The 288,358-nt window shown below is 43.7% G+C and overlaps 1 protein-coding gene across 2 annotated transcripts; it reads right to left on the bottom strand.

Moving 5' to 3' along the window:
* Positions 1-80,961: 80,961 nt before the first annotated feature.
* On the bottom strand, positions 80,962-210,263 carry LOC140726101 (uncharacterized). Of its 2 annotated transcripts, XM_073042055.1 has the most exons (7): positions 210,059-210,263; positions 198,575-198,677; positions 135,304-135,555; positions 123,486-123,585; positions 121,022-121,199; positions 92,185-94,074; positions 80,962-90,744 (listed from the first exon to the last, which is right to left on the bottom strand). In XM_073042055.1, exons 6-7 carry the CDS (start codon positions 93,554-93,556, stop codon positions 81,626-81,628), a joined length of 10,491 nt encoding a protein of 3,496 aa, XP_072898156.1. In that variant the 5' UTR covers positions 93,557-94,074; positions 121,022-121,199; positions 123,486-123,585; positions 135,304-135,555; positions 198,575-198,677; positions 210,059-210,263; the 3' UTR covers positions 80,962-81,625. The 2 variants fall into 2 exon arrangements, 1 of the variants encoding a protein (XP_072898156.1); XR_012098570.1 differs by lacking the exons at positions 80,962-90,744; positions 92,185-94,074; positions 135,304-135,555 and adding an exon at positions 108,113-108,589.
* Between the last annotated feature and the right edge of the window lie 78,095 nt (positions 210,264-288,358).

Raw genomic sequence — 288,358 nt, forward strand, 5'->3', positions numbered from 1 at the left:
CTGCCAATCTAACTAATCCTATCTGCGTGTACATGGTCTTCATTCCTCCATTCCTGGATTGTTCCTATGCCTGTCTAAATGCCTCTAACATTGCTATTGTACCTGCTTTCACCACCAACCCTAGCCGCACATCCCAGTCACCCACCAATCACTATGTAAAAGAAAAAGCCCCGTGTAACTCTTTTAAATTCCCCCCATCCCCACCATAAAACTATGCCCTGTAGTATTTGATATTCTAACCCTGGGAATGATTTTATCACAAGATTGACCTGAACGGCGCAGGAATACAAGAATAAAGATATTTGCCTGAGTAAATTCGAAGAAGTGAGGATTATCCAAGAGTTGATTGTTGGAGTCCAAGGTCAGAGGATAAAGGAGAGCCTCCTGTCCGAAAAGCATGAACAGTCCTGGAGCAAAGCATATTCCACAGCTGACCACCAGGAGGCAGTCAAGAGCAGCTTCATGGTATACCCTTAAATTCAGGGTAGTACACATCACCATATACTACCCTGAGATTTATTTTTGTAGCCATTTACAGCAAAATAAAGTACAATACAATTTACAAAAATGTAATAATGAAAACTGATAAATAACTGATGTTCAAAAGATGACAAATCATGAAAAAAATAAATAAGTAATATTGAGTTGTAAGGTTTTCCAATTACTTGCTTTATCTGCAAACTAGCATTTTGAGAATCATGCACTTTATGTGCTAAGTTTTCTATTCTTCAAGTACTTCTAGATAATATTGCAAAACAAAACAAAATTAGGCTTAATATTTACATTACGCCCAGAACATACTTAACATACCAGAGGTGAGTGAACTAATTTCTGGACACTGGTGAGCATAGAAAGCATGAAATTCCCAGCAACTCAGAAACCCTCTGAGTTAGTCTCCTTTCAAAATTAAATGCTGTTTTGATATGATTTGTACAAGCAGTTGAGCCATGAATGTGCAGAGAAAGCTGCTTCCTTATTATTAGAACTGTGAGTCTTGGTGTCGCTTTTTCAACTTTGTTCCTAATGTATGAGTTGGCACTGGCACTGTCGATCTACGCCCCACATTTGTTTCTATGTCACCATGGAAACAGCTTTAAAGCCCAAAACCAATCTTAACTAATTGTCAGTTCTAACTCGGACCCACCATTCTCAAGGTGGCATCTCACAACATCTGACAATGAATACAATAAGCTTTGACAAGCAGTCAGTCAAAGCACTTGATTTGACAGTTGGAATCCTTTGTCTTTTCAACAGTAGAATCCAGCTTAAATTCCAGCTGAAAATGGAACGGATATGCTTCCTCCTTCTGTCCTCTTTAAGAGTCCAATGTGAAGTCACATCTCAGTGTCTAGTCATCATGAACTACAAAAGTGGAATGGAATGCATCTTAATAAAATGTCAGCAACTCAGTCTAATTGTCAGTTGCTTTCAGGACGGCAACAAGAGTAGCTGTGTCCAATTCATACTGCCAGGTCTTTCAGGAATTAATGAGGTTGCATCAGAAGGATAGGTCCTTCAGAGGCTGTAGTTAACATAAACCAGAATGATAACCGTGTTTAATGGTGTTACATTCTCACAGCCAGCTTGAAGGCAGCATGGCTTTCTCAGGAAATAATTCCATTAGCCCACAATGTACTGTTCAAGCAGGAAGCAACTGGCAGGAAGAGTAGATGCAAAACTTGACTGATCTCCGCAGAACCTTGAAATCTGAAATAAAACAGAGAACACTGGAAGTACTTAGTTGACCTGGCAGATTCTATGGAGAGGAACTGAGATAATGTCTCAGGATAATGACTTTGCATCAGAACCTTTCAATTATTCGGATGTAAATTCATCAACTTACTCCTTTGTCTCTCCACTAGTTCTGTGCGACCTGCTGATTGTTTCCAGGTTTGTTTTATTTCTAGCATCATTAATATTTTGTTCAAATTTGCCGCACACTAGGGAAGCTTATACAGAATTATTGGTATCCTTCGGGCAACTTAATGCAATTTTAACTTAACGGTCTTCTGTGGAAATGGACACATTCAAATGAAAGTTGTCTCTAGATAATGTTGGTTATACTTTCAATTGAAGTTAACAGATTGTAATAATGGACACAATGTTATACCAGCTTCTCAGTACAGTTTCTGCCTGGGCTATAGATTAAAACCAGCCAGAATTTCAGCTTGCTCAATGGCTGAGTAACCATAGAACCATAGAACATTACAGCACAGAAACAGACCTTTTGGTCCTTCTTAGCTGTGCCAAACCATTTTTCTGCCTAGTCCCACTGACCTGCACCTGGACCATATCTGTCCATACACCTCTCATCCATATACCTGTCCAAGTTCTTCTTAAATAACCTGAAATTATTTTCCATCGTTCATCACATTGTGTCTTCACATTATTTGTTTTTCTACTGAAAGAAGCAATCATCTTTGTTTTTTTTCCCTCTATAAGCTCACTGTAAAAAAATCTAACTTCCTCCCTCAATCTTCTTAAACTCTACAGTATGGTTTTGTTCCACCAGAAATCTTCATAATCATAGAGCTTCTATGAAATGTATTTCTTCTCTAATCCTTTACCTCTATCACTCCGCAGCTTTGTCCTTCATTCCCCCTCCCTCACCCACCTGGCTTCAACTTTTACTGCCTACCTTCTCCTCACCCAACCTTCTTATTCTGGACTCTTCCTCCTGCCTTTTCAGTCCTGATGAAGGGTCTCAGCCTGAAGCATTGACTGTTTATTCATTTCCAAAGATGCTATCAGACCTGCTGAGTTCCTCAAAGATTCTGAATTTGTTGCTTTGGATTTTCAGCATCTGCAGAATCTCTTGTATTTATAAAATATCCTTGTCACCTTTTTAACTCAAGTTGACATAGCTTGGTGCTTTGAGCTAATTAAAGTTCCCCGCCTTAGCTTTTTTCTTGAGAATCGATATTGTACACACCTATCATCAGGTCTCTGATGGCAGTTATATACAGGCCTCCAAACAGCAGCCGGGATGTGGACTACAGTACAATGGGAAATAGAAAAGGTGCATCAAAAGGGCAAAGTTATGACGGTCATGAGAGATTTTAACATGCAAGTTGATTGGAAAAAAATAGGTTGGTAATGGGTCCCAAGAAAGTGAATTTGATGAATGTCTAAAAGATGGCTTTTTAGAGCAGTTTATGGTTGAGCCTACTAGGGAATCAGCTATATTGGATTGGGTGTTATGTAATGAACCAGAGGTGATTAAGGAGTTTAAGGTAAAGGAACCATTAGGAGACAGAAAGCACAATATGACTGAGTTCAACTTAAAATTTGATAGGGAGAAAGTAAAGTCTGACCTTGAAGTATTTCATTGGAGTAAAGGAAATTACAGTGGTATGAGAGAGGAGTTGGCCAAGATAAATCGGAAGGAGATGCTGGCAAGGATGACAGCAGAGCAGGAATCGCTTGAGTTTCTGGGAAAAATAAGTAAGGTACAGGATATATGTATTAAAAAAGACTCAAATGGCAAAATAGTACAGCCATGGCTGATGAGCAAAGCAAACTTTGAAGGAAGCTAGAGGATTGGGAAGCTTTTAAAAACCTACAGAAAGCAACTAAAAGAATTATTAGAAGGTAAAAGATGAAATATGAAAGAAAGCTGGTAAATAATATCAAGATGGATAGAAAAAGCTTTTTCAAGTATATAAACAAATAAAAGAGAGATTAGAGTGGATATAGGACCACTAGAAATGAGGTTGAAGAAATAATAAGAAGGGTCACAAAGCAGGCAGATGAACTAAATGAGTATTTTGCATCAATCTTCACTGTGAAAGACACAAGCAGTGTGCCAAATGTTGAAGGGTGCAAGGGAGGAGAAGTGGGTGCAGTTACTATTACAAGGGAGAAGGTTTTCAAAAAGCTGAAATACCTAAAGGTGCATAAGTCTCTCCGACCAGATGAACAGCATCCTAGGGTTTGAAAAGAGGTAGCGGTAGAGACTGTGAAGGCATTAGTAATGATCTTTCAAGAATCATTGGACTCTGGCATAGTGCCAGCGGACTGGGAAATTGCAAATGTCACTTCATTCGTTAAGAAAGGAGAGAGGGTGCAGAAAGGAAAATATAGACCAGTTAGCCTGACCCTTGGTTGGGAGAACGTTGGAGTCAATTGTTAAGAATGAGGCTATGGGACATTTGGTGACACAGGACAAGGTAAGAATTCCTTAAGGGAAAATCTTGCCTGACAAATCTGGTGGAATTTTTGAGGAGATTTCAAGTAGTATAGATAAAGGGGATGCAGTGGATGTTGTATATCTGGACTTTCAGAAGGTCTTTGACAAAGTGCTACACATGAGGCTGTCTACCAAGTAAAGATCCCATGGTATTACAGGAAAGTTACTAGCATGGTTAGTGCATAGGCTGATCAGTAGGGATAAGCAAATGGGAATAGAGGGATCCTTTTCTGGTCGGCTGCCAGTAATAGTGGTGTTACTCAGGGGACTGTATTGGGACCGCTTCTTTTTATGCTGTATATCAATGATTTAGATGATGTAATAGATGACTTTGTTGCCAAGTTTGCAGATGATATGAAGATTGGTGGAGGGGCAGGTAGTGCTGAAGAAACAGGTAGGCTGCAGAAGGACAGACAGATTAGGAGAGTGGACAAGTAAGTGGAGAATGAAATACAATTTTGGAAAATGCATGGTCATGTACTTTGGCAGAAGGAATAAATGTGCAGACTAGTTTCTAAATGGGGAGAAAATCCAAAAATATGAGATGCAAAGGGACATAAGAACAGAAGAAATAAGAGCAGGAGTCGGCCATCTGACCTGTCGAGCCTACTCCACCATTCAATAAGATCATAGTTGATCTGGCCATGGACTCATCTCCACCTACCTGCCTTTTCCCTATAACCCTTCATTCCCTACTGTGCAAACATCTACCCAACCTTGTCTTAAATATATTTACTAAGGTCGCCTCCACTGCTTCCTCAGGCAGAGGACTTGGGATTCCTTGTGCAGAACACCCTAAAGTTTAACTGTCAGGTAGAGTCTGTGGTGAGGAATGCAAATGCAATGTTAGCATTCATTTCAAGAGGTCTAGAATACAGGAGCAGGGATGTGACACTGAGGCTTTACAGGGCACTTGTGAGGAGGCTTCACCTTGAGTATTGTGAACAATTTTAGGCTCCTTATCAAAAAACAGATGTGCTGGCATTGGAGAGAGTCCAGAGGAGGTTCACAAGGATGATTCTGAGAATGAAAGGGTTATCATATGAGGAACATTTGATGACTCTGGGCCTGTACTCACTGAAATTTAGAAAGATGAAGGGGGATCTCATTGAAACCTTTTGAGTGTTGAAAGGCCTAGACAGAGTAGATTTGAAAAGGAAGTTTCCTTTGGTGGGGGAAGTCTAAGACAAGAGTTAATAGCCTCAGGATAGGGAGGTGTTCATTTAAAACAGACATGTGGAGAAATTTCTTTAGACAAGAGGGTGGTGAATTTGTGGAATTTGTTGCCACATGTATCTGTGGAGGTCAGGTTGTTGGTGTATTTAAGGCAGAGCCTGATAGATTCTTGTGTGGACATGGCATCGAAGGTTACGGGGAGAAGTCTGGGGAGTGGGGCTGAGGAGAGGGAAATATGATCTGCCATGATTGAATGGCAGAGCAGCCTCGATGGGCCAAATGGCCTGATTCTGCTCCTTTGTCTTATGGTCTATGGTCTTATCACACTTCCATATGAACTGATGGAAGTTGTTTGGGGATGTCAGAGGTAAGTTTTTTTATACAGAGCGTAGTGGGTTTGAGGAATGTCCTACCAGGGATGATAGTAGAGGCAGCTACTTGAAGAACATTTAAGAAAATCTTGGATAGGCACACAGATGATAGAAAAATGGAGGGCCACGTTAGAGGGAAGGGTTAAAAGGTTGCCACAACATTATGGGCCGAAGGACCTGTACTGTGCTTTAGTGTTCTGTATTCTGACTGCAGATCAACCTCTTCCAGAACATAACCTCTATTGTGTTCAATTCTGGTCACCTCATTATAGGAAGGATGTGGAAGCTATGGAGAGGGTGCAGAGGAGATATACCAGGATGTTGCCTGGTTTGGAGAACAAGTCATATGAAGCAAGGTTAGCAGAGCTGGGACTTTTCTCTTTGGAGCGTGGAAGAATGAGAGGGGACTTGATAGAGGTTTACAAGATTATGAGAGGCATAGACAGGGTGGATAGTCAGTACCTGTTTCCCAGGGTACCAATAGCAAACACAAGAGGGCATGTGTACAAAATTAAGGGAGGGAAGTTTAGGGGAGACATCAGGGGTAAGTTTTTTACACAAAGAGTTTGAGTGCCTGGAATGACTTGCCAGGGATGGTGGTGGAGGCTAAAACATTAGGTGTATTTAAGAACCTTTTGGACAGACACATGGATGAAATAAAAATGGAGGGTTATGGGGTAGTGTGGGTTTAGTACTTTTTTTTAAGGATTATATGGGTCGGCACAACATGGAGGGCTGAAGGGCCTGTACTGTGCTGTAGTGTTCTTTGGTTCTATGGTTCCTGTGATCAAACCACTCTTATGTTTAACATTATCACTAAACACAGAACACTCCATATCTTTATGATTAATGCCCTAAAATTATTCCAAAGTTTCACAGACAATGATATCATTTCATAATGTATCATAAGAAACTAATTTGCTCTGTGAGTTCTCACAAACAGTAATTTAATAATGCCTTTATTTAGTGATTTTGGACAAGCCTTCAGAGATCAGTTCCCTGCTTAATTTTAGGGCAGATTTACCTCTGGATCAAAGGATAAACAGGGTGTAGGTTTAAATTGTCATGAAGCTTCCATACACTTGTACCACGTGAACCTGTCTAAATAACTCAAAAGTACACATAGCTATCTACTTGCTCTTCTATTTGAGCTCTGAGATTTCTTCATACTATTTCCTTCAAAGTCCCCCTTTGAGTATGTATTCCAATTCTTATCCCTAAAGTGTGTGAGCACTCATATCCAGAGATAAGAGATTCCTGATGCATGTCAGAATTGGAATTATTCTCCTTATAGCAAATAAGGCTGGAAAAAGGCCCTGACTGTTTTATATAGGGCAAGTAGAAAGATGATATTACAAACAGCGAATGCTTCAAAGACAGATTTAAGATGATTAAAGATATAGGGTAATCATAAATTAACAAACAGTAACAGATGAGAGAGAGAGAGAGAGAGAGAGAGAGAGAGAGAGAGAGAGAGAGAGAGAGAGAGAGAGAGAGAGAGAGAGAGAGAGAGTGGGGGAGAGAGAGAGGGAGAGAGAGAGGGAGAGAGAGGGGAGAGAGAGGGGGAGAGAGAGAGGGAGAACACAATGGAAGCAGCTTTCGACCAGAAAGTAAACTAACCGCCACGTAACATGCAGTGAGGTAACACACACAAATTACTGGAGGAACTCAGCAAGTTATCCAGCATCTGCAGAAAAGAGTAATCAGTCAACGTTTCGGACTGAGACACTTCTCAGGAGCCCTGAAGAAGGGTCTCAGCCCGAAACATTGACTGTACTCTTTTCCATAGATGCTGCCTGGCCTGCTGAGTTCCTCCAGCATTTTGTGTGTGTTGTTTTGGATTTCCTGGTGTTTGTGATTCTACATGCAGAGAGGGTTTATGATCCAGAAACAAAGCAATCAAGGCTTGCAAATTAAAATAGGATAGACATTGCATAGAAAATAAACTTCCGAATTAGGCAAAATGCCAGACTTAGGACTGTAGAAAAATATACAATGTGGAATCAATGGACTGAGGTGCTCCTCGATGAAAGTATAGAATTGTACAGCATAGAAACAGCCCAGCTCTTCCATGCAGACCAGCAGGCATCCTCCATAGTCCCCTTTGCTTAAGTGATTTAAGTGTTCATTTTTAGTTACACTTTTTAATGCTGTGATCAGCTTAGTTTCTGTCATTCTCTCAGGCAGAAAGAGAATGTATTCACCTTTCTCTGAGTGAAGAAGGTTCCCCTCATATCCCTTCTGAATCTCACCACCCTTACCCTAAGCTCGCATTTTCTAGTTTTATCTTGCTCTGGTATTGGAAAGGTCTCCTGCAGTCTACCCCACTGATACTCCTCATAATTGTATGTATCTCAATCATGTCCCCTCTTAACCTCTTCTACTCCAAGGATGAGAGACAACTTCTCCATTCTCTCCTCATTATCAAGCAGTTCCATCCCAGGCAACATCCTGGTAAATCTCCTCTCCAGTACTTTTCACAAAGTTATGCTTTGTAGAGCAGAACTGCATGCAGAATATCAGTTGAGGTCTGACCAAGGTTTTATAAAATTGAAGCCTATCTTTTCTATATCTGAATTCAGTGCCCCAACTAATGAGGGCCAGTGAAACTATATGTCTTCTTAACCACATTGCCCACTTACACTGCCACATTCAAAGATCTATGGGCTTTTACTCTGAGTTGCTTCAATTTCTCAATACTCCGTAAGGCTCCACCATCAAGGTACATGTTCTAACCTTATCAGTGCTCTCCTAACATTTGTCAGGATTAAACTTTGTCTGTCATTTTTCAGCATATTTCACCAGCATGATAATACCTTTCTGTTTGCTCCTGTATGTCAACCAATTTTTATACTCAATGGTAACAATATTTGATACCACATGAATAATTATACAAATAACCTTCAAATATCTTATGGGAAATCACGTCTGCTACATTCTATAAACCTATTAACGTCACATCAATTTAGTCCCATTTTCTGATCTAACTGCTCACTTATTTAACTCCGATCAAAGTTGGAACATGAGTATATTCATTCCTGTTGGATTTGATTATTTTTTATAAAGAGGCATAGACATGGTGGATGGTGATATTTTTTTCACTGTTGTGGAGACATCTAAAACTGGAAGATGGTAGTTCAACATAAACACAGGAGTTCTGCAATGCTGGAAATCTTGAGCAACACAACAAAATGCTGGGGGAGCTCAGCAAGTCAGGCAGCATCTATGGAGGGGAATAAACAGTCCTAATGAAGGTTCATAGCCCAAAACGTTGACTGTTTATTCCCCTCCATAGATGCTGCCTGACTTGCTGATTTCCCCTAGCATTTTGTTGTGATGCTCAAGATTTCCAGCATCTGCAAGACTATTTATGTCAATAAGGTATGTCTGTCTGTCTGTAAATGTCTCTGTTTTCCATGTGATAACTAGTCTTCAAGTCTGTGCTGTAAATTCTCCCCAACACCAGAACCCTTGTCTACCAGTCTATTATGTGGTTTATGACAACGTCAACTCTTTCATTCCCGATATTCTCAGGAACCTCTGGACCCTCTCCAATGTTAGCACATCCTTTCTTAGGTAAGGAGCCCAAAACTGCTCACAACACTCCAAGTGCAGTCTGACCAGATGTGGAGTAAGAAGGGATCTTTCACCCAGAGGGCCTTTGCTATCTGGAAGGTCCTGCCGGAGAAGATGACAGATGCAGAGTTTTCCACAGTGAGGAAATGGATGAGCACTTGAATTGCCAAGGCAGAAAAGGCGATAGGCTAAGTGCAGCTGAATTGGTTTAACGACACTTGATGGCCAGCTTGGTTATGTAGGTTTCTGTAAATAAAACGAAGTGAGGCATTTTATGTTTAACGAAACCCGTAATACATTTTATTGAACTCCAAAACCTACACAACAAAAGCGCACTAAGAATCTTTTTCATAATACCATCATCACATCAGACCAGGCTCTTAAAGTGAAACCCCAAATCAATGTCGGTGGTTGTCAACTATGTACATTTCTCCCAATTATGTGCCCCCACACCTCCTCAGAATTCACCAAAGCCGGCACTGTGAGCCTGTCTGGAGTTCAGATGAACCGCCCAGCTCAGGTCCTGTGTTCCATGGTTGGAGGAACTGCAGGTGCCTCTGGCTAGTTCAGAGGAGCGTTGGCACACTCGCAGTCACGTTGTGATGCCAGGGGCATGGCAGTGGAATTCTCCCAATCCTGGTGGGCCAGTTTAAGGCGATCCACTGAAATAAATTCAGACTGCTCTTATCTTTGTTAAAAGTCTTTTCTCCCTGTCCCAAAATGTGGAATGGGCCATCATAAGTAGGCCGAGAGGGACGTTGGTGTGCGTCATGATGGAGGAAAACAAACAAGGTGGAATGTGGGTCAACAGGTACCGAAAAGTGTTGTATGCCATGATGGGAGGAAGGAAAAGGTGAAAGGGAATTGAATTTGCTGAGGAGGGTGGAGTGCGGTTGAGAGGCCGACCAGGTGGTCGTGCCATCAGGAATGAAATCACCTGGCATTCATAATGGCTGCCCGTATACCAACTCAGTCACGACTGACTGTAGGTCTTCCTTTGGAGTTGCTCTGAGCTGCATCAGAACCAATGGGAGCCGATCATGCCAACACTCATCAACCAGGGAAGCCCTCAGAGCAGCCTTTAAGGAGCGGTGAAACTGCTCACAGGGGCCCTTGGGCTGCAGGTGATACACCCCGGTGTGTTGTATCCTAATGCTAGGGTTCTGTGCCATCGCAGCCCAGAGTTCTGAAGTTAACTGGGGACTGCAATTATCGGATGGAGTGCCAATCTGAGCAACCCAGGTGATGATGAACGTCCAAGCCATGTCTGCGGCTGTTGTCGATGCTAGAGGGACGGCCTCTGGCCATCTGGTGGTTTGGTCTACCATGGTAAGGAGGTGTGTGAAGCTGTGGGAGGGGGGTAGAAGACCAATATTGACATGGTCATACCATCGCTCAGGGACCTCAAAAGGTGCCTGGACATGACGGCTAATTTTTTCCTGCTGGTGCTCCACACAATCTGCAGTCCAATCATGCTGATCTTTTCCAAGGCCATGCCAAACAAACTTTAGTGCAACCAGTTTCTCTGAGGCCCTCTGGTCTGGGTGCGAAAGGCCCTGTATGGAGTCAAAAAGAGTCCTTCTCCAATTTGTCGGCACGATGGGGCAAGGGCAATCGGTTGAGACATTGCACTGGAGAGAAACCGTAGCTTCTCTGAACTTAATGTCAGCCAACTGCAGTCTCATGACTGGTGTTCGGTAAGCCTGGGCCTCTGGGTCAGTAGCTTGGTCGGCTGCCGTACTGGCATAATCAACCCCGATGTGTACAGCCTCAATTACGGCCATGAGAGACAATCAGCCACGGCATTAATTTTCCCCACACTATGTTGTATATCTGTTGCTAACTCAGATATGTAGGCAAGCTGCCGTGCAGACCAAAGGTCTGACATTTTGGCCATCATTTATACAGGGGTTTTGTGGTCAACAAAACCCAGAAATGGTGACTACCTAGAAGAAAACAAAAATGGTGGAGAGCCAAGTAGAGACCGAGAAGCTCACGGTCAAACATGCTGCCCCTCCTTTCAGAGGGATGGAGTAGCCGACTGAAGAAGGTGAGTGGCTGCCTTGTGCCTCTGACCAGCTGTTCGTGCACAGCACATACAACGTAGTGTGAGGTGTCGGTTGTGTGGTTGGGGAGCTGGTGCTCAAGAAGGGTCGCGTGAGAATGAGCTCATTTGGCATCATCAAATGCCCTGGTCACGTCCACTGACCAGTCAAATGGGAACATACGTTCAGAAGCTCACACAATGAAGAAACAATCGAATTTACCTAAAAACTTCTGTAATGTTTTAGTAATGCGGGGGCTGGTGGGAAATGCACTGAAGTGTCTACCTTTGATGGGAGGGTTTTCGTACATTCTGCAGAGACGCAATGGCCAAGAAAGTCAATGGTTGGCAACTCACCCTGGCATTTAGCAGGGTTAGTAATCAAACCATGTTGGCTTAAGTCCTTGAAAAGTCCCTGGAGATGAGATACGTGCTTGGATTTGGATGCACTGGCAACAAGTATGTCATCTGGTAAACAGTAAGAAAATCTAAGTATTTTAATACAGAGTCCATCAGCCATTGGAAAGTCTGTGCTGCATCTTTCAAACCATATGCCATGCACAGAAACTCAATAAAAGGCCAAGCAAGGTTATCACAGCTGTTTTGGGAATGTCCCACAAGCACACAGGCGCCTGATGGTAACCTCTAACTTCTCCGACTTTGGAAAAAATTAACTCTCTGGCTAAGCGTGCTGGAAAAGACGTGAATGCATGGGACTGGTTAAGGATCGGGGGTGACAGCCTCATTAAAGTGTCGGCAACCACCATCGCACTTAGGGACCATATAGAGGGTGAAGCCCATACACGTCAAGTGCCATACAATTCCTAGTCTTTCCGTGTCAAAGCTGTGAGGTGCTCGGCACTTCCTAGCGTTTATACCAAAGAGAGCATGGTAAAAGCTCAGACTGGACATTGTCCGCTTTTGCAGCTCCAGCCATCCTTATGTTGGGGGTTTTACTGACCAGGCGAGGCAGAGAAAGGAGGAGGAATGATGCACTGCTCCTGACTGACTGTAGACTTCCTGCCGTTTTAGCAAGCTCCCTATAGTTCATTAGGTGCATTAGCGAGGACTACGCAAACTTGATCAGGCATTTGCTGTATGAAGAGTTCTTTAAAAATAAAACAAGGAAGGTGATTTCCCAGGTGATACAGACTGTGGTCCATTGGCTCTGAAGGTTGCCCATCACTGAGACTGGGTAAAGAGAGCAACTGCCGTGCTCAAACTCCGATAGTCCAAAAGTCAGTAAATAGTGAGCTCTCAGCAATCGGTAATTATTGTGTTCAAGAAGAGCCACCACTCTCACCCCCGTGGAATTGCTGAGTGATGCTACCACATGGAAATATTTGGTGTTGTCGGTGGAGATTTCTCACAGGGCAAATTGGGCTTCAGCTAATATGAATCAAGCAACGTCATTTTGCTCCCAAAACTCCGGCAATTTCAAAGCAACTGCATTGGCCGACATGTTAAGTAACTCCAGAACTGGCCTAGAGCATCGGATATCACCAGTGTAGGTTTCCGCAGATAAAATGAAGTGAGGTGTTTTATGTTTAATGAAACCCAGAACACATTTTATTGAACCCCAAAACCTACGCAACAAAAGCGTGCTAAAATCCTTTCTCATAATACCATCATCACGTCAGACCAACTTCTTAAAGTGAAACCCCAACTCAATATCAGCAGTTGTGAATTACATACATTACCCCCAATTATGTTAATCTACAGTTACGATGGTCCAAAGGAATTATTTTGGTGTTACATAAATTAATTTTTTACATAAAATTATGAATTTAACCATTGCATTCTATAATTATCCAGGTACATGGAAAGAATGGATCTATCCCAGAACAATCCTTCATTCTAATTTCCAGAAGTGGGAAAATACGTGGTACTTTTTCTCACCTGTTACTTTATATTATTTAATATAGAGAAAGATGCATTATTTAGCATTCCAATGTCAAGCCATACGAGGCAGCTTACAGCTTCAAATGGAAAACATAAAGAACTGAAAGTCCACACAGGCTCTGCAATCTTTTGGCTTTGACAGATTCCGTGTTTAAAACTCATCCCAAATTGTTATTCAGGAAAAGCTCAGAAGCAGGCTGTAAGGATAGATCCAATCACCGACCAGAGGCTGATGGTCACTGCTGATCGCATTCTTACTGGTAGAAAGATGCCTAACTTTGAGCACAGAACAATAGCAAAGGAATGGGGCCTTTAACCCACAATGTTTGTGCTGACTATGATGCTAACTTAAGTTAATCCCCTCCAAATCTTTAATCAGATCCAATCCATGACCCCTGGAAAGGTACAAGGCTCACGCCAGGCCATACCCATAACCACAGCAGGTCTCCAAGGTGAACAGCCTCTGGCATGTTGGAACAATGCAGGTAAGATACCCTGTCAAGCAACACACAAATCTGATAGGGTCCTGATGCACTGTGAAACCCCATGTTCAAGAACAAATTCAAGTTTTGAGTGTAAATTTAATTGTCATTCAACCATACGTGAATATCCATGAATGCAGCCAAACAAAACAGTATTCCTGCCAACAGTCACACACGGCACAAAGCACAGATAGCACATATAAGACTGCAGTAAACATGCAATCACACAAAAAATATAATATCACCCTAGTCCCTGAGTGTCTTTTCCTGTACATTGATGGTGCCTTGATGTTATCAGCAAGAACAAGCCCATAGCAGTTCATAGATGAATGTAACCTAAATTGTCTTTTCACCGAGTGAAAACTGGAGAGCAGCACCAATGGGAAGTCAGTCCCCAATTAGCACAGACTCCAAAGTGCCCACTTCATCTCTGCTCTCTCCCTCACTGCCTTCAACATCTCTCTCCTGGGCAACTACATCAGGCAGCACTGCAGCTTGAGGACCTGGTCTGTGTTACAACCAAGGCCACACGCTCCCCCATCACCAGTCTTCCCAATGAACCAGCAAACAGGACCTGCAGTATTCTATGTGTCTAATAGTGTCTTGTAATCGCAAGAAAATGTCCAAGGCCGTCACTCTGTTCATTAGACTATTCACCGCCTTCACGCACCAACTCTAATTCCATCCTGTAGGAGGCAGCCACATGGCCTGCACCAAGTCCAGCTCCATCGATGCACAGCATGATTTCATGCTGATCTGTTAACTGTGGGAGGCAATAGGGTTCTTGGATTCTTGTTCCTGATCAATCATTCTGATATGGTTCTGGAGCCATCAAGAACAAGAACAGTTGCAAGAACACTTGGTCTCCAATGTTGAAGGATGTCTATGTGTAGGTTTAGTTCATCCTTATTTATAATAACTTTTCTTTAATTTCAAAATCATTGAGTGACGTGAATTTAAGCTCCCAGCCAGTATAGTGGAATTTGAACTTATGGCACCAGATCACTTATCGTGTTCTGTCTGCTAAGGCTCTGAAAACTTGTGCCATCCAACTGGCAGGAATATTCAAGGACATGTTCAACCTCTCACTGCTACAGTTGGAAGTTACCACCTGCTTCAAAAGGGCAACACTTATACCTGTGCCCAAGAGAGTAGTGTAAGCTGTCTTAACGACTATCATGCCATAAGACCATAAGATATAGGAGCAGAAGTAGGCCATTCAAGTATTTTTAGCTTCACAAACTGACATAATCTTTGCACAAGAGACACATATCAGGTCATGTGACAAAAATCGATTTTTTTTTTTTAAATTTCCAAGGGGTCCTCAGTTTCATGCAAATTCTCAAAGTAAAATTAGAGGTGTTTCTATTTTTATTGATTCCAATATTCCTTTTAACCAGGAGGATACTATAGCTGTTATTAATGGTAGATTTTTGATTCTTAAAGGAACAATCTACAACAGGAAAATGGTTTTGGTTAATATTTATGGATCAAATGTTGATGATCCCTCATTTTTTAAAGCTGTTTTTGCTCTATTGTCTGATTTAAATGAATATATGTTATTAATGGGTGGTGATTTTAATACTTGTTTAAATCCTTTAATGGATAAGTCATCATCCAAACATCAACTACCTAATCGTTCTGCATTACTTATTAATTCCTTTTTAATGGATTATGGCTTAATTGAAATTTGGTGACATATACATCCTTGTGATAGAGAATATTCCTTTTTTCACATGTTCATAATAAATATTCAAGGATTGACTATTTTATAGTTGACCCTCGACTTCTATTCAATGTTCAGATATGTGAATATGATGCAATTGTTATCTCTGATCATGCCCCTTTAAACCTAAAATTTGAGCTGAAAGATGTTACTTCTACAAGACCACTTTGGCGCTTCCCAGAACATTTGTTACAGAGTTCAGAATTTGTTGAGTTTACTGAAGCTCAGATAAAAGAGTTTTTTCTCTTTAATAATACAGGAAACGTTTCAAAGTTGGTGATTTGGGATACATTAAAAGCTTATTTGCATGGTCAGATTATTTCGTATATAGCTAAACTGAAGAAACAGACAAGAATGGAATTAGATAAAATTTCTAAACAAATTAAAGATTTAGATTACGTCGATGCAACCTCTCCAAATATTGATTCGGCTCGGGTTCTTTTTTGGATCCTGCTCTTCCAGCCTCCCCCTTTCAGCTAAGAGACTAGATTGAGGATCCCATCCTTTGTCAACAAACTGTTGTGGGAAAAAAATCTCAGGAGCAGCAGACAGAATAGATCAGGCCGACTCAGGGAATTGTTTCAGACTAAAGGGGTTTATTGCATGATGTCATAGAGAGCCCAGACTCCTAAAGCAGAGCTCTGCAGTTCTGCTCAACAAAAGATTACACTCATATTTATACTCAAAATATATGTGACAAAAAGTACTTTCTCACACAAATAGAGAAGTTTCACAACATGTTCTAGGTGATAACCTGAAGCACCAATCAGCTTAAAAGTTACTCTGCCTGCCGTGTTAGGGCAGATTATGGAACAATGAGTTCAGAGAAAAAGGAGTTCCCACATCCTTCTTAAAGTGCAAGCAAGCATGGGAGTCAGTTACTTATAGCTAGGTATGGTTAGTTAGTTGGCAATTTACCAAAAACAGACAGTACTGCTGTTGTTGCAGAAATGGCTCCCTAATCAGTAATAATGCTTTAAATTTTCTTCCACAGAAGGTACGGATGCGTGTGGACTATAGGACTCTGAACAGACGTACATCCCTGACCAGTATATGGCCCCGAGTGTCGAAGACACACTGGCCTGCTTGAGTGGTACAAAGTGGTTCAGTGTGCTGGACTTGAGTGGATACTACCAGATCCCCATGTTTGAGGCTGACAAAGAGAAGATGGCATTTATATGTCCCCTGGGATTCTTCCAGTTCGAAAGGATACCCTGGGGCATATTGGGAGCACCTGCGACCTTTCAGCGGGTCATGGAGAAGACGATGGGGGATATGAACTTACTTGAAGTATTGGTGTATCTGGATGATCTCATAGTGTTTGGGTCCACCTTGGAGGAACATGAAGTGAGGCTACTGAAGGTGCTGGGCCGCCTGAAAGCTGAAGGGTTAAAACTTTCCCTGTACAAGTGCCAGTTCTGCAAGACATCTGTCAGCTATGTTGTGCACATAGTCCTATAGATGGAGTAGCTACAAATCTGGCTAAGATAGAGGCAGTGACCACATGGCCAAGGCCCCAGACTGTGAGTGATTTATGCTCGTTCCTTGGGTTCTGTGGTTACTATCAGACGTTCGTGAAGGACTACGCGAAAGTGAGTCACCCTTTAAATCAGCTTTTGTGTGGTTACCCTCCCTTGGGGATGAAAGGGAGGCGGAGAAAAGGAGAGGTGGGGGGATAAAAACTATCTTCGGAGATTTTTGGAGCAAGGTGGGATGCGAAATTTGAAGAGGCCATTCATTCACTGAAGGAGCTGCTGACATAGGCTCCTGTTCTGGCTTTTGCAGACCCCCGATTGCCACAGGTACTGCATATGGATGCCAGCAGAGAGGGCTTAGGGGGTGTCCTGTATCAGGATCAGGGCACAGGGTTGAGACCTGTTGCATTTGTCAGCTGGAGTCTGTTGTTCTCTGAGAAAAACTACCCCATGCACAAGTTGGAGTTCCTGGCATTGAAATGGGCTGTGGTGGATAAGTTGAGTGACTACCTCGATGGTGTCAAGTTTGAGGTGAGGGCAGACAAAAATCCCCAAACTTGCATCCTGACCTCAGTGAAATTGGATTAATGATTATCGTCTGGGAGCACTGACATCGGCAGTGATGAAATGCTTTGAGAGGTTGGTCATGACTAGACTGAACTCCTGCCTCAGCAAGGACCTGGACCCATTGCAGTTTGCCTTTTTCCACAATAGGTCAATGGCAGATGCAATCCCAGTAGCTCTTTACACAGCTTTAGACCACATGGACATCACAAACACCTAAGTCAGGATGCTGTTCATTGACTATAGCTCATCATTTAATACCATCATTCCCACAATCCTGATTGAGAAGTTGCAGAACCTGGGCCTCTGTACCTCCATCTGCAATTGAATCCTCAACTTCCTAACTGGAAGACCACAACCTGTGCAGATTGGTGGTAACATATCCCCCTCGCTGTCGATCAACACTGGTGCATCTTAGGGGTATCTGCTTAGCCCACTGCTCTACTCTCTCTATACTCATGACTGTGTGGCTAGGCATAGCTCAAATACCATCTATAAATTTGCTGATGATACACCATGGGTGGTAGAATATCAGATGGATGAGAGGGCGTACAGGAGTGAGATATGCCAACTAGTGGAGTGGTGTTGCAGCAACAACCTGGCACTCAACATCAGTAAGACAAAAGAGCTGATTGTGGACTTCAGGAAGGGTAAGATGAAGGAACACATACCAGTTCTCATAGAGGCATCAGAGGTGGAAAGAGTGAGCACCTTCAAGTTTCTGGGTGTCAAGATCTCTGAGGATCCAACCTGGTCCCAACATATCGATACAGTTATAAAGATGGCAAGACAGTGACTCTACTTCATTAGAAGTTTGAAGTGATTTGCTATGTCAACAAATACACTCAAAAACTTCTATAGTTGTACCGTGGAGAGCTTTCTGACTGGCTGCATCACTGTCTGGTATGGAAGGGGGGTGGGGTGGGGGGGGGTGCTTCTGCACAAGACTGAAGAAAGCTGCAGAGGGTTCTAAATTTAGTCGGCTCTATCTTGGGTAGTAACCTACAAAGTACTCAGGAAATCTTCAAGGAGCAGTGTCTCAGAAAGGCAGCATCCATTATTAAAGAATTCCAACACCCAGGGCATGCCTTTTCTCATTTGTCCCATCAGGTAAGAGGTACAGAAGCCTGAAGGCACACACTCAGTGATTCAGGAACACTTTCTTCCCCTCTGCCATCCGATTCCTAAATGGACATTGAACCTTTAGACACTACACCACTTTTTAAATATATATGATTTCTGTTTTTGCACAATTTTAATCTATTCAAAACACATTTACTGTAATGTATTTATTTATTTATTTAATATTATCATTTTATTTTGTTTTTTCTCTATATTATGTATTGCATTGACCTGCTGCTGCTAAGTTAACAAATTTCATGACACATGCCAGTGATAATAAACCTGATTCTGATTTTGGATGCCACAGGCCATCGTTGTCTGCCTATGATTTCAGCCTGAAGAACCGGCCGGGAAGCAGGAACATTGATGTTAATGCTTTGTCCTGACATGCTCCTGAAGGGCTGGACAGGGATGGAGAGTGGGAGAGCGTTCCTGCCCTGGGTGCCAGTTTGCCATCACGGTGAAGGCAGAGGGAAGGCAAGGGCAGGATCGAGTGGTAGATCAATTGGGAGCTTCCGATGACACCATTCCATAAGTTTACTGTAACCTGACTGATCTGAAGACAAACCAGTTGCTGGAATTGAGTCCTGGGGAAGTGGCAGCTGCTCAGCCAGATGACCCGGGCTATACCATTTGGTCAATGGTCGAAAATGGCCCGAGTGGAGATGAAATATGCTGGAGTGCCTCCATCACTGAGGGAATGGCCCAGATTGGAGTTGAGGACCAGATCCTATCATGGGTCAGGTCATCCCTGGACTGGCCTTGGCATTTCCAGCTGGTTCTGCCTGAGAAATATCTCTCTTTCAATCTTTTCATTAATATTAATAATATGAACAAAATACAATTGATATATTAATAAAGGGATTACAAACATACAAATTCCCATTGCACATGAAAGAATACATAAGCAATGATTACAGTATAAATGAGTTTTCCCAAAACATGAACCATACAGTATATGTATGAACAAGGTAAATCTAGTTATTTCATAATATATGATATAAAAAAAACTGAAAAAAGAGAAAAAAAAGTTTGCAAAATTAGCTAAACTACTAACCTAATAGCTAATAAAGAAGAAAAAAGAAGCAAAAAAAGAAAAAAAAGAAAGAAAAACTAGAAAAATAAAAATAAAGGGCTGTTTATAATATCTCACAAGAATACATAATCATCAGTGTCGTCAACTCCGATCCTCTCAACATAAATAAGATTAAAGCTGGAAAATCAAATAAGCTTGGAACAGGGTCATATTACATCATATGAAAATATTGAATAAATGGTCTCCATATCTTTTCAAATTTAATAGAAGCATCGAATACACCACTTCTAATTTTTTCTAAATTTAAACATAACATAGTTTGAGAAAACCAATGAAATACAGTGGGAGGATTAATTTCCTTCCAATTCAACAAAATAGATCTTCTAGCCATCAGAGTGAGAAATGCAATCATTCGACAGGCGGAAGAAGATTAATGAAGTGAGTCCATCATTGGTAAACCAAAAATTGCGGTAATAGGATGGGGTTGTAAATCAATGTTCAATACCGCAGAGATAATATCAAAAATATCTTTCCAATATTTTTTCAAAAGCGGACATGACCAAAACATATGAGTTAAAGACATGGTTTCAAACTGACATCTATCACAAATAGGATTTATACAAGAATAAAACTGAGCTAATTTGTCCTTGGACATATGGGCCCTATGTACGACCTTAAATTGTATTAATGAATGTTTGGCACATATAGATGATGTATTAACTAATTGAAGAATTCTATCCCAATTCTCAATAGGAATAATAAGATTAAGCTCTCTTTCCCAATCATTTTTTGTCTTATAAAGGGGCTCCGAACGTATCTTCATAATTATATTATAAAGTTTTGATATAAGCCCTTTTTGAAAAGGGTTTAATTCAAACAAACTCTCCAAAATATCTGAAGACACAAAATTTGGAAACGTAGGAAGTACCGTACTTAAAAAATGCCTAATCTGTAAATATCTAAAAAAATGAAATCTAGGCAAATTATATTTATTAAATAATTGCTCAAAAGACATAAAACAATTGTCCAAAAATAAATCAGAAAATCTTAGTTTCCCTTAGTTTTCCAAGCCGAAAAAGCTTGATCTATAATTGAAGGGTGGAAAAAGCAATTAGATACAATAGGAATATTTAAAACGAATTGAGTCAACCCGAAAAATTTCCGAAATTGAAACCATATACGTAAAGTATATTTAACTATCGGGTTGTCAATTCATTTCGGCAATTTAGAAAGAGCAAAAGGGAGAGAAGTCCCTAAAATAGAACCCAGAGCATAACTTGGTACCGATTTAATTTCCAAACTCACCCAATGAGGGCCAAAAGATCCATCCCAGTCTTTCAACCAACATAACAAATATCTAATATTAACTGCCCAATAATAAAATCTGAAATTAGGTAATGCCAACCCACCTTCCTTCTTTGTCTTCTGTAAGTATATTTTACCTAACCTGGGATTTTTATTCTGACATATATATGAGGAAATTTTTGAATCAACATTAGTAAAAAAAGATTTCGGAATAAAAGTTGGTACCGCTTGAAAAATATATAAAAACTTAGGTAAAATAACCATCTTAATAGCATTAATCCTACCTATCAGAGATAAAGATAATGGTGACCACTTAGTAAACAAGCATTTAATCTGATCAATTAAGGGTAAAAAATTAAACCTAAATAATTCTTTATGATTTTTTGTGATTTTAATCCCTCAGTAAATAAAAGAGTCATTAACTAATTTAAAAGGTAAGTTTCCATAAATTGGGACCTGTCTATTCAAAGGAAACAATTCACTCTTATTAAGATTTAACTTATACCCAGAAAACTCACTAAATTGAGCCAACAATGATAGAACTGCTGGAATAGATTTCTCAGGGTTAGAAATGAATAATAATAAATCATCTGCAAACAAAGATAACTTATGAATATCTGTCCCACGATTAATACCCGAAATAGCCTGTGATTCTCTGATGGCAATTGCCAAAGGTTCTAAAGCAACGCTAAATAGTAATGGGCTAAGAGGACAGCCTTGTCTAGTGCCCCGAAATAAACCAAAAAAGGGAGATTTTTGATTATTAGTAAACACCGAGGCTACTGGAGTGTGATAAATCAGTTTAATCCAGGAAATGAATGTCGGACTAAAATTAAACTTCTCCAACACATAAAATAAGTAAGGCCATTCAACTCTATCAAATGCTTTCTCCGCATCTAATGAAATAACACATTCTGAAGTGCTATGTGAAGGAGTATAAACAATATTCAGTAATCTCCTAACATTGAAAAAAGAATAGCGATTTTTAATAAAACCGGTTTGATCTTCTGAAATAATTTGGGGTAATACCTTCTCCAGCCTGGATGCCAGTAACTTGGAAAAGATCTTGGAGTCTACATTCAATAAAGATATTGGTCTATAGGATGCACAATCAGCAGGGTCTTTATCTTTCTTCAGTACTAAAGAAATGGAAGCTCTATAAAAAGATTGTGGCAAATTCCCCAATCTAATTGCTTCTTCAAAAACCCTGCATAACCAAGGAGAAAGAGTAGCGGAAAAACATTTTAAAAATTCTACTGTATACCCATCTGGACCTGGTGCTTTCCCAGAATTCATTGAGGAAATAACCCCTTTAATTTCTGCATCCGTAATAGGAGTATCTAATATTGAAAGATCATTGGATAATAATTTTGGAAAATTCAATTTCCCAAGAAAATCACACATGGTATTATGATCCTGAGGGAATTCAGATTGATACAAGGAGGTATAAAAATCTTGAAATGACTTATTTATCTCATCATGGTTAACTGTCAAATCCCCATTCTGCTGATGAATCTTAGTGATTTGACGTTTAACCAAAACATTCTTCAACTGACTAGCTAACAGTTTACCTGATTTATCACTATGTATATAAAAATCAGATCTGGTTTTCATTAATTGAGTTTCAATCGGAGATGTAAGTAATAAACTATGTTCCGTTTGAAGTTCAACCCTTTGTTTGTAAAGCTCCTTACTAGGAGTGATCGAATATTTCTTGTCAATCTCTTTAATTTTATCAACCAATAAAAGAGTTTCCTTCTTAATGCGTTTTCTCAGATCAACAGAGTAAGAGATAATCTGTCCACGTATATACGCTTTAAAAGTGTCCCAAAGTGTTCCGCAAGAAATATCATCCGTGGAATTAGTTGAAAAGAAGAAATCGATCTGTTCCTTCATAAATTTAATAAAGTCCGGATCTTGCAGTAAGGTAGAGTCAAATTGCCATTGTCTAACATTAGAAGCTGTATCCGTAAGTTTAATAGAAAGTTTTAATGGAGCATGGTCAGAGATGGCTATAATATCATAATTACAACCAATTACCGATGGAATAAAACAAGAGTCAATAAAATAATAATCAATTCTCGAATAAGAATGATAAACATGTGAGAAAAAAGAAAACTCTTTGTCGTTAGGATGCCGAAATCTCCAAATATCAAAAACTCTATTATCAGTCAAAAAGAAGTTAATACAAGTGGCCGACTTATTGGGTAAAGTCTGAATAGATATAGATTTGTCCATCAAAGGATTTAAACAACAATTAAAGTCACCACCCATTATTAACTTATATTCATTTAGATTAGGTAAAGAAGTAAATAAGGACTTAAAAAAAATCAGGACAATCCACATTTGGAGCATAAACATTAACCATAGCAACCTTTTTATTACAAAGTAAACCCGTAATTAACAAAAATCTACCATTCGGATCCGAAAGGATATCGTGTTGAACAAATGCAATAGAGGAGTCAATAAAAATTGAAACTCCCTTTACTTTGGCATTCGAATTCGAATGATACTGTTGACCCCGCCAAGACCTAAAAAAGCGATATTTTTCCTCCTTCCTCACATGAGTTTCTTGTACAAAAATGATATGAACATTAAGTCTTTGGAATACTTTGAAAATCTTCTTTCGTTTAATCGGATGGTTTAAACCATTAGTATTCCAAGACACAAAATTAATGGTCTGAGTCATGCTTCTAAAATCAACCCTTTGGTATAAAAAGGGTTAACCAAATTATAAACTCATGCACCCGGAAGAGGAACAAAAATAAAGAGCGGACCCGGAAGTGACGACATCGTAGACATATTTGAAGTTCAAAAACAGCCCAAATGAAAAAACTAAAACAAACTGGTAAAAGAAAATAAAATTAGAAAACAGACCAACCCCCACCCCCACAAGAAAAAGAAAAAAAGCCAAAATATGGCTAGAAAAAGGAAAAAAATTAGACTAATTCTACCCCCATATCAGCAGAAGACCACTCCGTATGTAAAGGTTATATATAAAAAAAAACACCCCAACTTTAAAAATTATAATCACTATACTAAAAACCACACTTCTTAATATACTTAGTTGTAAAAAAAAAGAATATAATCACTAAAAGCTTATAAATCGGGTTATAACCCAAACAAATCAAGAAATATTTAAACTATGATAAGCGATGCATTATAGGAAGAAGACGAGAGAAGAAAAAATAACGCCATCTTAAACAAAACCAAGAATATTTTTCCAAAAAACCACCATCTTAATAAAAAAGAATTCACCTTCAAAGGGTTAAAAGTACACCTTTGAAGGAACAAAAATAATAGTCAAAAATATAGTATAATGGTTAAAGTGTATAAAACAGAGCGATTAATATAACGAAAACACACTTTAACTTAAATATAAAGTATAGGATAAACCTACACCAATAACCAGAGACTAACTCTGGTTTGAGGAATCGAAAACCATCTTACACGATCAGAATCACTCATTTATTAGAGATTAGTGTCTATAGCAGTAGGGAAGTTCTCCAGATAACTTCTCGCTTCAGATGTAGAAAGGAAAATCTGGCGTGGAGCATCTGATGGAGAGATTCTAAGCTTCGCAGGGTATAAGAGCGCAGGTTTTAGATTTTTCTCATAACATTCAGACATCAGAGGTTTAAAAAGAAGCCTTTTCTTCATAACTTCAGGACTAAAATCTTCAACCAAACGGAAATAGTAATCTTGAAATTTAACCATTCCAACCCGCCGAGCCACACGAATAAGTTGTTCTTTGTCGTGTACATAATGAAACCGGACAATTACAACCAAAGGTTTAGCTGGAGCACTTGATGAACGATGCCAAATTCTATGTGCTCAGTCAAGTAACGGAGGGTTATCTGGGAAAACCAATGGGAACGCATCTTTTAAAAGTTGAGCAAAATATTTCGAAGGGTCGTCTTTTTCTATGCCGTCTGGGAGACCAAGTATACACAGGTTCTGTCTTCTGGACCGATTCTCAAAGTCGACACTCTTGGCTTTAAGTGTTTCCACCAATTTAGTGGTCGACATTAAATCCTGTTGCAATTTTTCAATTGTCAAATCTCGTTTCCGAGCTTCTTCTTGCAAAGACGCGTTAAGAACTTGCTGCTGGTTAATTACTAAATCTGTCTTAACCATATAATCTTGAAAAGCCTTTATATCTTGTTTAAAAATTTGTTGTAGTTCTTCAGATTTTTTATCCAAAACCTCCATAAACAGTTCATAAGTTAACTCAGTGCGTTGCGGATGAGCTTGCTTCTTTCCATTACCGTTCAGGTTGCGCCCAGGTTCTCGGCCTTTAGATCTAAGAGTCATTTCTGTTTGCATATCTTCAAAAATTCACAATAAACTCTTAACGATAAGTCCGAAAAAATAGCAAGAATCTTTTGGTGTAGGTAAAAATAAGTTGGATAAGGGTGATCAAAGGTTAAAAAAAGTAAAGGTTATGGAGCGAATCTAAAACAGTACTCACTCCATGAGCGTCTCCCGCTGACTCGGCCTGAGAAATATCAGAGGGTCCTGTTGAAATCACTTCATAATGATTCTGGACATTTGGGTGTGGAAAATACCTATGGATTGCTCAGAGACCAGTTTTTTTAGAGGTCGAAAAATACTACAAGCCATGCATTCGATGCATACGTCAGAAGACCCTGCCTACACGGGCAGCTCCCTTGTGGGGCCAGAGTGTGGGGCCCTTTGACCTGGTGTGTATGGATTTCCTATCAATAGAACCTGATGCCAGCAACATGATAAATGTCTTAGTAATCACGAATTACTTCACCAGATATGCGCAGGCTTTCCCTACCAAGGATCAGAGGGAGTCCATGGTGACCAAAGTCTTATGGGAGAAGTATTTCATTTATTATGGCCTCCCCAGGTGGATACATAGTGATCAGGAAGGGATTTTGGGAATAGGCTCATACATGAGTTACTGAGAATGCTTGGAGTCAAGAAATTGAGGACAATGCCTTATCACCAGCAGGGTGATTCCCAGCCCAAGAGGTTTAATCAGACCTTGCCAGACATATTCAGAATCTTGGAAATCAGCAAGAAGAACAAGTGGAGTTGACATCTTAGACACCTGGTTCACAGTTACAACTGTACATGAAATGAAGCTACTGGGTACTCGCCATATTATCTGATGTTTGGGCACGAGATGAGGTTGTCCATTGACCTTTGTTTTGTACTGGCGAGGAAGACCTGCTACCGAAGACTCATCTGGAGTATGTTTCTGATATGAGAAGGGAGCCGAAGAAGGCTTATGAATTAGCTGAGGTCACAGCTGCCAAGCAAAATCAAGGAAACAAGAGGAGTTATGATCAAAAGGTTAGGTTTCTCCCAACTCATGCTGGGAAACTGAGTCTTCTTAAGGAATTTGGGGCTACCTGAGAAGCATAAGTTGGCTGACCACCAGGTAGCTACGCTCTATGTGGTGGAGAGTCAGATGCCAAACGTACCGATTATCCAGGTGAAACCAGAAGATGGGAATAGGCCTGTCAAGATTCTCCATCAGAACTACCTTCTGCCTTTGGGTCAAGAGGTACGGGTTGACCCAGAGCCCGACCTGGAGACTACACCCAGTAAGAGGACACTGCGGTGACGCGAAGTGACTGAACGATCAACAGCAGGAGAGATTAGGCCAGTCACTGCTGCTGAATGGGATACGGATTCAGAGAATGAGGAAATGGGGGTGTGGTATATGCTGTCTTTTGCTAACTCCCCACTGATTGAAGAAGAGAATCACAACCCTTCTCACACTAAGTCAGGTGAAATCGGGGGGGACTGTCTGTGGACAGACTGGGGTTCAGTGGTACCATGAAAAGGATGAAGCGGGGCTCAACCAAGTGGTAGAGGGGTCCGAGTTGCAGGAGGGTACGAGTGATGGACTGGGGGAGGCCTCGCCATGTAGACCAGAAGTATCCCAAGGAGTATCTGAACCTGAAAAAGTAGATATCCAGGTAAGGAGGTCTCAATGAATCAGGAGACCCCCCAGATAGGCTGGCCTATGCAGCACTGGGCGAACAGAGTGTGGCACCTATCACCTTGGGGAGCTACTTCACTGCCAGTTACACCTGGGGTGGACTTCGTGCTTTGTATGAAGGGGTGACAAATTATCTCAATATCATGGCGACATGGCTAATTTTGGTGAGGGAAGAGTGTAACTCCCTGGGAAAGGCTTCACTGCTAATGTCATGGTCTTTCTGTAGAAGCAATGTTTGGGTTATGATTAGAGATAACGGGTGCTTCGGAATGTGAGCCGTCCGATGAAGGGAGTGTGTTTTCGTGCTGTGTGCCTGACACCGGTGTGAGCTGGGTCTTTTGCTTGGCGGGGGTGAAGGGAGAAAACGCCGGAAAGAATAGGTCATAGGACTCGACTTGGAGTGGGGCCGTGATTCGATGAAGCCCGGGGAGATCGAAGGAGGGTCAGTGAAGGGGAAACCATGAGCTCCAACTTGTGCACATTCGACATTTTCATTAAAATGAGCCCTTTTCTCTTTTTGCTTTTTCTTTACTAATCCCTAGGTCAAATTAAGAATTATAAAGCTAAATCGTTTAATTGTTTGTGGTGCACTGTCTGTTACTTTGTGGTACTTATTTGTAACAGGGTAACAAATCACACAAATCCACGCAAACAGGGGCTTCAGGGTGAGCTCACACCTCAATCTCACACGTTTGATGGGGCCGCAGATTGTCCTCCCTAGATTGACAAAGTCCACAGAACCAGAACATTTTACTGAAAACTACTGAAATAAAATATCTCACAGCATAGCATTAGAAATCTCAACCAGGGCATTACACAAGCATTCCTTTGCCAGAAAAAAAATTATCCCAATTCACACCTGCCAGGTTCTTTGTGATGCAATTAAAATTGTCCTTTCTCCAATTTAGAATCTCAGCCCGGGGACCATAGAGCCTGATTCCAGCAATGCTGCAAACGTCTTGGTCATCACTAATCACAACTCCAGATATGGTCAAGCCTTCCCCACAAAGGATCAGAGAGCATCCACAGTTGTTAAAGTGTTATGGGAGAAATATCTTGTTCATTATGGCCTCCCAAGGACACACAGTGATCAGGGACAAGATTTTGAGAATTGTTTCATACATAAATTAATAGGCATGCTTGGAGTAGAGAAATCAAGGCCCACGCCCTATCACCCTCAGGATAATCCCAGCCTCGGAGGTTCAACCAGACATTGCTGGACATGCTTGGAACCTTGGATATCAACAAAAACAACATGTGGTGTCAGCATATTGGGCATTTAGTACACTGTTGCAACTGTACACAGAATGAAGCTACTGGATACTCACCATCCTATTTGATGTTTGGGCGTGAAACGAGATTACCTGCAGACTCTGTTTTGGAGCCGGGGTGACGACTTGCTGCAGAAGACATATCACAAGTGTGTGACATGAGAAAAAACTACAAAAAGCTAAGAGCTAGCAGTGGTTCTGCTACCAAGAAAAACCAAGGAAACAAGGGGAGATATGATCAAAAGATTAGGTTCTCTTAACTGATGACTAGAGAGAGTTTTGATAAGAAATTTGAAGTTTCCAGGGAAGCATAAGTTAGTCGACTGCTGGGATCAGTCCTACTCTTAGATCATAAGATCATAAGACATAGGAGCAGAATTAGGCTATTTGGCCCATCACATCTATTCTGCCATTTCATCATGGCTGATCCAGTTTTCCTCTCAGCCCCAATCTCCTGCCTTCTCCTTGTGTACCTTCATGCCCTGACCAGTCAAGAATCTATCAACCTCTGTATTAAATATACATAAAGACTTGGTTTCCACAGATGCCTGTGGAAACAAATTCAACAGATTCATCATTCTTTGACTCGGGGAGACTCCGCCTGCTGTCTAATGGAGTGACGCAGATTTGTGTGGCTGCAATTAATTCTTCCTTTTCCCCAGTTTAAACTTTGAATTTCTAAGTTTTATCTGACTGATCTTAGAGGGAATAATAGCTGTTACTAGGTCACAATCTTTAAGAAGTGGAAAGCAGCTTCCTGAATCCAGCAATGGAAAGGGGAAAAAGTCAGAGGAAACACCAGCTGATGGGTCTCGATAAGAAGATAGACAACAACACGGCAAAACTTGATGCTACCTCTTCTGAGATGAAGTTGTTATGAGAGAGTTTTCAATTTGTGCAGGAAAACATTATTTCCCTGAATTCTGAACTTAAAGAGGCGAAGCGGCAAATCGCGGAGATTTCAGCTGGTTTGGGGAAATCCTAACATAAGATTATCGATTTGGAAGCAAGATCTCGTCGAAATAATATTTGAATTGTTGGATTGAAGGAAGGGTCTGAGACTGGAGATTTATTAGACTATTTTGCTAACTTGTTTCAATCCCTATTTCCGGATGTTTTACCTCAACCTCCCAACATCGAAAGAGCACATAGAATAATCACTGCGACATTTCGAGATAAACCAAGGTCAGTTTTGGTTTCCTTCCTTGGTTTTAAAGTTAAAGACCAAATCATAAAATATGCAAGGAAAAGAAAGTCTTTAAATTTAAAGGTTCCGAGATTCGTTTTTATGAAGATTATCCACGGGAAGTTATGGCTCTGTGGTCTAAATTCGTTCCAACTATGAAGATAGCCTATGATAAGGGATTATTCCCATCACTTCAACATTCAGCCCGACAAATTATTTTCCAAAGATTCGACTCCACGTGTTTTTCTGGACCCCAAAGAGGCATTGGACTATGTTAACTCTATTCTGGTTGTAGCCAAAGTTTGAATGGTTTTAAGTCTGCTGATTAATTGTTATTTCAGAAAGAAGATAAGCTTTGAATATCTCTGCTTTGCTTAAGATGTCCTTTGATCGATTGACCATTTAAAGATGTTGTGAACTTTTCAACGTTCACAACATTAGATGATCTTGGGGAGCTCGATGGGGAGGCGCAGGAGATGGTGATGCACTGTGGAGAGATTTAGATGCTACAGCAGCCCAGTGTCATGGAGAGAGTGGTGATCCAGAATGGGACTGGGGTCCTCCAAACCCTCTGGAATGTATCTCAGGCTGTTATGTCATCTGCACCCATTGTAACTGTCCCAAGGCACAGGTTGGTCAGTGGAAGGAACATACAGCACATGGTTTACAGTTGTACAGTTGTCTGAAACAGCAAAAAAAAAATCCCAGAGCAGCACCAACATCCACATGAAGGATATGGTGTGGACATTGTCTACATGCACTTTAGCAAGACCTTTGATAAAGTCCTGCATGGAAGGCTGGTCCAGAAGGTTCACTGACTTGGCATTCAGGATGAAGTAGTCAACATTGGCTTCGCAGAAGAAGCCAGAGAACGGTAGTAGACGGTTGCCTCTGTCCTGTGACGGTCCACTGCCAATTATCTGTTATGTGACAAGTGGAGTGCTGCAGGGATCAGTGTTGAGTCTGTTGATGTTTGTCATCTATATCAATGATCTGAATAATACCCTGGTAAATTCATCAGCAAATTTGTGATGACACTAAGATTGGAGACATTGAAGAAGACCATCAAAAGCTTCCAGCATGATCATGACCAACTGGAAAGATGGGCTGGGAAAAGGCAGATAGAGTTTTATGCAGACAGATGTGTGGTGTTCCACTTTGGGACAACAAACCAAGGTAGGATTTACACTGGGCTCTGAGGTGTGTAGTAGAACAGACAGAGACCCAGGTGTATAGATCTATAATTGCTTGCTAGGGTTAGATAGGATTGTAAAGAGCTTTTGGCACATTGGCCTTCATAAACCAGAGCACTGTGGCATGTTATATTGAAGTTGTGTAAGACATTGGGCATAGAGTCACAGAAAAACGTCACACAGAGAAAGGTACAGGCCCACCTAATCTGTGCCAAATGATTCAAACGGCCTATTTCCAATTACCTGCACCTGGACCGTAACCCTCTATACCCCTACCATCCATGTACCTGTCCAAACTCATATTAAATGTTGAAATTGAGCTTGTTTGCACCACTTAAGACCATAAGACATAGGAGCAGAATTAGGCCATTCAGCCCATCAAGTCAGCTCTGCCATTTCTTCATAGCTGATCCCTGATCCCACTGAACTCCATACACCTTCCTTCTCGCCATATCCTTTGATGCCCTGACCAATCAGGAAACTATCAACTTCTACCTTAAATATATCCACGGACTTGGCCCCCACCGCAGTCTGTGGCAGAGCATTCAACAGATTTTGCTGCTCTCTGGCTAAAAAAATCCTCCTTACCTGTTATAAAGGGGTCGCCCCTCAATTTTGAGGCTGTGCGCTCCAGTTCTGGGTACCCCCACCATAGGAAACATTCTCTCCACATCCAACCTATCTAGTCCTTTCAACATTCGGCAGGTTTCAATGAGATCCACCTAGATTCTTCTAAATTCTAGTGACTATAGGTCCAAAGCTGCCAAACACTCCTCATATATTAACCTCTTCATTGTCAGAATTATCCTGGTGAACCTCCTCTGGACTCTCTCCAATGAAAAACATCTGTAACATGCTGTAAGATTTCACTGCTAAGGTTAATGTAATGGCTTCTATGTAATGTTCTGCTGTTAAGGTAATGGTTTCTCTGTTTGGGTTATGACTTTGTGGCTAACCGATAAGAGATTGTTGCTGTGTCTTGTGATTCTGGAAGCAGTTGTTTTTGCGGGTTTTTGCCAGAGAGAGAGGGAGAGATGAAGAGAGAAGACACGAATGGAGAAATTTGGTAGACCGCCGGATGGAGTGGACTCGGAGCGAGGGTCCGAAGGTCGGCGACGCTCGGAGGAGATCGATGGTGGAAGAAGAATGACTGAACTGCGTGAGCTCCAACTTTGTGTGCACATGACTGTTTAATAAGATTGGTGCCCTTTTTCTTTTATATTTTGTTTCTCTACTAACCATATAGTCAAAGTAGGAGTTATAAAGCTTAATTGTTTAATCACATACTGTGTATTATTTGTTATTTTGGGGTACCGATTTGTAACAGGGAACACATCGCGCACATCCGCCCAAACAAGATTTCTTGTTTGGCCGTGCCGGGAGTTATCACCCCCTATTTTAAGCTGCTAGGTGAAGCAAGTGTTACAATTGTGGGGGCTCATCCAGGATTGATTCTGTTGGATGCTGTGTGATTACCCTGAGCAATGAACCAGTGGGGAAGATATTTGTACTCTGGATGAATTGTTAATTCCACTGTTAAATGCTGTTAAAGTTGCGATTGTGAGTGCAGGTTTGATAGAATGGTGGGCGCAGCTCTCTTTTTAATGCAGACCAGCACTGAGGTAGCTTGGGTTGGAGATTTCAAAGACAGGATTCTATCATTTCTGAGGAGTGAGGGGAAAGAGTGGTTGGATTTGGAATGTCTAATTAATCCACATCCCCCGGTGAAAAGTGTGAATTCTGAGTTAGTATCTGCCCTTACTTCTCTGGCAAATAAATGGAAAATTCAGATTCAAAGTCCCAGCAATGGCAGGATCTGCCTTTTCACTGGAATTACACCCACCCCTAAAGGAGAGGAGGAGTATGAGAAGTGGGCGGAACGGACCTCTCAGTTGTTAGATGAGTGGCAGTGCGCGGATGATGAAAAGTGACAGAGATTGGTTAAAGTTTGAATGGGCGGGCCGCTGACATGAGAGCTGTCAGGTTAAATTATCCCATAGCGACAGCTGTCAATTATCTGCAAGCACTGGACAACGCTTTGGTCCTACTGGAAGCCTAATGAAGCTCATGGTGAGGTTTCAGAACATGCATCATGAGAAGGGAGAGAAGCTTTCTGCTTTTATTTTTCGACTAGAGAGGCAGCTAAATTGCTTGCAGCTCTGAAGGGTCATTCAGGTGGCTGAGGTGGATCAGTTAAGAATGGACCAGATAGCCAGGGACGCCCAGTCCCATGATTAGATTGCGTGCAGTGTCCGACAGTCTTGTAAGACATGCCCCCCGCCATCTTTTGTTTAGCTGATCAGAGAGGTGTGGGAGGAGGAGAATGTGTTCGGGCCACGGGAGGACTCTGTCAGCAGGGTACAGTCCTCAGTAGTAGCTCCTCGTGGTGAAGTGACCAGGGCCAGCCCAATCCGGGAAGTGCTAAGGGAGGTGGTGGCAAAGCTGAGAACTGAGATGTTCCGGAGTTCATGGCGGGTGTGGACCCTCCGTATGATAGGACTGGTAGAGAGGGACCCCCTAAAGGGACGGACTATGCAGAGGGCTGCGGATGGCCGGGGTTCCATGAGAAGAGAGGTGGCTGGTAGCGTGTGCTATAACTGTGGGGAAGAGGGACACTTCTGGCGGGAATGTGAGCAGCAGGAAACCCCTTGGAGTGCGAGCCCACATGTATCCAAGCAGGGAGAGGTGTCAGGAAACTTAGAGGAGACCCAGTGAGGGAACGGCCTGGTGTCTCTGGGGGAACACATTCCCAGCAATGTACAAAGGAACTCACAAAGGCAAAAACATATAATCATATAACAATTACAACACGGAAAAAGGCCATCTCGGCCCTTCTAGTCCATGCCAAATGCTTACTCTCACCTAGTCCCACCGACCTTCACTCAGCCCATAAACCTCCATTCCTTTCCTGTCCATATACCTATCCAATTTTACTTTAAATGACAATATCGAACCTGCCTCTACCACTTCTACTGGAAGCTCGTTCCACACAGCTACCACTCTCTGAGTAAAGAAATTCTCCCTCATGTTACCCCTAAACTTTTGCTCCTTAACTCTCAACTCACGTCCTCTTGTTTGAATCTCCCCTACTCTTAATGGAAAAAGCCTATCCACTTCAACTCTATCTATCCCCCTCATAATTTTAAATACCTCTATCAAGTCCCCCCTCAACCTTCTACACTCCAAAGAATAAAGACCTAACTTGTTCAACTTTTCTTTGTAACTTTGGTGCTGAAACCCAGGTAACATTCTAGTAAATCTTGTTTGTACTCTCTCTATTTTTTTGACATCTTTCCTATAATTTGGTGACCAGAACTGTACACAATACTCCAAATCTGGCCTTACCTATGCCTTGTACAATTTTAACATTACATCCCAACTCCTATACTCAATGCTCTGATTTATAAAGGCCAGCAAACCAAAATCTTCCTTCACCACCCTATCCACATGAGATTCCACCTTCAGGGAACTATGCACCATTATTCCTAGATCACTCTGTTCTACTGCATTCTTCAATGCCCTACCATTTACCATGTATGTCCTATTTGGATCATTAATGTGTATGACAAACAACATTGGACCCAGTACAGATCCCTGAGGCACAACACTAGTCACCCGTCTCCAACCTGACAAACAGTTATCCACCACTACTCTCTGGCATCTCCCATCCAGCCACTCTTGAATCCATTTTACTACTTCAATATTAATACCTAAAGATTGAACCTTCCTAGCTAACCTTTTCCGTGCGGAACCTTGTCAAAGGCCTTACTGAAGTCCATATAGACAATGTCCACTACTTTACCCTCGTCAAAAAATTCAATAAGATTTGTCAAACATGATCTACCACGCACAAATCCATGTTGACTGTTCCTAATCAGACCCTGTCTATCCAAATAATTATATATACAACCTCTAAGAATACTTTCCATTAATTTACCCACCACTGACGTCAAACTTACTACCTATAATTGCTAGGTTTACTCTTAGAACCCTTTTTAAACAATGGAACCACATGAGCAATATGCCAATCCTCCAGCACCATCCCTGTTTCTAATGACATTTGAAATATATCTGTCAGAGCCCCTGCTATTTCTACATTAACTTCCCTCAAGGTCCTAGGGAATATCCTGTCAGGATCCGGAGATTTATCCACTTTTATATTCCTTAAAAGCGCCAGTACTTTCTCCTCTTTAATCATTATAGTTTCCATAACATCCCTACTTGTTTTCCTTACCTTACACAATTCAAAACCCTTCTCCTTAGTGAATACCAAAGAAAAGAAATTGTTCAAAATCTCCCCCATCTCTTTCAGCTCCACACATAGCTGTCCACTCTGATTCTCTAAGGGACCAATTTTATCCCTCACTATCCTTTTGCTATTAATATAACTGTAGAAACCCTTTGGATTCATTTTCACCTTACTTGCCAAAGCAACCACGTATCTTCTTTTAGCTTTTCTAATTTCTTTCTTAAGATCCTTTTTACATTCTTTATATTCCTTGAGCACCTCATTTACTCCATGCTGCCTATATTTATTGTAGATCTCTCTCTTTTTCTGAACCAAGTTTCCAATATCCCTTGAAAACCATGGCTCTCTCAAACTTTTAACCTTTCCTTTCAACCTAACAGGAACATAAAGATTCTGTACCCTCAAAATTTTGACTTCCATTTCTCTATTACATCCTTCCCATAAAACAAACTGTCCAATCCACTCCTTCTAAATCCTTTTGCATCTCCTCAAAGTTAGCCTTTCTCCAATCAAAAATTTCAACCCTGTGTCCAGTCCTATCCTTCTCCATGATTATATTGAAACTAATGGTATTGTGATCATTGGACCCGAAGTGCTCCCCCAACACATACCTCTATCACCTGACCTATCTCATTTCCTAACAGGAGATCCAACATTGCCCCTTCTCTAGTTGGTACCTCTATGTATTGCTGCAAAAATCTATCCTGTACATATTTTACAAAATCCAAACCATCCAGTCCTTTTACAGTATGGGCTTCCCAGTCTATGTGTGGGAAATTAAAATCTCCCACAATCACAACCCCGTGCTTACTACAAATATCTACTATCTCCTTACAAATTTGGAGAAGGAAGTCGGAGGAGCAGAACGGGAGTGCAGCGGGAGCCATTTTGATTTCCTTTCTTCTCATCAGAGTTAAGAGAATCAGGACTGCGCAGGCGTGTGACGTCGGGCAGTGAAGTGGGGAATGTTTAAAAAGACACAGCCATATACAACGGGCAGCGTCATTTGCGGGCAGAGGAGTGAGCCGGGAACAGAGTGTAGGCTTAAGGGCTTTGGCTCAACAGGCTTTGGTGGAAGCGGGTGAGGCAAGGTAGGTTTAGGTTTCAGTTTTTCCTGTTATTTGAGGAAAGGGGAAGTATGAGTGTGAAAGCAGCTTGTTGTTCTCGGTGTCGGATGTGGGAGGTCCTGGAGTCTCCTAGCCTCCCGGACGTCCATATCTGCACCAGGAGTGCCGAGCTGCAGCTCCTAAGGGACTGTGTTAGGGAACTGGAGCTGCAGTTCGATGACCTTCGTCTGGTCAGGGAGAGTGAGGAGGTGATAGAGAGGAGTTACAGGCAGGTGGCCACACCGGGACCACGTGAGGCAGACAGGTGGGTCACGGTTAGAAGGGGGAAGTGGAAGAGCCAGGTACTAGAGAGTACCCCAGTGGCTGTACCCCTTGACAATCAGTACTTCTGTTTGAGTACTGTTGGGGGGGGACGACAGCCTACCTGGGGGAAGCAACAGTGGCTGCGCCTCTGGCACAGAGTCTGGCCCTGTAGCTCAGAAGGGTAGGGAAAGGAAGAGGATGGCAGTAGTAATAGGGGACTCGATAGTTAGGGGGTCAGATAGACGATACTGTGGATGCAATCAGGTGACCCGGATGGTAGTTTGCCTCCCTGGTGCCAGGGTCTGGGATGTTTCTGATCGCGTCCATGATATCCTGAAGTGGGAGGGTGAGGAGGTCATGGTACATATAGGTACCAATGACATCGGTAGGAAAAGGGAAGAGGTCCTGAAAGGAGAATACAGGGAGTTGGGAAGGCAGTTGAGAAGAAGGACCACAAAGGTAGTAATCTCAGGATTACTGCCTGTACCACGCGACAGTGAGAGTAGGAATGGAATGAAGTGGAGGATAAATGTGTGGCTGAGAGATTGGAGCAAGGGGCAGGGATTCAAGTTTCCGGATCATTGGGATCATTCTGGGACCTCTTTTGGGTCAGGTGTGACCTGTACAAAAAGGACGGGTTGCACTTGAATCCTAGGGGTCCAATATCCTGGCGGGAAGGTTTAATAGAGCTGTTAGGGAGGGTTTAAACTAATTTGGCAGGGGGATGGGAACTGGAATGATGGAGCGGAGGAGAGGGAAAACAGAAATAGGTCTAAAATAGTGAGCGGTAAAGATGTCAGGAAGGACAGGCAGGTGATGGAGCAAATTTGCAGCCACTGGGATGAGTTGCAGTGCAATCAATGCAAAAAGTACCAAATACTGGACTTGAGGTGTTATACTTAAATGCACGCAGCATAAGGAATAAGGTGGATGATCATGTTGTACAGTTACAGATTGGCAGGTATGATATTGTGGCCATCACTGAGATGTGGCTAAAGGTTGCATGTCTCTGAGAGCTGAACGTCCAAGGATACATGGTATATCGGAAGGATAGGCAGGTAGATAGAGGGGGTGGCATGGCTTTAATGGCAAGAAATGATATTAAATTATTAGAAAGAGTTGACATAGGATCAGAAGGTACAGAATCATTATGGGTTGAGCTATGAAATCGCAGGGGTAAAAGGACCCTGATGGCAGTTATCGACAGGCCTCCAAACAGCTGCAGTGATGTGGACTACAAATTACAACAGGAAATAGAAAAGGCTTGCCAGAAGGGCAGTGTTATGATAATTGTGGGGGATTTTAACATGCGAGTGGATTGGGAAAATTAGGTCAGCACTGGATCTCAAGGGAGAGAATTTGTAGAATGTCTAAGGGATGGCTTTTTAGAACAGCTTGTTGTTGAGCCCACTAGGGGATCGGCTGTACTGGATTGGGTATTGAGTAATGAATCAAAGGTGATTAGAGAGATGGAAGTGAAGGAACCCTTAGGAGGCAGTGATCACAACATGATTGAGTTCACTGTGAAATTTGAGAAAGAGACGTCGAAATCCGATGTGGCGGTATTTCAGTGGAGTAAAGGAAATTACAGTGGCATGAGAGAGGAACTGGCCAAAGTTGACTGGAAAGGGACACTAGCGGGAAGGACGGCAGAGCAGCAGTGGCTGGAGTTTATGCGAGAAGTGAGGAAGGTGCAAGACAGATATATTCCAAAGAAGAAGAAATTTTCAAATGGAAAAAGGATGCAACCGTGGCTGACAAAAGAAGTCAAAGCCAAAGTAAAAGCAAAGCAGAGGGCATACAAGGAAGCAAAAATTAGTGGGAAGACAGAGGATTGGGAAGTTTTTAAAAAGCTTACAAAAGGAAACTAAGAAGGTCATTAAGTGGGATAAAATGAACTATGAAAGGAAGCCAGCAAATAATATCAAAGAGGATACTAAAAGCTTTATCAAGTATATGAAGAGTAAAAGACAGGTGAGAGTAGATATAGGACCAATAGAAAATGATGCTGGAGAAATTGTAATGGGAGATAAGGAGATGGCGGAGGTACTGAATGAGTATTTTGCATCAGTCTTCACTGAGGAAGACATCAGCAATATACTGGACATTCAAGGGTGTTAGGGAAGAGAAATATGTGCAGTCACAATTACGACAGAGAAAGTACTCAGGAAGCTGAATAGTCTAAGGGTAGATAAATCTCCCGGACCAGATGGAATGCACCCTCGTATTCTGAAGGAAGTAACAGTGGAGATTGTGGAGGCATTAGCAATGATCTTTCAAAAGTCGATAGATTCTGGCCTGGTTCCAGAGGACTGGAAGATTGCAAATGTCACTCTGCTATTTAAGAAGGGGGCAAGGAAACAAAAAGGAAATTATAGACCTGTTAGCTTGACATCGGTGGTTGGGAAGTTGTTGGAGTCGATTGTCAGGGATGAGGTTACGGAGTACCTGGAGGCATATGACAAGATAGGCAGAACTCAGCATGGTTTCCTTAAAGAAAAATCCTGCCTGACAAACCTAGTGCAATTTTTTGAGGAAATTACAAGTAGGCTAGACAAGGGAGATGCAGTGGATGTTGTGTATTTGGATTTTCAGAAGGTCTTTGACAAGGTGCCACACATGAGGCTGCTAAACAAGATAAGAGCCTATGGAATTACGGGAAAGTTACGTGGATAGAGCATTGGCTGATTGGCAGGAAACAGATTGGGAATAAAGAGATCGAATTCTGGTTGGCTGCCGGTTACCAGTGGTGTTCCACAGAGGTCCGTGTTGGGGCCGCTTCTTGTTACGTTGTATATCAACAATTTGGATTATGGAATAGATGGCTTTGTGGCTAAGTTTGCTGATGATACAAAGATACCTGTAGGGGCCGGTAGTACTGAGGAAACAGAGTCTGCAGAGAGATTTGGATAGATTGGGGGAATGGGCAAAGAAGTGGCAAATGAATTACAATGTCGGAAAGTGTACGGTCATGCACTTTGGTAGAAGAAATAAACGGGCAGACTATTATTTAAATGGGGAGAGAATTCAAAGTTCTGAGATGCAGCGGGAGTTGGGAGTCCTCATGCAGGATACCCTTAAGGTTAACCTCCAGGTTGAGTCGGTGGTGAAGAAGGTGAATGCAATGTTGGCATTCAGTTCTAGAGGAATAGAGTATAGGAGCAGGGATGTGATGTTGAGTCTCTATAAGGCACTGGTAAGACCTCACTTGGAATACTGTGTGCAGTTTTGGGCTCCTTATTTAAGAAAGGATGTGCTGACATTGGAGAGGGTTCAGAGAAGATTCACTAGAATGATTCCGGGAATGAGAGGGTTAACATATGAGGAACGTTTGACCGCTCTTGGACTGTACTCCTTGGAGTTTAGAAGAATGATGGGGGACTTCATAGAAACATTTCGAATGTTGAAAGGCATGGACAGAGTGGATGTGGCAAAGTTGTGTCTAGTATGAGAGGACATGACTTGAGGATTGCAGGGCGCCCATTCAGAACAGAGATGCAAAAAAAGTTTTTTAGCCAGACGGTGGTGAATCTATGGAATTTGTTGCCACGGGCGCCAGTGGAGGCCAATTCATTGGGTGTATTTAAGGCAGAGATTTATAGGTATTTGAGTAGTCAGGGCATCAAAGGTTATGGTGAGAAGGCGGGGGAATGGGACTAAAGGGGAGGTTGGATCAGCTCATGATGAAATGGTGCAGCAGACTTGATGGGCTGAATAGCCAACTTCTGCTCCTTTGTCTTATGGTCTTATGGTCTTAAATTTGCTCCTTCAATTCTCGCTCCCCATTAGGTGGTCTATAATACACCCTTATAAGTGTTACTACATTTTTCCCATTCCTCAATTCCACCCAATAGCCTCCCTAGACGAGCCCTCTAATCTATCCTGCCAGTGCACCACTGTAATATTTTCTCTGACAAGCAACGCAACACCTCCCCCTCTTGTCCCTCCGATTCTATCACACCTGAAGCAACAAAATCCAGGAATATTTAGTTGCCAATCACACCCCTCCTGCAACCATGTTTCACTAATAGCTACAACATCATATTTCCAGGTATCAATCCATGCTCTAAGCTCATCCACCTTTCTTACAATGCTCCTAGCATTTAAAAAAATGCATTTAAGAAACTCTCCACCTCTTCCTCTCTGTTTATCTCTAACGGTGCAAACAACTTTACTGTCTTCTTTTCCTTCCTTCTCCCATACATCTGTTCCTACACTCTGGTTCCTCTCCCTCCCCCCTCCCCCATATCTAGTTTAAATCCATTGGAGCCTTTCTAGCAAACCTACCTGTAAGAATATTTATCCTGCTCCAGTTCAGATATAAACCGTCCCTCTGGAACAGGTCCCACCTTCCCTGGAAATCTGCTCAATTATCTATAAATCTGAAGCCCTCCCTCATGCACCATATCTTCAGCCACATGTTGATCTGCACTATCTTACTATTTCTAAACCCACCTGCACGTGGCACTGGTAGCAATCCTGAGATTGCTATCCTGGAGGTCCTGTCCTTTAACAGCGCCTAACACCCTAAGCTCACCTTTCAGGACCTCCTCACTCTTCCTACCCACGTCATTGGTCCCCACATGGACCACGACATCCGGCTGCCCACCCTCCCTCTTGAGAATACTGAGAACTCAATCCGAGATATCGCGGACCCTGGCACCAGGGAGGTAAAAGACCATCCGGGATACTCAATCTCTTCCACAGAACCTCCTATCTGTCCCCCTAACTATCGAATCCCCTATCAATACTGCTCTCCTCTTTTCTCTCCATCCCTTCTGAGCTGAGGGTCCAGTCTCGGTGCCAGAGACGCAACCACTGCAACTTGTCCCTGGTAGGTCATCCCCACCAACAGTATCCAAAACAGTATACTTATTATTGATGGGAACGGCCACAGGGGTGCTCTGCTCTTCCTGTCTATTCCCCTTCCCTCTCCTGACAGTCTCCCAGCTACCTGTCTCCTGACTCTTAATGGTGACTATCTCCCTGAAACTCCTGTCTATTTCTGCCTCTGCCTCCCAAATGATTGGAAGTTCATCCAGCTTCAGCTCCAGTTCCCTAACTCGGTTTGTCAGGAGCTGCAGCTGGATGCACCTTTTACAGGTGTAGTCATCAGGGACAATTGTGCTCACCCTGACTTCCCACATATTGCAAACGGAGCACCCGACTGCCCTAACTGCTGCCTCCATTACCTACTCCTAAGGTAGTTAAATTAATTAAAGGAGCTTACCCGGCCTTATCTCGCCTAGAGTGAAGCTCATCCTTAGCCTCTGCTCGCTTTTTAAATTCTCCCACTGATCTCAGAGGCCGACTTTCACGCGCTTGCTCAGTCGCGACCCGTACAAACCCTGCCTCTGCCTGTTCTCGCTGAAGCCTGTTGAGCCAAAGCCATCCCAATCTGCCTCAGTCCACTCCGACAATGGCCGCTGTAAATGGCAGTCTTTTTTCTAAATATTTGGCGTGCTATGTCACATGCCTGCGCAGTCTAGCCTCTTTTCCCCGATCAGTTATAAAAAAGGCTTCTCTCCGAGATGCCTTTACTTCTTCGCCTCTTGCTTCAACAGGGAAAAAGACCCTATTCCTGAAGGATTAGTGCAACCACACTCCAGTGTGTCGCTACAGATAGAGGGAATCTATGCTAAAGCCATACTCGACGCCAGGTCGCAGGTCACATTACTGTACCATTCATTTTACAATCAGTATCTGAAGCATTTACCCTTGACACCATTCAGTGCACTGGAGATTTGGGGTATCAATGCTGGTGATTATCCATACGACAATTATTTGTCAGTGAAATTGGAGTTCTCGGAGGCCGATGTGGGAGTGTCTGAGGTTCTTGATACATTGGTGCTGATTTGTCTGAACCCTGTTGAGACGGGCGAAATTTCAATTCCAGTGGGGACCAACACCCCTCTTGTAAGGAGACTCATGGGGGCCTGCAAGGAGAAAGCGCATGAGAGCTTTTTGGGGACATTGTCTGTCCACCCGGTGTTTCGAGCTACTTTTGAGGAAATGCGTGGCTACACTGAGCCGGGTACCAAGTTTAAACGAGGGACTGTGTGGTGCACCCACTTGAAGCCAATGGTGGTACAGCCTGGGGAAATAGCAAGAGTGATGGGGACCCCCAGATTTCCTGCAGTGCCTGAGGATGAAGCCCTCTTATTGGACGCTCTGGAAGACCACAAGGGGAAGTTGGGATTTCTTGCTGGGGTGCTGGTGAGGCCCGAATTGCAGAAGCCCTCAGTTGTACAGGCCAGCAGGATGGCAGTGATTGTCAGGAACACTACGAAGAGGGTGGACACCTTCAAGCGGGGGGATGCCCCTAGTGTATTTGTTCCTGGTGACAGTAATGTCCAGTGTCCCTGTGAAACAAGCTGGGGAGAAACTATTCAAAAAGGGGGGGGGGGAGTTGATTGCAGAGTCATTCAACTTCAGGGGAATGATGGTAAGGGGGGTAGGGCTTCAAATTCTTAGATCACTGGGACTTATTTTGGTGGAGGTATGACTTATACAGAAATGATGGGTTACACCTGAACTCAAAGGGTACTGATATCCTGGCGGGATTGCTTAATATAGCTGTTAGGGAGGGTTTAAACTAAGTTGGCAAGGGGAAGAAAACCAGGGTGTTAGGGTCGAGGAAGAGGAAAATAGTAATAAGTCAAAGATACTGTGCAGTAAAGATGGCAAGAAGGACAGGCAGGTGAATAGACAGGATAATTTGCAGTGTGATAGAAATATAGCAAAATCGGTAACAGATACTGATCTAAATGTACTGTACTTAAATGCATGGAGCATTAGAAATAAAGTGGATGACCTTGATGTACAGCTACAGGTTAAAGGATATGACATAGTGGCCATCACTGAGTCATGGTTAAATGATGGATGTGATTGGGAGCTGAATGTTCAAGGATACACTGTGTATAGGAAAGATAGGAAGGTAGGTAAAGTGGGTGGCGTGGCCCTGATGGTAAGCAATAATATCAAATCACTAGAAAGAAGGGACATAGGATCAGAAGAAGTAGAAACCCTATGGGTCAAGTTAAGAAATGGCAAGGGTAAAAAGACACTAATTGCAGTTATATACAGGCCTCCAAACAGCAGCTGGGATGTGGACTACAAGTTACAGCTGGAAATAGAAAAAGCGTGTCAGAAGGAAAATGTCAAGATAATTATGGGAGATTTTAATATTGAAGTGGATTGGGAAAGTCAGGAAGATACTGGATCTCAGGAGAGGGAGTTTGTAGAATGCCTATGGGATTGCTTTCTGGAGCAGCTTGTCCATAAGCCCACCAGGGGATCAGCTGTTTTGGATTGGGTGCTGTGTAATGAGCCTGAGGTGATTCGGGAGCTAGAGGTAATGGAACCCCTTGGAAGCAGTGATCATAATATGATTGAATTCAGTTTCAAATTTGAAAAGGAGAAGCTGGTATCAGGTGTATCGATATTTCAGTGGAACAAAGGAAATTACAGTGGTATGAGAAAGGAACTGGCCCAAGTTGATTGGAAAAATAAGCTAAATGGAGGGACAGTAGAGCAGAATTGGATGAAATTCCTACAAGAAATAAGGAGAGTGCAGGAAAAATATATTCCAAGAAAAAAGAAAATCATAAGAGGAAAAATGACACAAATGTGGCTAACAAGAGAAGTTAAGGCTAAAATAAAAGCAAAAGAGGCAGCATACAAGGAAGCAAAAATTAGTGGGAAAACTGAGGACTGCACAAATTTTAAAAATTTACAGAAGAAAACTAAGAAAGTCATTAGGAAAGAAAAGATGAATTATGAAAGGAAATTGGCAATTAACATAAAAAAGACACTAAGAGTTTTTAAAAATATATGAAGAGTAAAGATTGACACGGGTAGATATAGGACCTATTGAAAAGGATGCTGGAGAAATTATAATGGGTAACAAAGAGATGGCAGAGGAACTAAATGAGTATTTTGTATCAGTCTTCACAGTGGAAGACATTAGCAACATACCTGATAGCCAGAGGTCTCAGGGAATAGAATTAGGTACAGTCAAGATTACTAGAGAGAAAGTGGTTGAGAAGCTAAATGGACTAAGGATCGTTAAGTCTCCCGGACCGGATGAAGTGCATCCACAGGTTCTGAAGGAGGTGGCGTTGGAGATTGTGGAGGCATTGGAAATGATCTTCCAGGAATCAGCAGACTCTGGCACGGTTCCGGAGGACTGGAAGGTCGCAAATGTTGTTCCGTTTTTTAAGAAAGGAGGGAGGCAGCAAAAAGAAAATTACAGACCTATTAGTCTGACATCGGTAGTTGGAAAGTTATTGGAGTCGATCCTCAAGGACGAGGTTATGAAATACCTTGAGGTGCATGACAAGATAGGCCCAAGCCAGCATGGTTTCATGAAGGGAAGATCCTGTCTCACCAACCTATTGGAATCTTTTGAGGTAATCTCAAATAAGATTGACAAGGGAGAGGTTGTGGATGTTGTGTATTTGGATTTCCAAAAGGCCTTTGATAAGGTGCTGCATAAGAGGCTGCTTAATAAGATGAGGGCCCATGGAATTACAGGAAGGATATTTGAATGGGTGGAGCATTGGCTGATAGGCAGAAAGCAAAGAGTGGGAATATAGGGATCCTATTCTGGTTGGTTTCTGCTTACTAGTGGTGTTCCTCAGGGGTCGGTGTTGGGGCCTCTTCTTTTTACACTGTATATTGATGAGTTTGATTATAGATTAAATGGTTTTGTGGCTGAGTTTGCGGATGACACCAAGATAGGTAGAGGAGCAGGAAGTGTTGAGGAAACAGAAAGGTTGCAGAGAGACTTGGTCTGTTTAGGAGAGTGGGCAAAGAAATGGCAGATAAAATACAATGTTGAGAAATGTACAGTTGTACATTTTGAAAGAAGAAACAATTGGGCAGATTATTATTTAGATGAGGAGAAAATTCAAAAATCAGAAGTGCAAAGGGACTTGGGGGTCCTAGTGCAGGATACCCTAAAGGTTAACTACCAAGTTGGATCAGCAGTAATGAAAGCGAATGCTATGTTGGCATTCATTTCAAGAGGAATAGTGTATAAGAGTAAGGAGGTGTTGATGAGGCTCTATGGGGCACTGGTGAGACCCCATTTGGAATACTGTGTGCAGTTTTGGGCCCACTATCTTAGAAAGGATGTGCTGATGTTGGAGAGAGCTCAGAGAAGATTCACGAGGATGATTCCTGGAATGCAGGGGCTAACATATGAGGAGCATTTGTCGGCTCTTGGTCTGTATTCATTAGAGTATAGAAGAATGAGAGGGGATCTCATAGAAACATTTCGAATGTTGAAAGAGTTGGACAGAGTAGATGTGGAAAGGTTGTTTCCCTTGGTGGGTGAGTCCAGGACAAGAAGTCACAGTCTTAGAATTAGAGGGTACCCATTTAAAACAGAAATGAAGAGAAATTTTTTTAGTCAGAGGATCGTGGATTTATGGAATTCGTTGCCACATACAGCTGTGGAGGCACAATCATTGAGGGTGTTTAAGGAGGAGATTGATAGGTATCTAATTAGCCAGGGTATTAAGGGATATGGGGAAAAAGCTGGAAATTGGAACTAGGTGGGAGAATAGTTTAGCTCATGGTGGAGTGACGGAGCGGACCCGATGGACTGAATGGCCTACTTCTGCTCCTTTGTCTTGTGATCTTGTGTGACTCCCCTGTGCCACTGGGCTGGAAAAGGAGACTGGTAGAGAAGATGTTGAAGCTGGAAGGTGTCTTTTCCATTGACGAGTTTGATGTGGGTTGTTGCAAGAGCACTCGTCACACTATCCGGGTGACCGAGGACACCCCTTTTGGAGAGAGGTCACGGTGACTGGCCCCTGCAGATGTGGAGGGTGTTCAGCAGCATTTGTGTAGGTTGAAGGAAGCTGGGATCATCACCAAGTCCCAAAGCCCCCATGTTTCCCCATTAGTAGTGGCCAGGAAGAATAATGGGAAGGTACGGATGTGCGTGGACTATAGGACTCTGACCAGTATATGGTCCTGAGGGTCAAAGACGTGCTGGCCCATCTGAGTGGAGCGAAGTGGTTTAGAGTGCTGGATTTGAGGAGTGGATATTACCAGATCCCCATGAGTGAGGTTGACTCATATATGTCCCCTGGGATTCTTCCAGTTTGAAAGGATACCCTGGGGCATATTGGGAGCCCCTGCCAACTTCCAGCGGGTCATGGAGAAGACGGTGGGGGAGATGAACTTGCTTGAGGTGTTGGTGTATTTGGATGACCTCACAGTATTTGGATCCACCTTGGAAGCACATGAATCGAGGCTACTGAAGGTGCTCGGCTGCCTGAAAGCTGAAGAGTTAAAACTTTCCCTGGACAACTGCCAGTTCTGCAAAACATCTGTTAGCTATGTCAGACATATAATCTCACAGGATGGAGTAGCTACAGACCCGGCTAAGACAGAAGCGGTGACCACTTGGTCGAGGACCCAGACTGTGAGCACTCTGCGCTCGTTCCTTGGGTTCTGTGGTTATTATCAGAGATTTGTGAAGGGCTACGCCAAAGTGAGTCAGCCCTGGAATCAGCTTCTGTGTGGTTACCCTCCCTTGGGGTAGAAAGGGAAAGGAAAAAAGGACAGGAGGGGGGTGAATATCTAAACCCGTTGGAGCCCTTTGGACAGAGGTGGGATGTAAAATGTAAGGAGACTTTTCAGTTGCTGAAAGAGTTGCTGACGTAGGCGCCGGTGCTGGCTTTTGCGGACCCCCGATTGCCATATGTACCACATACCAATGCCAGCCAATAGGGGTTACGGGGCACCCTGTATCAGGATCAGGACGCCGGGTTGAGGCCTGTGGCATTTATCAGCCGGAGTTTGTCGCCCTACGAGAGAAACTACCCCACGCACAAGTTGGAATTTCTGGCATTGAAATGGGTGGTGGTGGATAAGCTGAGTGACTGCCTCTATGGGGCCAAGTTTGAGGTGACAACGGACAACAACCCACTCACATATATCCTGACCTTGGCGAAACTAGTTGCCACAGGCCATCGTTGGTTGATGGCATTGTTTGCCTATGATTTCAGCCTGAAGTACTGGCTGGGGAGGGGAACATTGATGCGGATGCTTTGTCCTGACGGTGCATGAGGGACTGAACAGGGATGAAGAGTGGGAGAGTGTTCCTGCCCCTGAGGTGAAAGCCATGTGTCAGTTTGCCATCACCGTGAAGGCCAAGGAAAAGGAGAGGCCGGATAGAGCAGTGGATCAATTGGGTGCATCTGATGACACCATTCCCCAAGTTTACTGTAACCTGACTGCTCTGAAGACCAATCAGCTCCATAATTGAGTTCACAAGATCACAAGACAAAGGAGCAGAAGTAGGCCATTCAGCCCATCGGGTCTGCTCCGCCACTCCACCATGAGCTAAACTATTTTCCCATCTCGTTCCAATTTCCGGCTTTTTCCCCATATCCCTTGATACCCTGACTAATTAGATACCTATCAATCTCCTCCTTAAGCACCATCTATGATCGGGCCTCCACAGCTGTATGTGGCAACGAATTTCATAAATCCATGACCCTCTGGCTAAAAAAATTTCTCCTCATCTCTGTTCTAAATGGGTACCCCCTAATTCTAAGAATGTAACCTCTTGTCCTGGATTCACCCAGCACGGGAAACAGCCTTTACACATCTACTCTGTCCAACCCTTTCAACATTCGAAAAGTTTCTATGAGATCCCCTCTCATTCTTCTATACTCTAATGAATACAGTCCAAGAGCCGACAAACATGCCTCATATGTTAGCCCCTGCATTCCAGGAATCATCCTCGTAAATCTTCTCTGAACTCTCTCCAACATCAGTACATCCCTTCTAAGATAGTGGGCCCAAAACTGCACACAGTATTCCAAATGGGGTCTCACCAGTGCCCCGTAGGGCCTCATCAACACCTCCTTACTCTTATACACTATTCCTCTTGAAATGAATGCCAACATAGCATTCGCTTTCCTTACTGCTGATCCAACCTGGTGGTTAACCTTTAGGGTATCCTGTATGAGGACCCCAAAGACCCTTTGCACTTCCGATTTTTGAATTTTCTCCTCATCTAAATAATAATCTGCCCAATTATTTCTTCTTCCAAAATGTACAACCGTACATTTCTCAACATTGTATCTCATCTGCCATTTCTTTGCCCACTCTCCTAAACAGACCAAGTCTCTCTGCTGCCTTTCCGTTTCCTCAACACTTCCTGCTCCTCCACTATCTTGGTGTCATCCGCAAACTTAGCCACAAAACCATTTAATCCATAACCTAAATCATCGATATACAGTGTAAAAAGAAGAGGCCCCAACTCCAACCCCTGCGGAACACCACTAGTAACTGGTAACCAACCAGAATAGGATACCTTTATTCCCATCCTTTGCTTTCTGCTTATCAGCCAATGCTCTACGTATTCCAATATCTTTCCTGTAATTCCATGGGCCCTCATCTTATTAAGCAGCCTCTTATGCGGCACTTTATCAAAGGCCTTTTGAAAATCCAAATACACAACATCCACAGCCTCCCCCTTGTCAATCTTATTTGAGATTACCTTAAAAAATTCTAATAGGTTGGTGAGGCAGGATCTTCCCTTCATGAAACCATGCTGGCTTGAGCCTGTCTTGTCATGCACCTCGAGGTATTTCATAACCTCGTCCTTGAGGATCGACTCCAATAACTTTCCAACTACCAATGTCAGACTAATAGGTCTGTAATTTTCTTTTTGCTGCCTCCCTCCTTTCTTAAACAGTGGAACTACATTTGCGATCTTCCAGTCCTCCGGAACCATGCCAGATCCTATTGATTCCTGGAAGATCATTTCCAATGCCTCCACAATCTCTAAAGCCACCTCCTTCAGAACCCGTGGATGCACTTCATCCGGTCCGGGAGACTTATCTATCCTTAGTTCATTTAGCTTCCCAAGCACTCTCTCTCTAGTAATCTTGACTGTACCTAATTCTATTCCCTGAGACCTCTAGCTATCAGGTATGTTGCTAAAGTCTTCCTCAGTGAAGACTGATGCAAAATACTCATTTAGTTCCTCTGCCATCTCTTTGTTACCCATTATAATTTCTCCAGCATCATTTTCAATAGGTCCTATATCTACCCGTGTCACTCTTTTACTCTTCATATATTTAAAAACACTTTTAGTATCCTTTTTTATGTTAATTGTCAACTTCCTTTTATAATTCATCTTTTCTTTCCTAATGAGTTTCTTAGTTTCCTTCTATAAGTTTTTAAAAGTCATCCAGTCCTCAGTTTTCTCACTAATTTTTGCTTCTTTGTATGCCATCTCTTTTGCTTTTATTGTAGCCTTAACCTCTCTCGTTAGCCACATTTGTGCCATTTTTCCATTCATGATTTTTTTTTCTTGGAATATATTTTTCCTGCACTCTCCTTGTTTCTTGTAGGAATTTCATCCAATTCTGCTCTACCATCCCTCCATCTAGCTTTCTTTTCCAATCAACTTGAGCCAGTTCCTTTCTCATACCACTGTAATTCCCTTTGTTCCACTGAAATATCGATGTACCTGATACCAGCTTCTCTTTTTCAAATTTGAAACTGAACTCAATCATATTATGATCACTGCTTCCAAGGGATTTCATTACTTTTAGCTCCCTAATCGCTTCAGGTTCATTACACAGCACCCAATCCAAAACAGCCGATCCCCTGGTGGGCTTATGGACAAGCTGCTCCAAAAAGCCATCCCGTAGGCATTCTACAAACTCCCTCTCCTGAGATCCAGTACCTTCCTGACTTTCCCAATCCACTTTCATGTTAAAATCCCCCTTAATTATCTTGACATTTTCCTTCTGACACACTTTTTCTATTTCCAGCTGTAACTTGTAGTCCACATCCCGGCTGCTGTTTGGAGGCCTGTATATAACTGCTATTAGTGTCTTTTTACCCTTGCCATTTCTTAACTCGACCCATAGAGATTCTACTTCTTCTGATCCTATGTCCCTTCTTTCTAGTGATTTGATATCGTTGCTTACCATCAGGGCCACGCCACCCGCTTTACCTACCTTCCTATCTTTCCTATACACAGTGTATCCTTGACCTTCAGCTCCCAATCACATCCATCATTTTGCCATGACTCAGTGATGGCCACTATGTCATATCCTTTAACCTGTAGCTGTACAACAAGGTCATCCACTTTATTTCTAATGCTGCGTGCATTTAAGTACAGTACATTCAGATTTTCTGTTACATTCTGTTATGGATTTTGCTATATTTCTATCGCACAGCAAATTACCCTGTCTATTCACCTGCCTGACCTTCTTGCCATCTTTGCTGCACAGTATCTTTGACTTATTACTATTTTCCTCTTCCTCGACCCTAACACCCTGGTTTCCTTCCCCTTGCCAACTTAGCTTAAACCCTCCCTAACAGCTATATTAAGCAATCCCACCAGGATATCAGTACCCTTTGAGTTCAGGTGTAACCCATCGTTTTTGTATAAGTCATACCTCCCCCAAAATAGATCCCAATGATCCAAGAATTTGAAGCCCTGCCTCCTGCAACAGTTACTTAGCCACACATTCATCTGCTTAATTCTGCTATTCTTGCCTTCATTAGTGCGTGGCTCAGGCAGTAATCCTGAGATTATTACTCTGGAGGTCTGGCTTTTCAATTTTCTTCCTAGCTCCCAGTAATCTTCCTTCAGGACCTCCTCTCTTTTTCTGTCTATGTCATTGGTACCATCATGTGCCAAGACTTCTGGTAGCTCTCTCTCTCTCCTCAGTATACTCTGGACCTGATCTGAGACATCCCATACACTGGCACCAGGGAGGCAACACACCATCCGTGTATCCTTGTCCGGCTCGCAGAATCTCTTGTCTGTTCCCCTCACTATGTAATCCCCTATAACTACTGCATTTCTCCTTGCACTCTTGATCACGGCACTGGATAGAGTGCTGTTACATACCCCGTGGGTATCTTGTGACTGTCTTATGACCATGATGTAATTGAGTATCTGGTGAGCATGATGTAATGGTCTTGTGATGGTGGGGTGATGTAATTTCCCACCAGTGTGAGGTCACATGATGTAATTTTCCTGCCAGTGGGAGATCATGTGATGCCTGTTCCAACAGGTATAAAACAGGAAAGCCTTGCTTTGACTCAGGTTAGTTTGTTGTTTAATTTGTCAGTTACTCCATTATGCTGCGTATTCGTCTCATGACGCAGTTTTGTTTTAAAGTGGAGTTTTACTTTCAGTCTTAAGTCTCAAAGGTTATTGCCGGCAGTTTCGCCAAACACTGCCAGTTGTGGCTTGGCTTCTACCTTTGCAATTCAGTTGGAGAATGAAGAATTATCGAAGTTCAGAAACCCAAAGGATCGAGTAAAGTTGGTGTCGGCAGCGGTAATACAGGATCGACCTTAATGGATCTTCAGTCAAAGAAGTAGTAACCTGCATCCAAGATAGCCCCTGCATTTGTGAAAGCAGAAAGGGTTGGGCGCAGTGTATTCGACAAGGAAAAGGTCAGTTCCTTTAAGCCGTTTTTATTTCCTGCATCATAAATCCTTCAGGCAAGGCATATTTCAGCTGGAATCAGCAGTAATGTCATGTCGTTGAGGAATTTGTTACTTCAGGAAAGTCTCTCCTAATTGTATAAATCATTTGGACTTTCGCATTTATCGCTTTAAGAACTGTGTTTTCATTTATCACTTTAAGAACTGTTTGAGTTGCCGTATAGCACTTAATTTCTGGTTATGTTAGTCGTTTGTTTACTTTTCTTCTTTTTGAGCAGAGTTTAATAAATGTGTAATTTGTTTATAAAAAAACCTGTCTCAATTCTATATTCATTGTTGCTGTATCGTAACAATTGGGGGCTGTCTCGATCTGAGTCCATTTTTGTGCTTAAATGCTTGTTTAATTATCAGTCTGTTTTGGAAAAGGGAAATACCCGATACTTTTGTTTGATTGGTTTGTGGCTGGTATTCAGTAACAATGAATATTGACGACTTTCGGGAATTGCCAGATGCGGAGTTATTAGTGAAGGTGAAAAAGAGTGATGTATCTGAGATTGCTAGCAGTTTGGAACTTAAAGGTATTTCGAAGGCTACAACAAAGCCTGTAATTTGGGGAAAAATCACATAACACTATGTAGAGTCGGGTGATTTTGATGAAGCAGTTTTAGATATGTTTCCAATAAGTAATCTAGAGATGCAGTTACAAAGCAAACAAATGAAGTTAGAATAATGTAAAGCAGACTTGGAACAATGTTGGTTAGAATATGAAAATAAAAAGAGAGAATTTGAAGCTAAAGAAGCTGAGAGAAAGAGGGAGTTTGAGCAAGTGATGGTGAAATTAAGGTCCGAAAATCAGTCCTCTGGTTCTAGGAAACAGTTTGTTGCTTAGTTGAGAAGTTATATTAGCTCCTCCATTTAATGAAACAGAAGTGGATAAATATTTTCAACATTTTGAAACTGTTGCTCAGATTTCAGAGTGGCCAAAAGAGAAATGGTCAGTGTTGTTGCAGAGTGTAATTAAAGGCAAAGCACAACAAGTTTATGCAGCTTTAACTGCTGAGCAAACACTTGATTATGACATTGTGAAGCAGCAGATATTGAAAGCGTATGAACTCTTATCCAGAAGCTTATATAGAAAGATTCAGAAATTTGAAGAAATCCATGGAAAAAAAACTTACGTGGAATTTGGCCCACGATAAAGCTGTGTGTTTTGAGAGATGGGTTTCCTCTAAAAATGTGAATGATGAGTATAATAAATTGAAAGAGTTGATTTTAATGGAGGAATTTCAAAGGAGCATCCCTGTTGAAGTAAGGACATACTTAAATGAGAGGGACACTGCTGTATTGCAGGAGTCTGCTAAACTATCTGATGAGTATGCTTTAATCCACAAGAATAAATTTCTTCAGGGTAGAACTTTTAAAAGGAAAAATAGCACAGAGAGTCAAGGTAAACCAGAAATTAAATCAGAAGTTAATGAGAAAGGTAAGGATGAAGGAAAGACAGTTTGGTCCCATTTGTAATTTTTTGTAAGAAACTTGGTCACGTAATAGCTAACTGTTTCTGATTGAAGAAGAAGGAGAAGGAAGCAGTCCCAGTTGCTTGTGTGCAACATACTGAAACACTTGTAAATCCATAGGGTTTGATGAATACAAATGAAGCTTTGTCAGAGTCTGACCAAGTTAAGAGGGGATATGATCATTTTATAACTGAAGGATTTGTATTCTTGAAAGAGGGATCCACTCTGGTGCCAATAAAAATCCTTAGGGATACTGGAGCTTCTCAATCACTGATGTTAGTGTGTTAAAGTGTAGTGATGAGTCTGACACTGGTGAGGTAAACTATATACGAGGTGTTGGAAGTACGCTTATGCCTGTACATTTGCATAGAGTAAATTTAAGGTCAGGGTTAGTTACAGGACTTGTTAAAGTAAGACTACAACCTAGCTTACCCATGAATGGGTATGCTCGAGCTATGGCTAAAAAGCTTGATGTGCAGGATGAGGTTGTTACCTGTGACTGTTAAACTCAGGATTCGAATTTTGAGCATGTGTCAGAAACTTTTTTACCTTCATTGTTTGATCAAGATTCTTGGAGTAAGTCTGACCCTGAAGATTTGTCTCTGTCTAGGAAGGAGATGATAGCAGAGCAGAGTAGAGACCCTGAGATTATCAAATTAAAGGAACAAGCTCTTCCAGATAGTGAAATTGGGAAGCTGCCAGTAGGATATTATTTTGAGAAAGGAGTATTAATGAGGAAGTGGAGATCGCCTACAATTCCTGCAAGTGATGAAGGGAAGGTTGTTTACCAGGTAGTAATTCCTAAAGTTTATCGAAATAAGAATTTAACATTAGCTCATAGTGTGCCCTTGGGTGGACATCAAGGGGTGAAGAAAACTGTGAACAAGGTTTTTGAACATTTTTACTGGCCTGGTTTGAGAAAAGATGTGGCAACATTTTGCAGAACGTATCGTACTTGCCAAATTGTGGGTAAACCTAATCAAGTTACTCCAGTGGCCCCACTGCAACCTATTCCCGCATTCAGTGAACCATTTTCCAAAATTATTGTAGATTGAGTAGGCCCATTACCAAAAACAAAAACTGGCCATCAATACTTGCTGACCATCAATGCACTACGTCAATGTTTCCAGAGGCAGTACAACTTAGGAATATAATGACTAAAACTGTAATAAAGGCTCTTATAAAATTCTTTACTTATTTTATACAATCTGATCAAGGTAGTAATTTTATGTCTGGATTGTTTTAACAGATAGTTTATAAACTGGGAGCTAAGCAGATTACCTCGTCTGCATACCATCCAGAATCACAAGGAGCCTTGGAGAGGTTTCTGCGGCAACAGGCAGGATTTAAGGATGGTGTGTTGCCTCCCTGGTGCCAGGATCCAGGACATCGTGGACCGATTGCAAGGCATCCGCAAGGGTGAAGATGAACAGCCGGAAGTGGTAGTGCATGTCCGCACAAATGAAGTCGGGAAGAAGAGGAAAAAAATTCTGCAGCGTGACTTCAGAGAACTCGGAAGAAGGCTGAAAAGCGGTACCTCCAGGTTGGTTATCTTCGGTTTGCTTCCAGTTCCTCGTGCTGATGAGGGCAGGAACAGGGAGATATGGAATCTCAATATCTCTAATGTTCTATAGATTCAGGATCAGTTCCTGAGGATTGGAGGGTAGCTAATATTATCCCACTTTTTAAGAAAGGAGGGAGAGAGAAAACAGGGAATTATAGACCAGTTAGCCTGACATCAGTGGTGGGGAAGATGCTGGAGTCAATTATAAAAGATGAAATTGCAGCACATTTGGATAGCAGTAACAGGATCGGATCGAGTCAGCATGGATTTATGAAAAGGAAAAAATGCCTGACTAATCTTCTGGAATTTTTTGAGGATGTAACTATGAAAATGGACAAGGGAGAGCCAGTGGATGTAGTGTACCTGGACTTGCAGAAAGCCTTTGATAAGATCCCCCATAGGAAATTAGTGGGCAAAATTAGAGCACATGGTATTGGGGGTAGGGTAGAAACATGGATAGAAAATTGGTTGTCAGACAGGAAACAAAGAGTAGGGATTAACGGGTCCTTTTCAGAATGGCAGGCAGTGACTAGTGAGGTACCACAAGGCCTGGTGCTTGGACCACAGCTATTTACAATATACATTAATGATTTAGATGAAGGGATTAAAAGTAACATTACCAAATTTGCAAACAACACAAAGTTGGGTGGCAGTGTGAAATATGAGGATGATGTTAGGAGAATGAAGGGTGACTTGGACAAGTTAGGTGAGTGGGCAGATGTATGGCAGATGCAGTTTAATGTGGATAAATGTGAGGTTATCCACTTTGGTAGCAAGAACAGGAAGGCAGATTACTATCTGAATGGTGTCAAGTTAGGAAAAGGGGAAGTACAACAAGATCTAGGTGTTCTTGTACATCAGTCACTGAAAGTAAGCATGCAGGTACAGCAGGCAGTGAAGAAAGCTCAAGGCATGTTGGCCTTCATAACAAGGGGAATTGAGTATCGAAGCAAAGAGGTCATTCTGCAGTTATACAGGGCCATGGTGAAACCACACCTGGAGTATTGTGTTCAGTTTTGGTCTCCAAATTTGAGGAAGGACATTCTTGCTACTGAGGGAGTGCAGCGTAGGTTCACGGGGTTGATTCCAGGGATGGCAGGACCGTCATATGTTGAAAGATTGGAGCGACTGGGCTTGTATACACTGGAATTTAGAAGGATGAGGGTGGATATGATTGAAGCATGTAAGATTATTAAGAGATTGGACATGCTAGAGGCAGGACACATGTTCCTGATGTTGGGTGAGTCCAGAACCAGAGGCCACAGTTTAAGAATAAGGGGTAGGGCATTTAGAAGAGAGTTCAGGAAAAACTTTTTCACCCAGAGAGCTGTGGATCTATGGAATGCTGTGCCTCAGAAGGCAGTGGAGGCCAATTCTCTGGATACTTTCAAGAAAGAATTAGATAGAGCTCTTAAAGGTAGTGAAGTCAAGGGATATGGGGAGAAAGCTGGAACGGGGTACTGATTGTGGATGATCAGCCATGATCACATTGAATGGCGGTGCGTCTCAAAGGGCTGAATGGCCTATTCCTGCACCTATTGCCTATTGTTTCATTCTACCCTCAAGACTATGATTAGGATGTATTGTGTAGCTAATGAAAATGATTGGGATGAGGGCATAGTATTACTTCTATTTGCAGTATGGGAGTCAGTACAGGATTCATTAGGTTTTAGTCCATTTGAACTTGTATTTGGGCATAGAGTTAGAGGACCTTTGGTCTTATTAAAAGAACAATGGATTAATAAAGAGGTACACACTAATTTCCTGGATTTTGTTTTAAAATTTAAGGATTGTTTACATAAAGATTGTAGCTTGGCCAGAGAAAATTTAAAATTGGCTCAGGGGAAAATGAAAACCTGATATGACAAAGAAGCTCGGATGAGGTCATTTAAGCCTGGAGATACGGTGTTGGTTCTTTTCCCAGTGCAAGCGAATCCCTTACAAGCTAAGTTTCATGGTCCTTATTCAATTATGTCTAAAGTTAATGGTGTGGATTATGTGATAAAAACTCCAGATTGAAGAAGGGCAGCACAACTTTGCCATATAAATATGATAAAACCATTTTATGAGAAACAATCTGCTACTATGACTGTTGTGGTCAATAATATTGAGTCTGATCTCACTAGGAACATAATGGATGATTCATCTGAAACTCATTCTAAACCCAACATTGTTTCTGCCAGATTACCAAACTCAACAATTCTGGAAAATATTGATGATAAATTAGCTCATTTACAGCCAGAGCAGAAGCAGCAGATGAAGCAATTAATTTTTAAATATAGGGATTTATTTCCAGACGTTCCTAGAACCACAATAGCTTCACTTGATGCAGATGTTGGAGATGCCAAACCCATAGAACAACATCCATATAGGATGAACATGGAAAAGTGTGAACTTGCTGAGAAAGAAATTAGGTATATGTTAGAGAATAATATTATTAGACCTTCTAATTCAAATTGGAGTTCACCTTGTGTTATGGTGCCTAAGTCAGATGGTAGTATTCGGTTTTGTACTGACTACAGGATGGTGAATGCTGTAACAAAAACAGATGCGTATCCAATCCTTTGAGTGGATGATTGTGTAGATAAAGTTAGCAAAGCAAAGTTCCTTAAAAGGGTATTGGTGTGTTCTATTGATGGATAGAGGTAGAGAGATTTCTGCATTTGTAACCCCATCTGGGTTATATGAATATAATGTTCTTCCATTTGGGATGAAGAATGTCCCAGGTACTTTCCAGTGGATGATTAATTCTGTGATTCATGGGTTAAAAGATACAGATGCCTATATTGACAAATTAATTACAGGGAATGATACTTGGGAAGCACATATTGCTGTGGTGGAGAAACTATTTGAAAGGCTTTGAAAAGCTGACTTAACTATTAACTTAGCTAAGAGTGAATTTGGTCATGCCACTGTGACTTACCTTGGTTATGGTGTGGATCAAGTTAAGTTAGCTCCTGATCAGGCAAAATTTCAGGCAATTTTAGAGGTTTCCACTCCAACTGGGAAAAAAAAAACTCTCAGAAGATTCTTGGGAATGGTGGGATATTACTGAAAATTCTGTAAAAAAATTTTGCTAATATTGCCCTTTCATTAACTAACTTCTTGAAGAAGAATAAAAAGTTTGTGTGGACAGTGCTTTGTCAGGAGGCATTTGATAAATTGAAAACTATGATATGTCATCAACCTATGCTCAGGGCACCTGACTTTGAACAACCTTTTTCATTAGCTGTAGACGCTAGTGATGAGGCTGCAGGAGCAGTATTACTGCAAATGAATGAGGGTGACGAGGTTAATCATCCAGTAGCTTACTTTTCTAAGAAATTTAATGAGCATCAGAGGAACTATTCGACTATAGAAAAGGAATTATTATCTCTTGTTTTGGCTTTACAACATTTTGATGTGTATGTTGGTACAATTCAAAAGCCACTCATAATTTACCTCGATCATAAACCATTAGTCTTTCTGAGTAAGATGAAAGACAAAAATAGAAGGTTACTAAATTGGAGTCTGATATTACAGGAGTACAATATTTTGATAACTCATATTAAAGGCAAAGGTAATGTGATTGCTGACTGTCTGTCTAGATGTTGAATGTACAATGTAATTTTTTTATCGAGTATTATTTTAACATTTGTAACACTCCTACTGTATACTAATTTGTAAGGTGCTGTGTGATAATTGTATGTATATTTTGTATGTTGTAAATTTTATACATTTGTATTTTTTTTTGTACATAGTTAATTGTTAAAATTTTGCTCATGACAGACCAAATTTCTTTTAGGAGGGAGGTGTTACATACCCCATGGGTATCTTGTGACTGTCACATGACCATGATGTAATTGAGTCTGGTGAGCATGATGTAATGGTCTTGTGATGGTGGGGTGATGTAATTTCCTGCCTGTGTGAGGTCACATGATGTAATTTTCCTGCCAGTGGGAGATCATGTGATGCCTGTTCCAACAGGTATAAAACGGGAAAGCCTTGCTGTGACACAGGTAAGTTCATTGTTTAATTTGTCAGTTACTCCATTATGCTGCGTATTCGTCTCATGATGCAGTTTTGTTTTAAAGTGGAGTTTTACTATCTGTCTTGAGTCTCAAAGGTTATTGCCGGCAGTTTCGCCAAACACTGCCATTTTGGTTTGGTTTCTACCTTTGCAATTCAGTTGGAGAGTGAAGATTAACTGAAGTGCAGAAACCCGAAGGATCGAGTGAAGTTGGTGTCGTCAGTGGTAATACAGGATCAACGTTATTGGATCATCATTCAAAGACGTAGTAACCTGCATCCAAGATAGCCCCTGCATTTGTGAAAGCAGAAAGGGTTGGGTGCAGTGTTATTCGACAAGAAAAAGGTCAGTTCCTTTAAGCCGTTTTTATTTTCTTTGTCATAAATCCTTCGGGCAAGGCATATTTCGGCTGGGATCAACAGTAACGTCATGTCGTCGAGGAATTCGTTACTTCAGGAAGTCTCTCCTAATAAATCATTTGGACTTTTGCATTTAGCACTTTAAGAACTGCTCTAGTTGCCATATAGCAGTTAATTTCCGGTTATGTTAGTTGTTTGTTTACTTTTCAATTTTTTTGAGCAAAGTTTAATAAATGTTTAATTTGTTTATAAAAACCCTGTCTCAATTCTATATTCATTGTTGCCGCATCGTAACAGTGCCAGAGTCCCGTTCACTGTGGTCTTCCTCTGTCAGGTCAACCTCTCCAACAGTATCTAGAACGATATATTGATTTCTGAGGGGGACTGTCACAGATGTGCTGTCCATTATCTCTCTATAGGTATTATCAAACACCTCCTCACTTTCCCTAATTAGATGAAGGTCATCAAGTTGCAGCTCCAGATCCCGAACACTGTCCTTAAGGAGGCTGGGAGTCTCCCAGGGTCCCCACATCTGGCACTCCAAACACAACACTAATCTTAGATGCATACCTCTAATGCTACTGTTATTACTAAATAAATAAACTAATAAATAAATAATAAAGTTACTTACTCCTTTACAATAAGACTCAACGGTCGCAGGAAGCCTCTACCTGTTGAGCCAAAGTCCTATCACTCTGCACCCTCTCACTCCGCTGCCCACTCCGACGCTGCCTGCTGGATATGGCGGTGTTCTTTTTAAGCCTTCCGCGCTCTGAGGTCACGTGCCTGCACAGTCCTGCCTCTTTTATCCCAAGTAGTTAAAAAAAAATCTGAATTTTCTCCCGAAAAATGGCAACTTACTTTGCTGCCTGCTTGCTGTGAACTGAAGCTCTGGGGAAGTGGCAGCTACTCAGCGAGATGATCTGGGCATTGGCACTATTTCGTCTGCAATTGAAAAGGGAGATATGGCTCAGGCGGAGAGAGGAAACATGCTTCGGTGCCTCCATTAATGAAAGAATAGCCTCTGTTGGAGTTGAAGAACCAGATTTTATACAGGGTCACGTCACCCCCGGACTGACCCCAACGTTGCCAGCTGGTCTGCCTGAGAAGTATCGACGGGTTGCATTGAAGTCACTTCATGATGATACTGGACATTTGGGGGTGGACAAGACCTATGGATTGCTCAGAGACCGGTTTTACTGGCCCCGAATGAAGTCGGGGATCAAAGAATGCTGCAAGTTGTGCATTCGCTGCATACAGCGGAAGACACTGCCTACGCGGGCAGCTCCTTTGTCCCAATTACAGAGTACAGGGCCCCTTGACCTGGTGTGTATAGATTTCCTCTCCATAGAACCCGATGCCAGCAACATGGCAAAAGTCCTAGTCATCATGGACCACTACACCAGATACGCTCAGGCTTTTCCTACCAAGGACCAGAGGGTGACTAAGGTGACAAAAGTGTTATGGGAGAAGTATTTAGTTTATTATGGCCTTCCCTGGCAGATACATAGTGATCAGGGACAGGATTTTGAAAGCAGACTCATCCATGAGTTACTGGGCATGCTTGGAGTTGAGCAATCGAGGACTGCACCCTATCACCCACAGGGCGATCCCCAGCCTGAGAGGTTTAATTGGACCTTGCTAGACATGCTCGGGACCCTGGAGATCAGCAAGAAGAGCAGGCGGAGTCAACATATTGGACATCTGGTTCACAGTTACAACTGTACCCGAAATGGAGCTACTGGGTACTCGCCATATTATCTGATGTTTGGATGTGAGGCGAGGTTGCCCATTAACATCTGTTTCGGGACTGACGAGGGTGACTTACCACCAGAGCCTTATCTGAAGTATGTGTCTGATTTGAGGAGAGAGCTGAAAAGGGCTTATGAATTAGCTGGGGTTGTGGCCGCCAGCAGAATCGAGGAAATAAGAAGAGGTACAGATCAGAAAGTGAGGTTCTCCCAACTTCTGCCGGGAGACCAAGTCCACATAAGGAACTTGGGTTTACCTGGAAAGCACAAGTTGGCTGACTGCTGGGTGGCCACAGCCGAGGTAGTGGAGAGTCAAAAGCCAAACTTACCAGCTTTCCGGGTGAAACCAGAGGAGGGGAATGGGCCTGTCAAGATCCTCCATCAGAGCCACCTGTTGCCCCGGGACAAGCGGTGCAGTTAGACCCAGAGCCTGACTTGGAGCCTACACCTAGTAAGAGGACTCTTCGGAAATGTGGGTCTACAGGACCCACAGTGGGAGAGGCTGGGCTGGGCCCCACCCATGAGAGGGATACTGATGCAGAGGATGATGATCTGGATGTGTGGTACATGCTGCCTTTTGCTAACTCCCCATTGATGGAGGAAGAGATGCCTAGCCCTACTCCCACTGATTCAGGTGAGGTGGAGGGGGCTATCTGTGGGCAGCCTGGGTTACAGCAGGATCCTGAAAGAGAGGAATCAGGGCCTGGACACGGGACAGAGGACTCCAAGTTGCAGGGGAACATACATGAGTGATAGATCGGGAAAGGACTCGCCAAGTGGGCCCAAAGTATCCCCAGTAGCGTCTGAGCCTGAAGAGTTAGCTGAGAGGGTACAGAGTTCTCAGAGGATTAGCAGACCACCAGATAGGTTAGCCTCTGTAGCGCCTGGGGAACAGGGAGTGATCTCTGTTGTTTTGGGGAGATATGACTGTGCTGCCTTTATGGCAGTTATTTAGTTTATAATATTTTTGCTTAGTAATTCGCTTGTTAGCATTTTTTAGTTAAAGTTAGGATTGTTTAAGTAAAATTCGTTGTCTGTAATATATCGCGACGAGGACGTCACATCCGGTTTCGCCGCGTCTTGTGGGAAAATACCGATTTGGGATAAATGCAAGGGTGGGGGCCTGACATGTGCCAGTTCAGCGCAAACAGAGTTTTCTTTCTATGCATCAGAAACACAGTGAAAGCAACGCTGTAAGTCATGAGATAATCGATATGTTGAATTAAAATGTTAACGCTGATTCTGTTAAAAGTAACGGCGGTCAATAAGGTTTATGTTTTCATTAGTTAAAGAGTCGGGATAGTTGTGTTGAAGTGTATTTAAAGCAGTCGATGGAGTAGGTAGATTCTGACTGTATGCTGCACTTTAATGTAATGTAGTTATTGTAGTTTTACCTTTGCAAGTATTCACGATGTAAATGTGATACCTAAAAGGAAACAAATATTGTACCAATCTTGTATTGTTTTATCAACAGTTTTCACCATACGTTAATGTGAAGAGTGAACAGTAAATGGTTAATCTTACTGTGACCTTGTTTTCATTGACTACGGTTTACCTCGATGTTTAATTCGGGTTCCGTCACACCCGAGCGAGAACGTTAAAGTGAAAAAGCGGCATTATCAGGTGTTTCAAGTGCAGCAATGACAACTCGGTCCAGCATCAAGTCATTGCCACCCAGCGACAGGGGCAGTAGGGCATCATCAAGTAAGGCCGCCCAAGCAAGAGCTAAAGCAGAAGCCGTCAAGGTGCGGCTATGCCAAACGAGAAGTAGAAATAAAAATGGAAGCGGCGGCCAGAGAAGCCGAAAACCAGTTGGAAAGAGCAAGGATATCGGCAGAGTTAGAACTGCTGACGCTAGAACGAGAAGAAGAAGCTGCCAGGGTGGAAGCAGATTACATAGAAGAGGCTGAAGGTATGCATGATCCGGTTGATGGAAAATCTACTTCAGAAAAGATCAGATTGGAACGCACAAGCAACTATGTCCAATCTCAAATAGAATGGAAGGCTTGTTCTTCCTCTCCATACTTATTTGATAACGTCCCATTTCATGAGGAGTCTCAGAGAGGCCCAATTGCATCACATCCATCCGAGGAAGACAATTTACCCTCGCAACTCCGCAATGAATCCAGGAATGAAAGGGCTCATGGCAAGTACTTCTCGACACCTAACTTACCAGATTTAGGGAGAAGAGATGCAAGGGTCGAATTCAGGACAGCAAATTCCACAACAAATGTACGCCCTCAGTCATATACGCGCTAACATATTTCCCCAGCCCGCATGCCACTTGCAGTTGAAGCCACGGTACAGTATTTAGCACGACGGGATCTCATCACTTCGGGACTATACCAGTTTGACGATAAACCTGAAAATTATCGTGAATGGTACTCCACATTCACCAACGCTATCGACGGAGTCCAGCTCAGAGCAACCCAAGAGTTGGATCTTATGGCGAAATGGCTGGGAAAAGACTCATGCGAACAGGTGAGACACATACGCTCAGTGTACATCAACGACCCCGGGCTAGCCTTAGGCAAAGCATGGGAGAGACTTCAGGAGGGCTATGGGGCCCCCAAAATTATCGAAGCGGCACTATATCGACGTCTGGAAAATTTTCCTAAGGTGTCAGCCAAGGACCACACTAAGTTAAGAGAACTCAGAGATTTACTCATGGAGATTCAAGGCGCCAAAGAAGACGGCTACTCAGCTGGTCTAGTATACCTAGATACTCCATCCGGGATTAGACAAATTGTGGACAAACTTCCATTTGGGCTGCAGGACAGGTGGTTGTCTGTTGCCTCAAAGTACAAGGAAGAATACAGTGGCTGATTTCCTCCCTTTAAGTATTTCACCAGGTTTGTGTGCAAGGAGGTGAAGAAGCGAAATGACCCTAGCCTCATAGGTCCAGGAAGCAGTACAATTTACACCAAGCCAGATAGATCCTCTTCGAATACTTTCAACATCAATAAACCCGTCTCAGTGCTTAAGACTGAAGCCTTTACAACTAACAACGACCCTAGCAAGAATTGTCCATTGCATAACAAACCCCACCCCCTCAAAAGATGCAGAACTTTTAGGGAAAAACCCCTTGAAGAGAGGATGGCCCTTCTCAAGGAGAAAAGAATATGTTTTAAATGCTGTTCCTCAACCTCTCACTTTGCTAGAGAGTGTACTATCGCCGTGAAGTGCCCGGAATGTAATAGCACTAATCACGATGGGGCCATGCATCCCGGCCCGTTACCGCGAACCGACAACGCTCCTTCATCCCCACAACAGGACGGCGGGGAGAGAGAAGCTCACTCCAGGACAACTGTTGTCAGCTCGAGCTGTACAGAAGTTTGTGGTCAAGCTCAGTCAAGCCGTTCTTGTTCAAAGATCTGTCTCACTAAGGTGTACCCAAAGGGAGCCAAAGACAAGGCCATCAAAGCCTATGTAATTCTGGATGATCAGAGCAATCGCTCGCTAGTCAGTCCAGAGTTCTTTAACTTGTTCAACATTGAGAGTGAGCAGTTCCCATACTACCTTAGAACTTGCTCAGGCAACATGGAAACTTACAGAAGGAAGGCTGAAGGCTTCCAGATCGAGTCCCTGGATGGTAAAGTTGTCATCTGTCTCCCTCCACTCTTAGAGTGCGATGACATTTTGAATAACCGCACTGAGATCCCGCCGCCAAGTGCGGTGCTACACCAGCCACATCTCCACCACATCGCCAAACACATCCCAGAACTGGATTCAAAAGCAGAAATACTCCTGCTATTAGGAAGAGATGTTCTCCAGGTGCACAAGGTCAGGCAGCAGGTCAATGGACCACACGATGCCCCCTTTGTGCAACGCCTGGACCTGGGCTGGGTGGTGATAGGAGAGGTGTGTCTCGGCAACGTACACAAACCAACAGTTAACACACTCAAGACCAATGTGCTAGAGGGTGGCCGCCATTCAATTTTTCAACCCTGCACAAGCTTCATGTGTATCAAGGAAGCACGACAAGGCTTTAACAAATGTAAAGTAACCAACAAAATGCTGGGTCAGTCAGTCTTCGCGCAAACTGAGCACAATAATAAACTTGCTCCGTCAACTCAAGACATCATTTTCTTAGAAATAATGGACACCGAGGTCTTCAGAGATGAAGCAAATAATTGGGTCGCCCCACTACCTTTCAGAGAACCACGCCAGTGCTTGCCAAACAACAAAGAGCAGGCAGTCAAGCGGTTCACGTCCTTGCAAAAAACCCTGAAAAGGAAACCTGAGATGCAACAACAATACGTAGCATTTATGGAGAAGATCTTCGCTAACGGACATGCTGAGGTAGCACCGCCACTGAGGGAAGGCGGGGAGTGCTGGTACCTCCCAACATTTGGGGTTTACCACCCACAAAAGCCCAATCAGATCAGGGTGGTCTTTGACTCTAGTGCTCAGTGCGCTGGCGTCTCTCTTAATGACGTGCTCCTTACAGGCCCCGACCAAAACAATACCCTTCTCGGGGTCCTGCTGCGCTTCCGGAAGGAGAAAGTCGCAATCTTAGCGGACATCCAGCAGATGTTCCATTGTTTCTTAGTAAAGGAGGACTATCGCGATTTCCTCCGTTTCTTATGGTACAAGGACAATGACATTAACAAGGAAGTCATTGAGTACCGGATGAAAGTCCACGTTTTCGGCAATAGTCCATCACCTGCCGTGGCCATCTATGGGCTGCGAAGAGCCATCAGAGAGGGCGCACAAGAGCACGGTGACGACACCGTTCAGTTTGTAGAAAGGCACTTCTATGTCGACGACGGCTTGATATCACTACAGAAAGAAGACGAAGCAATCGATCTGCTCCGACGTACACAAGCCTCACTTGCTGAGTCAAACCTCCGCTTACATAAGTTCGCATCAAACTGTCAGGCAGTAATGGAGGCCTTTCCACACGATGACTGTGCTCCGGCAATCAAAGACCTAGATCTAGATGGAGAAACCATACCCACACAAAGGAGCTTGGGTCTCCTCTGGGAGATTATGACTGACTCATTCACATTCTCCGTGCCGACCGTGGTCAAGCCATTTACCCGCCGTGGAGTTCTCTCCACTGTCAACAGTGTTTTCGATCCCTTGGGTCTACTGGCGCCAGTTACAATCCAAGGAAGAGTCCTTCTCAGAGAATTTACCTCTGAGCTCTCTGACTGGGATACTCCCCTACCAGAAGACAAGCTAAGTAAATGGGAGGCTTGGAGAGATTCACTTCAAGACCTAAAACAGCTTCATATCCAACGTAGGTACACTGTGACCTCACCTACCGAGGCAGCGCACACAGAATTGTATGTTTTTTCGGATGCGTCTACCAAGGCCATCGGTGCTATGGCTTACTTGAAAGTGGTCAGGCAGGGTGGTCAAGTCGAAGTAGGATTTGTAACCGGTAAGGCAAAGCTCACTCCCCAGTCCGAGCCGACAATTCCAAGGCTTGAACTGTACGCAGCTGTCCTGGCTGTGGAAATAGCAGAGCTTATCCAGGACGAGCTAGACCTAGAGTTCGACGAGGTCAAGTTCTACACAGATAGCAAAGTAGTGCTTGGGTATATTTATAACGAATCAAAATGCTTCTACGTGTACATTCATAATAGAGTTCAACGTATCCGCCTGTCTTCAAAGCCCGAAAAATGGCATTATGTACGTACCGAAGATAACCCTGCAGACCATGCATCAAGATCCTTACCTGCATCCCGCCTGGCTCAGACATCCTGGTTCACCGGACCCCCCTTTCTGTATCAGCCACCAACGGAAAAGACTCAAATGAGCGAGACATTTGAGCTGATCGAACCCGAAAGAGACTCGGAAATTCGCCCGCAAATACAAACAGGAGCCACCTACCTCGAAGAATCGACACGTACTAACGAATGCTTTCAACAGTTCTCCACTTTGCATTCTTTAGTGAGAGGACTTGCGTTCCTCATTCAAATGGCCAGAATCACTGCCACATTCCCTAGTCGGGATGGACATGTCAGGAAAGTCGAGTTGAAAACTACCGACCAAGGCGATGTGAAAATTTACCAAAGGCCAGTTACAGAAGTCATTCTACTTCTACCTAATGACTGATTTAGAGACTGAAGTTTTGTATTATGTTCATTGTGACCTTACAAAGGTCAAGTAGGGAGTGTGCTGCCTTTATGGCAGTTATTTAGTTTATAATATTTTCGCTTAGTAATTCGTTTGTTAGCATTTTTTAGTTAAAGTTAGGATTGTTTAAGTAAAATTCGTTGTCTGTAATATATCGCGGCAAAGACGTCACATCCAGATTTGCCGCGTCTTGTGGGAAAATACCGGTTTGGGATAAACGCAAGGGTGGGGGCCTGACATGTGCCAGTTCAGCGCAAACAGAGTTTTCTTTCTACGCATCAGAAACACAGTGAAAGCAACGCTGTAAGTCATGAGATAATCGATATGTTGAATTAAAATGTTAATGCTGATTCTGTTAAAAGTAATGACGGTCAATAAGGTTTATGTTTTCGTTAGTTAAAGAGTCGGGATAGTTGTGTTGAAGTGTATTTAAAGCAGTCAATGGAGTAGGTAGATTCTGACTGTATACTGCACTTTAATGTAATGTAGTTATTGTAGTTTTACCTTTGCAAGTATTCACGATGTAAATGTGATACCTAGAAGGAAACAAATATTGTACCAATCTTGTATTGTTTTATCAACAGTTTTCACCATACGTTAATGTGAAGAGTGAACAGTAAATGGTTAATCTTACTGCGACCTTGTTTTCATTGACTACGGTTTACCTCGACGTTTAATTCGGGTTCCGTCACACCCGAGCGAGAACGTTAAAATGACACTGCCTTTTGCACCTGGATTGGGCTTTGTGTTTGGCAGAGGAAGGGTTGGTGAATTATCTCAACATCATGGGGACATGACTAAATTTGGTGGGGGGAGAGTGTAACACGCTGTAAGATTTCACTGCTAAGGTTAATGTAATGGCTTCTATGTAATGTTCTGCTGTTAAGGTAATGGTTTCTCTGTTTGGGTTATGACTTTGTGGCTAACCAATAAGAGATTGTTGCTGTGTCTTGTGATTCTGGAAGCAGTTGTTTTTGCGGGTTTTTGCCAGAGGGAGAGGGAGAGATGAAGAGAGAAGACACGAATGGAGAAATTTGGTAGACCGCCGGATGGAGTGGACTCGGAGCGGGGGTCCAAAGGTTGGCGACGCTCGGAGGAGATCGATGGTGGAAGAAGAACTACTGAAGTGCGTGACCTCCAACTTTGTGTGCACATGACTGTTTAATATGATCGGTGCCCTTTTTCTTTTATATTTTGTTTCTCTACTAACCATATAGTCAAAGTAAGAGTTATAAAGCTTAATTGTTTAATCACATACTGTGTACTATTTGTTATTTTGGGGTACCGATTTGTAACAGGGGACACATCGCGCAGCAACTGCCACGCAAGATTTCTTAAGTTTGGCCGTGCCGGGAGTTATCACCCCCTGCTTTAAGCCGTTAGGCAAAGCAAGTGTTACACATAGAAACATAGAAAACCTGCAGCACAATACAGGCCCTTCAGCCCACAAAGTTGTGCCGAACATTTCCCTACCCTAGAAATGACTAGGCTTACCTATAGCCCTCTAATTTTCTAAGCTCCACGTACCTATCTAAAAACATCTTAAAAGACCCTATCATATCTGCCTCCACCACCATTGCCGGCAGCCCATTCCACACACTCACCACTCTCTGCATAAAAAACTTACCCCTGACATCTCCTCTGTATCTACTCCCCAGCACCTTAAACCTGTGTCCTCTTCTGGCAACCATTTCAGCCCTGGGAAAAAGCATCTGACTACCTATACAATCAATGCCTCTCATCATCTTATACACCTCTATCAGGTCACCTCTTATCCTCCATCGCTCCAAGGAGAAAAGGCCGAGTTCACTCAACCTATTCTCATAAGATATGCTCCCCAATCCAGGAACCATCCTTGTAAATCTCCTCGACACACTTTCTTTTTACAATAATTTTATTCAGAAGAAAAATAAACAAGATTTACAGAGTGCAACACATAGATACATCTCAACATAACTTGTGTACATTCATATATTGTAATAAAATTGAACAAAATGTTATAGCATAACACATAAAGGTATACCACTCTGTAATCAAAAATTTAAAGGTAGATCATACATCATAAAATAAATTTTTATATAAAAAAAGGTCAACCCCCTACCAACTACCAAAGAAAAAAGCTGATGGATGATAATGGATAATTAGAAAAAAAACATTTGCTTAAGAGAAGATAAAAATGTACCTAAAAGATTGTGCACTGTTAAACTTTATAAATTGGAAAAGTAATTTAGGAAAGGTCCCCAGATATCATAAAAAGATTGTTTTGAATTTAAGACTGAGCAGCGGATCTTTTCTAGGTTTAAATAAGATGATATCACGTAGCCATTGAAGATGTGTCGGAGGGGTAGACTCCTTCCATTTAAGCAAGATTGCTTCTCTTGCTGAAAGAGAAGTAGAAACTAAAACCTGCAGGTTAGGAGTATTTAAAGTTATATCTTCATTTGCAATAATACCAAACAAGGCAGTAAGGGGATTTGGGTCAAATTGGACCCTAAAAAGTTGTGAGAAGGTATGGAATACTTCCCACCAAAAGTATTCCATACCTTCTCACAACTTTTTAGGGTCCAATTTGACACACTTTCTATGACTTCCACATCCTTCCTGTAGTGAGGCGATCAAAACTAAGCACAGCACTCCAAGTGGGGTCTGACCAGTGTCCTATATTTCTGCAACATTACCTCTTGGCTCCTAAATTCAATTCCAGAATTGATGAAGGCCAATACACCATACACCTTCTTAACCACAGAGTCAACCTGTGCAGCTGCTTTGAGTGTCCTATGGACTCAGACCCCAAGATCCCTCTGATCTTCCACACTGCAAAGAGTCTTACTATATTCTGCCATCATATTTGACCTACCAAAATGAACCACCACATTTATCTGGCTTGAACTCCATCTGCCACTTCTCAGCCCAGTTTTGAATCCTATCAATGTCCGCTGCATCCTCTGACAGCGCTCCACACTGTCCACAACACCTCCAACCTTTGTGTCATCAGCAAATTTACTAATCCATCCCTCCACTTCCTCATCCAGGTCATTTATAAAACTCACAAAGAGTAAGGGTCCCAGAACAGATCCCTGAGGCACTCCACTGGTGACCGACCTCCAGGCAGCATATCACCCATCTACAATTACTCTTCACATTTTGTGGGCAAGCCAGTTCTGGATCCACAAAGCAATGTCTCCTTGGATCCCATGCCTCCTTAGTTTCTAAATAAGCCTTGCATGATGTACCTTATGTACCTTATCAAATGCCTTGCTGAAAGCCATATACACTGCATCTACTACTCTTCCTTCATCAATATCTTTACTCACATCCTCAAAAAATTCAATCAAGCCCATGCTGACTATTACCATTCATATTATATATACCTCTTGAAACGTTCATAAATCCTGCCTCTTAGGATCTTCTCCATCAACTTACCAATCACTGAGGTAAGGCTCACTAGTCTATAATTTCCTGGTCTATATCTACTCCCTTTCTTAGACAATAGACAATAGACAATAGGTGCAGAAGTAGACCATTCGGCCCTTCAAGCCTGCACCACCATTATGAGATCATGGCTGATCATCTACTATCAATACCCGGTTCCTGCCTTGTCCACATATCCCTTGATTCCCCTATTCATAAGATACCTATCTAGCTCCTTCTTGATAGCATCCAGAGAATTGGCCTCCACTGCCTTCTGAGGCAGTGCATTCCACACCCCCACAACTCTCTGGGAGAAGAAGTTTTTCCTTAACTCTGTTCTAAATGACCTACCCCTTATTCTTAAACCATGCCCTCTGGTACTGGACTCTCCCAGCATCTGGAACATATTTCCTGCCTCTATCTTGTCCAATCCCTTAATAATCTTATATGTTGCAATCAGATCCCCTCTCAATCTCCTTAATTCCAGCGTGTACAAGCCCAGTCTCTCTAACCTCTCTACGTAAGACAGTCCGGACATCCCAGGAATTAACCTTGTGAATCTACACTGCACTTCCTCTACAGCCAGGATGTCCTTCCGTAACCCTGGAAACCAAAACTGTATACAATACTCCAGGTGTGGTCTCACCAGGGCTCTGTACAAATGCAAAAGGATTTCTTTGCTCTTGTACCCAATTCCCTTTGTAATAAAGGCCAGCATTCCATTAGCCTTCTTCACTGCCTGCTGCACTTGCTCATTCACTTTCAGTGACTGATGAACAAGGACTCTTAGATCTCTTTGTATTTCTCCCTTACCTAACTCTACACCATTCAGATAATAATCTGCCTTCCTGTTCTTACTCCCGAAGTGGATAACCTCACACATATTCACATTAAACGTCATCTGCCAGGTATCTGCACACTCACCCAGCATATCCAAGTCACCCTAAATTCTCCTAACATCCTCATCGCATGTCACACTGCCACCCAGCTTAGTATCATCAGCAAACTTGCTGATGTTATTCTCAATGCCTTCATCTAAGTCGTTGATGTAAATCGTAAACAGCTGTGGTCCCAATACCGAGCCCTGTGGCACCCCACTAGTCACCACCTGCCATTCCAAGAAACACCCATTCACCGCTACCCTTTGCTTTCTATCTGCCAACCAGTTTTCTATCCATGTCAATATCTTTTCCCCAATGCCATGAGCTCTGATTTTACCCACTAATCTCCTACGTGGGACCTTATCAAATGCCTTCTGAAAATCGAGGTACACTACATCCACTGGATCCCCCTTGTCTAACTTCCTGGTTACATCCTCGAAAAACTCCAATAGATTAGTCAAGCATGATTTGCCCTTGGTAAATCCATGCTGGCTCGGCCCAATCCTATCACTGCTATCTAGATATGGCACTATTTCATCTTTAATAATGGAATCTAGCATCTTCCCCACTACTGATGTTAGGCTGATAGGATGATAGTTCTCTGTTTTCTCCCTCCCTCCTTTCTTAAAAAGTGGGATTACATTAGCCATTCTCCAATCCTCAGGAACTGATCCTGAATCTAAGGAACATTGGAAAATGATTACTAATGCATCCACAATTTCCAGAGCCACCTCCTTTAGTACCCTAGGGTGCAGACCATCTGGACCTGGGGATTTGTTAGCCTTCAGTCCCATCAGTCCACTCATCACCGTTTCCTTCCTAATGTCAATCTGTTTAATTTCCTCTGTTACCCTATGTCCTTGGCCCATCCATACATCTGGGAGATTGCTTGTGTCTTCCCTAGTGAAGACAGATCTAAAGTACTTATTAAATTCTTCTGCCATTTCTCTATTTCCCATAACAATTTCACCCAATTCATTCTTCAAGGGCCCAACATTGTTCTTAACTATCTTCTTTCTCGTCATATAACTAAAAAAGCTTTTGCTATCCTCCTTTATATTCCTGGCTAGCTTGTGTTCGTACCTAATTTTTTCTCCCCTTATTGTCTTTTTAGTTAAGTTCTGTTGTTCCTTAAAAATTTCCCAATCATCTGTCTTCCCACTCACCTTAGCTCTGTCATACTTCTTTTTTTTTTAATGCTATGCAATCTCTGTCTTCCTTTGTCAACCACTGTGGCCCCTTTCCCCCCCCTTTGAATCCTTCCTTCTCCGGGGGATGAACTGATTTTGCACCTTGTGCATTATTCCCAAGAATACCTGCCATTGCTGTTCCACTGTCTTTTCTGCTAAGATATCCGTCCATTTAACTTTGGCTAGCTCCTCCCTCATGGCTCCATAGTCTCCTTTGTTCAACTGCAACACTGACACCTCCGATCTGCCCTTATCCTTCTCAAATTGCAGATAAAAACTTATATTATGGTCACTACCTCCAAATGGCTCCTTTACTTCAAGATTGCTTATCAAATCCTGTTCATTACACAACACTAAATCCAGAATAGCCCTGTCCCTGGTCGGCTCTCGTACAAGCTGTTCCAAGAATGCATCCCGTAGGCACTCTACAAACTCCCTATCCTGGGGTCCAGCACCAACCTGATTCTTCCAGTTCACCTGCATGTTGAAATCCCCCATAACTGATGCGACATTACCTTTGCCACATGCCAATGTTAACTCCCTATTCAACTTGCACCCAATATCCATGCTACTGTTTGGGGGTCTGTAGACAACACCCATTAGGGTCTTTTTGCCCTTACTATTCCTCACTTCTATCCACACAGACTCTACTTCTCCTGATCCTATGTCCCCCTTTGCAAAGGACTGAATCTCATTCCTCACCAACAGGGCCACCCCACCCCCTCTGCCCACATTTCTGTCCCTACGATAGCACGTATACCCTTGTACATTCATTTCCCAGGTCTGATCTCCCTGCAGCCATGTCTCCGTTATCCCAAAAACATCATAGTTACCCATTCCCACCTGGGCTTCAAGCTCATCCACCTTATTTCTGACACTTCGTGCATTCAGATATAGAATTTTTAGCCCATTTCTCCTCTCTCTGTTTAAATCGCTGCCTATTGTGCTTAATCCAGCTCCCCGAACTCCCATTGGGCTATACACCCCTTGAATTTTGTTGTCCTTCCTAAATTTACTTATTCTTTCAACACATTTAACTCCGTGTTCCGTCAGACCATCCCTCTGTACATGAGTCCTCCTTATCACTTGTTCCGCCCCACCTTCCTCTACTACACACTTAATATTCCGGAACCGTGTAGTTCCCACCTGTCCTTTATTCTTCATCTCGCTATCCTCTCTCACATTCTGGATCCCTGCCTCCTGCAAATTTAGTTTAAACCCCCCCCGAGCAGCACTAACAAACTTTCCTGCAAGAATGTTAGTACCGCTCCAGTTCAGGTGTAAACCGTCCCGTCGGAACAGATCCCACCTTCCCTGGAACAAAGCCCAATTATCTAAAAACCTGAAGTCCTCCCTCCTGCACCATCCTCTCAGCCACGTATTAATCTGTATAATCCTTCTGTTCCTTGCCTCACTCGCACGTGGCACAGGTAGCAATCCTGAGATTGTTACCCTGGAGGTCCTGCCCTTCAGCTTCGCACCTCACTCCCTGAACTCCCTACGCAGGACCCCCTCACTCATCCTACCCACGTCATTGGTCCCTACATGGACCACAACATCTGGGTTCTTTCCCTCCCTCTCGAGAATAACCTGCACCCGATCTGAGATGTCTCGGACCCCGGCACCAGGGAGGCAACATACCATCCGAGACTCCCGATCTTCCCCACAAAATCTCCTATCTGCCCCCCTGACTATAGAATCCCCTATCACTATCGCTCTCTTCTCTTCCCTCCTCCCCTTCCTAGTTGAGGTTGGAAGGTTGTTCCTGGTAGGTCATCCCCACCAACAGTATCCAAAACGGTATACTTATTTTTGATGGGAATGGCCACAGGGGTGCTTTTCCCTTTCTGTCTGCTCCCCCTGCCTCTCTTGACTGTCACCCATTTGCCTACCTCCTGTCTTTTCGGTGTGACTACCTCCTGATAACTCTTATCTATCTCTGTCTCTGCCTCCCGAATGATCTGTAGTTCATCCAACTCCTGCTCCAATTCCCTAACTCGGTCTGATAGGAGCTGCAGCTGGATGCACCTTTTGTAGGTGTGGTCATCAGGGACAACTGTGTTGACCCTGACCTCCCACATACTGCATACGGAGCACACCACTGCTCTAACTGTCTCCCCCATTACCTGATCCCAGATTAGTCAGAATAAATGAAAAAAGTACCTACCGACCTTACCATTTTTACTTCAGCAAGCACATACTCAGGCTCACTGATTTCCTCTCACTGAAGTCCCCTTGCGCCGAAGCCTGCTGAGCCAAAGCCCAGCACACTTTTTAAACTTCGCGCTCGCCGCTGACATCATCCGCCCCTGCGCAGTTTTACCTTCCTCCTCAGGTACTGTCCAGGTAGGTCTGATGGTCTCGGCCTACCTACAACGGCTGATCCTCCAATCCTCCGATCTCCAGTCGTCTGTCGACCTCGAGCACTCCTTGCTCCCGCTCTGCTGCCCGCTCCTAAAAGTGGGCCTCTTTTTAAACTCCGCACTCGCCGCTGACATCACCCGCGCCTGCGCAGTTTTACCTTCCTCCTCAGGTACTGTCCAGGTAGGTCTTGAATAAAGGAACAACATTCACAACCCTCCAATCCTCCGGAACCTCTCTAATCCCTATTGATGATGCAAAGATCATCCCCAGAGGCTCAGCAATCTCCTCCCACAGTAGCCTGGGGCACATCTGATCCAGGCCCGGCGACTTATCCAACTTGATGCTGTCCAAAAGCTCCAGCAGATCCTCTTTCTTAATATCTAGATGCTCAAGCTTTTCAATCTGCTGCAAGTCATCACTATTATCACCAAGAGCCTTTTCCATAGTGAATACTGAAGTAAAGTATTCATTAAGTACCTCTGCTATTTCCTTCGGTTCCATACACACTTTCCCACTGTCACATTTGATAGATCCTATTCTTTCATGTCTTATCCTCCTGCTCTTCAGATACTTGTAGAATTCCTTGAGGTTTTCCTTAATCCTGTGTGCCAAGGCCTTCTCATGGCCCCTTCTGGCTCTCCAAATTTCCTTCTTAAGCTCCGTCCTATTAGCCTTATAATCTTCTAGATCTCTAACATTACCTAGCTCTCTGAATCTTTTGTAAGCTTTTCTTTTCTTCTTGACTAGATTTATTACAGTGGCTGTACACCACAGTTCCTGTACCCTACCATAACTTCCCTGTCTCATCTCATTCCCTATCTCTTTTCTGAGATACGGGGCCTAAAACTGTTAGCAATAATAAGTGCAGCCTGACTCATGTCTTATAAAGGCTCAGCATTATTTCCTTGTTTTTATATTCTATTCCTCTTGAAATAAATGTCAACATTGCATTTGCCTTCTTTACCACAATCTCAATCTGAAAATTAAGCTTCTGGGAGTCTTGCACAAGGACTCCCAAGTCCCTTGGCACCTCTGATATTTGGACCTTCTCCCCATTTTGATAATAGTCTGCACTATTGTTCCTTTTACCAAAATGCATTATCATATATTTCCTAACACTGTACTCCATCTGTCACTTTTTTGCCCACCCTTCCAATTTGCCTAAGTCCTCAGGTTTGCTTCCTCAGCACTACCTACCCCTCCACCTATCTTCGTATCATCCGCAAACTCTGCCAGAAAGCCATCAATTCCATTATCTAAATCATTGACAAACAACGTGGCCCAGGTGACTTCTCCACCCGAAGACCTTTGAGTTTGTATAACACTTTTTCACAGTGCATTGAGGTAGATCAAGGTCAAACAATAACTGAGTGCAGAACACACACTTGCTTGGATTTCCAGCATCTGTAGATTTTCTCTCGTTTGTAAATGAATGCTGAATAAAGTTTAACAGCTATACAGAATGTGCATTGTAGATAAATAAAGTGCAAGATTGTAACGAGGTAGATTTAATTCCAGTCTACCCATACAGCATACTAGACTTGAGCAGTTACAGAGTCACAGTGATATCTGGGCCCAGAACAACAGAGAGTCATTTCCACAGGTACAAGTTCTGAAACGTTGATGTTTTGTGAACACAGCAAGGTCACAACAGTCGCAGAGAGATCCTAAATAAATATTACTCGTCAGTATAGATCTTTATAAAGCTAATATAGTTCCTTTAATGGACTCCATGAAACAACTATTTTCTAGATGGAATCCACTTACTCTCTCTTTAATAGGTCATATCCATGCTGTAAAAATGATGATTTTACCTAGATTTTTATATATTTTCCAAAATATACCTATTTTTTAACTAAAAAAATGTTTGATCAAACTGACTCTCTTATTTCATCTTTTATTTGGATCAATAAGAGACCAAGAATTAATAAGTATCATTTACTAAAATCTAAGAAAGATGGTGGACTTGCATTTCTGAATTTAAGACTATTATTGGGCTGTTAATATCAGACAATTATGTTTTTGGTTATATTGGCTCGACAAGAGCCAAAAACCAGTTTGGGTTGATTCGGAATTAAAAGTTGTTAAACAATTTCGTTTAACCTCAATATTAAGAGCTCCATTACCTTTACAGCTCTCTAAAATTCAAAATTTAAATCTTTACCCTGTTATTAAACAGTCTTTACGGATTTGGTTTCAGTTTCGTAATTTTTAAAATTTTAAACAACTTAAATTGTCTAGTTCTATATATCGAAAGTTTTTATTTAAACCTTCAATAACCAATCTCATTTTTTTCCTATGGAGACATAAAAGGATCCATTCTTTTACAGATTTATTTTGTGATGGCTGATTGATGACTTTTGAAGAGTTAATTAACAAATATTCTCTTGCTCATACACACTTTCTGCAATATCTTCAGGTTAGACATTTTTTACAACAATATTTATCTAAGTTTCCATATTTGCAAGAATCTGATTTGTTGGATACCATTTTGAAATTGAATCCTTTAGTGAGAGGTTCCATCAGTAGAATTTATAATTTATTTTTGTTACATAAAGAGAACCTCTCACTGAAGATTAAACAAGATTGGGAGAGAGAACTTAATATGACCTGTGTTAATGAAGATCGGTTGCGAGTTTTGAAAAAGGTAAATTCTTCTTCTATATGTGCCAATCACTGTTTAATTCAGTTTAAAATAGTTCACCATTATTATTTAACAAAGGAGAGACGATCTAAAATATTTCCTAGTATAGATAACCTCTGCGATAGGTGTAAAACTGAAGTAGCTACTTTGTCACGTATGTTCTAGTCATGTTCTTCATTAAAATAATTCTGGGAATCTTTATTTTCAACAATTTCTAAAGCTCTGAAAATATTTAATTCACAACCTAATAGATTGACTGTTCTATTTGGAATAGTTCCGCATCATATTCAGGGTATTTCATCTTCAGATCAACATGTAATTGCATTTGTTATATTATCGGCATGAAGGGCTATTTTATTAAAATGGAAAGATACTTCTGTCCCTACATTAATTGAATGGTTTTCTCAAGAGATGTTATGTCTCAGTTTGGAAAAAAATTAGAAGTAGAACTTTTGATCCTCGATTCGATTTGGAGAAAAGATGGGACTCTTTTGCCAAAATATTATCATTTCATTTGAATTATTTTATATGGTTTCCTTCCAATCTTATTCTAAATAAACATGAATTGGCAGTTGATGATTCTTTTTCTTTATATATATGTAGATGATGGTAAGATGTATTGCTCCGGGGGTTGATTCCTAATGGGTTTTTTCCCCTTTTTTTGTAGTTAGTGTTTTTTTTTCTTAGTTAGTTGGGGTTCTTTTTTTTTCCTTCTTTTCTTTATATATAATTTTTTTCATTTTCATATATTACGATCAGGTTTTTTTCTCTTCAGCTTTATTAATTGTATACATATTAATTTGTTGAAGTATTGTATTACTTTATAGCTGCAGAAGATAATGTACCAATAAAAAGATTCTAAAAATGAAAATGGTATAGACTAGGGAGGATGCAGACAGTGGAAAGTTATTGAAAGGGTACTCTGATATTCTGGAGTATGTCTGTATTTCCACAGGTACATGTTCTGAAACATTGATCTTTTTGAACTTAGCAAGGTCACAGCAGCCAGTTGTATCTCCAGCCATGAATCATGAGATAATGTGAATGTAAAATCTCCCCCCGGTCCCGATGATGAGGACGTTGCTCACTCCCTGCCTCCGGCCTCTGTCGCATATACTGAATCTCAGACGCATCTCCTTTAAACTCCACCCCCACCCCACCTGAAAGCACGTCCTCTAGGATTGGACTGTTGTATTTTGACTCACATTTAGCTCGACAGTTCCACGGCTTTCTGATCACAAAGTGGACTTCACTGGTGAACCCTATTCCCAGTTAAACTCATCATATGGTAGAACATACCAGACGATGACTGCCCAATAACTGTTGTCTTTATTGATCAGGATTTGTTCAAGGAGTAATTACACAGTTCAAACATTAACTATTTAGTTACACATCTCTTTAGTTTACTTCACAACTTCCAAAACCCCCCGCCCCTGTTCAGGTGTTCCCCACCCCAGATGAACCTGGCCAGGGTTCACCGTGAGTCCTTCTCTGAGTCCCTGACTCAGGGTCTTCTTCACTGCTTGCTCTCCGGAGTCAGTGCTGTCGGTGATCTTGTCCGGCACCTTTTTATACGTTTCTTCCCAAAGCTCTCAGACATTCAGATTTATTTATCAGATCTACACTCAGCATCTTTGTCAGAGACTTTTCCTCAGAGTGAAATGGCTAATACGAGGGGCATAACTTTAAAATGTTGGGAGGAAAATACAGGAGAGATGTCAGAGGTAAGTTATTTTTACACAGAAAGTGGTGGGTGTGTGGAACACACTCCTGGGGTGGTGGTAGAGGCAGATACATTGGGGGCATTTAATAGACTCTTAGGCAGGCACATGGGTGATAGAACAGTGAAGGGCTACATGGGAGGGAGGAGTTAGATTGATCTTGGAGTTGTTTAAAGTGTTGGCACAATCTCATGGGGAAGAGGCCAGTACTGTGATATACTCTTCCTTGTTCCAATCTTGGAGTCCCAGTTTGTTGGGATGTTCCAGGATTTCCCAGGATCTGGAATGGGTCCAGCTGATTGGAAAACTACAAATGTAACGATCCAAAAACGACAGAGGTAGAAAGCAGGAAACTCAGTGTCTTGATGTCTGTTGCTGGGAAAATGCTGAACACATACTGAAGGAACTATGACAAAATATTTAGAAAATCTCACACGGTCAAACAGAGTCAGTGACAATGAAAGAACTGCAGAGGCTGGCAATCTGGAAATGCTCAGCAGGCCAGGCAGCATCTGAGGGAGGAGAAACAGTGTGTGAGCAGAGTGCTTTATTCAATGTGCTGAAGGGAATGAGCTGCCTGCTGAAGTTGCTCAGTGATGTCTGCTGGGAACACACGGGTCTGCAGGGACTGGAATCTGGGATGAAGAACGAGCTTCTGAAACTCAGTGGGTCAGGTCACCAGACCACAGACTCTCTGAACTCCTCCAGAGTGGAGGGAGAGGGAAAACAGTGAGCTACCAAACTGTTAGCCTGTCACTGGCATTCGGAGAAATGGTGGAATCTATAACGAAGGATGTCATATCAAGGTCATTGGAAAATATTATGAGTGAGTCCAGTCAGACTGCATTAATGAAATGGAAGTCACATTTGACTGGTCTTTTGGAGGTCTTTGGGGAAGTATCAAGTGAAGTTGTTCAGCGGGAACCAGTAGATGTGATTTATTTGGATTTTCAGAAGGTTATTGAGAAGGTCTCTCACTGGAGGTTGATGAACAATTTCAGAGCACATGCAGTTGGGGAGAGAAGACAAGAGCACTTGGAACTGGGGGAGATTTCCAGCATGGACTGAACATTGGTTAATATAGAGAAAGGAAATGGTAGGAAGGAATGGGTCCTTCTCACATGACTGGTTTATGATCCGTGGGGTGTCTCAGACAGGGATCAGTGCTTGGACCCCAGTTATTCACAGTCAATCATTTGCCTGAGGAGACCAAAAGTAACATTTCCAAGTTTACTGAAATGGGAAAGTGAGTAGAGATGAGGGGCAAAGAGGCTGCAAGGGGATAAAGACAATAAGTGAGAGGGCAACAGCAGGGCAGATGTAGAAAATGGGGAGAGAAACAGAAACACTGACCATTGTTTAAATTATGAGGGACTGGGGAATGTTGTATTCACAGGGACCTGGGTGACCTTGTACACCGGTCACTGGCAGCCAACATGCACAGAAAGCAGGCAGGTAAGATGGAAACGTTGGCCTTTAATGCAAGGGGATTTGAGGAATGATGACTCACTGTGACTATAGAGAGTCTCGGTGTGACTGCACCCAGGGTACCGGGGAAAGGGTGAGTGTCCTTGTCTGTTAAAGATGTACCCGGCACAGGGGGAGAGCTCAAAGCTTCACCTGACCGGTTCCTGGGATGGTGGCTCTGACATATGAGGAGAGACTGAGTCGGCTGGCCACTGACTCCTGACAGTTTGGAAGAATGAGGCAGGACCTGGTGATGTAAAATCCTGAGAGGCTTCACAGGGTATAGACAAGGAAGATGGTCTCTGTGACAGAGGGGTCCAGAGTGAGAGGGCAGAATGAGAGGGAGGGCATCTGGAACTGATGTGAGGAGAGACATCTTCACTCAGGATGATGAATCATTGGGGTTCTCAACCCTGGAGCTGCAGAGAGAGGCTCCGGGACTGGTTGGGCTCAACACAAGATCAACAGATTTCTGGGAATGAGAGGGATCAGGGATATCGGGATAAGGGTGGGAAATAGTGTTGATGTTGAACAAAGGGACATGGAAATAGAGAGCCATCATTGAAAGTGGCATCACAGGTACATCGGGTCATAAAGAGAGTGTTTGGTGCATTGTCCTTCATTAACCAAGGCACTAAGTACAGGAGTTTGGATTTGGAAGTTGTACAACACTTTGGAGAGGCCTAATCTGGAGTATTATATGCTTTTCTGGCCATTTACCTACAGGAAAGTTATTAATAAACTTGAAAGAGAGCAGAGACAATTTACAAAGATATTGCCAGGACTTGAGAACCTGAGTTATGGGGAAAGGGTGAATAGGTGAGGACTTTATTGACCATGAGGGCAGAACCATGAACATTTCTTCTGCTCTGCTAATTCTTTTGATGATTGTGATTGGATTTGAATTTGAACACACTGTGATTTACTCTGCCCAATCCTGAGGCAGACAGTTTCCCTTTGTCTGTCTCTCACTGAGTAATGCCATTTAAAGAGACATTACCAAGACTGAATGTTTGTATTATACGTCTTGTTCATTTCTTCCCTCACCACATCCCAGTCAATGTTCCAGCTTTCATCGATCTCTGCAGGCTTTGCTCCGTATTCATCAGCAAACTGCTGATTGAAAGTGTAGAAAACCTTCTTCCAATAGGATGCTGCCTGTGCAGAAATGTCCCGTTGGATAATCCAGGAATTGTAATAATCATTGACTTCTTGATAATCCTTGTAGGGATGGAATTCCCCATTTGTGTCTTTATTTCGGAATTTTCCATCACTTGCGACTGAAGCTGTGCAGATATCCATTACAAGACGTTCACTGGTTATCCATCGATATCTGTTGAGTCCTTCAGGTCTGTGCTGTTTACAGGAGTGTTGTGAGTGTACCGGGGTCTCTGAATCACAAAAAACCCCACAGAAAGGACATTTCTTTGTACAATTGAATAGCCCTTTGAACAACTCCTCCCTGGGTTTAATAGAAAATTCTTCAATCCTTGCTTTCACATCCCAGCCTTTTACCTCATGGAGGAGATCCTGCTCCACCTCTTCAACACATGCCAGAATTGCCTCTGCCCATTTCTTGCCATCACTGCCACTCTGAAACAGAATGAGTTTCATCTCATCTTTGGGCATTGAGATTCTTGTGTTTAACTTTTCAACAAACGTGTTTAGGAAGCTCTGAGCATTTCCAGCAAAGTTCTGCGTTACTGCATCCTGAACAATGTCCTTAGCTTGTCCAGTGATCTCTGTGATGATTTTTTTAGCCAGATGGGTAAATGTGCTCTCTCCCTCGCGTTCTGTCTTGCAGTGTTCAATAACTTGCTGATGGAGCCAGTCTTTGGCAAAATTCTCAAAGTCTCTGATGTACTGGAGATATTTATCAAATTGATGTTTTTGTTTCAGGTGGACCAGGAGGGCCACAGTGAAGTTGTTGCGGAGACTGTACTTTCGCTCAGGGTCATGGTTTTTCATATCATCCACAATTTTCACACTGAGGCTCTTGAGGGTGGCGTCTCGGACAGCTGGCAAGAAACATGTTTTTACGAATCGTTCTGCTTGTCTCTGGTTCTCATCCTGCTCTGTGTAAATATCCATAAAGAGATCAAAGTATTGATCTTTCATGTTTTCCAGTCTTCTCCGTGGGTCGTGTTTGTGGATAAACCTTACGTGCATCTCCTGGAATCTTGGTACAGCATAACCACACAGGTGAAGTTTAAACTCTGCCTTGAAACCCTCAGTCATTGAAAAGTATTGATGTGAAATATTGTCAACTTTTCCCTCTATCATGTTGAAAAGTTCATTGCAATATTCGCTGTCATAATCCATGTCCTTTTTTGTGATGTCAGTGATCCAATGTCTGCATTCATCCTCGATGAGCTTTGTAATCTTTGCTGCTTCATCGAGATCTGATTTCAATATGGATGGAATGAATCTACTTGTACCCCATTTCCAATATGGCATGTTGATATGTTTCTTTTGAAACTGAAAGTACTGGGTCCCCAATTCAGAGAGATGTTTACTTTTTAACCTTTCATTAATCACTCTCCCTTGAGTTTTTGTTTCCTCTCTGAGACAATTTTCAATCTCCTGTTCAATGTTTTTTTCGCTGCAGGGGTGATACTCCAGCTGAGAGAGTGTATTTTTCCACATTTTTTCAAATTCTTTTTGAACTTTCTGTTGATCCAACACCTGATTTGTTGCTTTACACTTCCATAAAAGCCCCTTGACTTGTTCTCCAATCTTCTTGTGAACGTTATTACAAATATCATCCACTTCCTGCAGTCCCTTCTGTCTATTCACGGCATCTCTACATCTCTGTATTGAATTGTGCAGAAGTTGGCTGCATAAACTGGAGATGCTGAGCTTAAATTCCTCTCTGTATTTCTCCATCAGATATATGTTATCAGCCCCACTTTCATACAGAGCTTGTAGTTTATCCAGAGTGTCACCCTCCCTTTTGGTCATCTCTGTCCTCATCTCCCCCTCCAGATTACGGAGCAATTCAATGAGATTTTCTTTGGCATTGCTGATTCTGTTTTCAGCCTCACTTCCACAGCAGTGAGTGAATTTGCGGAGTTCCCACTCCCAGTCCTTGTACTTCAAGGAGAGGTGGTTGTAAGCCTCTGCGACCAGACTGTTCTGGAAGCTGAAAATGAAATTTTCGTGTTTCACCTGCTCCCAAAGCCCAGCCATCCATTTGATAAAGTCCGGGATAGCGAAAGCTCCTTGGCTTTTACTCTGTTGGATTAGACACTGAATTAGGTTCTTCTTCAGTTGGGAGACGTGTTCACTGTAACCGATGTTGACTGCAGCCATTGGGGGTGTACCATGCCACAGACCAGGGATGTACCAGTTGTCCTTGTCAGCATCATAGTCCATCACATCACGGAACGTTACTCGGTCTACCTTCTCCAGCTTTGCTGCAGCCTCTGTCATCTTATCCAGCTGTTCCAGGAGTTTCTGACGGCCTCTCAGATTCTGATCGTGCGCACTCACATCGCCGACATTCTGGTGCACAAATACACACTTTGGCCCTTTCCCTGTCTCCCTCATGCGGATTAAGGAATGAACAACAATCTGTAAAATATCTTTCATCTCTGACAGATTTTCCATCCCGATGTTTACCAACGTTAAGTTGCTTAATCCAACCACGAACGTTGCTAGCTCATTGTCGTGCTCATAGCTGTCTGTCAGTGTTCCGAGTTCTGGGGCTCTCAGCCCCTCTGTGTCAATGACCAGGATGAACTCACAGCCCAGCTCCTCGGCCAGGCTCCCTGTGACTTTGATCAACTGCATGTAGGCCCCTCGAGTACATCGACCGCTGCTCACAGCAAACCGCAAACAGAACATTGTGTTGAGGAGTGTGGATTTGCCCGTGCTCTGAACTCCAATCACCGTCAGCACAAACACTCGGCAAGCTCTTCCCACTTTGTTGGCAACTTCTGTGAGTACGGCAGTGATCCATGGAATGGGAACGTTAGAAACATCTCCATCGATGAGCTCCAGTGGGAACCCTTCCAGCAACAGATCAGCAGCAACACCCGGAAACTGCGACACCTTTGGGTGGATCTGTGTCCTTCGGGTGTCATTGTGTCGTGTCACTGAAAGTTCATAAACCTGGCCAAATTCCCTCATGAAATGCTCGAGTCCCAGGGAACTATCAGACATCTCCTGATCCAACTCCTTCAGTTCATTCACCTTCTGCTTTGAGTCTTTGCACAGTTCTTTATAAATTCTACGCAATCTTGCCATAATTTCCCGTGATTTACTGTCCAGTTCCAGCTTCAGCCACTGTAGGGAAATGGCTCTGTCAACCCCAACATGACTGGTGAGGTGTTCAATGAACAGCCGCATCTCTTCCGACAGACTTTGTCTGAGCTGAGCTTCCCGGATTCTGTTCTTTTGCTGCTCCAGTTCGTGTTTATACACTTCTGTGGTTTTGTTCCCACGGTGCATCATCCGAGACATTTCTTTTTCAACTTTAGACAACCCTTGCCAGGGCTCTCCATGAAAGGGCAACACTCTCCTTTTATACCCAGTAATGTCTCCTAAGTCAAGACAGCCCAGTTTAGAGATCAATTCCATGGCTCGTTGTATTTCATGTTGACATTCATCAACTTCAATACCACTTTCCATTGCAATGTCAGCCATTTTCTCCAGGCTCAGCAAGGTCTGGTCCCTGTCCCTCTTTAGAATTACTTGCTTGATCTGAGAACGGAGCTTTTCCACAAGTTTTGCCTCATTTACATTTGCCCGAACAATCCATTGTGGATCCTCTTTCTTTCGATCTTTGAAAATTTTCACAACCTGCTTACGGGTTATGTGTTGCTGATTGATGTGGGTGTTGACTATGAGAAAGAGTTTTGCTGTTGACTGTGTGAGAGAGGTGAGGAATTCTCGTTCCTTCTCACCGATAACATCAATGAAAATAAAGAGAGCAGCAGATACTTTTGCCAAAAACTGAGCATTTCCCTGGAAAGTTTCAGCATCTCCTCGGAGGTTAATGAATGCTGCAGCCTCTGGGAAAATATCAGTGTTACTCTTCCCAGAAGGGAGATACCAGCTGATCTCAGCCATTCCATCGGATATCCTGCGGGGCACATTCCCACATTCCATCTCGGAGTGCAGGAAGATGTTCTGCTGCATCTGTGCCTGACTCAGGGTGAGATTGAGGATTCGGGATTTGGACACAGTGCACCTTCCCAGTCTGAGGAAGGACACCGTTGGCACGGCTGCTGTCACGATGGGCACCTCCACAATGGGGCTGCTGTCTGTAGGAGAATGTGGGCACCATGTTTTAACAATGGGCCTCATTGCCCATAGGAGAAGTGTGGCACCAGGCCCTACTGTGGGTCCCCTCTCCTTGTCCATGGGGTGACTGCGTGTATCTGGCATCAGAACGGGTAATGCAAACTGGCACAGGGACATCTTCAGCATCAGTTCCTGCTGGAGAAAGTGGTCAGAACAGAGGAAAATGGCAGTAATGATATCCAGAGGATTTAGCACAGGAACACTTGGCTCATTCTCTTCCAGGGTATCATTTTGTTCTTCAGAAACATCATCATCACCATCCGAGGACAGATCAGGTGGCCATTCAAGATTCCTTGCCAGCAAATTAGCTGCGAGGATCCTTTGGAGAAATCGCCAAGGAAGATCTTCTGCTCGTGTTGGTTTGCTGTACTGCAGTTTATCCTGGGATACCTCCCGCATGGTCTTAAAGGACAGTTTGTGAGGATAATGATCCTGCAATCCCAGATCCTTTATGAGTTGTGGTATTCTGAGATTCTCAGACCTGTTATTTCCATCTGGTAAATCTCTTTCCCTTCCCTTTGAGATATTGTGTTCGTTACGATGAAATGTATCCTCTGGCTCCACCTGGTCTCCAAGGTCAGCTTTTCTCTTTTCTTTTGAGGTCAGGTCGTTTACTTCTTGTATTCGAGGATGATGTTTATCAACTCTTTGTCTTTTCACATCCACAGAATCTTCATCCTCATCCTCATGATTGTCACTTTCTGAGGACTGAGCACATGGCTGTCCAGGATTCATCACTAGTGGATTGGCTGATGTGATCTCTTGGAGAAGGGGACAAGGGAGCGTTTCTGTTTGAGCTGTTCTGCTGTCCTCCAGTGTATCCCAGGAAACATCCTGTGTGGATGTTGGTGATGATTTGTGGGTACAATGATCCTCTGGACCCAAATCCTTCACTGCTTGTGGGTTGCTAAAATTATCACATTGGTTCTTTCCAACTGGTAAAACACTTTCCATTCCCTTTAAGTTTTTGTAGAGATTGGGATTAGTTAGATCGTCTGCTACCCTTTGGTGTCCGGGGTCAGGATTTCTCTGTTCTTTAGAGGCATGTTCCTTGGCTCGTTGTATTTCATGTTGACATTCATCGACCTCAATCCCACTTTCCATTGCAATGTCAGCCATTTGCTCCAGGCTCAGCAAGGGCTGGTCCCTGTCCCTCTTTAGAATTACTTGTTTGATCTGAGAACGGAGCTTTTCGGCAAGTTTGTTTGCATTTAAATTTGTCCGAACAATGCATTGTTGAGGTTGTAACTTTAGATCTTTGAACAGTTTCTTCACCTGCTCAGGGGTTATGTGTTGCTGATTGATCTGGGTATTGACTATGAGAAAGAGTATTGCTGGTGACTGTGTGAGAGAGGTGAGGAATTCTCGTTCCTTCTCACCAATAACATCAATGAAAATAAAGAGAGCAGCAGATACTTTTGCCAGAAACCGAGCATTTCCCTGGAAAGTTTCAGCATCGCCTCGGAGGTTAATGAATGCTGCGGCCTCTGGGAAAATATCCGTGTTACTCTTCCCAGAAGGGAGATACCAGCTGATCTCAGCCATTCCATTGGATATCCTGCGGGGCACATTCCCACATTCCATCTCAGAGTGCAGGAAGATGTTCTGCTGCAGCTGTGCCTGACTCAGGGTGAGATTGAGGATTCGGGATTTGGACACTGTGCACCTTCCCAGTCTGAGGAAGGACACCGTTGGCATGGCTGCTGTCACGATGGGCACCTCCACAATGGGGCTGCTGTCTGTAGGAGAATGTGGGCACCATGTTTTAACAATGGGCCTCATGGCCCATAGGAGAAGGGTGGCACCAGGCCCTTCTGTGGGTCCCCTCACCTTGTCCATGGGGTGACTGTGTGTGTCTGGCATCAGAAAGGGTAATGCAAACTGGCACAGAGACATCTTCAGCATCAGTTCCTGCTGGAGAGAGTGGTCATCACAGAGGAAAATGGCAGCAATGAAATCCAGAGGATTTATCCCAGAAAGCCTCGACCCAATCTCTTCCAGGATATCATTTAGTTCTTCATCATCATCCTCACCCTCTGAGGGCAGATCAGGTGGCCAGTCAGGATTCCTTGCCCGTGAATTGGGTGTGAGGGTCCTTTGGGGAAATTGCCAAAGATGATCTTCTGGTCGTGTTGGTTTGCTGTCCTCTAGCTTATCCTGGGACACCTCCTGCACAATCTGAATAGACAGTTTGTGGGGATAATCATCCTGTAATTGCAAATTTTTTATGAGTTCTGTTGTTCTGAGATTCTCAGACCTGTTATTTCCATCTGATAAAGCTCTTCCCCTTCCCTTTGAGATATTGTGTTCATTATGATGGAATGTATCCTCTGGCTCCGCCTGGTCTCCAGGGTCAGTTTTTCTCTTTTCTTTTGAGGTCAGGTCCTTTACTTCTTGTATTTGAGGATGATGTTTATCAACTCTTTGTCTTTTCACATCCACAGAATCTTCATCCCCGTCCTCATCATTGTCACTTTCTGAGGACTGAGCACATGGCTGTCCAGGATTCATCACCATTGGATTGGCTGATGGGATCTCTTGGAGAAGGGGACAAGGGAGCATTTCTGTTTGAGCTGTTCTGCTGTCCTCCAGTGTATCCCAGGAAACATCCCGTGTGGATGTTGGTGACGATTTGTGGGTACAATGATCCTCTGAACCCAAGTCCTGCACTACTTGTGGGTTGCTAAAATTATCACATTGGTTCTTTCCAACTGGTAAAACACTTTCCATTCCCTTTAAGTTGTTGTAGAGATTGGGATTAGTTTGATCCTCTGATACCCTTTGGTGTCCAGGGTCAGGATTTCTCTGTACTTTAGAGGCACGTTCCTTGGCTCGTTGTATTTCATGTTGACATTCATCGACCTCAATCCCACTTTCCATTGCAATGTCAGCCATTTGCTCCAGGCTCAGCAAGGGCTGGTCCCTGTCCCTCTTTAGAATTACTTGTTTGATCTGAAAACGGAGCTTTTCGGCAAGTTTGTTTGCATTTAAATTTGTCCGAACAATGCATTGTTGAGGTTGTAACTTTAGATCTTTGAACAGTTTCTTCACCTGCTCAGGGGTTATATGTTGCTGATTGATGTGGGTGTTGACTATGAGAAAGAGTTTTGCTGTTGACTGTGTGAGAGAGGTGAGGAATTCTCGTTCCTTCTCACCGATAACATCAATGAAAATAAAGAGAGCAGCAGATACTTTTGCCAGAAACCGAGCGATTCCCTGGAAAGTTTCAGCATCACCTCGGAGGTTAATGAATGCAGCGGCCTCTGGGAAAATATCCGTGTTACTCTTCCCAGAAGGGAGATACCAGCTGATCTCAGCCATTCCATCGGATATCCTGCGGGGCACATTCCCACATTCCATCTCAGAGTGCAGGAAGATGTTCTGCTGCAGCTGTGCCTGACTCAGGGTGAGATTGAGGATTCGGGATTTGGACACTGTGCACCTTCCCAGTCTGAGGAAGGACACCGTTGGCATGGCTGCTGTCACGATGGGCACCTCCACAATGGGGCTGCTGTCTGTAGGAGAATGTGGGCACCATGTTTTAACAATGGGCCTCATGGCCCATAGGAGAAGGGTGGCACCAGGCCCTTCTGTGGGTCCCCTCACCTTGTCCATGGGGTGACTGTGTGTGTCTGGCATCAGAAAGGGTAATGCAAACTGGCACAGAGACATCTTCAGCATCAGTTCCTGCTGGAGACAGTGGTCATCACAGAGGAAAATGGCAGCAATGAAATCCAAAGGATTTATCCCAGAAAGCCTCGACCCTCTCTCTTCCAGGATATCATTTAGTTCTTCATCATCATCCTCACCCTCTGAGGACAGATCAGGTGGCCAGTCAGGATTCCTTGCCTGTGAATTGGGTGTGAGGGTCCTTTGGGGAAATTGCCAAGGATGATCTTCTGATCGTGTTGGTTTGCTGTCCTCTAGCTTATCCTGGGACACCTCCTGCACAATCTGACTAGACAGTTTGTGGTGATAGTCATCCTGTAATTGCAAATTTTTTATGAGTTCTGTTGTTCTGAGATTCTCAGACCTGTTATTTCCATCTGATAAATCTCTTTCCCTTCCCTTTGAGATATTGTGTTCATTATGATGGAATGTATCCTCTGGCTCCGCCTGGTCTCCAGGGTCAGTTTTTCTCTTTTCTTTTGAGGTCAGGTCCTTTACTTCTTGTATTCGAGGATGATGTTTATCAACTCTTTGTCTTTTCACATCCACAGAATCTTCATCCCCGTCCTCATCATTGTCACTTTCTGAGGACTGAGCACATGGCTGTCCAGGATTCATCACCATTGTATTGGCTGATGGGATCTTTTGGAGAAGGGGACAAGGGAGCCTTTCTGTTTGAGCTGTTCTGCTGTCCTCCACTGTATCCCAGGAAACATCCTGTGTGGATGTTGGTGACGATTTGTGGGTACAATGATCTTCTGAACCCAAATCCTTCACTGCTTGTGGGTTGCTAACATTATCACATTGGTTCTTCCCAACTAGTAAAACACTTTCCATTCCCTTTAAGTTTTTGTAGAGATTGGGATTAGTTAGATCCTCTGATACCCTTTGGTGTCCGGGGTCAGGATTTCTCTGTACATTAGAGGCACGTTCCTTGGCTCGTTGTATTTCATGTTGACATTCATCGACCTCAATCCCACTTTCCATTGCAATGTCAGCCATTTGCTCCAGGCTCAGCAAGGGCTGGTCCCTGTCCCTCTTTAGAATTACTTGTTTGATCTGAGAACGGAGCTTTTCGGCAAGTTTGTTTGCATTTAAATTTGTCCGAACAATGCATTGTTGAGGTTGTAACTTTAGATCTTTGAACAGTTTCTTCACCTGCTCAGGGGTTATATGTTGCTGATTGATGTGGGTGTTGACTATGAGAAAGAGTTTTGCTGTTGACTGTGTGAGAGAGGTGAGGAATTCTCGTTCCTTCTCACCGATAACATCAATGAAAATAAAGAGAGCAGCAGATACTTTTGCCAGAAACCGAGCGATTCCCTGGAAAGTTTCAGCATCACCTCGGAGGTTAATGAATGCAGCGGCCTCTGGGAAAATATCCGTGTTACTCTTCCCAGAAGGGAGATACCAGCTGATCTCAGCCATTCCATCAGATATCCTGCGGGGCACATTCCCACTTTCCATCTCAGAGTGCAGGAAGATGTTCTGCTGCAGCTGTGCCTGACTCAGGGTGAGATTGAGGATTCGGGATTTGGACACTGTGCACCTTCCCAGTCTGAGGAAGGACACCGTTGGCACGGCTGCTGTCACGATGGGCACCTCCACTACGGGGCTGCTGTCTGTAGGAGAATGTGGGCACCATGTTTTAACAATGGGCCTCATGGCCCATAGGAGAAGTGTGGCACCAGGCCCTTCTGTGGGTCCCCTCTCCTTGTCCATGGGGTGACTGTGTGTGTCTGGCATCAGAAAGGGTAACGCAAACTGGCACAGAGACATCTTCAGCATCAGCTCCTGCTGGAGAGAGTGGTCATCACAGAGGAAAATGGCAGCAATGAAATCCAGAGGATTTATCCCAGAAAGCCTCGACCCTCTCTCTTCCAGGATATCATTTAGTTTTTCATCATCATCCTCACCCTCTGAGGACAGATCAGGTGGCCAGTCGGGATTCCTTGCCTGTGAATTGGGTGTGAGGGTCCTTTGGGGAAATTGCCAACTATGATCTTCTGGTCGTGTTGATTTGCTGTCCTCTAGCTTATCCTGGGACACCTCCTGCATAACCTGAATAGACAGTTTGTGGGGATAATCATCCTGTAATTGCAAATTTTTTATGAGTTCTGTTGTTCTGAGATTCTCAGACCTGTTATTTCCATCTGATAAAGCTCTTCCCCTTCCCTTTGAGATATTGTGTTCATAATGATGGAATGTATCCTCTGGCTCCGCCTGGTCTCCAGGGTCAGTTTTTCTCTTTTCTTTTGAGCTCAGGTCCTTTACTTCTTGTATTTGAGGATGATGTTTATCAACTCTTTGTCTTTTCACATCCACAGAATCTTCATCCCTGTCCTCACCATTGTCACTTTCTGAGGACTGAGCACATTGCTGTCCAGGATTCATCACCATTGGATTGGCTGATGGGATCTCTTGGAGAAGGGGACAAGGGAGTGTTCCTGTTTGAGCTGTTCTGCTGTCCTCCAGTGTATCCCAGGAAACATCCTGTGTGGATGTTGGTGACGATTTGTGGGTACAATGATCCTCTGAACCCAAGTCCTGCACTACTTGTGGGATGCTAAAATTATCACATTGGTTCTTTCCAACTGGTAAAACACTTTCCATTCCCTTTAAGTTGTTGTAGAGATTGGGATTAGTTTGATCCTCTGATACCCTTTGGTGTCCAGGGTCAGGATTTCTCTGTACTTTAGAGGCACGTTCCTTGGCTCGTTGTATTTCATGTTGACATTCATCGACCTCAATCCCACTTTCCATTGCAATGTCAGCCATTTGCTCCAGGCTCAGCAAGGGCTGGTCCCTGTCCCTCTTTAGAATTACTTGTTTGATCTGAAAACGGAGCTTTTCGGCAAGTTTGTCTGTATTTACATTTGCCCGAAGAAGATATTGTTGACGTTTTATCTTTAGATCTTTGAACAGTTTCTTCACCTGCTCAGGGGTTATGTGTTGCTGATTGATGTGGGTGTTGACTATGAGAAAGAGTTTTGCTGTTGACTGTGTGAGAGAGGTGAGGAATTCTCGTTCCTTCTCACCGATAACATCAATGAAAATAAAGAGAGCAGCAGATACTTTTGCCAGAAACCGAGCGTTTCCCTGGAAAGTTTCAGCATCGCCTCGGAGGTTAATGAATGCAGCGGCCTCTGGGAAAATATCCGTGTTACTCTTCCCAGAAGGGAGATACCAGCTGATCTCAGCCATTCCATCGGATATCCTGCGGGGCACATTCCCACATTCCATCTCAGAGTGCAGGAAGATGTTCTGCTGCAGCTGTGCCTGACTCAGGGTGAGATTGAGGATTCGGGATTTGGACACTGTGCACCTTCCCAGTCTGAGGAAGGACACCGTTGTCATGGCTGCTGTCACTATGGGCACCTCCACAACAGGGCTGCTGTCTGTAGGAGAATGTGGGCACCATGTTTTAACAATGGGCCTCATGGCCCATAGGAGAAGTGTGGCACCAGGCCCTTCTGTGGTTCCCCTCACCTTGTCCATGGGGTGACTGTGTGTGTCTGGCATCAGAAAGGGTAATGCAATCTGGCACAGAAACATCTTCAGCATCAGTTCCTGCTGGAGAAAGTGGTCAGAACAGAGGAAAATGGCAGCAATGATATCCAGAGGATTTATCCCACCATCCCCTGGTGTTGTAACTTCAAGGAAATCATTAAATTCATTATCGTCATCGTCCTTCCCGTCTGAATACTGAGCAGGTGGCCATTCACTATCCCCTGTCAGTGAATTTCCTGAGAGAATACTGAGGACAAATCTCCAAGGAAGATTTTCTGGTTGGGTTAATTTGTTGTTGTCTAGTTGATCCCGGAATACCTTCCGCACGGACATCAGTGACAGTTTGTGTGGATAATGATTCTGTAGCCCCAAATTCTTTACAATTTGTGGGGTGCTAAGTTTATCAGATTCATAATTTCCAGCTGGTGAAACTCTCGCCATTTGCTCTCAGAGTCTGAATGTACTCCTGTGTTCTGTGTTCCTCTTTCTTAAAGGGGCCTTGTTTTCCCCTGAATTTCTCAGATACACTGGTGTTTTGAAGTGGTGGGATTTTTCACCCAACCTGTGTTCTATTTCCTGGATCTGTTATATTTCCCGGATTCCTGTCCGTGATATTTCTCTGTGCCTGAACTCCCTCTTGAGCCCCCAAGTTCCTGTCCTCGTATGACTGGGCTGGTTGTTTCTGTGTCTCTGGCTGGTGAGCCTCTGTTAGGCCTTTTTGCCCTGGCAGTGTGTTTACTGTGTACAGTCAGCAGGAGGTCACCATGGGAACCTGCAAATTGGTGACTACGATTGTACCTAATCTAGTTGAGAGCACACCAGGGGAATTGTGTAGAAACCCAATTCCTTTACCTCTTGAATGATGCACTTCTTTTGGAGAGAGTGTAACAGAGTTCGTGCGAATGGTGTCCTGGATAAGGTCAGAGAATCCTTGAAATAATCTGCAGCTCGGGCAGCATCTGTGAATAAATAAAAGTCGGAATGTCAATAGAGCCTGTCCGTGCACAGAGAACAGTGACAGAGCTAGAGGTGATGTCACGATTCACAAAGTGACACCACAATTCAGCAGCCAATTGGTGAGTTGCAAAGATGGATTGTCAGCAAGTCAGGCAGCATCTATGGAGGGGAATAAACAACTAACATTTTGTGCTGAGAACCTGATGAATTCCTGGTAACTTGAATCTATCAGGAAGTGTGATAAATTTTCCTGTGAAATCAGCCTCAACTATCACCCCATGAAGTGTGCTGTCATTCTCTGTGGAAAAAAATCCTATCACTGACATCTCCCCTAAACCTTCTTCACTCACCTTAAATGGATGTCTGCTGGTATCGACCGTTGCTGCCATGGAAAGGAAGTTCTGGCTGCCAGTCTTACTATACTCTTATCCTCTTTCACTCTGAAGAGAGAAGCCCTGGCTCACTCAAATTTTCCACATTTATGGTGTCTAACTATGGCAGCATATTCTTCTGCACCCTCTCTAAACTTCCATATCCTTTTTATAATGAGGTGAACAGAACTGAACACAAAGTTCCAAGTGTGGTCTAAAGTGTTTTATAGAGCTACAATAATACCTCGCTGCTCTTGAAAGGAAGGGGCCTCCCTTCCTCCACCATCAACGTTGGACTCAACTGCATCTCTTCCATTTCATGCACGTCTGCTCACTCCACCCTGCCACTACCCTACCAGTGATAGGGTTCCCCTCATTCTCACCCCACTAGCCTCCATGTCCAGCACATAATTCTCAGTAATTTCTGCCATCTCCATGATACCACCAGCAAGCGCACCTTTCCCTCCACCTCACTTTCTGCTTTCTACAGAGATCTCTCCCTATGAGACTCCCTTGTCCACTCGTCTCTCCCCATTGATCTCCCTCCTGGCACTTACCCTTGCAAGTGGAACAAGTGCCACACCTGACCCTACACCTCCTCCCTCACTACCATTCAGGGACCCAAACTGTCCTACCAGGTGAGTCAATACTTCACCTGTGAGTCTGTTGAGATCATTTAATGTGTCTGGTGCACCTGGTGTGGTCTCCTGTATATCGGTGAGTCCTGACATAGATTGGGAGACCGCATCGCCGATGACATACACTCCAGAAAAGGCGGGATCTCCCAGTGGCCACCCATTTTAATTCAACTTCCCATCCCAATATGCCTATCCATGGCCTCCTCCACTGCCGTAATGTCAGGTTGAAAGGACACCTTATATTCTGTCTGGGTAGCCTCAAACCTGATGGCATGAACATCAATTTAGAAACATAGAAACATAGAAAACCAACAGCACAATACAGGCCCTTCGGCCCACAAAGTTATGCCAAACATGTCCCTACCTTAGAAATTACTAGGCTTACCTATAGCCCTCTATTTTTCTAAGCTCCATGTACCTATCCAAAAGTCTCTTAAAACACCCTATCATATCCACCTCCACCACTGTCGCAGGCAGCCCATTCCACGCACTCACCACTCTCTGAGTAAAAAACTTATCCCTGACATCTCCTCTGTACCTACTCCCAGCACCTTAAACCTGTGTCCTCTTGTGGCAACCATTCCAGCCCTGGGAAAAAGCCTCTGAATATCCACACGATCAAGGCCTCTCATCATGTTATACACCTCTATCAGGTCACCCCTCCTCCTCCGTCACTCCAAGGAGAAAAGGCCGAGTTCACTCAACCTATTCTCATAAGGCATGCTCCCCAGTCCAGGCAACATCTTTGTAAATCTCCTCTGCACCCTTTCTATGGCTTCCACATCCTTCTGGTAGTGAGGCGAACAGAACTGAGCACAGTACTCCAAGTGGGGTCTGACCAGGGTTCTATATAGCTGCAACATTATCTCTCAGCTCCTAAATTCAATTCCACGATTGAAGGCCAATACACCGTACGCCTTCTTAACCACAGAGTCAACCTGCGCAGATGCTTTGAGCGTCCTATGGACTCAGACCCCATGATCCTTCTGATCCTCCACACTGCCAAATGTCTTACCATTAGTGCTATATTCTGCCATCAAATTTGACCTGCCAAAATGAACCACTTCACACTTATCTGGGTTGAACTCCATCTGCCACTTCTCAGCCTAGTTTTGCATCCTATCAATGTCCTGCTGTAACCTCTGACAGCACTTTACACTATCCACAACCCTTGTGTCATCGGCAAACTAACTAACCCATCCCTCCACTTCCTCATCCAGGTCATTTATATAAATCTTGTAGAGTAGAGGTCCCAGAACAGATCCCTGAGGCACACCACTGGTCACCGACCTCCAAGCAGAATATGATCCATCTACAACCACTCTTTGCCTTCTGTGAGCAAGCCACTTCTGGATCCACAAAGCAATGTCCCCTTGGATCCCATGCCTCCTTACTTTCTCAATAAGCCTTGCATGGTGTACCTTATCAAATACCTTGCTGAAATCCATATACACTACATCTACTGCTCTATGTTCATCAATATGTTCAGTCACATCCTCAAAAAATTCAATCAGCATCGTAAGGCACGACCTGCCCTTGACAAAGCCATACAGACTATTCCTAATCAAATTATACTTCTCCAAATGTTCATAAATCCTGCCTCTCAAGATCTTCTCCATCAACTTACCAACCACTGAGGTATGACTCACTGGTCTATAATTTCCTGGGCTATCTCTACTCCCTTTCTTGAATAAAGGAACAAATTCTGCAACCCTCCAATCCTCTGGAACCTCTCCTGTCCCTATTGATGATGCAAAGTTCATCACCAGAGGCTCAGCAATCTCCTCCCTCACGTTCCACAGTAGCCTGGGGTACATCTCATCCGGTCCCAGTGACTTATCCAACTTGATGCTTTCCAAAAGCTCCAGCGCATCCTCTTTCTTAATTTCTCCATGCTCAAGCTTTTCAGTCTGCTACAAGTCATCCCTACAATCACCAAGATCCTTTTCCATAGTGAATACTGAAGTAAGCATTCATTAAGAACCTTTGCTATTTCCTTCGCTTCCATACACACTTTCCCACTGTCACACTTGATAGCTCCTATTCTTTCATGTCTTATCCTCTTGCTCTTCACATACTTGTAGAATGCCTTGGGGTTTTCCTTAATCCTGCCCGCCAAGGCCTTCTCATGGCCCCTTCTGGCTCTCCTAATTTCCTTTCTAAGCTCCTTCCTGTTAGCCTTATAATCTTCTAGATCCCTAACATTACTTAGCTCTCTGAACATTTGGTAAGTTTTTCTTTTCTTCTTGGTGAGATTTATTAAAGCCTTTGTACACCACAGTTCCTGTACCCTACTGTAACTTCCCTGTCTCATTGGAACGTACCTATGCAGAACTCCACAAAAATATCCCCTGAACATTTACTACATTTCTTCCATACTTTTCCCAGAGAACATCTGTTTCCAATTTAAGCTTCCAATTTCCTGCCTGATAGCCTCATAATTCCCCTTACTCCAATTAAATGCTTTCTAACTTGTCTGTTCCTATCTCTCTCCAATGCTATTGTAAAGGCGATAGAATTATGATCACTATCTCCAAAACTGTCATGGTCCCTTCTGGCAATCCCCCACCTTGCTATTTACCTCAGGGATTGGGCCTCAATCTCCTTGTTTAGATTCCAATTATTCCCAGGTTCCACTAACCACAAACACCTGCTTTCCAACAGAAAATGGAGGATAAAGACCCTGTGATCACAACAAGGAGCTGCCAGTTCATTGGTTGACTTCGATGTGAGTAACCTTGTTTCATGGTTCCTAGTATTGCCTGTTCTAAGTCTAGCATCGCTCCTGGATACTGATTCCACTCTCACCACGTCAATAACGCCTCCCGACTCTGCCTCCATGCCCATGTTCTTCATTTGGGTTCGTCCATTGCCACGCTCGTGTAACAGAACAAACTGATCATTATGAACCCAGTGGACACGGATCCCATACAATAGGACCTCAACATTCAGGGCTACCTACTAGTCGTCCATGACCATCTACTTAGGGAGGTCACGAAAAACTTTGGAGACTGTCCATGAATGTACAGAAGGTCAGTGAGCAGGTGGATCGAGTTTCTGCTTCCCTTTCTCCGTCCCCTCCAAGAATCCCGACTATCCAAATCGCACCACTCGGAATGGCGTCAGCTCTGGGATCAGCAACACAGTCCCCTCGAGAGCCATACGTACTCGAGCCCAAACCCCACGGTGCCGGCCTTCCTCTTTGCAATGCTCTCTGGTCTTTGAGCCACAACCACATACCTACACTTCAGATAAATCCAAGATTGCGTACATCATGGGGCTGTTACGAGGGGATGCCTTGGCCTGGGCAACTGCGATATGGGAAAACTGACCAGCGGTTTGTTCCTCCTTCCCCTCCTTTGTTGCTGAAATGAGGAAGGTCTTCGAACAACCCATTTACGGTAAGGACACCACTAAATGCTTGCTGACTCTTTGTCAGGGTTTGCGAAGCGTAGCAAGGTATCCCATCGAGTCCCGAACCTTAGCCACAGACTCAGGGTGGAATGACAAGGCCCTACAGGAGGTGTTTCGACAGGGCCTCTCAGACAAGATAAAGGATGAACTGGCAGCGAGGGACGACATGGACTGTCTGGACTGTCTGATTTCACTAGCCACTAGATTAGATAATCGACTTCAAGAGCAGCTGAGAAAAAGAACCAGTCGCCCCGTTCCTCAGGGAAGCCCCCGGTCCACTTTATCAATCCCAGCCAGCCTCCCTCCCCCAACCGCTCTCAGTGTAGCTCCTGCCCTCAGCGGCCAAAAGGGAGAGCTCACCAGTGAAAAAGGGTGTCCTGGTGAGCCGGACGACACTCCCTTCAGCCCCCCAGACTCGGATGCAGATCCCGGCTACCGCGAATTACCAATGACAGCCTCTGTCCCTATCTGCTTTGGCGAATTCCGGTGCCGAGGGCAATCTGAAGACATAGCCTCCCAGGTTGGAATACCTCGCGAGCCACTAACTACCCCCCTGGAGGCCCGGGTCCCGGATGGAAAACTGCTGGCTCAGGTGACCCACTGTAGGCCGCCCCGACCTTCATCCTATCCGGCAACCATTGGGAGGAGGTACAATTCAGTCTCATTCATTCATCTCAAGCCCCGGTAGTTCTAGGGTACCCATGGCTGACCCAACACAATCCCCACATCCACTGGTCTACTGGGAGGATAGCCAAATGGAGCCAGTCTTGCCACACCAACTGTCTGCGGTCAGCCCCATCTCCCAGGGAAGCTACCGTGACTCTGCCTGTCCTGGAACCACTCGAGTTGTCCTGAGTCCCCACCGAGTACCATGACCTGGGACCGGTATTCAGTAAACAACGGGCTCTTTCCCCACCTCCGCACCACCCATACGATTGTGCCATCGACCTTCTCCCCAGGGCCTCTCTACCCATCAGTCACCTTTTTACCCTATCCCGACCGGAGAGAGTGGCTATGGAGAAGTACATCAGCGAGTCCCTCACGGCGGGCATTATCAGACCTTCATCTTCCCCGGTAGGCGCCGGGTTCATCTTTGTAGAAAAGAAGGATGGGTCGCTTCATCCCTGTATTAATTACAGAGGCCTGAACAGTATAACAGTTAAGAATAAGTACCCTCTAGCCCTCATTAGTTCAGATTTTGAACCACTGCATGGAGCCACCATCTTCTCAAAGCTGGACCTTCGTAATGCCTACCTTCTAGTCAGGGTGAGGGAGGGGGACGAGTTGAAGATGGCCTTTAAAACACCTCTGGGCCACTTCAAATATTTGGTCATGCCATTTGGCCCCACCAATGCTCCCTCCGTTTTTCAAGCCCCCATTAATGACGTACTGAGGGACCTTATTAATCGGTTCGTATTCGTTTACCCCGATGATATCCTGATATTTTCCAGCACCTCCCAAAAACACGTTCACCATGTCCATCAAGTCCTCCAGAGACTGTGGGAAAACCAATTATTTGTGAAGGCAGAGAAATGTGAGTTCCACGTTCCTTCGGTCAGCTTCCTGGGTTATATCATTGAGAGCGGGCAGATGAGAGCAGATCCCGAGAAGATCTGGGCAGTGGAAAAATGGCCTAGGCCCACGACCTGCAAACAACTTCAATGATTCCTGGGGTTTGCAAACTTCTACTGCCAATTGATCAGAGAGTGTAATTATCAATTTACAGTGGCGTGGCGGCCCCCCTTACCCGGGGCTTACCTCACCTACTACCCCTTTCTGTTGGGACTCTGAAGCTGACACGGCATTCACCGACCTGAAGAGGCGGTTCACCACCGTCCCCATACTGGTCCATCCGGACCCAGCCTGTCAATTCATTGTCAAGGTGGATGCCTCTGACTCCAGAGTAGGAGCAGTCCTGTCCCAGCGATCAAGTTCAGACAAAAAGCTTCACCCCTGCGCCTTCTATTCTCGCCGACTGACCCCGCCGAGCGGAATTACGACGTGGGGAATCGGGAACTCCTGGCGGTCAAACTAGCATTGGAAGAATGGAGGCAGTGGCTGGAGGGGGCAGAACAAGCATTTGTGGTATGGACTGATCATAAACATGTGGGGTATATTCAGACTGTCAAACTTTTGAGCTCCCGCCAGGCCCGTTGGGCATTATTTTTTGGACAGTTCAAGTTTTCCCTCACATACCGTCCAGGGTCCAAGAACAGGAAGCCGGACGCGCTCTCCCACTAATACGACTCCAAGGAGGACACTTCCAGCCCAGGGACTGTCCTCCCACCATCCCGCGTGGTTGCCACCCTCACTTGGGAGATCGAGTCCAAAGTAAAAGAAGCCCAACGGGATGACCCTGACACCAGCAATGGACCTGGCAATCACCTACTTGTGCCCGTTTCCGTCAGGTTTCAGGTTCTCCAAAGGGGGCACACGTCTCGGTTCGCTTGCCACCCCGGGAGTGATCGGACACTAGCGCTCCTGAAAAAGCACTTTTGGTGGCCGTCCATGGAGGCAGGTACCCATTCCTATGCCTTGGCATGTTCCATCTGTGCCTGGGCCTCTCATCGGCCACCTGCAGGTTTACTTCATCCTCTACCTGTCCCTGGTCGTCCCCGGTCACACATTGCCCTAGACTTCGTCACCGGTCTACCCACTTCACATGGGAACACCACTGTACTCACCGTGGTAGACCAGTTCTCTAAGGCACTTCGTAGCCCTCCCTAAACTCCCTTCCTCTGAAGAAACCACAGATCTTCTTGTCCACCACATCTTCCGCCTCCACGGAATCCCCGCTGACATCGTCTCCAATCGAGGTCCCCAGTTCACCTCGCAGGTATGGAAGGCCTTCTGTCAAGCCTTAGGTGCATCGGTCAGCCTGTCATCCGACTTCCACCCGTGGAGGAACAGGCAGACGGAATGGGTCAACCAAGACCTGGAGGTGAGACTATGTTGTGTAACGGCAAACAACCCGTCGACCTGGAACGACCACCTCCCGTGGGTTGAGTAGGCCCACAACTCTCTGGTGAGCTCTATAATTGGAAGGTCTCCATTTGAGTGTTCCCTGGGGTACCAACCCCCACCGTTCCCCGCGCAAGAAGAGGAGATTGCAGTACCGTTGGTTCAGGACTATATCGATCGGTGCCTTAAGGTTTGGGAGGAGACTCGCACAGCCCTACTCAGATCAACAAAACGCAATAAGAAGATGGCCGACCTACAGTGGACTCCGGTGCCTGAGTACCAACCGGGGCAGATGGTGTGGCTTTCATCCAAGGACATCCCACTCAAGAACTCCCTCGCTTCCTGGTACCACTCAAGGTCGAAAGTGTTATCAATCCTGCAGCGGTCCGCCTAAAACTGCCAAGACCTATGTGTATCCACTCGACTTTTCATGTTTCCCAGTTAAAGCCAGTTTCCATCAACCCCTTGTGTCCCCCGGCTGAGACTCCCCCACCTGCCCGTATCATCAACAACCATCTGGCATACACCATCCGAAGACTACTGGATGTGCGCCGTAGGGGCAAAGGTTTCCAATACCTGGTAGATTGGGAAGGGTACGGTCCAAAAGAACGTTCCTGGGTCCCCCGCTCCTTCATCCTAGACCCTTCACTCATCCAGGACTTAAATTGGGACCATCCAGACAGGCCTGGATGATCGCCTGGAGGCTCCCATTGAGGGAGGGGTATTGTCATGGTCCCTTCTGGCAATCCCCCCCACCTTGCTATTTACCTCAGGAATTGGGCCTCAATCCCCTCATTTAGTTTCCAATCATTCCCAGGTTCCACTAACTACATACACCTGCTTTCCATCAGAAAATGCAGGATAAAAACCCTGTGATCACAACAAGGAGCTGCCAATTCGTTGGTCGAGTCCAGTGTCAGTAACCTTGTTTCGTGGTTCTTAGGACTGCCACTTCTAGGTCTAGCATCGCTCCTGGATACCAATTCCATGCTTGCTACACAATAACGCCTCCCGAATCTGCCTCCGTGCCCGTGTTCTGCACTTGGGTTCATCTACCGCCACGCTCATGTAACACAAATGCTCTCCCACTGAGAGATCTGACACCTGACCATGTTAATTTCCCAATACCAAATCAAGTACAGTCTCTCCTCTTGTAGGATTATCTACATATTGTGTCAAGAAGCCTTCCTGAACACACCTAGCAAACTCCACCCCATCTAAACTCCTTGGTCTGGGGAAATGCCAATCGATATTTGGGAATTTAAAATCTCCCATCATGACAACTCTGTTATTATTACATCTTTCCAGATTTCTCAAACTTCTGGTAATACACCCCCCCCCCCTTCACCTTTTCCCTCTCTCAGCTTTGTTCCTTACCTGTCCAACACCTCCCTCTGTTGCTCCTCCCACTTTTCTTTCTTCCATGGCCTTCTGTCCTCTTCTATCAGATTCTCCTTTCTCCAGCCCTGTACTTCTTTCACCTATCAACTTTCCAGCTCTTTACTTCACCCCTTCCCCACCTCCAGGTTTCACCTATCAGCTTGTGTTTCTCCCTCCCCTCCCCACACCTTTTAACTCTGAGTGTTCATCTTTTTTTCTGCAGACCTGCTGAAGGCTCTTGGCCTGAAATGTTAAATACTAATTTCCATGGATGCTTCCTCCAGCATTTTGTGTGTGTTGCTCGGATTTCCAACATCTGCAGATTTTCTCTTGTTTGTCACTGTTCTTGAACTCAGTTCCTGGACTTCTGAAGCCCAATACATCATACCGCCTCTTAAAAACCCTATCAGCCTGCACAGCACCTTGGAGTGATCTGTGGACATGGACCCCAAAGTCCCCCTGTTCCTCCACACTGCTAAGAAACCTGCCAATAGCCCTGTATTCTGCCTTCAAATTTGACCTTCTAAAGAGAATCACTTTGTGCTTATTGGGTGTGTGAATTCTGTCACTTTTCCACTCATTCTGTGTCCTGTCAATGTCCCAATGAACTAATAACAAACTTCTATCCTATCCCCAAATCCATGGACCTTTGTGTTACTTGCAAACATATGAATCCACCTCTCCATTTTCACATCTAAATCATTTATAAAAAGCACAAAGTCCAGAGGTCCAGAGAACAGATTTTTGTGGATGAGCTCTAATCATCAATTTCCAGACAGATCCCCCTGGATCAGCTCTACTCATCAATCTCCAGGCAGAGTGCTCTCATCTACTACCATCTCTGCCTTCTGTGGGTGAGACAATTCCAAATCTATGCTGCCAAGTGTCAGTCGATCCCATGTTCCCTGACTTTCTGAGTGAGCCAACTGATATAGAGATGCTCTGCATTGGCCGTTGTACTTTCATCAATATATTTATTCCATCAGTGAAAGCAGAGTATTGATTAAGGACCACTCCTGCCTCCTCTGTCTCCAGGCACACAATCTTCCATATTCCTAAGTGATCTGACACTCACTCTTGTCATCCTACCATTCCTCATGCACATTATAATGCCTCAATCCTACTCACCAAGGCCTTCTCATGTCTCCTTCCAGCTCTAATAAATGCTTCCTATGCACCTTCCTGACTACCTTATAATTGTGATGAGCCTTAGAACAACGAACATGGAACAATACAGCACAGGAACAGGCCGTTCGGCCCATAATGTTGTGTCAAACCAACTAAACTAGTCATCAAATGACCAACTAAACTAATCCCTTCTGTCTACATAATGTCTGCCCTGCCTGATCTTTGCTTCCTAAAGCTTAATTGTGCTTCCTTCATTTTCTTCACTAAATGTACCACATCTCTTGACAATCATGGTTCCTTTACCCTGCCATCATTCTCCTGCCTCAATGGAACCCAATGCAAGTGCTTCCCAAACAGTCTCTACATTTCTATTGCTCAATTCCCTGAGAACATCTCTTCCCACTAATGCACCCATGTTTCATCTTCCTCATACCCTCATAAGTAGCCCTCCCCCCAACTTAAATACTCTCCTGTACCATTGGCTCCTATCCTTGTTCATGACTATGCTAAAGGTCAGGAAGTTGTGGTCAGAGTCTACAAAGTTCTTGCCTGCTAATAGGTCTGTCATCTGACCAGGTTCATTCCCTAGTACTAGATCCAGTATGAAAGGTTTCATGAATGGTCTTGGCCTGAAACGTTGACTGTTTTTTCCTTTAATTATTTTGTATGTGGCCTCACCTCTAGTTGGTCTGTCTATGTATTGGGTCAACAATCCTTCCAAGACACATCTAACAAAATTCTGAACCTCTGCCATGAGGAGATGCCAGTTATAGAGTCATAGAGCATTACAGCACAGAAAGAGGCCCTTTGGCCCATTTAATCATGATGGCCTGGCCTTCTACCTAGTTCCATCTAGCCACACTAAAGCATAGCCCTTCATAGCCCTCCCCATCCATGTACTTCTTCACGGGCAACTCCTTCCACACTCGCACTATCCTCTGAGTGGAGAAGTTTTCCCCAGATTCCCATTAAACGTATTGAAGGGTCTTATTTGAGCTAGAGGACTGTAATTAGTGGAGTTCCACAGGGATCTGTGCTGGGACCTCAGCAGTTTGTAATGTACTTAAATGAATGACCTCGGTGAAAATGTAGATTAGTAGGTGCAGATGATTCCAAGATTGGTAGCGTTGTGGATAGTGTAGAAGATTAGCAAAGAATACAGCATGATATAGATCAGTTGCAGAAATGGGCTGAGAAATGGCAGATGCAGTTTAAACCAGATAAATGTGAGGCAAATGCAAAGAGACAGTACACTGTTGAGGGCAAGGTCCTTCACACTGTTGCTGAGCAGAGAGATCTTCAGATCCAAGTTTGGATCTCCTTGAAAGTAGCTACACAGGTTCATAAAGTGGTTAAGTAGGCTTATGGAATGAGTTGCTTTTATTAGTTGAGACAGAGTTCAAAAGTCCGGAGGTTTTATTGCAACTTTATAAACACTGATTAGGCCACCTCTGGAATATTTCAGACAGCTCTGGTCAGCCCACTATAGGAAGCAGGTTGAGGCTTTGGGGAGGGTGCAGAAGAGATTCACTTGGAAGTTGCATCATGAGAGGCTGGGTAAACTTGGAATGCTTTTTCTGGAGCATTGGAGGCTGTGGGGAGATCTGATAGAGGTTTACAAGAATATGAAAGGCGTAGCTAGAGTGGACAGAGAGTATCGGATTCTTGGGGTTGAACTGTCTAATTCCAGAGGGCATGCATTGAAGGTTGGAGGGGGGATAGCATTCAAGGTAATGGGAGAGGTAAGTTTTTTACTCAGAGTCATGGATACCTGGAATGCGCTATCTGGTGCGATGGTAGAGGCAAATACATTAGAGTATTTTAAGATACATTTAGCTAGGTACATAGATGTAAGTAAGATGGAGGGATATGCACATGGTGTAGGTAGGAGGGATTAGTATTTAGGAGTTTTTGATTTGCTTTGGCTGGTTCAGCACATCATTGTGGGCTGAATGGCCTCTTCTATATTCTATGTTCTATAATTTTCCACTCTAATACCTCATAATTTTGTATACCTTGATAATATCTCTGCTCATTCTCGTACAATCCAGGAATAAAGTCCTAAACTATTCAACCTTTCTTTCTTTTCAAATCTTTTTATTATCAATCCAAAATTAACAAGAGTACATCAAAGTAAACATCACTTACAATGCCTCAAAGAGAAGGAAAAAAATACATTCATATTAAAGGATTGAAAACTTTTTTCTGAACAAAAAAAAAGCCCTACTAAAGAAAAAGAAAGTGAGAGGAAAAAAAACATTGGGTGGTCAACCCTGGAGCCATGCATTATACAAAAAGCTTCTAAAAAAAAAAGATAAACATCAAACCGCCAGCAAAAAAATACAAAAGTGTACAATTAGATCGTGAAGGAAATCTCTCAATTAACTCAAATGATAATAGCAAGCAAATGAAATCTTTTCTTGAAATCAAACATAGGTTCAAAGATTCGACTTCTAATTTTCTCCAAACTAAGACATAACATCACTTGAGAGAAACACTGTGACAAAGTGGGAGCTGACACATCCTTCCACTTCAATGGAATGGCCCTCCTAGCTATCAATGTAACAAATGCAATAACATGTTGGTCAGACAAAGAGATAGAGTGGATATTTTGAGGAATTATTCCAAAAAGCACAGTTAATTTGTTAGTTTGTAAATTAATTTTTAGTGGTTTAGAAATTGTAGAAAAAACTGACTTCCAGAACTGTCCCAGTATAGAACAAGACCAAAATATATGTGTCAATGTTGCTGCCTCAGTTTTATATCTATCACAATAACTATCAACAGTAGGAAATATTTTAGACAATCTGTCCTTCATCAGATAGTAATGGTGTACAATTTTAAATTGAATCAGTGAATGACTAGCACAGGTCGAAGAATAGTTAACCAAATTCAAATTCCGCGTCCAGTCCTCCGCCACAAAAATTAAATTAAGTTCCTTTCCCAATCTTGTTTAATCTTAAATAATGGTCGCTTATCCCATTGTAATAGTAGATTATAAATTCTTCCAATAGAGCCCTTCATCAAAGGGTTCATACTCGTAATAATATCTAACAGGTCGGCATCTGATATGTAAGGAAAATTACGTAAATATTTTTGTAACAAAGATCTAATTTGAAGGTATTGTAAAAAGTGTAAGGATGAAAGAGAATATTTATCAACTAATTGTTCAAAAGACATCAGTCTATCTTCTTTAAATAAATCCAAAAAAGAATTAATGCCTTTATTCTTCCAAGGTAAAAAATTTGGATCACTCAATGAAGGCTTAATAAAGTAATTTTGATATAATAAACTAAAAAGTTTAAATTTTTTAAGGTTAAAAAAATTATGAAACTGGAGCCAAATTTGTAAAGAATGTTTAATCATAGGATATAAATTTAAATTAGTAACTTTAGCTAATTGTACAGGTAAGGCAGCTCCCAATAACAAGGTTAAGTAAAACTGTTTCACAGCTTTCAGCTCCAAGTCTACCCAAATTGGCCGATCATTCTTATCAACCCAATGTAACCAAAGGGATATACATCTCACATTAACAGCCCAGTAATACATTCTTAAATTAGGCAAAGCAAAACCTCCATCCTTTTTTAATTTTTGTATGTGATATTTAATAATTCTTGGTGTTTTATTATTCCAAATAAAAGATGAAGTAATAGAATCAATCCGATCAAAAAACTTCTTAGTCAAAAAAAAGGATATTCTGAAATAAATATAACATTTTTGGTAAAATCATCATTTTGACTGCATGTATGCAACCAGCGAGTGAAAATGTAAGTGGATTCCAGCTACTAAATAAATACTTCATAGAACCTACCAAGGGAACAAAATTAGTTTTATAAAGATCTTTATATTTTTAGTCATTGTAACACCTAAATATCTAAAGGAATCCATCACTCTGAAACAAATATTGTCATATATAGAAACAGACTCATTTAAAGGGAACAGTTCACTTTTGTGAAAATTTAATTTGTATCCAGAAAAATCTCCAAATTCATTAAATAATTTTAGCAAGGCAGGGATAGATTCCTCAGGATGAGAAATATAAACCAGTAAGTCATCAGCGTACAGAGAAATCTTATGAATGATCTCATTCACAAGAATCCCATGAATATCTTTAGCTTCACAGAGAGAGATAGCAAGGAGTTCTAATACTAAGTTAAGTAACAAAGGGCTCCATGGAGAACCTTGTCTTGTCCCCCATGAGACCTGAAAAAAAAAGGGGATCTACAGTTATTGGTAATAACAGTAGCTATAGGAGTTTTATATATCATTCTAATCCATTATTAAAATTAACACCAAAACCAAATTTCTTTAAAACACTAAATAAATATTTCCAATCAACCCAAGCAAATGCTTTTTCAGCATCCAAAGAAACAACACATTGTGGAGTATTAAAAGAAGACAAGTATATAATGTTAAATAATCTCTGAACATTTGAGAAAGAATAATGGCCATTTATAAAGCCTGGTTGATCTTTGAAAATAATTTTATCCATAATATTTTCCAACCAATTGGCCATTATCTATTCAACCTTTTCCCATAACTTGGATCCTCAAGTCCTGGCAACATCCTGTAGATTTTCTCTGTACTCTTTCAAGCTTATTGATATCTTTCCTGTAGGTCAGTGACTGGAAATGCAACAATTCTCCATATTAGACCACACCTTCATCTTATAGAACTTCAAACATATCATCCAAACATGTACTCAATGTACTCAGTTATGAGGCCAATGAGCCAAAAGCTCTCTTTACCACCCTACCTGCCTGCGACGCTACTTTCAAGGAATTAATTTTGTATACCTTTATAACAGAGGCAGTTGATTGAGAAGGGATGCACTCAGACTGATGGTTTGAGATGTGTCTATTTTAATGCAAGGAGTATTATAAACAAAGTGGATGACCTTTGATCAGTACTGGAGCTATGATGTTGTGGCCAATACAGAGACTTGGATGGCTCAGGGGCAGGAATGGCTACTTAGAGTGCCAGGATTTAGATGTTTCAGAAAGGACAGGGAAGGAGGCAAAAGAGGTGAGGGTGTGGCACTGCTAATTAGAGATAGTGTCACGGCTGCAGAAAAGGAGGAAGTGATGGAGTGATTGTCTACTGAGTCTCTGTGAGTGGTAGTTAGGAATAGGAAGTGGTCAATAACTCTACTGAGTGTTTTTTATAGACCACCCTATAGTAACTGGGACATTGAGGAGCAGATAGGGAGACAGATTCTGGAAAGCTGCAATAATAATGGGGTTGTCATGGTGGGAGATTTTAATTTCCCAAATATTGATTAGCATCTCCCTAGAGTTTAGATGGGGTGGAGTTTGTGAGGTGTGTTCAGGAGGGTTTCCTGACACAAGCCTATAAGAGGAAAGGCTATACTTGATCTGGTATTGGGAAGTGAACCTGGTCAGGTGTCAGATCTCTCAGTTGGAGAGCATTTTGGAGATAGTGATCACAATTCCATCTCCTTTACCATAGCATTGGAGAGGGATAGGAACAGACAAGTTAGGGAAACGTTTAATAGAAGGAAGGGGAAATATGAAGCTATCAGGAAGGAACTTGCAAGTATAAAATGGGAACAGATTTTCTCAAGGAAATGTACAGCAGAGATGTGGCAAATGCTCAGGGGATATTTACGTGGAGTTCTGCATAGGTATGTTCCAATGAGACAGGGAAAGGATGGGAGGGTACGGGAACCATGGTGTAAAAAGGCTGTTGAAAAAAATAGTCAAGAAGAAAAGAAAAGCTTATGAAAGGTTCAAAAAACTAGATAATGACAGAGATCTAGAAAAAATTAAGGCTAGCAGGAAGGAGTTTAAGAATGAAATTAGGAGAGCCAGAAGGGCAGAAGGGGCCTTGGTGAGCAGGATTAAGGAAAACCCAAGGCATTCTACAAGTATTTGAAGAGCAAGAGGATATGATGTGAGAGGATAGGACCAATCAAGTGTGACAGTGGAGAAGTATGTATGGAACCAGAGGAGATAGCAGAGGTACTTAATGAATACTTTGCTTCAGTATTCACTACGGAAAAGGATTATAAGGATGACTTACAGAGTACTGAAAACCCTGAGCATATTGACATTAAGAAAAAGGATGTGCTGAAGCCTTTGGAAAGCATCAAGTTGGATAAGTCACCAAGATATATCCCAGGCTACTGGTGGAGGCGAGGGAGGAGATTGCTGAGCCTCTGGCAATGATCTTTGCATCATCAATGGGGACAGGAGAGGTTCTGGAGGATTGGAGGGTTGCAGATGTTGTTCCTTTATACAAGAAAGGGAGTAAAGATAGCCCAGGAAATTAAAGACCAGTGAATCTTACATCAGTGGTTGGTAAGCTAATGGAAAAGATCCTGAGAGGCAGGATTTATGAACATTTGGAGGGCATAATATGTTTAGGAATAGTCAGCATGGCTTTATCAAAGGCAGGTCGTGCTTTAAGATCCTGATTGAATTTTTTGAGGAGGTGACTAAACACATTGATGAAGGAAGAGCAGTAGATGTAGTGTATATGGATTTCAGCAAGGCATTTGATTAGGTACCCCATGCAAGGCTTATTGAGAAAGTAAGGAGGCATGGGATCCAAGGGGACATTGCTTTGTGGATCCAGAACTGGCTTGCCCACAGAAGGCAAAGAGTGGTTGTAGACAGGTCATATTCTGCATGGAGGTCGGTGACCAGTGGTGTGCCTCAGAGATCTGTTTTGGGGCCCCTACTCTTCGTGATTTTTATAAATAACCTGGATGAGGAAGTGGAGGGATGGGTTAGTACATTTGCTGATGATACAAAGGTCGAGAGTGTTGTGGATAGTGTGGAGGGCTTTCAAAGTTTACAGCGAGACATCGATAGGATGCAAAACTGGACTGAGAAGTGGCAGATTGAGTTCAACCCAAATAAGTGTGAAGTGGTTCATTTTGGTAAGTTAAATATGATAGCAGAATATAGTATTAATGGTAAGACTTCTGGCAGTGTGGAGGATCAGAGGGATCTTGGGATCCAAGTCAATAGGACAATCAAAGCTGCTGCGCAGGTTTACTGCGTGGAAGAGAAGGTGCATTGGCCTTCATCAATCATGGAATTGAGTTCAAGAGCCAAGAGGTAAAGTTACAGTTATATATGACCCTGGTCAGACCCCACTTGGAGTACTGTGCCTCAGCTCTGGTCACCTCACTACAGGAAGGATGTGGAAACTATAGAAAGCGTGCAGAAGAGATTTAAAAGGATGTTGCCTGGATTGGGGAGCATGCCTTATGAGAACAGGTTGAGTGAACTCAGGCTTTTTTCCTTGGAGCAACAGAGGATGAAAGGTGACCTGATAGAGATGTATAAGATGATGAAAGGCATTGGTTGTGTGGATAGTCAGAGGCTTTTTCCCAGGGCTGACATGGCTAGCATGAGAGGGCACAGTTTTAAGGTGCTTAGAAGTAGGTACAGAGGAGATGTCAGGGGTAAGTATTTTATTCAGAGAGTGGTGAGTGCATGGAATGGGCTGCTGGCGATAGTGGTGGAGGTGGATACAACTGGGTGTTTTAAAAGACTCCTGGATAGGTACGTGGAGCTTAGAAAAATAGAGGGCTATGGGTAACCCGAGGTAATTTCTAAAGTAAGAACATGTCTGGCACAGCATTGTGGGCTGAAGGGCCTGTAGGTTTTTATGTTACTATGTTCTGTCTCTGCTTATTTTTGTACAATCCAGGAACAGAATCCTAAACTATTCAACCTTTTCCCATAATTCAGATCCTCAAGTCCCAGCAACATCCTGTAGATTTTCTCTGTAATCTTTCAAGCTTATTGGTATCTTTCATGCAGGTCGGTGACTGGAAATGCAACAATACTCCATATTAGACCACACCTTCATCTTATAGAACTTCAAACATATCATCCAGACATACTCAATGTACTCATTTATTAGGCCAATGAGCCAGAAACGCTCTTTACCACCCAATCTACCTCTGATGCCACTTTCAAGGAATAATAAATCTCTATTCCCACATTTCTCTGTTCTATCACAAACCCCAGATCCCTACCATTCACTGTGTCAGTCCTACCCTGGTTTGTCCTCCGAAAGTACAACATCTTACAACTGTATGCATTACACATGGTAGGCTTATTCAGAAAGTCAGAAGGCATGGGATCCAGGGAAGTTTGGCCTGGTGGATTCAGAATTGGCTTGCCTGCAGAAGGCAGAGGGTCGTGGTGGAGGGAGTACATTCAGATTGGAGGGTTGTGACTAGTGGTGTCCCACAAGGATCGGTTCTGGGACCCCTACTTTTTGTGATTTTTTATTAATGACCTGGATGTGGGGTAGGAGGGTGGGTTGGCAAGTTTGCAGACAACACAAAGGTTGGTGGTGTTGTAGATAGTGTAGAGGATTGTTGAAGATTGCAGAGAGACATTTTACAGGATGCTGAAATGGGCTGAGAAGTGGCAGATGGAATTCAACCCAGAGAAGTGTGAGGTGGTACACTTTGGAAGGACAAACTCCAAGGCAGAGTACAAAGTAAATGGCAGGATACTTGGTAGTGTGGAGGAGTAGAGGGATCTGGGGGTACATGTCCACAGATCCTTGAAAGTTGCCTCACAGGTAGATAGGGTAGTTAAGAAATCTTATGGAGTGTTAGCTTTCATAAGTTGAGGGATAGAGTTTAAGAGCTGCGATGTAATGATGCAGCTCTATAAAGCTCTGCTTAGACCACACTTGGAGTACTGTGTCCAGTTCTGATCGCCTCACTATAGGAAGGATGTGGAAGCATTGGAAAGGGTACAGAGGAGATTTACCAGGATGCTGCCTGGTTTAGAGAATATGCATTATGATCAGAGATTAAGGGAGCTAGGGCTTTATTCTTTGGAGAGAAAGAGGATGAGAGGAGTCATGATAGATGTATACAAGATATTAAGAGGAATAGATAGAGTGGACAGCCAGCGCCTCTTCCCCAGGGCACCACTGCTCAGTACAAGAAGACATGGCTTTAAGGTAAGGGGTGGGAAGTTCAAGGGGGATATTAGAGGAAGGTTTTTCACTCAGAGAGTGGTTGGTGCGTGGAATGCACTGCCTGAGTCAGTGGTGGAGGCAGATACACTAGTGAAATTTAAGAGACAGGTATATGGAGGAATTTAAGATGCGGGTTTATATGGAAAGCGGGGTTTATATGGGAAGCAGGGTTTAAGGGTCGACACATCATTGTGGGCCAAAGGGCCTGTACTGTGCTGTAGTATTCTATGTTCTATGTTAAATCCCATTCACCATTTTTTCATATGTTTCACCCATTTTCCAGCTGATACAGATCATCCTCCGAGCTTTGATAGCTTCCCTCACTGTAAACTATACCCCTAATCTTGGTGTCATCTGCAAATTTGCTGATTCAGCTTACCACATTCTCTTCTAAATCATTAATTTAAATGAAGAAGAACAATGGGCCAGCATTGATTCCTGCAACACATCACTGAGGATGATGCAAAAACAATCGGGCTGTTTTCATGGGGAAATTCAAGTTCCCAAATATAAATTGGAGCTTCTCCATGCAAGAAGTTATGATGGGGCAGAAGTTGTTAAACGGGATTTCCTAATTCAGATACACATCCAAGCACACCATCTTCTGGGGTTTAGATGCTCTGACTCTCTGGAATATGGATAGTTGACACAGCCCCTTTAAAAACTCAGGCCCATCTGCTCATTGGCTCATGTTTTGAGCCAGGATTTTAATGTTTAAAGAGCACCTGAACTGAGGGTTAGTGTTCAATCATCAGATCTACTTTGGATTCTCATCTAGCGAACTGTTTAGAACTCTGTTCTCATTTCAGTCTCATATCGTGTCTCAGCTCTATTCTTGGATTCCCCAGCAGTTGGGCCCTACCATTCTCGCCAAGGTTTCTCATCACAGTACGATTGAGCCTCACATGGACCCAGTGGGGTATCAGAGCCTCTTGTCAGCTGTGGCCAACCACAGGAAGGTAATTTCAAGGCAGAGCTTGGAGATACATGACCTCCATGTTGCAATGCAGGAAGCAGAGTTGCTCGGGTGAGGCTGTTGGTCACACTGAGGAGTCAGTCCATCGTCCGGCCCCGGAGAGATTTGGCAGTGATCGGGATTCTTGCTGTGGCTACGTCACTCAGTGTTCATTGGTGTTCGAACTCCAGCCATCCCGGTTCCCTACAGAGCACAGAAAGGTGGCCTTCATAATCTTTCTCCTGACTGGAAGAGCCCTGGCCTGGGCCACCATACATTGGGAGTGGAGGCTGGAGATTTGCTCTGATTTGGAAGCATTCATCAATGCCATCCTGCTGTAGCTAACGGAGCCTTGGACCATCTGATGAAGGTGTGTCAAGCTAGTCCATCACCAGATGATTACACACTTGAATCTCGGACTTTGGTTGAGGAGTGTGGCTAGAACAGGGAGGCCTTGGCCACTCACTCTGCCACGGTTCCTGAGGAAAATTAAATGATGTCCTTTGTCTTGGGAGATTTGGTAGAGGAATTAGAGGCTCTGATCGACCAGACCATCTGCCTCAATAATTGTCTGGTGGAGCGGGGGTGGGGCTATCTCAAGAGGTCAAAGTGGTTAGCCCAAGCCTGGCCTCATCTCATTACAGTTCACTTCCCGACCGTGAACACTGACCAGCCTGTCTCCTGCACAGGATTGTGTGGAGCCAAGGCAAATCAGCTGCACATGACTCTCCACTGATGTGAGGTGCCAGCGTAGGAGTCGAGGTTGCTGCTACTACTGCGGGAAGGCAGGTCTCCTGTGGGCCGAATGTCCAAATCTATAGCTGTCGGGAGAACTGCTAAGACCGTCCGATGTTCGGAGGACTGTGACAGTAGCAGCCATTACTCCCAAATCTGCAGATTCTGGTGTCGTGCTGAAGGTGGGGATCTCCTGGGAAAATAACCGGCAAGAGGTGAACGTCTTTTGGAGTCTGGGGCAGCTGTTAATTTCCTGGAATATTAGACAGTGTGTCAGCTCAACATGCCTCTGCAGGAGCTGAGCCAGCATATGACCACAACTGCCCTGATGGTCGTCCTCTAGGGATACTGCAGCAGACATTGGTTTTGCAAAAGATTACAGAGAAACATGCAGAGGACAATTTTTTCTGCATCAACAATTTTCCTCACATACTCCAGATTCTCAGGCACACTTGGCTGACCAAGAATAAACCTGTGAACTGGGAGGAAGGGGGAACCATCGCATGGTCAAGTCTTGGCAAAAAGGAATGTTTTTGGTTTGGTGTTCCGACCCCCAGACTCTCCCAAGAACAGTGACCAACAAGGAGGCAGACTTTTGCACATGTTAATCTGAAGCCTTCGGGACGCCTAGTCCTGGCTCCAAGGGCAGGCAAAATGGCTCCAGTCAACAGGACCATGTGAGTCCCAATGCTGTCTAGTCAGAGGTGCGCTGGAACTGGAGAGAAAGAGTCTCTAGTTCAGGAGCAAGCCAAGAAACTCACCAAGCAAGGGCCCAAGAACTCTGGAGCCTGAGCACCCAAGCCTAACGAAGTCAGTTATCAGGTCCCATCCAAGGGAAGGGCTCCTAAAGGTAGACGTATGGAGCCTCGTCCCAAGAGCACAAAGACTATTCATAGCACCTCATGGCCATTGTCTGAGGATACGGATAAAGATTTGGATTGTAAATTGGTCCATCCTCTAGAGCTGGATAAGGACTCCAATTGGAATCTGTTTTGACAGAAGACTCTAATGGACCGATGGAAGATGTTCACCTGACCGCACCAGCCTATGGGGTTTAGATACCATAACTCTCTGGAATATGGACAGATAGTAACAGATACTGATCTAAATGTATTGTACTTAAATGCACGCAGCATTAGAAATAAAGCGGATGACCTTGTTGTACAGCTATAGGTTAAAAGATATGTCATTGTGGCCATCACCAAGTCTCATTAGCCACATTTGTGCCATTTTTCCATTCATGATTTTCTTTTTTCTTGGAATGTATTTTTCCTGCACTTTCCTTATTTCTTGTAGGAATTTCATCCAATTCTGCTCTACCGTCCCTCCATCTAGCTTACTTTTCCAATCAACTTGGGCCAGTTCCTCTCTCATACCATTGTAATTTCCTTTGTTCCACTGAAATATCGATACATGATGGATACACACTAAATGATGGATATGATTGGGAGCTGAATATCCAAGGATACATAGTGTATAGGAAAGATAGGAAGGTTGGTAAAGGGGGTGGCATGGCCCTGATAGTAAGCAATGATATCAAATCACTAGAAAGAAGGGACATAGGATCAGAAGAGGTAGAATCCTTATGGGTCAAATTAAGAAATGGCAAGGGTAAAAAAGACACTAATAGCAGATGTCAGAAGGAAAATGACAAGATAATTACGGGAGGTTTTAATATGAAAGTGGATTGGGAAAGTCAGGAACGTACTGGATCTCAGGAGAGGGAGTTTTTGGAATGCCTGTGGGATGGCTTTCTGGAGCAGCTTGTCCATAAGCCCACCAGGGGATCGGTTGTTTTGGATTGGGTGCTGTGTAATGAACCTGAGGCGATTAGGGAGCTAAAAGTAATTAAATCCCTTGGAAGCAGTGATCATAATATGATTGAGTTCAGTTTCAAATTTGAAAAGGAGAAGCTGGTATCAGGTGTATCGATATTTCACTGGAACAAAGGAAATTACAGTGGTATGAGAGAGGAAATGGCCCAAGTTGATTGGAAAAGTAAGCTGGATGGAGGGACAGTAGAGCAGAATTGGATGAACTTCCTACAAGAAATAAGGAAAGTGCAGGAAAAATACATTCCAAGAAAAAAGAAAATCATGAATGGAGAAATGGCACAAATGTGGCTAACGAGAGAGGCTAAGGCTAAAATAAAAGCAAAAGACGGCGTACAAGGAAGCAAAAATTAAAGGGGAAAACTTAAGACTGGACGATTTTTAAAAACTTACAGAAGGAAACTAAGAAAGACATTAGGAAAGAAAAGATGAATTATAAAAGGAAGTTGGCAATTAACATAAAAAGGATACTAAGAGTTTTTTAAAATATATGAAGAGTAAAAGAGTGATACAGGTAGATATAGGACCTATTGAAAAGGATGCTGGAGAAATTATAATGGGTAACAAAGAGATGGCAGAGGAACTAAATGAGTATTTTGCATCAGTCTTCACAGTGGAAGACATTAGCAACATACCTGATAGCCAGAGGTCTCAGGGAATAGAATTAGGTACAGTCAAGATTACTAGAGAGAAAGTGCTTGGGAAGCTAAATGGACTAAGGATAGATAAGTCTCCCGGACCAGATGAGGTGCACCCACAGGCTCTGAAGGAGGTGGCATTGGAGATTATGGAGGCATTGGAAATGATCTTCCAGGAATCAATAGACTCTGGCATGGTTCCAGAGGACTGGAAGGTCGCAAATGTAGTTCCGCTGTTTAAGAAAGAAGGGAGGCATCAAAAAGAAAATTACAGACCTATTAGTCTGACATCAGTAGTTGGAAAGTTATTGGAGTCGATCTTCAAGGACAAGGTTATGAAATACCCTGAGGTGCATGACAAGCTAGGCCCAAGCCAGCATGGTTTCATGAAGGGAAGATCCTGCCTCACCAACCTATTCAAATTTTTTGAGGTAATCTCAAATAACATTGACAAGGAAGAGGCCTCAGAATAGATGGATGTCCATTTAGAACAGAGGTGAGGAATTTCTTTAGCCAGAGGGTTGTGAATCAGTGTAATTCTTTGTCATGAATGAAGATGGACGCCAAGTGACTGAGTATATTTAAAGCAGAGGCTGATAGGTTCTTGCTTAATCAGGGAGTCAAAGGTTACAGAGAGAAGACAGGAGAATGGGGGAAGAGAGATAATAAATCAGCCATGATGGAATGTTTGAGCATACTCATTGGGTCATATGGCCTAATTCTTCTCCTGTGTCTTAAGGGTTTTAGTCAAATCCACATATGGCATATGGAGGGTGCTTAAAGACCAGTTGCACAGAATACAGGACAGGTAGATTTTTGTTGGAAGGAGGGAAACTCTGAGAAGGTGCCCGGAAATTATAGGCTGGTGAGCCTGACAAAGTTATTGGAAAGTATTCTATAGGGCTGGATATTTCAGTATTTGGATAGACAGGGACTGTTTAGAGATTGTGAACATGACTTTGTGCATGGTAGGTTATATCCAACCAATCTTACAGAGCTTTTCATGGAGGTTACCAGGAAAGTTGATAAGAGCAAGGCAGTGGATGTTGTCTTCATGGACTTTAGCATAGTTTTTGACAAGGTCCCACATGGGAGGCTGGTCAAGAACATTCAGTCGCTTGGAGTTCAAGATGAGGTAGTAAATAGGATTAGACATTGGCTTCACGGGAGAAGTTAGAGAGTGGTAGTAGATGGTTGCATCTCTGACTGGAGACCTGTGACTAGTGGTGTGCCACAGGGATAAGTGAAGGCTCCATTCCTGTTTGTCATCTATATCAACCATCCAGATAATCACATGGTAAAATAGATTAACAAATTTGCGAATGACACAAAGATTGGAGGTCCAATGGACAGCAAGGAAGATTATTAGAGCTTGCAACAGTATCTGGACCAGCCAGAGAAATGGCAGATGGAACTTAATAAAGACAAGTGTGAAGTGTTGCACTTTGAGTGGACAGACCAGAGTCAGAACAGGAGGATAGATTCAATAAATGTAAGTAAATGGATGACATAGGATAGAGGGCTTCAGACTGCTGGAATATGGGAGCTCGATATTCTGGATGGTTTGCACCCATTTCAGAATGGAGCCAATATCCATATAGGAAAGTTTGTTCATGCTGTTGGAGAGGGTCTGTGGCTCTGAGCACACTATCTCACCAATCACACTCTGTCAGAAATAACATAGAAACATGAAAACATAGAAAACCTACAGCAAAATACAGGCCCTTCGGCCCACAAAGTTGTGTCAAACATGTCCCTACCTTAGAAATTACTAGGCTTATCCATAGCCCTTTATTTTTCTAAGCTCCACGTAACTATACAAAAGTCTCTTAAAATATGCTATTGCATCCAACTCCACCACTGTTGCCGGCAGCCCATTCTACACACTCACCACTCTCTGCATAAAAAACTTACCCCAGACATCTCCTCTGTACCTACTCCCCAGCACCTTAAACTTGTATCCTCTTGTGGCAACCATTTCAGCTCTGGGAAAAAGCCTCTGACTATCCACACGATCAAGGCCTCTCATCATCTTATACACCTCTATCAGGTCACCTCTCATCTTCCATCGCTCCAAGGAGAAAAGGCCAAGTTCACTCAATCTATTCTCATAAGGCATGCTCCCCAATCCAGGCAACATCCTTGTAAATCTTCTCTGCACCTTTTCTATGGTTTCCACATACTCCCAGTAGTGACGTGACCAGAACTGAGCACAGTACTCCAAGTGGGGTCTGACCAGGGTCCTGTATACTGTAGCTACAAAATTACCTCTCAGCTCCTCAATTCAATTCCATGATTGATGAAGGCCAATACACTGTACACCTTATTAACCACAGAGTCAACCTCTGCAGCTGCTTTGAGCGTCCTATGGACTTGGACTCCAAGATCCCTCTGATCCTCCACACTGCCAAGAGTCTTACCATTAATGCTATATTCTGCCATCATATTTGACCTACCAAAATGAACCACTTCACACTTATCTTGGTTGAACTCCATCTGCCACTTCTCAGCCCAGCTTTGCATCTTATCAATGTCCTGCTGTAACCTCTGACAGCGTTCCACACTATCCACAACACCCCCAACCTTTGTGTCATAACATGTTGAAGGTGGGTAAATTGAATTCCAGAGACAACAGTGAATCAGTCTAAACCAAACTGTAAAACAGCAAAAGGCAGAGTGAGTGATGAACCAGTGACCCGGCCAGTGACTGACTGATTCAGACTCTCAGTGTAATCTCTGCTGATACTGCCGCCTGTTTATAGAGAGATTCAGAGCTTTTACTTCCATTTCAACCCAGACTATATCAATTGCTTTTCAGAGAAATCATGTGACTATTTCTATGGCGATAAGCAGAACTTTCACCCAACATATTTGTGTTGAACGGCAACTACCTATTCGTACAGATCCCAATTAACAGCAACTCACCTCTGGACATCTCTGTCACACCTCTCCCCATTCCCCACCCACCCACCCCCTCTCTCCATTCCCCACTCACCCACCCCTTCTCCCCATTTCCCACCCATACACCTCTGTCTCCCCACTGACTTCCTACTTCCCACACATTCAGCTCTCTCTCCCTAATCTTCCTCACCAAACTCCCTCTCCCCACTCCCACCCAATCAACATTCACGCCATTCCCCACCCATCCACAATCCTCCCTGTTTCCCATCCATCCATCTCTCTCTTCACTCCTTACCCACCTACCACTCTGTACCCACCCCCCAAACATCCACTCGTGCTCCCCGCTCACTAGCCCGAACGTCTCTCCCCATTTGTCACTCACCGAACTCTCTCTCCCCACTCCTCATCCACACACATCCCTATCCCCTCTCCCCACTCACCAACCTCTACCCCTTCACCCCACCCACCCTCTCTGCCTATCCACACGCACCCACTTCTCTGTCCCCACCAAAATCTCTCTCCACCTCCACTCAACTCTCTCTTCCCACCCCACACACATCCTCCTCTCTGTCACCTCTCCCCACCCACCAACCACTCTCCCCACTCCCCTACACACCCACTCTCAGTTCTCCTCACCCACCTCTCTTCTCAGTCCCCACCCACCCACCTCTCTTTCTCCACTCCCTACCCACCCCTCTCTCCTCACTCTGCACTTATTTTGCTTCCCACATCCACTCGGTAGACATTTCTCACCCCAACCCCTCTCTACCCCCCCTAACTCACCCATCCCTCTTGACCAGCCTCTGCCCCACTCCCATTACACACCACACCCCTGTCCTCTCTGACCATCTCTTTCTTCCTCACTCCTTATCTCCGTCTCCCCACGTCTGTTCCCTGATTGAATCCTCTCCATCTCCAGCACTGACTCAGAGTCACTGACTTGAATCACTATCTTTGTTTCTCTCTCTGCAGATGCTGCCCGACCTGGTGAGTCTGAGCAGCCGTTTCCAATTTTACCTCAGATTCCCGGTGTCTGCAGTTTCCTTTGAATGCTGCTGTTAGCCGAAGGTTCGTGGTGTGGGACACACAGGTTGTCAACGGAGAAATAAAGTCAGCTTTCTTCAGTCTGGAGAAATAATATCTGGAAGGAGGGTGAACCGAATTCCAGAGACAACAGTGAATCATCTAAACCAACCTGTAAAACAACAAAAGGCAGAGTGAGTGATGAACCAGTCAGTGACCCGGCCAGTGACTGACTGATTCAGACTCTCAGTGTAACTTCTGCTGATACCAAACCCTGGTTTTATAGAGATTCAGAGTTTTCACTTTCATCTCAACCCAGACCATATCAACTGGTTTTCAGAGAAATCATGTGACTGTTTCTATGGAGATAAACAGACTTTTGGCCCAAACATATTTGTGTTGAATGGCAACTACCTGTACATGCTGATCCCAATTAACAGCAACCCTCCTCTAAACATCTCTGACTCTCGTCTCGTCACCCATCCACCATTCTCCCCAACCCTGTACCAACTCTGCTGATCCCAAAAAACAGCCTAATTCATATAGACATATCTTACTACTAACCCCCCACCCACCAACCCCTCACACCCCACTCCTCAACCACCCACCTACCTTCCTCTCTCCCCACTCCCCATCCACCCACTTCTCCCTCCCATTCTCCACCCCTCTCTCTCCCTACTGTGCACCCACCTCTAACCCCACCCTGCACCCACTCAGCTCTCTCCCCCATTCATCCAACTCTCTCTCGCCACCCACCCACCTCTCTCTCCCCATTCCCCACCAAACCCCCTTTCTCCCCACTCCCCATCCACCCACCTCTCTCTCCCCACTCCTCACCCAACCACCTCCCTCCCGGCACCCTATGCACCAACTTCTCTGCCCACTTCCCACCACCCCATCTCCTTCTCCCCACTCCCACCCAACTAACACTCTCTTCATTCCCCACCCACCCACCTCCCTCCCTGCTCCCCATCCATCCATCCATCTCTCTTCTCACTCTCTACCCACCTACCACTCTGTACCCACTCCCAAAACATCCACTCATCCTCCCCGCTCACCAGCCCCAGCGTCTCTCCCCATTCCCCACTCACCGAACTCTCTCTCCCCACTCCGCATCCACCCACATCCCTATCCCCTCTCATCACCCACCAACCTCTAACCCTTCACCCCACCCACCCTCTCTGCCTATCCACACGTACCCACCTCTCTGTCCCCACCCCCACCCAATTCTCTCTTCCCACCCCACATACATCCTCCTCTCTGTCCCCACTCCCCAACCACCAACCACTCTCCCCACTCCCCTACACACCCGCTCTCGGTTCTCCTCACCCACCTCTCTTCTCAGTCCCCACCCACCCACCTCTCTTTCTCCACTCCCTACCCACACCTCTCTCCTCACCCTGCACTAACTCTGCTTCCCACATCCACTCAGTGGACATTTCTCACCTCACCCCCTCTCTACCCCCCTAACTCACCCATCCCTCTCGACCAGCCTCTGCCCCACTCCCATTACACACCACACCCCTGCCCTCTCTGACCATCTCTTTCTTCCTCACTCCTTATCTCCGTCTCCCCACGTCTGTTCCCTGATTGAATCCTCTCCATCTCCAGCACTGACTCAGAGTCACTGACTTGAATCACTATCTTTGTTTCTCTCTCTGCAGATGTTGCCTGACCTGGTGAGTCTGAGCAGCTGTTTCCAATTTTACCTCAGATTCCCAGTGTCTGCATCAACATGTACAAAAGCTGGATGAACTCAGCAGGTCGGGCAACATCTGTTGAAAGGAGCAGTCAACGTTTCTGGTGCATCCAGTGCTCCCAGTGCGGCCTCCTCTACATCAGCGAGACCAGACACAGATTGGGGGACCGCTTCGTCGAGCAGCTCCGCTCTCTCCGCCACAACAGACAGGATCTCTCAGTAGCCACCCACTTCAACTCTCTTTCACATTCCCATTCAGATATGTCCATACATGGCCTCCTCTACTGCCATGATGAGGCCAAACTCAGGTTGGAGGAGCAACACCTCATATACCGTTTGGGTAGTCTCCAGCCCCTTGGTATGAACATCAAATTCTCCAACTTCCGGTAATTCCCTCCCTCTCCCTTCCACCATCCCACTTTCACTCTGCCTCCTCTTCTAGCTACCTATCACCTCTCTCATGATTCTGCCTTCTTCCACTACCCATAGTGCTTTCCCCTTACATTCCTTCTTCACCTCTCCTGCCTATCCCGTCCCTGCTTCCCTCCCCCACCTCTTGATCTTTCCTCTGATTGGTTTTCCACCCTCCCCTCACGTTCTTTATGGGGCCTCTGCCCCCTCCTTCTTCAGTCCTGACAAAGAGTCTCGGCCCGAAACGTTGACTGCTTCATTCAATGGATGCTGCCCGACCTGCTGAGTTCATCCAGCTTTTGTACGTGTTGATTTGACCACAGCATCTGCAGTGTACTTTGTGCTTACCCAGTGTCTGCAGTTTCCTGTCGATGTTGCCGTTAGCCGAAGGTTCGTGGTGTGGGACACACAGGTTGTCACCGGAGAAACGAAGTCAGCTTTCTTCAATCTGGAGAAATAATGTTTGTTAGGAGTGTGAACTGAATTCCAGAGACAACAGTGAATCAGTCTCAACCAAACTGTAAAACAGCAAAAGACAGAGTGAGTGATGAACCAGTGACCCGGCCAGTGTCTGACTGATTCAGAATCAGAATCAGAATCAGAATCAGACTTTAATCGCCAAGTACCTATGCACATACAAGGAATTTACTTCAGGCAGATGTTATCTCTCTGCTTATAACAATAATAATGATAAATATAAATGAAAATATAGATTATACATACAGGTAGTGCAATCCAAGTAATAGTTAGCCGACAGTTAACCAGCAGTTAACTGTTCAGCAAAGTGACCGCAGTAGGGAAAAAACTTCTCCAGTGCCTATTAGTCTTAGTCTGGAGGGATCTGAAGCGCCTACCAGACGGAAGCAGATCAAACAGTCCGTGCGCAGGATGGGAGGAGTCCTTTATGATGTTCCCCGCCCTCTTCTTCAACCTGGAAGAGTACAGGTCCACAATAGAGGGCAGGGAGGCTCCAATGATGCGCTCGGCAGTCCTCACTGTGCGCTGTAGTCTGGTTCTATCCTGCTTGGTGGCGGCTCCAAACCACACAATGATGGAGGTGCACAGGACAGACTCAATGACTGCAGTGTAGAACTGCAGCAGCAATTCCTGAGGCAGACCGTATTTCCTCAAGAGCCACAGGAAATACATCCGCTGCTGGGCCTTCTCAGTGTAACCTCTGCTGATACTGCCACCTGTTTATACAGAGATTTAGAGCTTTCACTTTCATTTCAACCCAGACCACTTCTTTTCAGAGAAATCATGTGACTGTTTGAATGAAATAAACAGAACTTCAGATCAACATATTCATGCTGACCAGTAACTACCTATCCATACTTATCCCAATTAACAGCAACCCTCCTCTGTGCACCTCTGACTCACCTCTCCCCACACACCCACCTCTCTCCCCCATCCTGTATCAACTCTGCTGATCCCAATTAACACCCCAAATCCTATAGACATTTCTTACTCCTAATCCTCCACCAACCCTCTCTCCCCATTCCCCACCCTCACACCTCTCTCTCCTCGTTCCCCACCAATCACCCTCTCTCCCCACTCCCCACCCACTGACCTCTCTCTCCCCATTCTCCACCTACACACCTCTGTCTCCCCACTCACCACTCTCTCCCTACTACCCACACATTCAACTCTCTCTTACCACTCTACCCCACCAAACTTCTCTTCCCACTCCCCACCCACCCACCTCCCTCCCCGTACCCCACATACCCTCTTCTCTGCCCACTCCCCACCACCCTATCTTCTTCTCCCCACTTCCACCCACCCACCTCCCTCCCTGCTCCCCATTCATCCACCTCTCTCTTCACTCCCTACCACCTACCTCTCTCTACCCACTCCCAAAATATCCATTCATGCTCCCTGCTCACCAGCCCCAATGTCTCTCCCCACTCTGCATCCACTCACTTCCCTATCCCCTCTCCCCTCCCACCGAGCTCTATCCTTTCACCCCACCCACCAACCTCTCTCCCCATCCACACCCACTCATCTCTCTCTCCCTACTCCCCTATGACACATCTCTCTCCCATTCCCCACACACCCATCACTCTCTCCCAATTCCCAGGCACCCAGGCACCTCTCTCTCCCCACACCTCACCTAGCCACTTCTCTCTGCCCACATCAGACTCTCAGTGTGACCTCTGCTGATACTGCTGTTACTGTACCCTGTTTACATAGAACATAGAAAACCTACAGCACAATACAGGCCCTTCGGCCCACAATGTTGTTCCGAACATATATTTACTTTAGAAATTACCTAGGGTTACCCATAGCCCTCTATTTTTCTAAGCTCCATGTACCTATCCAGGAGTCTCTTAAAGGCCCCTATTGTATCTGCCTCCACCACCGCCGCTGGCAGCCCATTCCATGCACTCACCACTCTCAGTGTAAAAAACTTACCTCTGAGATCTCCTCTGTACCTACTTCAAAGCACCTTAAAACTGTGTCCTCTCATGTTAGCCATTTCAGCCCTGGAAAAAAGCCTCTGACTATCCACATGATCAATGCCTCTCATCATCTTATACACCTCTATCAGGTCACCTCTCATCCTCTGTCGCTCCAAAGAGAGAAGGCCTAGGGTCCTATACAGCTGTAACAATACATCTCGGAACCTAAGCCCAATCCCATGATTGATGAAGGCCAAAGCACCGTATGCCCTCTTAACCACAGAGTCAACCTGCACAGCAGCTCTGAGTGTCCTATGGACTCAAACCTGAAGATCCCTCTGATCCTCCACACTGCTAAGAGTTTTACCATTAGTACTATATTCTGCCATCCTATTTGATGTTCCAAAATGAACCACTTCACACTTATCTGGGTTGAACTCCATCTGCCACTTCTCAGCCCAGTTTTGCATCCTATTGATGTCCTGCTGTAACCTCTGACAGCCCTCCACACTATCCACAACACCTCCAACCTTAGTGTCATCAGCAAACTTACTAACCTATCCCTCCACTGCCTCATCCAGGTCATTTATAAAAATCACGAAGAGTAGTGGTGCCAGAACAAATCCCTGAGGCACACCACTGGTCACCAACCTCCATGCAGAATATGATCCATCTACAACCACTCTTTTCCTTCTGTGGGCAAGACAGTTCTGGATCCACAAAGCAATGTCCCCTTGGATCCCACGTCTCCTTACTTTCTCAATAAGCCTTGCTGAAATCCACATACACAACATCTACTGCTCTACCTTCATCAATGTGTTTAGTCACATCCTCAAAAAATTTAATCAGATTCGTAAGACATGACCTGTCTTTGACAAAGCTATGCTGACTATCCCTAATCATATTATGCCTCTCCAAATGTTCATAAATCCCACCTCTCAGGGCTTTTTCCATCAACTTACCAACCACTGAAGTAATACTCACTGGTCTATAATTTCCTGGGCTATCTCTACTCCCTTTCTTGAATAAAGGAACAACATCCGCAACCTTCCAATCCTCAAGAACCTCTCCCATCCCTATTGATGATGCAAAGATCATCGCCAGAGGCTCACCAATCCCTTCGCTTGCCTCCCACTGTATCATGGGGTAAAGCTCGTCTGGTCCCATGACTTGATGCTTTCCAAAAGCTCCACCACATCCTCTTCCTTAATATCGACATGCTCAAGCTTTTCAGTACACTACAAGTCATCCTTAGAATCGCCAAGATCCTTTTCCGTAGTGAATAGTGAAGCAAAGTATTCAGTATGTATCTCTGCTATCTCCTCTGGTTCCATTACACACTTTTCCACTGTCACACTTGATTGGCCCTGTTCTCTTACGTCTTATCCCCTTGCTCTTCACATACTTGTAGAATGCCCTGGAGATTTTCTTAATCCTGTCTGCCAATGCCTTCTCATGACCCCTTCTGGCTCTCCTAATTTCATTCTTAAACTCCTTCTTGCTAGCCTTGTAATCTTCTAGATCTCTATCATTACCTAGTTTTTGAACCTTTCGTAAGCTTTTCTTTTCTTCTTGACTAGATTTACAACAGCCTTTGTACACTACGGTTCCTGTACCCTACCATCCTCTCCCTGTCTCATTGGAATGTACCTATGCAGAACTCTACACAAATATCCCCTGAACATTTGCCACGCTTCTTCTGTACATTTCCCTGAGAACATATTTTCCCAATTTATGTTTTCTAATTCCTGCCTGATAGCTTTATATTTCCCCTTACTCCAATTAAACATTATCTTAACTTGTCTGTTCCTATCCCTTTCCAATGCTATGGTAGAGGAAATAGAATTGTGATCACTATCTCCAAAATGCTGAGAGACCTGACACCTGACCAGGTTCATTTCCCAATACCAGATCAAGTACAGGCTCTCATCTTGTAGGCTTACCTACATATTGTATCAGGAAACCTTCCTGAACACACCTAACAAACTCCACCCCATCTAAACCCCTTGCTCTCGGGAGATGCCAATGAATATTTGGGAAATTAAAATCTCCCACCACGACAACCCTATTATCATTGCACCTTTCCAGAATCTGTCTCCCTATCTGCTCCTCGATGTCCCTGTTACTATTGGGTTGTCTACAAAAGTGAAATCAAGTCAATTCAAGTTTATTGTAATTTTGACCATAAGCTGCTTGTTCAGTACACAGTAAAAACAAAATAATGTTCCTCCAGGACCCTGGTGCTACAATGAAACAACACAAAACTACACTAGACTATGTGAGACAGCACAAGGCTACACTAGACCACGTAAAACAACATAAAAACTGCACTAGACTACAGACCTTCACAGGAGGACATAAAGTGCACAAGGTGCAGGGCAGTACATTTATTATATAAACAAGACAATAGGCACAGTAGAGGATAAATTACAATATAATAATAAATAATGTAGATGTCAGTCTAGACTCTGAGTATTGAGGAGTCTGATGGCTTGGGGGAAGTGTTATGCCATCGGCCCCCTCCTTTGTGAGAATCGCAAGAACCCTAGTCAAGGGGGGGTCAGCTGACCCAAAAGAGGAAGAGACGTGCTGAATAGACACAGGAAAATGGGAGAGAGAGAGAGAGACCACGTTCTCCCAAGAAGCAGAATAAAGGTGACATTGACTATTGTCTCATGGAGACCACGTGAAAAGCCCTCGGGCAAAGTGGGCTGGTTGAGAGAGAGATCGCATTACCTGCAACTTGATTGACACCTGCGATCCCGTGAAGAAGTATAAGGGAGGGTCTGAGGTGGGGGGAACCCTCAGACGCACCCAGGAGACACCAAGGAAGCACGATATCGATTCCCGTGGGAGCGGGAAGGCATTTTGAAGGAAGCCACGTGCGTTAGATTCCGAATTTTGAATCTGTGGCTAGAACCAACGGAAGACTGCTTTTAACTAACAACGGGGAAGTCTGCTCCCCTGATTCCAAGGATTTGCTCTGCCAAGACGACGGGCAAGTGTTTATCTTTTCTAAATCAACTCTCTCTCTCTACAACGTGAAAACCCCAGCGGTTCCCAAAAGGGAAAAGCCTGCAAACTTCTGAGTGACTCTTTATATTTCAATTGGACTCAGTATTACCCCTAGACAACTGTAGAGCTTATTTCTGATTGATTATGGTTACACCGGTGTTTTAGATTGAGTTTTGATGATGTATATGATCTGAATGTTTTGTATTAACCATACGTTTGTGCCCTTTTTGAATAAAACGTTTGAAAATAGTAGCATCCGACTCAGCTGATCCATCTATCTTTGCTGGTAAGTTACCTGGTTACGGGGTTACGTAACAGAAGAAACTGTTGCACAGTCTGGTCATGAGAGCCCAAATGCTTCGGTACCTTTTGCCAGATGGCAGGAGGGAGAAGAGTTTGTATGAGGGATGTGTGGGGTCCTTCACAATACTGTTAGCTTTGCAGGTGCAGTGTGTAGTGTAAATATCTGTAATAGTGGGAAGAGAGACCCTGATGATCTACTCAGCTGACCTCACTATCCACTGCAGGGTCTTGTGATCCGAGATGGTGCAATTTTCAAATCAGGCAGTGATGCAGCTGCTCAGGATGCTCTCAGTACAACCTCAGTAGAATGTGGTGAGGATGGGGGTGGGAAATGGACTTTCTTCAGCCTTCACAGAAAGTAGAGACACTGCTGGGCTTTCTTTGCTATGGAGCTGGTGTTGAGGGACCAGGTGAGATTCTCCGCCGGGTGAACATCAAGAAATTTGGTGCTGTTAACGATCTCTACCAAGGAGCCGTCGATGTTCAGCAGAGAGTGGTCATTCCGTGCCCTCCTGAAGTCAACAACCATCTCTTTTGTTTTGTTCACATTCAGAGACAGGTTGTTGACTCTGCACCAGTCTGTTAACCGCATCACCTCCTCTCTGTATGCTGTCTCGTCGTTATTGCTGATGAGACCCACCACGGTCGTGTCATCGGCGAACTTGATGATGTGATTTCGAGCTGTGTATTGCTGCACAGTCGTGGGTCAGCAGAGCGAACGGCAGTGGACTGAGCACACAGCCCTGAGGGGCCCCCGTGCTCAGTGTGATGGTGTAGGAGATGCTGCTACTGACTGACTGAGGTCTTCCAATCAGGAAGTAAGGGTTCCAGTTGCAGAGGGAGGTGTTCAGGCCCAGCAGTTTCAGTTTTCCAATTTCTGAGGAATGATTGTGTTGAATGCTGAACTGAAGTCTATGAACAGCATTGGAACGTATGTGTCTTTTTTGTCCAGGTGGGTGAAGGCCAGGTGGAGGGTGGTGGCGATGGCGTCGTCTGTTGAGCAGTTGGGACAATACGTGAACTGCAGGCGGTCCAGTGAGGTGAGTAGCAGCGTCTTTATGTGCCTCATGATGAGCCTCCCTAAACATTTCATGATGATGGATGTGAGAACAACAGGACAGTAGTCATTGAGGCAGGACAGTGAAGACTTCTTCGGCACGGGGACGATGGTGGTGGCCTTGAAGCACGTTGGAACGACTGCGCTGCTCAGGGAGATGTTGAAGATGTCAGTGAGAACATCTGCCAACTGGTCTGCACATCCTCTGAGCACTCTGCCAGCTGCCTTCTGTGGGTTGACCCTGCATAGGGTTTTCCTCACATCAGCCACAGTAAGACACAGCACCTGGTCATTGGGAGGAGGAGAGGTCTTTCTCGCCACCATGGCATTTTCTGCCTCGAAACGAGCGTAGAAATTGTTCAGTACATCTGGGAGGGAGGCATCAGCAGCACAGGCAGGTGATGTTGCCTTGTAGTTGGTGATGTCCTGAACGCTCTTCCACATGTGTCATGTGTCACCGCTGTCCTGGAAGTGGCTGTGGATTCGCTGGGTGTGTGCACGCTTTGCCCCTCTGATGGCTCGGGACAGCTTGGCCCTCTCTGTTGTTAGGGCTGCCTTGTCACCTGCCCTGAAGACGGAGTCACGGGCAGTCATCCATGGCTTCTGGTTAAAGCGTGTAGTGATGGTCTTGGATGCAGTGACATCATCGATGCACTTGCTGATGTAGCTAGTCACTGATTCCCAGTAGACATGTTGACCCCTTCCTGTTCCTAACTTCCACCCACAGCAACTCAGTAGACAATCCCTCCATGACTTCCTCCTTTTCTGCAGCTGTGACACCATCTCTGATCAGCAGTGCCATGCCCCCACCTCTTTTGCCTCCCTCCCTGTCCTTTCTGTGTTACGTTCCCCAGTAACCGGGTAATTTTCCAGCAAAGATAGATGGATCCACCGAAGCCTGATGCTACTATTTTCAAACGTTTTTATTAATAAAGGGGCACAAACGTATGGTTAATACAAAACATTCAGATCATATACGTCGTCACAACTCAATCTAAAGCACAGGTATAGTAATAATCAATCAGAAATAAGCTCTACAGTTGTCTAAGGGTAATGTAGATATATATTGTTTACTGGATATTTAAAAGTCTTTTTGCGGTCACTGCAGTTTCACCCGCTGCCGTTGTCGTGGTGTCGTGTTGGTGCACTTTTGTTAGAAAGAGAGAGAGAGAATTAAACATTTACCCGACAGGTTTTCCAACCTGTAGGAGGTAGTCGGAAGTCTCGTTGGGGAATGGACTCTCATCTGTGGCTTCCCCTGTAGCTAGGCCGTCTTCCGTGGTGAGGTCACCAATCCCAGGCAAGGGAAGGACGCGCACGAACCCCACCACCGGCTGTCGCTCTCTAAACGCAGTCGCAGGAATTCTCGCGTATCTTCTGGTGCGTCTGGCGCCCCGCCTCGGCAGCCCACCTTTTATCTGGACTGGCAGGGTTGTAGATGTCCATCAGGGTAGGGGGGCGAGGCAATCCTTCCCCCATCACCCATCTCACATTGCCCTGAGATTTTGCACGTAGGCCAATTCCTTATCCCACAAAGGTGTCTCCCAAGACAATGGCTATGTCCGAGGCTTTTGTCTTGTTGAGTGACCAGCCCACTTTGCCCGAGGGCTTTACACGTGGTTTTCATGAGACAATAGTCAAAGAGTCGCTTTATTCTGCTTCCCGGGGGAACGTGGTCTTCAGCACGTCTCCCTCTCTTTCTTGGGTCATTTGACCCCCCCTTGACTAGGGCTCTTGCGAATCTCACAAAGGAGGGGGCTGAGGTCATAACACCTCCCGTCTTAAAAGTTTTTTACCAGCGGTTAAAAACAAGTTGGTACAGCGTCTTATAGGATTTTTTTTTCTAACACAATACACAAGCTCCTCTCTTCACAAAGTACTACCGTTATACATTCAAGTCAGTATCTAAACAGGTAACAATTACAGTGTCCCTTTCTTTAATATCTTAACATCGCGTACCGTACTAAAGTCTGGTAGCATCAAACTTCAGCTCAATAACCACCTATTTATTTATTTTCTTCAGCAACAAAACTAAGGAGGTGTGATCTTAGCTTAGGTGCATCTACAAAAGTTTATACAAATACTAATCGTTTCGGTCATGTTATTTCACCGGCAGGTCTCCAAAGGGGTTGTCTTTATTAGTCACAGGCTTTGGCGCAAACCCGTACAAACGGCGTTGCTGTTTAAAAATGGCATTTTCTATTAACCATCACCTCTTTTCCGGAGAGTCTCCCCGTGGGGAACTTGAGTAATTTGGCGAGGTACTCTCCCACCTTTTCTTTTCACGAGGGTTTTTCTCTTAACTCCGTGTCCCCAACCTAGTCCATCATGGGAATTTCCACCCAATTCTTTAATGCTACACAGGTAGTTAACCCTTTTGTCAAGACCATACAGGCTGATGTGTTTCAGTTCGAACCTTTTTCTCCGGCCGCATTTAAATTTTGGCTTCCTCACAGCGCTTTCTTGAATAACACTAGCGTGTGAGGCCCCTTTACATTCCAAATCAACCTGTAATCGATGCGCAGGCATCAATCTAGACTTTAACTTTTTTTCATTCGATTTGGGAACTACAGATTTACTGTTCTCCTCCACAACAACAGTTATCTCCCCATTCGTAAACTCCACATTAACTCTGAACACCCCCTTCAGCACAACCATCTGGGAACTCACACTTCCCAAGGTTAACCCTTTTTTTTCCGAACCAAGTCTATCTGCTCCAAAAGGACGGCCGTCTCGTCCAGCTGAGTCAAATACCTCAGATTTTTTCTGAGCTCCGTGACTAGGTTCAGGACCACGTGCATCCCCATCTTGGACACACTCAAACGGGGCATTGGCCTCTTCCAGGCTTTCAACACCCGTACCCTTTTCAAATTCTAAATTCCCCTGATCCTCCCAGTTACTCTCTGGGCAACTCCCTTCCGGAGTAAACTCAACCCCGCGGGCTGAAACAACCCCATCTGCCAACCCAGCAGACTTCTTCAAGGTAATGGCATCCTTTTCATCTAGGACTGCCCTCATTTCATTATCGGGAACACCTTTAGAATTTTCAACTTCTTCAAACAGTCCTGCCAAACCAGACAGATCATCCATGTCCAACCCTGGACCTTTTAACAGCTTTATCTGTTTCTCATCTTTATTTCCTACCTCTAGGACCTTTTTCTTTGCTAAGGGAAGAGCTACCTTCTCTCCCTTACCCCCTTTTACATTACTATTCCTCGTTTTACCACCCTCGAAACCCTCATGGCACAGGGTCGGTAAAGACGTCTGGGCCAAATCAAAACTGGCCAATTTTAAACTGCTCCCGTTCTCAGCTGTCGCTCTCGACAGGCTGCGAGTGTCCGCGCATGCAGGATAGCTCGGGGACGCTATGGGCGGGGCCTCAACACGCACCGGTCGGCGGGTCATAGTCATGGCCGACCAAACTTTTCCTCCTGCTAAATCGTTCCCAAGGAGGACATCCACGTCAGGTCTTGGGAATTCTGATGGCACCCCCATTTCAACTGATCCATACACCAGCTCACAATCCAAAATGACCCTACGCAAAGACACCCTTTCTGTCCCTTTTCCTATTCCTCTCAGGGCTACCTCACCCATCGGAGGTCCGAATTGTAATACGTTACGGCTAATTAATGATAGCTCCACCCCCGTGTCTCTCCAAATCCGTACGGGAATTAGCGGGTCCCCCTTCCTCACAGACACGGTTCCGTGTGACATATAAATCTCCGACCCCTTGCGCTCTCTGCTCCCCTGGGACCCTCTTGCCGATTTCCTGATTACCACTGCACACCCGATAGGGATCGCTGCTTTCCCTCTCTCTGGCTCCTTTCTCGGAGCAAAGCATTTAGATGCAATATGTCCCACCTTTCCACAATTAAAACTGGTCAAGCCAGGACCTCTCCTGCCGTCTTGCCTCTCCTCCTCAATCTTACCACTAGCTCCCGGCGGGACCTCTGCCTCAGCTGGCGGGCTTTCTCTATCGTTCCCACGGTCTCTCTGGTAACCTTTTTGGCGAGGAAAACTTTGTCTTGTGGGTTAGGGCATATTCATCTGCGAACCTAGCAATTTCTGAGATGGACTGATTCGTCCTCTCATTCAAATACATCCGGATCTCTTCCGCAACACAACCTTTAAATTCCTCAATCAAAAATAACTCCCTGATACGCCCATAATTCTCGGCCACCTTTTCCGCGGTGCACCAACGGTCCAAGAGCACACCTTTCTCATGGGCTAGCTCGGTATACGTTTGATTCCACCCTTTCCTTAAATTTCGGAACCTTTGTCTATACGCCTCAGGTACTAACTCGTAACCTCGGAGAATGGCCTCCTTTACTTGATCATAATTCCCTTCCCCTTCTGGGGGCAATGCGGCATATGCCCGCTGTGCTTTCCCTCGTAACACTTTGTAACAACGCCACCCACTGCTCTCTGGGCCACTTCTGATTCACTGCCACCTTTTCAAAAAGCAAGAAATAACTATCAACATCCGTCTCCTCGAACGGGGGGACCAACCTCAACGCCCGACTAACATCAAACCCCTCCTCTCTCTCTTGCCCTTGAGCTCTTCGCTCTTGCTTTCGCCTGTCCAGCTCCAATTCATGGCTCCTTTGTTTCTCTTTCTCTTTCTCTTCTGCTTCTAGCTGCTTTAGCTGGAGCTCATGACCCCGTTTCATCTCTAATTCCTTTAGTTTGAACACCTGCTCCCTTTCCTCAGCCTTTTCCTTTTCCTTTGCAGCTCTTTCCTCAGCCTTTTCCTTTGCAGCTGCTTCTAGCTGCTTTACTTTAAGATCATGGTCCAACCTTACTTTCTCCAACTCTACCTGATCTGTCCCACTCGCTAATCTCTTTTCGGGGATATTTTCCAAATCCTCAGCTGCAAACACCTCTTTTTCAATGTAATACTGATTTATGACCCCTTGCACTTCCTGCTTTTTCATTGATGACCTCACCTCTGCGAGGCCTAACCCCTTTGCCAGATTTACCAAGTCTGATTTGGTAGCCGTCCCTAGCGCCTCTACAGTCGGATTTCTCATAAATTCACTGACATCCATCTTTGCTGGTTTCCTGTCTGGCTACCTGCGTAACCAGATTTAAGTTTGGACTTACAGCCCGATTCATTGACCCTCCCCTTTGGTTTCAAATCCCGGATGAGCCCCCACTTGTTACGTTCCCCAGTAACCGGGTCATTTTCCAGCAAAGATAGATGGATCCACCGAAGCCTGATGCTACTATTTTCAAACGTTTTTATTCATAAAGGGGCACAAACGTATGGTTAATACAAAACATTCAGATCATATACGTCGTCACAACTCAATCTAAAGCACAGGTATAGTAATAATCAATCAGAAATAAGCTCTACAGTTGTCTAGGGGTAATGTAGATATATATTGTTTACTCGATATTTAAAAGTCTTTTTGCGGTCACTGCAGTTCCACCCGCTGCCGTTGTCGTGGTGTCGCACTCTAAGTAGCCATTCCTGCCCCTGAGTCATCCAAGTCTCTGTGAGGCCACAACATCATAGCTCCAAGTACTGATCCATGCTTTAAGCTTATCAGCTTTGTTCATGTAACGCTTACGTGACCAGCTGGTGTATGTCTAGGGGAAAATTCGTCCACCCGCCAAACTGCGCCTCCCGTATATGTGGATGCTGTGAAATACACGCACACACAATATCAAGCGCACACCAGGTACGTTTACAGAATACACATTATAAATCTTACTGGAACTAAGTGATTAATAATGATACAATATATATGAAGGGAAAGAAAATAAAGAAAAGGCACCAAAACTTATCAGAGTTCAGTCAATTAGTGCACATCATTAGAGCTCAATTAACAAAGTCTTCTGGCCACCATTCGATCTTCTCCGACCTCCACAACCCACACACCTGGGACCACCCTCGGTGATCGACCAGCAGTGCTGCACCCGTCCGCCTTCCTCTGCGGTCTTCTCCCCAACTCCCAAAAGTTCACGCAATCACAGCTCACAGACCCACAAGAGAAAATAACATCTAACCCAATTGGTTAACAAATGAATACAAACCCACGTTATCAGTAACTATAACCCAAACAAGCTTTGAGAAGCTTCGAGACTGCTCTGCAAGAAAAGCACTCTCTCACCAGTTAACATAACAAAGAAGCATTTTTATTTTAACAAACAAAGAAGCCATTTTGATTAACATACGCAGTACACTCTCCCCACTACAACAAAAGTCATGCTCTCATGACATTAACAGACATGACATTGATATGACATTGCTCCTTGCAAAACACAAAACCCAACCCAGGTGCAGAAAGCAGTGACATATCTGCCCAGGATGGTAGGGATCACACTCTGTTCTCCCAGCACTGCATATGCCAATCGCTCCCGGGGGGTGCCTATTTCTCTGAGACCTCCGTACCTCCTCTGCTGACCCTTCCAGCTCAGACACCACTGGGGACACCCCGGGTCTACCTGTGGGACCCTCACCCTCTCCCTCACTGGGATCCCTCTTCACCTGAGAACCCTCTGTCTCGTGTTTGGGTTCCACCCTCTCTCCCCCGATGCCGGCTGCATCTCAGTCTGTCCCTCAACACCCTCCCTCCTCTCACCTAACTCTAGGGGAAGGGCCAGGAGCCTCTTCTTCCAGTACTGGGGAAGTAGCGAACGGAAACAGATGCCACACATCTGAATCGTCGTCTTCCAAATCAGTATTCCTTTCCGGGGTGAGGACCAGTCCCGTCTCTTCCACAGCAGGCTCTTCTCTCACCCCACAGAGTCCTCATACTAGGCGTAACCTCCCACTCGGACTCTTGATCCACCTGCACTGCTTGACCCAGGGGCAGCAGGTGGTTCCGATGGAGTACCTTGACAGCCCCCTTCCCATCCTCGGGTCTCACCCGGTAAACAGGTAGACTCGGCATCTGGCTCTCTACCACATAGGGGGTGGCCGCCCATCGATCTGCCAACTTGTGTTTACCGGGTAGTCCTAAATTCCGTACAAGGACCCGGTCGCCTGGCAATAGTTGGGTGAACTTCACTTTCTGATCATACCTCCTCTTATTCCTCTGATTCTGCGTGGTGGCCGCCGCCTCGGCCAACTCGTATGCCCTTTTCAACTCTCTCCTCATATCGGACACATACTTCAGATATGGCTTTGCATGTAATTCACCCACCTCAGTCCCAAAACACAAGTCAATGGGCAACCTCGTTTCCCGCCTGAACATCAGATAATAAGGCGAGTACCCTGTAGTGTCCTTGCGAGTACTATTCTAACAGTGAACCAATTCCCCAATGTGTCGACTCCACTTACGTTTCTATCCAATCTCCAGTGTCCTGAGCATATCCAACAGGGTCTGGTTGAACCTCTCTGGCTGAGGATCACCCTGTGGGTGATAGGGGGTGGTCCTGGATTTCTCAACCCCAAGCAGAGTCAGTAATTCATGGATAAGCCGGCTCTCAATGTCTCGCCCCTGATCACTATGGATCCACCTGGGGAGGCCATGATGCACCATCAATAACTCACTCTGAGGCGTAAAAGCGAGATATCGGCTTTTATTGACTGGAAGAAGGAACAAGCAGTGGTTGACCACCATACTACATCCTGGAGACTGAGAGGCCGGGCCCAGGCCTCAATCGCCTTTATACAGGGGTCTGTGGGAGGAGCCACAGGAGTTGTCAGCAGGGGGCGTGTCCAGACAGGTATATGTAGTTCACCACAGGCCATAATGAACAAAGTACTTCTCCCATAACACCTTCGCCACTCTAGTCGCTTTCTGATCCTTTGTGGGAAACGCCTGAGCATATCGAGTGAATTGATCCGTGATGACTAAGACATTCGCAGTGTTGCTGGTGTCTGGCTCAATCGACAGGAAATCCATACACACCGGGTCCAGAGGTCCCGCACTCTGCAAGTGCGACAGTGGAGCCGCCGACACGGGCAGGGTCTTCCTCTGGATGCAACGACTGCATTTCCTACAGTATTCTTCGACCTCCCCCCTCATCCGGGGCCAGTAGAACCGGTCCTTGAGTAATCCATAAGTCTTTTCCACCCCCAAGTGCCCGGAATCATCATGCAGGGCCTGGAGTACAGTCTTCCGATACTCCTCCGGCAGGATCAGTTGCCAACGGCGGGGTTGGTCCGGAGGCACCGTGACCCGGTACAAGACTTGGTTCTTCAACTTTAACCGAGGCCACTCCTTCAATAACAGAGGCACGGAAGGTGTTTCACCTTCTCTGCCCACGCCACATTCCCCTTCTCCACCGCTCTCCACACAGTGCCAAGGCCTGAGTCATTTCACTGAGCAGCTGCCACTTCCCCCGGACTCAGTTCAGGCAACTGTTTAGTCTGCAGTGCGGTCAGGTCACAGTAAACTTGGAGCAGGGCATCATCAAAAGCCCCCAAGGGATCCACTGCTCGCTCCGGCCTCCCCCTTCCCTCGGCCTTCACAGTGATAGCAAACTGATGCATGGTTTTCACTCCAGGGGCAGGAATGCTCTCCCACTCCTTGTCCGTCTCCAGTTCCCCTGGCTCCCGACGTGACAAAGAATCTGCATCGACATTCTTGCTTCCCGGCCGGTACTTCAGGCTGAAATCATATACCGACAAAGCTGCCAACCACCGATGTCCTGTGGTATCCAGCTTAGCCGAAGTCAGGACATAAGTGAGAGGATTGTTATCCGTTCTCACCTCAAACTTGGTTCCGTACAGGTAATCGCTCAACTTGTCCACCACCACCCACTTCAGCGCCAGGAACTCCAACTTGTGAGTGGGATAGTTTCTCTCAGATGGCGACAAGCTTCAGCTGACAAATGCCACCGGTCTCAATGCTTTGCCCTGTTCCTGGTACAGGACAGTCCCTAGACCCTCTCGGCTGGCATCAGTGCACAGCACATACGGCTTCCAGGGATTGGCAAAGACCAACACCGGGGCCTGGGTCAGCGCCCTTTTCAGAGATTGGAGTGCCTCCTCACATTTATCATCCCATCTCCATCCAAAAGGCTCTGCCAGGTTCCAGTATCCTCCTGCGTCTTGTCCTTGGTCCCCCTTCCTTTTCTTCCCCACAAGTGGATAGCCACACAATAGCTGAGTCAACGGGTGACACATTGTAGTGTATCCTTTCACGAATCCCTGGTAATACCCACAGAACCCCAAAAACGAGCGTAGGGCGCTCACCTTCTGGGGTCTCGGCTAGGTGGTCTCGGCGTCTATTTTAGTCGGATCAGTAGCCACTCCCTCTCTTGAAATTATGTGGCCAACATAGCCGACCGACAACTTACAAAACTGGCATTTATCCAAGGAAAGTTTTAACCCTTCCTCCTTAAGCCAGCTTAACACCTTCAGCAGCCGCTCCTCATGTTCCTCCAAAGTAGATCCAAACACTATCGTCCAGATACACCAGCACCTCCAAAAGATTCATATCCCCCACAGTCCTCTCCATGAGCCTCTGGAAGGTGGCTGGGGCCCCCGATATGCCTTGGGGCATTCATTCAAACTGAAAGAACCCCAGAGGGCAGATAAAGGCCGTCTTCTCTTTATCGCCTTAACTCATCGGGATCTGGTAATACCCACTCCTCAAGTCCAGCACACTGAACCACTTCACTCCACTTAGGCAGGCCAACACATCTTCGACCCTTGGGACGGTATACTGGTCAGCTACAGTGTGCTAGTTCAAGGTCCTATAGTCCACACACATGCGCACCCTCCTGTTCTTCTTCCGGGCCACCACTATTGGGGACGCATAGGGGCTTCAGGACTCAGCGATGATTCCAGCTTCCTTCAACTTGCACAAGTGCTGCCGTACATCTTCCACATCTGCAGGGACCAGTTGCCAGGACCTCTCTCTGAATGGGGTGTCCTCCGTCACTCGGATGAAATGGCGAGTGCTCTTGGAGCAGCCCACATCAAACTCGCCACGAGAAAAGACATCTTCCAACTTCAACATCTTCTCCACCAGCCTGCATCAACTTAGGCCTCACCTGCATACACCACACCATCCCTTGTTTACACTCCAGGTCCAGCCCTTGGGGGTCACCCCCTTCTTTGAACACCACCCGAAACACTGGGTGTAACGAGAGGGTCTCCAGAAAGTTCTCCCCCGCCTTCTCCTTACAGGCTCCCAGGAGTCGTCGCACAACGGGGGAGTTAGTCCCCACCAGGAGGACAGCACCACCGGTTTCCACCGGTTCCGGACAAACCAACACCAACGTCTCAATAGCTTCAGACACTCCCACATCGCCCTCCGAGAACTCCAATCTCACTGACGTGTACCCATCATACAGGTAATCACCCTCACTCACACCCCAAATCTCCAGTGCGTCGAATGGGGTTACTGGCAAGTGCTTTAGATATTTGTTGTAGAACGACCGGTACAATAAAGTAACCTGCGATCCTGTGTCGAGAATGGTTTTTGCGTAAACTCCCTCTATCCGTAGGCACACACTGGAACGGGATCCTACCAGCCCATCCGGAATAAAGGCTTGGGCTTTAGGTGGTCCCCATCTGATTTCTGGGAACATGTTCCTCCAGAAACTCCAGTCTGTTCCCTCACTGAGTCACTCCTAAGTTTCCCGACATCTCTGCCTTTTTAGTCACCTGGGGGCTTGCCCTCCGCGGGACGCCTTGTCTCTCACAATCCCACTGAAAGTTGTCCCTCTTCCCCACAGATGCAGCACACCCTTGGCCGCTCACATTCCTGCTGGAAATGCCCTTCTTTCCCACAGTTAAAGCACATGCTACCCACCACCCCTCCTCTCCCAGGACACCCGCCACTCCCAGCCCACTGCGTAGGTCGTCCCCCAGAGGGGGTACTCTCCCTGTCCATCCCCTCAAACGGGGGGTCCCTACTCCCTTAGGTTTCTTGGTCCTCCACCCAGCCACCACTTCCTGTACTGCGGATAATCGCTCCCGGTGGCCCGAGCCCCTTTGTTGGCCCAACGCGCTCTCTTCCTCCCGCACCTCTCTCATCAGCTGCCCGAATGATGGAGGGGGGCTCTTTTTATAAGACTGCTGGAAACTCCATGCTACCTTGTCCTCCTCTAGGGAACCAATAAATATCTGACTCATCCTCACTCTCACCACATCGTGAGCCTTCACTGCCCCCCGGCGCCGCAATCCCGTAAGCATTCTCTGCAGCCGAAATATGTATTCTGAGAGCTTTTCCCCTCTCTCTTGCTCTATGTGTTGAAAATGTTAAAAGCATCCTCTCTCTACCCTGTCAACCCACACGATCCCTCCAAAACTTCTAAATACTCCTTCAATGAAGCCAAGGGTTGTTCAACTTTCAACTCCCAAACTATTTTGGCCACTGCGCCCCTCAAACTTATCACCAATAGCTGTCTATTCTCCTCATCTGAGCCTGGCCACTCCTCTAACAACAGGGACGTGTGTTCGATCCAGGTCTCATAGCCAACCTCCCTGTCCAGAGTAGACGTGGCTTCTGAGAAAACCCCAGCTTCAGCCGTGGCCTTTCGGCCACTCCTACCAGGGAGTTAAGGGCAGCTGCCAGCTCGGAGGCCTCCACTCTATCTAGCGGGCGGGGCCTGGCCAAGCCTTCCAACTCCAACCCCCCCCCCCCCCTTACTGGTTACTGGCACCTCCCCTGGGGTCAACTCTAGCTCCTCCTCCAGTGTCTCCTCACCTTTGTCCTCTGGGAGGGTGTGGAGGCCCCACAGTCCCGCCTCCCCCTGGACACTGACCATCACTGGCAGTTCCAATGTCCTGACGTCAGCACTCGTGCGAACCAACACCCAGCTTCCCTCCATCACTTTACCACACCTATGCGCCACCAGTTCTATCAGCCCCATACCTTTGATCAAACTCAACCGCCGCACTAACACACCATTCGAAATGTGAAAATTCACCCCGCTTAACACACGCATATTTCTACTTTTATTGATTCCAATATTCCTTTTAATCAGGAGGATATTATAGCCCATACCAGTGGTAGATTTTTGATTGGTAAAGGAATAATTTATAATAGGAAAATGGTTCTGGTTAATATTTATGAACCAAATGTTGATGATCTCTCATTTTAAAAGCTGTCTTTGCTCTATTACCTGATTTAAATGAATATATGTTATTAATGGGTGGTGATTTTAATACTTGTCTAAATCCTTTAATGGATAAGTTGTCATCCAAACATTAACTCCCTAATCATTCTGCTTCACTTATTAATTCCTTTTTAATTGATTATGGCTTAATTGAAATTTGGAGGCATATGCACCCTAGTGATAGAGGATATTCTTTTTTTCTCATATGTTCATAATAAATATTTGGGAATCGACTATTTTATAGTCGACCCTCGACTTCTATTTAATGTTCAGAAATGTGAGTATGATGCAATTGTTATTTCTCATCATGCCCCTTTAAACCTAATATTTGAACTGAAAGATGTTGCTTCTACCAGACCATTTTGGCATTTTCCAGAACATTTGTTACAAAGTTCAGTATTTGTTGAGTTTATTGAAACTCAGATAAAAGAGTTTTTTTTTCTCTTTAATAATACAGGAAACATCTCAAAGATAATAATCTGGGATACATTAAAAGCCTATTTACGTGGTCAGATTATTTCATATATAGCTAAACTGAAGAAACAAACAAGAATGGAGTTAGATAAAATCTCTAAACAAAGTAAAGAATTAGATAACATCAATGCAACCACTCCAAATGTTGTTTTGTTTAAAAGAAGTGTAGAATTACAATCACAATATAATTTATTATTAACTTATCCTACTGAAGATTACTTTCTTAAATTGAAAAGTCAGTTTTATAATTTGGGGGATAAAAATGATAAGCTCTTAGCTTCCCAATTAAAACCAGCTAGAGCTAAAAGACAAATTTCAATGATGCGTAAAAATAATGGAGATATAGCAAGTAACCATGAAGACATCAATAATATTTTTCAAGATTTCTATTCTGATTTTTATAGATCTCAATTTCCTGCAGATTCCTCCAAAATGAAGGCTTTTTTACATAAGATTAAATTTCCTCAAATTTTTGTTGAAGATCAACAGATGCTTGATGCTCCAATTACTGAGCATGAAATTCAGAAAGCTATTCCATTAATGCAATTAGGTAAAGCTCCTGGACTTGATGGTTATTCAGTAGGATTTTACAAAAAATTTGAAAGATTACTTTCTCTGTATCTTTTGGAAATATTTCATGAATCCTTTGAGAAGGGTAGTTTACCTTCTTTTTATGAAGCTTCTATTTCCTTAATCATTAAGAAAGATATAGATCCTACTGAATGTTCATCATATAGACCTATTTTGCTATTAAATGTGGATACAAAAATTCTCTCTAAGATAATGGCTAACTGCTTGGAAAATATTTTAACTAAAATCATCTCTATGGATCAAACGGGCTTTATTAAAGGCCGTTACACTTTCTCCAATGTTCAGAGATTGATGAACATTATATATTCATCACTATCTAAGCAACCCCGATGTGTTATCTCTCTTGACGCAGAAAAGGCATTTGATAGAGTTGAGTGGCTATATTTGTTTAAATTATTAGAAAAAATTGGTTTTGATAATAATTTCAATAGGTTGATTCAAATGATTTATAGAATCATAGAACACTACAGCACAGTACAGGCTCTTCAGCCCTCCATGTTGTGCTGACCCATATAATCCTTAAAAAAACTAAACCCGCACTACCCCATAACCCTCCATTTTTCTTTCATCCATGTGCCTGTCCAAGAGGCACTTAAATACCCCTAATGTTTTAGCCTCCACCACCATCCCTGGTGAGTCATTCCAGGCACTCACAACTCTCTGTGTAAAAAACTTACCCCTGATGTCTCCCCTAAACTCCCCTCCCTTAATTTTGTACATATGCCCTCTGGTGTTTGCTATTGGTACCTTGGGAAACAGGTACTGACTATCCACCCTATCTATGCCTCTCATCATCTTGTAGACCTCTATCAAGTTCCCTCTCATTCTTCTATGCTCCAAAGAGTAAAGTCCCAGCTCTGCTAAACTTGCTTCATATGACTTGTTCTCCAAACCAAGCAACATCCTCTGAATCTCCTCTGCACTCTCTCCATAGCTTCCATGTCCTTCCTATAATGAGGTGACCAGAATTGAACACAATACTCTAAGTGCAGTCTCACCAGAGATTTGTAGAGTTGCAACATGACTTCTCTACTCTTGAACTCAATCTCCTGTTAATGAAGCCTAGCATCCCATAGGCCTTCTTAACTACCCTATCAACCTGTGCAGCGACCTTGAGGGATGTATGGATTTGAACCCCAAGGTCCCTTTGTTCATCCACACCCTTAAGTACCTGATCATTTATCCTGTACTCAGTCTTCTGGTTTGTCCTTCCAAAATGCATCACCTCACATTTGTCCGGATTGAACTCCATCTGCCATTTTTCTGCCTAACTCTGCAGCCTGTCTATATCCTCATGTAACCTTCGACCACCTATAGCTCCACCCACAACTCCTCCAATCTTGGTGTCATCAGCAAACTTACTCGCCCATCCTTCCATCTCTACATGCAGGTCATTTATAAAAATCACAAATAGCAGGGGTCCCAGGACAGATCCCTGCAACACTCCGCTAGTCACTAACCTCCAGGTAGAATACTTTCCTTCCACAACTACCCTCTGCTTTCTTTCTTTAAGCCAATTTTTTATCCAAACAGCCACTGATCTCATGCCTCATGACTTTCTGGATGAGTCTCTCATGAGGGATCTTGTCAAATGCTTTGCTAAAGTCCATGTAGACCACATCCGCTGCCCTACCCTCATCAATTTCTTTTGTTACGTCTTGAAAAATCTCAATCAGGCATGTGAGGCACAATCTTCCCTTCACAAAGCCATTTTGACTATCCATGAGTAGACTGTACTTCTCCAAATGCTCGTAGGTCTTATCCTTAAGAAACCTTTCCAGTAGTTTGCATACCACCGAAGTAAGACTCACCGGTCTATAGTTCCCAGGATTCTCCCAATTACCTTTTTTAAACTAGGGAACTACATTTGCCATTCTCCAGTACTCCGGCACTTCCCCTGCAGCCAAAGAGGATTCAAAGACCATAGCTAATGCTCCTGCGATCTCTTCTTTCAATTCCCACAACAATCTGGGGTGTATCATATCCGGCCCTGGGGATTTATTAATCTTAATGTTTTTAAGAAGATCCAGCACTTCTTCTTCCTTAATCTTCACATTGTCCAGCACACAGTCCCGCTCCACTTCGACCTCATCCTGATCAAGATCCTTTTCACTTGTGAATACTGAAGTAAAGCATTCATTTTGGACCTCCCCAACCTCCTCCACCTCCAGGCACATGTTGCCCTCTTTATCCTTTAGCGGTCCCACCTTCTTTCTCGTCATCCTCCTATTCTTCACATACGCGTAGAACGCCTTGGGGTTCTCCTTAATCCTACATGTCAAGGCCTTCTCATGTCCCCTTTGAGCTCTCCTAATTCCTATCTTTAGCTCCTTCCTGGCTCCCCTATATTTCTCATAAGCCCCTCCTACTTCCTGCTTCTTATATCTAACATATGCTTCCTTTTTCCTCTTGACGAGTTGCCTCACATGTTTCGTCAGCCACGGTTCCCTTTTCCTGCCATTTTTTCCTTGCCTCAGTGGGACAAACCTATCCTGAACCCAGCTGAAGTGGTCCCTAAACTTCTCCCACATTACTTCTGTGCTTTCCCCTTTGAACATCTGTTTCCAATTTACTCTCGCTAGCTCCTGCCTCATCCCTTCAAAGTTAGCCCTTCCCCAGTTAAGCATTTTACCATTTTGTCTGATTTTATCCCTTTCCATAGCTATGCTGAAGCTAAGGGAGCTGTGGTCACTCTCACCAAAATGCTCCCCCACCAAGAGGTCTGTCACCTGACCAGGTTCATTACCCAGGACTAGATCCAGTATAGCCTCTCCTCTCGTTAGCCAGTCCATATACTGTGTCAGGAATCCTTCTTGAACACACCTGACAAATTCAGCCCCATCTATCCCCTTTGCACTCAGGAGGTGCCAGTCAATATGAGGGAAGTTGAAATCACCCATAACTGCACCATTCTAAAATCTGCCTGCTTATATGCTCCTTTGTGTCCCAAGGGATATTTGGGGGCCTATAGACCACTCCCAGCACAGTGATTGATCCCTTCCTATTTCTGACTTCCACCCAGACTGACTCTGTGGACATTCCTTCCACAGCGTCCTCCCTTGCTATAGCCATGATACTATCCCTGACCAGCAATGCCACTCCCCCCCTTTTCTACCTCCCATCCTATTCCTTTTAAAACACCTGAACCCCAGGACCTGCATCATCCAATCCTGCCCTTCCTCCAACCAAGTTTCAGTAACGGCCACAACATTGTAGTTCCACGTACTAATCCATGCTCTAAGTTCATCCTCCTTGTTCCTAATACTCCTAGCATTGAAATAGACACATTTCAACCCCTTTAACTGGCTACAATTATGTTCTGTCCCCTGCCTGTCCTTCCTCATCAACTCAGAACTCTTAGCATCATGCCCTTGTCCTTCTACCTTAATCCCTGCACTCACATTCCGATTCCCACCCCCCTGCCAAACTAGTTTAAACCCTCCCCAACAGCTCTATCAAACCTGCCTGCCAGGATATTGGTCCCCCTGGGATTCAAGTGCAACCCATCCTTCTTGTACACGTCACACTTGCCCCAAAAGAGATCCCAATGATCCAGAAATCTGAATCCCTGCCCCCTGCTCCAATCCCTCAGCTATGCATTTATCCTCCAAACCACGCATTTATTATAAGGATCCTATTGCCAAGGTTATTACTAATAACTTCAGGTCCTCTTTTTTTCCACTTTCACATGGTACTAGACATTAAGCCCTTTATTATTTAATCTCGTATTGGAGCCTTTGGCCATAACACTCCATGAAGCTAAAAATATTCATGGTATTTCTATGAATGGAACCATACATAAGATTTCTTTTCATGCAGATGATCTTTTGGTTTTTATTTCAAATCCTCAGAAATCAATTCCTAATCTTTTGGAAACACTAAAAGATTTTGGTAAATTTTCAGGATATAAACTTAACTTGAATAAAAGTGAATTGTTTCCATTAAATGCCCCTGTTTTTATATATAATGATATTCCATTTAGAATTGTTAATTCTTTTAAATATTTAGGTATTATATTACTAAAAAATACAAAGATCTTTATAAAGCTAATATAGTTCCTTTAATGGACTCCATGAAATAACTATTTTCTGGATGGAATCCACTTACTCTCTCTTTAATAGGTCGCATCCATGCTGTGAAAATGATGATTTTACCTAGATTTTTATATACTTTCCAAAACATACCTATCTTTTTAACCCAAAAAATTTTTGATCAAACTGACTCTCTTATTTTGTCCTTTATTTGGAACAATAAATGACCAAGAATTAATAAGTATCATTTACAAAAATCTAAAAAAGATGGTGGACTTGCACTTCCTAATTTAAGACTGTATTATTGGGCTGCTAATTTCAGACAATTATGTTTTTGGTTATATTGGCTCGACAAGAGCCAATAACCAGTTTGGGTTGATTTGGAATTAAAAGCTGTTAAACAATTTCATTTAACCTCAATATTAGGAGCTCCATTACCTTTACAGCTCTCTAAAATTCCAAATTTAAATCTTTACCCTGTTATTAAACAGTCTTTACGGATTTGGTTTCAGTTTCGCAATTTTTTAAAATTTTAAACAACTTAAATTGTCTAGTTCTTTATATCGAAACTTTTTATTTAAACTTTCAATAACCGATCCCATTTTTCTTCTATGGAGAAATAAAGGAGATTTATTTCTTTTACAGATTTATTTTGTGATGGCTGATTGATGACTTTTGAAGAGTTAATTAACAAATATTCTCTCACTCAGACACACTTTCTGCAATATCTTCAAGTTAGACATTTTTTTACAATATTTAACTAAGTTTCCATATTTGCAAGAATCTGATTTGTTGAGTACCATTTTGAATTTGAATCCTTTAGTGAGAGGTTCCATTGGTAGAATTTATAATTTATTTTTACTACAAAAAGAGAACCTCTCATTAAAGTTTAAACAAGATTGGAAAAGAGAACTTAATATGACCTTTGTTAATGAAGATTGGTTGCGAGTTTTGAAAAAGGTAAATTCTTCTATATGTGCCAATCACCGTTTAATTCAATTTAAAATTGTTCACCGTTATTACTTAACAAAGGAGAGACTATCCAAAATATTTCCTAGTATAGACAATTACTGCGATAGGTGTAAAACTGAAGTAGCTACTTTGTCACATATGTTCTGGTCATGTTCTTCATTAAAATCTTTTTGGAAATCTTTATTTTCTACAGTTTCTAAAGCTCTGAAAATTAATTTACAACCTAATAGACTGACTGTTCTATTTGGGATAGTTCCACATCATATTCAGGGTATTTCATCTTCAGGTCAACATGTAATTGCATTTGTTACATTATTGGCAAGAAAGGCTATTTTATTAAAATGGAAAGATAACTCTGTCCCTACATTAACTGAATGGTTTTCTCAAGTAATGTTATGTCTCAGTTTGGAAAAAATTAGTAGAACTTTTGATCCCCGATTCGATTTTGAGAGAAGATGGGGTTCTTTTGCCAAATATTATCATTTAATTTGAATTATTTTATATGGTTTCCTTCCAATCTTATTCTATATAAACATGAATTGGCGGTTGATGATTTTAAAATATATATATATATATATATATACATGATGGTAAAACGTATTGCTCCCGGGGTTGATTCCTAATGGGTTTTCCCCCTTTTTTGTTGTCAGTGTTTTTTTTTCCAGTTAGTTGGGGTTCTTCTTTTTCCTTCTTTTCCTTATGTATAATTTTATTTTCATTTTCATATATTATGTTCAGCTTTTTTCTCTTCAGCTTTATTAATTGTATATATATCAATTTGTTGAAGTTTTGTGTCATTTTATAGCTGTAGAAGATTATGTACCAATAAAAAGATTCTAAAAAATGAAAAACAAAGAAGCATTTTTACTTTAACAAACAAAGAAGCCATTTTGATTAACATACGCAGTACATTCATGATACACCTTGTATTAAAATAGACAGATCTCAAACCGTCATTCTGAGCACATCCCTTCTCGATCACCTGCCTATCCTCCCTCTCACACTGTCTCTAAGCTTTCTCCATTTATGAGCCAACCGCCCCTTCCTCCGCCTCTTCAGTTTGATTCAGGCGCTTCATAGAAATTCAGAGCTTTCACTTTCAAACTTTCCTTTTCACATGACTGTTTGTCCAGAGTCAAAAAGACATTTGGCCTACATATTCATGCTGACCAGTAACTACCTGTCCGTACTGATCCCAATTAACAGCCCATATCCTATAGACATCTCTCACTCTTAACCCTCCACCCACACACCTCCCTCTCCCCACTCAACTCTCTTCCACTCCCCACCTACCCATCTGTCTCCCAGCTCCCCACCTACCCACCGATATCTCTCCAATCCCCACCAACCTCTTCCCAAACTACCCACCAAACATTGTCTAACCCACTCCCCACCCACACTCTTCGTTCTCTTCACTCATTCACCCACTCCCTCTCCCCATACCGCACCCACCTCTCTTTCTCCACTCACTCACCCATCCCTCTCTCCCCATTACCCAACCTCCCACCCCTCTTTCTGCACTCCCCCACCAAACTCTCTCCACATTTCCCACCAACCTCTCTTTTACCATTTTCCAACCATCCATTCATCCCTCCCCACTCATCATGCACCAACCGCTCTCTCCCCACTTCCCATTCACCCAGCTTTCTCCCCAATCCCCATACGCCCACATCCCACTCCCCTCTTCCCACCCACCAACCTATCTCCCCACTCCCCACACACCCACATCTCTCTCTGCATTCTCTTCCCAACCACCCAAATCTCTGTCAACTCACCCCTTCCTCCCCACTCCCCTCCCACCCTCCTCTCTCTCCCCACTCCCCACCTTCCTCTCTCCCCATTCCCCACCCACCCTCCTCTCTGTCCCCACTCCTCACCACCCACCTCTCTCTCCCCACCCCCACACACGTCTCTTCACACTCCCCATCCACCCATCCTTCTCTCACAAATCTCTATCAACCCACCCCTCTCTCCCCACTCCCCACCCATCCTCTTCTCTCTACTCACTCCCCACCTCTCTCTCCCCATCCCCATCCACCACTCTCCCCACACCTGACCTCTCCCCACATACCCAACTCTCTCTCCCCACTCTCCACTCACCCACATCCCCTTCGCACTCCCCATCGACTTGCTCTTTCTCTCCACTCCCCACTTACCTCTTTCTCCCCACTCTCCCACCCACATCTCTCTCCACACACCCCACCCATCTCTTTCTACCTACCCCTCAGTCCCCACCCTCCCACTCTCTCCCAAATCCCCCTTCCCAATTCCCACCAAATCGCTTCCCTAACTCCACCCACCTCTCTCCCCACACCCCATCCAACCTCCTCTCTCTCCCCACTCCCCAACCACCCCTCTCCCTCCTCACTGCCCAATTATCCACCTCTCTCCCCACTCCCCACAAACCTCTCTCTTGCAACACCCCACCCAGCCACCCCTCTTTCCCCACTCCACACCCACCCACCTCTCTCTGCTCTCTCCCATCCCACACACCTCTCTCTCCCCTCTCCCCACAATCTACACACCTCTCCCTCCCCACTCCCAACCCACACACTGCTCTCTCCCCAATCCCCACCCACCTCTCTTTCCTAACTCCACCCTCTCACCACTCTCTCCCAATGCCCCACTGACACAGCTCCCTCTCTCAACACGCCCCCCCCCACCTCTTTCTTACTCACTCTTTATCCCGTCTCCCCAAGTCTGTTCCCTGGCTCAGTCCTCTCGATCTCCAGCACTGACTGAGAGTCACTGACTTGAATCACTATCTTTGTTTCTCTCACTGCAGATGCTGCCTGACCTGGTGAGTCTTTCCAATGTTTTTCCAATTTTCCCTCAAATTCCCAGTATCTGCAGTTTCCTTTCGATGCTGCTGTTAGCCGAATGTTTGTGGTGTGGGACACACACAATGTACCCGTAATGGGTTCAGCCATATCTACGGCTTTTTGTGGGCCTTTCCATTCAAAGGCTTTGGTATTTCCCTACAAACCAGTCAATATACTTTCCACCACAAATCAATGGAAGTGTGTCAAAGTTTTATATGACAGGCTAAAACTTCACAAACATGTTTGGCACAACTTTGTGGGCCAAAGGGCCTGTATTGTGCTGTAGGTTTTCCACTCCCCACTCCCCAGGTAATCTCTATGTAACTTCTAACAGAGTACTGAGAGGGAGCACGAGAAGAGACCTTTTCAATCAGGTCCACTCTCAAGATTAACAAGGCAGAACTTCATGGCAGTTTCTCAGAGTTGGACTGTAACTAATCACCGAGCGGGATTCATTAGAAAGGGTGAATAAAAATAATTCAAGCACAAGTGGAGCGGCCGTTGTTGTGATTGGGACAGTGTTTAGAGTGGCTTTGGTTCATCAGGCTTGGGTGGGGTAATCATCTGTTAAGTTGGAAGAGGCCATGTTAAGCATCATGGCCTCCTCCACTGTTGCGATGAGGGCACACTTAGGTTGGAGGAATAACACCTTGTATTCTGCTTGGGTCGCCTCCAACCTGATAGTATGAACATCGATTTCTCAAACTTCTGGTAATGACCCCCAACCCCACCCTTCACTATATCTTATCCCCTTTTCCCTCTCTCACCTTATCTCCTTGCTTGCCCATCACCTCCCTCTGGTGCTCCTCCCTGCTTTTCTTTCTTCCATGGCCTTCTTTCTCTTTCACCCATCAATTTCCCAGCTCTAAAACTTCATCCCTCCCCCTCCATGTGACCTATCACCCGGTGGTTCTCACTCTCCTCCCCCCACCTTTCAAATCTACTCCTCAGCTTTTTTACTCCAGTCCTGCCGAAGGCTTCTTACCTCTTCTCATCTGCCTAACACCTCCCCCTCATCCTTCCCTTTTTCCTATGGTCCACTCTCCTCTCCTATCAGATTCCTTCCTCTCCAACCCATTACCTTTCCCACCCGTCTAGTTTCAATTTCTAGCTATCCTCCTTCCTCTCCACCCACCTTTTTTATTCTGGTGTCTTCCCCTTTCCTTTTCAGTCCTGAAGAAGGTTCCTGGCCCGAAACATTGAATGTTTACTCTTTTCCATAGATGCTGCCTGGCCTGCTGAGTTCCTCTAGCATTTTGTTTGTGTTGCATCTGTTAAGTTTCTCCTTTTCTTCTTAATTGCTCATTCCTCATCTGTTAGGGCACAGTAGTACAGAAAGAATGGTTCCAGGGACAGTGTTTTGTTCTGTTTGTGAGATATGGGAGACCTCCATTCTCCCAGATAACCACACCTGCACCAGGTGCACTGAGCTGCAGCTCCTCAGAAAATATGTTGAGGAACTGGAACTGCAGTTCGATGACCTTCAGCTCTTACAGGAGAAAGAGGAGGTGATAGGCAGGAGCTACAGGGAGGCAGTGACCCCTGAGTTGCCGGAAGCAGGTATCTGAGTGACTGTCAGGAGAGGAGGGAAAAAAGACATTGTATCGAATGGAGAGGCAGTTAGGCAGAGGGGGTGGCTTGGCTCAGTTGTAAAAAAAATAATTCACATCATTAGAAAGAGGTGACATTGGGTCAGAAAGTGTTGAATCGCTGTGGGTAGAGCTAAGGAACTGCAAGGGTAAAAAGACTCTGAGAGGAGTTTTATGCAGACCATCAAACAGTAGTAAAAATATGGTTTGCAAATTACAATGTGAAGTACAAAACGCATGCCAAAATGCAATGTTATGATTGTCTTTAGGGATTTCAATATGCAGGTAGATTGGGAAAATCAGATTGATGCAGGATCCCAAGAGGGAGAATTTCTAGAGTACGTATGAGATGGCTTTTAGCCAGCTCACAGTTGAGTCCATTAGGAGGTAAGCTATTCTGGATTGGTGTTGTACAATGAACCAGAATTGATTAGAAAGCTTAAGGTAATGGAACCCTCAGGAGCCGGTGATCACAATATGACAGAATTCACCTTGCAATTCGAGAAGGAGAAGAGAATGGCAGATGTATCAGTATTACTGTGAAGTAAAGGGAATTACAGAGGCATGAGAGAGGATCTGGCCAAAATTGATTGGAAAAGAACACTGGCAGGTTTGACGGCAAAGCAGCTGTTGTTAGAATTTTTGGGAGCAATTTGGAAGGTTCAGGATTCCTTCCCAAATTGGAAGAAGTATTCTAAAGGCAGGATGACATAACCATGACTTACAAGTTACATCCAAGCCAAAAATCAGTGGGAAGTAAGAGGATTGGGAAACTTTTAAAAGCCAACTTAAAATAGTCACAAAAAAGGAAAAGATGGAATATCAAGGTAAGCTAGTCAATAATATTAAAGAGGATACCAGAAGTTTCTTTAGATACATAAAGTGTAACAGAGAGGTAAGAGTAGATATGAGATTGCTGGAAAATGATGCTGGAAAGGGAGGGAGACAAGAAAATGATGAATGAACTGAAGAAGTATTTTGCATCAGTCTTCACCGTGGAAGACACTAGCAGTATGCTGGAAGTTCGAGTGTGTCAGGGGGCAGAAGTGTGTGATGTTGCCATTATTAGGGTGAAGATTCCTGGGAAATGGAAAAGTCTAAAGGTAGATAAGTCACCTGGACCAGATGGCATACACCCCAGGGTTCTGAAAGAGGTAACTGAAGAGATTGTGGAGGAATTGGTAGTGATCTTTCAAGAATCAATTGATTCTGGCATGCTTCCAGATGAATGGAAAATTGCAAATATCATTCCATTCTTCAAGAAGGAAGCAAGTCAGAAAAAGGAAATTATAGGCCAGTTAGTCTGACCTCAGTAATTGCGAAGACATTGCATTCATTTTTTTTAAGGATGTGGTTTTGAGGTACATGAAGGGACGTGATAACATATACAATAGTCCGCATGGTTTCCTCAAGGGAAAGTCTTGCCTGACAAATCTGTTGGAATTCTTTGCCTCACATGGCTGTGGAGGTCAAGTAACTGAGCATATTACAAGCAGAGAATGATAGGTTCTTGATTAGTCAGGGTATGAACGGTTACAGGAAGAAAGCAAGAGAATAGGGTTGACAGGGTTAATAAATCAGCCATGATAGAATGGTTGATAAGTCTCAATGGGCTGAATGGCCTAATTGAGCTGGTCTGTCTGAAGGTCTTGTGGTGTTAAGACACACCAGTCCTTACTGAGGGATCAGCATCGGAAAGGGTGAGCAGTCTCCAGTTCCTGGTTGTCAACGTCTCAGAGGATTTATCCTTGACCTAACATATTGATGCAATTATGAGGAAAGTACCTTAGTGACTATATTTCATCAGGAGTTTGAGGAGACTTGTTTTGTCTCCAAAGACACTAGCAAATTTCCACAGATGTACCCTGGAGAACAATCCGACTGGGTTTATCCCTATGGAGAGGCCAATGACCAGATTTGGAAAAAACTGCAAAACATTGTATACTCACCAGTTCCAACATGGGGACCAGCCTCCCTCCATCAAGAACATCTTCAAAAGGTGATGGTTCAGGAAGGAAGCATCCACCATTAAGGGCTCTCACCATCTTGAACAAGTCCTCTTCTCATTACAACCATCAGGCAGGAAGTACAGGAACCTGAAGACTACACTCAATGTTTTAGGAGCAGCTTCTTTCCCCCTGCCGTCAGATTTCTGAATGGTCCATGAATCAGAATCAGAATCAGAATCAGAATTAGAATCAGATTGATTATCAATGTCATGTGTCGTGAAATTTGTTAACTTACAGTAGCAGCAGCAGCTCAATGTAATACATTATATAGAAAAAGAAGGAAAAAAATAATAATAAATGAGTAAATTAATTACAGTAATTGTATATTGACTAGATTAAAAATCATCCTAAAACAGAAATAATACAAACATGAAAAACTTAAAGCACAATAAAGGCCCTTCATCCCACAAAGCTGTGCCCCTCCATACCAGACAGTGATGCAGCCTGTCAGAATGCTCTCCACGGTACATCTATGGAAGTTTTTGAGTGTTTTTGTTGACATACCAAATCTCTTCAGACTCCTAATGAAGTATTGTCGCTGTCTTACCTTCTTTATAGCTGCATCAATATGCTGGGACCAGATTAGATCCTCAGAGATCTTGACACCCAGGAACTTGAAACTGCTCACTTTCTCCACTTCAGGTCCCTCTATAAGGATTGGTACGTGTTTCTTTGTCTTAAGCTTCCTGAAGCCACAATCAGCTCTTTTCTGATGTTAAGTACAAGGTTCTTGCTGCAACACCACTACACTAGTTGGCAAATCTCACTCTTGAATGCCCTTTTGTCTCCATCTGAGATTCTACCAACAATGGTTGTATTATCAGCAAATTTATAGATGGTATTTGAGTTGTGCCTTGCCAGACAGTCATGGGTATAGAGAGAGTAGAGCAGTGGGCTAAGAACACGCCCCAGTAAGGAGGGGGACATGGAGGGATGAGGATGTCCTTGTTAACTTGCTCCTGGGGCTGACGAAAACAGCCATCCGAGAGTCTTGGAAATAGGTGGTGGGAGGATCTGCCTGGGCAGACTGCCTGGCAATGTTTAGGGTGCATGTTTGTGCTCGGGTAAATATTGAAAAGGAACACGCACAGTCCACGGCGACCTTAGAGGTGTTCTGGGACCGTTGGGCTCCGTGGGGTGTAAATGCCATCATTTATAGAGATGGGAACATTTTGATTTAATGTGTATTGTCTATTTGTAGTGAAGTAATTGTGTTAGTCACTGTTTTGTATATATTGTATAGCACCAATATTTGCAATAAAAGAATTTCGTAAAAAAAAAGAGGTGCACCAGTGTTGATCGTCAGTGAGGAGGAGATGTTATCACCAATCTACACAGACTGTGGTCTCCCAGTTAGGAAGTAAAGGATCCAATTGCAGAGGGAGGTACAGAGGCCCAGGTTCTGTAACTTCTCAATCAGGATTGTGGGAATGATGGTGTTAAATGTTTTGCTCTTGTCGATGAACAGCATCCTGACATAGGTGTTTGTGTTGTCCAGGTGGTCAAAGGCTGTGTGAAGAGCCATTGAGATTGCATCTGCCATTGACCTATTGTGGCGATAGGCAAAATGCAGTGAATCCAGGTCCTTGCCGAGGCAGGAGTTCAGTCTAGTCATGAGCAACCTCTCAAAGCATTTAATCACTGTAGATGTGAGTGCTACCGGGCAATAGTCATTAAGGCAGATCACATTATTCTTCTTAGCCACTGGTATAATTGTTGCCTTTTTGAAGCAAGTGAGAACTTCCACTTGTAGCAGTGAAAGGTTGAGAATGTCCTTGAATACTCTGGTCAGTTGGTTGGCACAGGTTTCCAGAGCCTTACCAGGTACACCATCGGGACATTCCACCTTGTGAGGGCTCACCCACTTTAAAGACAGCCTAACATCAGCCTCTGAGACAGAGATCGCAGGGTCATCAGGTGCAGCAGGGATCTTCTCCCTTTCAAAGCGTGCATAGAAGGTGTTGAGTTCATCTGGTAGTGAAACATCACTGTCATGCATGCTATTGGGTTTCGTTCTGAGGAAGTAATGTCTTGCAAACCCTGCCAGAGTTGTCATACCTCCAATGTTGCCTCCAACCTCGTTCGAAATTCTCTTTGCCCTTGAAGCAGCCCTCCGCAAATCATACCTGGTTTTCTGGTACAGGCCTGGGTCACCAGACTTGAATGCCACAGATCTAGCCTTTAGCAGACAACGTACCTCTTGGTTCATCCATGGCTTTTAGTTTGGAAATGTACAGTAAGTCTTTATAGGCACACACTCATCCACACAGGTTTTAATGAAGTCAATAACAACTGCAGCATACTCATCCAGGTTCAAAGATGAATCCTTGAATACAATCCACTCCACTGATTCAAAGCAGTCCTGTAGGCACTCCTGTGCTTCCCTTGTCCACACCTTCTTGGTCCTCACTACTGGTGCTGCAGTCTTCAGTCTCTGCCTATACTCAGGGAGTAGAAGTACAGCCAGGTGATCAGACTTCCCAAAGTGAGGGCGTGGAATTGCACGGTAGGCATTCTTGATGGTGGTGTAACAATGGTCCAACGTGTTGCTTCTTCTGGCATTGCAGATGATCTGTTGATGGTAATTGTTTAGTGATTTTTTTCAGACTGGCCTGGTTAAAATTCCCCAAAGTGATGGTGAAGGCGTTAGGGTGTGCTGTTTCATGCATGTTGATCCCATTACTCAGATCATCTAAAGCCTGACTGACATTGGCCTGAGGCAGAATGTAAACTGCTACCAAAATGACCCCAGAAATCTCCCGTGGTAAGTAAAATGGACGGCACTTTACTGCTGGATATTCCAGGTCTTGTGAATAGAATTGGGATATATTTGTGATATATTTGTGCACCAAGAAGAGTTGATCATAGGCATACTCCTCCACCTTTGTTTCTGAGAGAATCTATAGATCTATCCCGATGGGGTATAGTATACCCATGTATCTGAATTGCTGCATCCGGTACAGAAGGGGTTAACCAGGATTCCATGAAACAAAGGACACATGCGGTCCTAATGTCCCTCTGATTCAACACTCTGGCTCTGAGATCATCGATCTTCTTCACCAGAGACTGCACATTTGCCAGCAAGTATAGGGAGTTTAAAACCCCGTTTCCTTAAACACACTTGTATCCCTGACTTGCAGCTACATTTCCTGCGTGGAATCCAAGGAGACTGTCCGCAGTCAGCATTGTTTCCGTCAGTATTAAGCAGTGATAGTTCATTTAAACACATCAAGACATCTTTGTTCACTGTAATGAACTTGGAAGCAGTTGTGCTTTTTAGTTGTATAAGGCTGAAATGAGAATATTTAATCACATCTATTGAGAGTTCTGCTGTCACACGAGTCACCTCCTGTAGTGAGGTAACCAGAAGTGAACACAGTACTCCAAGTGGGGTCTGACCAAGGTCTTATATAGTTGTTACCTCACGGCTCTTGAACTCAATCCCACGATTGACACACTATGCACCTTCTTAACAACACTGTCAACCTGCACTGCAGCTTTGAGTGTTCAATGGACACAATCCCCAAGATCTCTCTGATCCTCCACATTGCCAAGAGTCTTACCTTTAACACTGTTACGTATTCGGGCAACAATAATATAGATGAGTTAGGCAAGGGGTTTTATAACGAATAACACGTTTATTAAACACTGATAACAAACCCCCTTCAAATGTAAACAAACCCAAACAATGGTCCGAGCTCAGCTGCTGGCAGCTGAATCAAACAGTTCTTAATAGCGTTGCAGTCTCAAACAGTCTTTAAAGTAGTATTGAAAAAAACAGTTCTCCAAAGCGAATTTCCGAATGAAAGCAGTATTTTAAAACGATATGCCGACAGTTCAAAAGCTCACGGTACTTTTAAAAGGAGAGACTTTTTAAAGCGATGTAAATTCTCTTCCACGTCGATGTCCTTCGATTCCCAGCGTCGAACTCCCACGTCGAATTTTATTAAATATAACAACTTAAAGTGACTGACCTTCCTTCCAAAATATTCTCAAATCTCCCGCTTCCCAGTGGAGACTATCGTGAGAATAGTAAACGAAATCCTTCCGAATGAGGATCACACACGGTCGAAGTCAATCCATTGAAAATCGATTCTTCTCAATTTATCTTCCAAACTTTTCTTCACTCTCCCTTAGCAAAGAAACCGTTGGCTCTGACCTTTTAAACTTTAGGCATTATACAAAACTTCATTTTTAACTAAACTGCGTCATCACATTAAATCACACAGTAACATGAAGTCATCTTGGCAAATCCAGCCACGAACTGCCCCACCTGACAGGGTGGGTCTTCCTTTTATACCCTGTAGAAAAAACCTGTCACATGACCTCTACTGGCGGGAAAATGACATCACTCCACCATTACCTCATGTCCAGTATAACTTCAACCCCAGTCACGTGACAAGGGTACCACTGTCACGTGTCACGGGTACGTAACACCTCCCTCCAAAAAAAACATTTTTTGGTCTGTCAAGAACAAAAATTTTAACAATCACTTACAAGAAAAACAAATGTATAAATTATATAACATACACAATATATAATACAGTAGGAGTGTTACAATTAAAAAAAACCACTCCAAAAAAAAAACATTGTACATTCAACATCGAGATAGACAATCAGCAACCACATTATCTTTACCTTTAATATGAGTTATCACAATATTGTACTCTTGTAACATCAAACTCCAATTTAACAATCTTCTGTTTTTGTTTTTCATCTTACTCAGAAAAACTAACGGATTATGATCAGTGTAAACAATAAGTGGTTTTTGAGTTGTACCAACATATACCTCAAAATATTCCAAAGCTAAAACAAGAGATAACAATTCTTTCTCTATTGTTGAATAGTTTCTTTGATGCTTATTAAATTTCTTAGAAAAGTAAGCTACTGGATGATCAACCTCATCACCCTCATTCTTTTGCATCAATACTGCTCCCGCAGCTTCATCACTAGCATCCACAGCTAATGAAAAAGGTTTTTCAAAGTCAGGTGCCTTAAGCACAGGTTGTTCACATATCATTGTTTTCAATTTTTCAAATGCTTCCTGACAAAACACCGTCCATACAAACTTTACATTCTTCTGCAGAAGATTAGTTAATGGAAGGGCAACATTAGCAAAATTCTTACAAAATTTTCGATAATATCCTACCATTCCCAAAAACCTTCTGAGAGTTTTTTTCCCCGTTGGAGTGGGAATTTCCAAAATTGCCTGAACTTTTGCCTGAACAGGAGCTACCTTACCTTGACCCACAACATAACCAAGGTAAGTCACAGTAGCATGTCCAAATTCACTCTTGGCTAAATTAATAGTCAAGTTAGCTTTTGAAAGCTTTTCAAACAATTTCTCCACCGCAATTATGTGTGCTTCCCAAGTATCATTTCCTGTCACTAAATCATCAATATAAGCATCAGTATCTTTCAATCCCTGAATCACAGAATTAATCATCCTCTGAAAAGTACCTGGCGCATTCTTCATCCCAAATGGAAGAACATTATACTCATATAACCCAGAGGGAGTTACAAATGCAGAAATTTCTCTACCTCTGTCCGTTAGTGGAACACACCAATACCCTTTTAATAAATCAATCTTTGTAAGGAACTTTGCTTTTCCAACCTTATCTACACAATCATCTACTCTAGGAATTGGATATGCATCTGTTTTCGTTACAGCATTCACCTTTCTATAGTCCGTACAAAACCTAATACTACCATCAGGTTTTGGCACCATAACACATGGCGAACTCCAATTCGAGTTAGAATGTCTAATAATATCATTCTCTAACATGTATTCAATTTCTTTCTCAGCAAGTTCACATTTTTCCATGTTCATCCTATATGGATGTTGTTTAATAGGTTTGGCATCTCCAACATCTACATCATGTGAAGCTATAGTAGTCCTTCTCGGAACATCTGGAAACAAATCCTTATACTTAAAAATCAATTCCTTCATCTGTTGTTTCTGCTCTAGCTGTAAATGTGCTAATTTCTCATCCATATTTTCCAAAATAGTCGAATTAGGTAACCTAACAGAAACAATGTTAGATTTAGAATGAAAGTCAGATGAATCATCTATCATGTTCCCAGTTAAATCCAACTCATTCTCACTAACCACAACAGTCACAGTATCAGATTGTTTCTCAAAATATGGTTTAATCATATTTATGTGGCAAAGTTGTGTTGACCTTCTACGATCTGGAGTTTTTATTACATAATCCACATCATTAACTCTAGACACAATTTCATAAGGTCCATGAAATCTAGCTTGTAAAGGATTTGTCTGCACTGGGAAAAGAACCAACACCTTATCTCCAGGCTTAAACATCCTCATCCTAGCTTCCTTATCATACCAAGTTTTCATTTTCTCCTGAGCCAACTTCAAATTTTCCTTGGCTAAGCTACAAGCTCTATGTAACCTGTCCTTAAATTTCAAAACATAGTCCAACAAATTAGTATGCACTTCCTTACTAATCCCCTGTTCCTTCAATAAAGCTAAAGGTCCTCTAACTCTATGCCCAAACACAAGTTCAAATGGACTAAACCCTAAAGATTCTTGTACCGATTCCCTCACTGCAAATAAAAGTAAGTTTATACTCTCATCCCAGTCACTTTCATTCTCCACACAATATGTCCTAATCATATTCTTGAGAGTAGAATGAAACCTCTCCAAAGCACCTTGCGATTCTGGATGGTACGCAGACGAAGTAATTTGCTTAGCTCCCAATTTATAAACTATCTGTTGAAACAATCCAGACATAAAATTACTACCTTGATCAGTTTGTATTTCCTTAGGCAATCCAAAATAAGTAAAGAATTTTATAAGAGCCTTCGTCACAGTTTTAGCTTTTATATTCCTAAGTGGTACTGCCTCTGGAAACCTAGACGAAGTACACATGATAGTCAACAAATACTGATAACCAGTTTTTGTCTTTGGTAATGGACCAACACAATCTACAATAACTTTAGAAAACGGTTCACCGAATGCTGGAATAGGTTGTAATGGAGCTACTGGTGTAACCTGATTTGGTTTACCCACAATTTGACAAGTATGGCACGTCTTACAAAACATCGCCACATCTTTTCTTAAACCAGGCCAGTAAAAATGTTTTAAAATCTTGTCCACAGTTTTCCTTACCCCTTGATGTCCACCTAAAGGCACACTATGAGCTAAAGTCAAAATCTCATTCCGATAAACTTTAGGAACAACTACCTGATAAACAACATTCCATTCCTCACTTGCAGGAATTGTAGGCGACCTCCACTTTCTCATCAACACTCCTTTTTCCAAGTAATATCCTACTGACACCTTCTCAATTTCACTACCTAGTAAAGCTTGTTCCTTTAATTTTACAATCTCAGGATCTCTATTCTGCTCTGCTATCATCTCCTTCCGAGACAGAGATAAATCTTCATAGTCAGACTTACTCCCAGAATCTTGTTCAAACAACGAAGGTAAGAAAGTTTCTGACACATCCTCAAAACTCGAATCCTGAGTTGAACAGTCATGAGTAACAACCTCATTCTGCACATCAATTTTTTTAGCCATAGCTCTAGTCACAACACAGGAAAAATCTGTGTTAGAATTCACCTCAGGTACCTCTGATTCCATTGTCAAATGCACTTCAGGAAAAACTTGTCCACCTGCCAAGTCATTACCTAACAATAAAGAAATACCCTTCACAGGTAAGCTATGCTGTAATCCTACCTTAACAAATCCTGTAACTAACCCTGACTTCAAATTTACTTCATGTAAATGTACAGGCATAAAATCACTTCCAACACCTCTTATGTAATTTACCTCACCAGTATCACTCTCTTCATTAAACTTCAACACACTATCTAACATCAGTGATTGAGAAGCTCCAGTATCCCTAAGAATCTTTATTGGCACCAGAGTAGATCCTTCTTTCAAGGATACAAACCCTTCAGTTATAAAATGATCATATCCCTTTCTAACTTTGTCAGACTCTAACAAATCCTCATTTGTGTTTACCAAACCCTGTAACTTTACAGGTGCTTCAGTATGTTGCACACAAGCATCTGGAACTGCTTCCTTCTCTTTCTTTTTCAATTTGAAACAGTTAGCTATTACATGGCCAGGCTTCTTACAATAGTTACAAATAAGACCAAACTGTCTTTCCTTCACAGGTTTTCCTTCCTCCTTACCTCTCTCATTAACCTCTAATTTAATTTCTGATTTACCTTGAGTCTCCATATTATTTTTCCTCTTGAAAATTCTACCCTGAGGAAATTTATTCTTATGGATTAAAACATACTCATCAGCTAATCTAGCACAGTCCTGCAATTTATCAGTATCCCTCTCATTTAAGTAGGTCCTTACTTCAACAGGAATGCTTCTTTTAAATTCCTCCATCAAAATCAGCTCTCTCAATGTATCATAATCCTCATTTACATTTTTAGAAGAAACCCATCTCTCAAAACACATAGCTTTATCGTAGGCAAATTCCACATAAGTCTTTTCCACAGACTTTTTCAAACTCCTGAATCTTTCCCTGTACGCTTCTGGGACCAACTCATATGATTTGAGAATATTTTCTTTCACAATATCATAATCTAATGCTTGCGCAGCAGTTAAAGCTGTGTAAACGTGTCGTGCCTTTCCTTTGATTACACTCTGTAATAACACTGACCATTTATCTTTCGGCCACTCTGACATCCGAGCAATAGTTTCAAAATGTTGAAAATATCTCTCCACTTCTGTTTCACTAAATGGAGGGACCAATTTAATTTCCTGGCTAGCAACAAACGGTTTTCTAGTATCAGAAGACTGATTCTCAGACCTTAAATTCACCATTGCATATTCAAATTCCCTTTTCTTCTGCTCAGATTCCAATTTACACCTCTCTAACTCTGCTTTACTTTGTTCCAACCTCATTTGTTCAATTTGCAACTGCATCTCCAGATTACTTATTGGAAACGATTCTAAAATCGATTCTTCAAAATGACCCGAAGCCACATAGTGTGATGCGATCTTTCTCTGTATTACAGCTTTTGAAGTAGTTGGCAAAATCCCTTTAAGATGCAACCGAATAGCAATCTCAGACACTTCAGTTTTTTTCGCCTTCGCTAACAAATCCGCGTCTGGCGAATCCAGAAACTCATCAATATTCATCGTTGCCGAATACCACTCACAAGCCAATCAAACAAAAAAAAATCGAGCAATCCCCGTTACCAAAACACCGATTCAAAATTCAAAAAACTTTTTAAAATCAAATAATTCAATCCCGGACGAGCCCCCATAATTATGTTACGTATTCGGGCAACAATAATATAGATGAGTTAGGCAAGGGGTTTTATAACGAATAACACGTTTATTAAACACTGATAACAAACCCCCTTCAAATGTAAACAAACCCAAACAATGGTCCGAGCTCAGCTGCTGGCAGCTGAATCAAACAGTTCTTAATAGCGTTGCAGTCTCAAACAGTCTTTAAAGTAGTATTGAAAAAAACAGTTCTCCAAAGCGAATTTCCGAATGAAAGCAGTATTTTAAAACGATATGCCGACAGTTCAAAAGCTCACGGTACTTTTAAAAGGAGAGACTTTTTAAAGCGATGTAAATTCTCTTCCACGTCGATGTCCTTCGATTCCCAGCGTCGAACTCCCACGTCGAATTTTATTAAATATAACAACTTAAAGTGACTGACCTTCCTTCCAAAATATTCTCAAATCTCCCGCTTCCCAGTGGAGACTATCGTGAGAATAGTAAACGAAATCCTTCCGAATGAGGATCACACACGGTCGAAGTCAATCCATTGAAAATCGATTCTTCTCAATTTATCTTCCAAACTTTTCTTCACTCTCCCTTAGCAAAGAAACCGTTGGCTCTGACCTTTTAAACTTTAGGCATTATACAAAACTTCATTTTTAACTAAACTGCGTCATCACATTAAATCACACAGTAACATGAAGTCATCTTGGCAAATCCAGCCACGAACTGCCCCACCTGACAGGGTGGGTCTTCCTTTTATACCCTGTAGAAAAAACCTGTCACATGACCTCTACTGGCGGGAAAATGACATCACTCCACCATTACCTCATGTCCAGTATAACTTCAACCCCAGTCACGTGACAAGGGTACCACTGTCACGTGTCACGGGTACGTAACAACACTATATTCTGTCTTCAAATTTGTCTTACCAAAATGAACCCCATCTCCTCCGTATCTGCTCTCAGGATGAGGCTTTCATTCTAGAAATAGGTCTACAAACCCATTTGTCCAGGTAGCCCCATTGTTTCAGCTTGTTCCTGCCCCACTGAACTAATACCAGCATACCTCGACTCTGTTTTATCCCCCCAAGTTCACTTCCTTCCTACCTACATCCATGACACCTCACACTCTCTTGATCTTTGCAAGGATTTCAAGTTCCCTCACCCCCATCATCTTACTTTTACTATGGATGTCCAGTCCCCATAGACCTCGATCCCCCACTAGGAAGGGCTCAAAGCTCTGGGTTTTTTTTCTGGACACCAGATCTAATGAGTTCCCCTCCACCACCACTTTCCTCTTCCTAGTGGGATTCCTCACTCTAAATAAATTCTTCACCCACTTCCTTCAAATAAAAGGGGTAGCCATGGACACTCACATGAGTTGAACTCCATCTGCCACCTCAGCCCAGTTCTACATCCTATCAATGTCCCACTGTAAACTCTGACAACCCTCCAGACTATCCATAACACCCTCAACCTTTGTATCATCAGAAAACATACTAACCAACCCTTCTACTTCTTCATCCAGCATTTTTTGAAAATCCTAAAAAAGAATAGGTCCATGTGGAAGAAAATACCCAGAGCTGACACTGTATTGAGCGAGGAAGGGTTAATGATCTTCAAGTGTAAAATCAAAGTCTACTGTGACTCTGTGCTGTTGACAAAGTGCCTTTCAGTCAGGCTGATTAAAATAACTATGTTTGTACTTCTTTGTTCTAAGAATTATCACACTTCTCATATACTCTTCTAGCCTGTTTGATATACTCTTTTGAGAAATTAACACTGAAGTAAATGTGTAACTGCTCAAGGACATATCCTGCAACTTTGCTACTCAGCAGAACTGCCATTGAAGTTCCTCCTTCTGATTTATGTATTTTTCTCTCATATGCTTGGGATATAAATAAGAGTGTGACCCATTGTCAGGCAGAGTCTCAGAACTCTGCTTTTAGGGGGATGAGCTCTCCATGATATCACGCTACAATAAAGGTGTTCTGAAGTGATCTCCCTCCATGTCTGAGTGTTAGTTTGTTTTCCGCAACAACAAATGGCGACGAGGATGGGATCCTCATAAAACACTCCACTCCCTTTCAAGTTAGGAAGGACTGATGAGGCGGACGACTTAGCAGAATCCCAAAAAGAACCTGAGCAGAAAAAGGGGACTTTCCAAGTTAGGAAAGGCACCGGCATCCTAGCTGAAAGGGGGACACCTTAGTTTTTCGGGCGCCCTAGCTAAAAGAGGGGTGGGGGCCTAGTTCGGTCCCTTCCTACCTACATCCATGACAACTCATATGCTCCTGATCTATGCAAGGATTTGAGTTCCCTAGGGACTTGGAGTACTGTGCGCAGTTCTGGTCACCTCACTACAGGAAGGATATGGATACCATAGAGAGAGTGCAGAGGAGATTTATAAGGATGTTGCCTGGATTGGAGAGTGTGCCTTATCAGAATAGGTTAAGTGAACTTGGCTTTTTCTCCTTGGAGTGACGGAGGATGAGAGGTCACCTGATAGAGGTGTATAAAATGATGAGAGGCATTGATCTTGTGGATAGACAGTGGCTTTTTCCCAGGGCTGAAATGGCTAACACAAGGGGTATAGCTTTAAAGTTCTTGGAATTAGGTACAAGGGGGTTGTCAAAGGTAAGGTTTTCACACAGAGAGTGGTGATTGTGTGGAATGCACTGCCAGTGATGGCAGTAGGGATGGATATAATAAGGTATTTTAAGATATTCTTGGATAGTACATGGAGCTTAGAAAAATAAGAGGGCAGAACTTTAGAATAATTCTAGACAGTTTCTAGAGTAGGTTACATGATCGGCAGAACATTGTGGGACGAAGGGCCTGTAATGTGCTATAGATTTCTATGTTCTATGTTCTATCACCACCTAGCTTCTGGTATCATTCCCACCCTCTCCTTCCCACACCACCTCCCTCCCTGCTTTGAGAGGTTGGTCGAGGATTACATCTGCAGCATGCTCCCACCCAAACTGGACCACCTACGATTCACCTACCGACACAACAGATTGACAGTTGATGCAATAGCCACTGCTCTGCAAACTGTTCTTACACATCCGGAGAAGAAGGATGCTTATATGAGAATGCTGTTCAGCATTCAACACCATAATTCCATCCAGCCTTGACAGGAAGCTCAGAGACCTCAGCCATGACCCTGCCTTGTGCATCTGGATCCTGGACTTCCTGTCAGATCACCGGCAGGTGGTAAGAGTGGGCTCCCTCACCTCCACCCCTCTGACTCTCAACACAGGAGCACCTCAGGGTTGTGTACTAAGTCTTCTCCTTTACTCTCTGTATACCCATGACTGTGTCACCACCCACAGCTCCATTCTGCTAATTAAATTTACTGATGATACTATATTAATTGGCCTAATCGCAAACAATAATGAGGTGGCCTACAGGGAAGATGTCATCTCTCTGACACAGTTGTGTCAAGAAAACAACCTCTCCCTCAGTATCGCAAAAACAAAGGAGCTGGTTGTGCACTACAGGAGGAATGGAGACAGGCTAACCCCTATTGACAACAAGTGATCTAGGGTTGAGAGGGTAAACAGCTTCAAGTTCCTCGATATCCACATCACTGAGGACCTCACGTAGTCTGTACAAACCAGCTGTATGATGAAAAAGGCACAACAGCACCTCTTTCACCTCAGACGTTGAAAGAAGTTTGGTATGGGCCCTAAAATCCTAAGAACTTTCTATGGGGGCACAATTGAGAACATCCTGACTGGCTGCATCACTGCCTTGTATGGGAACAGTACCTCCCTTAATCACAGGATTATGCAGAGAGTGGTGTGGAGAGTCCAGTGCATCTGCAGATATGAACTTCCCACTATTCAGGACATTTACAAATACAAGTGTGAAAAAAGGGACCAAAGGATCATTGGGGACCCAAGTCACTCCAACCCAAACTGTTCCAGCTGCTACCATCTGGGAAATGGTACCACAGTATAAAAGCCAGAACCAACAGGCTCCTGGACAGCTTCTTCCACCAGGCCATCAGACTGATGAACTCACACTGATTTGAGTGTACTCTATGTTACATTGACTGTTCTATTTATGATAAATTATTATGAATTATATGATTGCACATTGCACAGTTAGACAGAGATGCAATGTAAAGATTTTACTCCTCATGTATGTAAAGGATGTAAGAAATAAAGTTAATTCAATTCAGTTCAATTCCACCTATCATCACCTTGCTTCTGGCACTGACACACCATCAATAACTCTCAGAGACAGGAAGTGAACGATAGGCTTTTATTAGCAGCAAAAAGGGAGCACAACATCTCGGAGACTGAGGGAGGAGCAGTGCCCCAATCGCCTTTATACAGGGGTCTGTGGGAGGAGCCACAGGAGCAGTCAGCAGAGGGGCGCGTCAAGACAGGTATACATAGTTTACTACAGGCACTATTCCCACTCTCTCCTTCCCACATCTGCCTATCACCTCCCTTTCACATTGATCCACCCATCAGCTTCCAGTCCTTACCCTACCCCTGCCCTCCAACTTTTATATTTGATATCTCCCCTCTATCGTTCAGTCTAGATGAAGGATTTGACTTAAATCTTTGAGTCCATTTCCCTCCCTAGATGCTGTCCAAACTGCTGCGCTCCCTGGGAAGTGAAGGAAGAGATTTCTGTGTCTTTGGCAATGATGTTTGCTTCCTCACTGGACACAGGAGAAGTATCAGATGACTGGACAGTGGAAAATGTCAGTCCTTTGTTCAAGAAAGGGAGTAGGGCTAACCATGGGAGTTATAGACCAGTGTTGGCAAATTATTTGAGAGGATTCTTAGAGATAGTATTTATGACTATTTCAAGAAATATAGTCTGATTAACTACAGACAGGATGGCTTTGTAAGGGGCAGATCATGCCTCACAAGCCTGATTGAAGTCTTTAAGGATGTGACAAAACACATTGATGAAGACAAAGCAAGTAGATATGGTATAAATGGATTTTAGTCAGGCATTTAACAAGGTTTCCCATGTTAGGCTCATTCAGAATGTCTGGAGGCATGGGATCCAGGGAAACTGGGCTGTGTGGATACAAGACTGGCTTGTCCAAAGAAGTTAGAGGGTGGTTGTAGATGGAGGGTATTCTGCCTGGAGGTTGGTGACTGGCGGTGTTCCACAGGGATCTGTTCTGGGACCTTCGCTTTTTGTGATGGTTAGAAATGACTTGGAAGAGGGAATGGAAGGGTAAATTAGTAGGTTTGCAGATCACACAAAGGTTGATGGGGTTGTGGACAGTGTAGAGTGCTGCTGTTCTGTAGGTTGCAATGGGACATCTCCTCCTCACTGACAATCAACACTAGAGCAATTCAAGGGTATGCACTTAGCCCACTGTTCTACTCTCTATATACACATGACTGTGTGGCTAGGCATAGCTCAAATCCATCTATAAATTTGCTGATGATACACCATGGGTAGCAGAATCTCAGATGGTCATGAGAAGGCGTGCAGGAGTGAGATATGCCAACTAGTGGAGTGGTGCCACAGCAACAACCTGGCACTCAGCATCAGTAAGACAAAAGAGCTGATTGTGGACCAGGAAGGGTAAGACAAAGGAACACATACCAATCCTCATAGAGAGATCAGAAGTAGAGAGAGTGAGTAGTTTCAAGTTCCTGGGTATCAAGATCTCTGAGGATCTAACCTGGTCCCAACGTATTAATGCAGTTATAAAGAAGGAAAGATAGTGACTATACTTCATTAAAAGTTTGAAGAGATTTGGTATGTCAACAAATACACTCAAAAACTTCTATAGATGTACCATGGAGAGCATTCTGACTGGCTGCATCACTGTCTGGTATGGACGGGCCACTGCACAGGACCGGAAGAAGCTACAGAGGGTTCTAAATTTAGTCAGCTCCATCTTGGGTGTTAGCTTACAAAGCACCTAGGAGATCTTCAAGGAGCAGTGTCTCAGAAAGGCAGCGTCCATTATTAAGGACCTTCAACACGCAGTGCATGCCATTTCTCATTCGTACCATCAGGTAAGAGGTACAGAAGCCTGAAGGCACACATTCAGTGATTCAGGAACAGCTTCTTCCCCTCTGCCATCCGATTCCTAAATGGACATTGAACCTTTAGACACTACACCACTTTTTAAATATTTATGATTTCTGTTTTTGCACGATTTTTAATCTATTCAAAACACATTTACTGTAATTGATTTACTTATTTATTTATTATTATCATTTTATTTTGTTTTTTCTCTATATTGTGAATTGTACTGAACTGCTGCTGCTAAGTTAACAAATTCCATGACACATGCTAGTGATAATAAACCTGATTCTGATTTTGGATGCCACAGGCCATCGTTGTCTGCCTATGATTTCAGCCTGAAGAACCTGCCGGGAAGCAGGAACATTGATGTTGATGCTTGGTCCTGACATGCTCCTGGAAGGCTGGACAGGGACGGAGAGTGGGAGAGCATTCCTGCCCCAGAGATGAAAGCCATGTGCCAGTTTTCCATCACGGTGAAGGCAGAGGGAAGGCAAGGGCAGGATCGAGTGGTTAATCAATTGGGAGCTTCCGATGACACCATTCCATAAGTTTACTGTAACCTGACTGCTCTGAAGACAAACCAGTTGCTGGAATTGAGTCCTGGGGAAGTGGCCTCTGCTCAGCAAGATGACCCGGGCTATACCATTTGGTCAATGGTTGAAAATGGCCCAAGTGGAGATGAAATATGCTGAAGTGCCTCCATCATTGAGGGAATGGCCTAGATTGGAGTTGAGGACCAGATCCTATCATGGGTCAGGTTGCCGCTGGACTGGCCTCGGCATTCCCAACTGGCTCTGCCTGAGAAGTATTGGAGGATGGCGTTAAAATCACTTCATGATGATTCTGGACATTTGGGGTTGGAAAAGACCTATGGATTGCTCAGAGACCAGTTTTACTGGCCCTGAATGAAGTCAGAGGTTGAAGAATACTGCAAGTCTTGCATTCGATGCATACAGCAGAAGATGCTGCCTACGCGGGCAGCTCCCTTGTTCCACTTGCAGAGTGCGGGGCCCCTGGAGCTGGAGTGTATGGATTTCCTGACAATAGAACCCAATGACAGCAACACGGTAAATGTCTTAGTCATCACGAATTACTACACAAGATATGCACAGGCTTTCCCTGTCAAGTATCAGAGGGTGCCCACGGTGGCAAATGCGTAATGGGAGAAGTATTTCATTTATTATGGCCTTCCCAGGCAGATACATAGTGATCAGGAAGGGATTTTGGGAATAGGCTCATACATGAGTTACTGAGCATGCTTGGAATCAAGAAATCGAGGACAATGCCTTATCACCCACAGGATGATTCCCCAGCCCAAGATGTTTCATCGGACCTTGCTAGATATGCTTGGAACCTTGGAAATCAGCAAGAAGAACAAGTGGAGTTGACATATTAGAACTGCACACGAAATGAAGCTACTGTGTACTCGCCATATTATCTGATGTTTTGGGCACGAGATGAGGTTGTCCATTGACCTTTGTTTTGGTACTGGCGAGGAAGACCTGCTACTGAAGACTCATCTGGAGTATGTTTCTGATGAGAAGGGAGCTGAAAAAGGCTTATGAATTAGCTGAGGTCACAGCTGCCAAGCAGAACCAAGGAAACAAGAGGAGGTATGATCAAAAGGTTAGGTTTCTCCCAACTCATGCTGGGAAACTGAGTCTTCTTAAGGAATTTGGGGCTACCTGGGAAGCATAAGTTGGCTGACTGCCAGGCAGCTACGCTCTATGTGGTGGAGAGTCAGATGCCAAATTTTCTGGGTGAAACCAGAGGATGGGGATGAGCCAGTCAAGATTCTCCATCAGAACTACCTTCTGCCTCTGGGACAAGAGGTGCGGGTTGACCCAGAGCCTGAACTGGAGCCGACACCTAGTAAGAGGACTCTGCGGTGATGCAGAGAGACTGAAGAACAAACAGCAGGAGTGATTAGGCCGACCCTGGCCCCTGCTCCTTAATGGGACATGGATTCAGAGGATGAGGAAATGGGGGTGTGGTATATACTGTCTTTTGCTAACTTCCCACTGATTGAGGAAGAGATTCCCAACTCTTCTCATGCTGAGTCAGGTGAAATCGGGGGGGACTGTCTGTGGACAGACTGGGGTTCAGTGGTACCATGAAAAGGATGAAGCGGGGCTCAACCAAGTGGTAGAGGGGTCCGAGTTGCAGAAGGGTACGAGTGATGGACTGGGGGAGGCCTCACCATGTAGACCAGAAGTATCCCAAGGAGTATCTGAACCTGAAAAAGTAGATATCCAGGTAAGGAGGTCTCAAAGAATCAGGAGACCCCCAGATAGGCTGGCCTATGCAGCACTGGGCAAACAGTGTGGCACCTATCACCTTGGGGAGCTACGTCACTGCCAGTTACACCTGGGGTGGACTTCGTGCTTTGTATGAAGGGGTGACAAATTATCTCAATATCATGGCGACATGGCTAATTTTGGTGAGGGAAGAGTGTAACTCCCTGGGAAAGGCTTCACTGCTAATGTCATGGTCTTTCTGTAGAAGCAATGTTTGGGTTATGATTAGAGATAACGGGTGCTTCGGAATGTGAGCCGTCCGATGAAGGGAGTGTGTTTTCGTGCTGTGTGCCTGACACCGGTGTGAGCTGGGTCTTTTGCTTGGCAGGGGTGAAGGGAGAAAATGCCGGAAAGAATAGGTCATAGGACTCGACTTGGAGTGGGGCCATGATTCGATGAAGCCCAGGGAGATCGAAGGAGGGTCAGTGAAGGGGAAACCATGAGCTCCAACTTGTGCACGTTAGACTGTTTCATTAAAATGGGCCCTGCCTTCGACATTCCACAAATTCTTTCTCTTGAGGTCCAGTACTGGCCTCGTTTTCCTAATCCACTTTCTTGTTAAAATCCTCAACAATTCTCATGACATTGCCCTTCTGACACGCCTTTTCTGCTGTAATTTGTAATCCACATCTTGGCTGCTGTTTGGAGGCCTGTATACAACTGCCATTAGGGTCCTTTTACCCTTGTTATTTCTTAACTCAACCCATGGAGACTCTACACTTTCCGATCCTATGTCATCCCTTTCTAATGATTTAATATTATTTTGTATACACAGGGCTATACCCCCTCTGCCAAGTAACCCATCTCTCTGATACACCGTATATCCTTGGACATTCAGCTCCCAATGGCGGCCTTCCTTTAAACAAGTTTCAGAGATGGCCACCACGTCATACTTGCCAATCTGTAGCTGAATTTCAAGATCGTCCATTTTATTCCTTATGCTGTGTGCATTCAAATATAACACCTTCAGTCCAGTATTTGTTGCTTTCTGTTTTAACTGCACCACAAATCTCTTGCCCTGTAACTCATCCCAATGGCTATGATTAAGCCTCATCTCCTGCTTATCCTTTCTATAATCTCTGCTGCACTCTATCTTTGATTTATTTCTGTTTTCCCCTTCCTCAACCCTATCACTCTGGTTCCCATCCCCCTGCCAAGTTAGTTTAAACTTTCTCTAACAGCTCTATTAAACCTGCCTGCTGGAACATTGGACCCCTTTGGGTTCAGGTGTAACCCATCCTTTTTGTACAGGTTGTACCTCCCCCAGAAGATGCCCCAATGATCCAGGAACCCAAAACTCTGCCCCCAACACCAGTCTCTCAGCCACACATTAATAGTCCTGATCATGTTATTCTTGTGCTCATTTGCACGTGGCACAGGCAGCAATCCAGAGATTACTACCCTGGAGATCCTGCTTTTCAGCTTCTGACTCAACTCCCTGAATTCTCTCCTCAGGACCTCCTCCCTTTTTCTACCTATGTCATTGGTACCAACGTGTACCAAGACTTCTGGCTGTTCACCCTCTCCCTTCAGAATACACTGCACTCGATCCAACACATCCCGTACTCTGGCACCTGAAAGGCAACACACCATCTGGGTATCTCTATCAGGCTTTGAGAGTTGCAGTGTCAGGTTTTGATTCAAGAGGCTTTGATGAAAAAAGGCTGAGGCCAAAGAAACAGGTTAGAAGATTTGTTCTTGATTGCCTATTGTACCGTACAGGCAGGAGGGCAGATACAGCAGTGGGATGCTCCTCCTGTAGGATGTGGGAATTCATGGAACCTGATGGTCTCCCTGATGATGACACCTGTGGGAAGTGCAGCCAACTCCAGCTCCTGAAAGACTGCATTAAGAAGCTGGAGCTCGATGAATTTAGGATCATCCGGGAGGCAGAGCAATTCATAAATACAATTTTTGAGCAGATGGTTACACCCAGAGTTCAGAATTTGGGGAGTAGATGGGTGAACACTGAGAGAGGTAAAGGGAGAAGGAAGTCAGTGCAGGGTCCACCTGTGGCCATTCCCCTTAGCAACAGGTACACCCTTTGGATACTGCTGGGGGGAGTAACCTGTCTGGGCAGGGCAGAAGCAGCCAGACCATTAGCACCATGGTCAGATCTGAACCTCAGAAGGGTAGGGTGAAGCCAGGCGGAGCACTAGTAATAGGAGACTCGATAGTTGGGGGACAGACAGGAGATTCTGCTGCAACAAAAGAAACCAGGATAGTGTGTTGCCTCCCAGGTGCTAGGGTCCAGGATGCCTCTGAGCAGTTGCAGAATATTCTTGAAGGGGAGGGTGAGCAGCCGGAGGTCATGGTACATGTCGGTACCAATGACAAAGGCAGGAGAGGGGTCAAGGTCCTGTACAATAAGTTTAGGGAGTTAGGAAGGAGGCTGAAGAGCAGGACCTCCAAGGTGGTAATCTCCAGATTACTCCCAGTGCCATGAGCTAGGGAAGGTCAGAACAGGAAGATAGTGCAGATGAATAAATGGCTGAGCAGATGGTTCAGGGGGCAGTGTTTCAAGTTCTTGGATCATTGGAACATTTTCTGGGGAAGGAGTGACCTGCACAATGGATGGGTTGCACTTGAAGGGGACCAAAATCCTGGGTGGAAGGTTTGCTAATGCTGTTGGGGAGGGTTTGATCTAGATTTGCAGGAGGGTGGGAACCAAAGTGAAGAGGCAGAGGATAGGGAGGTTGGAGCACAAGTCTACTTGTGCTTCAAGCTCCCTATCCCCAGAAGAGAGACAGCTTGTAGGGAATTCTTCAGGAAAGATAGGCAGATGATAGAGCAAAGAAGCACTCAGCAAGATGGTTTGAGATGTGTCCATTTTAATGAAAGCAGTATCATGAGCAAGGCGGATGAACTCAGAGCGTGGATCAATACATGGAATTATGATGCTGTGGCCATTAGAGAGATTGGATGATTCAGGGGCAGGAATGGCTGCTGAGTGTGCTGGAGTTAGATGTTTCAAAAATAACATATGATAGATACCCACATGGTCTATTGCCTCCCAGGTGCCACAGTATGGGATGTCTCAGATCGGGTGCAGTGTATTCTGAAGGGAAAGGATGACCAGGCAGAAGTCTTGGTACACCTTGGTACGAATGACATAGGTAGAAAAAGGGAGGAGGTCTTGAAGAGATAATTCAGGGAGTTAGGCAGGAAGCTTAAAAACAGGAACTCTAGGGTAATAATCTCAGGATTGCGGCCTGTGCCGCGTGCTAATGAGTGTAAGAACAACATGTTCAGGCATATTAATGTGTAGCTGAGAGACTGGTGTAGGGGGCAGGATTTTGGGTTCCTGGATCATTGGGGCCCCTTCTGGGGGAGGTACGACCTATAACCATATAACAATCACAGCACGGAAACAGGCCATCTTGGCCCTCCTAGTCCGTGCTGAACTCTTAATCTCACCTAGTCCAACCTACCCGCACTCATCCCATAACCCTCCACTCCTTTCCTGCCCATATACCTATCCAGTTTTACCTTAAATGACACAACTGAACTGGCCTCTACTACTTCTACAGGAAGCTCATTCCACACAGCTATCACTCTCTGAGTAAAGAAATACCCCCTCGTGTTTCCCTTAAATTTTTGCCCCCTAACTCTCAAATCATGTCCTCTCATTTGAATCTCCCCTACTCTCAATGGAAACAGCCTATTCACGTCAACTCTATCTATCCCTCTCAAAATTTTAAATACCTCGATCAAATCCCCCCTCAACCTTCTACGCTCCAATGAATAGAGACCTAACTTGTTCAACCTTTCTCTGTAACTTAAGTGCTGAAACCCAGGTAACATCCTAGTAAATCATCTCTGCACTCTCTCTAATTTATTGATATCTTTCCTATAATTCGGTGACCAGAACTGTACACAATATTCCAAATTTGGCCTTACCAATGCCTTGTACAATTTTAACATTACATCCTAACTTCTGTACTCAATGCTCTGATTTATAAAGGCCAGCGTTCCAAAAGCCTTCTTCGCCACCCTATCTACATGAGACTCCACCTTCAGGGAACTACGCACTGTTATTCCTAGATCTCTCTGTTCCACTGTATTCCTCAATGCCCTACCATTTACCCTGTATGTTCTATTTGGATTATTCCTGCCAAAATGTAGAACCTCACACTTTTCAGCATTAAACTCCATCTGCCAACGTTCAGCCCATTCTTCCAACCGGCATAAATCTCCCTGGAAGCTTTGAAAACCCACCTCATTATCCACAACACCTCCTATCTTAGTATCATCTGCATACTTACTAATCCAATGTACCACCCCATCATCCAGATCATTAATGTATATGACAAACAACACTGGACCCAGTACAGATCCCTGAGGCACACCACTAGTCACCGGCCTCCAACCTGACAAACAGTTATCCACCACTACTCTCTGGCATCTCCCATCCAGCCACTGTTGAATCCATTTTACTACTTCAATATTAATACCTAACGATTGAACCTTCCTAACTAACTTTCCGTGTGGAACCTTGTCAAAGGCCTTACTGAAGTCCATATAAACAACATCCACAGCTTTACCTTCGTCAACTTTCCTAGTAATCTTTTCAAAAAATTCAATAAGATTTGTCAAACATGACCTTCCACGCACAAATCCATGTTGACTGTTCCTAAGCAGAACCTGACTATCCAGATAATTATATATAGAATCTCTAAGAATACTTTCCATTAATTTACCCACTGCTGATGTCAAACTTACAGACTGATAATTGTTAGGTTTACTCTTAGAACCCTTTTTAAACAATGGAACCACATGAGCAATATGCCAATCCTCCTGCACCATCCCTGTTTCTAATGACATTTGAAATATTTCTGTCAGAGCCCCTGCTATTTCTACACTAACTTCCCTCAAGTGTCATGGTCCAGATCAGGTCCCCTTTAAATTTATCTAGGTTGTGTTATGATCTGGACCGTTGACTCCTTGTTCCCCTTTAATTCCCTGTTTCCCATGTCCCTCGAGCTTGGTGATTAAGGTAATCTACTCTCGACCGAACCGGCAGTTTATAAGCCCCCGGCTTCAGCTGTTCGGGGCGAGAGTGTTATGGAGCATTAGCGAAGTCAGCATAGCTACCTCGAGCCAAAGTCATCTAGCTGGAGCCAACTAAGTTTCTTGTTGGAGCAAGCCAAGACTCCTGCCGGAGTCAATTCGCCTTCTCTTGCCTGAGTGGGTCTGGGCAAGGTTAACCCGCCAGGGGTGAGTTACGTGCTCCCACAGCTTGGAACAAACTTGGGTCCAGTGATAGTACAGTCCGTTGTCTTGTCGTTTTGTATACAGTTCGGCAGGCAGGCCGTTTGCCGCTACTCGAATGGACTGTCGCTGTGTGGTCTCCATATCCATGTCCTGTCTAAAGAGGGGTCCCGGCCCTGTACCCTAGAAGGGTCCTGACCCTGTGTTAAAGAGTCCTGGCTCCATGCCTGGTTTCGTAAGGCGGAGTCCTGGCTCAGTGTTTCATGTCCTGTGTTTGAGTAACAAGTCCTGGCCCTGGTGTTCCAAGTACAAAATACCAAGTGCTGGCAGTGGTGATCCAAGTTCCTAGTGTCCAAACCCTGGCTGCGGCATTCTCCCCAAGTCTCTGAGTCCAAGTCTGTGTCCCTCCAAGTTTCCGAGTCCAAGGTCTGTGTTCTGAGTCCTGGCTCTGATGCCCGATCTCCAAATCCAGGTCCCCCAGACCCTGAGTCCCAGCTTGGTCTCAGGCCTGAGCCCCCGTTTATTACGCCTATTCCCATTTCCTCTTTGCCTTCCTTGATTTCCCTGTTCTATCCTTGCATCACGGTTCGCCTTGTAAAGAGTAATAAATTCTATTTTATTGAACCTTAGAAAAACGTTTTTGTGTCCTGCTTTTGGGTCCTCCTCGAGCACCCTTGCCCCCCACCTTGTAACATCAAGGTCCTAGGGAATATCCTGTCAGGATCTGGAGACTTATCCACTTTTATATTCTTTAAAAGCACCACTACTTCCTCTTCTTTAATCATCATAGTTTCCATAACTGCCCTACTTGTTTCCCTTACCTTACACAATTCAATATCCTTCTCTTTAGTGAATACCGAAGAAAATAAATTGTTCAAAATTTTCCACATCTCTTTCAGCTCCACACATAGCTGTCCACTCTGATTCTCTAAGGAACCAATTTTATCCCTCACTATCCTTTTGCTATTAATATAACTGTAGAAACCCTTCGGATTTATTTCCACCTTACTTGCCAAAGCAACCTCGTATCTTCTTTTAGCTTTTCTAATTTATTTCTTAAGATTCTTTTTACATTCTTTATATTCCTTGAGCACCTCATTTACTCCATGCTGCCTATATTTATTGTAGATCTCTCTCTTTTTCTGAACCAAGTTTCCAATATCCCTTGGAAACCATGGCTTTCTCTAACTTTTAACCTTTCCTTTCAACCTAACAGGAACATAAAGATTCTGTACCCTCAAATTTTCACCTTTAAATGACCTCCATTTCTCTATTACATCCTTCTCATAAAACAAATTGTCCCAATTCACTCCTAAATCCTTTCAGAAATACTCCAACCAAAAATTTCAACTGTGGGTTCAGACCTATCCTTCTCCATAATTATATTGAAAATGATGGCATTGTGATCACTGGACCCGAAGTGCTCCACAACACATACCTCCGTCACCTGACTTATCTCATTCCCTAACAAGAGATCCAACACTGCCCCTTCTCTAGTTGGTACCTCTATGTATTGCTGCAAAAAACTATCCTGCACACATTTTACAAACTCCAAACCATCCAGTCCTTTTACAGTATGGGCTTCCCAGTCTATGTGTGGAAAATTAAAATCTCCCACAATCCCAACCCTGTGCTTACTACAAGTATCTGCTATCTCTTTACAAATTTGCTCCTCCAATTCTCGCTCCCCATTAGGTGGTCTATAATACACCCCTGTAAGTGTCACTGCACCTTTCCCATTCCTCAATTCCATCCAAATAGCCTCCCTAGACGAGCCCTCTAATCTATCCTGCCAAAGCACCGCTGTATTATTTTCTCTGATAAGCAATGCAACACCTCCCCCTCTTGCCCCTCCGATTCAATCGCACCTGAAGCAACGAAATCCAGGAATATTTAGTTACCAATCACACCCCTCCTGCAATCATGTTTCACTAATAGCTACAACATCATATTTCCATGTATCAATCCATGCTCTAAGCTCATCCACCTTTCTTACAATATCTTAGCATTAAATTAAATACATTTAAGAAATTCTCCACCTTTTATTCTCTGTTTATCCCTAATGGTGCAAACAACTTTACTATCTTCTTTTTCTTCCTTATCCCCTACATCTTTGGTCTGAGCACTCCCCTTCTCTATCACCTGCCTATCCTCCCTCACACACTTCTACAAGCTTTCTCTTCTAGTATGAAGTCTCCCCAGTAGCCTTAGCAAATCTCCCCGCCAGGATATTGGTCCCCCTAGGATTCAAGTGCAACCCATCCTTTTTGTACAGGTCACACCTGCCCCAAAAGCGGTCCCAATGATCCAGAAATTTGAATCCCTGCCCCTTGCTCCATTCCCTCAGCCACGCATTTATCCTTCACCTCATTCCATTCCTACTCTCACTGTCGCGTGGCACAGGCAGTAATCCGGCGATTACTACCTTTGCGGTCCTTCTTCTCAACTGCCTTCCTAACTCCCTATATTCTCTTTTCAGGACCTCTTCCCTTTTCCTACCTATGTGTACCACAACCTTTGGCTCTTCACCCTTCCACTTCAGGATATTATGGACGTGATCAGAAACATCCCGGACCCTGGCACCAAGGAGGCAAACTACCATCCTGGTCTCCAGACTGCGTCCACAGAATCACCTATCTGACTCCCTAACCATTGAGTCCCCTATTACTACTGCCTTCCTCTTCCTTTCCCTACTCTTCTGAGCCGCAGGGCCGGATTCTGTGCCAGAGGCATGGCCACTGTCGCTTCCCCCAGGTAGGCTCTCCCCCCGTCAACAGTACTCAAACAGGAGTACTTATTGTCAAGGGGTACAGCCACTGGGGTACTCTCTAGTACCTGACTCTTCCCCTTTCCTCTCCTAACGGTGACCCACCTGTCAGGCTCCCGTGGCCCTGGTGTGACCACCTGCCCGTAACTCCTCTGTATCACCTCCTCACTCTCCCTGACCAGACGAAGGTCATCGAGCTGCAGCTCCAGTTCCCTAACACGGTCCCTTAGGAGCTGCAGCTCGGTGCACCTGGTGCAGATATGGACGTCCAGGAGGCTAGGAGACTCCAGGACCTCCCACATCCGACACCGAGAACAACAAGCTGCCCTCGCACTCATAATTCCCCCTTTCCTCAAATAACAGGAAAAACTGAAAACTAAACCTACCTTGCTTTGCCCATTTCTGCCTAAGTCCGTTGAGCCAAAACCCTCAAGCCTTCACTCTGCTCCCAGCTCACTCCGCTGCCTGCTGTATAAGGCTGCGTTTCTTTTAAATCTTCCACGCTTCTCAGACTTCCTTCTCCAAGTTAAACCTGAATCAGGATTTCTGTCCTTTTAAATCTTCCGCGCTTCACTACCCGATGTCACATGCCTGTGCAGTCCTGCTTCTCTTAACCTCGATGAGAAGAAAAAATCAAAATGGCTCCCACAGCATCCCCTTCTGATTCTCAGACTTCCTTCTCCAAATTATAGTATTAATGGTAAAACTCTTGGCAGTGTGGAGGATCGGAGGGATCTTGGGCATCGAGTCCATAGGACTTTCAAGGCTGCTACAAGAAATGCCAGGATAGTGTGTTGCCTCCCGGGGTGCTAGGGTCCAGGATGTCTCTGAGCAGTTGCAGAATATTCTTGAAAGGGAAGGTGAGCAGCCGGAGGTTGTGGTACATGTTGGTACCAATAACATAGGCAGGAGAGGGGTAGAGATCCCGTGCAGTAAGTTTGGGGAGTTGGGAAGGAGTCTAGAGAGCAGGATCTCCAAGATGGTCATCTCCGGATTACTTCCGGTGCCCTGAGCTGGTGAAGGTCGGAACAGGAAGATTGAGGTGCTGAATGAGTGGCTGAGGAGATTGTGCAGGGGGCAGGGTTTCAAGTTCTTAGATTATTGGAACCTTTTCTGGGGAAGAGGTGACCTGTAGAAGTGGAATGAGTTGCATCTGAACTGGCGGGGAACCGATTTCCTGCGAGGAAAGTTTATTAATGCTATTGGGGATGGTTTAAGCAAGACTTGCAGGGGTGTGGGAATGGAAGTGAAGAGGCAGAGGATAGGGCAGTTAGCACACAAGTAGAGAGAGCTTGCAGGGAGTTGGTAAGATGGATAAGCAGATGATAGAGCAAGGGTGCACTCAGACAGGTGGTTGACAAGTGTTGATTTTAATACAAGGAGCATCATAAACAAGGCGGATGAACTTAGCGCATGGATCAATATGTGGAACAATGATGCTGTGGCTATTATGGAGACTTGGATGACTCAGGGGCAGGAATGGCTGCTGCGTGTGCCAGGCTTTAGATGTTTCAAAAAGGACAGGCTGAGAGGGAAAATTGGAGGTGTGGCATTGCTAATCAGGGGTAGTATCACGGCTGCAGAAAAGGAGGTCATGGAGGAATTGTCTACTTATTCATTGTGGGTGGAAGTCTAAAACAGAAAGGGGGCAATAAATGCTGGGTGTTTTTTATAGACCTCCCAATAGTAACAGAGACATCGAGGAGCAAATACCCCAGGCTACTGTGGGAAATGAGGGGGGAGATTGCTGAGCTCTTGCGATGATCTTTCCATCATCAAAGGGACGGGAGAAGTACCAGAGGATTGGAAGGGTGCAAACGCTGTTCCCTTGTTCAAGAAAAGGAGTAGAGATAACCCAGGAAATAATAGACCAATGACTCTGACTTCAGTGGTGGGCAAGTTGTTGGAGAAGATCCTGAGAGGCAGGATTTATGTGCATTTGGAAAGACATAATCTGATTAGGGACAGTTAGCATGGCTTTGTCAAGGGCAGGTCATGCCTTAGGAGCCTGATTAGATTCTTTGAGGAAGTAACAAAACACATTGATGAAGGTAGAGCAGTGGATATAGTGAATATGGATTTCAGTAAGGCATTTGATAACGTTCCCCATGCTAGGCTCAATCAGAAAGTATCGAGTCATGGGATCAAAGGAGATCTTGCTTTGTGGATCCAGAATTGGCTTGACCACAGAAGACAAAGGGTGGTTGTAGATGGTCTGTAATCTGCATGGGGGTCAGTGACCAGTGGTGTTCCATACTGATTTGTTCTGTGATCCCTCCCCTTTGCAATTTTAATAAATAACCTGGATGAGGAAGTGGAAGGGTGGGTTAGTAAGTTTGCCGATGACACAAAAGTTACAGGGTGTTGTGGATAGTCTGAAGGGTTGTCAGAGGTTACAGTATGACGTCGATAGGATGCAGAACTGGGCTGAGAAGTGGCTACTGGAGTTCAACCCAGATAGGTGTGACGAGGTTGGAGGTGACATCCGATGTACGACAACTCTGGTAGGGTTTGCAAGAGATTACTCCCAATAGTATGAATGGCTGCAATGCTTCACTACCAAATGAACTCAATGCCTTCTATGCACGCTTTGATAGGGAGAGCACAACTACAGCTGTGAAGATCCCTGCTGCATCTGGTGACCCTGTGATCTCTGTCTCAGAGGCTGAAGTTAGACTGTCCTCAAAGAGGATGAACCCTCACAAGGTGAAAGGTCCTGATGGAGTACCTTATAAGGCTCTGAAAACATCTGCCAACCAACTGGCGTGGGTGTTCAAAGACTTTTTCAACCTCTCACTGATACGGGTGTAAGTCCCCACTTGCTTCAAGAGGCCAACAATTATACCGGTGCCTAAGAATAACGTGGGCTGCTTTAATAACTATTGTCCAGTGCCATCACATCGACTGTGATGAGGAGTCAGGTCTCTCAGTGGGAGTGTATTTTGGAGATAGTGATCTCAATTCCATCTCCTTTACCATAGCATTGGAGAGGGATAAGAACAGACAAGTTAGGAAAGCGTTTAATTGGAGTAAGGGGAAATATGAAGCTATCAGGAAGGAACTTGGAAGTATAAATTGGGAACAGATGTTCTCAGGGAAAAGTACGGAAGAAATGTGGCTAATGTTCAGGGGATATTTGCATGGCGTTCTGCACAGTTATGTTCCAATGAGACAGGGAAAGGATGGGAACCATGGTGTAAAAAGTCTGTTGAAAATCTAGTCATGAAGAAAAGAAAAGCTTATGAAAGGTTCAAAAAACTAGGTAATGACAGGGATCTAGAAAAATTCAAGGCTAGCAGGAAGGAGCTTAAGAGTGAAATTAGGAAGCCAGAAGGGGCCATGAGAGGCCCTGGTGGACAAGATTAAGAAAAATCCCAAAGAATTCTACAAAGTATGTGAAGAGCAAGAGGATAAGACGTGAGAGAATAGGACCAATCAAGTGTGACAGTGGAGAAGTGTGTATGGAACTGGAGGAGATAGCAAAGGTACTTAATGAATACTGTGCTTCAGTATTCACTACGGAAAAGTACCTTGGTGATTGTACGGATGACTTACAGAGGGCTGAAAATCTTTAGAATACAGACAGTAAGAAGGAGGATGCGCTGGAGTTTTTGGAAAGCATCAAGTTGGATAAGTTGCTGGGACCAGATGAGATGTTCCCTAGACTACTGTGGGAGGCGAGGGAGGAGATTGCCGAGCCTCTGGATGTTTTTTGCATCATCAATAGGGACAGGAGAGGTTCTGGAGGACTGGAAGGTTGCCGATCTTGTTCCCTTCTTCACTAAAGGGAGTAGAGAGAGCCCTGGAAATTATAGACGAATGAGTCTTACGTCAGTGATGGAGAAGATCCTGTGAGGCAAGATTTATGAACATTTGGGGGGTATGATATGATTAGGAATAATCAGCATGGCTTTGTCAAAGGCAGTTCATGCCTGATTGAATTTTTTGAGGATGTGACTAAACACATTTATAAACGTAGAGCAGTAGATGTAAGGCATTTCAGCAAGGCATTTGATAGGATACCCCATGCATAGCATATTGAGAAAATAAGGAGGCATGGGATCCAAGAGGACATTGCTTTGTGGATCCAGAACTGGCTTGCCCACAGAAGGCAAAGAGTGGTTGTAGACGGGTCATATTCAGCATTGAGGTCGGTGGCCAGTGGTGTGCCTCAGGGATCTGTTCTGGGAACCATGCTCTTCGTGATTTTCATAAATGACCTGGATGAGGAAGTGGAGGGATGGGTTAGTAAATTCGCTGATGACACAAAGGTTGAGGGTGTTGTGGATAGTGTGGAGGGCTGTCAAAGGTTACAGTGGGACATCAATGGGTTGCAAAACTGGGTTGGGAAGTAGCAGAATGAATTCAGCCCAGATGTGTGAGATGGTTCATTTTGGTAGGTCAAATATGATGGCAGAATATAGTATTAATGGTAAGACTCTTAGCAGTGTGAAGGATCAGAGGTATCTTGGGGTCCCAGTCCATAGGACACTCAAAGTAGCTGCGCAGGTTTACTGTGTAGATAAGAAGGCATACGGTGCATTAGCCTCATCAATCGTGGGATTGAGTTTGAGCTGAGATGTAATGTTGCAGCTATATAGGACTCTGGTCAGACCCCACATGGAGTAATGTGCTCAGTTCTGGTCACCTTACTACAAGAAGGGTGTGGAAACTATAGAAAGGGTGCAGAGGAGATTTACAGGGATATTGCTTGGAATGGGGAGCATGCCTTATGAGAATAGGTTGAGTGAACTCGGCCTTTTTTCCTTGGAGCAACTGAGGATGAAATGTGACCTGACAGAGGTGTATAAGATGATGAGAGGCATTGATCGTGTGGATAGTCAGAGGCTTTTTCCCCAGGGCTGAAATGGCTAACACAAGAGGGCACAGTTTTAAGCTGCTTGGAAGTAGGTACAGAGGAGATGTTAGGGGTAAGTTTTTTTTACGCAGAGAGTGGTGAGTGCATGGAATGGGCTGCCGGCAACGGTGGTGGAGGCGGATACAATAGGGTCTTTTAAGGGACTCCTGGATAGGTACATGGAGCTTAGCCCATTATCCAGCTGATCCAAATCATCCTCTGAGCTTTGATAGCTTCCCTCACTGTAAACTATACCCCCAGTCTTGGAGTTATCTGCAAATTTGCTGATTCAGCTTACCACATTTTCCTCTAAATCATTAATTTAAGTAGAAAAGACCAATGGGCCAGCACTGATTCCTGAAGCACATCACTGGGAATGATATAAAAACAATTGGGCTGTTTTCATGGGGAAATTCAATTTCCCAAATATAAATTGGAGCTTCTTCATGCAAGAGGTGCAGATAGGGCAGAATTTGTTAAACGGGATTTCGTAATTCAGATACACAACCGAGCACACCAGCTTCTGGGGTTCAGATGCTCTGGCTGTCCGGAATATGGATAGTTGGCACAGCCCCTTTAAAAACTCAGGCTTGTCTGCTCATTGGCCCATGTTTTCAGCCAGGATTTTAATGTTTAAAGAGCATCTGAACTGAGGTTTGGTGCTCAATCATCAGATCTACTTTGGATTCTCATCTAGCGAACTGTTTAGAACTCTGTTCTCATCTCAGTCTCATATCGTGTCTCAGTTCTAGTTTCAGATACTCCAGCAGCTGGGTCAAAGGTTTCTCATCACAGTACAATTGAACCTCACATGGAGCTAATGAGGTATCAGAGCCTCGTGTCAGCTGTGGCCAACCACAGGAAGGTAATTTCAAGGCAGAGCCTGGAGATACATGAACTCCATGTTGCAATGCAGGAAGCAGAGATGCTCGGGTGAGGCTGTTGGTCACACTGAGGAGTCAGTCCATCGTTCAGCCCCGGAGATATTTGGAGGTGATCTGGATTCCTGCTGTGGCTACCTCACTCAGTGTTCATTGGTTTTCAAACTTCATCCATCCCGGTTCCCTACAGAGCACAGAAAGGTGGCCTTCATAATCTTTCTCCTGACTGGAAGAGCCCTGGCCTGGGCCACCATACATTGGGAGTGGAGGCTGGAGATTTGCTCTGATTTGGAAGCATTCATCAACACCATGAAGAGGGTGTTCCATCATCCTGCTGGAGCTAACAGAGCCTCGGACCATCTGATGAAGGTGTTTCAAGCTAGTCCGTCACCAGATGATTACAAGATTGAATCTCGGACTTTGGTTGAGGAGTGTGGCTGGAACAGAGAGGCTTTGGCCACTCACTCTGCCATGGACTCTGAGGAGAATTAAATGATGTCCTTTGTCTTGGGAGATTTGGTAGAGGACTTAGAGGCTCTGATCAACCAGGCCATCTGCCTCAATAATTGTCTGGTGGAGTGAGGGTGGGGCTATCTCAAGAGGCCAAGTGGCTCGCCCAAGCCCGGCCTCATCTCATCACAGTTCACTTCCAGACCGTGGACACTGACCAGCCTGTCTCCTGCACAGGATTGTGTGGAGCCAAGGCAAATGAGCTGCACATGACTCTCCACTGATGTGAGGTGCCAGCATAGGAGTCGAGGTTGCTGCTACTACTGCAGGAAGGCAGGTCTCCTGTGGGCCGAATGTCCAAATCTATAGCTGTCGGGAGAACTGCTAAGACCATCCGATGTTCGGGGGACTGTGACAGTAGCAGCCATGACTCCCAAACCTGCAGATTCTGGTGTCGTGCTGAAGGTGGGGATCTCCTGGGGAAATAATCGGCAAGAGGTGAACGTCTTTTGGAGTCTGGGGCAGCTGTTAATTTCCTGGAATATTAGACAGTGTGTCAGCTCAACATGCCTCTGCAGGAGCTGAGCCAGCACTTGACCACAACTGCCCTGATGGTCGTCCTCTAGGGATACTGCAGCAGACATTGGTTTTGCAGAAGAGTACAGAGAAACATGCAGAGGACATTTGTTTCTGCATCAATGATTTTCCTCACATACTCCGGATTCTCAGGCACACTTGGCTGACCAAGAATAAATTTTCTGTGAACTGGGAGGAAGGGGGAATCATCGCTGGTCAAGTCTTGGCAAAATGGAATGTTTTTGGTTTGGTGTTCCGACCCCCAGACTCTCCCAAGAACAGTGACCAACAAGGAGGCGGACTTTTGCACGTGGTAATCTGAAGCCTTTGGGACACCTAGTCCTGGCTCCAAGGGCAGACATGTTGGCTCCAGTCAACGAGACCGTGTGAGTCCCAGCGTTGTCTAGTCAGAGGTGCACTGGAACTGGAGAGAAAGAGTCTCTAGTTCAGGAGCAAGCCAAGAAGCTCGCCAAGCAAGTGCCCAAAGAACTCTGGAGCCCGAGCAGCCAAGCCTAACGGAGTCGGTCGCCATATCCCATCCAAGGGAAGGGCTCCTAAAGGAAGACGTATGGAGCCTGGTCCCAAGAGCACAAAGACTATTCATAGCACCTCATGGCCATCATCTGAGGATACGGATGAAAACTTGGACTTTGATTTGCCCATCCTCTAGAGTCGGATAAGGACTCCAATTGGAATAGAAAACTCTATAGAAGACTCGATGGAATAGGTTCAACTGATGGCACCAGCCTATGGTATTTAGATGCCATAACTCTCCAGAATATGGACAGCTGGTAGGGCCTCATTAAAGATTCAGGCCACCCTGCTAATTGTTGGTGGTGATTTGGCACCAGGATTTTAATATTTACGGAGTACCTGAACTGAAGTTCGGTGTTTGATCGACAGCTCAACTTTGAATTCTCGTCTAGCATCTAGTTTACAAGCCCGTCCTCGTTTCAGTCTTGTATCATGTCTAGTTACAAGCCCGTCCTCATTTCAGTCTCATATCACGTCTAGTTTACAAGCCCATCCTCATTTCAGTCTCGTATCATGTCTCAGTTCTAGTCTCAGATACTCCAATTCTTGGTCCTAACCATCCTCACCTCGGTCTCTCATCACAAATAGTCCAACGTGAGGAGGAACTGTACTGAACCTGGTGTTGGTGACTGAGCCTGTCCAGGTGACTGACCTTTCAGTGGATGAGCAGTTGAGGAACAGTGACCACAACTCTTTACATTTTAAGACAGCTGTATGTTGGACTTTGCCATAGAGCATTAAATTGGAGCAGGTCAAATTACAAGAGCATTAGGCAGGATCTCTGGAGAATTTACTCGGAACAGCTGAATAAAGGTGTAGACTGTTTCCTAAATGGGGAGAAAATGCAAAATAATCAGAGGAATGAAGGGACTTGGGAGTCCTTGTGCAGGATTCCCTAAAGGTAAACTTGTAGGTTGAGTTGGTAGCAAGGAAGACAAATGCAATGTTACCATTCAGTTTGAGAGGACTAGAATATAAGATCAAGGATGTAATGCTGAGGAGTTATAAGGCATTGCTCAGACCACACTTGGAGTATTGTGAGCAGTTGTGGGTCTGTTATCTAAGAAAGGATGTGTTGGCATTGGAGAGAGTCCAGAGGAGGTTCATGAAAATACTTCCGGGAATGAAAGGGTTAACGTCCGAGGAATGTTTGATGTCTGGCCCTGTACTCACTGAAGTTTAGAAGAATGAGGTGAGGATCGCATTGAAACATATTGAATATTGAAAGGCCTGAATAGCGTGGATGTGGAGAGGATATTTACTGTAGTGGGGGAATCTAGGACCAGAGGGCACTGCATCAGAATAGATGGATGTCCATTTAGAACAGAGGTGAGGAATTTCTTAAGTCAGAGGGTTGTGAATCAGTTCAATTCATTGCCATGAATGAAGATGGATGCCAAGTGACTGAGTATATTTAAAGTAGAGGCTGATAGGTTCCTGATTAATCAGGGAGTCAAAGGTTACATGGAGAAGATAGGAGAATGGGGGAGAGGGATAATAAATCAGCCATGATGGAATGTTCGAGCATACTCATTGGGTTGTATGGCCTAATTCTTCTCCTGTGTCTTAAGGGTTTTGGTCAAATCCACATCTGGCATATGGAGGGTGTTTAAAGACCAATTGCACAGAATACAGGACAGGTCGTTTGCTCTTGGAAGGAAGGAAACTCTGAGAAAGTGCCCGGAAATTATAGACTGGTGAGCCTGACATCAGTAATGAGGAAGTTATTGGAAAGTTTTCTACAGGACGGGATATTTCAGTATTTTAGAGCAGATAGTAAGGTGGAGGAGGATAAAAGTCATGAGAGGACTGCATGTATAGACAGAAATCAAAGGTTTGTATGTGATAGAAATGTTCTCAGGTGCAACTATTTCAATGCAATGAGTATTGTAGGTAAGGCGGATGAGATTAGGGCATGGATTGGCATGTGGGGTTACGACGTTATTGCTATTAGACGTTTGCAGGAAGGGCAGGACTGGCAGATTAATGTTCTGGGGTTCCATTGTTCTAGACATGATAGAGGGGGAGGAGTGGCATTACTAGTCAGGGAAAATATCAGAGCTGTGCGTAGACAGGGCAGCCCGGAGGGTTCGTCTACAGAGGCCATATGGTTGGAGCTGAGGAACGGGAATGGTGTGACCACTCTAATAGGGCTGTATTATAGACCACCCAATAGTCAGAGAGAACTGGAGGAGTAAATATGCAGAGAAATAGCAGACCGATGTAAGAAACAGAAAGTTGTAATAGTGAGGGATTTTAACTCTCCACATATTGACTGGGACTCCCACACTGTGAAAGGGCTGGATGGCTTGGAGTCTGTCAAATGTGTTCAGGAAAGTTTTCTAAATCAATATATAGAAGTACCAGCAAGAGAGGATGCAATACTTGATTTCCTGTTAGGGAACCAGACAAGTCAGGTGACAGAAGTATGTGTAGCCAAACATTTGAGTCCAGTGACTATAATAAACATAGAAACATAGAAAACCTACAGTACAATAGAAACCCTTAGGCCTACAAAGTTGTGCCAAACATGTCCCTACCTTAGAAATTACTAGGTTTACCCATAGCCCTCTATTTTTCTAAGCTCCATATACCTATCCAAAAGTCTCCTAAAAGACCCTACCATATCTGCCTCCACCACCATTGCTGGCAGCCCATTCCACACACTCACTACTCTCTGAGTAGAAAACTTGTCCCTGACATCTCCTCTGTACCTACACCCCAGCACCTTAAACCCATGACTTCTTGCGGTGACCATTTCAGCCCTGGGAAAAAGCCTCTGACTATCCACACGATCAATGCCTCTCATTATTTTATACACCTCTATCAGGTCACCTCTCGTCCTCCGTTGCTCCAAGGAGAAAAGGTTCATTCAACCTGTTTTCATAAGGCATTCTCCCTAGTCCAGGCCACATCCTTGTAAATCTCCTCTGTAGTTCCACATCCTTCCTGTAGTGAAGCAACCAGAACTGAGCACAGTACTCCAAGTGGGGTGTGACCAGGGTACTATATAGGTGCAACATTACCTCTCGGCTCCTAAATTCAATTCCATGATTGATGAAGGCCAATACATCATACGCCTTCTTAACCACTGAATCAACTTGCGCAGCTGCTTTGAGTGTCCTAAGGACTCAGACCCCAAGATCCCTCTGATCCTCCACACTGACAAGAGTCTTACCATTAATACTATATTCTGTCAACATATCTGACCTACCAAAATGAACCACTTCACACTTGTGTCATCAGCAAACTTACTAATCCAACCCTCAACTTCCTCAGCCAGATGATCTACAAAAATCACAAAGAGTAAGGGTCCCAGAACAAATCCCCGAGGCACTCCTCTGGTTACCGACCTCCATGCAGAATATGACCCATCTACAACCACTCTTTGCCTTCTGTGGGCAAGCCAATTCTGGACCCACAAAGCAATGTCCCCTTGGATCCCATGCTTCCTTACTTTCTCAATAAGCCTTGCATGGGGTACCTTATCAAGTGCCTTATGAAATCCATATACACTACATCTCTGCTCTTCCTTCATCAATATGTTTAGTCACATCCTCAAAAAATCCAATCAGGCTCGTAAGGCACTACCTGCCCTTGACAAAGCCATGCTGACTTTTCCTAATCACATTATACCTCTCCAAATGTTCATAAATCCTGCCTCTCAGGATCTTCTCCATCAACTTACCAACCACTGACGTAAGACTCGCTGGTCTATAATTTCCTGGGCTATCTCTACTACCTTTCTTGAATAAAGGAACAACATTTGCAATACTCCAATCCACCGGAACCTCTCCTGTCCCAATTGATGATGCAAAGATCATCACCAGCAGCTCAGCAATCTCCTCCCTCACCTCCCATAGTGGCCTGGGGTACATCTCATCTCGTCCTGGTGATTTATCCAAATTAATGCTTTCCAAAAGCTCCAGCATGTCCTCTTTCTTAATATCTACATGCTCAAGCTTTTCAATCTGCTGCAAGTCATCAATATTATCACCAAGATCTCTTTCTATTGTGAATACTGAAGTAAAGTATTCATTAAGTACCTCCGCTATTTCCTCCGGTTCCATACACACTTCTCCACTGTCACACTTAATAAATCCTATTCTTACACGTCTTCTCCTCTTGCTCTTCACATGCTTGTAGAATGCCTTGGGGTTTTCCTTAATCCTGCCCGCCAAGGCCTTCTCATTGCCCCTTCTGGCTCTCCTAATTTCCTTCTTAAGCTCCTTCCTGTTAGCCTTACAATCTTCTAGATCTGTAAAATTACCTAGTTCTCTGAACCTTTTGTAAGCTTTTCTTTTCTTCTTGACTAGATTTATTACAGCCTTTGTACACCACGGTTCCTGTATCCTACCATAACTTCCCTGTCTCATTGGAACGTACCTATGCAGAACTCCACACAAATATTCCCTGAACATTTGCAACATTTCGTCTGTACTTTTCCCTGAGAACATCTGTTTCCAATTTAAGCTTCCAATTTCCTGCCTGTTAGCCTCATAATTCCCCTTACTCTAGTTAAACACTTTTCTAACTTGTCTGTTCCTATCTCTCTCCAATGCTATTGTAAAGGAGATAGAATTATGATCACTATCTCCAAAATGATCTCCCACTGACAGATCTGACTCCTGACCAGGTTCATTTCCCAATAATGTCATTAGTTTCAAGTTAATTATGGATAAAGGTAGGTCTGGTCCTTGAGGTAATGTTCTAAATTAGAAAAACATAAAAATAAGGGCCAATTTTGTGGAAATGAGAAAGGATCTAGGAGGAGTGGATTGGGATAAGTTGCCTTCTGGCAACAATGTTTTCAGTAAGTGGAAGGCCTTCAAAGGTGAAATTTTGAGAGTGCAGAGTTTGTATGTTCCTGCCAGGATTAAAGGCAAAGTTAATAGGCATAGGGAACCTTGGTTTTCAAGGGATATTGGCAATCTGGTTAAGAAAAAGAGAGAGGTGTATAGCAGGTATAGGCAACAAGGAACAAATGAGGTACTTGAAGAGTTTCAAAAATGTAAGAAAATACTAAAGAAGGAAATCAGGAAGGCAAAAAGAAGACACGAGGTTGCTTTGGCAGATAATGTGAAGGTAAACCCGAAGGGTTTCTGCAAGTGTATTAAGAGTAAAAGGATAGTAAGGGATAATATTGGTACCCAAGAAGATCAGAGCGGTCGTCTATGTGTGGAGCCTCACAAGATGGGGGAGATCTTAAACAGTTTTCTTGCATCAGTATTTACTCAGGAAACCGGCATAGTGTATATGGAAGGAGGTGAAACAAACAAGTAGTGTCATGGAACATATAGAGATTAAAGAGGAGGATGTACTTGTTGCCTTACAGTGAATAAAGGTAGATAAATCCCCCAGGCCTGACATGATATTTCCTCGGACCTTGAGAGACGAGTATAGAAATTGCAGGGGTTCTGGCAGAAATACAATCACACATTGTCAGAAATATAACCAGAAGGAGGGTGAACTGAATTCCAGAGACAACAGTGAATCAGTCTAAACTAAACTGTAAAACAACAAAAGGCAGAGTGAGTGATGAACCAGCTGTTTCTGTCAGTGACACGGCCAGTGACTGACTGATTCAGACTCTCAGTGTGATCTCTGTTACTGTACCCTGGTTTACTGAGAGTTCCAGTGCTTTCACTTTCAAACCCATCCACCCACATGTCTCTTCCTCTCCCCACCTACCCAACTCTCTGTCCCCACTCTCCACCCACCCATCTCCCTCCCAACTCCCCAGCCACTTCCTTCTGTCCCTACTCCCCACCCACCTCTCTCTCCCCACTCCCTACACCCCACCCACTTCTCTCCCCACTCCCACTCATCCATCTCTCTCCCCACTCCCCACCCATGCTCCTCTCTCTTCCGCCACTCCTCACCGAAGCCCAATACTCACCAAAGCCAGATCAGTGACCCTATCAACAGCATTTTGACCTCAATATCCCTCCCAATATGACCACTCTGTTAGAAGTTCTTTAATACTTCATTCCCATCATTTCTGTGTGGATTACCTGCCTCATTGCTGTCTCTCGAACTTACCCCTATCCTTCTTTCTTTCTCACTTCCTCCATCCAGAGTTGTGTCTGTGACTCCAATCACAGCATCTCACCAATCACACTCTGTCAGAAATATCTGGAGGGAGAGTGAACTGAATCCCAGAGACAGCAGTGAATCAGTCTAAACCAAACTGTAAAACAACAAAAGGCAGAGTGAGTGATGAACCAGCTGTTTCTGTCAGTGACATGGCCAGTGACTGACTGATTCAGACTCTCAGTGTGATCTCTGTTACTGCACCCTGGTTACTGAGATTCATGCTTTCACTTTCAACCCCACCCAGAACATATTCTTCTCTGTTCAAATTAATCGTTTGACTTAGTCGAGTCAAACAGCCCTTCTGACCAACATGCAGTTTCTGTGCTGACCAGAAAGTAAACATCCATACTGATCCCATTTACTAAATCCCTCACACCGACTTTAACCAGCTCTCTCCTCTTCTTCATTTACTCCACTATGTATCCCTCACAATCCCACCCCTTCTACCATCTGTATTTCACACAATTGTCTCCAGTTATTTTCAATTATTTCAAGAGGAATAGAATATTAAAGTAAGGAGATAATGCTGAGCCAGGCCGCACCTGGAGTATTGTCAACAGTTTTGGGCCCCATATCTCAGAAAGGATGTGTTGTCTTTTCTAGAACTAGAAGGCACAACCTCAAAATTGAGGTACAACCTTTTAGAATGAAGATAAAGAGGAATTTTTATAGCCAGAGAGTAGCGAATCTGTGGAATCCTCTGCCACTGACTGCGGTGAAGGCCAAGTCTGTGGGGAAATTAAAGCAGAAATTGATCATTTCCTGATCGACCAGGGTATCAAAGGATATGACCATAAGACCATAAGACAAAGGAGCAGAAGTCGGCCATTCGGCCCATTGAGTCTGCTCTGCCATTTTATCATGAGCTGATCCATTCTCCCATTTAGTCCTACTCCCCCACCTTCACACCAAAACCTTTTATGCCCTGGCTACTCAGATACCTATCAATCTCTGCCTTAAATACACCCAATGACTTGACTTCCACTGCTGCCCGATGCAACGAATTCCACAGATTCACCACCCTCTGGCTAAAAAAAATTTCTTCGCATCTCTGTTCTGAACAGTCGCCCTTCAATCCTTAATTCATGCCTTCTCGTACTAGATTTCCCGACCATGGGAAACAACTTTGCCACATCCACTCTGTCCGTGCCTTTCAACATTCGAAATGTTTTTATGAGGACACTCCTCATTCTTCTAAACTCCAAGGAGTACAGTCTAAGAGCAGTGAAATGTTCCTCTTATGTTAACCCTCTCATTCCCGGAATCATTCTAGTGAATCTTCTCTGAACCCCCTCCAACATCAGCACATCCTTTCTTAAATAAGGAGCCAATATAGTGAGAAGGCAGGTGTAAGGGATTGAAGGGATTCAGGATCAGCCATGATGGAACAGCAGAGAAGACTTGATGGGCTGAATGGCTTAATTATGCTCCTATGTCTTATGATCTAATGTACCGTGTGAGAGGAGTCTGACCCCAGGACACTCCTGCACTACCAGACTGCCCACCTCTCCTGGTGAGCTGTTACTCTAGCCTGGTTTTACTGGGAGAGTCAATGTTTTTAGCTTCAAAGCCACCCAGAGAAGAAGCTTTGCTTCTCAAAGAAATCATGAGACTGTTTGTACGCAGTCAGAGCCTGTCCATCAGACCACCATATTCGAGCTGACCATCGAGTCTGTCCACACCGACCCCATTAACCAATTCCCTCCCAGTGCCAGTCCTGCCACCTCTCCCCACATACTCTCTACCCAGCTCTCTGCCAGACTCTACTGTACCATCTCATGGTCTAACCATCTTTATCGATAACTCCCAATGCTCCTCATTGCCTTGCAGAGGTGCTCCCTGGTCTGCTGAGCTCCTCCAGTCTTTTGTGTGACCCGGCCAGTGACTGTCTTCTTCAGACAGTCAGTGTGACCCATGACTGTACTCTGGTTTGCTGGGAAATTCAGTGTCTTCAACTTCAACCCAAACCAGACCACATTCTTTGCTGTATCTCAATTAAAAAGGGGATGGGCAGCCACTGCAGGCTGTTCCCCTCAATAATATGGACACAGCTTTGGATCCTGTTGAGGGATGTGGGCAATGACATAACGGGGGAAAGTCACAGTTGTCAGGTCTCTGCCACTGAGTCTGTCTCTTTGGTTCTGAAGAGAAGTGGGGAGAAGAGGAGATCAGTAGTGAAAGGGATTCATTGGTTAGGGGAAGATATAGTTTGGGGGTGCTTATCGGTTCTGTGGAGTTCTGTGAAATTCCTAGATGATACGTTGCCTCTTAGGTGTCGGGCCAGGGACATCTCGGATGCAGTGCACGGCATTCTTGAGGGAGAGGGGAGTAGCCAGAAGTCATGGTCCATGTAGCAACCAATGATATAGGCAGGAAGGGTGATGAGACCCTGCAAAGATAGTTCAGGAAGATAAAGGACAGGATCTCCAGGGTTGTGATCTCAGGATTGCTACCCTTGCTATTTGCTAGTGACGTCAGAACTGAGAAGATTACACAGTTTAACATGAGGCTAAGGAGTTAGTACAGGAGGGAGTGAGTCAAAATTTCCTGATCTTTGGACTCTTTTCCAAGGAAGCTGTGTTTGCACCTGAACTGGAGGGGGACAATTATCCCAGTGAGAGGGGCATTATCCCAGTGAGAGGGGTTTCTTGTGCTGCTCTGGAAAGGGGGGGGGGTTAAACTAGAGTTGCAGGGGTTAGGAACCAGAGTGCCAGGGCAGATTGTGGAGTGGTTGTGAGCTAAGATGATATCAAGCCTACATATAAAGATAGGAACCAAAATGTTGAGCAGGGTGGGAATAATCTTCTGAGTTAGGAGTATTGTAGGAAAAGCTTAGCGCATGGATCAGCATGTGGAATTATGACATCACAGCCGTCAGTGAAACCTGGTTACAGGAGGGGTTGGACAGGCACCTCAATATTCTGGGATTCTGTTGTTTTAGACGTGATAGAGAGATATCAGTGTAAAAGAGAGATGAGAGTGGATATCGGACCACTGGAAAACAATGATGGAGAGGTAGTAATTGGGACAAGGAAATGGCAGACGAACTGAATGAGTATTTTGCATCAGACTTCACTGTGAAAGACATTTGCAGTATGATGGAAGTTTGAGAGTGTTAGGGAGTGTAAAGTTACCATTACTAGGGTGAAGGTTTTTGAGAAACTGGAAGGTCTGACGTTTTAAAAAAAAAATCACCTGGACCAGATGGTCTACATCCCATTCTGAAAGAGGTGGCTGAAGAGATTGGGGACACATTAAGTATGTTTCAAGAACCACTAGATTATGGATGGGTTCCGGAAGACAGGAAAAATATAAATGTCATTCCACTCTTCAAGAAGGGAGAGAGGCAGTAGAAAGGAAATTATAGACCAGTTAGTTTGAGTTCAGTGGTTGGGAAGATGTTGGAGTTGATTATTAAGGATGAGGTCTCAGTGTACTTGGAGGCACATGATTAAATAGGCTGCAGTTTCCTCAAGGGAAAACCTGACATGCTGCCGGTGTGGCCTCCTGTAGGCCAGTGAGGCCCAACGTAGATTGGGAGACAGCTTCACTAAGCACCCATGTTCTGTCCACCAGAAAAGGCGGGAACTCCCAGTGGCCACCCATCTTAATTTATCTTCCCATTCCCATTCTAATATGTCTATCTTGTAGCCTCCTCCACTGTCATGATGAGGCCACACTTAGCTTGCAGGAACAACACCTTATATTCTTTTGAGTAGCCTCCAACCTGATGGCATTAACATTGATTTCTCAAGCCAGGTATGCGATTGAAACCTATAGACTAGTGGTGTTCCATGGGGGTCTGTTTTGGGACAGATCTTCTTGGATTATATGTCAATGACGGATGACAGAAGTGATGACTTTGTGGTAATGTTTGCAGATGATATGAAGATAGCTGGAGGATCAGGTAGTTTTGAAGAAGTAGAGAGGCTACAGAAGGACTTAGAAAGATTAGGGGAATGGTCAAAGACATGGCAGGTGGAATACAGTGTCAGGAAGTTTTTGGTCCTGTGCTTTGGTAGAAAAAATAAACGTGTACACTATTTTCTAAATGGAGAGAAAATTCAGGAATCTGCAGTGCAAAGGCATCTGGGAGTCCTTGTGCAGGATTCCCTAAAGGTTAATTTGCAGGTTGAGTCTGTGGTGAGGAAGGCAAATGTGATATTAGCTTTCATCGTAAAAGGACAAGAATATAAAAGCGAGGAAGTAATGTTGAGACTTTATAAAGCACTGGTGAGGCCTCACGGAGTATTGTGAACAGTTTTGGGCCTCTTATCTTAGAAAGGATGTTCTGAAACTGGAGAGGGTTCAAAGGAGATTCATGAAAATGATTCCAGGATTGAATGGCCTCTCATATGAAGAGCATTTAATGACTCTGGGTCCGTATACACCAGAATTCAGAAGAATGAAGGGTGATTTCATTGAAACCTATCGAATGGTGAAAGGCCTTGACAGAATGAACATGAAAAGGATGTTTCCTCTGGGAAGAGTGCCCAAGACTAGAGGGTACAAGCCTTAGAACAGAATGGCGTCATTTTAGAACAGAAATAAGGAAGAACTTCTTTAGCCGGAGATTGGTGAATCAATGGAATTCTTTGCCACAGACAGCTGTGGAGACCAAGTCTTTATGTATATTTAAGGCAGAGGTTGATAGATACTTGATTATTCAGGGCATGAAGGGATATAGGGAAAAGGCATGAGATTGGGCCTGAGAGGAAAATTGTATCAGCCATGATGAAATGGTGGAGCAGACTCAATTGGCAAATGGCCTAATTTTGCTCCTATATTTTCTGGTCCTATGGTCTTATGGACTCTCTGTGTCTCCATGTAGAATATGTGGGTTTTTCCGGGTCCTCCCATTTCCCCCCACAGTCCAAAGGTGGACCAGGTAGGTTAGTTAGTCATTGTATATTGTCCTGTGATTAGGTTAGGGGTAAATCAAGGGGTTGCCAGGAATTGCTAAGGCATGCAGCTGGAAGGGCCCCTTCTGTGCTGTATATCTTACTGAATAAATAAAATAAACCAGAACCTATTAACCTCCAGCCAAAATGCAGGGAAATAGGACTGTCTCAGATGGGAATCTTGTTCGGGATGGACAAGTTGGTCTGGAAACTCTATAACAATATGATGCTGTGCCAATTTGGGGAATTAAGAAAGCAGCAGAGGTGAGTGAGGAGGACCTGGGGGAGAGCAGTGGGACAGACCATTGCATATTCAGAGTCCACCTACCTTGTTGAGACCATTGGAAGAGCTGGAGGTGATGTCACCATTCAGGAAGTGATGTGTGTCAGTGGAAACAGCTGATTGGTGAACAGCAAGGGTGGGTTGTTCACTGAAATAAAGATAAAGGCAGGGATGTTACATTGTAACAGGCATTGTTTATCGATGAGAATCTTGCCGGTGGATTCACTCTCCATTACGTTCAGTGCCACACACTCTAGTGTGTACAACAGGAGGATAGGTCAAATGAACACAGCTGAGTGATGGTACGGGAGAAAGGGGTTTATATTTCTGCATCACTGAGAATGTTTCCGAGCAATGTGGGGCCTTTACATGCTGGATGGTTTGTGTCCAATCCAGGATGGAGTCCATATCCCTACAGGGAGTTTGCTGGTGCTGTTAGGGTGGGTTTAAGCTTATCTGACAGGATGGAGAAACACAGAGACTATGACCAGGAGGGGAGACGATATTGTTAAATATAAAAAGAAACAGGGTCACCAGGGGGCAGATCAGAGCTGGTTTAATAATGGTCAGGGGCAGACTGCAGGGCTAAAATGCATCTGAGTAAATGCAAGGAGACTGACTGGTCAGGCATTGGTCAGCATTGGGAACACGGTATTGTTGCAGTCACAGAGATGGGACAAGAGCAGGACTTTGCTGGGGTACAGACACTTCAGGTGTGATGGGGAGGTACGAATAAGTAGAATATTGATGAATGAGACCATCACTGCAGAAAGCAGGGAGGTTGTCCCAAAGGTTCTTCCAGTAAGGCAAAGGTTCCACATTAGAACAGGGCGATCACTTTGGTTGGAGTATATTACAGAGTACACAACAGTCAGCGGCAGATAGAGGAGTCGATATGAAGACAGATCAGAGATGAAAGAGTACTAGAGTTCAGGAACTTGGAGACCTCAGCCTCAGTGTGAAAGGTCTGCAGCAGAATGAACTGATAAACTGTGTCCAGGAGATCCTTTGAGTCTGTCTGAAGATGGTTCTATAAGAGATGCAGAACATTTGAGCTGCTCTTGGGGAAATAGCCCTCAGCATGGGGATGCCGTGTCCATGGGGGAGTATTATAGGGTCAGAGTCCATAACGATCACAGGAACAGTCTGCTGGGTTTAAAATGAGAAGGGAAAGGTGGATAGGAGGGAGAAGATGACTGATCCTAAGCCAGTAGAAGCTTCCTCCTGTATCTGTGATTCCAATCACACTGTCTCACCGATCACACTCTATCTGAAATAATATCTGGAAGGAGGGTGAACTGAATTCCAGAAACAACAGTGAATCAGTCTAAACTAAACTGTAAAACAACAAAAGGCAGAGTGAGTGATGAACCAGCTGGTTCTGTCAGTGACCTAGCCAGTGACTGACTGATTCAGACTCTCAGTGTGATCTCTGTTACTGTACCCTGGTTTACAGAGAGATTCCATGCCTTCACTTTCAAACCCACCCAGACCACATCCTTCGCTTTTCAGAGAAATCTGTTACTGTATCGAGTCATACAGCCCTTCTGTCACAGTCTGGTCCGCGAAATCCACATTCTGGTTCACAGTCCGGTCCATCGATCCTTGTTTCGGGTTTTCCTGTTTTCTCCCTTGTTCTGTTGGTTGCCTTAATTGTGGGCTGGCACATAAGTACCTCTCAAACCAAGAATTCCCTGCTGGACTGTCCCCGTCCCCTTCCCCTTCCCCTGGTTCTGTGTCCTGCCCAAGCCAAGGCTCTTTGTTTCCAGCCTCCTAAGATCTATTCAAGGCTTCGTGTTCTCGTCCTGTCCTGTAGCCACGTCTTGTCCTAGCCTAGACCCGGGTCTTGGTTCCGAGTCAAGACCCAGGTTCCTAGTTCCAACCAAGACCTAGGTTCCAGGTCCTTGTCCAGGCTCTGTTCTGGAGTTCCGTGTTCCATGTTCAAGTCTGAGCTTCGTGTCCTCATCCAGTTCTGGTGTCTTTTCCAGTCCATGAGGCTCACCCAGCCCAGGAGTACCTCACCCAGCCAGGTGCTGGAGATTCCTCTACCTGTGCTGGAAATTCCTCGTCCTGTCCAAGGCAAGTCCTAGAACCTCGTCTTGTCTAAGCCTAGTCCAAGAACGTCGTCGTGTCTAAGTCATGGCTCTGTGTTCTGGTCCTGTCCATGTGCCTCGTTATGTGCAAGAGTTCCACGTCCAGTCCTGTAGCCACGTCTCGTCCTCACCTAGATCCGGGGTCCGAGCCTGAGTCAAGACCCAGATTCCGGGTCCCTGTAAAGTCTCTGGCTCGGAATCCTAGCCCAGGTACCTGTTGTAATGTGAGTATTATTAAAGGTAAATTAATACTAATCGGGAAGCTGTTGGTAACAAGATTCGGGTTTCCAGGGTTGGCGGGATCTTTACTTCCGCTCTTTTTACTCCCAGTATGCATTATATATAGTTCCTCCACCCATGCCGCACGAGGTACCTGGAAACCTCTGTATTGTAAATATCATTTGCCGTCCCGGAGAAAGGTGTTCTTTTGACCATCAAATTGTCAAGAGGTCTTTTGTAAAGTCGAAGTTACCACATGTTTTTGGCGATGAGGTGAGCTGGTTTTGTGGATGGGTCAGCCCATTTCGAACAGGAGCTGTGAGTGGACGAGGAGCCTCGTGTTCAGATGGCTACGTTCGGGACTATCAGTGAGTTCGCGGAGTGAACTGAGGACTGGCTGGAGTATGAGGAAAGGTTGGGACACTTTTTCTGTGCTAATAGAATTACTCAGGAGGCTAAGAAGCGCTCTATTCTCCTGAGTGTGTGTGGGGCAAAGACTCGCAAGCTGATACAGAACTTAGCCACACCATGGAAACCGGGAGAATTTCCGTACGATGAACTGGTCAAGCTCATGGGGAACCACCACAATCCGAGGCCTTCAGTGATAGTCCAACAGTTCAAGTTTCACAGCCATGTCAGGAAGCCAGGTCAGTCTGTGGCTAACTTTGTGGCTGAACTTCTTTTCAAGAAAGCCTTAGAGATTGCTCAAGGCATGGAGATGGCTGCTAATAATGCCAAGGATGTCCAGAAAGGATATGGGGGGTCACAGTCGGCGGCAGTGCTCCAAGTCAGGAGGGAGACTGGTAAACAGGAAAAGTGGGTGAATTGTTTTCAGTGTGGAGGAACGCAGTATGCAAACGTTTGCAAATTCAAAGATACTGTCTGCCATGCTTGTAGCAAAAAGGGACATTTAGCTAAAATGTGCAGGAGTTTAAAGGGTAAGGTTAAGCCTGGGCAGGGGAAAGCTCAACAAGCTCAGGCAGCCACACACCACCTAGAAGAAGCAGACGGAGAGGCAGTGTGTGCCTACAACATGTTTGGGGTGGAAACGGATGAGGAACCACCTGAACCATATTATGCCACAGTCACTGTCAGGGGAAAGGGCATTAAGTTCGAGATTGATCCAGGGGCTACAGCATCGGGCATCAGTGAGGAGACCTACAGGAGGACATGGGGGTCCAAACTGCCTCCCATCAGACTGTCTAAGCTCAAACTCAGGACCTATACGGGGCTGCCCATACCTCATTTAAGGGTGTTATATGTGGATATTTCAGCCGGGGGTCAGAAGACTGAAGCCAGGCTGGTGATAGCTAAGGTCAGTGGGCCCAGTCTTTTGGGCCACGATTGACTTCACAAAATCCGGCTCAACTGGCATGGAATTAGTATGCACACACGACGGAGGACATTCTGCAGCGGTATAGTGACGTTTTCAGGGACGAGCTGAGCACACTGAAGGGCGTGACTGTGAAACTCTATGTTGACTCTGAGGCCACACCACATTTTTTTAAGCCCGGGTCGGTGCCCTATGCCATGAAAGGCAAAGTCAAGGAGGAGCTGGAACATTTACAAGGGCTGGGCATCATTGAGCCTGTCCAGTTTTCAAGGTGGGCGGCTCCTATTGTTCCGGTTTTGAAGGCAGATAAAACAGTATGGATATGTGGGAACTACAAGCTTACGGTGAATCAGGTCTCTAAGCTGGAGGAGTACCCATTGCCACGGGTGGATGACCTGTTTGCGACCCTGTCAGGGGGTAAGCTGTTCACAAAGCTGGACATGAGCCACGCCTACCAACAGCTGCTGTTCGACGAGGATTCAAAGGAGTACGTCACCATCAATACGCACAAGGGATTATTCAAATACAATGGCCTGGTGTTTGGAGTGGCGTCTAGCCCCGCCATTTTCCAAAGGACAATGGACTCTTTGCTACAGGGGATTCCGCACGTAGCAGTGTATCTTGATGATATTTTGATCACGGGAGCCACGGAGGGGGAGCATCTGGCTAACTTAGAACAGGTGCTGAAGAGACTCTCAGATGCTGGGCTGCGGCTGAAACGTGGAAAATGTGTGTTCCTGGCTCCGAGTGTGACCTACCTGGGACGCAAGATTACAGCTGAGGAGCTTTGCCCAGTGGAGGACAAAGTGAAAGCTATTAAGGAGGCCCCAAGGCCCAAGAGCATCACTGAACTCAGATCATTTTTGGGCATGGTGAATTATTATGGCAAGTTTCTTCCGGACCTCTCAAAGGTTTTGGCCCCACTGTATAAGCTGCTTCACAATGACACTAAGTGGCGGTGGGGTGAACAGCAGGAGGAAGCTTTCAAGGAAGTGAAAGAACTCCTCCACTCAGCGAAGCTGCTCGTTCACTATGACCCAGACAAGGAGATCACCCTTACATGCAACGCTTCACCCTATGGAGTCGGGGCAGTTCTCTCACACGTAATGGAGGACCGTTCAGAGAAGCCTATTGGTTTTGCTTCACGTACCCTGACGGCTGCTGAGAAGAGATATTCACAGCTAGACAAAGAAGGTCTGGCCATTGTTTTTGCTATCAAACGTTTTCATCAGTACCCCTATGACGTGCATTCACAATTTATACGGACCGTAAACCACTGATGAGCCTTTTGAGTGAGACCAGATGCATCCCACCGCTAGCCTCAGCCGGGATACAGCATTGGGCTCTCACATTGTCAGCTTACCAGTATACTATAGTGTACAGTAGTGGTCACCAACATTTTTAAGCCCAAGATCCCCAACCACGGCCTTAGTAAAAGGCGAGATCGACTCCAAATCGATTAGTTACACGGGCAGTGGTAGAGGAGATTGTGGCAGAGTTGAGAACTGAGATGTCCCGATTGTTATCAGCGGGTGTGGCCCTCCCCCCCCCCCATATGATGGAGCTGATAGGGAGGCGGATCCTCTAAAATAGTGGTCACCAACCTTTTTAAGCCCAAGGGCCCCTACCTCAGCCTCAGCAAAAGGCAAGATCGACCCCAGATCAATTAGTTACACGCATGTGCACCGGAGCAGAAAAGACCGGAAGTAAAACCCTGCAACGGGGAAGTAGAAATAATGTATAAATACCAGGGGTACCCCCCCTTTTTTGCACTGCGGACCCGTTTAATATCGACAATATTCTTGCGGACCGGCTGATGGGGGGGGGGGGGCGGGGAGCAGTGTTAAACACGACGGGAATACAGCGATACTCGAAGCAGGTTCCTTATGTCCAGTCTATTCCGCAATTTAGTTTTCACGGCTCTCCTGCTGTCCTGCGCTGCTCACATTTTTTCCGCTGAAAAAACTCAGCGGGTTCGTCTTTAAGTGCAGGGTGCTTGGACTCAGGGTACCGAAGCAGTTTTGAGGGCTTCATTACCTCATTAGGCAGCCTCCCGGCCTGAAATCCAGCCTCTGCCCGCCCGCCACCAGACACCTTGGCCAGGTGCGGCTGGTCGTGGGTGGGTGAGAGGACAAGGTCAGGGCCGGAGGTTCCCGTACTGGGGCCACGGCAGTCGTAGTCCGAAGAGAGCGACCGACCGAGTGAGGAGAGCGACAGGGTGCGCACCCGCCTCCCCCCTTGCAGGATCTATCGGCTGACAAAAGTTTGTTTCAGCAGATCACAGAGAGGTAGCTGCTCTGCTACTTAAGAAACCTTGAGCCTGAGTTAGGTATCTGCAAATATTTTAGCAGCGGGTTCCCCACGAACATTCGTTGTGCTAAACAGGTTCAGAGGCGGTGCCCATCTGTCAGCGCTCCAGGCCAGTAGCAACAGCATTTCCCGCCGGGTGTCACTGCGTTTCGGTGACTGATGACCTCATGTGGGTTCAAGTTCAACAGTGGGCGTGACAGGGAATGAGGAAAGGTGCAGCTGACTCATATCATTTCCTCGCGGCCCGGTGGTTGGGGACCAATGAATGACACTGTGTCGTGCGTGGCGGGGGAGTTACACACAGGCGCACTGGCCAGAAAGAATGGAACTAAATCCCCGCAACCCGGAAACAATCTCTCAACAGTATTTGTGTACTTATTTATCTTTTTTTTTTCGGGATCTACTGGGAAAGTCTCAAAGATCAACCAGTTGATTGCGATTGACAGGTTGGCGACCACTAGTGTACAGAGCGGGTGGGGATAATGCAAACGCCGATGTGCTGAGTCGACTACCTTTACCTGAGTCACCTGTTACTACATATGTGCCTCCAGAGACTGTGTTTTCATTGGAGAGGCTGTCAGAGACACCTGTAAAGGTGACCCAGATCAAGCAATGGACAGAGAGGGACCCGTCCTGTCTCAAGTCAAGATTTTCCTTTTACAAGGTTGGCCCAGAGTCATGGAAGGAGAGGAACTGAGGCCTTAAGCCAAACGCAAGACCGAACTGAGTCTGCAGGATGGCTGCATTTTCTGGGGGGTGAGGGTCATCATGCCTCCCCCTGGCCATTCACAGATTGTGGAGGAAATTCATGAGACTCACCCAGGGGTATCTCGAATGAAAAGCCTTGCAAGATCCTACGTCTGGTGGCCAAGAATGGATCAGGATCTGGAGAACAAGGTAAAATCATGCACGCAATGTCAGACCAATCAGAACATGCCACCACCAGCTCCTTTGCACCCATGGGAGTGGCCAGTCTACCCCTGGTCTAGGCTACATTTGAACTTTGCTGGCCCCTTTATGGGGCAGATGTTTCTTGTAATGGTAGATGCGCATTCCAAATGGATCGAAGCTCACATCATGAGCAACATCACAGCCCCCTCAACCATAGACAAACTCAGGCAAGTGTTTGCAGTCCACGGGTTGCCTGACACTCTGGTCACTGATAATGGCCCGACGTTCACCAGTGAGCTGTTCAGTGAGTTCATGCGGCAGAATGACATTCGTCACATTTGGACGGCTCCTTTCCACCCAGCCGCAAATGGTTTGGCTGAGCAGGTTGTTCAGACGATGAAGGAAAGCCTGAAGTAGATGACAGGGGATTCTCTTAGTACCCGGCTTTCACGTTTGCTGTTTAAATACCGCCTCTCCACAGACTATGACTGCACGCACTCCAGCAGAGATGCTGATGGGGCGTAGGCCTAAGTCAAGATTGGACCTGCTGCGCCTGGACATGAAGGCAAAAGTGGAGAGAAAGCAGGAAAAGCAGAAGGAGGGACATGATCAACATGCGTGAGAGAGACAGTTAAAACCAGATAACAAGGTCTATGTGAGAAACAATCAGCAATGGCTACCTGGGGTTATTCTTAAGCAGAGTGGTCCAATCTCCTATGTTGTTAAGCTGACTGGGCATGGTTTCTGCAGACATCAGGACCATGTGCACCTGCGTCATGATTCCAGCTCAGAGGTAGACAGTTCGCTGGAGTTTCCAATGGTGAGACAGACTACTGGGGAAGCATGTCCACCAGTGACTTTGCTAGAAGGAGAGACACTGGCAGAGGGGGCTGATTCCCCTGAAGAGGAGGGACATTCTCACGCGGACACACAGACCCCTCTCATGTCCCCAACACCAGATCAACGCAAAACATCCTCACCAGCGGTGCCTGCTGGGTCACCGGGGGTAGTGCATAGATCGCAGCACCCTCACAAACCTCCTGACAGACTGAATCTTTGATTGGATAGTTTCTTTTGTTGTTAGATTGAATGTTGAACTTGCCACTTTTTTTTAACTGTTTTTGTATTGGTAACCTGTTGCTAATGATACCACTGTTTTTATTTCCCAGTTCTTCTATATTTGGGGAATGTTGGATTTTAATGGGGGAGAAGTGTTGTAATGTGAGTATTATTAAAAGTAAGTTAATACTAATCGGGAAGCTGTTGGTAACAAGAGTCAGGTTTCCAGGATTGATGGGGTTTTTACTTCTGTTCTTTTTTACTCCCGGTATGCATTGTATATAGTTCCTCCACCCATGCCGCACGAGGTACCTGGAAACCTCTGTATTGTAAATATCATTTGCCGTCCCGGATAAAGCTGTTCTTTTGGCCATCAAATTGATGAGTGGTCTTTTGTAAAGTAGAAGTTACCATAATTCCTAGTTCCTTGTCCTGGTCATGACCTTGTTGACCACGGGAATGGTACCGGAGGATTGGAGGGAGGCAAATGTTGTCCCCTTGTTCAAAAAAGGTACTAGGGATAGTCCGGGTAATTATAGACCAGTGAGCCTTACGTCTGTGATGGGAAAGCTGTTGGAAAAGATTCTTAGAGATAGGATCTATGGACATTTAGAGAATCATGGTTTGATCAGGGACAGTCAGCATGGCTTTGTGAAGGGCAGAGCATGTCTAACAAGCCTGATAGAGTTCTTTGAGGAGGTGACTAGGCATATAGATGAGGGTAGTGCAGTGGATGTGATCTATATGGATTTTAGTAAGGCATTTGACAAGGTACCACATGGTAGGCTTATTAAGAAAATCAGAAGGCATGGGAACCAGGGAAGTTTGGCCTGGTGGATTCAGAATTGGCTTGTCTGCAGAAAGCAGAGGGTCATGGTGGAGGGAGTACATTCAGATTGGAGGGTAGTGACTAGTGGTGTCCCACAAGGATCTGTTCTGGGACCTCTACTTTTCGTGATTTTTATTAACAATCTGGATGTGGGGGTAAAAGGGTGGGTTGGCAAGTTTGCAGACAGCACAAAGGTTACTGTTGTTGTAGATAGTGTGGAGGATTGTCAAAGATTGCAGAGAGACATTGATAGGATGCAGAAGTTGGCTGAGAAGTGGCAGATGGAGTTCAACCCAGAGAAGTGTGAGGTGGTACACTTTGGAAGGACAAACTCCAAGGCAGAGTACAAAGTAAATGGCAGGATACTTGGTAGTGTGGAGGATCAGAGGGATCTGGAGGTACATGCCCACAGATCTCTGAAAGTTGCCTCACAGGTAGATAGGGTAGTTAAGAAAGCTTATGGGGTGTTAGCTTTCATAAGTCGAGGGATAGAGTTTAAGAGTCGCGATGTAATGATGCAGCTCTACAAAACTCTGGTTAGGCCACACTTGGAGTACTGTGTCCAGTTCTGGTCGCCTCAATATAGGAAGGATGTGGAAGCATTGGAAAGGGTACAGAGGAAATTTACCAGGATGCTGCCTGGTTTAGAGAGTATGGATTATGATCAGAGATTAAGGGAGCTAGGGCTTTACTCTTTGGAGAGAAGGAGGATGAGAGGAGACATGATAGAGGTGTACAAGATATTAAGAGGAATAGACAGAGTGGACAGCCAGCGCCTCTTCCCCAGGGCACCACTGCTCAGTACAAGAGGACTTGGCTTTAAGGTAAGGGGAGGGAAGTTCAAGGGGGATATTAGAGGAAGGTTTTTTACTCAGAGAGTGATTGGTGCATGGAATGCACTGCCTGAGTCAGTGGTGGAGGCAGATACACTAGTGAAGTTTAAGAGACTACTAGACAGGTATATGGAGGAATTTAAGGTGAAGGTTATATGGGAGGCAGAGTTTGAGGGTTAGCACAACATTGTGGGCCAAATGGCCTTTAATGTGCTGTACTATTCTATGTTTCATGTTCCCACTTTCCTAGTCTTAGTCCTAGCCCTGGCCCTGAAACCTCGTCTCATTCAGGGCCTGTGTGTCAATGCCCAGAGTCGTTTCCCCCCAACTTCCCTTGCTTTCTGGATAATCTTAGTCCTGTTCCCAGTACTTCAGTGTCTGTGTCTTGTATTCGGGTTCGCTCCCAGCGCCCCCCAATGACACCTTCAGCCCATCAGAACCATGCTGATCCATGGATCTGACTCTCTAACTCTAACTCTCTCCCATTCCCACTCTACCACCTCTCTCCTCATCCTCGTTTCCAATGTTACCCACCCCTCACTGGTCAACGACACTAGCATCTGTATTTCACACAACTGTCTCCAGTTACACCTCCCACACCTAAAGTAATCAATACAATGTACCAGTGTGAGAGGGGACGGACCTCAGGACATTCCTGCTCTAACAAACCCCCTGCCCCTCCTGGTGATCACACACCCAACTCTCTCTCCTGTACCCTGGCTTACACACTAGACTGCTGCTACCTCTCTCATCTGAGTGACAATTCCACCATTAACCCACCCCCACCAATGGTTACATTGTACCCGTGTTAGAGGATTTGACCCCAGGACTCTCATGTGCTGTCTGACTGCTCTTCTTAGTCACCAATCTCCATTCATTTTCTTTCTTACTTATTCCATCCCTCTCACCCCCCTCACCCCTCCCCCTCCCCACCTCTCTCTCTCTACCCCTCTCCCTTTCCATCCGTTTCTTTCCCTCCCTCCCACTCCTTCCCCTCCCACCCCCTCCCCTCCCTCTCCTTTTCCCCTTCCCCTCCCTCTCCCACCCTCACTCCCTTCACTTTCCCTCTCCCTCATTCTCCTTTCCTCCGCCTCTCCCTCCCTCCCTCTTTCTCTCTAGAAGTGTCTATGACTCTGATAAACATGCTGTCAGAAATAATGTGGAGAATGTGGTCACACTGAATTCCAGAGATAGATTCAATCAGTTTAACTTGAACTGTAAACAAACTTTGCTTTTCAAAGAAATCACGTGAATGTATCAAGTCAAACTCCCCCTCAGCCCATCATATTCTTGCTGATCAGTAAGTACCTGTCTGTACTGATCTCATTTACCGACACCCTCCCACTACCTCCCTCCCTCCCCTCACACCCCCAGCCCCTCCCTCCTGCATTTCACACACTTGTCTCCCTCAACCCTTCATCTCCAAATGATCGTCACCCCCACCCTCCTTAAAGTAACCAATACATTGTACCTGTCTGAGAGGGGACTGACCTGGTGACCACTTATCTCCCCTCTCTCTCTTCCTGCACTACAACCACCTCACTAAACACCTCCCACATTTCTCCATCCTGGATATCCCACAGTGAATCCAACCACAGTCCCACCTGCTCTATGTGGTCGGACAGGAGCAGCAACCAGACACACTTCCTGCAGGTGTGGTCACTGTGACATTGGAAATGTCCCTGATCTCCTACACCCTGCAGGACGAGAGTCCCACTGCCCTGACTTTCAGAATCTTTATCCCCACGTCCCTTCTACCAAGAGACAACTCATCTGGTCACAGCTCAGCCTCCCCCTGAAGCCCAATACTCACCTAAGCCAGATCAGTGACCCCATCAACAGCATTTTGTCCTCAATATCCCTCCCAATATGACCAACCCCACTCCATTAACACTTCTCTTATACCTCGTTCCCATCGTTCCCGTGTGGATTACCTGCCTCACTGCTGGTTCTTGATCTTACCTCTCTGTCTCTCTCTCCTGACCAGAGCAGTGTTCGAGCCTCCCAACACACCATCTCACCGATCAGACGTTGTCAGAAATAATATCTGGAAGGAGGGTGAACTGAATTCCAGAGACAACAGTGAATCGTCTAAACCAAACTGTAAAACAGCAAAAGGCAGAGTGAATGATGAACCAGTCAGTGACCCGGCCAGTGACTGACTGATTCAGACTCTCAGGTGATCTCTGCTGATACCGTACCCTGGTTTTATAGAGATTCAGAGCTTTCACTTTCATCTCAACCCAGACCATATCAATTGCTTTTCGGAGAAATCATGTGACTGTATCCAGTCAAACAGCCCTTCAGCCCATCATATCTGTGCTGATCCATTGTGATCCCAGTCCAACTCTAAACACCTCTCTCCTCATCCTCGATTCCATTGCTACCCACTCCTCACCATCTCTACCATCTGTATTTCACTTAATTGTTTCCGGTTACATCTCACCTCTCCCCACACCCAAAGTAACCAATAAAATGTACCTGTATGAGAGGGGACTGACCCCAGGACCCTCATGTGATGTCTGACTGCTCTCCTTAGTAACCAAATTCCATTTTTCTTTCTTTTTCCCCCACTCTCCCTCCCTCCCTCTCTCTCCATCACTCTGCCTCTCTGACCCTCTCTGTCTCTCTCCCTCCTTCCCTTTCTCTCTCTCCACCTCTCCCTTTCCCTCCCTCCTTCCCCTCCATCCCACTCCCTCTCCTTCTCCCCTCCCTCTCTCCCTCCAGAGGTGTCTGTGGCTCTGATCAACGTGCTGTCAGAATTAATGTGGAGAATGTGGACACACTGAATTTCCTCCCTCTCCTTCTCTTTCTCTCCCTTCCTTTCCCTCCCTCCCTCCCTCGCCCTCTCCCTCCCTTTCCCTCACTCTACCACCCTCCCTCCCCCTCTCTCTCTAGAAGTGTCTGTGACTCTGATAAACATGCTGTCAGAAATAATGTGGAGAATGTGGTCACACTGAATTCCAGAGATAGATTCAATCAGTTTAACTTGAACTGTAAACAAACTTTGTTTTTCAAAGAAATCACGTGAATGTATCAAGTCAAACCCCCTCAGCCCATCATATTCTTGCTGATCAGTAAGTACCTGTCTGTACTGATCTCATTTACTGACACCCTCCCACTACCTCCCTCCCTCCCCTCACACCCCCAGCCCCTACCATCGGAATTTCACACACTTGTCTCCCTCAACCCTTCATCTCCAGGTGACCATCACCACCCCCACCCCTAAAGACAGGAGGTAGGCAAATGGGTGACAGTCAAGAGAGGCAGGGGGAGCAGACAGAGAGAGAAGAGCACCCCTGTGGCCATTCCCATCAAAAATAAGTATACCGTTTTGGATACTGTTGGTGGGGATGACCTACCAGGAACAAGCTGCAGTGGTCCTGTCTCTGGCACTGAGGTTGGACCCGCGACTAGGAAGGGGAAGAGGGAAGAGAAGAGAGCGGTAGTGATAGGAGATTTTCTATAGTCAGGGGGGCGGATAGGAGATTTTTTGGGGAAGATCGGGAGTCTCGGATGGTATGTTGCTTCCCTGGTGCCGGGGTCCAAGACATCTCAGATCGGGTGCAGGTTATTCTCAAGAGGGAGGGCAAGAATCCAGATGTTGTGGTCCATGTAGGGACCAATGACGTGGGTAGGATGAGTGAGGGGGTCCTGCGTAGGGAGTTCAGGGAGTTAGGTGCGAAGCTGAAGAGCAGGACCTCCAGGGTAACAATCTCAGGATTGCTACCTGTGCCACGTGCGAGTGAGGCAAGGAACAGGAGGATTATAAAGATTAATACGTGGCTGAGAGGATGGTGCAGGAGGGAGGACTTCAGGTTTGTAGATAATTGGGCCTTGTTCCAGGGAAGGTGGGATCTGTTCCGAAGGGACGGTTTATACCTGAACTGGAGCGGTACTAACATTCTTGCAGAATGTGAGAGAGGATAGCGAGAGGATGAATAAAGGACAGGTGGGGACTACACGGTTCCGGAATATTAAGTGTGTAGTAGAGGAAGGTGGGGCGGAACAAGTGATAAGGAGGACTTGTGTACAGAGGGATGGTCTGACAGAACATGGAGTTAAATGTGTTGCAAGAATAAGTAAATGTAGGAAGGACAACAAAATTCTAGGGGCGTATAGCCCGATGGGAGTTCGGGGAGCTGGGTTAAGCACAATAGGCAGCGATTCAAACAGAGAGAGGAGAAATGGGTTAAAAATTCTATATCTGAATGCACGAAGTGTCAGGAATAAGGCGGATGAGCTTGAAGCCCAGGTGCGAATGGGTAACTATGATGTTGTTGGGATAACGGAGACATGGCTGCAGGGAGATCAGACCTGGGAAATGAATGTACAAGGGTATACGTGCTATCGTAGGGACAGAAATGTGGGCAGAGGGGGTGGGGTGGCCCTGTTGGTGAGGATTGAGATTCAGTCCTTTGCAAGGGGGGACATAGGGTCAGGAGAAGTAGAGTCTGTGTGGATAGAACTGAGGAACAGTAAGGGCAAAAGGACCCTAATCGGTGTTGTCTACAGGCCACCAAACAGTAGCATGGATATTGGGTGCAAGTTGAAGAGGGAGTTAACATTGGCATGTGGCAAAGGTAATGTCGCAGTAGTTATGGGGGATTTCAACATGCAGGTGAACTGGGAGAATCAGGTTGGTGCTGGACCACAGGATAGGGAGTTTGTAGAGTGCCTAGGGGATGCATTCTTGGAACAGCTTGTACAAGAGCCGACCAGGGACAAGACTATTCTGGATTTAGTGTTATGTAATGAACAGGATTTGATAAGCAATCTCGCAGTAAAGGAGCCATTAGGAGGTAGTGATCATAATATGATAAGCTTTTATCTGCAATTTGAGAAGGATAAGGGCAGCTCAGAGGTGTCAGTGTTGCAGATGAACAGGGGAAACTATGGAGCCACGAGGGAGGAGCAGGCCAAAGTTGACTGGACGGATAGCCTAGCAGAAAAGACAGTGGAACAGCAATGGCAGGTATTCTTGGGAATACTGCACAAGGTGCAAAATCAGTTCATCCCCCAGAGAAGGAAGGATTCAAAGGGGGGAAAGGGGCCTCAGTGGTTGACAAAGGAAGTCAGAGACAGCATAGCATTAAGAAAAAGGAAATATGACAGAGCTAAGGTGAGTGGGAGGACAGATGATTGGGAAGTTTTTAAGGAACAACAGAACTTAACTAAAAAGACAATACGGGGAGAAAAAATGAGGTACGAACGCAAGCTAGCCAGGAATATAAAGGAAGATAGCAAAAGCTTTTTTAGGTATGTGAAGAGAAAGAAGATAGTTAAGAACAATGTTGGACCCTTGAAGAATGAATTGGGTGAAATTGTTATGGGAAACAGAGAAATGGCAGAAGAATTTAATGAGTACTTTAGATCTGTTTTCACTAAGGAAGACACAAGCAATCTCCCAGATGTATGGATGGGCCAAGGACATAGGGTAACAGAGGAAATGAAACAGATTGACATTCGGAAGGAAACGGTGATGAGAAGATTGATGGGACTGAAGGCTGACAAATCCCCAGGTCCAGATGGTCTGCACCCTAGGGTACTATAGGAGGTGGCTCTGGAAATTGTGGATGCATTGGTAATCATTTTCCAATGTTCCTTAGATTCAGGATCAGTTCCTGAGGATTGGAGAATGGCTAATGTTATCCCACTTTTTAAGAAAGGAGGGAGGGAGAAAACAGAGAACTATCGACCTGTCAGCCTGACATCGGTAGTGGGGAAGATGCTAGAGTCCATTATTAAGGATGAAATAGTGGCATATCTAGATAGCAGTGATAGGATTGGGTCAAGCCAGCATGGATTTACCAAGGGTAAATTATGCTTGACTAATCTGTTGGAGTTTTTTGAGGATGTAACCAGGAAGTTAGACGGGGGAGATCCAGTGGATGTAGTGTATCTCGATTTTCAGAAGGCATTTGATAAAGTCCCACTTAGAAGATTGGTGGGTAAAATCAAAGCTCAGGGCATCGGGGGGAAGGCATTGGCATGGATAGAAAACTGGTTGGCAGATAGAAAGCAAAGGGTAGCGGTGAATGGCTGTTTCTCGGAATGGCAGGTGGTGACTAGTGGGGTGCCACAGGGCTCGGTATTGGGACCACAGCTGTTTACCATTTACGTTAACGATTTGGATGAAGGCATAGAAAATAACATCAGCAAATTTGCTGATGATACTAAGCTGGGTGGCAGTGTGACGTGATGAGGATGTTAGGAGAATTCAGGGTGACTTGGATAGGCTGGGTGAGTGGGCAGATACTTGGCAGATGGCGTTTAATGTGAATACGTGTGAGGTTATCCACTTTGGGAGTAAGAACAGGAAGGCAGATTATTATCTGAACGGTATAGAGTTGGGTAAGGTAGTAATACAAAGAGATCTCGGAGTCCTTGTTCATCAGTCACTGAAGGTGAATGAGCAAGTGCAGCAGGCAGTGAAGAAGGCTAATGGAATGTTGGCCTTTATTACAAAGGGAATTGAGTACAAGAGCAAGGAAATCCTCTTGCATTTGTACAGAGCCCTGGTGAGACCACACCTGGAGTATTGTGTACAGTTTTGGTCTCCAGGGTTAAGGAAGGACATCCTGGCTGTAGAGGAAGTGCAGCGTAGATTCACGAGGTTAATTCCTGGGATGTCTGGACTGTCTTACGCAGAGAGGTTAGAGAGACTGGGCTTGTACACGCTGGAATTAAGGAGATTGAGAGGGGATCTGACTGAAACATATAAGATTATTAAGGAATTGGACAAGATAGAGGCAGGAAATATGTTCCAGATGCTGGGAGAGTCCAGTACCAGAGGGCATGGTTTGAGAATAAGGGGTAGGTCATTTAGGACAGAGTTAAGGAAAAACTTCTTCTCCCAGAGAGTTGTGGGGGTCTGGAATGCACTGCCTCGGAAGGTAGTGGAGGCCAATTCTCTGGATGCTTTCAAGAAGGAGCTAGATAGGTATCTTATGGATAGGGGAATCAAGGGATAAGGGGACAAGGCAGGAACCGGGTATTGATAAGGAATTGATCAGCCATGATCTCAAAATGGCGGTGCAGGCTCGAAGGGCCGAATGGTCTACTTCTGCACCTATTATCTATTGTCTATAAAGTAACCAATACAATGTACCCATGCGACAGGGGACTGACCCCAGGGCATTCCTACACTACCAGACTGCACACTTCTCCTGCTTTTTTATTTCTCTCCCCCCCCCCACACCCCCCCCCCCCACCGTCTCTCTCGACTGTGTGTGGAATCTGCTTGTCTCTGAATCAGGGCAATTTGGATAAGCGACATGGCAGATTGTAACATCAAAACAGCGAGCTGTCGGTCTTCCCTCTCCTGTGGCAGGAGTGATATCTCTCTCTCCCTCACTAATGCGAGGGGGAGGGCCGAGGCTTTTTCTGCTGCCTGTGCATGGGAGAAGGGACAGGAGGTGCTTTGGGGTTCGAACATTTTCTTTCATCCATGATTTGTTTTCTTCTGTTTTGTGGAGTCTGTGAAGAGTAAGGATTTCAGGTTATACATTGTATACATTCTCTGATATTTACTTGAACCACTGAAGGAGTGTGTGGGGTATTTCTGTGCTCTGTCAGTGGGATGGGGTCTGGGTTAGGATTAGGGGTTAGGGTCAGGATCAGGGCTGGCTCAAGGTCAGGTGTAGGGGCTAAGGATAGGATTAGGGGTTAGGGTCAGGATCAGGGCTGGCTCAAGGTCAGGTGTAGGGGCTAAGGATAGGATTAGGGGTTAGGGTCAGGATCAGGGCTGGCTCAAGGTCAGGGATAGGGGCTAAGGATAGGATTAAGGAATGCATGACAAAATCCCCTGCATGGAATTTGCTGCTGTCTGTAGGTGAGACTTCCAGAGGGCGATATACAGTCAGCACATGGAGTGAGTCTGGTATCTCATATGTGCCAGACTGGGTAACGTTGTCAGATTTCTGCTGTTAAAGTCTGTTAGTCAACCACCTGCTTTTTACAATCCAATAACTTCATTGTCATCATTCATGAGGTCAACTCTATTTTTGTTATATTCGATCCTAATGGTGCTGAGTTAAGAGAATTGGAGTGAACATCACCGATACCCAGTCCTGGTCCAAACACACAAATGCCATAGTCAATAAAGCTTACCAACGACTCAACCCCATCAATCCCCCTTTCCCCCATCAGACAGAAGATACAAAAACCTGAAAGCACACACCACCTGGCTGAAAGACCGCATCTATCCTTCTGTTATAAAACTGTTGAACAGATCTCTAGTACCATAAGATGGATTCATGGCCTCACAATCTGTGTGACTATGACTTTGCACCTTATTGTCTACCTGTACTGCACTTCCTCTGTAGCTGTTGCATTCTGTTATTGCTTTACCTTATTTACCCGCAGCCTCGGGTTCCTCCCTGTAATCCATGTCCACCACCTACAACCGGACAGGTGACAGAAGTGTGTGTAAAGGAACACTGTGGTTCCAGTGATCATAACACCATTAGATTCAACTTGATCATTGATAAAGATAGATCTGGTCCTCATGTTGAGGTCCTAACCTGGAAAAAGGCCAAATTTGAAGAATTGAGAAAGGATCTAAAAAGTGTGGATTGGGATAGGTTGTTCTCTGGCTTGGATGTGATTGGTAAGTGGGAGGCCTTCAAAGGAGAAATTTTGAGAGTGCAGAGTTTGTATGTTCGTGTCAGGATTAAAGGAAAAGTGAATAAGAATAAGGAACCTTGGTTCTCCAGGGATATTGGAACTCTGATAAAGAAGAAGTGAGCGATGTATGACATGTACAGGAAACACAGAGCAAATAAGGTGCTTGAGGAGTATAACAAGTGCAAAAAAAACTTGAGAAAGAAATCAGGAGAGCTAAAAGAAGACATGAGGTTGCTTTGGCAGTCAAGGTGAAGGATAATCCAAAGAGCTTCTACAGGTATATTAAGAGCAAAAGGATAATAAGGGATAAAATTGGTCCTCTTGAAGATCAGAGTGGTCGGCTATGTATGGAACCAAAAGAAAAGGGGGAGATCTTAAATGGCTAGGCAGCATCTATAGGGAGAAGCGATGTCGACGTTTTGGGCTGAGACCCTTCGTCAGGACTAACCGAAAGGAAAGATAGTAAGTGATTTGAAAGTAGAGGGGGGAGGGAGAAATGCGAAATGATAGTAGACCGGAGGGGGTGGGATGAAGCTAAGAGCTGGAAAGGTGATTGGCGAAAGTGATACAGAGCTGGAGAAGGGAAAGGATCATGGGACGGGAGGCCTCAGGAGAAAGAAAGGAGGGGGGGGTGGAGCAGCAGAGGGAGATGGAGAACAGACAAACAACTAAATATGTCAGGGATGGGGTAAGAAGGGGAGGAGGGGCATTAACGGAAGTTAGAGAAGTCAATGTTCATGCCATCAGGTTGGAGGCTACCCAGCCGGTATATAAGGTGTTGTTCCTCCAACCTGTGTTTGGATTCATTTTGACAATAGAGGAGGCCATGGATAGACATATCAGAATGGGAATGGGACGTGGAATTAAAATGTGTGGCCACTGGGAGATCCTGCTTTCTCTGGCGGACCGAGCGTAGGTGTTCAGCAAAATGGTCTCCCAGTCTCCATCGGGTCTCACCAATATATAAAAGGCCACACCGGGAGCACCGGACGCAGTATACCACACCAGCCGACTCACAGGTGAAGTGTCGCCTCACCTGGAAGGACTGTCTGGGGCCCTGAATGGTGGTGAGGGAGGAAGTGTAAGGGCAGGTGTAGCACTTGTTCCGTTTACAAGGATAAGTGCCAGGAGGGAGATCGGTGGGAAGGGATGGGGGGGACGAGTGGACAAGGGAGTCGCGTAGGGAGCGATCCCTGTGAAAAGCAGTAAGGGGGGGGGGGGAGGGAAAAATGTGTTTGGTAGTGGGATCCCGTTGGAGGTGGCGGAAGTTACGGAGAATTATACGTTGGACCTGGAGGCTGGTGGGGTGGTAGGTAAGGACAAGGGGAACCCTATCCCGAGTGGGGTGGCGGGTGGATGGAGTGAGGGCAGATGTGCGGAAAATGGGAGAGATGCGTTTGAGAGCAGAGTTGATGGTGGACGAAGGGAAGCCCCTTTGCTTAAAAAAGGAAGACATTGCCTTCGTCTTGGAATGAAAAGCCTCACCCTGAGAGCAGATGTGGCGGAGATGGAGGAATTGTGAGAAGGGGATGGCATTTTTGCAAGAGACAGGGTAGGAAGAGGAATAGTCCAGGTAGCTGTGAGAGTCTGTAGGCTTATAGGAGATATCAGTAGATAGGCCGTCTCCAGAGATGGAGACAGAAAGATCAAGAAGGGGGAGGGAGGTGTCGGAAATGGACCAGGTAAATTTGAGGGCAGGGTGAAAATTGGAGGCAAAGTTAATGAAGTCAACGAGCTCAGCATGCGTGCAGGAGGCAGTGCCAATGCAGTCGTCGATGTAGCGAAGGAAAAGAGGGGGATGGATACCGGTATAGTCTTGGAACATGGACTGTTCCACAAAGCCAACAAAAAGGCAGGCATAACTGGGACCCATACGGGTGCCCATGGCTACACCCTTGGTTTGGAGGAAGTGGGAGGAGCCAAAGGAGAAATTATTGAGAGTAAGAACTAATTCCGCTGGACGGAGGAGAGTGGTGGTAGAGGGGATTTGGTTAGGTCTGGAATCCAAAAAAAAACCGTGCTGAGCTCGTTGACTTTATTAACTTTGCCTCCAACTTTCACCCTGCCCTCAAATTTACCTGGTCCATTTCCGACACCTCCCTCCCCTTTCTTGATCTTTCTCTCTCCATCTCTGGAGATGGCCTATCTACTGATACCTACTATAAACCTACAGACTCTCACAGCTACCTGGTCTATTCCTCTTCCCACCCTGTCTCTTGCAAAAAGGCTATCCCCTTCTCACAATTCCTCCGTCTCCGCTGCATCTGCTCTCAGGATGAGGCTTTTCATTCCAGGACGAAGGAAATGTCTTCCTTTTTTTAAACAAAGGGGCTTCCCTTCATCCACCATCAACTCTGCTCTCAAACACATCTCTCCCATTTCCCGCACATCTGCCCTCACCCGATCCAATCGCCACCCCACTCGGGATAGGGTTCCCCTTGTCCTTACCTACCACCCCACCAGCCTCCAGGTCCAACATATAATTCTCCGTAACTTCCACCACCTCCAACGGGATCCCACTACCAAACACATTTTTCCCTCCCCCCCTTCTGCTTTTCGCAGGGATCGCTCCCTACGCGACTTCCTTGTCCACTCGTCCCCCCCACCCCATCCCTTCCCACCGATCTCCCTCCTGGCACTTATCCTTGTAAACGGAACATGTGCTACACCTGCCCTTACACTTCCTCCCTCACCACCATTCAGGGCCCCAGACAGTCCTTCCAGGTGAGGCGACACTTCACCTGTGAGTCGGCTGGTGTGGTATACTGTGTTCGGTGCTCCCGGTGTGGCCTTTTATATATTGGTGAGACCTGACGCAGACTGGGAGACCGTTTTGCTGAACACCTACGCTCGGTCCGCCAGAAAAAGCAGGATCTCCCAGTGGCCACACATTTTAATTCCATGTCTCATTCCCATTCTGATATGTCTATCCATGGCCTCCTCTATTGTCAAAATGAATCCAAACTCAGGTTGGAGGAACAACACCTTATATACCGGCTGGGTAGCCTCCAACCTGATGGCATGAACATTGACTTCTCTAACTTCCGTTAATGCCCCTCCTCCCCTTCTTACCCCATCCCTGACATATTTAGTTGTTTGCCTGTTCTCCATCTCCCTCTGGTGCTTCCCCCCCCCCTACTTTCTCCTGAGGCCTCCTGTCCCATGATCCTTTCCCTTCTCCAGCTCTGTATCTCTTTCGCCAATCACCTTTCCAGCTCTTAGCTTCATCCCACCCTCTCCGGTCTTCTCCTATCATTTCACATTTCCCCCTCCCCCCACTACTTTCAAATCTCTTACTATCTTTCCTTTCGGTTAGTCCTGACGAAGGGTCTCGGCCCGAAATGTTGACATCGCTTCTCCCTATAGATGCTGCCTAGCCTTCTGTGTTCTACCAGCATTTTGTATGTGTTGTTGTTTGAATTTCCAGCATCTGCAGATTTCCTCGTGTTAGATCTTAAATGGGTTTTTTGCATCTGTATTTACTAAGGAAACTGGCACAGAGTCAATGGAAATAAGGCAAAACAAGTAGTGAGGTCATGGAACCTATACAGATTGAAGAGCAGGTGCTTGCTATCTTGAGGCAAACCAGAGTAGATAAATCCCCAGGTCTTGACAGGGTATTCCCTCGAACCTTTGAAGGAGACTAGTGTTGAAATTGCAGGGGCCCTGGCAGATATATTTAAAATGTCAGTATCTACGGGTGAGGTGCTGGAGGATTGGAGGATAGCTCATGTTGTTACTTTGTTTAAAAAGGCTCTAAAAATAATTCAGGAAATTATAGGCAAGTAAGTTTGACATCAGTAGTATGTAAATTATTGGAATGAGAGATAGGATCTACAAGTATTTGGATAAACAGGGACTTATTAGGGAGAGTCAACATGGCTTTGTGTGTGGTCGATCATGTTTAATAAATCTATTAGAGTTTTTCGAGGAAGTTACCAGGAAAGTGGATGAAGGGAAGGCAGTGGATGTTGTCTACATGGATTTCAGTAAGGCCTTTGACAAGGTCCCACATGGGCGGTCAGTTAGGAAGATTCAGTTGCTAGGAATACATGATGAGGTAGAAAATTGGATTAGACATTGGCTCAATGGAAGAAACCAGAGATTGGTAGTGGAGGATTGCTTCTCTGAGTGGAGGCCTGTGACTAGTGGTGTGCCACAGGGATCAGTGCTGGGTCCATTGTTATTTGTCATCTATATCAATGATCTGGAGATAATGTGGTAAATTGGTTCAGCAAGTTTGCTGATGATACAAAGATTGGAGGTGTACTGGACCGTGAGGAAGATTTTCAAAACTTGCAGAGGGATTTGGACCAGCTGGGAAAATGGGCTAATAAATGGCAGATGGAGTTTAATACAGCCAAATATGAGGTATTGCACTTTTGAAGGATAAACCAAGGTAGAACCTACAAGGTGAATGGTAGGACACTAAGAAGTGCAGTAGAACAGAGGGATCTGGGAATACAGATACAAAATTCCCTAAAAGTGGCGTCACAGGTTGACAGGGTCGTAAACAGAGCTTTTGGTATATTGGCCTTTATAAAACAAACTATTGAGTATAAGAGTTGGAATGTTATGATAAGGTTGTACAAGGCATTGGTGAGGCCTAATTTGGAGTTTTGTGTGCAGTTTTGGTCACCAAATTACAGGAAGCATATTAATGAGGTTGAAAGAGTGCAGAGAACATTTACAAGGATGTTGTCGGGACTTGAGAAACTGAGTTACAGAGAAAGGTTGAATAGGTTAGGACTTTATTCCCTGGAGCGTAGATGAATGAGGGGAGATTTGATCAGAGGTGTATAAAATTATGATGGGTATAGATAGAGTGAATGTAAGCAGGCTTTTTCCACTGAGGCTAAGGGAGAAAAAGACCAGATGACATGGGTTAAGGGTGAAGGGGGAAAAGTTTAAAGGGAACATTGGGTGGGGGGGCTTCTTCATGCAGAGATTGGTGGGAGCGTGGAATGAGCTGCCAGATGAAGTAATAAATTCAGGCTCACTTTTAACATGTAAGAAAAACTTGGACAGGTACATGGATGAGAGGTGTATGGAGGAATGTGGTTCAGGTGTAGGTCAGTGGGACTAGACAGGAAAATAGTTCGACACAGCCAAGAAGGGCCAAAAGACCTGTTTCTGTGCTGTAATGTACTATGGTTCTAAACAATCTTCAATATTAGTTTTATGTATGCACTGTACCGGTGCCACAAAACAACAAATTTCACGTCATGTCTGTTGGTGATGATAATTCTAATTCGGATTCCCATTGGTTCTGATCAGAAGATACTGTCCTAAACTTCTGATGTTTCCATGTTTGTGTTTCTGCGTCAATTTCCAGCATCTGTGTTTTTTATTTGCTTTTAATTTCTGGGAAACTGTCTGCAGAGTATTCCTGGAAGTAACTGTCTGTGACTGGATCTGTTTCCCATCTCATGGTCCATGTGGAAACTGAACTCTCCCACTGGAACCACTGCTCCTGTTCCACAATTCCCTCATCTCTTTGCTAAAGACACTGCTCTCCCACCACAAGTATGCATCATCTCCAGTGACAACTACCAGCATCTTCTTCAGGTAAGGTATGGTATGACTCTAAGCCCTGAAGTATTCCCCTTTGATAACCTTGAACTTCGGTTTTACCAGGCTCCATCTTGCCAGAAAAGTTAATGCTGCCTTTGTGTGAAGGTCAGTCACTCTCACCTCCTTGCAGGAATTCAGCTCTTTGGTCCATTTTGAATCCATCACAGGAGGTCCTGGCAGAACTGCAACTGCCCATCAGAGTGTAGACCACTGGGAGTAACTGCTGCTTGACTGCAGTTGACCAACAGCTTCCATTAGAGTTGATAACTCTGTGTCTGGTGCAATGAAATGAACTGGTTGAAGATGCCTTCTGTGATGGTATGGATCTCAGGAGGGAGCAGAATTATCATCTGTTCTAAAGTTCTGGGTGAACTTTAGCTGTTCCTTTAGCACTGATCCCCACCATTGGGGGAGAGGCGAGGGGGCAGAGGGGACTGAGTAGATGGGTCATACAGCATGGAATAAGGTCTTTCATCCATATTTACCAAGTTGCCTACATGAGCAAGCCTAGAATATGTACACAACGCTGGAAGAACTCAACAGGTCAGGCAGCATCTGTGAGAAAAGAGTAGCCAACATTTTGGGCCGAGACCCTTCATCAGGGACAAAAAGTTAGTTACTCTTTTCCCATGGATGCTGCCTGACCTGCTGAGTTCTTCCAGCGTTGTGTATTTATTCTTTGATCCACAGCATCTGAAGTTGTATTTTTGTGTTTTGGTGAGCAAGCCTAACTTGCCTGTGTTTGGCCCATATCACTGGAAAGCTTTTGTACCCTTGTACCTGTCTAAGTGTCCTTTAAACATTGCAATTGATTGTACCTACCTCCATAACTTCCTCTGACATCTTTTCCCATATACCCAGCTCCCTCTCTGTGAAAATCCTATCCTTTAGGTCCCCTTAAAATCTTTCCTCAGTTACTTTAAATGTGTGTTCTAGTTTAGATTCACCTACCCTTTGGAAAAGACTGTGGCTTTATCAATGCCCTTCGTGATTTTATGTACCACTATAAGATCACCCTGCAGTCTCCGACACTCCAGGGGAAAAAGCTCCAGCCTGTCCAGTCTATAGTGAGGTCAGCTGAGAAGATCATCGGGGTCTCTCTTCCTACCATTACAGACATTTACACCACACGCTGCATCCGCAAAGCAAACAGCATTATGAAGGACCCCACACACCCCCCATACCAACTCTTCTCCCTCTTGTCATCTGGGAGAAGTTACCAAAGCATTCGGGCTCTCACGACCAGACTACGTAACAATTTCTTCCCCCAAGCTATCAGACTCTTCAATACCCAGAACCTGGACTGACACCAACTTACTGCCCTCTACTATGCCTATTGTCTTGTTTATTATTTATTGTAATGCCTGCACTGTTTTGTGCACTTTATGCGTCCTGGGTAGGTCTGTAGTCTAGTGTAGTTTTTTTGGTGTTGTTTTTACATAGTTCAGTGTAGTTTTTGTACTGTTTCATGTAGCACCATGGTCCTGAAAAATGTTGTCTTGTTTTTACTGTGTACTGTGCCAGCAGTTATGGTGGAAATGACAATAAAAACTGACTTGACTTGATTTGAAATTGCCAAGGCTATTGTTATGATTCAGCAACAATGAATATAGAATTGAGACAGGTTTTTTTATAACAAATAAAGCATTTATTAAACACTGCTCAAAAAACCCCAAAAGTAAACAAACGACTAACTTAACTGGAAGTTGGCTGCTATACAGCAGCTCGAACAGTCCTTAAACGAGAAATGCAAACACAGTTCTTTAAAGTAGTAGATGCAAAAGTCCAAATGATTTACACAGTTAGCAGAAAGTTTCCTTGAAATAATAAATTCTCTTACATGATGTTACTGCTGATCCCAGCCAAAGGATTTACGATAAAGGAAATAAAACGGCTTAAAGGCACTGACCTTTTCTTGGTGAAACCCTGCATCCAGCTCTTTCTGCTCTTTTAACAATGCAGGAGCTATCTTGGATTGCAGGTTACTAATTCCTTCCGAATGAAGATCAAATAAGGTCAAACCTGTTTTACTGCCAACAACACCAACTTTTCTCGATTCTTTGGGTTTTCCGAACTTTAATAATTATTCACTCTCCAACTGGACTTTAACTTGCAGCGGTTTTCAGAACTGCCGGAACAACGATTCTTACAGCAGAAACTAAACTCTACTTTAAAACGAAACTGTGTCATAAAATCAAATACGCAGCAGAACGGAGTCACTGACGACGTAAACCACGAACTGACCTGCATCACAGGGAGGGGTTCTCCTTTTATACCCTGTTGAAAAAAACCATCATATGGCCTCTCACTGGCAGGAAAATTACATCACTCCACCATCACAAGACCATTACATCATGCCCAGCAGAGCCTCAATTACACCATGGTCATGTGACAGTCACAAGATATCCATGGGGTATGTAACACTCTATGTTCATTACACTCAGGGAAGGCTCCGGGTCCAGATGGATTATTTGGAGAATTTTATAAGGCTTTTTCTTCATTAATTATACCACAGTTACACTTAGTCTTTTTGGATTCTTTCAAATTGGGTAGCTTGCCTCAATCTTTCTATGAAGCCTCTATTTTGCTTATACTAGAGAAGAACAAGGACCCAACTGAATCCTCTTCATATAGGCCAACTCAATTACTCAATGTTGATACTAAAATCCTTTCTAAACTTCTGGCTTGTTGGATTGAAAATATTCTACCTGCTATTATTTCTGATGATCAGACTGGATTTATTAAAAACCGACATTCCCATTTTAATGTATTCTGTGTATTAAATGTTATTTACTCTCCCTCCCAGAAGATATCAGAATGTGTGAAATCCTTAGATGCTGAAAAGGCCTTCAATCAGGTTGAATGGAAATATTTATTTAATACCTCAGAAAAAATTAATTTTGGCCCAGATTTTATTCAATGGATTAAATTCCTTTATCTATCTCCTTCTGCTTGGGTTGTTACTAATTTTCAAAATTCCAAACCATTTAAACTTCATCGCAGAACTAGACAAGGTTGTCTATTGAGCCCTTTGCTCTTTGATCTAGCTTTAGAACCTCTTGCCATTGCTTTTTGAGAATCTAATGATATTTGTGGTATTTTAAGGAGTGGTATTACTCACAAAATTTCACTTTACGCTGATGATATATTACTGTTTGTCTCTAATGTTGAGACCTCGTTACCTTGCATACTTTCTTTACTCTTCTGTTTTAGTCAGCTTTCAGGAGATAAATTAAACCTACATAAGAGTGAATTATTTCCTTTAAATAATTTGGTATCAATTAATACTAATCTCCCTTTTAAAGTTGTAAGGAATCAATTTACTTATTTGGGTGTAACAGTCACTAAGAATTACAAACACCTATTTAAAGAAAACTTTCTTACTTTATTGAATCATGTAAAAAGGATATCATTAAATTGGTCACCTCTTTCAATTTCATTGAAATAATTTTGTTATGTCGCTGAAATAACGACACGGAGTCGATAAACTGCAGCCAAAGAATAAATTTATTTCAAACTCACAGTCTTGCTTTAAAGCCTGTCTCCCCCACCCGATACCTCGAGAGGCACGTACTGAAACCCCTTGAGGCTATCTTCCTTTGCCTGCACTCTGGCTAATTGTCAGCCGGTTCGAGTGTGCTAGTAATTGGGTCGCCACAGTATCATTAAATTGGTCATCTCTTTCAATTTCGTTGATTAGACAAATTAATTCTATTAAAATGAATATTCTACCTAAATTTATATATCTTTTTCAGGCTTTACCTGTTTTTATTCCTAAATCCTAATTTGACTCTCTTGATTCTATTTTATCCTTTTATATACGGAAAAATAAACATCCTCATTTAAATAAAGTTCATCTTCAAAAATCTAAAAGTTCTGGAGGTTTTATTACTGGGCAGTTAATATACAATATCTTACGTTTTGGCTATATTATATTAATCATGTAGACTGTCCGGTATGGGTTTGTTTAGAAGCTAACTCTGTTAATAAACTTTCTATTATTTCTCTTCTTGGATCCTCACTTCCTTTATCTGTAAGTAAACTGATAATTTAATAGTTAAACATACTCTGAGGATCTGGATACAATTTGGAAAACACTTCGGTTTATTGAGATTTTCCCTTTCAAGTACCATTTATTTTACCTTTTTATAAACCTTCCATGACTGATTTAGTTTTTAAAGATTGGGACAGGTTGGGTATTAAATGTTTTTGGGGTCTGTTTGTTGGAGGAAACCTTTTTTCGTTTGAGCAATTGTCAGCTAAATATATGTAGCCCCTTGGTAAGCCTCAGGCTCGCTCAGCTCACTTTCGTTTGGGTAATCAGTTTGTGTAGATGCTGTGTGATGTACCCACCATGCCAAATAACAGACAGTACACCATATGCGATTAAATGATTACACTTTATAGATCTTACTGGAACTATGTACTTAATGGAGATACAATATAAAAGGAAAAAGTAAAAGGCACCAAACTTATCAAAGTTCAACCTCTTCGTGCACAACAGTTGGAGCTCAATTAACAGAATCTTCTTTCCACCCTTTGATCTCCTCCGACCTCCTTGACCCACCGCCTGGGATCAACCACGGTGGTCGACCAGACGCTCCACACGAGTCTGTCCTTATCTCCTCTCCTCGCCAAAGACCCTGGGCCTCGGACTTCCGCTCGGGGTCCGTTTCATCGCCCAGCTTACAGCATCACATCTCCTCTCTCTGTCCCCATCGCACCTTCTCCCCAAACCCATGAAACAATAGCTTACAGACTCACAAGAATGAATAACACATATCCCAATTGGTTAGCAAATGAATGCAATTCTCTCTATTGGTAATTATAACCCAAAAAAGCAGCGAGAGAGAAGCACTTTCTCAGCAGTTACCATATCAAAGAAGCATTTTTATTTTTAACTTAACAAAGAAGCCATTTTATTGGCCTTAGCAGTAACATAAAAGAAGAAACCACTTACATATAGCTTACCCAAAAATCACTTTTTTAGATACTTTCAAATCAGAGATATTTAAGATCTCAATTATATACATTTCCTATAAGCTGAGATAAGAACTTACTAGACATAATTTTTAGTTTGACACCTTTTCATAATGGTTCAATATCTAATATTTATGATATGTTACTGGAGATGAGGAATGTTCCCTCAGCCAAAATTAAGAATCTCTGGGAACAAGATTTACAGACATCAATATCTGAGGAAACTTGGAATGAAATTTTTAAACTGGTTAATACTTCATCGCTATGTGCTCATCATTCCCTCATACAATTTCAGATGGTACATAGAGCTCATATGACTAAGGATAAGCTATCTCGCTTTTATTTGGATATATCTCCCTACTGTGACAGCTGTAATAATGGAGGAGTTTCATTAATTCATATGTTTTGGACTTGTTCAAATCTTGAAAAATATTGGAAGGAAGTTTTTCAAACTTTTTCCTTACTTTTTAAAGTCAATTTTAAGCCTAACCCTGACAGCCCTATTCGGTATGGTTGCAGGACACGATATTAAGCTGAAGGCATATTTTGACCTTTAGCTCTCTTATAGCTAGGAAGGCGCTTTTGTTTAAATGGAAAGCTGTTTTTCTTCCTATTCATGCTCAATGATTATGCAACGTTATGTCATGTTTAGATTTAGAGAAGATTCGTTGTTCAATTTCTGAATCTCGTCAAGACTTTCAAACATTCTGGGGACCTTTTCTGAATTATTTTCAAAACCTTCAATACATTGTTTAAACTCAGATGTTAGCTATTATTAACTTTTGTTATATGAGAAAGTATTTTACCTTCTTTTCTCCTTAATCAACAGCTTCGGTTTTGGTAGGGGTTAGATTCTTCTTTTTCGTAATAAATTAGTATATTTCAATATAATTATTGATTAACTTATATAAATACAGGGTAATGAGATTGTTATTATGAACACATATAATGTAATTGGTAGTTTTTTTATCTTTTATGACCTTTTATATACTTCCATATACACTTTCTTGTACTCTGTATTCATCTATGTAGAAACTAATGAAAGTATTGGAAAAAAGGAAAAAAGGTTAGGACTTTATTCCTTGGAATGTGGAAGACTGAGAGAATATTCGATAGAGGAATACAAAATTATGAAGGGTACAGATAGGGTAAATGCAAGCAGGCTTTTTCCACTGAAGATTGGGTGGGGCTACCCTAGAGGTCATGGGTTAAGGGTGAAAAGAGAACTTGAGGGGCACAAGAGTATGGAACAAGCTGCCAGTGCAAGTGGTATGTGTGAGCTCGATTTAAACATTTAAGAGAAGTTTTGATCGGTACGTGGATGGTAGGGGTATGGAGGGCTATGGCCCCAGTGCAGGTCAATGGGAAAAGGCAGTTTAAATGGTTCAGCATGGACTGGATGGGCCAAAGGGCCTGTTTCTGTGCTGTACTTTTCTATGACTCGATGACTCTAAGATAAGGAGATTGGTGGTGTTGACAGCGTAGAAGACTGACAAAGAATACAATGGGATTATCAATCAGGTGCAGATATGAGTCAAGAAATGGCAGGTGGAGTTTAACTCGGCCAGGTCTGAAGCTGCACCCTGGCAGATCAAATGTAAAGAGACAGTACACTGCTAAAGGCAAGTGTTGATGGGCAGAGAGATCTTGGGATCCAAGTTCATAGCTTCCTGAAAGTGACTACACGGGTTGACACAGTGGTTAAGAAGGCTAACAGTATGCTTGAGTTTAGTTATCAAGGCATTGATTCAAAAGTCAGGAAGTTATGTCGCAGCTTTATAAAAATCTAGTTGGGCCACATCTGGAGAATTGCACACAGTTCCCCATTCCTGAAAGAATGTGGGGGCCTTGGAGAAAGTGGAGGGTGCAGAAGTCTACCAAGATGTTGCCTCGTTCAGAGGGTATATGCTAATGAGGGATTGGCTGAAATTGGGTTGTTTTCTCTGGAACAGCAGAGGCTGATGGGACATCTGACAAAGGTCTATAAGATTATGAGATGGCATGCATTTAAGGTGAGAGTGGGTAATTGCAAAGGAGATGTGAGGGGCAAGTTTTTCAATGAAAGAGTGGTGGGTGTCTGGAATACGCTGCCCAGGGTGGTGTTAGAGGCAGATACAAAAGGGACTTTTAACAGACGTTTAGACAGGCACGCAGATGTGTGGAAAATGGAAGGATATGGACATTGTGTAGGCAGAAGAGATTAGATTCATTAGCCATTAGATTACTCACTTAATTGGTTTGACACAACATGCTGGATCAAGATGCCTGTTCCTGTGCTGTACTGTTTGATTTTCCATGTTCTGCAGACGATACTTCTACTGTCGTCCCACCAGATGTAACCTGACATCTCAGTTCCTGTACTCAGTGATCCAACTGATGAAAACAAGCATGCAACCACATTCTTCATCACCCTGACTCCCTGCTTGCCATGTATATATTTGCACCCTCAGGTCTCTCTGTTCTATAAGCCTCTCCAGGGCACAGTGCAATTCCTGTCCTGAATGTTTTATAAATGACCTGGATGAGGAAGGGGAGGGATGGGTTAGTAAATTTGCTGATGACACAAATGTTGGAGGTGTTATGGATAGTGTGGAGGGCTGTCAGGGGTTACAGCGGGACATTGATAGGATGCAAAACTGGGCTGAGAAGTGGCAGATGGAGTTCAACCCAGATAAGTGTGAAGTGGTTCATTTTGGTAGGTCAACTATGATGGCAGAATATAGTATTAATGGCAAGACTCTTGGCAGTGTAGAGGATCAAAGGGATCTTGGGGTTCGAGTCCATAGAAAGCTCAAAACTGCTACGCAGGTTGACTCTGTGGTTAGGAAGGCATACGGTGCATTGGCCTTCATCAATCGTGGGATTGAGTTTAAGAGCCAAGAGGTAATGTTGCAGCTATAAAGGACCCTGGTCAGACCCCACTTGGAGTACTGTGCTCAGTTCTGGTCGCCTCACTACAGGAAGGATGTGGAAACCATAGAAAGGGTGCAGAGGAGATTTACAAGGATGTTGCCTATATTGGGGAGCATGCCTCATGAGAATAGGTTGAGTAAACTTGGCCTTTTCTCCTTGGAGTGACAGAGGATGAGAGGTGACCTGATAGAGGTGTACAAGATAATGACAGGCATTGATTGTGTGGATAATCAGAGGCTTTTTTCCCAGGACTGAAATGGTTAGCACAAGAGGGCATAGTTTTAAGGTGCTTGTAAGTAGGTACAGAGGAGATATCAGGGGTAAGCTTTTTCTGCAGAGAGAGTGGTGAGTGAGTGGAATGGGCTGTGGCAGCGGTGGTGGTGGAGGCAGAAACAATAGGGTCTTTTAAGAGACTCCTGGATGGCTACAAGGAGCTCAGAAAAATAGAGGGCTATGGGTAAAGCCTAGATAGTTCTAATGTAAGGAAAAGTTCGGCACAGCATTGTGGACCAAAGGACTTGTGTTGTGCTGTAGGTTTTCTATGTTTCTTATCACTTCAGAGGATCTATCCTGGGCCCAGCATGTAAACACTATTAGAAAAAAAACACAGCAGTGCCTCTTCTTTTTCTTTCTTTTCAAATCTTTTTATTATTATTATCCAAAATAATGAGTACATCAAAGTAGGTAACCCTTACAATGTCTCAAGGGGGAAAAAAAGCAATGTATTAAAGATTGAAAAATGTGGTGACACAAAAAAAGAAAAAAAAACCCTACTAAAGCAAAGTGAGAAAAAACAACCCATCAGGTGTTCAACCCCAGAGGCATGCGTCATACAAAAATCTTCTAAAGATAAGCATCAAACCACCAGCAAGAAAAAAAACGTACAAAAATGTATCAAAATTCATGGAGGAAATCTATCAATTAACTCAAATGGTAGCAACGAACAAATGAACCCCATTATTTCTCAAAATCAAACATAGGTTCAACAGTTCGACTTCTAATTTTCTCCATTACTATGCATTACTATGATATTCTGGTGCTGCTGCAACTTATTTTCTGCTACTTATCTATTTAATACTGTATTTTTAAATTACTGTCTTGTTTTTATCTACCGCTTTATTTAATTGCCTGAGAGGAAAGTAGACAGAGTTTTGTTGTACCTTTCTACAATGACAATAAAGATCATTCAATTCATTTCATTTCAATTCAATTCAATACAAAGACATAACATCACTTGAGAGAACCATTGTGACAGAGTGGGAGCCGACATATCCTTCCACTTCAACAGAATGGCCCTCCTAGCTATCAATGTAACAAACGCAATAACATGTTGGTCAGACAAAGAAATACCATGGATATTTTGAAGAATTATTCCAAAAAGCACAGTTAATTTGTTAGGTTGAAAATTAATTTAAGTGCTTTAGACATTGTAGAAAAAACTGACTTCCAGAACTGTTCCAGTATAGAACAAGACCAAAACATGTGTGTCAGTGTAGCTATCTCAGTTTTACATCTATCACAAGAACTATCAACAATTAGGAAAGATTTTAGACAATGTCTCCTTCATCAGATAGTAACAATGTGCAATTTTAAATTGAATCAGTGAATGACTAGCACAAATTGAAGAAGCAACTTCAGAATCCGTGTCCAGTCCTCCGTCATAAAAGTCGAGTTAAGTTCCTTTTCCCAATCTTGTTTAATCTTAAATAAAGGATGCTTATTCCATTGTAATAGTAAATTATAAATTCTTCCAATGGAACCCTTCATCAAAGGGTTCATATTCATAATAGTATCTAACAGGTCGGCATCCAATATGTAAGGAACATTACTTAAATATTTTTGTAAGAAATGTCTAACTTGAAGGTATTATAAAAGGTGTGAGTATTATAAAAGGTGTGAAATTAGAAAAGCTAAAAGAAGTTGTGGATAATGAGGTGGGTTTTCAAAGCTTGCAGGGAGATTTATGCCGGTTAGAAGAATGGGCTGAACGTTGGCAGATGGAGTTTAATGCTGAGAAGTGTGAGGTTCTACATTTTGGCAGGAATAATCCAAATAGAACATACAGGGTAAATGGTAGGGCATTGAGGAATGCAGTGGAACAGAGAGATCTAGGAATAACAGTGCATAGTTCCCTGAAGGTGGAGTCTCATGTAGATAGGGTGGTGAAGAAGGCTTTTGGAACGCTGGCCTTTATAAATCAGAGCATTGAGTACAGAAGTTGGGATGTAATGTTAAAATTGTACAAGGCATTGGTAAGGCCAAATTTGGAATATTATGTACAGTTCTGGTCACCGAATTATAGGAAAGATATCAATAGAGAGAGTGCAGAGACGATTTACTAGGATGTTACCTGGGTTTCAGCACTTAAGTTACAGAGAAAGGTTGAACAAGTTAGGTCTCTATTCATTGGAGCGTAGAAGGTTGAGGGGGGATTTGATCGAGGTATTTAAAATGTTGAGAGGGATAGATAGAGTTGAAGTGAATAGGCTGTTTCCATTGAGAGTAGGGGAGATTCAAACGAGAGGACATGATTTGAGAGTTAGGGGGCAAAAGTTTAAGGGAAACACGAGGGGGTATTTCTTTACTCAGAGAGTGATAGCTGTGTGGAATGAGCTTCCTGTAGAAGTAGTAGAGGCCAGTTCAGTTGTGTCATTTAAGGTAAAATTGGATAGGTATATGGACAGGAAAGGAGTGGAGGGTTATGGGCTGAGTGCGGGTAGGTGGGACTAAGTGAGATTAAGAGTTCAGCATGGACTAGGAGGGCCGGAATGGCCTGTTTCTGTGCTGTGATTGTTATATGGTTATATGGTTATATAAGATATGAGGTTGCTTTGGCAAGTAAGGTAAAAATAAATCCAAACGGTTTCTACAGTTATAATAATAGCAAAAGGATAGTGAGGGATAAAATTGGTCCCTTGGAGAATCAGAGTGGACAGCTATGTGTGGAGCCGAAAGAGATGGGGGAGATTGTGAACAATTTCGTTTCTTCGGTATTCACTAAGGAGAAGGATATTGAATTGTGTAAGGTAAGGGAAACAAGTAGGGTAATTATGGAAAGTATGATGATTAAAGAAGAGCAAGTTCTGGCACTTTTAAGGAATATAAAAGTGAATAAGTCTACGGATGCTGACAGGATATTCCCTAGGACCTTGAGGGAAGTTAGTGGAGAAATAGCAGGGGCTCTGATAGAACTATTTCAAATGTCATTAGAAACGGGGATGGTGCCGGAGGATTGGAGTATTGCTCATGTGGTTCCATTTTTAAAAAAAGGTTCTAAGAGTAAAGCTAGCAATTATCGGCCTGTAAGTTTGATGTCAGTGGTGGGTAAATTAATGAAAAGTATTCTTAGAGATGGTATATATAATTATCTGAATAGACAGGGTCTGATTAGGGACAATCAACATGGATTTGTGCATGGAAGGTCATGTTTGACAAATCTTATTGAATTTTTTGAAGAGGTTATTAGGAAAGTTGACAAGGGTAAAGTGGTGGATGTTGACTATATGGACTTCAGTAAGGCCTTTGACAAGGTTCCACACGGAAGGCTAGTTAGGAAGATTCAGTCGTTAGATATTAATATTAAAGTAGTAAAATGGATTCAACAGTGGCTGGATGGGAGATGCCAGAGAGTAGTGGTGCATAACTGTTTGTCAGGTTGGAGGCCAGTGCCTAGTAGTAAGACTCAGGGATCTGTACTGGGTCCAATGTTGTTTGTCATATACATTAATGATCTGGATGATAGGGTGGTAAATTGGATTAGTAAGTATGCAGATGATACTAAGATAGGTGGTGTTGTGGATAATGAAGTAGGTTTTCAAAGCTTTCAGAGAGATTTAGGCCATTTAGAAGAGTGGGCTGAAAGATGGCAGATGGAGTTTAATGCTGATAAGTGTAAGGTGCGACATTTTGGTAGGACTAATCAAAGCAGGACATACATGGTAAATGGTAGGGCATTGAGGAATGCAGTAGAACAGAGTGATCTAGGAATAATGGTGCATAGTTACCTGAAGACGGAATCTCGTGTGGATAGGGTGGTAAAGTAAGCTTTTGGCATACTGGCCTTTATAAATCAGAGCATTGAGTATAGGAGTTGGAATGTAATGCTAAATTGTACAAGGCATTGGTGAGGCTAAGTATATATATAAAGAAAATAGCCACATTAGTAGGAAATACTGCCAGTTAGTTAATTAAGAAAGAAACAAAAAAAAAATCAAACCAGATATTAGGTTAAGGGATAAGTCCTTTTATCTTCTTTTCTCAGTCGAATGTCCGAATAACCATTTAAACAGTCAAACTTGAACGATAAAACTTCTTTCCAAAAAAAAATGATATGCAATAATGAACAAGTCCCCTAGTCTTCTTTTAATCGTCTCTCAATGAAATGACCAAGTCGCCTTCGTAAATCTTCTTTCCGAAATGCTAATATAACCAAGTGATCATCCAGACAGTTCAATCGGCAGCTGCAGTAGGTATAGATTGAATGAACACCAGTGCAACTTTAGGATCAAAAAATGTAAGAGGAGGAGAATCAGGAGGAAAAACTTTAATTCTTGTTGGGTGACGCAAGGAAAGAAACAGTTTCTTATCATTTGCCTGTTTCATTACCAGAGCAAATGTTGACACTGTATGGCATTTCAAATTCACTGTAACAAACCCTCTGTGTGGGGTTCACGGTCATTGTGATAGACCCTCTGTCTGGAGTTCATGGTCATTCTGACAGACCAACTGTGTGGAGTTCACGGTCACTGTGACAGACCCTTCGTGTAGAGTTCACGGTAACTGAGACAAACACCCTGTGTATAGTTCTTGGTCACTGTGACAAATCCTCTGTGTGGACTTCACGGTGACTGTGACAGACCCTCGATGTGAAGTACACTGTCACTGTGACAGACCCTTTGTGTGGTGTTCATGGTCACTGTTGACCGACATTCTGTGTGGAGTTCACAATCACTCTGACAGACCCTCTTGTAGGGTTCACAGTTACTGTGAAAGATCCTCTGTGTGGAGTTCACGTTCACTGTAACAGAAACTCTGTGTGGAGTTCACGGTACTTTGACAATCCCTCTGTGTGGAGTTCACGGTCACTGTGACAGACCCTCTGTGTGGAGTTCACAGTAACTTTGACAATCCCTCTGTGTGGAGTTCATGGTCACTGTGACAGACCCTCTGTGTGGAGTTCACGGTCTCTGTGACAGACCCTCTGTGTGGAGTTCACGATCACTGTGACAGACCCTCTGTGTGGAGTTCACGGTCTCTGTGACAGACCCTCTGTGTGGAGTTCACGATAACTTTGACAATCCCTCTGTGTGGAGTTCACGGTCACTGTGACAGACCCTCTGTGTGGAGTTCACGGTCTCTGTGACAGACTCTCTTGTGGAGTTCACGGTTACAGTGAGAGATCCACCGTGTTGTTTTCACGGTCTCTGTGACAGTCCCTCTGTGTGCATTTCACTGTCACTGTGACGGTTTATATATACTGTTATGTGTGAAGCCAAGCAGAGCTGCAGAACGGATGTTGCTAAATAAGAGAGAGATAAAAGAGAGCAAAGTGCTAATGAGAAAGAGATCACGAGAGAGAGAGAGAGAGAGAGAGAGAGAGAGAGAGAGAGAGAGAGAGAGAGAGAGAGATAAGGGAGAGCCATTCAAAATGCTAATGAGAGTGAGAGACACACGTTCGGCATCTGCAGTGATACTACCGCGGACATTTCGCTTTGAACATGAACTGCTCGTTAGCACTCCTGCTGAAACAACAGGAAGTGATGGAGTTTGATGGACAGGTGATACCCCGCGGGGGGGGGGGGGGGGGTAAAATAGTGGGTTTGCTAAGACACAGGCAGACATGCCACGAGACCCTGAAGAGAGCGTTGTGCCCCCACAAGTTGGTGGGAGTTTGGAGGACCGATTCGCGGGAATTGGCCAGAGGCTCACAGGGTGTAAAGGTACGACTGGTGGGGACCTGTTGTGTGTCCACCCTTGGCTGGGTGACAGGTTCACCACGGAAGAACGGTCGCACCTGGAACAGAGGGGTCACAGTCGGTGACCACAATGGGACGAGAAGACCACAGAAGGTTTGCCTGAAATTTCAGCTGTATCACTCACTCTCTCTCTCCAACGGTACCACAACAACTATCTCGAACTACACTAAGCTGAACTGAACTCTGCTTCACTGGAAGACTGATCATTTACCCCTAGACTTCGATAGAGCTTGGATGATTCCTATTTCCATATTTCTGTGTATATGTGTATATTATCATTGCTAACTTGTTACATTTATATCCTTGCATTTAGTGTACTGTATTACTTAATTTGCTAATAAACCTTATTAGTTTCTAGTAATTACAGACTCCAACGAGTGTTCCATTTCTGCTGGTTTGACAACCCAGTTACAGGGTACGTAACAATACGATATAATTTGACCATGTAAATAAGCTTTCAATGTATCCCAAATTAATAACTTGGAGATGTTTCCTATATTATTAAAGAGAAAAAACTCGTTTATCTGAGTTTCAATAAACTCAACAAATTCTGCACTTTGTAATAAATGTTCTGGAAAATGCCAAAATGGTCTGGTAGAAACAACATCTTTCAATTCAAATATTAAGTTTAAAGGAGCATGATCAGAAATAGCAATCGCATCATACTCACATTTCTGAACATTACATAAAAGTCGAGGTTCGACTATAAAATAGTCAACTCTCGAATATTTATGAACATGTGAGAAGAAGGAATATTCTCTATCACTAGAGTGCATATGCTTCCAGACATCAATTAAACCATAATCAATTAAAAAGGAATTAATAAGCGATGCAGAACGGTTAGGAAGTTGATGTTTGGATGACGACTTATCCATTAAAGGATTTAAGCAAGTATTAAAATCACCACCCGGTAATAACATATATTCATTTAAATCAGATAATAGAGCAAAAACAGCTTTAAAAATGAGGGATCATCAACATTTGGTCCATAAATATTAAGCAAAACCATTTTCTTATTACAAATAATTCCTTTAACGATTAAAAATCTACCATTAATATCATCTATAATATCCCCCTGTCAAAAAGGAATATTAGAATCGATAAAAATGGAGACACCTCTAGTTTTACTCTGGGAATTTTATTTTGAGAACGTACGTGCACCTGCGCACTACTCATGTCCATCACTTAACAGAAATGACATGTAACATGTAAGGCTTATTGAAAAAAAAATTTCAAATGCATTTTTTACATAACACAACGAAGAAACTTATTTTTAATTTCAGTGGGAACAGTGTTGTTGGTCTCCCTTTTTAGCCAGCGCATCAAAGTCTGGATTTAGTTTTGTTGTGGCGATTCTCAGGATGGATCTGAGGTGTTGGTCAGTTAACTTGGATCTGTGGCTGGCTTTGTTGATGTTCATGATGCTGAACGCCTGTTCACACAAATAGGTCGAGCCGAACAACGCCAGCATCTTCTGTGCCGTCCTCCGGAGGTTTGGAAACACCTCTTTACCAAGTGAAGCATAAAAGTCATTCAGTTTAAGAGAGTTGAACTTCTCTTTTAAGATGGGGTCAGACTGAAGGTCGATCAGTTCCAGCTGTAGCTCCTCTGGTGCTGTTTCAGGATCTTGTGACAGGGGACAGGCCACCAACTGAAGTGACTTCTCAATTTTTTCAAAATCAGAAAAGCGACGGCAGAATTCTCTGTGCAGCGCATCCAGTAACTCGCTGTATTTTTTCACATTTGCGCCGGCCTCTTCCAGCGTGGCTAGTGTGGGAAAATGAGTGAATAACTTATTCAAAATTTGCCTGGAGAAAAAAGCCAGCTTGGATTTAAAGGCTTTCACGTATGTGTACATGTCATGCACAAACTGATCCTTCCCCTGTAGCTTCACGTTCAGTTCATTCATGTGTGAAAATATATCCACAGCAAACGCAAAGTCACAAAGTCAGCTCTTGTTGCTCAGCTCAGGAAATACGCCGGCCTTCCCCAGTAACTCCAAAAATGCACCGATCTCCTCTTTGAGCTCCCATACTCGTTGAAACACTTTGCCCAAACTTAACCAGCGGACACGGGAGTGATAAAGTAGGTCCTGGTGATCCGCATCATTTTCCTCCAGGAACGTGATGAACTGACGGTGCTGAAGTCCCCTTGCACGTATAAAGTTGACAAGTTTTATGACAGGATTCACAACATGATTCAGCTGTAATACCGATTTACATAGAGATTCCTGGTGGATGATGCAGTGAAGGAAAATAACATACTGGTCAGGATTTTCATCTTTCACTTTATTCTGTATTCTCCTCAGCAGGCCGACATTTTTCCCTGTCAAATTAGGACATCCATCTGCGGTGACGTTGATAAGTTTACTCCAAGGGAGCTTCATATTTTCGATGACAGCAGACACCCGGTCATACAAGTCCTCTCCCCGTGTTTTTCCTTTCAGAGACTCCATTGTCAAAAACTCCTCCGTTATTTCAAAAGTATTGTTAATTCCTCGGATAAAAATGAGACGCTGAGCAGCGTCTTTTACATCGTTGCTTTCATCCAGTGCTAACGAATATAACGTGAACGACTCTGCCTTTTTATTTAAGTCGCTGGTTATATCTTCATCTATCAGTTCCACACGGCGAGTCACTGTCCTGCATGATAAACTGATTTTTTCAAATTTGTCTTTGCTCTCTGGACACAATACACCTGCTGTCTCCACCATACATTCTTTTAAAAACTCGCCTTCAGACAGAGGCTTGCTGGCCTTTGCTAATTTGAATGACAGCATAAAACTCGCCTTGGTACTTGACTCATGAATGGCAGTTTGACGGTGAAAAAAATTTTGTTGAGCCTGTAAATTAGCTGCCAACCTCTGAGCATTAGCTTCCCGTTCTTTCGTTGACTGGTTGCTAGCATAGTTGGCATGTTTTGTGGCAAAGTGATGGCTGATATTATATTCTTTAAAAACCGCCACAGTCTCTTGGCATATCAGGCATACAGCAGTTTCGGTGTTCGGTAAAAAGATATTTAGTTGTCCACTCCTTATTAAACACCCGACATTCTCTATCCACTTTTCTTAGCTCCACTCATCTTTACAGAAGGGGTGAGAGGTCAAAGAGTAAAGCGCAAATGTGGAATAATACGCTGCACCTCAACAAAGGTCAATGTATATAGAGTGCGTCATCTATTGGGAAAACGCCAGAATTGCGGGGAAAAAACGTTAACAAGGTTTATTAATATAATTTCATCAAGTCCTGCGGGCCGGATTAAAAAGCATATGGCCCCCCCGGGCCGTAGTTTGCCCATGCCTGGCCTAGCTGAATAAAAAAATAATTAAAAAGTAATCTCTATCTCCCTCTACCGAATATAAATCTTATTTCAGTCAACCTTTATCTCAGTATCATTAACTTTGAAGGATAGTGTTTTTCTTGTGAAAGCAAATAACCTTCAATTTGAAAGTAACCTTCATAATATTAGATAAGGGAAGAAAAACACATCCAAAACAATTCTTGAAATATTTTCACAAAAGAAAAACAATCACCATCTTTAAATTGTCGAATCCGTCTTTAAAACACAAGGAAATCCAAATAATTACTTTTAAAAAATCTTCAACAAAGCATACGGAATTAAAAAAAAACAATTGATTCATTTAAATACTGCAAAAAAAGTTCTAGATGGTTCAAACTTAACTACAGCCTATCAACAGTTCTCGCACTATATCTTCTAAGGTTGAAACCCTCCAAACCAGTCTTTTTCAAAAATAAAAATAGATTTTAAAATAAAGACTTTCTGTGACCATCAAATCTTCCAATTTCTTCACTTTACACCACGAGACCATCAAAGTATTATAAATCATACAATCTTCAAACTTCAGATTCGCCATCGGACTCGTCAGACAAAGAGTTAATAAAATGCAATGCTTCAGCTGGATCATGGAAAATACGAATTCCAGAATTTTTAATAATGATCCTTAATTTCGCTGGATACTGTAGTAATGGAAAAAGCTTCTCTTGAAAAGCTAGTTTCCTGGAAGGACCAAAAGTTGTTTCACAATTTCACGTGGAAAATCATCAAACGGATTTCTGAGCCTTGAAATGAAAATATTCTTTGTTTTCTTGCAAGCTTAATAATGCGTTCTTTATCTCTAAAACGGAGAAAACGCACCACAATATGCCTATTTGTACCTTCATCCAAGGATTTTAAAACACCGGTTCTGTGAGCCGATTCGATCTCCGGGAGTTCGCGAACAAACCTCCGGAAATAAAGACTGAAACATTTTAGCAAAATAGTCCAGCGTGTCAGCAGATTCTGATCTTTCTTTTAATCCAACAATTCGAATATTATTCCGACGTGATCGAGCTTCCAAATCTACGATTCTTTTTTGAGCCTTTTCCAAACGAGAAGAGAGATCAACCGCATTTCGATTGACTTCTCTAAGATCGACGTTCAAAGAGTCAATTTTTTTCTTCAAATTTCCCTTTTAGTTGAGTTATTTCAGTGCAGATACTGCTGATTCGAGATTCTAATCTCTTGACCCAAGGGGGTTCTTCCGCGTACTCGTCGGTCTTCTTAGATCTTCCATTAGACGGGTCCAGATTTCGTCTGGTGGTCCTCGATGTAGCCATAACTATTGCTGTACAAAAATAAAGTTGAAATTTCAAAGTTTAAATCAGAAAAGGGAGAGATTAAAGGCGGACAGTAAACAACAGAATCTTACATGTCCGAAAGCTGGAGGCGGAGTCACAGAAATACTCCAGCCGGTCCTCGGTTCCCTCCACAAAGTCACCGATAGTCCCGAACGTAGCCATCCGAATGTGAGGCTCCTCGTCCGCTCACAGCTCCTGTTCGAGCCGACTCGTCCACAAAACCAGCTCACCTCGTTGCCAAAAATATGTGGTAACTTCTACTTTAAAAAAGGACCACTCGACAATTTTATGGCCAAAAGAACATCTCTATCTGGGACGGCAAATGATATTTACAATACAGAGGTTTTCAGGTACCTCGTGTGGCATGGGTGGTGGAACTACCGTATATACAATGCATACTAGGAGTAACACCCCACTGACCCCGGAACCATCCTCTTATTACCAACAGCTTCCCGATTAGTATTAACTTACTTTTAATAATACTCATATTACAACAAGGAACAAATGAGGTGCTTGTGGAGAACAAGGAATGTCAGAGAACACTTAAGAAGTAAGTAGGGAGGGCTAAACAAAGGCATGAGGTTGCCCTGGGAGACAAGGTGAAGGAGAATCTTATGGCATCCTACAGATATGTTAAGAGTAAAATGATTGCAAGGGACGAAATTGATTCTCCAGAAGGTCAGAATTGTAATCTATGCTTGGAGCTAAAAGAGATGGTGGAGATCATAAATGTATTTTTGCATCTGTATTTACTCAGGGGTCAGGCACAGAGTCTATGCAAGTGAGGCAAAGCAGCAGAGAGGTCATGGACCCTATACAGATTAGGAGGTGGTGTTTGCTGTCTTGAGGCAAATTAGGGTGAATAAATCCTCAGGGAATTACAAGGTGTTCCCTCAGACCCTGTTAGAGGCAAGGGAAGAAATTGCAAGCGCCCTAGCAGAGATAATTAGAATTTAAATCATCCTTAGCAAGAGGTGAGCTACCTGAGGTTTGGAGGATAACTAATGTTACTTCACTGTTTAAGAAAGGCTCTAAAACTAAACCAGGAGAATATAGGCCGGTGAAACTGATATCAGCAGTGGGGAAATTATTGGAAGATACTCTAAGGGATATGGGAGTATTTTGATAGACATGGACTAATTATGGATAGTCAACATGGCTTTGTATGTGGTAGGTTATGTCTAGCCATCCTTATAGAGTTTTTCGAGGAAGTTACCAAGAAAGTTGATGAAGGGCAAAGTGGATGTTGCCCACATGGACTTTAACAAGGCATTTGACAAGATTCCACATGGGAGCTTGGTCAAGAAGATACAGCAGCTTGGCATTCAAGCTGAGGTAGTAAATTAGATTAGACAACACACACAAAATGCTGGTGGAACACAGCAGGCCAGGCAGCGTCTATAGGAAGAAGGACTGTCAATGTTTCGGGCCGAGACCCTTCATCAGGACTAACTGAAAGGAGAGATACTAAGAGATTTGAAAGTAGTGGGGGGAGGGAGAAATGCAAAATGATAAGAGAAGACCGGAGGGGGTGGGATGAAGCTAAGAGTTGGAAAGGTGATTGGCGAAAGTGACACAGAGCTGAAGAAGGGAAAGGATCATGGGACGGGAGGCCTCAGGAGAAAGAAAGGTCGGGGGGAGCACCAGAGGGAGATGGAGAACAGGCAGGGTGATGGGCAGAGTGAGAGAAGAAAAAAAACAAACAACTAACTATGTCAGGGTTGGGGTAAAAAGGGGAGGAGGGGCATTAACAGAAGTTAGAGAAGTCAATGTTCATGCCATCAGGTTGGAGACTACCCAGCCGGTATATAAGATGTTGTTCCTCCAACCTGAGTGTGGTTTCATCTTGACAGTAGAGGAGGCCATGGATAGACATATCAGAATGGGAATGGGACGTGGAATTAAAATATGTGGCCACTGGGAGATCCTGCTTTCTCTGACAGACAGAGCGTAGGTGTTCAGCGAAACAGTCTCCCAGTCTGCGTCGGGTCTCACCAATATATAAAAGGCCACACCAGGAGCACCGGACGCAGTATACCACACCAGCTGACTCACAGGTAAGTGTCGCCTCACCTGGAAGGACTGTCTGGGGCCCTGAATGGTGGTGAGGGAGGAAGTGTAAGGGCAGGTGTAACACTTGTTCCGCTTACAAGGATAAGTGCCAGGAGGGAGATCAGTGGGAAGGGATGGGGGGGAACGAGTGGACAAGGGAGTCGCGTAGGGAGTGATCCCTGCGGAAAGCAGAAAGAGGGGGGTAGGGAAAGATGTGCTTTGTAGTGGGGTCCCATTGGAGGTGGCAGAAGTTACGGAGAATTATACGTTTGACCTGGAGGCTGGTGGGGTGGTAGGGAAGGACAAGGGGAACCCTATCCCGAGTGGGGTGGCGGGTGGATGGGGTGAGGGCAGATGTGCGGGAAAAGGGAGAGATGCGTTTGAGAGCAGAGTTGATGCTGGAAGAAGGGAAGCCCCTTTGTTTAATGAAGGAAGACATCTCCTTTGTCCTGGAATGAAAAGCCTCATCCTGAGAGCAGATGCGGCAGAGATGGAGGAATTGTGAGAAGGGGATAGCATTTTTGCAAGAGACAGGGTGGGAAGAGGAATAGTTCAGGTAGCTGTGAGAGTCTGTAGGCTTATAGTAGATATCAGTAGATAAACCATCTCCAGAGATGGAGACAGAAAGATCGAGAAAGGGGAGGGAGGTGTCAGAAATGGACCAGGTAAATTTGAGGGCAGGGTGAAAGTTGGAGGCAAAGTTAATAAAGTCAACGAGCTCAACATGCGTGCAGGAGGCAGTGCCAATGCAGTCGTCGATGTAGCGAAGGAAAAGAGGGGGACGGAAACCCGTATAGGCTTGGAACATGGACTGTTCCACAAAGCCAACAAAAAGGCAGGCATAACTGGGACCCATGCGGGTGCCCATGGCTACACCCTTGGTTTGGAGGAAGTGGGAGGAGCCAAAGGAGAAATTATTGAGAGTAAGCACTAATTCTGCTATTTCACTAGGTTTGTGTGCAAGGAGGCAAAGAAGCGAAACGACCCTAGCTTCATGAGTCAAGGTAGCAGTACAATTCACACCAAGCCAGTTAAATCCACTTTGAATAATTTTAACATCAATAAACCTGTCTCGGTGCGTAAAACTGAAGTCTGTACAACTAACAATGACCCTAGCAAGAATTGTCCATTGCACAACAAACCCCACCCCCTCAAAAAATGCAGAACGTTTATAAAAAAAAACCTTTGACGAGAGAATGGCCCTCCTCATGTTGAAAAAAATATGTTTTAAATGCTGTCCCTCTACCTCTCACCTCGCTAGAGAGTGCACGATCCCTGTGAAGTGCTCGAAATGTAATAGCTCTAATCACGATGGGGCCATGCATCCCGGCCCGTTACCGCAAACCGACAAAGCTCCTTCACCCTCACAAGAGGGCGGTGGGGAGGGAGAGGCTCACTCCAAGACAACTGTTGTCAGCTTGAGCTGCACGAAAGTTTGCGGTCAAGGTCAGTCAAGCCGTTCTTGTTCAAAGATCTGCCTCACTAAGGTGTACCCTAAGGGAGCCAAAGACAAGGCCATCAAAGCCTATGTGATTCTGGACGATCAGAGCAATCGCTCACTCGTCAGACCAGAGTTCTTCGACTTGTTCAACGTAGTTCCCATACTACCTTAGAACTTGCTCAGGCAGCATAGAAACATATGGGAGGAAGCAGAAGGCTTCCAGCTCGAGTCACTGGATGGTAAAGTTGTCATCTGTCTCCCTCCGCTCTTGGAGTGCAATGAAATTTTGAATAACCGCACCGAGATCCCGAGGCCAAGCGCAGTGCCACACCAGCTGCATCTCCACCACATTGCCAAGCACATCCCAGAACTGGATCCAAAAGCAGAAATACTCCTGCTACTCGGAAGAGACATTCTCCAGGTGCACAAGGTCAGGCAGCAGGTCAATGGACCACACGACGCCCCCTTTGCCCAACGCCTGGATCTGGGCTGGGTGGTGATAGGAGAGGTGTGCCTTGTCAATGTACACAAACCAACAGTTAACACACTCAAGACCAATGTGCTAGAGAGTGGCCGCCATTCAATTTTTCAACCCTGCACAAGCTTCATGTGTATCAAGGAAGCACGACAAGGCTTCAACAACTGTAGTAAAGTAATCGACAAGACACTGGGACAGTCAGTCTTCGCTCAAACTGAACACGATAATAAACTTGCTCCATCAGCACAAGACGCCATCTTTTTAAAAATAATGGACACCAAGGTCTTCAAAGACAAAGCTCCGATGAACACAAGCCTCACTCGCTGAGTCAAACCTCTGCTTGCACAAGTTCACATCAAACTGTCAGGCAGTCATGGAGGCCTTCCCACATGATGACTGTGCTCCGGCAATCAAGGACCTAGATCTAGACGAAGAAACCATACCCACACAAAGGAGTTTGGGCCTCCTTTGGGAGATTACAACTGACACATTCACGTTCTCCGTGCCGGCCGTGATCAAGCCATTCACCCGCCGTGGAGTTCTCTCCACTGTCAACAGTGTTTTCGATCCCTTGGGTCTACTGGCGCCAGTTACGATCCAGGGAAGAGCCCTTCTCAGGGAACTTACCTCTGAGCTCTCTGACTGGGATACTCCTCTACCAGAAAACAAGCTAAGCAGATGGGAGGCTTGGAGAGATTCGCTTGAAGATCTAAAACAGCTTCATATCCGACGTAGGTACACTGCGACCTCACTCACCGAGGCAGTGCACAGAGAATTGTGCGTGTTTTCGGATGCGTCAACCAAGGCCATCGGTGCTGTGGCTTACTTGAAAGTAGTTGGGAAGGATGGTCAAGTTGAAGTAGGATTTGCAGCTGGTAAGGCGAAGCTCACTCCTCAGTCCGAGCCGACAATTCCAAGGCTTGAACTGTGCGCAGCTGTCCTGGCTGTGGAAATGGCAGATCTTATCCAGGACGAGCTAGACCTAGACCTGGATTACACCAAGTTCTACACAGATAGCAAAGTAGTGCTTGGTTATATTTATAATGAATCAAAACATTTCTACACGTACGTTCATAATAGAGTTCAACGTATCCGCCTGTCATCAAAGCCTGAACAATGGCATTATGTACATACCGAGGATAACCCTGCAGACCATGCATCGAGATCCTTACCTGCATCCCGTCTGGCGCAGACATCCTGGTTCACCGGACCCCACTTCCTGTATCAGCCACCAACGGAAAAAACTCAAATGAGCGAGACTTTTGAGCTGATCGAACCCGAAAGAGACCCAGAAATTCCGCCGCAAATACAAACAGGAGTCACCTACCTGGAAGAATCAATACGTACCACTGAACGCTTTCAGCGGTTCTCCACTTTGAATTCCTTAGTGAGAGGACTTGCGTTCCTCATTCACATGGCCAGATCACACAAACACTCATCCTGAAATAGTAAATGCAAGGGATGGCACAAATGTAACTTACCTCGCACTGTAGACGAATTGGCCCAGGCACAGGACATCATCCTTAAAGCAACTCAAAGAGCAGCCTTTGCAAGGGAGTTTTCGGCTCTCCAAGCTAATAAACCAATACCAAAGAACAGCCCTTTGAGGAAGCTCAGCCCGATCCTGAAGAAAGATCTCGTTGGCATTGGAGGCCGGTTAATGCACTCTCACCTTTCAGCTGCAGAAAAGAGCCCAGTAATCCTGCCCAAAGACAGCCACGAGTCCTTACAGCTCACTCGCCATCACCATGAACAGGTAAGGCATCAGGGCCGTCACCTGACAGAAGGAGCAATCAGGGCAGCAGGGCTGTGGATCTTGGGAGGTAAAACACTGATCAATTCAGTACTTCACAAATGTGTAACCTGCAGGAAACTGCGAGGGAAGCTGGAAGTTCAACGTTTGGCGGACCTCCCACCAGAACACCTCAATGCCTGTCCTCCTTTTACATATGTGGGGCTCGATGTATTTAGTCCCTGGAATATCATCACTAGATGCACCAGAGGAGGACAAGCAGAGAGCAAACAGTGGGCCATCATGTTCAGCTGCATGAGTTCGAGAGCGGTGCACATTGAGGTCATCAAATCTTTGGATACATCCAGCTGCATTAATGCTCTCAGGCGTTTCTTTGCACTAAGAGGCCCTGCAAAACATTTAAGGTCTGATTGTAGCACGAATTTTGTTGGAGCGTCCAAGGAACTCGGGATGGACAAAACAGTGCAAAGGTACCTCAGTGAGCAGGGATGCAACTGGGAATTCAATACACCACACGCCTCTCACATGGGAGGCTCATGGGAGCAGATAATTGGTATCGCCAGAAGGATCCTGGATTCAATGTTTTTGCAGCAATACACCCGACTGACCCACAAAGTACTGTGCACACTAATGGCAGAGGTCACAGCCATTATAAATGTGCGACCATTCCTACCTGTGTCTTCTGACCCAGAAAGCCCCTTCATACTCTCGCCATCAATGCTCCTTACGTAGAAGGCAGGAGTTCCCCCTCCACCTGGGGACTTCTCAGATAAGGACTTGTACACAAAGCAATAGAGACAGGTTCAGGCTCTCGCATATCAGTTCTGGTCCCGTTGGAGACATGAATATTGATCCCTGGTAGGGATGGACATGTCAGGAAGGTTGAGTTGAAAACTTCTGACCAAGGTGATGTGAAAACTTACCAAAGGCCAGTTGCAGAAGTCATTCTACTTCTACCTGAGGACTGATTTAGAGACTAAAGTTTTGTATCAGGTTCATAGTGACCTTACAAAGGTCAGGCGGGGAGTGTGTTGCCTTAAGACATTTGTTTAGCTTTATTACATTTCTGCTTTACTAATTCCTTTGTAATTATTTTCTAGTTAAAGTTAAGGTTGTTAGAAGTAAATTCGTTGTCTGTGATGTAACGCGGCATGCAATGACGTCACACCTGGTTTCGCTGCGTCTTGAGGGTAAATACTGGTTTGGAGAAATGGGAAGGAGGGGGCTTGTGTGTGCAGGATAAGCACGAGAAAAGTTTTCATTCTACGCACTAAGAAACATCATAGAAGCAACGCCATAAGTTCCTAAGATAATCGATATGTTGAAGTAAAAATGTTAACGCTGATTCTGTTAAAAGTAATGACGGTTGATAAAGTTTATTTTCTTGTGCTATTGAAAGCATTACTGGATAGTTTGTGTGAAGTGTACTTAAAGCTAGTTGATGGCGTAGGTATATTTTGACTGTATGTTGTACTTTAATGTAATATAGTTAGTTGTAGTTTTACTTTTACAAGTATTTATGATGTAATTGTGGTGCCAAGAAGGAAACAAATAGTGTATATATTTTGTATTGTTTTATCAACAGTTTTCACCATACGTTAATGTGGAAGAGTGAACAGTAAATGGTTAATCTTACTGCAATCGTGCCCTCATTGACTACGGTTTATCTCGGTGTTTAGTTCAGAGTTTCTACACCTGTACGAGAACACTACACTAAGAGTTTTATGATATGTACATAAAAGACAAGTGAAAGCATCACTTCTGATTGAGTTTTGTATCAGATGCTGACTCTTATGTACAATTGTAAATGAGTCAGATTGCAGGGATTAAGTGGAATAATTGAAAACTTGAACTGGACAACATTACATTTCAGATCCTCTCCGAAGTTCCCTTGTGATTTCAACTTAGTGACACACTGTGGAAAAGTTCAGACTCACTGGAGGACACTAGTGTTAATCCTTTGCCCTTCTCCACCAGGAAGCCAGCATGAGTGGGCATGAAGGAAACTGCTGAGATGCTCCTCTGCATTTTCTGATTCATCTTACTGTGGGTGAGGTATCTCACGACAGTCAAGAGTCTGAAAAAATGAGCCACTCCAGATCTTTATTTAGTGAGTTGCAAATTGGGAACTCTGCAGGTCTGCCAATATTTGGCTCATTCTCACCTCTCATCAGTAGGTTGTGAGCTGAAGACCCACTGGCAGGCATGAGGTCATGAACATGCAAATTCTTATTTCTTTATACATGTTTCAAAGACTTTGATCTCTGGAATGGTTACTACAGGTCTACATTCTATATGAAATAATCAGCCCTTTCTGGAACAATTTTAATTTTAAAATTAACTTATTACATAAAAAATTATGAAAAATGATCTTTGCACAATTGCTCCAAAGTGCTGAGTTAAGGATGACATGTGTTTCAGAGATTTTGAATGTTTGCCCTTTTAAGATAAAATAATTAGATCCAATTTTATGGGTCATTATATTTCAAAGCATGCCCGAGCATTCTAACAGGATTATAATTAAACGATGATTACAGTGGTCATATTGTAGAAAAAGGTATAAATCAGCTAATAATTGGGGCATGAATAAAGAATAGTCCACTATTAAGGGAGAATTTAATCTTCATGTGGATCAAGTTAGGAAGCTCTGAGAATTAATTCATAGAACCCATTGGAGATTGTTTCTTTTGCCCAGGAAACAGGCTATCTTGGATCTGGTAATGCAGAATGTGGTAAATTTAACAACTGACCTCAGATAAAACATACCTTAGGAAGCGATGACCATATAATTGAATTCTGTATTCAATGTAGGAGCAAGAAATTTGAGGAAGAAGCAGCTGTTTAATTTCAATAAGAGATAACTCAATGGAATGAGAAAAGAGTTGGCTGAATTGGACAGCAGATAGATTAATGGGAAAGACCACTGATAAGCAGCAAGAGGTGTTTCGGGAGACAACTCATGACAATAAAAAACTGATGAGTGATGTGCCTGAGAAATTGTATGTCACAAATTTGATTTGGTTTTCTTCTGTAGGTGGTGATGAGGACAGTAGGGCCACTGTTTTAAATTGCTTCTATTTCAATGCATGGATCTTAGCAGTTAGGTAGAAGAACTAAGGGTATAGATTGCCTCTCGGGACTGGGATATTGCGGATGAGAGAAGGGTCAGGGCTGGCAACTCAGTGTTCTAGGATAGCAATATTTCAGATTTGACAGAGGTGCAAGTAAGAATGGGTACGGTGTTGTCTTTTTGATAAGAGAGGACATAACAGTAATGCTTTACAAGGACATTCTTGAGGGATCATCTAACAAGGCCATTTAAGTAGAATTCAGAAATAAGAAGGTGATAGTCACCCTGGTAGGTATTATAGACACGCTGTCGTCAGGAGGAGATTGACGAGGAGACGTGTCGAGAAATTGCAGAGAATTTTAAGAATAGTAAAGGAGATTTTAATGCCAGAACTCGGAGCTCAAAAGGTCAGAACTCAGAAGTCACTAAGTCAGTTTCCCCATACAATATTTAGAGGAAACTGGTCAGGAAGGAAAATTACTGGACCTCCTTCTCAGGAACGACGTAAGTCAAGTAATTGAAATGGCAATTACGTTCCACTTTGGGTCCTGTGATTAGAATTCTATTAGATTTAAATAGTTCTGGAAAAAGATAGACCATGTGCACAGGTTAAGGTGTTGAACCAGAGGACATTAGGATCAAGCTGAGTTTGACTGGGTGAAGGAAAAGGAATGTTTGCAAGTGGGAGGATCTTAAAAGGTTCTTATCAGGGGCAGTAATCTTTCTAGTGATACAGAATGCATTGAAAATACAGCAACAGTGTTCTAGAAGAAATCCGTTACTATCCTAAAGACAAGGTTAATGATGCAAAGCTTCCTTATACACATCTGTGCTTAGAAAATGGAGAGCAATTGTACTAAGACCAAGGAGATGGTGGTGGACTTTAGGAGATCTAGGCCTCATATGGAGCCAGTGATCATTAATGGAGAATGTGTGGAGCAGGTTAAGACCTACAAGTATCTGGGAGTACAGTTAGACGAGAAGCTAAATTGGACTGCCAACACAGATGCCTTGTGCAGGAAGGCACAGAGTCGACTGTACTTCCTTAGAAGGTTGGCGTCATTCAATGTCTGTAGTGAGATGCTGAAGATGTTCTATAGGTCAGTTGTGGAGAGCGCCCTCTTCTTTGTGGTGGCGTGTTGGGGAGGAAGCATTAAGAAGAGGGACGCCTCACGTCTTAATAAGCTGGTAAGGAAGGCGGGCTCTGTCGTGGGCAAAGTACTGGAGAGTTTAACATCGGTAGCTGAGCGAAGGGCGCTGAGTAGGCTACGGTCAATTATGGAAAACTCTGAACATCCTCTACATAGCACCATCCAGAGACAGAGAAGCAGTTTCAGCGACAGGTTACTATCGATGCAATGCTCCTCAGACAGGATGAAGAGGTCAATACTCCCCAATGCCATTAGGCTTTACAATTCAACCGCCAGGACTTAAGAACTTTTTAAAAGCTATTATTAATGCTTTTTGAGATAGTGATTTAGATGCATATCATATTTTTTACTGAGTTAAGTATTGTATGTAATTAGTTTTGATACAACAAGTGTATGGGACATTGGAAAAAAAAAAGTTGAATTTCCCCATGGGGATGAATAAAGTATCTATCTATCTATCTATCTAAGTTATTTTGGGCAATCTATGTGGATTCTCATACTGTTACATTCATCAGTGCAAATAGGTGTGAAAATAGTCATTTCACTGAACGTGGTTGCAAAAATGTTTTCTATAAAGGACAAACATTTAGTGTAACATTTAGCATACAGTTTTTCAGAAGCATATTTTTTATAATCCATTCAACAGTCTTTGAACTTACAGAATTAGCTTGAGCCTTGGAAGCAGAGAAAATGTTCCTATTTGTTAAAGTCCACTTGTGCCACCTAGCTGTAGCATAAATGAATTACATGTTAATACAATCAGAATCAGGTTTAGTATATAGAATGTCATGAAATTAGTTGTTTTGCAACAGCAGTGAAGTGCAATGCATAATAAAATATTATAAATTACAACTTTATTATGTATACATTAAATTAAATAAGTAGTGCAAACAGAGAGCAAAAAAAGTGAAGGAGTGTACATGGAATCATTGTCCATTCAGCAATGTGACGGCAGAAGGGAAGAACCTGTGTCTTCAGATTCCTGTACAACATTCCCTCTATTTTTTTACAGCTGCTCAGATCAACTATTGCTCAGAGCAGGAAATGTTTACACGGGCTGAAAACTGCGTGGCATTTTAATGAAACATTGTATAAAAGAAAATTCCAGCTGTGTGGCAACAAAGGTTATCTGCATGGGTGCATTGTGTGGCCGCACACCCGCACACCTTAAAGGGTCAGTGCTTCTGTCCCTCCTCCTTGCTGGTAGCAATGAGAAGAAGGCACATCCTGAGTAATGAGGGTCCTGAATGATGGATGCTGCCATTTTGAGGCATGTTCTCAATGCTGGGTTGGCTAGTGCCCATGATGGAGCTGACTGTTCATTGTGCTTTTATCATGTCAGTTGGCCTTGGTAGAAGGGGCTAAGTGGAAGAGTGGGTTTTCTGTCTTGGCACCAGTAGTTATGTGCAGTGATGTTTTTAGTCTTAAGGTTATTTCTAAGATCCCAAAGAAGCCAATGTCAGCTTTATGTATGACTTAAATGATTCAATGGTTCCTTTTAATATCCGAGAATGTATACAATATATAACCTGAAATTCTTACTCCTTGCAGACATCCACAAAACAGAAAGAAAGCCCAAAGAATGAATGACAGAAAAATGCCACCCCTCCCCCTCTCACACACAAGCAACAGCAAAGCATCCACCTCTCCTCTCCACCAAAACCCATTTGTTTCAGCTGGAAGCATCAGCCCCCCCCTCCACCACCACCCCCCACTGTGCAAGCAATAGCAAATCCCCAAAGACACCATGAACACAATCCATAAAACTACAGTCCATAACCCAGCACTTGGACATGTCACTATGACGGAGAGAGAGTTATCACCCCTTCCACAGCAAGCGGGAAGACCAACAGATGGCAGTTTCAACGTTACAGTCTGCAGCGTCACTTATTCAGGCTCACCCGACTCGAGAACCAGCAGACTCTCCCCACCACCACTGCCTCGAGAGAGGAAGGGAGAGATCGCTCGAGTGCAGAGGCCACAGAGACTGGCTCCATCCACCCTTAACAGAGCATTAGTTTGATGAGAGGAGGGAGGGACTGAGTTCATGAGCTGGTGAAAGTGAGGTGGAGCATGCAGATAAAAATAAGGTCAAACTAAACTCCATGTTCTTGTGGTTGCTATACTCAAGAATGAAGAGTTAAATGTGAACACCTGATCGCTCGTGACCTTGAGCAAAGATCACAAATTACACGAGACCTTTCCTGAGATAAAGGTCAATCTGAGAATGCATCTATTTTACTACCTCGTCATTAGCACACTTTTAAAAAATGTTGCCTCTCTCCTATCAGAAGCAGGAATGTTTGGCTTTGAAGTATTTTACATAATGCAACCCAGAAGCAGATTGTCTTAATGGTATATTTGTTTTATTTTGGTGTATTCATCATTTTTATTAATACTATGGGCCATTGCTGTTGCATGTTACAGCACTGGGCAAAGAGCCCAGAAGATTCAAAGCTACTGTTAATTACCCAAATGAGAGGTTGTCCTTTGAGTAATTTTGTTGATTACTGTTGTGAGAATATATTTTTTTTCTTTTGTTTCAAATCCAGTTTCTGTAAATGTCACAGGGGCATGAGAGCAGTGAGGGGAAACAGCTGCAGGGGAGACTTGATCTGAACTTCATTCATTCTACATCAATATCATTTGACTGTCATTGAGTAGTTCAGGACATCTCCTTATTGCAGAAACAAAATACATAATTCATATAATTATTATCAACAAGGAAAGGTTTTTGGCAAATCGTAAACAGATGTTAAAATCACAAGAGATTCTGCAGATTCTGGAAGTCGAGGATCACACGCACACACACACAATGCGGGAGGAACTCAGCAGGTCAGGCAGCATCTATGGAGAGGAATAAAGAGTCAACGTCGCTGGCCTAGACCCATTATTAGGACTGGAAAGGAAGTGGGGAAGAAGCCGGAATAAGAATGAGGGGGAGGCGAAGGAGTTCAAGCTGGCAGATGATAGGTGAAACCAGATGAGGGGTAAGGTTAATTGGGTGCAGCAAGGGGGGGGATGAAATATGAAGCTGGGAGCCAACATGAGGAAGAGATAAATGGACGGAGGAGTAGGAATCTGACAGTGATTACGATCTTTTTTTTATTACTCCCAAAGAAATGATAGGCTAACAGCTCTAGTTATAGTCATCATGAGGAGCAGAACATGAAAATTTGAGTCCAACTTTCTCCAACTTTGGTGGAATCTTACAATCTTGACTATGCTAGCAGCAGGTTGAGGATTGGGAGCCTGTTAGAACGTAGCAAAGGAAGAACAAGAAATTTAGGAAGAAATGTAAAATATCTTATGAGAGAAAATTGACAAGAAATATAGAACATAGGTGAGAGGAACTTCAACATATACAGGGTAGATATAAAAGAAAACATCGATTCTGTGCAGGCAGAGATGGGAAAATTTATAATGGGGAATAATGAAGTGACTGATAAATTTAACATTTAACAAAATATTTTTGCCAGTCTAGATGGAAGAAGATGCAAAATCTTTGTTAGGAGTTCATGACATACATGGGAGAACAAGAAACTGGAGGAAATTAATATTAATGGAAAAAAAAGTATGACAGACTTTGGTGAGAATATAAACTGATAAATCTCAAGGATTTACATCCCAGAGTTTGAAACATTTGATGAAGGAGGTTATGAATAAGTCATACTTTTCCAAAATTCCATTAATAATGAATAGGTTCCTTCAGTTTGGTGGGTAGTAATCATAACTCTGCTATTTGACTTGTTAATCCATTGTCAATAGAAAAGAAAAATGAAGAATATTCTACAATGAAGAATATAATAACAGAAGAATGTAAACAAAATAATAAGACTGAGAATACTCAGCACGAAGAGAGGTCAGGTTTGACTAATCTGTTGGAATCCCTTGTGGGTGCCTCTTGAAGACTGAGATAAGGGAGAAACAGTAATGTGGTGTATTTATGAATTCAGAAGGCTTTCAATAAGGATGCTGGTCAACAAGGTTGGAGCACATTGTGTTAAGGGTGCTGTACTAGAATGAATGCCGGCTGGTGGTGTAGTGGTATCAACACTGGAATTCAAGCCAAAAGGTTCCGAGTTCCAATCCAGATGGCTAGCAACTCAGCCTCGTAAAAAAGCAGTCATTTTCTACGGAAGTGGCAAAAATGCCACCCAACGCACCATAGAGACATCAACAACTAGAATGGATTAGCCGGCCAGTGGTGCAGTAACATCCTCACAAGGCTTAGAGGCAAGTGGTCCCAGTTCTGTGCTGGGCTGAGCGTCAAGCTAGCAATCTGTCCTCTGTAAAAAACAGATAAAATACTCAAGAAAATGCCAGATTAGCCACAAAGTGCAGAAAGGAACAACAACAACGATAATGGATTGCGAATTAGTTAACATACAGAAAGCAAAATGTGGATTATTTGGCAGGCACTAGCCAGCGAGGGCAAAGTAACACAGGGTTCAATGCTTGGGTCTAAGCCTGATAATTTATCTGAAATGATTCAATGTCATGTTTCCTAGTTTCCCATTTAAAAATAAACACTGGGTGGAATAGAAAGCAGAGAAAAAAATATGTGAAGGGGATGTGAACAAGATGAGTGAATGGACAAGACCTAAATTCCTCACCATGTCAGTCATTATGTCAGTCTCAAGATGCAGCCTCTTCTCTCTATTATTGCTCTATGCAATGTTCATGTGCAGTATAGCTACTCGTGGGCACCTAATCGCACAGCACAATCCTGCCCAAGTGGATCCTCAGACCACAGCATTTACCCATATGAACAATGGCCAAGTGCTATTATTGTGATGCAAGGACCTGTTTATTCAAGCTTGAATTGAGGGGCTTTGTCAGAACACTGTAAAAATGGCTTAAAGATGAAAAAGAGTCCGGCTCTTTTTGTCACATGTACATTCGAACGTCGAAACGTACAGACAAATGCATCCTTGTATCAATGACCGACCCAGCTTGAGGATATGCTGGAGGCTGTCCACAAGTGTTGACACGCTTCCCGCACCATCATAGCATTCCCACGACTCACTGACTGTAATCTGTATGCCTTTGGAATGTGGGGGGAATAGGGAGCACCCGGAGGAAACCCATACAGTCAAGGAGAGAACGTACAAACTCTTTACAGACAGCGGTAGGAACTGAACCCCGACTGCCGGCACTGTAAAACGTTACGCCATCTGCTACACTACTGCCGTTGTACTCTGCACGAAATATCAAATGCCGAAAATGAAGCGCCAATTATTGATGTGGGAGTCAGACAGACAAGCATGGAGATAAGGGACTGGGGATGGTGGATCTTCAGCAGGGGAAATCACCACTGGTCAACAGGCAGAATTCAGTGTCAGACAGTTGAAAACCTCTAGCCATGCACAAAAGACCAACATATACAAATACGCTTCTTGTACATGTTCTCACGCCTTCTACACTAATGGCGCCAATGATTTTTCTCTGCCGTACCTGTCAAATGTTGCATTAACCCCATCTTACTCAAAAGCCTGCAGTGAACTAAACAAGATTACAATGCAGAAGAATCCAATGCTATTGTGTTGTTCGTCTTGCCTTTCCTCATACTCATTGTTGATCATGGTGTTACATTGCTGACCAACTGCTCCCTGGACCAGAAGATACTTTGCTGCAGAGAAGACTGCCAATCTAACTAATCCTATCTGCGTGTACATGGTCTTCATTCCTCCATTCCTGGATTGTTCCTATGCCTGTCTAAATGCCTCTAACATTGCTATTGTACCTGCTTTCACCACCAACCCTAGCCGCACATCCCAGTCACCCACCAATCACTATGTAAAAGAAAAAGCCCCGTGTAACTCTTTTAAATTCCCCCCATCCCCACCATAAAACTATGCCCTGTAGTATTTGATATTCTAACCCTGGGAATGATTTTATCACAAGATTGACCTGAACGGCGCAGGAATACAAGAATAAAGATATTTGCCTGAGTAAATTCGAAGAAGTGAGGATTATCCAAGAGTTGATTGTTGGAGTCCAAGGTCAGAGGATAAAGGAGAGCCTCCTGTCCGAAAAGCATGAACAGTCCTGGAGCAAAGCATATTCCACAGCTGACCACCAGGAGGCAGTCAAGAGCAGCTTCATGGTATACCCTTAAATTCAGGGTAGTACACATCACCATATACTACCCTGAGATTTATTTTTGTAGCCATTTACAGCAAAATAAAGTACAATACAATTTACAAAAATGTAATAATGAAAACTGATAAATAACTGATGTTCAAAAGATGACAAATCATGAAAAAAATAAATAAGTAATATTGAGTTGTAAGGTTTTCCAATTACTTGCCTTATCTGCAAACTAGCATTTTGAGAATCATGCACTTTATGTGCTAAGTTTTCTATTCTTCAAGTACTTCTAGATAATATTGCAAAACAAAACAAAATTAGGCTTAATATTTACATTACGCCCAGAACATACTTAACATACCAGAGGTGAGTGAACTAATTTCTGGACACTGGTGAGCATAGAAAGCATGAAATTCCCAGCAACTCAGAAACCCTCTGAGTTAGTCTCCTTTCAAAATTAAATACTGTTTTGATATGATTTGTACAAGCAGTTGAGCCATGAATGTGCAGAGAAAGCTGCTTCCTTATTATTAGAACTGTGAGTCTTGTTGTTGCTTTTCAACTTTGTTCCTAATGTATGAGTTGGCACTGGCACTGTCGATCTACGCCCCACATTTGTTTCTATGTCACCATGGAAACAGCTTTAAAACCCAAAACCAATCTTAACTAATTGTCAGTTCTAACTCGGACCCACCATTCTCAAGGTGGCATCTCACAACATCTGACAATGAATACAATAAGCTTTGACAAGCAGTCAGTCAAAGCACTTGATTTGACAGTTGGAATCCTTTGTCTTTTCAACAGTAGAATCCAGCTTAAATTCCAGCTGAAAATGGAACGGATATGCTTCCTCCTTCTGTCCTCTTTAAGAGTCCAATGTGAAGTCACATCTCAGTGTCTAGTCATCATGAACTACAAAAGTGGAATGGAATGCAACTTAATAAAATGTCAGCAACTCAGTCTAATTGTCAGTTGCTTTCAGGACGGCAACAAGAGTAGCTGTGTCCAATTCATACTGCCAGGTCTTTCAGGAATTAATGAGGTTGCATCAGAAGGATAGGTCCTTCAGAGGCTGTAGTTAACATAAACCAGAATGATAACCATGTTTAATGGTGTTACATTCTCACAGCCAGCTTGAAGGCAGCATGGCTTTCTCAGGAAATAATTCCATTAGCCCACAATGTACTGTTCAAGCAGGAAGCAACTGGCAGGAAGAGTAGATGCAAAACTTGACTGATCTCCGCAGAACCTTGAAATCTGAAATAAAACAGAGAACACTGGAAGTACTTAGTTGACCTGGCAGATTCTATGGAGAGGAACTGAGATAATGTCTCAGGATAATGACTTTGCATCAGAACCTTTCAATTATTCGGATGTAAATTCATCAACTTACTCCTTTGTCTCTCCACTAGTTCTGTGCGACCTGCTGATTGTTTCCAGGTTTGTTTTATTTCTAGCATCATTAATATTTTGTTCAAATTTGCCGCACACTAGGGAAGCTTATATAGAATTATTGGTATCCTTCGGGCAACTTAATGCAATTTTAACTTAACGGTCTTCTGTGGAAATGGACACATTCAAATGAAAGTTGTCTCTAGATAATGTTGGTTATACTTTCAATTGAAGTTAACAGATTGTAATAATGGACACAATGTTATACCAGCTTCTCAGTACAGTTTCTGCCTGGGCTATAGATTAAAACCAGCCAGAATTTCAGCTTGCTCAATGGCTGAGTAACCATAGAACCATAGAACATTACAGCACAGAAACAGACCTTTTGGTCCTTCTTAGCTGTGCCAAACCATTTTTCTGCCTAGTCCCACTGACCTGCACCTGGACCATATCTGTCCATACACCTCTCATCCATATACCTGTCCAAGTTCTTCTTAAATAACCTGAAATTATTTTCCATCGTTCATCACATTGTGTCTTCACATTATTTGTTTTTCTACTGAAAGAAGCAATCATCTTTGTTTTTTTTCCCTCTATAAGCTCACTGTAAAAAAATCTAACTTCCTCCCTCAATCTTCTTAAACTCTACAGTATGGTTTTGTTCCACCAGAAATCTTCATAATCATAGAGCTTCTATGAAATGTATTTCTTCTCTAATCCTTTACCTCTATCACCCCGCAGCTTTGTCCTTCATTCCCCCTCCCTCACCCACCTGGCTTCAACTTTTACTGCCTACCTTCTCCTCACCCAACCTTCTTATTCTGGACTCTTCCTCCTGCCTTTTCAGTCCTGATGAAGGGTCTCAGCCCGAAGCATTGACTGTTTATTCATTTCCAAAGATGCTATCAGACCTGCTGAGTTCCTCAAAGATTCTGAATTTGTTGCTTTGGATTTTCAGCATCTGCAGAATCTCTTGTATTTATAAAATATCCTTGTCACCTTTTTAACTCAAGTTGACATAGCTTGGTGCTTTGAGCTAATTAAAGTTCCCCGCCTTAGCTTTTTTCTTGAGAATCGATATTGTACACACCTATCATCAGGTCTCTGATGGCAGTTATATACAGGCCTCAAACAGCAGCTGGGATGTGGACTACAGTACAATGGGAAATAGAAAAGGTGCATCAAAAGGGCAAAGTTATGACGGTCATGAGAGATTTTAACATGCAAGTTGATTGGAAAAAAATAGGTTGGTAATGGGTCCCAAGAAAGTGAATTTGATGAATGTCTAAAAGATGGCTTTTTAGAGCAGTTTATGGTTGAGCCTACTAGGGAATCAGCTATATTGGATTGGGTGTTATGTAATGAACCAGAGGTGATTAAGGAGTTTAAGGTAAAGGAACCATTAGGAGACAGAAAGCACAATATGACTGAGTTCAACTTAAAATTTGATAGGGAGAAAGTAAAGTCTGACCTTGAAGTATTTCATTGGAGTAAAGGAAATTACAGTGGTATGAGAGAGGAGTTGGCCAAGATAAATCGGAAGGAGATGCTGGCAAGGATGACAGCAGAGCAGGAATCGCTTGAGTTTCTGGGAAAAATAAGTAAGGTACAGGATATATGTATTAAAAAAGACTCAAATGGCAAAATAGTACAGCCATGGCTGATGAGCAAAGCAAACTTTGAAGGAAGCTAGAGGATTGGGAAGCTTTTAAAAACCTACAGAAAGCAACTAAAAGAATTATTAGGAGGTAAAAGATGAAATATGAAATAAAGCTGGTAAATAATATCAAGATGGATAGAAAAAGCTTTTTCAAGTATATAAACAAATAAAAGAGAGATTAGAGTGGATATAGGACCACTAGAAATGAGGTTGAAGAAATAATAAGAAGGGTCACAAAGCAGGCAGATGAACTAAATGAGTATTTTGCATCAATCTTCACTGTGAAAGACACAAGCAGTGTGCCCAATGTTGAAGGGTGCAAGGGAGGAGAAGTGGGTGCAGTTACTATTACAAGGGAGAAGGTTTTCAAAAAGCTGAAATACCTAAAGGTGCATAAGTCTCCTGGACCAGATGAACTGCATCCTAGGGTTTGAAAAGAGGTAGCGGTAGAGACTGTGAAGGCATTAGTAATGATCTTTCAAGAATCATTGGACTCTGGCATAGTGCCAGCGGACTGGGAAATTGCAAATGTCACTTCATTCGTTAAGAAAGGAGAGAGGGTGCAGAAAGGAAAATATAGACCAGTTAGCCTGACCCTTGGTTGGGAGAACGTTGGAGTCAATTGTTAAGAATGAGGCTATGGGACATTTGGTGACACAGGACAAGGTAAGAATTCCTTAAGGGAAAATCTTGCCTGACAAATCTGGTGGAATTTTTGAGGAGATTTCAAGTAGTATAGATAAAGGGGATGCAGTGGATGTTGTATATCTGGACTTTCAGAAGGTCTTTGACAAAGTGCTATACATGAGGCTGTCTACCAAGTAAAGATCCCATGGTATTACAGGAAAGTTACTAGCATGGTTAGTGCATAGGCTGATCAGTAGGAATATGCAAATGGGAATAGAGGGATCCTTTTCTGGTCGGCTGCCAGTAATAGTGGTTACTCAGTTACTCAGGGGACTGTATTGGGACCGCTTATTTTTATGCTGTATATCAATGATTTAGATGATGTAATAGATGACTTTGTTGCCAAGTTTGCAGATGATATGAAGGTTGGTGGAGGGGCAGGTAGTGCTGAAGAAACAGGTAGGCTGCAGAAGGACAGACAGATTAGGAGCGTGGACAAGTAAGTGGCGAATGAAATACAATTTTGGAAAATGCATGGTCATGTACTTTGGCAGAAGGAATAAATGTGCAGACTAGTTTCTAAATGGGGAGAAAATCCAAAAATATGAGATGCAAAGGGACATAAGAACATAAGAAATAAGAGCAGGAGTAGGCCATCTGACCTGTCGAGCCTACTCCACCATTCAATAAGATCATAGTTGATCTGGCCATGGACTCATCTCCACCTACCTGCCTTTTCCCTATAACCCTTCATTCCCTACTGTGCAAACATCTACCCAACCTTGTCTTAAATATATTTACTAAGGTCGCCTCCACTGCTTCCTCAGGCAGAGGACTTGGGATTCCTTGTGCAGAACACCCTAAAGTTTAACTGTCAGGTAGAGTCTGTGGTGAGGAATGCAAATGCAATGTTAGCATTCATTTCAAGAGGTCTAGAATACAGGAGCAGGGATGTGACACTGAGGCTTTACAAGGCACTTGTGAGGAGGCTTCACCTTGAGTATTGTGAACAATTTTAGGCTCCTTATCAAAAAAGAGATGTGCTGGCATTGGAGAGAGTCCAGAGGAGGTTCACAAGGATGATTCTGAGAATGAAAGGGTTATCATATGAGGAACATTTGATGACTCTGGGCCTGTACTCACTGAAATTTAGAAAGATGAAGGGGGATCTCATTGAAACCTTTTGAGTGTTGAAAGGCCTAGACAGAGTAGATTTGAAAAGGAAGTTTCCTTTGGTGGGGGAAGTCTAAGACAAGAGTTAATAGCCTCAGGATAGGGAGGTGTCCATTTAAAACAGACATGTGGAGAAATTTCTTTAGACAAGAGGGTGGTGAATTTGTGGAATTTGTTGCCACATGTATCTGTGGAGGTCAGGTCGTTGGTGTATTTAAGGCAGAGCCTGATAGATTCTTGTTTGGACATGGCATTGAAGGTTACGGGGAGAAGTCTGGGGAGTGGGGCTGAGGAGAGGGAAGTAAGACCTGCCATGATTGAATGGCAGAGCAGCCTCGATGGGCCAAATGGCCTGATTCTGCTCCTTTGTCTTATGGTCTATGGTCTTATCACACTTCCATATGAACTGATGGAAGTTGTTTGGGGATGTCAGAGGTAAGTTTTTTTATACAGAGCGTAGTGGGTTTGAGGAATGTCCTACCAGGGATGATAGTAGAGGCAGCTACTTGAGGAACATTTAAGAAAATCTTGGATAGGCACACAGATGATAGAAAAATGGAGGGCCACGTTAGAGGGAAGGGTTAAAAGGTTGCCACAACATTATGGGCCGAAGGACCTGTACTGTGCTTTAGTGTTCTGTATTCTGACTGCAGATCAACCTCTTCCAGAACATAACCTCTATTGTGTTCAATTCTGGTCACCTCATTATAGGAAGGATGTGGAAGCTATGGAGAGGGTGCAGAGGAGATATACCAGGATGTTGCCTGGTTTGGAGAACAAGTCATATGAAGCAAGGTTAGCAGAGCTGGGACTTTTCTCTTTGGAGCGTGGAAGAATGAGAGGGGACTTGATAGAGGTTTACAAGATTATGAGAGGCATAGACAGGGTGGATAGTCAGTACCTGTTTCCCAGGGTACCAATAGCAAACACAAGAGGGCATGTGTACAAAATTAAGGGAGGGAAGTTTAGGGGAGACATCAGGGGTAAGTTTTTTACACAAAGAGTTTGAGTGCCTGGAATGACTTGCCAGGGATGGTGGTGGAGGCTAAAACATTAGGTGTATTTAAGAACCTTTTGGACAGACACATGGATGAAATAAAAATGGAGGGTTATGGGGTAGTGTGGGTTTAGTACTTTTTTTTAAGGATTATATGGGTCGGCACAACATGGAGGGCTGAAGGGCCTGTACTGTGCTGTAGTGTTCTTTGGTTCTATGGTTCCTGTGATCAAACCACTCTTATGTTTAACATTATCACTAAACACAGAACACTCCATATCTTTATGATTAATGCCCTAAAATTATTCCAAAGTTTCACAGACAATGATATCATTTCATAATGTATCATAAGAAACTAATTTGCTCTGTGAGTTCTCACAAACAGTAATTTAATAATGCCTTTATTTAGTGATTTTGGACAAGCCTTCAGAGATCAGTTCCCTGCTTAATTTTAGGGCAGATTTACCTCTGGATCAAAGGATAAACAGGGTGTAGGTTTAAATTGTCATGAAGCTTCCATACACTTGTACCACGTGAACCTGTCTAAATAACTCAAAAGTACACATAGCTATCTACTTGCTCTTCTATTTGAGCTCTGAGATTTCTTCATACTATTTCCTTCAAAGTCCCCCTTTGAGTATGTATTCCAATTCTTATCCCTAAAGTGTGTGAGCACTCATATCCAGAGATAAGAGATTCCTGATGCATGTCAGAATTGGAATTATTCTCCTTATAGCAAATAAGGCTGGAAAAAGGCCCTGACTGTTTTATATAGGGCAAGTAGAAAGATGATATTACAAACAGCGAATGCTTCAAAGACAGATTTAAGATGATTAAAGATATAGGGTAATCATAAATTAACAAACAGTAACAGATGAGAGAGAGAGAGAGAGAGAGAGAGAGAGAGAGAGTGGGGGAGAGAGAGAGGGAGAGAGAGGGGAGAGAGAGAACACAATGGAAGCAGCTTTCGACCAGAAAGTAAACTACCCGCCACGTAACATGCAGTGAGGTAACACACACAAATTACTGGAGGAACTCAGCAAGTTATCCAGCATCTGCAGAAAAGAGTAATCAGTCAACGTTTCGGACTGAGACACTTCTCAGGAGCCCTGAAGAAGGGTCTCAGCCCGAAACATTGACTGTACTCTTTTCCATAGATGCTGCCTGGCCTGCTGAGTTCCTCCAGCATTTTGTGTGTGTTGTTTTGGATTTCCTGGTGTTTGTGATTCTACATGCAGAGAGGGTTTATGATCCAGAAACAAAGCAATCAAGGCTTGCAAATTAAAATAGGATAGACATTGCATAGAAAATAAACTTCCGAATTAGGCAAAATGCCAGACTTAGGACTGTAGAAAAATATACAATGTGGAATCAATGGACTGAGGTGCTCCTCGATGAAAGTATAGAATTGTACAGCATAGAAACAGCCCAGCTCTTCCATGCAGACCAGCAGGCATCCTCCATAGTCCCCTTTGCTTAAGTGATTTAAGTGTTCATTTTTAGTTACACTTTTTAATGCTGTGATCAGCTTAGTTTCTGTCATTCTCTCAGGCAGAAAGAGAATGTATTCACCTTTCTCTGAGTGAAGAAGGTCCCCCTCATATCCCTTCTGAATCTCACCACCCTTACCCTAAGCTCGCATTTTCTAGTTTTATCTTGCTCTGGTATTGGAAAGGTCTCCTGCAGTCTACCCCACTGATACTCCTCATAATTGTATGTATCTCAATCATGTCCCCTCTTAACCTCTTCTACTCCAAGGATGAGAGACAACTTCTCCATTCTCTCCTCATTATCAAGCAGTTCTATCCCAGGCAACATTCTGGTAAATCTCCTCTCCAGTACTTTTCACAAAATTATGCTTTGTAGAGCAGAACTGCATGCAGAATATCAGTTGAGGTCTGACCAAGGTTTTATAAAATTGAAGCCTATCTTTTCTATATCTGAATTCAGTGCCCCAACTAATGAGGGCCAGTGAAACTATATGTCTTCTTAACCACATTGCCCACTTACATTGCCACATTCAAAGATCTATGGGCTTTTACTCTGAGTTGCTTCAATTTCTCAATACTCCCTAAGGCTCCACCATCAAGGTACATGTTCTAACCTTATCAGTGCTCTCCTAACATTTGTCAGGATTAAACTTTGTCTGTCATTTTTCAGCATATTTCACCAGCATGATAATACCTTTCTGTTTGCTCCTGTATGTCAACCAATTTTTATACTCAATGGTAACAATATTTGATACCACATGAATAATTATACAAATAACCTTCAAATATCTTAATGGAAATCACGTCTGCTACATTCTATAAACCTATTAATGTCACATCAATTTAGTCCCCTTTTCTGATCTAACTGCTCACTTATTTAACTCCGATCAAAGTTGGAACATGAGTATATTCATACCTGTTGGATTTGATTATTTTTTATAAAGAGGCATAGACATGGTGGATGGTGATATTTTTTTCACTGTTGTGGAGACATCTAAAACTGGAAGATGGTAGTTTAACATAAACACAGGAGTTCTGCAATGCTGGAAATCTTGAGCAACACAACAAAATGCTGGGGGAGCTCAGCAAGTCAGGCAGCATCTATGGAGGGGAATAAACAGTCCTAATGAAGGTTCATAGCCCAAAACGTTGACTGTTTATTCCCCTCCATAGATGATGCCTGACTTGCTGATTTCCCCTAGCATTTTGTTGTGATGCTCAAGATTTCCAGCATCTGCAAGACTATTTATGTCAATAAGGTATGTCTGTCTGTCTGTAAATGTCTCTGTTTTCCATGTGATAACTAGTCTTCAAGTCTGTGCTGTAAATTCTCCCCAACACCAGAACCCTTGTCTACCAGTCTATTATGTGGTTTATGACAACGTCAACTCTTTCATTCCCGATATTCTCAGGAACCTCTGGACCTCTCCAATGTTAGCACATCCTTTCTTAGGTAAGGAGCCCAAAACTGCTCACAACACTCCAAGTGCAGTCTGACCAGATGTGGAGTAAGAAGGGATCTTTCACCCAGAGGGCCTTTGCTATCTGGAAGGTCCTGCCGGAGAAGACGACAGATGCAGAGTTTTCCACAGTGAGGAAATGGATGAGCACTTGAATTGCCAAGGCAGAAAAGGCGATAGGCTAAGTGCAGCTGAATTGGTTTAACGACACTTGATGGCCAGTTTGGTTATGTAGGTTTCTGTAAATAAAACGAAGTGAGGCATTTTATGTTTAACGAAACCCGTAATACATTTTATTGAACTCCAAAACCTACACAACAAAAGCGCACTAAGAATCTTTTTCATAATACCATCATCACATCAGACCAGGCTCTTAAAGTGAAACCCCAAATCAATGTCGGTGGTTGTCAACTATGTACATTTCTCCCAATTATGTGCCCCCACACCTCCTCAGAATTCACCAAAGCCGGCACTGTGAGCCTGTCTGGAGTTCAGACGAACCGCCCGGCTCAGGTCCTGTGTTCCATGGTTGGAGGAACTGCAGGTGCCTCTGGCTAGTTCAGAGGAGCGTTGGCACACTCGCAGTCACGTTGTGATGCCAGGGGCATGGCAGTGGAATTCTCCCAATCCTGGTGGGCCAGTTTAAGGCGATCCACTGAAATACATTCAGACTGCTCTTATCTTTGTTAAAAGTCTTTTCTCCCTGTCCCAAAATGTGGAATGGGCCATCATAAGTAGACCGAGAGGGACGTTGGTGTGCGTCATGATGGAGGAAAACAAACAAGGTGGAATGTGGGTCAACAGGTACTGAAAAGTGTTGTATGCCATGATGGGAGGAAGGAAAAGGTGAAAGGGAATTGAGTTTGCTGAGGAGGGTGGAATGCGGTTGACCAGGTGGTCGTGCCATCAGGAATGAAATCACCTGGCATTCATAATGGCTGCCCCTATACCAACTCAGTCACGACTGACTGTAGGTCTTCCTTTGGAGTTGCTCTGAGCTGCATCAGAACCAATGGGAGCCGATCATGCCAACACTCATCAACCAGGGAAGCCCTCAGAGCAGCCTTTAAGGAGCGGTGAAACTGCTCACAGGGGCCCTTGGGCTGCAGGTGATACACCCCGGTGTGTTGTATCCTAATGCTAGGGTTCTGTGCCATCGCAGCCCAGAGTTCTGAAGTTAATTGGGGACTGCAATTATCGGATGGAGTGCCAATCTGAGCAACCCAGGTGATGATGAACGTCCAAGCCATGTCTGCGACTGTTGTCGATGCTAGAGGGACGGCCTCTGGCCATCTGGTGGTTTGGTCTACCATGGTAAGGAGGTGTGTGAAGCTGTGGGACGGGGGTAGGAGACCAATATTGACATGGTCATACCATCGCTCAGGGACCTCAAAAGGTGCCTGGACATGATGGCTAATTTTTTCCTGCTGGTGCTCCACACAATCTGCAGTCCAATCATGCTGATCTTTTCCAAGGCCATGCCAAACAAACTTTAGTGCAACCAGTTTCTCTGAGGCCCTCTGGTCTGGGTGCGAAAGGCCCTGTATGGAGTCAAAAAGAGTCCTTCTCCAATTTGTTGGCACGATGGGGCAAGGGCAATCGGTTGAGACATTGCACTGGAGAGAAACCGTAGCTTCTCTGAACTTAATGTCAGCCAACTGCAGACTCGTGACTGGTGTTCGGTAAGCCTGGGCCTCTGGGTCAGTAGCTTGGTCAGCTGCCGTACTGGCATAATCAACCCCGATGTGTACAGCCTCAATTACGGCCATGAGAGACAATCAGCCACGGCATTAATTTTCCCCACACTATGTTGTATATCTGTTGCTAACTCAGATATGTAGGCAAGCTGCCGTGCAGACCAAAGGTCTGACATTTTGGCCATCGTTTATACAGGGGTTTTGTGGTCAACAAAACCCAGAAATGGTGACTACCTAGAAGAAAACAAAAATGGTGGAGAGCCAAGTAGAGACCGAGAAGCTCACGGTCAAACGTGCTGCCCCTCCTTTCAGAGGGATGGAGTAGCCGACTGAAGAAGGTGAGTGGCTGCCTTGTGCCTTTGACCAGCTGTTCGTGCACAGCACATACAACGTAGAGTGAGGTGTCGGTTGTGTGGTTGGGGAGCTGGTGCTCAAGAAGGGTCGCATGAGAATGAGCTCATTTGGCATCATCAAATGCCCTGGTCACGTCCACTGACCAGTCAAATGGGAACATACGTTCAGAAGCTCACGCAATGAAGAAACGATCGCATTTACCTAAAAACTTCTGTAATGTTTTAGTAATGCGGGGGCTGGTGGGAAATGCACTGAAGTGTCTACCTATGATGGGAGGGTTTTCGTACATTCTGCAGAGATGCAATGGCCAAGAAAGTCAATGGTTGGCAACTCACCCTGGCATTTAGCAGGGTTAGTAATCAAACCATGTTGGCTTAAGTCCTTGAAAAGTCCCTGGAGATGAGATACGTGCTTGGATTTGGATGCACTGGCAACAAGTATGTCATCTGGTAAACAGTAAGAAAATCTAAGTATTTTAATACAGAATCCATCAGCCATTGGAAAGTCTGTGCTGCATCTTTCAAACCATATGCCATGCACAGAAACTCAATAAAAGGCCAAGCAAGGTTATCACAGCTGTTTTGGGAATGTCCCACAAGCACACAGGCGCCTGATGGTAACCTCTAACTTCTCCGACTTTGGAAAAAATTAACTCTCTGGCTAAGCATGCTGGAAAAGACGTGAATGCATGGGACTGGTTAAGGATCGGGGGTGACAACCTCATTAAAGTGTCGGCAACCACCATCGCACTTAGGGACCATATAGACGGTGAAGCCCATACACGTCAAGTGCCATACAATTCCTAGTCTTTCCATGTCAAAGCTGTGAGGTGCTCGGCACTTCCTAGCGTTTATACCAAAGAGAGCATGGTAAAAGCTCAGACTGGGCATTGTCCGCTTTTGCAGCTCCAGCCATCCTTATGTTGGGGGTTTTACTGACCAGGCGAGGCAGAGAAAGGAGGAGGAATGATGCACTGCTCCTGACTGACTGTAGACTTCCTGCCGTTTTAGCAAGCTCCCTATAGTTCATTAGGTGCATTAGCGAGGGCTACGCAAACTTGATCAGGCATTTGCTGTATGAAGAGTTCTTTAAAAATAAAACAAGGAAGGTGATTTCCCAGGTGATACAGACTGTGGTCCATTTGCTCTGAAGGTTGCCCATCACTGAGACTGGGTAAAGAGAGCAACTACCGTGCTTAGACTCCGATAGTCCAAAAGTCAGTAAATAGTGAGCTCTCAGCAATCGGTAATTATTGTGTTCAAGAAGAGCCACCACTCTCGCCCCTGTGGAATTGCTGAGTGATGCTACCACATGGAAATATTTGGTGTTGTCGGTGGAGATTTCTCACAGGGCGAATTGGGCTTCAGCTAGTACGAATCAAGCGACGTCATTTTGCTCCCAAAACTTCGGCAATTTCAAAGCAACTGCATTGGCAGACATGTTAAGTAACTCCAGAACTGGCCTAGAGCATCGGGTATCACCAATGTAGGTTTCCACAGATAAAATGAAGTGAGGTGTTTTATGTTTAATGAAACCCAGAACACATTTTATTGAACCCCAAAACCCACACAACAAAAGCGTGCTAAAATCCTTTCTCGTAATACCATCATCACGTCAGACCAACTTCTTAAAGTGAAACCCCAACTCAATATCAGCAGTTGTGAATTACATACATTACCCCCAATTATGTTAATCTACAGTTACGATGGTCCAAAGGAATTATTTTGGTGTTACATAAATTAATTTTTTACATAAAATTATGAATTTAACCATTGCATTCTATAATTATCCAGGTACATGGAAAGAATGGATCTATCCCAGAACAATCCTTCATTCTAATTTCCAGAAATGGGAAAATACGTGGTACTTTTTCTCACCTGTTACTTTATATTATTTAATATAGAGAAACATGCATTATTTAGCATTCCAATGTCAAGCCATACGAGGCAGCTTACAGCTTCAAATGGAAAACATAAAGAACTGAAAGTCCACACAGGCTCTGCAATCTTTTGGCTTTGACAGATTCCGTGTTTAAAACTCATCCCAAATTGTTATTCAGGAAAAGCTCAGAAGCAGGCTGTAAGGATAGATCCAATCACCGACCAGAGGCTGATGGTCACTGCTGATCGCATTCTTACTGGTAGAAAGATGCCTAACTTTGAGCACAGAACAATAGCAAAGGAATGGGGCCTTTAACCCACAATGTTTGTGCTGACTATGATGCCAATTTAAGTTAATCCCCTCCAAATCTTTAATCAGATCCAATCCATGACCCCTGGAAAGGTACAAGGCTCACGCCAGGCCATACCCATAACCGCAGCAGATCTCCAAGGTGAACAGCCTCTGGCATGTTGGAACAATGTAGGTAAGATACCCTGTCAAGCAACACACAAATCTGATAGGGTCCTGATGCACTGTGAAACCCCATGTTCAAGAACAAATTCAAGTTTTGAGTGTAAATTTAATTGTCATTCAACCATACGTGAATATCCATGAATGCAGCCAAACAAAACAGTATTCCTCCAAAACGTAGTGCCAACAGTCACACATGGCACAAAGCACAGATAGCACATATAAGACTGCAGTAAACATGCAATCACACAAAAAATATAATATCACCCTAGTCCCTGAGTGTCTTTTCCTGTACATTGATGGTGCCTTGATGTTATCAGCAAGAACAAGCCCATAGCAGTTCATAGATGAATGTAACCTAAATTGTCTTTTCACCCAGTGAAAACTGGAGAACAGCACCGATGGGAAGTCAGTCCCCAATTAGCACAGACTCCAAAGTGCCCACTTCATCTCTGCTCTCTCCCTCACTGCCTTCAACATCTCTCTCCTGGGCAACTACATCAGGCAGCACTGCAGCTTGAGGACCTGGTCTGTGTTACAACCAAGGCCACACACTCCCCCATCACCAGTCTTCCCAATGAACCAGCAAACAGGACCTGCAGTATTCTATGTGTCTAATAGTGTCTTGTAATCGCAAGACAATGTCCAAGCCCGTCACTCTGTTCATTAGACTATTCACCACCTTCACGCACCAACTCTAATTCCATCCTGTAGGAGGCAGCCACATGGCCTGCACCAAGTCCAGCTCCATCGATGCACAGCATGATTTCATGCTGATCTGTTAACTGTGGGAGGCAATAGGGTTCTTGGATTCTTGTTCCTGATCAATCATTCTGATATGGTTCTGGAGCCATCAAGAACAAGAACAGTTGCAAGAACACTTGGTCTCCAATGTTGAAGGATGTCTATGTGTAGGTTTAGTTCATCCTTATTTATAATAACTTTTCTTTAATTTCAAAATCATTGAGTGACGTGAATTTAAGCTCCCAGCCAGTATAGTGGAATTTGAACTTATGGCACCAGATCACTTATCGTGTTCTGTCTGCTAAGGCTCTGAAAACTTGTGCCATCCAACTGGCAGGAATATTCAAGGACATGTTCAACCTCTCACTGCTACAGTTGGAAGTTACCACCTGCTTCAAAAGGGCAACACTTATACCTGTGCCCAAGAGAGTAGTGTAAGCTGTCTTAACGACTATCATGCCATAAGACCATAAGATATAGGAGCAGAAGTAGGCCATTCAAGTATTTTTAGCTTCACAAACTGACATAATCTTTGCACAAGAGACACATATCAGGTCATGTGACAAAAATCGATTTTTTTTTTTTAAATTTCCAAGGGGTCCTCAGTTTCATGCAAATTCTCAAAGTAAAATTAGAGGTGTTTCTATTTTTATTGATTCCAATATTCCTTTTAACCAGGAGGATACTATAGCTGTTATTAATGGTAGATTTTTGATTCTTAAAGGAACAATCTACAACAGGAAAATGGTTTTGGTTAATATTTATGGATCAAATGTTGATGATCCCTCATTTTTTAAAGCTGTTTTTGCTCTATTGTCTGATTTAAATGAATATATGTTATTAATGGGTGGTGATTTTAATACTTGTTTAAATCCTTTAATGGATAAGTCATCATCCAAACATCAACTACCTAATCGTTCTGCATTACCTATTAATTCCTTTTTAATGGATTATGGCTTAATTGAAATTTGGAGACATATACATCCTTGTGATAGAGAATATTCCTTTTTTCACATGTTCATAATAAATATTCAAGGATTGACTATTTTATAGTTGACCCTCGACTTCTATTCAATGTTCAGATATGTGAATATGATGCAATTGTTATCTCTGATCATGCCCCTTTAAACCTAAAATTTGAGCTGAAAGATGTTACTTCTACAAGACCACTTTGGTGCTTCCCAGAACATTTGTTACAGAGTTCAGAATTTGTTGAGTTTACTGAAGCTCAGATAAAAGAGTTTTTTCTCTTTAATAATACAGGGAACGTTTCAAAGTTGGTGATTTGGGATACATTAAAAGCTTATTTGCATGGTCAGATTATTTCGTATATAGCTAAACTGAAGAAACAGACAAGAATGGAATTAGATAAAATTTCTAAACGAATTAAAGATTTAGATTACGTCAATGCAACTTCTCCAAATATTGATTCGGCTCGGGTTCTTTTTTGGATCCTGCTCTTCCAGCCTCCCCCTTTCAGCTAAGAGACTAGATTGAGGATCCCATCCTTTGTCAACAAACTGTTGTGGGAAAAAAATCTCAGGAGCAGCAGACAGAATAGATCAGGCCGACTCAGGGAATTGTTTCAGACTAAAGGGGTTTATTGCATGATGTCATAGAGAGCCCAGACTCCTAAAGCAGAGCTCTGCAGTTCTGCTCAACAAAAGATTACACTCATATTTATACTCAAAATATACGTGACAAAAAGTACTTTCTCACACAAATAGAGAAGTTTCACAACATGTTCTAGGTGATAACCCGAAGCACCAATCAGCTTAAAAGTTACTCTGCCTGCCGTGTTAGGGCAGATTATGGAACAATGAGTTCAGAGAAAAAGGAGTTCCCACATCCTTCTTAAAGTGCAAGCAAGCATGGGAGTCAGTTACTTATAGCTAGGTATGGTTAGTTAGTTGGCAATTTACCAAAAACAGACAGTACTGCTGTTGTTGCAGAAATGGTTCCCTAATCAGTAATAATGCTTTAAATTTTCTTCCACAGAAGGTACGGATACGTGTGGACTATAGGACTCTGAACAGACGTACTATCCCTGACCAGTATATGGCCCCGAGTGTCGAAGACACACTGGCCTGCTTGAGTGGTACAAAGTGGTTCAGTGTGCTGGACTTGAGTGGATACTACCAGATCCCCATGTTTGAGGCTGACAAAGAGAAGATGGCATTTATATGTCCCCTGGGATTCTTCCAGTTCGAAAGGATACCCTGGGGCATATTGGGAGCACCTGCGACCTTTCAGCGGGTCATGGAGAAGACGATGGGGGATATGAACTTACTTGAAGTATTGGTGTATCTGGATGATCTCATAGTGTTTGGGTCCACCTTGGAGTAACATGAAGTGAGGCTACTGAAGGTGCTAGGCTGCCTGAAAGCTGAAGGGTTAAAACTTTCCCTGTACAAGTGCCAGTTCTGCAAGACATCTGTCAGCTATGTTGTGCACATAGTCCTATAGATGGAGTAGCTACAAATCTGGCTAAGATAGAGGCAGTGACCACATGGCCAAGGCCCCAGACTGTGAGTGATTTATGCTCGTTCCTTGGGTTCTGTGGTTACTATTAGAGGTTCGTGAAGGACTACGCGAAAGTGAGTCACCCTTTAAATCAGCTTTTGTGTGGTTACCCTCCCTTGGGGATGAAAGGGAGGCGGAGAAAAGGAGAGGTGGGGGGATAAAAACTATCTTAACCCTTCGGAGATTTTTGGAGCAAGGTGGGATGCGAAATTTGAAGAGGTCATTCATTCACTGAAGGAGCTGCTGACATAGGCTCCTGTTCTGGCTTTTGCAGACCCCCGATTGCCACAGGTACTGCATATGGATGCCAGCAGAGAGGGCTTAGGGGGTGTCCTGTATCAGGATCAGGGCACAGGGTTGAGACCTGTTGCATTTGTCAGCTGGAGTCTGTTGTTCTCTGAGAAAAACTACCCCATGCACAAGTTGGAGTTCCTGGCATTGAAATGGGCTGTGGTGGATAAGTTGAGTGACTACCTCGATGGTGTCAAGTTTGAGGTGAGGGCAGACAAAAATCCCCAAACTTGCATCCTGACCTCAGTGAAATTGGATTAATGATTATCGTCTGGGAGCACTGACATCGACAGTGATGAAATGCTTTGAGAGGTTGGTCATGACTAGACTGAACTCCTGCCTCAGCAAGGACCTGGACCCATTGCAGTTTGCCTTTTTCCACAATAGGTCAATGGCAGATGCAATCCCAGTAGCTCTTTACACAGCTTTAGACTGCATGGACATCACAAACACCTAAGTCAGGATGCTGTTCATTGACTATAGCTCATCATTTAATACCATCATTCCCACAATCCTGATTGAGAAGTTGCAGAACCTGGGCCTCTGTACCTCCATCTGCAATTGAATCCTCAACTTCCTAACTGGAAGACCACAACCTGTGCAGATTGGTGGTAACATATCCCCCTCGCTGTCGATCAACACTGGTGCATCTTAGGGGTATCTGCTTAGCCCACTGCTCTACTCTCTCTATACTCATGACTGTGTGGCTAGGCATAGCTCAAATACCATCTATAAATTTGCTGATGATACACCATGGGTGGTAGAATATCAGATGGAGATGAGAGGGCGTACAGGAGTGAGATATGCCAACTAGTGGAGTGGTGTTGCAGTAACAACCTCGCACTCAACATCAGTAAGACAAAAGAGCTGATTGTGGACTTCAGGAAGGGTAAGATGAAGGAACACATACCAGTTCTCATAGAGGCATCAGAGGTGGAAAGAGTGAGCACCTTCAAGTTTCTGGGTGTCAAGATCTCTGAGGATCCAACCTGGTCCCAACATATCGATACAGTTATAAAGATGGCAAGACAGTGACTCTACTTCATTAGAAGTTTGAAGTGATTTGCTATGTCAACAAATACACTCAAAAACTTCTATAGTTGTACCGTGGAGAGCTTTCTGACTGGCTGCATCACTGTCTGGTATGGAGGGGGGGTGGGGTGGGGGGGTGCTTCTGCACAAGACTGAAGAAAGCTGCAGAGGGTTCTAAATTTAGTCGGCTCTATCTTGGGTAGTAACCTACAAAGTACTCAGGAAATCTTCAAGGAGCAGTGTCTCAGAAAGGCAGCATCCATTATTAAAGAATTCCAACACCCAGGGCATGCCTTTTCTCATTTGTCCCATCAGGTAAGAGGTACAGAAGCCTGAAGGCACACACTCAGTGATTCAGGAACAGTTTCTTCCCCTCTGCCATCCGATTCCTAAATGGACATTGAACCTTTAGACACTACACCACTTTTTAAATATATATGATTTCTGTTTTTGCACAATTTTAATCTATTCAAAACACATTTACTATAATGTATTTATTTATTTATTTAATATTATCATTTTATTTTGTTTTTTCTCTATATTATGTATTGCATTGACCTGCTGCTGCTAAGTTAACAAATTTCATGACACATGCCAGTGATAATAGACCTGATTCTGATTTTGGATGCCACAGGCCATCGTTGTCTGCCTATGATTTCAGCCTGAAGAACCGGCCGGGAAGCAGGAACATTGATGTTAATGCTTTGTCCTGACATGCTCCTGAAGGGCTGGACAGGGATGGAGAGTGGGAGAGCGTTCCTGCCCCGTGTGCCAGTTTGCCATCACGGTGAAGGCAGAGGGAAGGCAAGGGCAGGATCGAGTGGTAGATCAATTGGGAGCTTCCGATGACACCATTCCATAAGTTTACTGTAACCTGACTGATCTGAAGACAAACCAGTTGCTGGAATTGAGTCCTGGGGAAGTGGCAGCTGCTCAGCCAGATGACCCGGGCTATACCATTTGGTCAATGGTCGAAAATGGCCCGAGTGAAGATGAAATATGCTGGAGTGCCTCCATCACTGAGGGAATGGCCCAGATTGGAGTTGAGGACCAGATCCTATAGTGGGTCAGGTCATCCCTGGACTGGCCTTGGCATTTCCAGCTGGTTCTGCCTGAGAAATATCTCTCTTTCAATCTTTTTATTAATATTAATAATATGAACAGAATACAATTGATATATTAATAAAGGGATTACAAACATACAAATTCCCATTACACATGAAAGAATACATAAGCAATGATTACAGTATAAATGAGTTTTCCCAAAACATGAACCATACAGTATATGTATGAACAAGGTAAATCTAGGTATTTCATAATATATGATATAAAAAAAACAGAAAAAAGAGAAAAAAAAGTTTGCAAAATTAGCTAAACTACTAACCTAATAGCTAATAAAGAAGAAAAAAGAAGCAAAAAAAGAAAGAAAAACTAGAAAAATAAAAATAAAGGGCTGTTTATAATATCTCACAAGATTACATAATCATCAGTGTCGTCAACTCCGATCCTCTCAACATAAATAAGATTAAAGCTGGAAAATCAAATAAGCTTGGAACAGGGTCATATTACATCATATGAAAATATTGAATAAATGGTCTCCATATCTTTTCAAATTTAATAGAAGCATCGAATACACCACTTCAAATTTTTTCTAAATTTAAACATAACATAGTTTGAGAAAACCAATGAAATACAGTGGGAGGATTAATTTCCTTCCAATTCAACAAAATAGATCTTCTAGCCATCAGAGTGAGAAATGTAATCATGCGACAGGCGGAAGAAGATAAATGAAGTGAGTCCATCATTGGTAAACCAAAAATTACGGTAATAGGATGGGGTTATAAATCAATGTTCAATACCGCAGAGATAATATCAAAAATATCTTTCCAATATTTTTTCAAAAGCGGACATGACCAAAACATATGAGTTAAAGACACGGTTTCAAACTGACATCTATCACAAATAGGATTTATATAAGAATAAAACTGAGCTAATTTGTCCTTGGACATATGGGCCCTATGTACGACCTTAAATTGTATTAATGAATGTTTGGCACATATAGATGATGTATTAACTAATTGAAGAATTCTATCCCAATTCTCAATAGGAATAATAAGATTAAGCTCTCTTTCCCAAATCATTTTTTGTCTTATAAAGGGGCTCCGAACGTATCTTCATAATTATATTATAAAGTTTTGATATAAGCCCTTTTTGAAAAGGGTTTAATTCAAACAAACTCTCCAAAATATCTGAAGACACAAAATTTGGAAACGTAGGAAGTACCGTACTTAAAAAATGCCTAATCTGTAAATATCTAAAAAAATGAAATCTAGGCAAATTATATTTATTAGATAATTGCTCAAAAGACATAAAACAATTGTCCAAAAATAAATCAGAAAATCTTAGTAATCCCTTAGTTTTCCAAGCCAAAAAAGCTTGATCTATAATTGAAGGGTGGAAAAAGCAATTAGATACAATAGGAATATTTAAAACGAATTGAGTCAACCCGAAAAATTTCCGAAATTGAAACCATATACGTAAAGTATATTTAACTATCGGGTTGTCAATTTGTTTCGGCAATTTAGAAAGAGCAAAAGGGAGAGAAGTCCCTAAAATAGAACCCAGAGCATAACTTGGTACCGATTTAATTTCCAAACTCACCCAATGAGGGCCAAAAGATCCATCCCAGTCTTTCAACCAACATAACAAATATCTAATATTAACTGCCCAATAATAAAATCTGAAATTAGGTGATGCCAACCCACCTTCCGTCTTTGTCTTCTGTAAGTATATTTTACCTAACCTGGGATTTTTATTCTGACATATATATGAGGAAATTTTTGAATCAACATTAGTAAAAAAAGATTTTGGAATAAAAGTTGGTACCGCTTGAAAAATATATAAAAACTTAGGTAAAATAACCATCTTAATAGCATAATCCTACCTATCAGAGATAAAGATAATGGTGACCACTTAGTAAACAAGCATTTAATCTGATCAATTAAGGGTAAAAAATTAAACCTAAATAATTCTTTATGATTTTTTGTGATTTTAATCCCTCAGTAAATAAAAGAGTCATTAACTAATTTAAAAGGTAAGTTTCCATAAATTGGGACCTGTCTATTCAAAGGAAACAATTCACTCTTATTAAGATTTAACTTATACCCAGAAAACTCACTAAATTGAGCCAACAATGATAGAACTGCTGGAATAGATTTTTTAGGGTTAGAAATGAATAATAATAAATCATCTGCATACAAAGATAACTTATGAATATCTGTCCCATGATTAATACCCGAAATATCCTGTGATTCTCTGATGGCAATTGCCAAAGGTTCTAAAGCAATGTTAAATAGTAATGGGCTAAGAGGACAGCCTTGTCTAGTGCCCCGAAATAAACAAAAAAAGGGAGATTTTTGATTATTAGTAAACACCGAGGCTACTGGAGTGTGATAAATCAGTTTAATCCAGGAAATGAATGTCGGACTAAAATTAAACTTCTCCAACACATAAAATTAGTAAGGCCATTCAACTCTATCAAATGCTTTCTCCGCATCTAATGAAATAACACATTCTGAAGTGCTATGTGAAGGAGTATAAACAATATTCAGTAATCTCCTAACATTGAAAAAAGAATAGCGATTTTTAATAAAACCGGTTTGATCTTCCGAAACAATTTGGGGTAATACCTTCTCCAGCCTGGATGCCAGTAACTTGGAAAAGATCTTGGAGTCTACATTCAATAAAGATATTGGTCTATAGGATGCACAGTCAGCAGGGTCTTTATCTTTCTTCAGTATTAAAGAAATGGAAACTCTATAAAAAGATTGTGGCAAATTCCCCAATCTAATTGCTTCTTCAAAAACCCTGCATAACCAAGGAGAAAGAGTAGCGGAAAAACATTTAAAAAGTTCTACTGTATACCCATCTGGACCTGGTGCTTTCCCAGAATTCATTGAGGAAATAACCCCTTTAATTTCTGCATCCGTAATAGGAGTATCTAATATTGAAAGATCATCGGATAATAATTTTGGAAAATTCAATTTCCCAAGAAAATCACACATGGTATTATGATCCTGAGGGAATTCAGATTGATACAGGGAGGTATAAAAATCTTGAAATGACTTATTTATCTCATCATGGTTAACTGTCAAATCCCCATTTTGCTGACGAATCTTAGTGATTTGACGTTTAACCAAAACATTCTTCAACTGACTAGCTAACAGTTTACCCTATTTATCACTATGTATATAAAAATCAGATCTGGTTTTCATTAATTGATTTTCAATCGGAGATGTAAGTAATAAACTATGTTCCGTTTGAAGTTCAACCCTTTGTTTGTAAAGCTCCTTACTAGGAGTGATCGAATATTTCTTGTCAATCTCTTTAATTTTATCAACCAATAAAAGAGTTTCCTTCTTAATGCGTTTTCTCAGACCAACAGAGTAAGAGATAATCTGTCCACGTATATACGCTTTAAAAGTGTCCCAAAGTGTTCCACAAGAAATATCATCTGTGGAATTAGTTGAAAAGAAGAAATCGATCTGTTCCTTCATAAATTTAATAAAGTCCGGATCTTGCAGTAAGGTAGAGTCAAATCGCCATTGTCTAACATTAGAAGCTGTATCCGTAAGTTTAATAGAAAGTTTTAATGGAGCATGGTCAGAGATAGCTATAATATCATAATTACAACCAATTACCGATGGAATAAAACAAGAGTCAATAAAAAAATAATCAATTCTCGAATAAGAATGATAAACATGTGAGAAAAAAGAAAACTTTTTGTCGTTAGGATGCCGAAATCTCCAAATATCAAAAACTCTATTATCAGTCAAAAAGAAGTTAATACAAGTGGCCGACTTATTGGGTAAAGTCTGAATAGATATAGATTTGTCCATCAAAGGATTTAAACAACAATTAAAGTCACCACCCATTATTAACTTATATTCATTTAGATTAGGTAAAGAAGTAAATAAGGACTTAAAAAAATCAGGACAATCCACATTTGGAGCATAAACATTAACCATAGCAACCTTTTTATTACAAAGTAAACCCGTAATTAACGAAAATCTACCATTCGGATCCGAAAGGATATTGTGTTGAACAAATGCAATAGAGGAGTCAATAAAAATTGAAACTCCCTTTACTTTGGCATTCGAATTCGAATGATACTGTTGACCCCGCCAAGACCTAAAAAAGCGATATTTTTCCTCTTTCCTCACATGAGTTTCTTGTACAAAAATGATATGAGCATTAAGTCTTTGGAATACTTTGAAAATCTTCTTTCGTTTAATCGGATGGTTTAAACCATTAGTATTCCAAGACACAAAATTAATGGTCTGAGCCATGCTTCTAAAATCAACCCTTTGGTATAAAAAGGGTTAACCAAATTATAAACTCATGCACCCGGAAGAGGAACAAAAATAAAGAGCGGACCTGGAAGTGACGACATCGTAGACATATTTGAAGTTCAAAAACAGCCCAAATGAAAAAACTAAAACAAACTGGTAAAAGAAAATAAAATTAGAAAACAGACCAACCCCCACCCCCACAAGAAAAAGAAAAAAAGCCAAAATATGGCTAGAAAAAGGAAAAAAATGAGACTAATTCTACTCCCATATCAGCAGAAGACCACTCTGTATATAAAGGATATATGAAAAAAACCACCCCGACTTTAAAAATTATAATCACCATACTAAAACCACACTTATTAATATACTTAGTTGTTAAAAAAAAGAATATAATCACTAAAAGCTTATAAATCGGGTTATAACCCAAACAAATCAAGAAATATTTAAACTATGATAAGCGATGCATTATAGGAAGAAGACGAAAGAAGAAAAAATAACGCCATCTTAAACAAAACCAAGAATATTTTTCCAAAAAACCACCATCTTAATAAAAAAGAATTCACCTTCGAAGGGTTAAAAGTACACCTTCGAAGGAACAAAAATAATAGTCAAAAATATAGTATAATGGTTAAAGTGTATAAAACAGAGCGATTAATATAACGAAAACACACTTTAACTTAAATATAAAGTATAGGATAAACCTACACCAATAACCAGAGACTAACTCTGGTTTGAGGAATCGAAAACCATCTTACACAATCAGAATCACTCATTTATTAGAGATTAGTGTCTATAGCAGTAGGGAAGTTCTCCTCCAGATAACTTCTCGCTTCAGATGTAGAAAGGAAAACCTGGCGTGGAGCATTCGGCGGAGAGATTCTAAGCTTCGCAGGGTATAAGAGCGCAGGTTTTAGATTTTTCTCATAACATTCAGACATCAGAGGTTTAAAAAGAAGCCTTTTCTTCATAACTTCAGGACTAAAATCTTCAACCAAACGGAAATAGTAATCTTGAAATTTAACCATTCCAACCCGCCGAGCCACACGAATAAGTTGTTCTTTGTCGTGTACATAATGAAACCGGACAATTACAACCGAAGGTTTAGCTGGAGCACTTGATGAACGATGCCAAATTCTATGTGCTCGGTCAAGTAACGGAGGGTTATCTGGGAAAACCAACGGGAACGCATCTTTTAAAAGTTGAGCAAAATATTTCGAAGGGTCGTCTTTTTCTATGCCGTCTGGGAGACCAAGTATACATAGGTTCTGTTTTCTGGACTGATTCTCAAAGTCGACACTCTTGGCTTTAAGTGTTTCCACCAATTTAGTGGTCGACATTAAATCCTGTTGCAATTTTTCAATTGTCAAATCTCGTTTCCGAGCGTCTTCTTGCAGAGATGCGATAAGAACTTGCTGCTGGTTAATTACTAAATCCGTCTTAACCATATAATCTTGAAAAGCCTTTATATCTTGTTTAAAAATTTGTTGTAGTTCGTCAGATTTTTAATCCAAAACCTCCATAAACAATTCATAAGTTAATTCAGTGCGTTGCGGATGAGCTTGCTTCTTTCCATTACCATTCGGGTTACACCCCGGTTCTCGTCCTTTGGATCTAAGAGCCATTTCTGTTTGCATATCTTCAAAAATTCACAATAAACTCTTAACGATAAGTCCGAAAAAATAGCAAGAATCTTTTGGTGTAGGTAAAAATAAGTTGGATAAGGGTGATCAAAGGTTAAAAAAAGTAAAGGTTATGGAGCGGATCTGAAACAGTACTCACTCCATGAGCGTCTCCCGCTGACTCGGCCTGAGAAATATCAGAGGGTCCTGTTGAAATCACTTCATAATGATTCTGGACATTTGGGTGTGGAAAATACCTATGGATTGCTCAGAAACCAGTTTTTTTAGAGGTCGAAAAATACTACAAGCCATGCATTCGATGCATACGTCAGAAGACCCTGCCTACACGGGCACCTCCCTTGTGGGGCCAGAGTGTGGGGCCCTTTGACCTGGTGTGTATGGATTTCCTATCAATAGAACCTGATGCCAGCAACATGATAAATGTCTTAGTAATCATGAATTACTTCACCAGATATGCGCAGGCTTTCCCTACCAAGGATCAGAGGGAGTCCATGGTGACCAAAGTCTTATGGGAGAAGTATTTCATTTATTATGGCCTCCCCAGGTGGATACATAGTGATCAGGAAGGGATTTTGGGAATAGGCTCATACATGAGTTACTGAGAATGCTTGGAGTCAAGAAATTGAGGACAATGCCTTATCACCAGCAGGGTGATTCCCAGCCCAAGAGGTTTAATCAGACCTTGCCAGACATATTCAGAATCTTGGAAATCAGCAAGAAGAACAAGTGGAGTTGACATCTTAGACACCTGGTTCCCAGTTACAACTGTACATGAAATGAAGCTACTGGGTACTCGCCATATTATCTGATGTTTGGGCACGAGATGAGGTTGTCCATTGACCTTTGTTTTGTACTGGCGAGGAAGACCTGCTACCGAAGACTCATCTGGAGTATGTTTCTGATATGAGAAGGGAGCTGAAAAAGGCTTATGAATTAGCTGAGGTCACAGCTGCCAAGCAAAATCAAGGAAACAAGAGGAGGTATGATCAAAAGGTTAGGTTTCTCCCAACTCATGCTGGGAAACTGAGTCTTCTTAAGGAATTTGGGGCTACCTGAGAAGCATAAGTTGGCTGACCACCAGGTAGCTACGCTCTATGTGGTGGAGAGTCAGATGCCAAACGTACCGATTATCCAGGTGAAACCAGAAGATGGGAATAGGCCTGTCAAGATTCTCCATCAGAACTACCTTCTGCCTTTGGGTCAAGAGGTACGGGTTGACCCAGAGCCCGACCTGGAGACTACACCCAGTAAGAGGACACTGCGGTGACGCGAAGTGACTGAACGATCAACAGCAGGAGAGATTAGGCCAGTCACTGCTGCTGAATGGGATACGGATTCAGAGAATGAGGAAATGGGGGTGTGGTATATGCTGTCTTTTGCTAACTCCCCACTGATTGAAGAAGAGAATCACAACCCTTCTCACACTAAGTCAGGTGAAATCGGGGGGGACTGTCTGTGGACAGACTGGGGTTCAGTGGTACCATGAAAAGGATGAAGCGGGGCTCAACCAAGTGGTAGAGGGGTCCGAGTTGCAGGAGGGTACGAGTGATGGACTGGGGGAGGCCTCGCCATGTAGACCAGAAGTATCCCAAGGAGTATCTGAACCTGAAAAAGTAGATATCCAGGTAAGGAGGTCTCAATGAATCAGGAGACCCCCCAGATAGGCTGGCCTATGCAGCACTGGGCGAACAGAGTGTGGCACCTATCACCTTGGGGAGCTACTTCACTGCCAGTTACACCTGGGGTGGACTTCGTGCTTTGTATGAAGGGGTGACAAATTATCTCAATATCATGGCGACATGGCTAATTTTGGTGAGGGAAGAGTGTAACTCCCTGGGAAAGGCTTCACTGCTAATGTCATGGTCTTTCTGTAGAAGCAATGTTTGGGTTATGATTAGAGATAACGGGTGCTTCGGAATGTGAGCCGTCCGATGAAGGGAGTGTGTTTTCGTGCTGTGTGCCTGACACCGGTGTGAGCTGGGTCTTTTGCTTGGCGGGGGTGAAGGGAGAAAACGCCGGAAAGAATAGGTCATAGGACTCGACTTGGAGTGGGGCCGTGATTCGATGAAGCCCGGGGAGATCGAAGGAGGGTCAGTGAAGGGGAAACCATGAGCTCCAACTTGTGCACATTCGACATTTTCATTAAAATGAGCCCTTTTCTCTTTTTGCTTTTTCTTTACTAATCCCTAGGTCAAATTAAGAATTATAAAGCTAAATCGTTTAATTGTTTGTGGTGCACTGTCTGTTACTTTGTGGTACTTATTTGTAACAGGGTAACAAATCACACAAATCCACGCAAACAGGGGCTTCAGGGTGAGCTCACACCTCAATCTCACACGTTTGATGGGGCCGCAGATTGTCCTCCCTAGATTGACAAAGTCCACAGAACCAGAACATTTTACTGAAAACTACTGAAATAAAATATCTCACAGCATAGCATTAGAAATCTCAACCAGGGCATTACACAAGCATTCCTTTGCCAGAAAAAAAATTATCCCAATTCACACCTGCCAGGTTCTTTGTGATGCAATTAAAATTGTCCTTTCTCCAATTTAGAATCTCAGCCCGGGGACCATAGAGCCTGATTCCAGCAATGCTGCAAACGTCTTGGTCATCACTAATCACAACTCCAGATATGGTCAAGCCTTCCCCACAAAGGATCAGAGAGCATCCACAGTTGTTAAAGTGTTATGGGAGAAATATCTTGTTCATTATGGCCTCCCAAGGACACACAGTGATCAGGGACAAGATTTTGAGAATTGTTTCATACATAAATTAATAGGCATGCTTGGAGTAGAGAAATCAAGGCCCACGCCCTATCACCCTCAGGATAATCCCAGCCTCGGAGGTTCAACCAGACATTGCTGGACATGCTTGGAACCTTGGATATCAACAAAAACAACATGTGGTGTCAGCATATTGGGCATTTAGTACACTGTTGCAACTGTACACAGAATGAAGCTACTGGATACTCACCATCCTATTTGATGTTTGGGCGTGAAACGAGATTACCTGCAGACTCTGTTTTGGAGCCGGGGTGACGACTTGCTGCAGAAGACATATCACAAGTGTGTGACATGAGAAAAAACTACAAAAAGCTAAGAGCTAGCAGTGGTTCTGCTACCAAGAAAAACCAAGGAAACAAGGGGAGATATGATCAAAAGATTAGGTTCTCTTAACTGATGACTAGAGAGAGTTTTGATAAGAAATTTGAAGTTTCCAGGGAAGCATAAGTTAGTCGACTGCTGGGATCAGTCCTACTCTTAGATCATAAGATCATAAGACATAGGAGCAGAATTAGGCTATTTGGCCCATCACATCTATTCTGCCATTTCATCATGGCTGATCCAGTTTTCCTCTCAGCCCCAATCTCCTGCCTTCTCCTTGTGTACCTTCATGCCCTGACCAGTCAAGAATCTATCAACCTCTGTATTAAATATACATAAAGACTTGGTTTCCACAGATGCCTGTGGAAACAAATTCAACAGATTCATCATTCTTTGACTCGGGGAGACTCCGCCTGCTGTCTAATGGAGTGACGCAGATTTGTGTGGCTGCAATTAATTCTTCCTTTTCCCCAGTTTAAACTTTGAATTTCTAAGTTTTATCTGACTGATCTTAGAGGGAATAATAGCTGTTACTAGGTCACAATCTTTAAGAAGTGGAAAGCAGCTTCCTGAATCCAGCAATGGAAAGGGGAAAAAGTCAGAGGAAACACCAGCTGATGGGTCTCGATAAGAAGATAGACAACAACACGGCAAAACTTGATGCTACCTCTTCTGAGATGAAGTTGTTATGAGAGAGTTTTCAATTTGTGCAGGAAAACATTATTTCCCTGAATTCTGAACTTAAAGAGGCGAAGCGGCAAATCGCGGAGATTTCAGCTGGTTTGGGGAAATCCTAACATAGGATTATCGATTTGGAAGCAAGATCTCGTCGAAATAATATTTGAATTGTTGGATTGAAGGAAGGGTCTGAGACTGGAGATTTATTAGACTATTTTGCTAACTTGTTTCAATCCCTATTTCCGGATGTTTTACCTCAACCTCCCAACATCGAAAGAGCACATAGAATAATCACTGCGACATTTCGAGATAAACCAAGGTCAGTTTTGGTTTCCTTCCTTGGTTTTAAAGTTAAAGACCAAATCATAAAATATGCAAGGAAAAGAAAGTCTTTAAATTTAAAGGTTCCGAGATTCGTTTTTATGAAGATTATCCACGGGAAGTTATGGCTCTGTGGTCTAAATTCGTTCCAACTATGAAGATAGCCTATGATAAGGGATTATTCCCATCACTTCAACATTCAGCCCGACAAATTATTTTCCAAAGATTCGACTCCACGTGTTTTTCTGGACCCCAAAGAGGCATTGGACTATGTTAACTCTATTCTGGTTGTAGCCAAAGTTTGAATGGTTTTAAGTCTGCTGATTAATTGTTATTTCAGAAAGAAGATAAGCTTTGAATATCTCTGCTTTGCTTAAGATGTCCTTTGATCGATTGACCATTTAAAGATGTTGTGAACTTTTCAACGTTCACAACATTAGATGATCTTGGGGAGCTCGATGGGGAGGCGCAGGAGATGGTGATGCACTGTGGAGAGATTTAGATGCTACAGCAGCCCAGTGTCATGGAGAGAGTGGTGATCCAGAATGGGACTGGGGTCCTCCAAACCCTCTGGAATGTATCTCAGGCTGTTATGTCATCTGCACCCATTGTAACTGTCCCAAGGCACAGGTTGGTCAGTGGAAGGAACATACAGCACATGGTTTACAGTTGTACAGTTGTCTGAAACAGCAAAAAAAAAATCCCAGAGCAGCACCAACATCCACATGAAGGATATGGTGTGGACATTGTCTACATGCACTTTAGCAAGACCTTTGATAAAGTCCTGCATGGAAGGCTGGTCCAGAAGGTTCACTGACTTGGCATTCAGGATGAAGTAGTCAACATTGGCTTCGCAGAAGAAGCCAGAGAACGGTAGTAGACGGTTGCCTCTGTCCTGTGACGGTCCACTGCCAATTATCTGTTATGTGACAAGTGGAGTGCTGCAGGGATCAGTGTTGAGTCTGTTGATGTTTGTCATCTATATCAATGATCTGAATAATACCCTGGTAAATTCATCAGCAAATTTGTGATGACACTAAGATTGGAGACATTGAAGAAGACCATCAAAAGCTTCCAGCATGATCATGACCAACTGGAAAGATGGGCTGGGAAAAGGCAGATAGAGTTTTATGCAGACAGATGTGTGGTGTTCCACTTTGGGACAACAAACCAAGGTAGGATTTACACTGGGCTCTGAGGTGTGTAGTAGAACAGACAGAGACCCAGGTGTATAGATCTATAATTGCTTGCTAGGGTTAGATAGGATTGTAAAGAGCTTTTGGCACATTGGCCTTCATAAACCAGAGCACTGTGGCATGTTATATTGAAGTTGTGTAAGACATTGGGCATAGAGTCACAGAAAAACGTCACACAGAGAAAGGTACAGGCCCACCTAATCTGTGCCAAATGATTCAAACGGCCTATTTCCAATTACCTGCACCTGGACCGTAACCCTCTATACCCCTACCATCCATGTACCTGTCCAAACTCATATTAAATGTTGAAATTGAGCTTGTTTGCATCACTTAAGACCATAAGACATAGGAGCAGAATTAGGCCATTCAGCCCATCAAGTCAGCTCTGCCATTTCTTCATAGCTGATCCCTGATCCCACTGAACTCCATACACCTTCCTTCTCGCCATATCCTTTGATGCCCTGACCAATCAGGAAACTATCAACTTCTACCTTAAATATATCCACGGACTTGGCCCCCACCGCAGTCTGTGGCAGAGCATTCAACAGATTTTGCTGCTCTCTGGCTAAAAAAATCCTCCTTACCTGTTATAAAGGGGTCGCCCCTCAATTTTGAGGCTGTGCGCTCCAGTTCTGGGTACCCCCACCATAGGAAACATTCTCTCCACATCCAACCTATCTAGTCCTTTCAACATTCGGCAGGTTTCAATGAGATCCACCTAGATTCTTCTAAATTCTAGTGACTATAGGTCCAAAGCTGCCAAACACTCCTCATATATTAACCTCTTCATTGTCAGAATTATCCTGGTGAACCTCCTCTGGACTCTCTCCAATGAAAAACATCTGTAACATGCTGTAAGATTTCACTGCTAAGGTTAATGTAATGGCTTCTATGTAATGTTCTGCTGTTAAGGTAATGGTTTCTCTGTTTGGGTTATGACTTTGTGGCTAACCGATAAGAGATTGTTGCTGTGTCTTGTGATTCTGGAAGCAGTTGTTTTTGCGGGTTTTTGCCAGAGGGAGAGGGAGAGATGAAGAGAGAAGGCACGAATGGAGAAATTTGGTAGAACCGCCGGATGGAGTGGACTCGGAGCGGGGGTCCAAAGGTCGGCGACGCTCGGAGGAGATCGATGGTGGAAGAAGAATGACTGAAGTGCGTGAGCTCCAACTTTGTGTGCACATGACTGTTTAATAAGATTGGTGCCCTTTTTCTTTTATATTTTGTTTCTCTACTAACCATATAGTCAAAGTAGGAGTTATAAAGCTTAATTGTTTAATCACATACTGTGTATTATTTGTTATTTTGGGGTACCGATTTGTAATAGGGAACACATCGCGCACATCCGCCCAAACAAGATTTCTTGTTTGGCCGTGCCGGGAGTTATCACCCCCTATTTTAAGCTGCTAGGTGAAGCAAGTGTTACAATTGTGGG

This window comes from Hemitrygon akajei, chromosome 4 (genome assembly GCF_048418815.1).
Source record: "Hemitrygon akajei chromosome 4, sHemAka1.3, whole genome shotgun sequence".
NCBI classification, from domain to species: Eukaryota; Metazoa; Chordata; class Chondrichthyes; order Myliobatiformes; family Dasyatidae; genus Hemitrygon; species Hemitrygon akajei.

What these genes read in the sequence shown, in the direction of transcription:
- LOC140726101 (XM_073042055.1), bottom strand. Translation starts at nt 93,556, where the DNA reads ATGGCGAGAGTTTCACCAGCTGGAAATTATGAATCTGATAAACTTAGC. An exon ending in ACCAGTTGGAAAGAACCAAT is followed by an intron (nt 90,745 to 92,184) that starts GTGATAATTTTA and finishes AACTGTTCAAAG; the next exon opens with ATCTAAAGTTACAACCTCAA.